The 288,358-nt window shown below is 41.3% G+C and overlaps 4 protein-coding genes across 4 annotated transcripts; 2 read left to right on the top strand and 2 right to left on the bottom strand.

Moving 5' to 3' along the window:
- The first annotated feature begins 25,500 nt into the window (after window positions 1-25,500).
- On the top strand, window positions 25,501-27,210 carry faua (FAU ubiquitin like and ribosomal protein S30 fusion a). The gene is made up of 5 exons (XM_041064890.1): window positions 25,501-25,624; window positions 26,090-26,171; window positions 26,312-26,456; window positions 26,714-26,769; window positions 26,986-27,210. The coding sequence occupies exons 2-5, from the start codon at window positions 26,097-26,099 to the stop codon at window positions 27,109-27,111; spliced, it is 402 nt and encodes a 133-aa protein (XP_040920824.1). The 5' UTR covers window positions 25,501-25,624; window positions 26,090-26,096; the 3' UTR covers window positions 27,112-27,210.
- Window positions 27,211-27,570: 360 nt separating this feature from the next.
- On the bottom strand, window positions 27,571-30,046 carry fkbp3 (FKBP prolyl isomerase 3). The gene is made up of 7 exons (XM_041064889.1): window positions 29,902-30,046; window positions 29,413-29,514; window positions 29,201-29,302; window positions 28,972-29,107; window positions 28,182-28,249; window positions 27,967-28,064; window positions 27,571-27,792 (listed from the first exon to the last, which is right to left on the bottom strand). The coding sequence occupies exons 1-7, from the start codon at window positions 30,004-30,006 to the stop codon at window positions 27,738-27,740; spliced, it is 666 nt and encodes a 221-aa protein (XP_040920823.1). The 5' UTR covers window positions 30,007-30,046; the 3' UTR covers window positions 27,571-27,737.
- Window positions 30,047-86,618: 56,572 nt separating this feature from the next.
- On the bottom strand, window positions 86,619-236,011 carry LOC121199417 (MAM domain-containing glycosylphosphatidylinositol anchor protein 2-like). Its single transcript, XM_041064067.1, has 18 exons — window positions 235,939-236,011; window positions 182,581-182,720; window positions 173,366-173,540; window positions 159,623-159,819; window positions 156,009-156,141; window positions 155,515-155,784; window positions 142,993-143,084; window positions 142,654-142,891; window positions 132,709-133,002; window positions 122,389-122,661; window positions 113,493-113,641; window positions 106,947-107,124; window positions 99,879-99,899; window positions 97,472-97,627; window positions 94,792-94,953; window positions 88,526-88,656; window positions 87,856-87,952; window positions 86,619-86,707 (listed from the first exon to the last, which is right to left on the bottom strand). Exons 1-18 carry the CDS (start codon window positions 236,009-236,011, stop codon window positions 86,619-86,621), a joined length of 2,868 nt encoding a protein of 955 aa, XP_040920001.1.
- On the top strand, window positions 199,720-202,707 carry LOC121199418 (low choriolytic enzyme-like). Its single transcript, XM_041064068.1, has 8 exons — window positions 199,720-199,791; window positions 199,943-199,961; window positions 200,088-200,150; window positions 200,305-200,451; window positions 200,570-200,687; window positions 202,125-202,303; window positions 202,393-202,474; window positions 202,581-202,707. The coding sequence occupies exons 1-8, from the start codon at window positions 199,720-199,722 to the stop codon at window positions 202,705-202,707; spliced, it is 807 nt and encodes a 268-aa protein (XP_040920002.1).
- Window positions 236,012-288,358: the final 52,347 nt, after the last annotated feature.

Here is a 288,358-nt window from a genome sequence, read left to right as displayed (position 1 = left end):
CCCTCAGCTGCACCTTGAAGTGTTGCTGAACCTTTAGAATTTCAGGTTTAATATCCAAAGCCTGTGTGTGTGTGTGTGTGTGTGTGTGTGTGTGTGTGTGTGTGTGTGTGTGTGTGTGTGTGTTTGTGTTTGTGTGTTCCTGTTCTCTGCAGGAAGGATGAGCTGCTCCAGAGGATCATCAGAGGGTAAGAGAAAGCATGTAAATCAACATTGCTCAGTGTTTCGACATTTAAACATGTATTTGTCTGTGTATGTTTAGCAGGTAGCTGCATCTGGCTGAGTGGGACTCCAGCTTGAATGAGGCCATGGCCAGTGTGAAGCCCAGGTAGCCCCCCTGCTGCATGTGGAAGTGTTGTAAGATGTTTTGGCTTCCATGGATTTACTTGCCCAGTACCTGTGGCTAATGTTGACTGTGTTTCTTTGTGTGTTGTGCAGGATGGAGGAGCTGCTGATCCAGAGAACCATGAGGATGCATGTTGGCCAATACTGCTCAGTGTTTCTACACTGAAGGATTCGTTTGTGTACACCCCCAGCAACTGTGTGTGTACTGCATCAGAGTGGAAGACCTGGGGAAAAGAACCTCAAGGACTCATCAATCACAGTGGTCACATGACTGTAGGCCTGTTGAAGCAGGGATGGAACCACTGTCTCTCAACACTTCTGCTTCAAAAGATGGACACTGCGTCGAGAACATCATCACTAGTTGTCCAGGATGGAGGAGCTGATCAAGAGGACAATGAGAAGATGCATCTTAGCCAATATTGCTCAATGTTTCTGCATTGAAGGACTCAGTTGTATTTTGCTGGCGTTTTTTTTTTTTTTTTTTTTTTTTTTTTTTTTGTGTGTGTTCAGCAGGTGGCTGCATCTGGCTGAGTGGGGCTCCAGCTTGGATGAGGCTGTGACAGGTAGCCCTGTTCCAAAATCTTTAAAAAAAACAAAAAAAAACCAAAACAAAACTGAGTTTTGATCAGATTAATATCCAGAGTCAGATTTTTTTAGAATAAAAACTTTATTTTTCTGCAGGTGGGTGGGGCTGCTCCAGAAGACCCTTTGAGACCAGGTGTGTGAAGGCCACATTGTGCAGTGTTTCTACCCATATGCATGTGTCCATGTCTGAGTGTGAGAATGTGTCTGTATTAAAATCAGAAAGACGGCGGTGCCTGTTTTTGTCTTCAATGTACTTTAGATGGGGTTTAGTTCAGTTCTGGGGGGAGGGGGGGAGTCCAGGTAAGACCCCTGCTGCAGCTGGAAGTGAAGCAAAAATATTAGAAGTTCAAAGGTTGACTTGATTAGTATCCAAAACCAATGTGTTTGTGTTTTTCAGCAGGAGGGAGGAGCTGAGTGAGAGGACCATTTGAGACCAGGTGAGCAAGAGCAACATTGTAGTCTTTCTACACTTATGCATGCACTAATTTCATACTGTGTGTGTGTTGTAGGTGTATGTGGGGTGGAGCCAGTGAAGGTGCTGCTGGTGAGGATAGAGCGCCATCTTGTGGGAGTGAGTGACACCGTGGCTGTTGTGTTGTCATAGCTCTTTGTGGTAAGTGGATTTAAAAAAAACAAAAACAAATCAAGGGCCATTTCAAAGGTGGTTTGTGTAATGATGCTTCTTGGTTGTGTTTCTCTTGCAGGATTGCAGACCTGATTTGGAGGGCCAAGAGAGACCAGGTGAGACGTTGCCTGTTGGTTAACATTTCGTGTTTTTACACATATGTGTTTATTAATTTCCTTGTGTGTATGCATGTGCTTTCTCTGCAGGAAGGATGAGCTGCTCCAGAGGATCATCAGAGGGTAAGAGAAAGCATGTAAGTCAACATTGCTCAGTGTTTCTACATTTAAACATGTATTTGTCTGTGTGTGTTTAGCAGGTAGCTGCATCTGGCTGAGTGGGACTCCAGCTTGGATGAGGCCATGGCCAGTGTGAAGCCCAGGTAGCCCCCCTGCTGCATGTGGAAGTGTTGTAAGATGTTTTAACTTCCAAGGTTTGACTTGCTCAGTACCTGTGGCTAATGTTGACTGTTTCTTTGTGTGTTGTGCAGGATGGAGGAGCTGCTGATCCAGAGAACCATGAGGATGCATGTTGGCCAATACTGCTCAGTGTTTCTACACTGAAGGATTCGTTTGTGTACACTCCCAGCAACCGTGTGTGTACTGTGTCAGAGTGGAAGACCTGGGGAAAAGAACCTCAAGGACTCATCAATCACAGTGGTCACATGACTGTAGACCTGCTGAAGCCGGGATGGAACCACTGTCTCTCAACGCTTCTGCTTCAAAAGATGGACACTGCGTCGAGAACATCATCACTAGTTGTCCAGGATGGAGGAGCTGCTCAAGAGGACAATGAGAAGATGCATCTTAGCCAATATTGCTCAATGTTTCTGCATTGAAGGACTCAGTTGTATTTTGCTGGCTGTTTGTGTGTTGTTGTTGGTTTTTTTTTTTTTGTTCAACAGGTAGCTGCATCTGGCTGAGTGGGGCTCCAGCTTGGATGAGGCTGTGACCAATGTAGAGCTCAGGTAGCCCTGTTGCAAAATCTTTAAAAAAAAAAAAAAAACTGAGTTTTGATCAGATTAATATCCAAAGTCAGATTTTTTAAAAAAACAACTTTATTTTTCTGCAGGTGGGTGGGGCTGCTCCAGAAGACCCTTGAGACCAGGTGTGTGAAGGCCACATTGTGCAGTGTTTCTACCCATATACATGCATCCATGTCTGAGTGTGAGAATGTCTGTATTAAAATCAGAAAGAAGTACCTGTTTTTGTCTTCAATGCACTTTAGATGGGGTTTAGCTCAGTTCGGGGGGGGGGGTCCAGGTAAGACCCCTGCTGCAGCTGGAAGTGAAGCAAAAATATTAGAAGTTCAAAGGTTGACTTGATTAGTATCCAAAACCAATGTGTTTGTGTTTTTCAGTAGGAGGGAGGAGCTGAGTGAGAGGACCATTTGAGACCAGGTGAGCAAGAGCCACATTGTAGTCTTTCTACACTTATGCATGCACTAATTTCATACTGTGTGTGTGTGTGTGAGAGAGAGAGAGTCTGAGCGTGCGAGCATTGGAAGTGCAGGCTTGTCTTCAACTCAGTTTAGATGGGCTTTGTTCTGTATCCAGGTGCATTGGAGTTTGGGTCTGGCTGAGTATTGTCAGGGCTTAGTTGTGGATGGATTCAGTGCGTGTGAAAAGCGTCGGCGTAGGTTTAGAGTGTTCCATTGTGGTCGTGTCAGTGTCGTCTGTAGGTGGAAGCATATATGCAGTTGTGATCCGGACACAACTCTGTATATGTGGAAGCCTATGGGCAGGTAGTGTTGGAAGTGCGGGCTGAAGTGTGTAGCTGAGTGTTGTCGGGCTTAGTTGTGATTATTTGTCAGTGTAGGTTTATGTGTGTTAGATGTAGTTGGCTCTTGATGTAGAGGCTGTCAGTAGTTGTATTTTGTTGATGGAGCTGTGTGGCTCGGTGGTTAGGTGCTGTACTTGGGCCTGTAGGTGTGAGTCTGTGTGTGGCTGTGTTTAACAGGTTGATGAAGATTGGCATGAAGATCGTGGAGGAGGTCAATGTCAAAGTGGAGCTCAGGTACGCCCCCTGCTACATGTGGAGGCTTTGCAAACTGTTTAAATTTGTTAACATTTCATTTTTTAATAACAATTTTTTTTACATTTCAGGGTTCATTTGTGTCTCACTGTCTCCATTTCTGTCTTCAATTCAGGAAGTGTTGGATCAGAGGCAGTTGGTGTGTGTCCTGGGCCATGAAGAGGAAAAATTGTAAAGAGCTTCGTCTCCTGTTGGGGTTGTGGAGGGTGTGTTTGCAAATAAAGCCTTGATTTGTACCCAGTGGCAGTTGTCTGTTTGTCTATGCTTGTTGTGTGATGTGCAAACTCATTTCAAGGCTGCATGTAGTTTGGAGAATGTTTCATGTTTAAACTTGGTGACTGGCTTCACACTTTAGGTTAACTTTTCAAACTTAGCTTTAGGACTTTTAGTTAATTCTTTGTTTAAACGGCTCGAGTCATGTGTGAGGACTGTCAGAGTGTAAATGTGGTTGAAAACTATTAGGCAACTAGTTAATATGCAGATGAAACAGTGCAGACTGTGCTGTGTGGATGCCAGATTCTCAGGCTTTAAACAGGGAGGTGTTAGATGCACCACTTAGACTTGATAGAGTTTTAAAAACCTTGTTCTTTTTTTGTTGGTTTAAACAGACCAAACCTATGTTAGAGGGCAGTATGCTTTGGCTTTTGACCTGCAGTGTCTGTGTGCCATAGTGTAAGAGTTTAAACTGCAGGGTGTTGGATGCAATAGTAAGACTTATGGGTAACCGTTAGGCTGTACCACTTTGACTTTAGACATGGATATGTCTGACTTGTTTGGTATGACCACATGTATGTTAGAGTTTGGCACTGTGCTGTGTGGACGCCAGGCTGAGTTTAAACCCAATGTGACAAATGTTCAGTGTTTTTACACATATGCATTAATGTCTCTCTCTTTCCAGCTGTATGTGACTGAGTGGGGCTCCAACTTGGATGAGGCCATATTCAGGGTGGAGCTCAGGTACGCCCCCTGCTGTATGTGGAAGTGTTGTAAGATGTTTTAACTTCCAAGGTTTGACTTGCCCAGTACCTGTGGCTAATGTTGACTGTTTCTGTGTGTGTTGTGCAGGATGGAGGAGCTGCTGATCCAGAGAACCATGAGGATGCATGTTGGCCAATATTGCTCAGTGACTGTTTGTACCTGTATCTGATGTAGTGTGTTTGTCCTGTGCAGGATGGAGGTGATCCAGAGGACCATGAGAAACAAGGTGAGAGCAAGCATGTTGGTCAGTGTTTCTACAGATATGCATGCATTAATTTCTGTCTGTGTGTGTGTGTGTGTGTGTGTGTGAGAGAGAGTCTGAGCGTGTGGGCGTTGGAAGTGCAGGCTTGTCTTCAACTCAGTTTAGATGGGCATTGTTCTTTATCCAGGTGCATTGGAGTTTGGGTCTGGCTGAGTATTGTCAGGGCTTAGTTGTGGATGGATTCAGTGTGTGAAAAGCATCGGGGTCGGCGTAGGTTTAGAGTGTGCCGTTGTGGTTATGTCAATGTCGTCTGTAGGTGGAAGCATATATGCAGTTGTGATCCGGACACAACTGTGTATATGTGGAAGCCTATGGTCAGATAGTGTTGGAAGTGCGGGCTGAAGTGTGCAGCTGAGTGTTGTCGGGCTTAGTTGTGGTTATTTGTCAGTGTAGGTTGAGTGTTAGAAGAATTAGAAGAAGCATTTTGCAGAGTTTGTTAGTTTGCTCTTGTTGTAGAGGCTGTCAGTAGTTGTGTATTGTTGATGGAGCTGTGTGGCTCGGTGGTTAGGTGCTGTACTTGGGCCTGTAGGTGTGAGTCTGTGTGTGGCTGTGTTTAACAGGTTGATGAAGATTGGCATGAAGGTCGTGGAAGAAGTCACAGTCAAAGTGGAGCTCAGGTACGCCCCCTGCTGCATGTGGAGGCTTTGCAACGTGTTTAAAAATGCAAGGTGAGACTTTATTTCTTTCTTTCTGTGCCTCATGTTTAGTTTCTTTGTGCATTGTGCAGGCTGGAGCAGCTGATCGAGAGGACCACCAGAGACAAGGTGAGAGCAAGCATGTTGGTCAACATCACTCAGTCTTTTGGTTGTTTTTACATTTCAGGATTCATGTGTCTCCCTGTCTCCATTTCTGTGTTCAATTCAGGAAGCTTTGGGTCAGAGGCAGTTGGTGTGTGTCCTGGGCCATGAAGAGGAAGAATTGCATCTGGGGTTGTGGAAGGTGTTTGCAAATTAAAGGCTTGGTTTGTACCCAGTGGCAGTTGTCTGCTTGTTGACTGTGCTTATTTTGCAATGCACCAACTGATTTCGAGGCTGCGCAGAGACTGTGCCGTGTTTAATCTTGGTGACCGGCTCCACACTTTAGGTTAACATTTCAACCTTAGGTATAGGACTTTCCTTTGTTTACAGCCATCTGTGAGGACTGCCAGAGAGTAAATGTAGTTGTAATATTTTGAGTTTTCGGTCAATTTTTTTAGACAAATAGTTAATATGTAGATGAAACAGCGCAGGCTGTGCTCTGTGGATGCCAGATTCTTAGGCTTTAAACTTGGAGGTGTTAGATGCACCACTTAGACTTGATAGAATTTTAAGAACTCTGTTCTTTTTTTGTTGGTTGAAATGGACCAAACCTATGTTAGAGAGTTGTATGCTTCCTGTCGACTTGATAGTCAAAGTGTGATGATTTTTGTTGTTGTTGCTGCAATAAAGTGGATTTGTGTCTGTGTTGTTTTTTTGGTCTAAAGCTTGACATGTAGCAAATAGGGGAAATAGAAAAAAAGATGACTTGAGTAGCCATACAGGTCTACATGTACAAACTGTGTCACACTTTACAAGTTTTTGTTGTTGCTGCAATAAAGTGGATTTGTCTGTGTTGTCTTTTTTGTCTAAAGCTTGACATGTAGCAAATAGGGGAAATAGAAAAAAAGATGACTTGAGTAGCCATACAGGTCTACATGTACAAACTGTGTCACACTTTACAAGTTTTTGTTGTTGCTGCAATAAAGTGGATTTGTCTGTGTTGTCTTTTTTGTCTAAAGCTTGACATGTACCAAATAGGGGAAAGGAAAAAAAAGGAAAATAGAAAAAAGATGAGTAGCCACGATACAGGTCTACATGTACAAAGTGTGTCACACTTTACAAATTTTTGTTGTTGCTGCAATAAAGTGGATTTGTGTCTGTGTTGTCTTTTTGTCTTACATTTGACATGTACCAAATAGGGCAAAGGTGTGTGTCACACTTTACAACTCAAACTCTTACAAAGTGTGACTCTCCGTAACTCATTTGGTATTGTGTGGCACTGAGTGGGTCCATGTATGCAACTGCACATCAACAGTATAGTGGACTTTCATGACGGAAGCTCACCCCTGTTTGAATGAGTCATATGGGCTTTTGATCTGATTCATCTTGTAGCAGAGCGCTTGTGGTTTAAACATTCTGCCAAACTCACAGATGCAGGGAAGCGCCTACCCGGGCTCCACTGTTATCAATGAACTATTTTCATTTTCTATTTATAAGCGATGTAGACGTGTAGGAACTTATGCAGGGACAACAGAGAAGAAATAAAATCAGCTTATGTGGTGCTTTCTCTGCGAATGGAATTGCTGCGTTTCTGCTAAAGATGGAAAATGCAGCACTTAAAAAGCAAACAATGAAAAAAGAATCACACTTAAAGAATTGAGTAAACCAACTAATCAAGTAGTAAAATATCTTAATACAGAGGTAATGGAGAAGTTAAGCCAAATGTGGTAAAAGAGCAAGTAATCTGGTAATTGAAGTGAGTAAAGTAATGGAGTAGTATATAAAATAAAGTATTGAAGTAGTCATGAGGTTAAATAAATGATTAAGTGATGTAATGGAGTAGATATGCAAAATATAATTTTAAAGAAATTTTTTTTGCTGGTGTTTGTTACTGCTGTCGCATCCACCCACTGGGGCCCTTCTCTCTCTCACACACACACACACACACACAGATATTTCATTTAACATGCATTACATACATCGTACAAGCATTACATACAGTATACTTTTCATGTGGGGATCGGCTCAGGGTTGCTGGATCGCGGCTTTAAAGCCACACCTGTCGGGCTGTGGCCTGTTCGAGACCGCTTTATCTATGGTTAAGTTAGTTTTACGGTTTTTGTTCTTAATTGCTTCATTGTAGCATGTATTTTTGTGACGGCTAATAATTGAACAGATTAATCTGTTACATAAGTAATTGACTAAATTTGGAAAATGGCGTCGAAAAAAAAAAGTAATTTTTAAAAAATTGTGTTTTTTTTTGTTTTTTTTTTTTTTTTCTCCCCCGCTCTCTTTCCCTATAACCCTCACCACACACACACACACACACACACAAATCTCATAGACATACAGACATTACATTCATCACATACATTTAACAAGCATTACATACATTTACAAGCATTACATGTCGTACACATTTCATGTGGGGATCGAACCCCCGACCCTGTGATTGCGAGACAACGCGCTCTACCAGCTGAGCTAGCCAACCACGATTTCGGCCCAACTCTCACCGTCTTAGGAGTCTCTCATGAGTGAATCTAACAACGTGGGCTATACTTTAGTTGTGTTTTGGTACGCTAACGTGAAAAGCGCGTAAACGACGGGCAGCGGCGTGAGCTCGGATAGCTCAGGCGGTTAGGCTGCGGGTTGGAGACCACGAGTCTGCGGGTTCGACTCTTGCTGGAAACCACCTCTATTTTTAAAACTACACGTCCAGGTTGCCTATTGAAGAAGGTTCCGAATGCAGCGGCGAGTGCGACGGCCAGCGGTGGCGTACGTGGATCGCTCGCGGCTTAAAAACCGCCCCACCTCGTAGAAACGGGTTCGAGACCAGATCGTCTACCGTGTATAAACTCTTTAACAATCAAACTTAACGTTTACTAAAAGCAAGCGCAATCGAAGCAATTATTTTGGCAAAAGTTTTTTGCTTTTTTAATGACAATATAACGAAAGACGGCATCGCAAGCGATGCCGTCTTTCGTTATATTGTCATGCAAACCGAAAAAGTAAACGTTTTTTTTTTTTTTTTTTCTTTTTTTTTTTTGGAGTTTTTTTTTTTTTACAGAGTCATTAAGAATGTACGGATCACTATACGCAGCTCGCGCCAATCGACCCAGGGAGCCAAAATCCGAGCAGTATGGTCCGCGCAGCAAGCTGCGCGGACCTACTGCTCGGATTTTGACTCCCTGGGTCGATTGGCGCTCGCAATTGCGTCCCTTGCTACTCCGCTTTATGCTTACATACTAACAATACAGCTATATTACTATGCAGAAAGAAATCTTTTTTTTCCTTTTCTTCTTTCTTTTCCTTTTCTTCTTTCTTTTCCTTTTCTTCTTTCTTTTCTTTCTCTTCTTTCTTTTCTTTCGTTTCTTTCTTTTCTTTCTTTCTTTCTTTTCTTTCTTTCTTTTTTTTCCATTTTTTTTTTAAATTTTTTTTTTTAAATTTTTTTTTTTTTTTTTTAATTTTTTTCTTTTTTTTTTTTTTTTTTTTTTTTTTTTTTTTAATTTTAATTTTTTTTTTTTTTGTCATTAAAAAAGCAAAAAACTTTTACCAAAATAATTGCTTCGCTTGCGCTTAGTAAACATAAATGTTAGGTTGTTAGAGAGGTTTTACACAGTGGACGACCTGGTCTCGAACTTGCTTCTATAGGGGTAGTATAGTTTTTAAGCCGCGAGCGATCCACGTACGCCACCGCTGGCCGTCGCACTCGCCGCTGCATTCGGAACCTTCTTCAATAGGCAACCTGGACGTGTGGTTTTAAAAATAGAGGTGGTTTCCAGCAAGAGTCGAACCCGCAGACTCGTGGTCTCCAACCCGCAGCCTAACCGCCTGAGCTATCCGAGCTCACGCCGCTGCCCGTCGTTTACGCGCTTTTCACGTTAGCGTACCAAAACACAACTAAAGTATAGCCCACGTTGTTAGATTCACTCATGAGAGACTCATAAGACGCTGAGAGTTGGGCCGAAATCGTGGTTGGCTAGCTCAGCTGGTAGAGCGCGTTGTCTCGCAATCACAGGGTCGGGGGTTCGATCCCCACATGAAATGTGTATGAAATGTAATGCTTGTAAATGTATGTAATGCTTGTTAAATGTATGTGATGAATGTAATGTCTGTATGTCTATGAGATTTGTGTGTGTGTGTGTGTGTGTGGTGAGGGTTATAGGAAAGGAAAGCGGGGGAAAAAAAAAAAACAATTTTTTAAAAATTACTTTTTTTTTTCGACGCCATTTTCCAAATTTAGTCAATTACTTATGTAACAGATTACTCTGTTCAGTTATTAACTGTCGCTCATAGAACACTGAGCTCGAGGCCAGAAGCGTGGTTGGATAGCTCACTTGGTAGAGCGCGTTGTTTCCCAACTACAGGGTCGGGAGTTCGATCCCCACATGAAACGTGTATGAAATGCAATGTTTGTTAAATGTATGCAATGCTTGCCAAATGTATGCAATGCTTGTCAAATGTATGCAATGCGCATGTGTGAAAAGAGTTCCAGTGCTTGAATACGAGTCAGAATTAACACCAAAAAACAGTTATCTTTAAAATTATATTTTGCATATCTAGTCCATTATATTACTTAACTAATCGTTTATTTAACCTCATGGCTATTTCAATACTTAATATATTTGATTTACTTCTCCATTACTTAACTAATCGTTTACTTTATTTAACCTCATGACTGCTTCAATACTTAATATATGATTTACTTCTCACTTAAATTACTTAACTAATCATTTATATAACCTCGTGACTGCTTCAATACTTAATATATGATTTACTTCTCACTTAAATTACTTAACTAATCGTTTATATAACCTCGTGACTGCTTCAATACTTAATATATGATTTACTTCTCACTTAAATTACTTAACTAATCGTTTATTTAACCTCGTGACTGCTTCAGTACTTAATATATTTGATTTACTTCTCCATTACTCTACTCATTCAAATATTTCAAATACCCCATTACTTGATCTTTTATCGCATTTGGCTTAACTACTCCATTACCTTAGAATTCAAATATTCTACTACTTGATTGGTTTGTTTACTCAATTCTAATTCAATAATCAATAAGTTTGTTCTTCGCATTCATTACAGCTCTACTTCGTTATTTTTTTTTTTTAGTGCTGCATCTTTCCATCTTTAGCCAGAAACGCAGAGAAAGCACCACATAAGCTGATTTCATTTCTTCTCTATTGTCCCTGCATAAGTTCCTACACGTCTACATTGCTTATAAATAGAAAATGAAAATAGTTCATTGATAACAGGCCGGTAGGCATACATGGGCCCACTCAGTGCCACACAATACCAAATGAGCTACGGAGAGTCACACTTTGTCAGAGTTTGAGTTGTAAAGTGTGACACACTTTGCACATGTAGACCTGTATTGTGGCTACTCATCTTTTTTTCTATTTTCCTTTTTTTGTCCTTTCCCCTATGTGCTACATGTCAAACTTTAGACAAAAAAGACAACAGACACAAATCCACTTTATTGCAGCAACAACAAAAACTTGTAAAGTGTGACACACTTGGTACATGTAGACCTGTATCATGACTACTCAAGTAATCTTTCTTCTATTTCCCCTATTTGCTACATGTCAAACTTTAGACAAAAACGACAACACAGACACAAATCCACTTTATTGCAGCAACAACAACAACAAAAATCATCGCACTTTGACTATCAAGTCGACAGGAAGCATACAACTCTCTAACATAGGTTTGGTCCATTTCAACCAAGAAAAAAAAGAACAGAGTTCTTAAAATTCTATCAAGTCTAAGTGGTGCATCTAACACCTCCAAGTTTAAAGCCTAAGAATCTGGCATCCACAGAGCACAGCCTGCGCTGTTTCATCTACATATTAACTATTTGTCTCAAAATTGAGCCAAAAGTCAAACTATTACAACTACATTTACTCTCTGGCAGTCCTCACAGATGGCTGTAAACAAAGGAAAGTCCTATACCTAAGGTTGAAATGTTAACCTAAAGTGTGGAGCCGGTCACCAAGATTAAACACGGCACAGTCTCTGCGCAGCCTCGAAATCAGTTGGTGCATTGCAAAATAAGCACAGTCAACAAGCAGACAACTGCCACTGGGTACAAACCAAGCCTTTAATTTGCAAACACCTTCCACAACCCCAGATGCAATTCTTCCTCTTCATGGCCCAGGACACACACCAACTGCCTCTGACCCAAAGCTTCCTGAATTGAACACAGAAATGGAGACAGGGAGACACATGAACCCTGAAATGTAAAAACAACCAAAAGACTGAGTGATGTTGACCAACATGCTTGCTCTCACCTTGTCTCTGGTGGTCCTCTCGATCAACTGCTCCATCCTGCACAATGCACAAAGAAACTAAACATGAGCCTCAGAAAGAAAGAAATAAAGTCTCACCTTGCATTTTTAAACACATTGCAAAGCCTCCACATGCAGCAGGGGGCGTACCTGAGCTCCACTTTGACTGTGACTTCTTCCACGACCTTCATGCCAATCTTCATCAACCTGTTAAACACAGCCACACACAGACTCACACCTACAGGCCCAAGTACAGCACCTAACCACCGAGCCACACAGCTCCATCAACAATACACAACTACTGACAGCCTCTACAACAAGAGCAAACTAAACTCTGCAAAATGCTTCTTCTAATTCTTCTAACACTCAACCTACACTGACAAATAACCACAACTAAGCCTGACAACACTCAGCTGCACACTTCAGCCTGCACTTCCAACACTATCTGCCCATAGGCTTCCACATATACACAGTTGTGTCCGGATCACAACTGCATATATGCTTCCACCTACAGACGACACTGACATAACCACAAAGGCACACTCTAAACCTACGCCGACCCTGATGCTTTTCACACACTGAATCCATCCACAACTAAGCCCTGACAATACTCAGCCAGACCCTAACTCCAATGCACCTGGATACAGAACAAAGCCCATCTAAACTGAGTTGAAGACAAGCCTGCACTTCCAATGCCCACACGCTCAGACTCTCTCTCTCTCTCTCTCTCACACACACACACACACACACACACACAGACAGACAGACAGACAGAAATTAATGCATGCATATCTGTAGAAACACTGACCAACATGCTTGCTCTCACCTTGTTTCTCATGGTCCTCTGGATCACCTCCATCCTGCACAGGACAAACACACTACATCAGATACAGGTACAAACAGTCACTGAGCAATATTGGCCAACATGCATCCTCATGGTTCTCTGGATCAGCAGCTCCTCCATCCTGCACAACACACAAAGAAACAGTCAACATTAGCCACAGGTACTGGGCAAGTCAAACCTTGGAAGTTAAAACATCTTACAACACTTCCACATACAGCAGGGGGCGTACCTGAGCTCCACCCTGAATATGGCCTCATCCAAGTTGGAGCCCCACTCAGTCACATACAGCTGGAAAGAGAGAGACATTAATGCATATGTGTAAAAACACTGAACATTTGTCACATTGGGTTTAAACTCAGCCTGGCGTCCACACAGCACAGTGCCAAACTCTAACATACATGTGGTCATACCAAACAAGTCAGACATATCCATGTCTAAAGTCAAAGTGGTACAGCCTAACGGTTACCCATAAATTTTACTATTGCATCCAACACCCTGCAGTTTAAACTCTTACACTATAGCACACAGACACTGCAGGTCAAAAGCCAAAGCATACTGCCCTCTAGCATAGGTTTGGTCTGTTTAAACCAACAAAAAAAGAACAAGGTTTTTAAAACTCTATCAAGTCTAAGTGGTGCATCTAACACCTCCCTGTTTAAAGCCTGAGAATCTGGCATCCACACAGCACAGTCTGCACTGTTTCATCTGCATATTAACTAGTTGCCTAAAAGTTTTCAACTACATTTACACTCTGACAGTCCTCACACATGACTCGAGCCGTTTAAACAAAGAATTAACTAAAAGTCCTAAAGCTAAGTTTGAAAAGTTAACCTAAAGTGTGAAGCCAGTCACCAAGTTTAAACATGAAACATTCTCCAAACTACATGCAGCCTTGAAATGAGTTTGCACATCACACAACAAGCATAGACAAACAGACAACTGCCACTGGGTACAAATCAAGGCTTTATTTGCAAACACACCCTCCACAACCCCAACAGGAGACGAAGCTCTTTACAATTTTTCCTCTTCATGGCCCAGGACACACACCAACTGCCTCTGATCCAACACTTCCTGAATTGAAGACAGAAATGGAGACAGTGAGACACAAATGAACCCTGAAATGTAAAAAAAAAAATGTTAATAAAAAAATGAAATGTTAATAAATAAATTTAAACAGTTTGCAAAGCCTCCACATGCAGCAGGGGGCGTACCTGAGCTCCACTTTGACATTGACCTCCTCCACGATCTTCATGCCAATATTCAACCTGTTAAACACAGCCACACACAGACTCACACCTACAGGCCCAAGTACAGCACCTAAACACCGAGCCACACAGCTCCATCAACAAAATACAACTACTGACAGCCTCTACATCAAGAGCCAACTACATCTATCACACATTAAACCTACACTGACAAATAACCACAACCAAGCCCGACAACACTCAGCTACACACTTCAGCCCGCACTTCCAACGCAATCTGCCCATAGGCTTCCACATATACACAGTTGTGTCCGGATCACAACTGCATATATGCTTCCACCTACAGACGACACTGACAACTACAAACACTCTAAACCTACGCCGACCTCAATGCTTTTCACACGCACTGAATCCATCCACAACTAAGCCCTGACAATACTCAGCCAGACCCAAACTCCAATGCACCTGGATACAGAACAAAGCCCATCTAAACTGAGTTGAAGACAAGCCTGCACTTCCAATGCTCGCACGCTCAGACTCTCTCTCACACTCACACTCAAACTCACACTCACACTCACACACTCACACTCACACAGTATGAAATTAGTGCATGCATAAGTGTAGAAAGACTACAATGTGGCTCTTGCTCACCTGGTCTCAAATGGTCCTCTCACTCAGCTCCTCCCTCCTGCTGAAAAACACAAACACATTGGTTTTGGATACTAATCAAGTCAACCTTTGAACTTCTAATATTTTTGCTTCACTTCCAGCTGCAGCAGGGATCTTACCTGGACCCCCCCCCCCCCCCCCCCAGAACTGAACTAAACCACATCAAAACTGCATTGAAGACAAAAGCAGGCACCTCCTTCTTTCTGATTTTAATACAGACATTCTCACACTCAGACATGGATGCATGCATATGGGTACAAACACTGCACAGTGTGGCCTTCACACACCTGGTCTCAAAGGGTCTTCTGGAGCAGCCTCACCCACCTGCAGCAAAATAAAGTTTTTTAAAAAAAAATCTGACTCTGGATATTAATCTGATCAAAACTCAGTTTTTTTTTAAGATTTTGCAACAGGGCTACCTGAGCTCTACATTGGTCACAGCCTCATCCAAGCTGGAGCCCCACTCAGCCAGATGCAGCTACCTGTTGAACACAAAGGAACAAAAAACAAAAAAAACAAAAAACAACAACAAAACAGCCAGCGAAATACAACTGAGTCCTTCAATGCAGAAACATTGAGCAATATTGGCTAAGATGCATCTTCTCATTGTCCTCTTGAGCAGCTCCTCCATCCTGGACAACTAGTGATGATGTTCTCGACGCAGTGTCCATCTTTTGAAGCAGAAGTGTTGAGATACAGTGGTTCCATCCCTGCTTCAGCAGGCCTACAGTCATGTGACCACTGTGATTGATGAGTCCTTGAGGTTCTTTTCCCCAGGTCTTCCACTCTGATGCAGTACACACACAGTTGCTGGGGGTGTACACAAACGAATCCTTCAGTGTAGAAACATTGAGCAGTATTGGCCAACATGCATCCTCATGGTTCTCTGGATCAGCAGCTCCTCCATCCTGCACAACACACAAAGAAACACAGTCAACATTAGCCACAGGTACTGAGCAAGTCAAACCTTGGAAGTTAAAACATCTTACAACACTTCCACATGCAGCAGGGGGGCTACCTGGGCTTCACACTGGCCATGGCCTCATCCAAGCTGGAGTCCCACTCAGCCAGATGCAGCTACCTGCTAAACACACACAGACAAATACATGTTTAAATGTAGAAACACTGAGCAATGTTGACTTACATGCTTTCTCTTACCCTCTGATGATCCTCTGGAGCAACTCATCCTTCCTGCAGAGAAAGCACATGCATACACACAAGGAAATTAATGCACACATATGTGTAGAAACACTAAACAATGTTAACCAACAGGCAACGTCTCACCTGGTCTCTCTTGGCCCTCCAAATCAGCTCTGCCATCCTGCAAGAGAAACAACCAAGAAGCATCAACACACAAACAATTTTTATTTTTTTTTTATTTTTTTTTAAAATCCACTTACCATAAAGAGCTATGACAACACAACAGCCACGGTGTGTCCCTCACTCCCACAGGATGGCGCTCTATCCTCACCAGCAGCACCTTCAATGGCTCCACCCCACATACACCTACAACGCTCACTCTCACTCTCTCACACACACAGTATAAAATTAGTGCATGCATAAGTGTAGAAAGACTACAATGTGGCTCTTGCTCACCTGGTCTCAAATGGTCCTCTCACTCAGCTCCTCCCTCCTGCTGAAATACACAAACATTGGTTTTGGATACTAATCAAGTCAACCTTTGAACTTCTAATATTTTGCTTCACTTCCAGCTGCAGCAGGGGTCTTACCTGGACTCCCCCCCTCCCCCCAGAACTGAACTAAACCCCATCTAAAGTGCATTGAAGACAAAAGCAGACACCGCCGTCCTTCTGATTTTAATACAGACACATTCTCACACTCAGACATGGATGCATGCATATGGGTAGAAATACTGCACAATGTGGCCTTCACACACCTGGTCTCAAGGGTCTTCTGGAGCAGCCTCACCCACCTGCAGCAAAATAAATAAAGTTTTTATTTAAAAAAATCTGACTCTGGATATTAATCTGATCAAAACTCAGTTTTTTTTGTAAAGATTTTGCAACAGGGCTACCTGAGCTCTACATTGGTCACAGCCTCATCCAAGCTGGAGCCCCACTCAGCCAGATGCAGCTACCTGTTGAACACAAAGGAACAAAGAACAAAAAACAAAAACAACAAAACAGCCAGCAAAATACAACTGAGTCCTTCAATGCAGAAACACTGAGCAATATTGGCTAAGATGCATCTTCTCATTGTCCTCTTGAGCAGCTCCTCCATCCTGGACAACTAGTGATGATGTTCTCGACGCAGTATCCATCTTTTGAAGCAGAAGTGTTGAGAGACAGTGGTTCCATCCCTGCTTCAGCAGGTCTACAGTCATGTGACCACTGTGATTGATGAGTCCTTGAGGTTCTTTTCCCCAGGTCTTCCACTCTGACGCAGTACACACACGGTTGCTTGGGGTGTACACAAACGAATCCTTCAGTGTAGAAACATTGAGCAGTATTGGCCAACATGCATCCTCATGGTTCTCTGGATCAGCAGCTCCTCCATTCTACACAACACACAAAGAAACACAGTCAACATTAGCCACAGGTACTGGGCAAGTCAAACCTTGGAAGCCAAAACATCTTACAACACTTCCACATGCAGCAGGGGGGCTACCTGGGCTTCACACTGGCCATGGCCTCATCCAAGCTGGAGTCCCACTCAGCCAGATGCAGCCACCTGCTAAACACACACAGACAAATACATGTTTAAATGTCGAAAAACTGAGCAATGTTGACTTACATGCTTTCTCTTACCCTCTGATGATCCTCTGGAGCAGCTCATCCTTCCTGCAGAGAACACACACACACACACACACACACACACACACACACACACACACACACACACACACAGGCTTTGGATATTAAACCTGAAATTCTAAAGGTTCAGCAACACTTCAAGGTGCAGCTGAGGGCCCACCTAGACCCCACACTGCTGAACAGACCTGACAACGACCCCAGGGCCATGCACAAGGACAACTACCCACAATTAAGCCCGACAACACGACACGCAACTCAACATTAAGCCCGACAACACGACAGGCAACTCAACATTAAGCCCGACAACACGACACGCAACTCAGCCCATGCTGCCAACACCATCTGCCGACATATACACAGTTGTGTCCGGATCACAACTGCATATGTGCTTCCACCAAGCGACAACACTGACGCAACGGCCCTACAACAGCAAACGCACGCTCCAAATCTACACCGTTCCGAGTGCCTTCAACACACTGAATCCATCCACAACTAAGCCTTGCCAACACTTGGCCAGTCCCGAACTCCAAAGCGGTTATACTGGTTACAAAGCCCATCTCAACCGAACTAAAGACACAAGCCTGCGCGTCCAACACTCAGATCTCTCTCTCTCTCACTCTCACTCTCACTCTCACTCTCACACTCACACTCACACTCACACACACACTCACACACACACACACACACACACACACACACACACAAACGTAGAGCCGATGAGAGACGCCAAGCGCGGTGCTTTCTCCAAAAACGGTCTCGGCCGCTCCGCTGGATCCCTTCCTCCGTCCTGCGGAAACCTGGAACATAATCAAACATGTTAGCCTCTGCTCACAAATCAACTCAAGCTTTGCATTTTAAACGTTCCGCGTGGGCCTTACCTGGCCTCCACGTCGGCCATTTTTCCTCTGGATTGCTCCGGACACGTGAACAGCATGCATAAGTGTAGAAAGACTACAATGTGGCTCTTGCTCACCTGGTCTCAAATGGTCCTCTCACTCAGCTCCTCCCTCCTGCTGAAAAACACAAACACATTGGTTTTGGATACTAATCAAGTCAACCTTTGAACTTCTAATATTTTTGCTTCACTTCCAGCTGCAGCAGGGGTCTTACCTGGACCCCCCCCCCCCCTCCCCCCAGAACTGAACTAAACCCCATCAAAAGTGCATTGAAGATAAAAGCAGGCACTTCCTTCTTTCTGATTTTAATACAGACACATTCTCACACTCAGACATGGATGCATGCATATGGGTAGAAATACTGCACAATGTGGCCTTCACACACCTGGTCTCAAAGGGTCTTCTGGAGCAGCCTCACCCACCTGCAGCAAAATAAATAAAGTTTTTATTTTAAAAAAAAAATCTGACTCTGGATATTAATCTGATCAAAACTCAGTTTTTTTTTTAAAGATTTTGCAACAGGGCTACCTGAGCCCTACATTGGTCACAGCCTCATCCAAGCTGGAGCCCCACTCAGCCAGATGCAGCTACCTGTTGAACACAAAGGAAGGAAAGAAAGAAAGAAAGAAAGAAAAAAAAACAAACAAAAAAAAAAAAAAAACCAGCAGCCAGCAAAATACAACTGAGTCCTTCAATGCAGAAACATTGAGCAATATTGGCTAAGATGCATCTTCTCATTGTCCTCTTGAGCAGCTCCTCCATCCTGGACAACTAGTGATGATGTTCTCGACGCAGTGTCCATCTTTTGAAGCAGAAGCGTTGAGAGACAGTGGTTCCATCCCTGCTTCAGCAGGCCTACAGTCATGTGACCACTGTGATTGATGAGTCCTTGAGGTTCTTTTCCCCAGGTCTTCCACTCTGACGCAGTACACACACAGTTGCTGGGAGTGTACACAAACGAATCCTTCAGTGTAGAAACATTGAGCAGTATTGGCCAACATGCATCCTCATGGTTCTCTGGATCAGCAGCTCCTCCATCCTGCACAACACACAAAGAAACAGTCAACATTAGCCACAGGTACTGAGCAAGTCAAACCTTGGAAGCCAAAACATCTTACAACACTTCCACATGCAGCAGGGGGGCTACCTGGGCTTCACACTGGCCATGGCCTCATCCAAGCTGGAGTCCCACTCAGCCAGATGCAGCCACCTGCTAAACACACACAGACAAATACATGTTTAAATGTAGAAACACTGAGTAATGTTGACTTACATGCTTTCTCTTACCCTCTGATGATCCTCTGGAGCAGCTCATCCTTCCTGCAGAGAAAGCATAAGGAAATTAATGCACGCATATGTGTAAAAACACTAAATGTTAACCAACAGGCAACGTCTCACCTGGTCTCTCTTGGCCCTCCAAATCAGCTCTGCCATCCTGCAAGAGAAACACAACCAAGAAGCATCATTACACAAACCACCTTTGAAATGGCCCTTGATTTGTTTTTGTTTTTTTTAAATCCACTTACCACAAAGAGCTATGACAACACAACAGCCACGGTGTCACTCACTCCCACAAGATGGCGCTCTATCCTCACCAGCAGCACCTTCACTGGCTCCACCCCACATACACCTACAACACACACACACACACACACACACACAGTATAAAATTAGTGCATGCATAAGTGTAGAAAGACTACAATGTGGCTCTTGCTCACCTGGTCTCAAATGGTCCTCTCACTCAGTTCCTCCCTCCTGCTGAAAAACACAAACATTGGTTTTGGATACTAATCAAGTCAGCCTTTGAACTTCTAATATTTTTGCTTCACTTCCAGCTGCAGCAGGGGTCTTACCTGGACTCCCCCCCTCCCCCCAGAACTGAACTAAACCCCATCTAAAGTACATTGAAGACAAAAGCAGGCACTTCCTTCTTTCTGATTTTAATACAGACACATTCTCACACTCAGACATGGATGCATGCATATGGGTACAAACACTGCACAATGTGGCCTTCACACACCTGGTCTCAAAGGGTCTTCTGGAGCAGCCCCACCCACCTGCAGAAAAATAAAGTTTTTATTTAAAAAAAATCTGACTGGATATTAATCTGATTAAAACTCAGTTTTTTTTTGTTTTTGTTTTTGTTTTTTAAGATTTTGGAACAGGGCTACCTGTCACAGCCTCATCCAAGCTGGAGCCCCACTCAGCCAGATGCAGCTACCTGTTGAACACAAAGGAACAAAAAAAAAAAAAAACAACAAAACAGGCAGCAAAATACAACTGAGTCCTTCAATGCAGAAACATTGAGCAATATTGGCTAAGATGCATCTTCTCATTGTCCTCTTGATCAGCTCCTCCATCCTGGACAACTAGTGATGATGTTCTCAACGCAGTGTCCATCTGTTGAAGCAGAAGTGTTGAGAGACAGTGGTTCCATCCCTGCTTCAGCAGGCCTACAGTCATGTGACCACTGTGATTGATGAGTCCTTGAGGTTCTTTTCCCCAGGTCTTCCACTCTGATGCAGTACGCACACAGTTGCTGGGGGTGTACACAAACAAATCCTTCAGTGTAGAAACATTGAGCAGTATTGGCCAACATGCATCCTCATGGTTCTCTGGATCAGCAGCTCCTCCATCCTGCACAACACACAAAGAAACACAGTCAACATTAGCCACAGGTACTGGGCAAGTCAAACCTTGGAAGTTAAAACATCTTACAACACTTCCACATGCAGCAGGGGGGCTACCTGGGCTTCACACTGGCCATGGCCTCATCCAAGCTGGAGTCCCACTCAGCCAGATGCAGCTACCTGCTAAACATACACAGACAAATACATGTTTAAATGTTGAAACACTGAGCAATGTTGATTTACATGCTTTCTCTTACCCTCTGATGATCCTCTGGAGCAGCAGCTCATCCTTCCTGCAGAGAACACACACACACACACACACACACACACACACACACACACACACACACACACACACAGGCTTTGGATATTAAACCTGAAATTCTAAAGGTTCAGCAACACTTCAAGGTGCAGCTGAGGGCCCACCTAGACCCCACACTGCTGAACAGACCTGACAACGACCCCAGGGCCATGCACAAGGACAACTACCCACAATTAAGCCCGACAACACGACACGCAACTCAACATTAAGCCCGACAACACGACACGCAACTCAGCCCATGCTGCCAAAATCATCTGCCGACATATACACAGTTGTGTCCGGATCACAACTGCATATGTGCTTCCACCAACCGACAACACTAACGCAACGGCCCAGCAACAGCAAACGCGCGCTCCAAATCTACACAGTTCCGAGTGCCTTCAACACACTGAATCCATCCACAACTAAGCCGTGCCAACACTTGGCCAGTCCCGAACTCCAAAGTGGTTATACTGGTTACAAAGCCCATCTCAACCGAACTAAAGACACAAGCCTGCGCGTCCAACACTCAGATCTCTCTCTCACACACACATAAATGTAGAGCCGATGAGAGACGCCAAGTGCGGTGCTTTCTCCAAAAATGGTCTCGGCCGCTCCGCTGGATCCCTTCCTCCGTCCTGCGGAAACCTGGAACATAATCAAACATGTTAGCCTCTGCTCACAAATCAACTCAAGCTTTGCATTTTAAACGTTCCGCGTGGGCCTTACCTGGCCTCCACGTCGGCCATTTTTCCTCTGGATTGCTCCGGACACGCGTTTCTCGAGCCCACGCTTAAGTTCCAGCTCCACTAGGCCTGAATCGTCTCTCTGCTCTCAGCCATAGCTTTCACTGTACACCAGAAAGTACAATGACAACCTGTTAAACATGAACACACAGGCTTCCTCTGTCTACAGGTAACGACTTCAGTTCGATCCACTTACCAGAAAAACAGCTTGGACAAAATACAACGTTACAGAGGCATCCCCTAGTCCAGGCCTTATGAGCCGCACCTGACATAAAATCCTGCCATGCTATTGGCTGAGCCCTCCTCCCCGGTCACATGGGTTTGATCAGCGCATAGGCAACAGGTGCGATTGATTTTTGGCGCGGCTCAAACTGGACTCTGATTGGACGGGACTCATGGGTTAAGCGGTAGGAGGGACCTGCAATGACTGCCCTCATAAAGCAGCAGTAACGTCTGAATCGGGGTCCAACACAGAACAGGTGTTTGAAATGGTCACAAATTGCCAGGGGTTCACTTTCAGTCTGACTCCATGGCTTTATGCATTAAAGACTTCAATCAGAATCAGTTTTATTGGCCAAATTTATGCAAACAAACAAGAAATTTGACTTTGGTTTTCCTTTGCTCTCAGGCACTACAGAGCAACAACACAACCAACAGAACAACTACTTTTTTTTCCAAAAATACCAATAATTCAATGGTGCAATGGGTCAGTCTGAATCTGGATAATGCAAACTATATACATATGTATATGTCATATAAGGTGTGTTCAAAAGCAAACAAAGTCAACCAGTGAATCTGCTGTCAATTGTCTTCCAACATGGTCATTATAACCATGTTACAATATGAAGTTTACCAAAAGTTCCCTACTTCAAACGGGCCACTGTGAATTTCTTTCAAAGGTGTGTGTCACCTGTGGCCTTCCCATCACAATTACTCAGCAAAATCTCCAGTTATGTCTTTGTTCCACACATACACACAGACTGAGCTCTCAGTAAGAAGAGCTCACTTGATTTTTGGCTTTTATTAGTGTTTAAGGTTCATGAGGCATGTCTTATTGTTTCAGTTCATGCAGAGTAAAACTGTCAAATCCATTCAACTGTCCTCATTGGGAAATGTTTCTGCAAAACAGTTAAGAAATATCAAAAGAGGAAACACAACAGAGTTTATTTGGACTTTTACACACATAATAAAGACCTCAAAAAATATATAAGCTCATTAAAAGACATCAAACATAGGTGACAAGAAGGGTTAGATAAGATAAGATAGCACTTTATTGATCCCACAGCAGGGAAATTCACTAGTTAGGCAGCTCACAAGCAAAAACAGGAGAAAAATAAACGATAAAGTACAGAAGTGTGCATGCGATTCAAGGAACACTGTTCAAAAAAATAGTATTTACAATCTAAAGAAAAAAGAAAGTAAAGTTAAAAAAAACAGTACACAAAATACAAAAACAGTAAAAACTGGCAATATACAAATTTACATAATGTGGAGGGGTGAAAAGTAGGATCCTGTGGGAGAGAGAGAGAAAAAAATATATAGATATAGATATATGTGCACAGTCCCACATGGACAAACAAAATGTTAGACCAGACCAGAGTACAACCATCCAGTTGAGTTGTACAGTCTGACAGCAGAAGGAATGAAGGATGTGTAGTAGCGCTCCTTCCTACATCGTGGATGTCTAAGTCTGCCGCTGAAGGAGCTGCTCAGTGCTTCCACAGTCTGGTGCACGGGGTGAGAGGTGTTGTCCATAATGGATGCGAGCTTGGCTAACATCCTCCTCTCACCCACCTCCTCCACAGTGTCCAGCAGGCAGCCCCAGAGCTGGCCCCACTGACCAGCTTGTTCAGTCTCTTCCTGTCTCTGTCTGTGCTGCCCACTCCCCAGCAGACTACGGCATAATGTACAGCGGAGGCTTCCACAGAGTCATAAAAAGTCTTTAGAAGAGTCCTGCACACTCCAAAGGAGCTCAGTCTCCTCAGAAGGTGGAGGCGACTTTGGCCCTTCTTGTACAGGGCATCAGTGTTGTGCGTCCAGTCCAGTTTATTGTTGAGGTGAAAAAATGGTGTTTTAGTATGATGTATCTAAGACCTTGAGCTTTAACAAAACTCTTTTTGTTTGAATCTACAAAGCTTTCTCATATCCTTTATCACAGACGACATGTATAAGAGTGTGGTGGAAAAATACTTTCTTCCTGATGAGAAGTGAAATAAAATCCTTTAGACAGTAACTGTCTGTCACACTAAAGTATATACAAATGAATCATATCATCAGGGAGACACATCATTAGCTGATATATGTGAAAATATGCATTTAGCTGTTTTTGCAGTACACAGACGTCCTTAGGTTGATAGCAAGCTGGAAAATACAAAAACTCAAAACCTAAACATCATCATCATCATCATCATCATAAAGAGGAGGAATCCAATCAGTAAATAAATCAGTTGGATTTTCAACATCTGACAGAAGACGAGTCTCAGCCAGAGAGACCATCTGGTGTGTGATTGACCTATCAATAGACCTTACAATGAGACTTCTAATACAACATCCAATCAGACTGAACACGCTTGCAACAATAAGGATACCAGTGATTCTTGCAGTAGCGATCAATGGGCATAAAATTACATCTGTAGCACAACGACATTCATACCTCAGCTATGGCTTTCGCCAGCTCCAATTCTGATATTTCTTGCAGAAAATCCTCTTCTGGCCCCGCTTTCTTGTGAAATTCGCTCAGAGATTTCTGCACAAGAAAGGCCTTGTTTAGCCATGGCTAAAATAATCTGGCTGTAAGGTTCCAAGGACATTTTGATTGGCGCGCCGCTCTGATAGGAACTAGGCTATCACCTTCTTCCTGGCTGCTGGATTCTACCGTTCGCCCAAACGCGAGATTGTTATAAATAAAGAACAGTAGGTGGCGAAAATCCTGCAGCCGGTAGCAGGCAGCAGGTCTCCATTAAATAAAAGAAGAAGAAAACAATGACAACATCCGGCCTGTAGACACGAGAAAACAGTCCTTTTTCGTTTCTGCCTCTTCGTGATTTTGTTAAGTACAGAAAGAAAATCTTAGTAATTTTTAAATTTCGAGGACTCCCTTCATACCCATAAAAATTAAAATGCCTCGTATTTCAATTTTGTTTTTTGTATTTTAAAGCGAAAATCAAATAATCACTCTTTTTTATTTTTATTTTTTTTTAACCCTAACCATAATAACACCGTTTGAAGGAAAATTCAAATGCCAAAACATACACGCCCACCCCCCCCCCCCCCCCCCCCCCCTCCATATTTTTTTACATGAGAAGGAACTGATCCACGGGCTGAAATTATAAAAACAAATATACAATTTCCCTCACGGTATTAATAAAATATATTGATTCCGTATCAACAAAGTATCCATAAAAATGCTCAAATAGAATGGTTTAAACACATGGCTCCTGTACAGTATCTCAGTCTCTAATACGACATTTATTTGGGCAGAAGAATTTCTGATTATGTGGTGACTTTTAAGGCGCTGTTGCAATACTATATAGCGGATTATTGGCGATTTTTATGATTCACATAGTGTTCCACTGCACACTCCAAAGTGCGATGGGCGTGGCCACGTAGGCCGAGCATGCCTTCGTAAGTGTACACATGCGCAGTGTCGACCCTCAAACAGCCCTTTTTATGTCTAGCGTTGAACGACTAGCATCAATCGAGGTAAGGCCTGTACGAATTAAGTGAAAAATCCTGATTATATAAAACCCCGACAGGTTTTGGTAGGCGAATATATCACGTATATCATTACTTATCACAACTCGCATATTAGTTTGAGCAGTTACGGGATATTTCACAAGTTTTTTATGGAACTTTGTGAAACGCGTGCCCCATGTGGCTAGTGAAGCTAGCATAGCATTAGCTAGATACTTAAAGAGAGACGTCTGTTGGAGCTCCCGGCACGTTGCTTTGCATTGGATCTCTTCAGTTTTCAACTTGCCGATTTATTCATAGGGTATATCTTGCGGTTGTGATTCCACTTTTAAGTTACTTCATATCAAACATAGGGGAAATATAGCGCCTTTGGTAGCTAAGTGTTAGCTGTCACAAATCTCACGCCACAGGCTGATTTCCGCTTTAGTAACAATAATTACTAAAAATCTGCCCTGTCGTGTTTTTTTTTCCCAGCATCAAGATGCAGCTCTTCTTGCGTACCCAGAACACTCACACCCTTGAGGTGACCGGACAAGAGACCGTTGGACAGATCAAGGTAAAATCTACAACTTAGGGGGAAGACGTCAGAGTTTTGATCAGTCGTCTTTTTTAATATCACTGCTGTGTTTTTTCCCTAATCGGATACTTATTTAAACCCAGATAAAATTTTAATGCCTATTCTGTGGTGTCTCCCAGGCCCATGTCCAGGCTCTGGAGGGTCTCCTGGTCGAGGATCAGGTGCTGTTGCTTGCTGGGTGCCCACTGGAGAATGATGCCTCCCTGGCATCCTGTGGAGTCGCAGAGCTCTGCACACTGGAGGTAGCTGGCAGGCTGCTGGGAGGTCAGTATACAGACACAGCACAACTTGTTTGTCCACCCACAATGCAATTTTCACGCACGCTTGCATACACTGTTAAGTCATAAGCCAGTGCTTTTTTTTTCTGCTCACAGTGTTTTCAGACATGAATATGTTTTCAGAAAACTACTGCTCCCATACAATTGTTTATAACTGTAGATACATTTATGTGTCTGAAATTTTAGGACTTTTTTTCTCAGAAATGTCCCAGTAACGCTTCTGTATCTTTCCTCTTCCACCAGGTAAGGTCCACGGTTCTCTAGCCCGTGCCGGAAAAGTGAGGGGACAGACACCCAAGGTAAGGAGATACCTACTCTTTGTTCTAGTGTAATATAAACTCATGCATTTATTCTTAATTGGCCTTAATAACATGTCCAGCATTTGGAACATGTACAAGACATGGCATTCCCATTTTCTTTTTGGATGAACTATTTTAATAAGACAAATACACAAAACTATACAATGTAATATGATCTCAGAGAAGTACCTTTCTCTTTGCTGTCTCGTTGACTAGGTTGACAAGCAGGAGAAAAAGAAAAAGAAGACTGGACGTGCCAAGCGCCGCATCCAGTACAACAGGCGCTTCGTGAACGTTGTGCCCACCTTCGGAAAGAAGAAGGGACCCAATGCCAACTCCTAAATGATTGAATGCGCCAGAGGAGAAGCATGATCACTATCCATCAGTTTTGACCAAGTTAAATGTTATCGTATACAGAATAAAGTTTGGCTTGGATATGTGTCTTGCAGTGGAAGTCTTGTTCTTTATCAAACCAGTAGTTTCTTTTTAAAACACTGCATCCTGTTTTGGAACCAATATTAAGTTTAAAAACATGACCTGAGTTGTATTTACTATGCAAGTTTAAATTTTCAATCACAGTTCAAATCACAGTGACAGGTTATTTATAAAGAGAAAATCAGAAAGCATTTTTTTCACTCTGTAGTTTAAACTAGGGCCATAAAACAGTTTATTTATCATTTACATGCAAACAGAACAGAACAAAGACGATGTCTCAGGGTGTGTCATATGTACATTATTAACAAGCCATCCCATTTTGGCCAAACACTTAAAATGCTGTAAATAAGTGCCCATTGTTTTTTCTTAGTCCAGCCTGTTGTACATTACATTTTGAAAAATGAGAGTGCGGAGAACCTGGGAATTTGGCACAGAATAAAATGCCATTTTAACATTAATCTTTACAGCAAGGCCTTCAAATATGTGCTGTCCACCCTTGAAATGTATAATGCATGCTGACCTACATTAGTCCATTAATCCACAGACACAAGCTCAATCTCAAAAATCAACTTTGCATTTGGTGGAATTCTGGTAGAGCTGGAGTTAAGGAGAAGATGGGATTTTTGTATTAAATGCAACAAAAAACTAAACGTGAGAGTGGCGTCCTGTGTTGGCAGGAAAATTAGAAACATACTGCAAATAAATATATATTTATATGACATGCACAAAGCGAGGCACCACATCAGCAAAAGGAAAGGATACTTGGACTCAGGTAGACCCTTCTTTCCATAGGCCCACTCTGATTCGATCTCCACTCGGGCTGTTTCACCCTTGCTCATTGTTAGAAGGGCCTCATCCCACTGTGAGAATAAAAGATTACAGATGATGACGTGCTACAGATGTGTACACATTGAGAAACCAAGGGACTTTTGGATGCACAGAGCCCAAAGAAAAAGGAAACCACAGGATTAACTTACTCCTCTAATGACTCTGCCCATGCCAACCTTGAAGCTCAGTGGTTTCGCCTGCTTCTTCTTTCTGGCTGCTGTGGAGAGAGAAGTACAGAGATGGTTTAAACGGAGGACAGAGTCTTCATCGGAGGATGTTGATTTCATCTGTAGAATGCGTGCAATGCGACAGCTTTGCTTGAGATATGTAGCTCATGCTGTCAGCTACGTTTGTGAAGCTGTTGCACTGGGCGCATTCTTCCGTCCAAAATGTGGAAAACATCTACAGCATGGCTCCGTTTTAGTATCATCAATGCTAACGGTGCACAATGCAAAATATGTATAGGAATGAAGGACACTCTGCCAATGCTTTCTGACTTGGCAACATGTTATCTCTGTATGCAAGCAACATCCACACCCTCCAAAAGTACATTTTCTACTGCTGGGGACACTATTAGCCTGGAGCGAGCTTTTCTGACCTGAAAAAGCAGACATGCTGATCTTTCTAAAGAAGAATTGCTGAGTGATATAATGGTATGCTGCAGTAAGCCTAATATACTGACTTGAAACTGTTAATTTTGCACTGAAAACTATTTGCACAGGTTCATTGTGTTGGTTACATTTGTTATGTTGTACTTTCTTCACTTTTTCCTTTGCACGTTTTCTATGCATGTATGAATGAAAAAGTGCAGAAACTGAAAAATTAAATCTAAAGTTTTTTTAAAATTATGTGTAATGCAGATTTTCTAGAATAAATTTATTTTAAAAATTCGGTATTGAAAATTTTTGAATGATACCTAGCCCTACAGGTTTGTCTTACCTGTGGGAATATTGGTGTCAAACACAGTTCCATCCTCCAAGGTGCCGGTGTACCAGCAGCTCACAGTGTCGCCCTTCTTTGGGAAGTTTGCCTTGTCACCTTTCTTCAGCACTGACTTGGTGAACTTGGGTGGACCCTGACAAAAGCGATGCAGGAGAAGTTCACAATAGTTTTTATATGAGCAAAGCAAAAAATTAAAACGTGTGTATTTAACATCCTGGACCAGTACCTCATCCACAATCTCTGTCTTGACTTCTTTGGTTTTTTCTTCAATTTTAACAGCTTTAACCTCCTCAGTCACTTCTTCTACTGGGTCTGTGCCTTTAAACCTCTATAAATCACAAAAACAGCACAAAACACACTCAGAAGCACATTCACTGTTTGTATGAGGCTGTCAACTAACCCAGTGTACACCATCCTCAGAGATACTGTCTCACTTACTTTGCTCTCAAAGAGCTGCGTGTAGGCAGTGATGAGTTGTTCTTTCTTTGCTGTTTTGGCGACATTTTTAATGTTTCCCAGCAGCTTGTGCTCATTGAGGAACTACAAGAGAAAAGGCAAAAGGAGAAAGTTCACAACTGATGACTGTTTAACAATTTTCTGCGTATTCCTGCTCAAATCTTTGACTCAATGAGGTTTTGGTAAAGGCTTTTAAGAAATCGTGTTAAACAGTACATGCAGCTGTTTCTGCTCCTTGGCAGATGAAATACTCAGCTGTAAGCAGTGGCTTTTACCTGAAATGTACTGGACTCTTTTGTTTGATATGTGCTGGTGTATGTTCTGCCTTGCTAGATGCTAAAACAAACCAGCTTTCCTAATGTGGCTCTCCTAAGCTAACCATGCAGCATGCTGCAGTTCTATATGAGCATTATCACTTTAACCTACAAATATTCAGACTAACTTAAGCTGAGGCATGAGGGATAAACATACCGAGTGGGCTGCATTGTCCTGAATGAACTTTATAATATCTTTTTTGGGCAAATCGTCACTTTTTAGCTGCTCTTCGCTCCACTCCCGTGCTGGTTCAGCCGCCATTTTGAGAGGCGAGCTGTTCAACTTTGACCTCTTGTGGCGTATGTTTAAAAACTGCAAAGACGTTTCCGCTTTGTTATGAAGATCAATGAATAAATCAGTAATTAAACCAATACGGCACTCACAAATTTTAAAATGCCACTCACTTCAAGTTCGCCTTTGGTTAAATGGAGGAGATTAATTAATTATTATAACTGCGAGCTGGTTACAACTCTCTGAAGTGTGTGTCCTGCCACCTAGTGGACAAATATAAGTGTAACATTTCAGTAAGAGGTAACGCAGTGCAGAGGTGTACGTACGTGCCAGTGTGCACCATAACTTAACTTTGGCCAAAAAAAGATGCCATACAATACTAAACGTTACAGCTACCAAAGAACCTGATCTTTTAATAAATTCTCTTGTAATGCTATTGCTATTTGAATCAGTGCTATTAATAATAACAAAAAAGGCTTTGCGACATAGCCTACTTCGGTAACTTGATCAGGTACGAGTCTGTGAAAGGGAAAACCTGATTCTTTATTAATAAATTCAGTCATTTTCTCTGGACAGGACATGCGACTGACATGATCACAATTTTGCAGTAACAGTGTAAACAATGACCTGTTCTGTGGAAATAAATAGCTTAAATAGATAGCTTCTATGGCATCTTAGTGAAATACTAGGAAATCATTTCTCAGTGTGTTTGACTTGAAATATTTTTCATTTCCATTTTCCCCCCTACGTTCTTGCACATTTGTTCACAGCCCATCAGAATTTTAGTTTTTGCATTGCTCAGTGAAATTTGCAATCCGTTCTCTTGTTTCTAACCACCTTCTGGCTGCCTGTACGCTCTCATCTCTGTTTGTTTCCTCCTGTGTGCTGGGATACATAAAATAGATCAAACTCTCACATGTCAAACCACATCCCTTAGCTGATTCTCCTCCACACAGGGCATCCAGGCATTAACATTACAATCATATCCGCGGAGTACAGATCAGTTATGTAAAGTTCATTTTCTAACATTTATTTTCTGGTTTGATAGATGCAAAATTGAAAAAACATCATCAGTCTATAGTCCAACGTAGTTCTCAGGCAGCCTTCAAATGCCTTAGAAATTCTTCTGATATTTGGCAGTCTCAGGTGTGTTAGCACCACCTTCTGGGCTGAACTCTTCTGCTCCTTTTTCTGTATTTTTAGGATCTCTGTGTCATTGATGTTGCATCATCCTATTAACTTTCACAGAATTATTTTAGAAAATGTGAAATATTGTACATATTCTAGACTGGGTGAATAATGCACTCTGATTTTATGCACACACTTTATTAAACTGCTACAAGGATATTTGGCCTAAAATGCTTTTTTTTCCTTCAGGATTTATGGTTTCAGATCTTCTGATGTTGAGTTTGAGATCTTTCCCCAACCATCAAGATACAATAAAAAAAAAAAGAGTTCCAACCATGTGCTCACCATTTCTCTTTAGCCACCATCTTTAATCTCATACGTTTTGATCATCTTATTCACATTCATTTATGTTCTAAATTAATGCAGGCACTGTACAGTTATCATGGTGAAGTAAGACACTGCTAAAATGGTAACAGAATAGGGTCTTCCAATAAAAAGAAACAAGTAGCCTACAGATGATTCTGTGTTTTCAATGATTAAGTATATAAGACCATCTAATTATACCTTTTAATCATCATTTATATGGATATTAAAACACACTATATTTCCCAGTCAGTCATGAACTGTAGCTTTATGCTACATAGCAGGAGCCTAGTGTGTTGTGTCAGTTTTCATCCCTCTGCTGCCTTTCTCAGTTAACATGTCAATCTCATCTTTGTTACATCACCCAGCCTTTCTGTTTGCTCCCCGCTGTTCGACTGGAAATCTTCAATTCATGTACCAACAGTGACAGATCCAGCACAAGAAGGTCTACATAACTATGTCTCAGAACTGACCTTCCTTGCTTCTACTCATCAATAACCTTGAAAAGCTGTGAGATGATGATGATGATGTTGATGATGATGATTTGCCACCACTATACTTAGCTGTAGAACAGGGTCATGCAGAGTTTTTACCCTGGTTGGTTACTAGGCAACAACAGTGACACTGGGTGAGAAGCTCATGAGGAATAGGAGAGGGCTAATTATCTCTTTAGGAGGAAATCTCCCAGGTCTCATTTCATCTCCTATGTTGCCGGTGAGGGAAAGATTGTCACAACAGTACAAACTGTGGAGGTGAGTTGGCTTCAGGAGGATTGAAATCATTTTACAACTATGTACTTTATAAAATGAGAAAAAAAAAGAAAAAAGTGGGCATCCACTGTTTCTTGTTATTGTGATGTGATGGTTTCTATATGGTGACATTCACGTATCTAATATTTATCTGTGTATAGTACAACCAGTTTTTAGTTGCCACTCAGCCATGGGACCTACTTAAAATCTTGTTTTCCTTCTCTGTCTTTTTCCTTCAGTCACATGCCACCAGGATAATGTTTGCTTTTGCATTTTAGAGTGACGATCGTCGTTCTCACTGTTTACAAGTGTGTAGAAGAAACCTGCATCACAGGAAGCTTCGGGAGAAAAGAAAAGATGACTGAGGATCATGCCTGGTGTGTCGTGTTGTGATGAAGTATTTCTCAGCAATGCAAAGCTGAGGAGCTTAAATGAGCTCACATATCAAGCGAGGGAGGAATCTAATTTGATGCAACTCTTGAGAGCTCTTCACATCCACAGGTTACACAAACAAGTGATACACATTCTCTAAGATGTGCTTCTCTGCACGGAGCTTGCAAACAATATAATCCTCAAGTCATGTTTGCAGAACTATGCCCTTAATTACACTCAGCTGAAGCACATGCACTGTCAGTCAAAATCTTTTGAACAATCTTTATTTTAGCATTTTGTGGTTAATGCTCAGACAGTGTACACACATTATAAGTAAGATATGCTAAAATTAGACAATAGGAGGAATCTGTGTATGTAAATTTATAACGGAAATATTTTAATTGTAGCAATCTTGATTTTGATCACTATCAGCCCTTTTCATAGAAAATACTTTGACATATAGCAGGAAAAGCAAAGTAAATTAAAACCCTTATAATGACGCTTAGATGGAACAGAGTAATTGTTAATGTTTCTAGTAACACCATGTGCTTTGCTGTACCTTTTATATAACAAGTCAGGAGTGTCTGCTGGGAAAAAGGTCTATTATCCACCAATAGCAAACAAGATATTCTATATTTGTTGTAAAGTTCATACTAGTACTGTCACATTTTACGCTCTCACTCAACAGCTGAGTGTATTACAGATTTCCAAATCTCTGTATTTGAGAATCTACGAATGGAAATGTTAATTATTTCATTATCAAAAGTATGTGCATGTTCTTTAACCAGTTAACCCCACATATGATATAAACTCATAGATGGTGCAATAAGTTGTCATCTACAAGTGACAAATTGGTGTAAAATTTTAAAAATTCAACATATATACTATTAGAGAATTAGCTATCTATCGTGGTCACTGCAGTCACCATAGTTCAGTCTGACTGCAGTTACCACCTCAAACCTCAAGGGGGTAGTATGTACGCATTATTAATATGAGTGAAGCAGGTTCTGTTCCACTTACAAAAGATTGATATTTTCAATATATGAGGTTTACAATAAGGCTTGACAGGAGGGAAAATGGCCATGATTCATCCTGCTGAAGAGCACAACAATAATAAATACCATAAACAGTATAAATAAATAACAGGTGCATAGTGAGGGGAAAAAAAGGTTTGCAATGCTGCTACACTACAGAGTCAACAATTCACTGTCTGGGTGGATGGTGTTAATTTAGTGTTTATGGAAATAATGCTCAGTCTTTATCTGTTTTTTTTTCTGTATGTGCAGAAAGAAAAAAGAGCAGGAGTCATTCTGTTTGTGTAACCATTAATTTGTTAGTTTCCTTTGAGAGATTGCAAAAAAAAACTTAATTATACCTTGTGAGTACACAAATATGAAGAGACTTGTGTCTGTCTTTCTCTCTCTCTCTTTTAGCTAGATCTACCATGAATTAAATAAATGTTTTAATGTTGTTTACCGGTAAAATCAGTGTAAACATAGGAGGAAGTATTAAGCATAGAAATCAGACTTTTCTTTTCTATTTAACAATATTTTTCAAATCTATTCATGTGCAGGCCTTGAATTTCCTTATCAACCTCTTCTCTTATCTATTTGCAAGAAACACTCTGAGGGTAAATTTGATAAATTCTTATACGTTTAAATGAAATAGAGCAATAGGAAGAGACAGGGAGAATGACAAAAGTCAGTGAGGTCAGATGGTTAGTCATTTGTATTGTCAACAATATCACTACTTACATAACTGTGTTCACATTTCTCCTTCAATGCCAGTCAGGGGACTTGAAGATATCATCCGCCCAAGCACGAGCTGAGCAGCCAGTGTGCAGCTCCTCTCCTGAAGCTTTTTTTTCCCACATCCTCCACATACTTGTGGAATTAAAGGCTTTCATAATGGGAATCATCCCTCTGTGGCCTTGGTCCACTGTGGATAATGTGTTTTCTGCTCAGAGCCTAATAAGCTCCCTCTAAGCCATATGGCAAGCTGGGTTCACCTGCCTGTGCCCTGGGCTGTGAGAACACATCTTTAGCTTCATATGGAATATGATTCATATGCTGCGCAAGCTCAAACCAGCAGCTTACACCTCATATAATGTGGGCAGAGCACCTCCAGGGTGCTCTGTCAGAGTGGAAGGTGGGATAGGTCAAGCAGTGGAAAACTCCACCAACATGGCAGCTCGAAAGTTGGAACTGGTACTTTTTCCATCAGCTTCCACTTATGTATCTTGGGAGGCTAGTAAAGGTTGAATTAAGGTGCAGCATAGCAGGTTGGTTGGTCAACAGGGAGCGTGGAATTTCTCACACACATGCTCCTGATATCATCATGCAGCAACGAGCTCTCCATCCAACAAGCTGCACCAGGCTTTGGAACATTTCCAATCCAGAGCTTAGCCTGCAGATCTGTAGTCTCAGTACTAGCCCACGCCTGCCCTGTCAGATCTAATCTCTTGGCAGCATGCCGTGAAATGGGGCTTATTAAGAGTTTAACAGAGATCAGCCCAACCCCAATCTGAGGCGTGCAAAGGAGAAGGGAAATCACTCACCTGAAAAATCTCAAAATCACAAGAACTGGGTGGCATAAGGGGTTGATATCAGTCACCAGAGGCTTTGCTGTACACCACTCCGTGCTCTCTGCCTTCTGTCTCTGGGATGCATCATCCGTTAACGGCTAATGAGAAACCAAAAAAGAAAAGATAGATTTGAAGTTTCAATTGGAAGTGGTCCCAGTATGAGATCTCAAAGGGCTTAAAGGGACAGACTTCTGAGCCACATGCTCCCAAAACTCTTGTCTCCTCACATTACTTTCAAGCTGTCTGTTAGCATTTAAACAATGAGATTCATCCTCTTCATCCTCAGTGCAAATTATAAATTTAAAACACAGCATTATAACTTCATCCATAGCTCTGTCTATGTCCACAGCTCATCATTTACTTCTTCTCATACCTTAAAAAAGACAGTTTGTCATAACTGCAGCAGTGGAAGGTTAGCCTGCCATTACTTCACTTGGTCAGTCTCCAGACTTTACAAACAGCCCGATTTCAGAAACTGCCGTATAAAAATGTGCACAATGGAGCAATTACATTCCAGGCCAACTCTGTCTCCTCGAAATGACATTTATGTACTACAAATCTGCAATAGAAAATTTCACAGAAAAGTAGTGTTGCCCACCGCTTTGGTTCAGATTGAAATATCTCAACAACGATAGGATGGATTGCCGTGCATTTTTGTACAGACATTCATGCTTCCTAGATGATGAATCCTACTGACTTTCATGATCCCCTGACGTTTCCTTTTGCACCACCACAAGGTTCACATTTGTGGTTTAAGGTGAAATGTCTCAACAGCTACTGGAAGGATTCCCATGAAAGCTGGTACACACATTCATGCCCCCTAAGAATTTCTGTATTATAGGTTTGGGGATCCCTTGACCTTTCATCAGGTCAAAATGCTTATGTTAAGTTCACAACACTTGGTAAACACTGGCTTGAAGCAGCATGAGGTTACTTGATTAACATTTTACCAGAACCCCAATAGACCCAGACATGACTTGTCAAAGCAGCAATGTCTGCGGTGAAAAGCGTCTATGTTCAGCACTCTGTACATCCACCACCCCTACAACTTTTCACATTCATTTCATTTACTGGAAAAACTACATTTTCCAACATAGTGGTAATAAATGTAACAGGGTTGTACAGGAAAATACACAAAACTCTCACGTACCAACTTTAACATGCACAGTTCATGCTACAACAAAAAAGAAGATACACTGTCAATATCCCATTCACACATGGTCACACGCTCATAAATACATTAAATGCACGCCTGCCTGTCCACCCTGAAGCAATGTTGTCTCACTCCCCTCTCCAGTGATCTCTTCTGGCCGAAACAACCTGAGATCAAGGCCCCATCTCGCCCAGACACACATCATCCAGCCTCCCTGACCCTACCCTAAGGATCCATCACCAAACGGTGCTTTGATTTGTGTTTACCAACCTTGGGATGAAGTAAACACGTGTGTTCCCCCAGTGGTACATACTGTAAACTCATGCAATTCTCAGTAGGAAGCCTCAGGACAGAGATGGCTGGTGGATGGCGACAGAGAGTGGAATGCTGATTGCAGAAAGGTTTTGAGCTAAGTGGCACTGAAAGGCATATGTCAGGACTGCATGCTTTGGATTATGAGCTCTTCTCTCTGCCTAATTCGCTTTGGATGTGACATGAGCACAGCATGACGGAAAGCCAGATTTTTTATTTCAGGAAACAGAGAATGAGAAGCATTTGGGCACTTTTATTGAACTGAATTGTAACACTGCCTTTTATATTTTTTATTTGTTCATCATTTGAAAATATGCCGATTTTGTGTTTTTAATCTGCCCAGATTTGTGGTTAAATCTATTTCATGGTGATACTGAGTGACTTAAACATGTTGGCAGTATTCAGATTCATCTAGCGGTGTGTGTACAAAAGTGATTTACAGGCTGTATCTGCCTCCATTAAATCCAATGCCAGGACACCCAGTGTGGCCTGGCACTAACCTCCTGTTGCACTAATAAAACATTCAAACCTTCAGATAACATTCAAGCAAAGATATTTTTTTCTCTCTCATAAAAAAAAAGGGATGGCTTACCTTGCCTTATCAGGATGTCAAGTAAAACACCAAGCAATTTTGCTCTACTTACACTAAACAGAATGTGTTTTCAAACTTGGGATGTAGCAACTTTTTTCCCCCCTATTTGTTCAAAGATTGGATTGCATTTTAGAACAGTCCCTTTCTTTTACAAGAACACAAACCTGCACAGGCACACGCACGCGCGGGCACTAACACACATGCTGAAGGGTTTTTGTGTAACTGAAAATGGGTTTGCGTCCAGTAGATGGAATTTCATCTTTCTTCGTTCACTTCCATCACCAAGATGAAGCAGGTTTCACTGTGGCTGCCATGTAAAATACTTTATGACTGGGCAGAGGAGAAGACTCATTGATAACAAAACACGTTTTTTAATATTTAGTATTTATGAAACACCTCCAGAAGGTTATTTTCTAAGGCAGAATCTCCCCTCTTAGGGGTGAAGCATAACAGGAAAGATGGGCGAACGTGTGAACCCATTATGTTGTTTGCAAATATAACTGTATACCACAGGCAGCTCAGACCCTGGAATGTCGCTTTTTCTTTTTTCTATTTTTTTTTTCCTCAGTGTACGTGTGTGCTTGGATGCACTTTGGGGAAAGATGAGACAAACTGGGGGAGATGGCATTTGAGGGATAAAGTACTGTGAGTGTTAAATCCTGTGTATGCTCAGGGTTTGCACCTGGTGCAAAACCACAAGACATTAAAGCACAACAGCCATGAAAGAGGTGACCAGTCGCTTCTTTTTTTTTTTTTTTGTATGTGCAGCTTTCCTGCCTTGTCCTCTCCAGCCAGCTGAGCCACTCAGGCTCAGAGTTTGATCAGTATTTGAAGCCTGACACAGACAAGGCACCATGCAATGAACATGAAAGGCTCAGCAAACACCCAGGCACTAACACACACACACACCTACACACACACACACACACACACACACACATACACACACACACTCACACTTACTCACGCAAACACCCATCCACAAACACTTTTTCTTTTATGTGTCTGACTCTCACTCGCTCTCATTCTACTGTTTTGGTCAAAAAAAAAAAAAAAAAAAAACCTCAACAACACAAAACCAACAATTCACACACTGTGGCCCCCTGCCGTTCTACATCTCTCCTTAAAGGTCCCATTCATCTCAATAATGGAGGAGAGGAAAGTGCCAGTGCCAGATTGTCAGCGGCACCTGTACCACCTTGCATTTTTGAAGGTGCCAACGAATCTGTCTATCTGACAAAATTCATGAAGGTGCCACTTTTAAAGATGAGGAGTGAGAAAGGTCATGTTTGAATAATGAATCTGTACGGGGAATGAACTGCAGCTCCGGTGTCTGTCTGAGTTTTTGCGAAGAGTCAGTGACCACAGTTCAATGTTTGTCAAAGATGCTTGAGAAAAGACAGCCTAAACTTTCTATCGAAGAGAATGAAATGCTCAAATAAGGAGCCAGGGAGTCTGAATGAAATAAACACCAGCTCATCACAAATGTTTAAAAAAATATTACAAAGCCTTACCTACATGCCAAACAAAAGAAAAACATAGACACAGAGAGATGGCGGTGATGATGATGAAGACTGTGTTATTGTGGCATTGTTCACTGTTGGTAGCAGAAGGTCAGACTCTGCCCTGACAAAAAAAAAAAAAAAAGCCATTATCAGGAAGGGTGAGATGGTCCACTGGGGCTCAGCACTCATCAGAGTAAAGGACAGTAGGCAGGTCATGGCGTCCCAAGATGGCAATAACAACCCATGCAGGTGGAGACAGGTGTCATTAGGAATGGGCAGCGCTGCCTGGCATCCTCTGTCCTGGCACAGACGGGTACGATACAACTAATTTTGTTCTGTGTCATAGATTGGATCAAAGCTGCAGTGAAGTGAAAAGTCTGATTTTCCTGAATTTGTGGCAACATAACGAAGCCTTACAAACCATAACTAACTTTAAATTTGATTCCCTTTGGAAAACTCTCGCTCTTTGGTTGACCTAAGTCCAGTATTCATTCTCCTTATAGCTCTGGTCTAGTCAACTCCATCAACACCGCTTTTCAGCTTTTCAGATACCCGACTATGATCCCCAGCTATTTAGCATCAACTGCCTGCTGTGTCTCAAAATGTGGCGAGAGCAGTGAGAGCAAATTAAAATATTAAAGTTGTGGCCATAAAACCAAAACAATGAATTGAAAGACACAGAAAAGCTTAATGAAGCTGAAGAGAACTGCGGAACTAGGTGATAAATCTCAGGTTCATCACTATTAGCTACAATTTTCACATTACATAAAATATTAAAAAAATATATATAAAAAATATTAATTAGAGCAGGTTTAACATCATTCTGCCTCAGAAACTGAATCTGAGCATGATGTAAAAAAATGCTTTGACTTGAGACCAAGATCTAGTTGTAAGCAGACTGCAGATTAAACCAAGAACTACTGTAGTAAAGTAACGCACCATTAGAGTCCTAAGAAGTAGCTTCACACAAAGACACCAGCAGTTATAAAAACTTCAGATGATCGTCTGAAAACTACAAAAACCATAGAAACAAGGAAACAAACAAAAAACAACATTGCTTATATCTTCACATTATAAACATCTGTGGCAGGTTATTGAATTAGATCTTTAAGTCACATATTTGTGAATTAATTATTATGTGAACTGAAACCAACACTGGACTACAACAAAATTAAAAACTACATAAATTACAACTAAAATGAACCTGTTTATGTACTAAAATGACTCATTACAGATCCTTTACGTCACCTTCACACTTCAGTCTCAATTCAACCCTGGGACATTTCCATCAGTGAGTCACGCTGGTCTTGTGATGCACTTAACTATTTACCAGAACAATATACTGGGGTTTAATAAACAGCACACACTTGAGGAGTATAAGTACAAAAATGGGTCTAATCAGCAGTCTGCAGAATTGAGTGGTGGCCTCCAGTGGACAAGAGCATCTGCTGAGGAATGAGTGATTCTCCACATAATGATGAATGAAAATATAGACAGAGAGAGAGGGGGAAATGCATATGTGATGATGCCTTCAGGCTCAGGCCAGGATATCATGATATCATCATTTACACAGTGACAGGAGTTTTAAATTGTGTGCATTAACTGTCTCTGTGCTATGTTTGATCAAGCCGGGGCAGGTGAAAATAATAGGTTACAACGCGCGGTACACACACACACGCACACACAGTTTCCATAAAGTAGCAGGCAAAATCATCAGCTATTCGACTTCAACTGCTTGTCTTTGCATGATCCTGTGCAAAGGTATCGGGGTAATAAAGTGGAATGATGCAATTTAATGTGCAGCTCACCCCCTAAGAATATAAAGTGAAGGCAGGATGGAGCTCTGCTTTTAAGGCTTGACCCTGCTCCCTGGTGATACTGCATTCAGCAAGACAAGACTACAGCTCATCCTAATTATTTCTAACTGATGGGCCAATCCATCAAGAGAGGCAGTCCGAAAGAGGAAAGGGAGGAGCAGGAGGAGGAGGTGGTGGAGGGAAACAGGAAAGGACGGTAAGAACTCATGCTGAGGCTCAACCTCTCTTCCTTTGTAGAATCTGTCCTTTCTGGGGTTTTTCTCTCATGTTCTTTCTTTTTCTGATCCCTCATCGCTTTGCCTTTCCCACTTTCCCTGAGCTGTTTCATGCTGTCCACATGAAAACATGCTTCCTTTTGTGTTACTGTACTGTACATTTGGCAAGGTGCAGGGTAAGTCGATAACACAAATTCGTGAGATTGTCATTGTAATAGTTTAGAAAGCGCAAGCAAGCGATCTTCTGTCCGAATGAATCAATGAGAATTCAGAAAACCTATTTAGTTTTATTCCTCATATGAGGATTCTCTGACAAATGTCCACAGCCCAGGCACATCGGGTCATTAAATTCAGATTTATAAGATTGATATCAATACTTATCAAAACACTAACGCCCCCTTACGCCATCAAAGGCCCCAGGCACCTATTCTCCCCTCATGAAGAGAGAGACGGATAGACTCTGAGAATGGACAAGAGCGAAAAGAAGAGGAAGGGATAGATAGAGCGGAAAAAAATGTCCTCACCCAGCAGCTAAGTACGATTCACCATTGCGGCATTAGCTGCCGTCTTCTGATAACAATGGTAAGGGATTAATCAGTATTCTGCGCATAGCTTAGGGCTGCACTAGTCCTTTATCACAGCAGCAACTGCGGACCTTCCTTTAAAGGTAAGGTTAAAATGGAGATTACGCTTTGTTCCTTCGCACCTCCTCTAATGAACCTTATCTCCCCTCACTACCCATCTCTTCATTTTGTCTCGCTCACACGGAATAACACACCTTCTGCCCTCTTTTCCTCTCTCTGGAGGAAAACAGAGAAAGCTTCTCTGTTTTCTGTGTCTCTTTTCAAGTGCAATGGGGCAGTCACCCTGCTGTCTCCTTCATTTCCGCTTTGAGTCACTCACTGAAGCATTTACACCTCTTAGCTGTTTAGAGGCTATCCCATCAAATGTATAAATAATGCGCTAAAATGTATAACTGTGTGCTCATTTAGTTCCTGCTTTCATGCAAAATGCAACAGTGAAATACACTTCTGCAAACACTAATGTCTGCACTCGAAAATCGGAGTCCAGTGTTGTCAGACTCAGATGCAAAGCAACAAACCAGTTCACACAAACTTACACATCACCTGAAGGTGAAGAGATCATTTGCTCCCATTTGAAAACGTGCCGTCAATCTAACCTCAAACATTTGAGAAAATCGGGTGAAACCAGTTCAAATCTAGCTTGGTTATGTAAATCTGGTTGGGTCTGAGGATTACAAATGGGAAAAGAAAAAAGAAAACTGGGGCTGTTGAGTTAGAAAGTAGTGAGCCTACCATACCTTTGTAACTCTCTCCTCATCTCTGCTTGAGGTTAATAGCTTGAGGCTAGATTAGCCACTACAAGGCACTCACGCACCCAAATATCCATCAAAACTGTCGGTTGTCGAGTTGCATCATGGGCAATGTAGATGTCATGACAGGTTTTGAAAAGGAAGATGAACAGTGGGAACAAAAAAAAGACAACATCTGGTCTGCTGATCGATTTTGATCCTTTTTTTCTTTTTTTAAGACTGACCGTCTGACAGCGTAGGAGTGCAAAGCTAAATCTGTGGAGTACTCTTTTAAGCAGTTCTCTTAAACTCACAAGAGCTTGTTGGCAGCCGAAGCAACTAAATATCCTTTTTTGGAAATCTGTAAGATGGTAAATGGTTTAAGACATTTCCCTCCAGCTCCTACTGTTCTGTTGTTGCAGTCACCATTTTTACTGCCAGACTTAAATCTGCCATCATAAATAATCAATGTGATCTATCATTTACTATTTCAGTTCTTAACCTCTCCTTTTCATCTGTCTTCACAGGGTATCAACCTAGTTTCCTTTTGTGGGGCTGAAATGTAGATCTCAGCATGCCACTTGCATAAAAAAAAAGAAAAAAAATACAGAAGGTGAAAAATTGTTGCTTCATTTTCATGGGACATATCTTTCGTGCATGCGCTATTGTTCAGAGCGATTCTCTGCAAAAACACAAAAGTAATTTCTCTGCATGAATGCCCTTTCTAAACCAACAGGCTTTAGATGAATTCTAAGTCACTCAATGTGATTCACTCTCTACTTTCTCTCTCAGACCACTCAGATCCAGAGCTGGCATGATAAATCTGTATGCACATCTGCCAAACCATCCCTGTCTCCTCTCCACCTCTCTCCCCCTCCCTGTTCTAACGCCTCCACCTCCCCTCCCTGGACCCCTCCATCTCTCAGTCCCAGACTCATTTGATTTGGGGCGTAATCACGGGTGCAGATCTGTGGCAGGGTGTGGAGAGGAGCGATTGCTGTGCTTCACTGAGTGCTGTGGATGAGATAGAAGAGAACAGTGCCCAGGAGACACCGTGCTGCTATAGCTGGTTACCTAGACTCATACCTAGCTCCAAGCGCACTACAGTGCCAACGGGAGGCCGAGGTTGGCTTTGCCAGTTTAAGTCTCTGTGTCTTTCTTCTCTTTCTCTTTCACACTTGACTCTCTCCCCTGTGGTAGCTTCTTGTTTTCTTTTCACCTGTCTCACATGGTCTCTCTTCTATTTTTGCTCCTCTCCGTCTTCTTTCATCCTCTATTTGACAATCGATGGCCCAAGAAGAAATCTATCTATCTATCTATCTATCTATCTATCTATCTATCTATCTATCTATCTATCTATCTATCTATCTATCTATCTATCTATCTATCTATCATATAGCTAGATGTGTGCCTACAATGTAAGATTTCTGTCTTCCACGCTCTCTCCACAAGCATGCATTTTCAATTCGATGTGGACTTAGTTCCTGCAGATTTATCTTTGCTAGGGCTCGAGTTACCAATTACCACGCCAGGTGCCTTCACATTTTCGATTTCACATTCACTTGGCTAGAAAAGTAAACCCAAATATGTGTGTGCATACTGCAGACGAACAGTGGGGTGATTCTTTGCCGAGTGTTGAACCAGGCAACTTTGAACTCAAGAAACAGTTGGAAAAGCTGACACACGTTTTTGACTGACCAGCTGTGATGCTCCTTCATGAAAGCTATAAGGTTTGCTGTCATCACTTCTGGGACTGTATGTGTGTGTGTGAGATGATATTTGCTTTTACTACAGGTGTCGGCCTCGAAACTGTACCAATCTCTGCAGTGGTAAGCTGGTAATCAAGTCGCTCAAACTGCATAATTACAACAGCAGCAGAGTTTTAAAACCCATCAGCCTCCTGTGGTTCTCTGCCAGCGTATTAAACAGAAGTATAGACTGTAATTATAGTCAAGACACAGAGTATGAAGTGAAGTGCCTATGGACAGGGGAAAATATTAAGTTCACTCCCCTGTGAGTTGAGACCCTAACAATTAAGTTGAACATGCTACAGTACATAGCAATCAGATACAGTGGGTTATAAAGCTTAATTGCATGACATTGACGTGCAAAGCTTCCCCCAAATTGGCTCCCATAAGAAATTACCAGTTGCTTTGTGTTAAATATTCTAAGGGAGTCTATTTTGGTGAGGTGAATACACAGACTCAGCTCCCTGCTCCCTGCTCTCTGCCGTGGCCTTGAGATCCACATAGGAGAGATTCAGGAGGGAAAAGATTTTGAGTGTGGGAGCAGTTGCTCCACAGGACACTCCGGGCCTTCACAGGAAATGATTTATTCAGGAAGTAAGTGTAGCAGCAGGCCATGGGGCCTCCCCCGCCATCATTTAGGTGCATGCGCCTGCTTCATTTATCCTCCCGCTTTTATTGATTAATTCATGGCCCTGATTAAATTTTCACAAGTTGCCAATTGTCCTTCACAACGTCTGACTCCCCTGTCGATCTGGAGCCAGTGGGGACGGTTGCCCTCCTGGTAATGGGAGAGAGCTCTGGAACGTTTACTCCCTCGTCACAGACAGAGCTGGTCGAAGAGATCCCTTCTCTGAATACTTTACAAATTGCAGCCCTTTATAATCTTTCTTTTTTTGGTTATCCATTGAGAGATTATTTAAATATTGATGATATGGTAATTCATCAGTAATTGTGGGCTGCTGTAACAGCCCACGTATGGGCAAAGAAGAGTATCAATTAAACAGTCAATCATTTCTCAGTTACAGTGTGCAGTGATTCTGCACCAGTCGAAGGTGTCTGGCTGTAAGTTGGGCATTAAACAAACTGCTATGTGGTAAAATATCCAAAACCAAATCTCCATAGCACTGAGCCTCATCTAATTGTTCACAAGACCTCGAAGAAGCTCAGGCAGGCAAGAAAAATAATTTAAAGGTAGGCGCAAATGACAGGATTTCTTAAACTAATTATACAGCTGGCAGCCATATTTTTAGATGAAGACACAGTGCAGGAACCTCTAATAAAAGCTTAGATTTAAATTAGACTGGGATGTGTGAGTCACCTTAATAAGTTTAATGACCGTGTTCAAGACAAAAATATTGCAAAAATATTAAGGTTTGACAAAAAAATGTGTTAATAAGACAGAGAGAGAGAAAGGCAAGCATTCTAAGTTAACAAACTTTGCCCAAAGTAACAGCTGAATTATCATAGATGTTGTGACTACTATGAGAAATCACTCATTTCTTTGCAATGATAGAGTCAAAAACTGACAATTATTCCCACATTCTTCTACCTGATTGTCTGATATGCTGCAGTGCATACACACACACACACACGCACGCACACACGCACACACACACACACACACACACACACACACAAAGAAGAATAAAGCAGCTAAGCTATCTTTGCTATTGGGATAGAATTTGCATCTCCAGAGCGATAGATGGAGCTCATTCCCATCACAAGATGATACAACCCTGTGCTGCATCATCTGCCCACTCTTATTTGGATGTGTGTGAGGAGAATTCTCATTTGATTTCTTTGTGTGTGTGTGTGCGTGTGTGTGAGCGTGTGGATGTGTGCGTTGACCCTAATGTGTGCATAAGATCAGCAGTGGATCATCCAGTGTCACCAGTCTGCTTGGTTGTGTTTTTCACTGAGTCACAAAAACAGTATCAACATGTATTATAGAATCTCACAGCTCATCTTAAGTCATTTACAGTGGTGTCACAACCGGGTCTGTTGTGTTTTGTTTCACTGAATGTGAAGCACTTGGCAATTCCACAGCAAACACTGCAAACCAGCACAGACCTCTCCCATCAGCTGGACAAGACTCAAAGACGTCTAAGCGAAGCGGCAAAAGACTGTCGTCCAATGTTCGTCTGGGCCACCAAGATACACCAAACACAGCTATTACAGATATGGTGAACACACAAAATGCTTACACCCTTTGTAGTATGAGTAAGGACTTAACGATGCTCTGTAGTTAGAACATGTAAGGATTATCTAAATAATCAGGAATCCATGATACAGTAAATATCAATACCTGGCAGTTAACCTTGAATAAAAGAGATTAAAACTGCAACACTACTCAATAAAGGATCAAAAGCTCAAAACCAGATACAGAGAGAGACTTTAGGGAGAGTTTAACCTATATAACTATATAAAGCAAAAACCTCTTTGAAGCTGCATTAACAATTTGCAATTTTTTGCCACTTGCTGGCAACTGAACATGATGAAAACACAACAGTGATATACTTTCACCTTCTATAGTTGATATGGCAAACTTTTACCTATTCTCACATCGAGCAGACATGAAACAACATCAGTATTCATTTGGAGCTGTGTTTCTGGCCACGTGGTGGATGTGAGTTTGATATTCATGCTACTTTTAACTCTGTTTTGCTCCTGAGAAAAATATCTGGTTCTTTTGCAGCTACACTATGTTCACTAGCTGCTCACTCTGTCTCTCTGTTGTTTGGTGCTAGGCTGGCAGCACACTGTGGATTAAACAGCTTCCTGCAGCATCTGGAAGGAAGATTGACGAGAGTGAAGTTGCGGGTCTGAAAACCAAAACAATGATCTGAAATAGAAAGAAACGCTCTGTAGAGCTGAAGGGAACTGTTAGTGTTTGGTGATAATTATGTGTGGGTTTGCCACTCCAAGCGACCCCTTTCACATTGATGCACAGACCTTTGATCCACTGTTAATATATAAAATGTTGATTCATGCAGCTTTAATGTTGTTGTCTTATGTATTGTGTGAAATCCCAGGAAGCTTGGTGAATCACTGAAAAACAAACGGTCTGCGCAAATTGTAAATCTATTGTGTGCAAGGGAGAAATATTATGTATCCAAACGTTAGGCCGAGTAATGTTAAACAACCCCTCTCCTGTTCAGAGACGGCACCGCATGGAAGCTGTCGGACGGGTGTTTAATAACTGAAGAGTTATCCAAACCGCAACCCTAAAATTAGTCACCACATTCAGTTGCCATGGAGAGTATCAGACAGGGCTTTGTCTGTGTGTCAGGGAGAAGCATAAATCCCACAGCCCTGCGATAAAAGCTGCTAGATTAGAAACACGGGAACGTGCTGGATGCATCTTTCTATCTCTATCTCCCCTTTGTTCTCTGCTCACTTTGTTGTTGTGTCCTTTCTCACTCCTCTCATTCCAATTTATTTCTCCTTACTACCTGCCTAAAGGAAAAAATTGACTCTTCTCTGTGCTGTTCTGATATCAGACTGCAACTCCGGCTTTCCTGTGTCATAGCGTCCTCCAGCAAGAGCATTATTTCTACACGCTCCTCCGTCTCTCATTTCCTCTAGTACACTGGTACTTTTTAAATTTTCTTTTCTATGCCTCTTTCTCCATTTTTTTCTCCCCCTTCATCCTTGAGTCCCTCTCAGAGTAAAGGTTGCATGGTGTTGCCCCTTGCGAAGGCTCCAACCCACTGTAAACGAATGAGTCTGTCACACCGCAAACAATCTGCATTCATCATGTCTTATCTGCCTGGGCCTCCACAGCGGCAGTCATGATACCAGGGCAGAGCGAGTGTGTTTGGGCCTGTGGCAGGGTCAAGGTCTACGGCTCAGGGAAATAGCACAAGGGCTCAAGGCTTATTTGGCGAGCTGGTGTTGGATTTAAGCATCAGGCTGTGGAGGAGGGGGACAGGCAACTTGACTTATCCTTGATCCAGGATAACGTTCTTTCTCTCTCTCTTTTTTTTTTGTGTGGGGATGGTTTGCTGACCATGCATGCTTTTTTTTCCCAACAATCCCAGGCTTCAGATTCATAAAGCTACACCGCCCATATTAACATACGTCAGAATAACAGGATAACCACAGTCTTAAACCTAAACATAAACAGGTTTAAGTGCCTTGCTTGAGGGCTTATCATAATTAATTGTTGAGATGAGCGAGGAGGGAGCACTGCTTAATCACTTTACCCTCCCTGAATTTCTCCCCCAGCCGCAGGATTCACACTGGAGCATTTTCATTCACATCTACTTTAAAATCGTGCTGCATTTATGTTATAGATTAAAAAAATATATACAAAAAAAAATACACAGAAAAACATACCTATGAAAAGTCTGGACTCACTGTGAAATAAGTGTTTACAGCTATCAATTCCAAGGTGAAATATGGTACCAGTGAGTCGTAATAAGTCAAACAATGCTCATGAGGGGGACTTATTGCCAGTTATCAAAGTCATTACCTAAGACAGAAACATACAAGGTATTTCTGTAAATAAAAACAGGATCGTGGAGCTTGTGCTGATGGATTCTATGATGAATATATGTTTAGATTGTCAAAAACGCTTGTCGATATCTGTCGGGAAGCTGATTGAGTTTCGGTAAAGTATTTTGGATCCAATAAAGCACTGGGACCTGACGGGAATTTTGGATTTCACAGCTCATTCCATGCTGTAATGGTGCGCAGTAGCCCAGAGGGAAACAGCAGAATAACAGAAACTAATGAAAAACATAAACAAAGATATTTTTTCTTGTTCTTTAATCCATAGTTTGTCAAGATGCAGTTTCTGGAGCTGCTCTGACATTAAACTGTTGACTAAATTTTGGCATCTAAACTTGCCTTGAAACAATAACAACGACAGGAAAAGTGTTCACGAGCTCAGCGTTCGGGAACGAGATTGAATGAAAGAGCTGGTTTGAAGGTCAGAGCCGCAGAGTTGACCGAGCAACAGAGTCACTGACTCCACCTGCTGCCCGGCAGACCTCTGGGCTACCTATCATTCACCCACCCGGCGGACGGCAGCATTCGGGGTGACTGGACGATGCCTCCCAGCTAGCCACTCTATCACTGCAGACAGTGCTTGCGGGAGCATGAGCGGAGGGCATGTTGGAGGTCGTAGTCAAGTGCACGGCCCAAATGTTCCATCTGGGGACTGGTGTAGGGGGAGCAGAGAGTTCAGGGGTCATGTGGACTTTTTGAATGAGTGACTGGATGCGAGATGGGACTCTAAAGTGATCATAAAGCTGTAACATGGCGAAGACAGCACATGACACATGGAGCGTTTTCCGAAGATAACTGTTGGTGTAATAATTAGAAATTCTGAGATGGATGTCTGCAACTATCCATGAAACACACACACACACACACCAACACATATGTGTTTATGTAATTAATACTATTAAACTCAGCAGACTGGCTGCATGCTGTCTAATTAAAATCCCATCTCAGTGTTTCTTCGTCAAGAGTCACCCATCACTGAAACAAAAAGGCAGATGTGTGTTGGGGAACAGGAAAAAAAAAATCTCTCCACCATAGTACATCCTGCAAATCAATTTTTCATTTTCCCCTCTTCTGCTTCTGAGTGAATTAAATATAATATCTTTGAAGTACCAAGCCCGAGTTAATATAAGTGCACTGGTTGTGCTGTGATTATTTCTTTTGTTGTGAGTGTATGCTTTGTTTTTATTATTCAAACCACTGAAGGGAAGTTTGTCTCTGTAGGGGGGGGTCATGCAGCACCACACCAGGAGACTCTGGTTGCCAACTCGCGAAGACAGGATAACAACATTCTTCAAAACAAATTGAGTTAACCTGCATTTTCATCCAATTTGGCCTTTGATTGAGTTGTTAGAACTGGGTTCTCATCCGGCTGCATGTGCATATCTATGAGACAGGTAGCGCTCGAAAAGACCTTTCCTTTTTGTATTTTGGCTCATACTGCTCCCTGCTGTGATGTGAATGGATTTGCTGATGGATGCAACATGAATAACAATTAACACAGATAATAGTAATGACCACTAGAGTTACTCACTGCTCTTACAGTGGCATTTGAGTGTTTTGTATCTGCTCATTGCATTAGCATATATAATTAGGAAAAGCACTATGGTGGACAAAATCTAAAAGCTGTGGCCTTTAAACTGATTTTCATTTCACCCTAAACAAGCTCCTTCCTGACGCTCATGTGGCCCGACTGCAGCTGTGACAGTGAAATACACTATTCCTGACTGATAGGGACACTGCTCCACTAATGCATATTTAATTGTGTGAGCCATTACGATGGTGGAATATTTCAATTACATACATGCATTATACTTTCCTTGGAGGAACAGCTCTGTGTTTAATTTGAATCTGTATAATTACTGTAAAATGAATTTTAATTATTATATCCAATCCTAAAATAAATTGGCATATACTTTCTGCTCCCCGCACTGAGGTGACTTTTCATTTGGATTTAAAACATCACAATCAGACTATATTTGGCTGAATTAAGAAAATGGAGTCCATCTAGATAACTTTGTTTGAGCAAAAGCATGAAGACAGTAAGTGCTCTATTAACCCACTTTGCAGCAGAATCCAGCCCAGTGGAAATCTCCCCACTGAGGGGTGAAGTTGCACGCTTAAGTGAGTGGATTTGAATGTAAAAATGGGACTCGTAACCTATTTGTTTTCACCGACGTCAGACAGCAGTTGAGGACAAATCCTAATTGGCCGTGTTGTTTCTCCATCCAGAGTTTGTCAAGAACATCATGGGTGTCACAGTAGCCTGAACATCTGCCCTATTTATTACAGTCGGCTGCCTGTTTCTGCTCTAAAATGACACTGGCACCTGTGTCTGTGCCGCTCACTATGACATTTCCCCTGTTAGAAGATGAAATATGCGTCCTTATCTCCCTCTCCCTCTGTCTGTCTTTCTCCATCGATGGCTTCTGTTGTCCGAGTGGTTCCAGCAGGTTCCGCTGGGTAGAGATGAGCTTCCCCTATTCGAAAATCAGGAGACACAGCCGCCTCATAATTAGATTTGCTTTCTGTGTGGCGCCAGTCCCTTCAATCTAATCTATTTATGCATTCCCTCTTTCAGGCCTCATTGAGATTCTATCGCCTTGTATTTGTACCCCGCCTGTCAAAACGGCCTTCTTTTCTTCACAATTTTGGGCTCATTTCACTGGCGGAGATGGGCGATGATTGCCCGCTGGTCTCATCACAAATGCAATGTGCTGGAACTTAAGAGGCTTCTCTTCTCTCTTTAAAAGGCTGGAGTGTGTATGCGTGTATGTGTCTGTGTGTGAGTGTGCATGTTTGTTTAGCAGGATGAGACATATGCTTGGCTGTGGGATGCGTTTGTTTTCTTGTGTACGTGTGCTCATGTCCCTCTGTCTCCATCGCATTGATATTGGAATCAATAAATACCCTGTACACGAATGTGTGAGGCAGAGATGTAGGGTTGTGGTGGAGGGAGGAGGTAGAGTGTTAAAGTAAGATTAACTTTATTGACGCCTGGAGGGGGAACTGGTTATTGTAGGCGCAAACAATAGGCCATGGATGAAAATGCAATAAACCCGAACATGAAGATATGTGCCATCATACCAAAATAGATCTCCTCCTGGCTGAAATGAATTTTCAAATTAAAGATTCCTGTAATTCTCGATATGATACTGTGCCCTGCTTTATTAGCGCAATTTCTGACTCCGACTCCCAAAGATGGACTCAAGCATATAGTTGTTTATGCTCAGTGCTATCTGAAATTAAAGTGAGACAAAGTAATGTGACAAATACAGGATAGTGGTAAATGCTAAAACATTGCCCAGCAGCGCAGGAAGTTAAAAAGCCACAAAACGAATCAGCAATGTCCGTTACACACCAATGTCTATGTAACGTTTGCACACATTAGCTCTCACTATGCAGACCTTTAATTTCACTGTAGATGCTATCAGTTTGGGGTTATGCAAATAGAAAGACACATATGCCAAATTTTAACAGTTCATAGTTATATACTCGCATAATCAGAATTACAAATAGAAGTGGCAGAGCTTGTGTGAAAATCCACATAAACTTGTGCATGGGGGGTTGTGTACTGAGCAGCGAGTGTGTGTCTTTTGAGTGGCTGTGTGCTTGACTAGCTATGTACACGTTATTTGTTCGCATGAAAAGCAGAGAGCCTCAAAGTAAATAGGATCCAGGGGACTTGAGGCGGTTGCGGCTGTCTCAAGTGTTTCACTCGGTGTCTGTCAGCAGTGAGACCTGTCCCAGTTTGTTGCCAATCCTATCAGCGTGAATGGCAACGTCCCCAGAAGGTCATGGCAAAGCTTCAGTACATCCGAACAATAAATTACCCCGATAACAACAATGAATGCTATTCCTGACAAGTCGCTTGCTATTTTATCATTGTCCAGCTGACACCATCTCCGCTGCCAAGCTGACATCAGTCCACACTCAAACCAAATCAGGCTTTGTGGTGAAGCCATCTGCATTGAAGGACATGAAAAAAAGACAGAAGCTGTGACTGAAGGTTATGGAACAACTGGAGCGATCCACACAACGTTTAGCAGCTGCATAAAAAATGGGGGGAAAAAAGGCCTGCAGCAGTCCTGTGTAAATATGTTTTGATCAAATAGCAATTTGTTTCAGCAATTATTTTTTAGGAGTATATGTCAGAACTTTCAGTATTGTTAAATAAGATGATCTTTAAATATCAACATTGCGGTTCTAATGAAAGACATAAATGTAATCATGTGTTAAAAGTTAATGATTATTTTTTCAATGACAAAACACAAAAAGACACGACAAAAATGCTCTACGAAGAAAACAACAAACTGTTTAATCTACAAATACGTCAATAATTTCCTACTTTGATGCCATCCAGGGACACCTTAAACAAAGACATTGTGGAGGACAGTAACGCTACACCAAGACTACACCAATTATCAGAAAGTGAAAATTCAATCATCAAGTAATAGTGTTACACTTAATTGTGTTAAAGAAATTGTTCAACATCTTGGGAAATCTGCTTATTCGCCTCCTGGCAGAAAGATAGATAAGAAGATTGATACCACTCCACTAATTTAAATAATGCCAGATACGGAATATAATATTCAGAATTATGTTTTCATTAGCATATAATCACCAGTAACTACACAGGGAGCGGGTCCTCTTCCACAGAGCCCTGCATGTTGCACCGCCATGTTTCTACAGTAGCCCAGAATAGACAAACCAAACACTGACTGTAGGGAGGGCATTGTGCTTTTTTTTTTGCAACCACACCGCATTATTTTTCAGGGCAAATAACTAATACCAATGTGCCTTAAAATAGGTACATAATCTACAACTACACCAGAAGAGCTGAGACTTGAGAACAGCAGGAGACTGTGACTGAAACTGCAAAAATCCTGTGTCTAAAAGTGGAAAAAGTTTGACATTGAAGTCCCGCGTTGCTTTAATGTTCGCTCAACCTTCCCTGTTGAATTCAAATGGTAAAAAAAAAAGCTGTGCATCCTATAGCAGCTGTGCTAATTGACTGTGTCGTGTTAAAGCTAGTCAGTATGACAGCCTGCTCCTGAGATGCTTGTTTCCTGTGTGCATTCAGATCTCTTGGGCATGTAATGCAGCTACACTTCCTGAGAGCTCCAACCAGCAGCACTGTTCAGCTGGTGACACCATTACAGTGAGTGATGGTCTGTCTGACAGGGGCTTCTGTCACCACTCGCAGGAGGACTCAACCAACTGAACAGTCTCTCAGCCACTGAGGAGCTCTGCCTGTTGCCAGAGGGATAAACACTGTCACTGGTTGGTTTTAATTTTAAGTCTATTTGAGTATTTGTCAGCTGAACCACTTGATTGTAGTCTCCAAAGCATTTTAGTCCACTATTCTGTGTAACTTGGAGTTCTTCTGTGGCAATTTTTCTGGCTTTCATCACTTGTGCTATTGTGTGGTCTGGATTCCATGTTGCGTTTAGCTCCCACATATAATAAATGCATCTCCTCTGACAGTTTAATTGTGTTTCGATAGAGCTTTAATACATGTTCCTGTGTTTGTAGTTGAGTTTGCATGTCTTACTGCTGTGACAAGCCCGAAGCTCATGGGAGCACCTTGAACTTCCACCTCACGATACTTTGCAAATAAGATTAGAGCAATTTAATTAGGCAGAAAGCCACAGTAATAAAGCTATTAAATTAGTCACTGGTGCAGGGCAACAGTGGCAAGGAATCCCACTAATTAACCTGTGTCTCTTAGACTGTTACAGCCCAGCTTGTCATAATGACGAAGGCTTGATGCTGCAACGACCCAAATGTCCCGACCTTGTCCAAAGCACTTAAATTCTCATCTAGCTGCAAAATTGGCAAAGTTCATTAGTACAAACATACAAAGTGTGCAACATCCGCCTGTTTTTTTCCCCACTCACTGGGCATTTGACAGGTGTAAAATGTGAAAGGTTAAAGCATGAGGAGTTCGCATTTAACTGAACCCATCAAGATTTCTTTGAGTTTAAACATCATTACATCTGAGTTTCAAAATTATGTCTGAGCTTTGAGCATGGACACAAATAATCCTGTTTATTCCACGATTTTCTCTGCTCTCTCTCCACAGCATAGACAATCTTAAAATCATCTTCATGGAAAAAAACCCCCACTTTGCTCTGTGATGCAGAATAGAAGCATGATTTTTTTTTTCTTTTTATCTAGTGAAGCTGCCTGTGGATCAAGCATCCCTTATTCCTCTGAATAATTTTCTAGTACTTGACCCACCACGGTGCCCAAAGCAGCTCAGAGTCATAAAGATGAGAGTACAAAAATAAATCTCAACCCAGAATGAAAGCTGAGCTTGATTTGCAAAAATAACGTCTCCTGGCTCATCACCTTGTGCTAGGCCTACATCATATCAAACAGAAAAAAAAAATACTTGAAAGTCGTTTTATTAAAAGGCATCAAATGGTTTCGATAACTTTACCTGTCCTCATTTTCCTTACACTGCAGCTAGAGGGCAAGCTAGCATAGAAAACCATCTTACTGTATGTCTCAGATGGATGAGAGTTCAACTTAGCTATTTTCAGAGGTGTTGAAAGCCTGTATGTTAACATATTAACTTCATGTGATATAAATGAAGGGGGTTCTGCATGCTTGCAGAGTGATAATGCACCATACATCTTAGTTTTCTGTATTAACTTGAAGCAAGCGGGAGCACGGGATGATATTTTCCTCTATTTTTTTAATGATGAGAGATGCACCCTTCAGACTATTTGACAGCTCATCCCGACATTTTATCTCTGAGGCTCAAATTCACAGAGATGCATTTACACGCGAAGCCTCAGAGAGAATCAGCGAGACATAAAACATGTCATCTTAAAGATTTAACATGAAGGTCTGAACAGCACTGAATGTTTCTGTTGGTCTTTGACACGCTCTCTGTTTTGGGTGGGCAGTGCTTCTGGCATGCGTTGGCTGACTGCAGTACCCATGGGACTGTGCCTAGCCCCTGGCATTGTCATTCTTCATTGATCAGAGGGGAGAGGCTAACAAGGTCTCCAGGCTACATGCTGCTCTCTGCCTGCTGTTGGAAACCTGCTCCTACTGCTCAATTCATGCTGGGCTTTAATGCTGCAGGTCTTATCCAGAACCTGCTTTTCCTTAAAGAGAAATTGTTAATATGGCTATTGGCAACTTTGGTCTCATTTTCTCGGTTGCAGTCATGTTTTCCCTAGTTGCTGAGATTTGACAATGCAGCAACATTGCTGAAGATGAGTCTGATAAGCCAAGAGAGAAGAGCAGGCAGTGACATTCAGGTTAACAAGACTTATTTAGAAGAGAAACTTTCCAAAACTGTCCATTTTAAACGTTCGTCACAGTTGAATTTTTCCGCATACAGTTCTCCTGTGCAGTGAGGGATTACAGCTGAAAATTTTGGGTGCACTCACTTTCCGTTTTACCTCAAAATAAATGGTTTAGATGATCTGACTAACCTGTCAGTGTTGTGTTTACAGCTTTTTGTGTTGCATGAGGTAAAAAAAAAAAAAAAAAAGTCAATTCAAGCCTGTTTAAATCTTCAAACACATACATTGGGGTTTTGTTTTGGCAAGAACAAAGACTGCCTGTTTCTCTATCAGATGTTCTGATAGAGATGCACTGAGGGGTTACGGCATAGCTACAAAACTATATAATCTCTCTCCAAACTCCTACAAGTTTATAGAGAGATAGTTGAGAGTGAAGACAACAGGCAAGGCTCAGTTGTCTGCTCCTTTTCAGTAAACACATTTAACAGAGCCATTTTCCACTGCGAACCTGCTCACCACAGTCGCCTCTCTCTATCACCGTGAATGGAACAACATAAATACCGTATGATTAGCCCCATATTCAGTAAACAGACAAGGCAGACCTTCCCACAGCTTGTAACACAAAAGCGAATAAGAGAATGTAAATCACGCTACCATGATTGCACGGCAGTAGGCTTTAATTCACTAATGAGACCAGGCAAAACAGACAAAGTTACTTCGGTGTAACTCTAGTTCTCTGAGCTAAAGCAAGAACATCAACACAGTTTTTGTGAGAAACATAATTTAACGTCACGCATTACATCTGTCTAGTGTAGATTTTCAACAGATAAATCCGATGCTGGACCATATTACAAAAAACGACACTGCAGGTATTTACGACTGGATTACTTTTTAAACCCCCTTGCTGCTATCCAGCTTTAGTCCTATTTTCCCCTTTTCCTCTTTCGCTGCCAGTAAAGTGATCCCTAATATAGTAAAATGACCATTAGCAGGGGTACATTACCGTCAGGGATTTAAGTGAAGTTATGTACAGAGCATAGCTCATTAGACTGCCATCCAGTGCAGCGATCCTGGCCCTCTTACTTGCAACCTGCATAGCAATCATCCCTCCCTCTGACCTCCTCTGGTGACCCGCCGCTTGCCCTCTCTCTCTACCTGCTTCCTCATTAGTGCGATGGTTCTCAATGAATAAAATCCATCAGTAATCCTACAATCTCACACAGCATGAGTCTCTTTTTTGTTCACACTTTCTTGCATTCTCTTAATCATTCTCTGCTTCTTCTCTGATTCGCACGCACACAAGCATAAGGACAAGACGCACTTTTCAGGCTGACATGTTTTAAATTTTGTTTTCACTGTTCTCATTCCTGGCACTCTCTGTCTGTCTCCCTCTGCCACTTCATGCAGCTCATTCCCTCTCTTCCTCCGCATGTCTGTGAAATACCCAGAGAGCACACGCATACACGCTCCCTCCCACGTACCTCTCCTCTGGCACACGGTGCATCTGAGCTGGGTGAAATCATGGTTAGAAGACGTTTCTGCTGCTTGGATCTGAACTGACCAGTACTGAACTCAGAGCTCCACTGGATGACCTATGGTAACAAGTGGGAGGAGGTGACGCCCCAACAGTACGCACTACCAGTCACTCATTAAGTTTGCAAGGGAACGTTACTGCTCACAGGATGAGGAGGAGGATTTTATAATTAGGAGATTCGTGAATATTCAAATGTACATATGTCTCACGTGAATATTTATGTCATCCATCTCCTAAACCAGTGGAGTGACTGCAGTATCAGAGTACACAGATGGCTGAGAGGCATGACTTGGGGAAGCCTTGTAATAAATTGGAACATTTTTGGAATGAGGAAAACAGACGAACTCTTCAAGCAATCCGCTAAAAATACAGATAATATGAGAAGCTGCAGCCTGAAGACGCAATACAAATCCAATATTGGATTTGGAAACATATATCAAAGAAATGCTTCCAGCTCAGATGAATGAAACCAGATGGGGTAATCATACAATTTGTTACCTGTATCAACCTGAAGCTACGTGATACAAACTAGACTAAATTACACCAATTAGGTTGCTGTGATAGCTAGGTGCTCTTCATCTTCGTCCCCTAATTAGTTATTTTTGTGCTGCAATTTTTCCTAATTGAAAATGTCAGGAAAATGCATATAGCACAAACAAAGCGTAGCTAATTGTGGTGTGGAACAATGGCAGGCATGAGGAATGAATTAGTCTGGATGACATGTCAGTGTGGGTGAAAATGTGTGTGTGTGTGTGTGTGTGTGTGCAGTATATGAGTGTGAGCGTAGCATGTTCTGCGTGTAGGCATGGTGACGTGTTTCCACTTGCAGTATGATTCAGAGGGGCTTTGATGGCAACACATGCATCAACACCTTCGACTGGAACTGAGCAGCTCTGCTTTAAAAGGACCATTCAGGTGATTTCGCACATTAAGCCCATTATTTAAATTTGTGTATACTTTGCATTACTGCTGACCGTTCTCTAAAGGATCCCATAGATTGATTTCCTTTTCCTTTCCAAGCAGCTACTGGTTTCCATCTTTTTTCAACTGACTGTGAAACAGATCCGTTTACTGAGACTCAGTGAACATTCAGTCACCTTTCCTTTTTGTAAAATACATTTCTTATTGTGCAGTAAAGTAGCTGTGAGCAGGGGCTTCTGTTGTTGCTTTCGAGTCCTCATGCCAGTCACTGCCTTCCAAAATGACCCCAGCTGCCACCCAAGCAGGTTTTGCAGTGCTTTAACAACACTTCTTTAAAAGCTGTAAAAATATTTTTTTTGAAAAGCAACCCTTTTAATTACCATATCAAATTCATACTATCCTCTCTACTGTGTCTCCATTTGTTTCTCTGTGTTTGATATTCCAACACCAAATTATACTTCAAACTCTCAAATCTTGGATATCAGAATGTCCTTGAATGCACCATCATGAAAATTTTCTCTGCTTGTCCCCTATGTGAACATTTATCTATAAAAAAGGTGACTATAATGTGTATGTCTGTTTTGAGCAAATTTCAAACCTCTGTAGGTTGATTTTCAGATTAGTTTCATCAAATTAAAATGAATGGAGACACACTGTATGTTAACATATTAACTTCAGAACCCATTATATCTACATTATACTGTATATCAGAGTGCATTCCTCATTCTAACAAAGGCCAGATGAAGCTACATGGAGGTTAATTCCGGCTGCCACTTCAGCTGTGCTTGCATATCCACTACGCCTTGACCTAACCTTGTCATTCCCCCATTGCGCCCACCACTGTTGGCCCTTCTCCCATTTTACACTCTCAGGGGTAAAACGCACGTGGCCTTTATTCAATCTAGCCCTTGATCATGCAGATAATGACTTTAGAGAGCTAGTTAGGCCGAGGGACATGAGGAAGCTGTGTACGCATGACAGCCAGCAGACGGGATAAAGAGACTGTTGGCCCTGCCAGGATGACAAGCTGAAGGCAGTCGTACTCGGTGGGCAGCCTCTTGCAAAATAATGTAGCCAGGTCCAATCTGTGGGCTGTGCATTTGCACACGTGTAGATTAACAGCTAAGAATGTACCTCCGTGAAAGCAGTGTTAAAAATACATGTGGAGGCTGCAGTGAGGATGTAGAGATTTTTGCTGAACCCCAATTGTGTCATGTGTAATATTCACAAAGGCAGCCAAGGGTAAGGTCAGCCCTCCTTTTAATGTCATAAAAAAAAAACAGATAAATTCAAACCTACTGTAAAGTACAGTAGCGATGCGTCCATCCCTGAATCTGCAAACTGTACTTGTGTTTAGTAGATTTAGCGCATGAATAGTAATGGAGGTCATCTCCTATAAAGTCACAACCAGGCAGAATTGTTCTGACACACACTTGTGTTAACTCTAAAATGTCAAAGCAAATTTACTCATTCCCTCTGTCTGTCTCCTTTTATTTCATGCCCTCTTTCTTTCCAGTGCTCTCTTTCTTTCTTTCTTGCTTGCATGGGAAATTTAGCAGGATGCTCGTTCTCCAGAGACGACACAATCTCCTTCTTCTCGCACTTGAGTCCCCCCAGTCAACATCTCTCTCTCTCTCTAAATTAGGTAATATCAGACCTCACCCTTATTACCAGTCGTAATCATGGAGGGAAAGAGGTGGCTAACGTGTGCATATGGGGAGAAAGTGGCTGTCAAGTAGGGTGCAACAGATGCAAATTAAGGCCTCATTTTTATTTGAAATGGTGTTTGAAACTACACTGTTCTTTGCTCTAAACCTGAAATTAAGTGGAAAACCACTCAAATGGGACTTGAATAGAAATGAAGGATATCATCTTGTTTTTGAATATTCTGTCTGTATTCTGATTTTATGTAGCTGTAGCTGATCCGCTCAACAATGAACAATGATTTTTACATCCATCTTTGTCTCTCTACTCTCTGATTTAAAGGAGAAGACATGCAGTCTTATTCACCCATTAAAGGACCAAAACAAGTGTTGTCTCTGTAGCCAGAGTCTATAGATATATATCTTATTCCTAGTTGCATTAGACCTCCACTGTTGTCCAAAAACTACTACAAACACATACATAACGCACACCAATATACTAGGTGACATGTTCCTTCTTTGCAATGAACACAGGAACATGTTCAGGAACATGAACATCCCACATACACAGTCCTGCTGCCTTAAATTCTCAGTTACTAGAGCTACTAGTGTGTATTAGTCAACAGCTGAAAATAGTCCCCGACAAATTCACTGTTTAGTCTTGTCTGAGCAAACTTTGCTAAAAACTATAGTGCCCAGTGTTTTTAGAGAAGTAAGAGTAGGAACAAATGGGTTTGGGACTGATTGATGAAAAGTACTGAGAAGCAGATGAACACATTGTTGGGTTTGGTCTTTCAATGGGATAATATCAGAAGATGCAGCCCAAGAGATGAAGTGAGGCCTCATCATTGCCATCATCATCACTTTAGACCACTGACGACCATGTCAGTAGTCCCCAAGGGACCTACTTGTGTGCTTAATCCAAGACACAAGATGTGGTCATGCATGGTTGACACAGATATGCGTCCCATATGGGCCTGGAGAGCACAGTGGCTCGTTCCCAGGGAGAAGCCCAGTTCGCCGTGCAGATGGCCACAGCTGTGGCACATTGGCGTACACTCCGTTCTGCTTCGGGTGACCCTCCCCTGTGCCGGCCCGAGTAAATGCCGCAGCTGTGGTGAACCTCTGCTACACACTTCCACTCAGTCCCTCTCACTCTCTGACTCTCCTTCCCTCACACACACACACACACACACACGCACACACACAGACATACACAAGCAGACAAGCTCTCCGTCTCTTGGGACATATAACTTCATCTGTGAATTCAGGGAAAAACAAACCGCCATCATGAAAGCAACATATGGCCCGCTTCTAATGGAACACATCTCCTGGGCTCTAACTGATACAGTAACTAACACAAAGGACCCATCGGCTTGAATGTTTTGCACTGCTGTTTGAGCTTTGGGTGGAATTATTTACCGAATATAACAAGTGAGACTTTTCTTCTCCATTGTTGTTATTTCTTCTGAGGATGATATGGCTCTTGTCTTTGCCAGCTTTGAATCCCAAGGACAACTGGAAGATGGATTCGGCAGCATAGAGAATCACAAAACTCCTTTATTTATGCATGTAGGTCGGAGAAGAACAAATTCTTATTTACAAGCATAACCTTGGAGGAGTGAATTTTCCTCCTGAGTGGGAAGGGGAGGAGATAAAAAATGACGTTCAGGCAAACAAAAACACTCTGCACTGAGGGACAATATTAGACAGTGATAAACAACAACATAAATATCAAAATAAGTGCAGAGTGGCAGCGAAACATGGTGGCAAAATGAAAGGAAAACAGAAAGAACAATGAAAAGGGATTAGGCAATAAATAATAGTAAGCGTGATGAGCAGCAACACAAAAAAACAACAGAACAGCAGGACAGTGAAATCATGAGAAAACAGAAAAAGGTAGGCTGAGAAAAAAAACACTGCCACAGGCATTGGACCCATATTGAGATTTTGTGTCGTAGTACACAATAAAGTGTGTAAATGAAGACACAGTGTGATGTTTAAATCAACATTTAAAACTCCAATTAAACTTTTTTCCACAGTTTGAAAACACCGCTGTCGCAGGATTCTTACAGACAAGACAAACCAAAAACTTTGGATACTGATGCTGCCCACACCTTCTGAACCTGGCCTGCTCCATATTTACAAGGTGGTAAATTGAATTTCTGAATTTTACTGAGCTTTATAAGCAAGAAGGGATTGCGTCAAGATGGAGAGCTGGAGGTGATGGGATGTGCAGACAGGTGTCTTGTAAGCTGCATGCTGGAAACTTGCATTACTTATTCGCGCTGCCTGAAAACAACAGTGTGTCATGACCCGAACACCACTGAAAGAACTGGAAACAAAATGTCAGGGCTGAGACTTATTGCTGTGATACAACACGCTATTTGGCCTGAATTATGCGGATCCCTAAAAAGCGAAAAAGACGCAAACATCATTGCAGTTAGTTGCATCTTCCCTTGGAACCAATAGGCTTTAGGCTAATTGCCACAGACAAGGCAGAAAGTTAGCAGAGATGTACTAACTCTCATAACACACCACACCAGACCCCGTAAAGAAAACCTCACATTGTGTCAGTGTCATTTTCAAAAGGGAAAGGCCCTTCCCCAAACCACTGCCAGAAAGATAGAAGCATACTACTGTGTAAAATATCACTCTATGCTGTAGCATTGAGATTTCCCTTGAAACTAAGTGGCTGCACCCAAACCATGAAAAACACAGTCCTTGGAATTACATCCATATCAGATGATTCTGCATCTCATCATTTTTGTCAAAATCCTAATGTACAGTGCCTGTGCAGGAAGATGTAACAAGGCAACAAGGAACAGTTGGGGCGGGGGGGGGGGAGGGGGGGGGGGGGGGGGGGGGGGGGTTGGGGGGGGGGTGGGGGGGGGGGTTTCCACAGTGTTGTGTTCAAGAAGAACAAACAGGGCTGTTTTGGCCATGGAGGGTATCAAAATTCTTCTCTGCATCAAATTATAATACTGAATAACTACCGTATGCACCAAAGCACAGATCATACAGAAACAACCAAGCTTTCTTGCTTCATGCATCACTGTGAACTGCCAGCATTATATATTGACACTTGCAGCAGTAATCAATGCTTTCAAATGTCTCTCAATCTAAGGGACCCTGCAGAAAACTAACTGAACAATGAAGCCAAACAAAGAGAATGGCTTATGTTTTATGTAACACTGAGGTGTGAGAAAGGACATGATCCAAATGTAGTTTTTTGCCATGGAAACAAGCTGACGTTCACTCTCTTTTTTTTTTTTTCAAGAATAGAGCTAGCAACACTGTTTTCAAAGTAGCGCTGGTTCAATACTGCGGTATGTAGCCTACATACTGCGTTTCATCTGGTATGAAAAATTTAGAACATGTGTTATATCACCATCAGACCCACAGAGACATGAATATCAAAGCACATTCTCTTGGTTTTTGTTTCATAACATCCAACCAATTCTTTCTATCTCTCCCTCACTACTCACTGATGCAACATATGAGCGTGTATACTGTACATGAACCTTGCACGTCCACAGAAGACACTGAATAATCAATGTTGAAACAATGGCGTCAGACTAAACTAGTGCTCGCTCCTCCTTTTTTTTTTCTTATTCTTCTCTCTCCCTCTTTCCCTTTGACTCCTCCCAGCTCCCAAATGAGCACAGATGCCTCCTAATACATCCTGCTAACTCAAAGACCATCTCTGGTGTAGCCAAGACAACACTGCTTATGATATATTCCCTCTTGATATTGAAAACAAGTGGGATGAGCAGAGGGATTGTCTGGGCTCTCTTATCTGACTTCTGAGAGCCTTCAACCCCCCCCTCCGCTCCCTCCCACCCTGCCTCCCCTCTGCGATCCCTCTTGCCTCCTCTCTTCTCCCTCCTCCTGCTCTCCTGATCATCATAGTGATAACTCGGAGTGATGAAGGGGAAGGTATGCATTCTGGAGGGATAACGATATGGGCTAACCCCTCACCCCCCACTCCCCACACTCACCAAATCCCACTGATACTGTTCTTAGATCAGCCTATTTGTTATACACATACTCATGTGCAAGGCACGCTAACAGAGACAAACTCCTTGTCTGACTACTGTCAACGTTGCCTCATCTCTTTTTTGCCACTGTCAGTCTGTGGGGAAATGTGCGCTGGCGTAGTTATGTGTTGGCCTACGTTGAGTGTAAACTCACTTTCTGCTGGTGTGTTTGTATTTACACTCAATGTATGTGCAAATTGGCAAATTCTACACTTTATTTGTTGTACGTGAACTCCATTTGCTTCTCTAAACCATCACCTCAAGGTTGAGACAACAATCAACAGCTGAGTGTTGAATATTAAGAAGGAAAAAAAAAGTGACAGCATTGAGAGCAGAAATGAAGATTTCCCTTTGGTCCCTGAAGCCCCCCTCAACTTAAAACACTAAGATAGAGACTCTAAACAGGCATCAGTCACTCAGCACACGTTTACATGCACAACAGAAATGAGATTATAATTTCATTTAGTCTAATTAAGTCAATAATGCATGTAAGATAGGGCCCATCCACTGTAAACACCATTCTCTGATTGTATTAATGAGGTTTTGCTCTTAATCTATAATCATAATTGTATTAAAATATGCACAGTGCCTGGATTTTAATCCCATTAATAGACACATTTAGGTCACATGCACACCTTTGCCATGTTACTTAAACTGTGTTTCAGTCCACCATGTTGTCATCTGTAATTTACCCACAACTGTTGGTATGGCTTCTTTTGACTGATATTACTCCATTTTCCATCTGCAATTTGTAGTTTTAGGGATGAGGTCCACATTTTTAACCCCCTGAATTAGATGAATGAAAAGTTTTGTCAAAACTCACACCCATCATTCTCACATCCATAGCTCAGTCAGATCTGACCACACAGAAACGAAACACACACTCATGGACAATGCAACTTACTGTTTCCGGTGATGGTGGTCTCTTCTCCATCCATCGTGGTTTAAAATCCATAAATCTGTTTGGAAAAAAGATGCTCCTTGTGACTTCAGATCACAAGGAGATGTTTTCTGAAGCAGTCCAATGATTGTTGTCTGTACATCCATAGTGACAGGAACTGTTAAACACATCATGCTGCAAAATCCCCAAAGTATAAGCAAAAATAGGCCTAAAAAATTGTGGCTCAAGGTGTAGGCCCTTAGCTAACTTGCTCCATGGCAATATGGAGTGAGTTACTTCCTGATTGCATCCCCTTCCTGATTGTATCCCCTACTGCATGATGGGAACCGTAGTTGCACATTCCAGAAAACTAAAGGAGTGACATTATGTCATTAGCTTTTTTTTCTATCCATTCCTATCTAGTCACACACAGATCCACTAACACCTGTGGTGTGTTGAAAACATGTGGACATCTACAAGCACTTAAACAATGTGAAATAGCAAATAACTTTATTTTCATAGAGGCAAGCACTAGAACACATATCGTACCTCTCATTTGTCATTTGATCTCGAAAATATGAAATATTTCCCTCATTATATATGACATGTCAAGCCAAGAAAAAGCAACTGAAACAAAAGCCTGGGCGAGAAAAGAAAGTATAAAAAGCCAAGGGTTCAAAAGGGTTAATATGCTCCAGTGTGTAGTGTGTGATACACTGCACTGTTCAATGAGAAAAACAGCTCTAAGGTCTGAGAGGATGATTTCAAGAAATTACACAAATAGCAATTTAATTTCTCTTAATATGTGTGATGTAGTGGCTTAAACCGGTGAAGCCCTGAGCTCTTTCCACAAGACTTCCTGTCGGAGGTGATGTCCATCAATATCACAACTAATCACTAACATATACAGAACGACATTATGCCAAACATCATCCTTTTAAATGAACTAAGCAGACATGTCCTCAGAGACACACACTGTGCTGATACAAGACTCAGTCAGTTTTCTTTTGTTTTTATCTGTCACTCACAGGTACATTGATTGATCAGATTGCTGAGCAGTCAATTGACAGATCAATAGATGGCCACTGGACTACAACCAGTCTCAATTACTGACAAATGTTCTGCATTGTCTCAAACTGTCAGTCATGACAAACCAACCAAAAATCCTGTGATATTAGAAGCTGCAGAAAGAAATAAAATCTGAAAACAGAATGGATCCTGGGATATTACTCACCCACACCAAATAATACACACACTCCACCAAATAGACTCAAAGCTACAGACAAGAAAAGCCTTTGCCATTTAACAGCATGCAGGCACACTTACCCTCTTTCTCACACACACACACACACACACACACACACACACACACACACACACACACACACACACACACACACACACACACACACACACACACATATCCCAGCAGCCAGTTGTTCCCTGCTTTGCATAAACCAATAATGTAATGGAGAGAAAGCAATTCCCTGATGAACACTGTTATGAATAATTTAAAATAATACAGCTGAAAACCATCTCAAACTTTTAAACTCGCTCCAATCACACATTCAAAAAGTCCATAAAGGAGTTTAATGGCAGTCAATAGATGTAATGTTGTAGAATCATTGTACAAATAAGATGAGTTGCTTGCATTTACATCCAATTGAATTCAGTAAGACTGAGCTGGTTTGATTTTTGCCGTGATGGATTGTGGTCGCGCCTGCTGAGTTGCTCAGTGAGCTCATGGCCCTGCTCTGCATTGTGGGTAGAGACAGGGTACAGCTAGCTTTGTTTGGGTGAATAACTTCCCTTCACGCCTCAGGGATGAGTTGACTGCAACAAGCAGATAGCAGGTAGGAGATAAAAGCATGTTATCTTTGTACGGTGGTCATGTATGTGCTGCGAGCGTGTCTAGATAAAGATATAGATAAATAACTCAGTGTGGTGCTGCCAACCGGGGCTAAAAACAGCAAAGCCTGACAGCACGACTGCCTCAGAGAGCTCACAGTCAGCACTGTCAAAGTGTAGGTGTGGTCTATTCCTGATACACTGACCCCAGTAGGTTTGTCATGTTCATGTTAAGGTCAGGTAAAGCTACATTAGAGTAATGGGAGGTGATTAAACTAAACAGGTTTTTTCACAGATGACATTTTGTCATGCCACAATAGGAAATGGACTGGTATAAAGAATAAAAGGAATAATGGATGAATTTTTCTTGTAGCTGCTCCAGTTTTTATACTGTGTTCCGTGTTATGGTTGATTAAATATAAAATAGATAAATTCACACACAAGGGAAACAAACCACACTGCCTTTTGGTCCCAGGAGAAAAAAAAAAACTTTGTGATCGAGAAATTGTAATATTTGTATTTGTATTTTTTCTGTGCCTTGTCATTATCGTTAAAAAATCTCAACTCAGCTCAGATTTCCTGGAATCTGGAGGTTCTGGAGAGACCTGGAGAGTTCATATCTGATTCCTTCTTCAAAGTGAGGTCAATCTGGTTGTGGAAGGGTTTAAAATCACAGGCTACACCAGTACAGTCTGCTTCGCTGTCACCTATCCATCCACTTCTTTCCAGAGCATCATCCAACCTCACTCTGACCGGCTGCCCTGCTGCACGGTGGGCTCGTCCGACGGGACACAATGGAGGTCATATCTGGAAGGGGACAGTACATCAGCTGGACGCTAATCGGCTGACTCACCTTCACAATGCTCCCCTCTGGGATGGGCCAGAGGACTAGCGAAGGGGAAAGGCGCAGGGAAATCAGACTGTGAGCGATTAGGTTAATGAAAGAGGAAAATGGAGCGAAAGGACAGGAAAAGGTGGCCCTAAGGCAAATAAGTTTAGAGGAGAGCTGAACCAATTGCTCTGACAGCTTCAGAGCACAGCTCTGAGACACTGATTGGCAGAGTAGAAATAAGAGCCAAGATACACTGTCAGTGGGAGAAAGAATTACTTTAAATGTCCTATTTTAGAACCTCCCATTTCTATCAACTGCTGGAAGGTCAATGAAAGCAGGGCTATCACACAAAACTCTTTTTACAGCTGTCTGGTTTTACTGGCCAACTGTAAGTTAACTGAAAATCTCCTTTAAAAGCTCTGCGAGGGAGATTTTTATGTAGAAACCCAACTGTCTTAGCTAAAACCTTGTGAGAGCTTCCAGAAAAAGATGATGATTTATTATCATTATTATTATTATTACTTATACTGATGTTGGCTGTGACCACCAGGTGGAAATGTTGTATATGCACAGTGGTGGAAGAGGTATTCAGGTCATTTGCCAAAGTAAAAATAGCAATGGCACAGTGTAAAAACTCTCCATTACAAGTACAAATTCTTAAATAAAAGCACATGCATTATCAGAAAAATGTAATACAAGTATCAAAAGGCTCCTTCAGTTGTTTATTTCAACTTGTTTTTAATTAAATTAAATTGACATGTTTTAATAAAAATATGAAGATATAATTAGGTGTGAATATTTGTTGTTGGATTGTGCAGTTTACTGAAGTCATGCTTCATGATTGTCGGGTATTACAGTCCTCAAAATTCAAACAGTTTTATTATTCAGTATAATTCATGCTGCTATTTGTAGCTGCTGACATTTCAGTCACAGGCAGTTGTAGCACTTCCATCCATTTCTATTCTTCGATTAATTGCCCTTCACTATTGCAGCTGGAGCCTGTTTGAGAGTACTAGGATTGTGCATGTGTAAGGCTTAGTACAGCAGTAAATATCAGCTGTTGATCCACATCATATAATATAATCATCCAAAAGCATGTAGGATGTAGCGTGTAGTATTACCCACTACCAGTGACTGGGGCACATGTAATACATTCTTGCATAGATGGGGTATAGTATATGTCCAGATAATGGTGGGTCAGCAACCTGTAATCTACCTGTGGACTGTCTCTATATAAGAAGGAAGTGCAACTTGCATGATGCCGAATTTCAAGTAAATGCTTCACACATGCTGTCAACAGCTTTTAAATTTAATTTTTAGACTAATGACAAGTGACAGTGATAATTATTGAGATTAGCACCTTTGCGTGAATGTGTGAGTTTGGCCCTAGGACATGCTGCTGGTCAAAGCCATCCCTGTGTTTCTGAAGCGTGCTGTACATGATAACAAGTCGGTTTCCAGAAATATGTAACTCTCTCAGGCGGTGAAGAACAAAGCACAGGAATTATGCAGTTGGAGCTGAAGATTTTCAGTATTGGGCTGTTTTGTCAGACACTGAATAATGCTGAAATCAACAGCAGTCTGCTGCACTAAATTTGAAGCATTCCTAATACAAATCCTTGTGTTGTTCTACTACCAAGGAAGAAGAAAAGGGACATGAAGGAGAAGGAGAAATGATGACAATAACAACTTCAACAGCTCCTTCACAAGTCATTTACGCTTTGCAAGCCCCAATTGTTTGCTAAGCCCTTATCTCCTAGTAACTGCTGCTACATCTGTCAAGCTTTCTGTTCCCTGTGAAGGGAGTGTTAAATGTGCACTTGATGGCTACATATACTATTTTATTTGACTAAAGCTAAAGCTACATGTCAAAGGCTAGTCCCAGTTCGTGCCTCTCATATATTATCATACATTCAATCACAGGTAACCACCATCACTTTGTTTCCCATCCTGGTAGCCACTGGGCTGACATCTTTGTTTTGATTCGGAAACAGCTTAAAAATCCTTTTTATCATTCAGAGGATGAATGTTTTTTCGTCCAGATGGTTGGAGAAGTCTTTGGGGATTCTGAAAATACCTCCAGGACAATGGTGTAAGTGTTTTCAAACATCATGGGTATCTTGGGCTCTCAATCCAGCCATATGCACATGTTTCAGCATGTGGTGAAATCCAAAGCCTGCCAGGCCTGCGGTTCCTTAAGCTATGATTGGACGATCACTGCTCAGATGAGGGGTTTAGTGGACAGTCAGTGTCCTTTTTTATTGCAGTCAGTCCACAGTTATGGAATATATTCCTGCTATCCAATTGAAAAATCAAAACTTCTGGTTACATTGAGCCCTCAAACTGCAGTCTGCTGATTGTGAATTCTCCACTATTTGAACAACCATCATTTTCTCTCTTGACTGTCATCAGTGTACTACATGTTGGGTCCATGTGAAACGTTAGCTATGAGATCTAGCTGGCTCATAAAGGTGGTGAACAGCAAGTGGCTGTAGTCTCGAGCAATGTAGCTTTTCTTTAAATTACATAAAAATCCCCAGCTTCTTGCACAACCTTTTTTTCCCTGTTGGGTAAAAGATTCACTCAGGTGTCCAGGAAAGGACAATCTTGTTTCAGTGTAGGTGATGGGGTGTGCTTGACTGTCAGTCCTGTCACCTTTGCTGAAGAGTTTAAGCATTGTTGGGATTGAGTCTGTCGCTGTGCCGGTGTTGGAGAAGCATTTATTTTGGTGATATACTCCCAGCATTGCTCCATATGTGCCAATTTATCTCAAGGACTGGCCCCTTTAGATTATAGTGGGTTCCTCAGGACATCCCAGAATTCAACTGTGACAACAAACAAAACAAAACTAAGTCTCAATTTTCCTCTTTGCGCTAATGTGTTCAGCAGAGAATCAAACAAAAAATATCTCTGACACAAGAGTATCCATACTCTGGCAGATGTGCGTATTGATTTTAAGAACACTCTTCATGCAGAACGTGGAGCATGTTTAAGCACCTACAGGAACAAAACCTCTGAAATCCTCTCTCCATCCACCAAGATCTTCCTTGTTGGTACGACCAAAAAAAAAAAAAAGACAACTGAACAAGCACCAGTGAAATAAAGCCCAAAGGATCTCAAACCATCTGGACTGGAAAATATGTACAAGCTGTAAACAAATAGCCAAGGAGCAAACCTCTGTGTCTCGTTAAGCTCTCATCAAATGCTCAGAAATTCACCTCACACTGCAGAACTGACCTGGCCCTCACCCAATATCCCCAACCCCTCATAACCTGGCTCTGCAGCACTCTAAAATGTTTCTCCTGTTGTCCAGGAGACAGCAAAGTGTCTCAGCAATGGTCTTTTGATCTGTAAGAAAAACTCAGGTGTTCCCAACACAAACAAAGTGTATGGAGGCTGGCCTCAAAGGTTAAAGGTTACGGCTGATACAGAAAGCTTACTGCTTAAGGTCAGAGATGTTGAGTATTGTGGCATTTGTCCAAGGTGACAAAGAAAGAATGTAAAATATCTTTTCCTTTAGCTGAGAGAGGCAGTAAAGATGATACAGAAAGATGAAACCATGATGGAATCTGCCAGATTTTTCTTTCCTGTTCTGACAGTTTTTTTTTTTAATGTTCTTCTTTCCTTATTTTTCTCAGGGCCCCAGGCTCCACTGAGGGGCAGTAAAGTGAGCCAGGGCCACTCCACCCCCAACAGCCTCTCAGTGCACCGTCACAAGAGTGTGAAATATAATTGGACACCTGCACCCAAGGAGCACCAAAAATAGCTCTCCATGTTTACACCAGAGCTTGGAGGAGGAAGAGCAGTGCAGCCAGAGTATCATCGTTACCCTTTGTTAGACTCAGGCTGCTTCATTGCTCTTGTCTGATTGCCCAGCCCCTCCACAGCAGTGAAATACAAATCCATCCTAAGTTCCTGAAAGCGAAATGGAATTTCAAGTGCTTTTCTGTGTCTTCGTAAATACTCACGCTCGCGCTAATGTCGACACAAATCTCTCACACCAGACTTCTTGCCCTGAATTTGGTTTAGTACAGCTCATTCAAGAGGAATTTTCAGTACAATACAAGGATTAATTCCTTTAGCAGAGGAATAGTTTGTTCTTAAGTGAGAGAGCCAGATATGGTACATTGCTTTCCACCCACTCGTTTTTTTTTTTTCACCCCTTGTCCTCCTTCTTTTCTTGATTTTAAATGATCCCTGGTTTCCCCTTTAGTGAACCATGATTTTCAATAATCTAACTTTATCTAAGCACTGTCAGTGAAAGAAGCAAAAGAGAAAGACTTTATCTTTTAAGAGCTGAGGCTGTGTGTGCTGAAAGCAGCAGAGCAAGGGGTTGCCATGTCTGTCCACACGCCCCAATATTTACAGTTCTCTCCTGATCAATAGGCGCTCCAGGCAGTGAAAACCTCACTGAACCAGATCTACATCTCCACCTCTCTTACCCCAGGGACCTGGAGATGGATCTCAGCACACAATTAAAATTTCACACTTGACTGCTTTCCACAGACTGTCAATATTAGGAAAATGAATAACAGCAAAGTTTGCAGTAAACATAAAGTTAAAGAGGACTAATAACTTGTAAAAGTAATTGATGTAGCAACAAAAATAACATAGAGAGGCGATTAGTCAAGATTAAGTGTTCACAGCCGTGCTGGCTGCTCGGAGACGCTGTAGTTAAGGCACAGTGGTAAGCTAAATGTTAATGTCAGCACGCAAACAGATTACAATAACAATGTTAACATGCTGATATTTACTGGTATAATGTTTACCTTGTTCAAGGGGGGTAAGTTACACAATAAATATTTCATACGAAATATAACAACATAACAATATGTAACCAAAGTCTGCCTCTCTCTGAAAAAAAAGAAGTTGCTAAAAGGGACTGAAAAGTCACCAAATCGCTGACCTGGCATCAGTGTTTGCCAGCAGGGAAACACAAACTACAGTTGAGAATGTCATTAGTTTTGCAGTTATGTAATCATAAACCAGGGAATCACCAAAGTCATTACAATCCATCCTGAATAAGTGAGAATTTCATGGCAATAAATCTACAAGTCGACGAGACATTTCACTAAAACTTAAAATGTCAACCTCATGGTGGCGCAAGAAGAAAAGTCAAGGGATCATCAAAGTCAGTAGGATTATGAATGTGCAAAAATTCACCTTAAATCAATCCCAAATGGTGGACTGACCAATGGACAGACATTTCCATATAGCCACATTGCTAGTATGGTTAAAAAAAAACAAAAAAAAACAAGTACTGATATTCTATGAAAAATCTGGATCAATATATCTATTGTAAAGTTTTGTGCCTCAAAGAAATGCGGTCTCGTTACAGGCAGAGGTATGACTATGGCCTTGAATTGTGGGATATTCTAGTCTAGTTGTTTTCCTTCACCCTGTAGAGGCTTTAGTCCTCTGAGAGAAAAGCTGGCACAGGATGGCTGCTTTGTTCCCCACAAGACATGACAAAATTAAATCGCTGCAGCTGCACTGAACTAAGTCCTGCCTTTCTGGCCAAAACAAAACAAAACGAATGCCATGTCACATGGCGCGACACAATCCCTAGTTTTGAAGGCAGATTTTAAATCCATTTGACCAGCCTGATAAATATCATTTCACATAAAACACATGCCACCGGGTTAGCATTCCAGCCCAATTCCACATCCACCATGACAGAAACAAACAAAATAAAACCAATTTCTAGAGTTGTCAACCTTTTGTTGGGGTAAAAAAACTAGTTTACGATGCTATGGGGTGGATTTTGTTGAGGAATCGAAGAAGCACACCCTGTTAAGCGGAACCAGGGATCAGCAGAACTTGTCAAAGTCTTGGCAATGGTACATTTTTCAAATGATTTCCAGCCAACTCACATACAGATGAGGGCTCAGCCACCCAGTGAAATATGTGAGCATTGGAAAGGTATCTTGTCTGTGATAGATGGAGGATTTTCACAAGGATTACATTTCTGTCTGCCTGTCTGTCTGTCTATCCACAGTATCTATTGCGCTCTGTTTTGGCAGATGTAAAAACAGAAGGAGATAATTGCTTGGTCCAACTTGTCGTTTTCATGTTGAGAGGTACTCTATGCCTGTGTCCTGTCCTTCAAGGGACACTTGTGTGACATCAAACCCACAAGTGGTAAGCGCAGATGAAAAGAGGAGATGGAAATTATGGACTGGAGTTGCGGATACTTGCTCAATTTCAGCACTGATATTTTGTAGATTGGCATTTTAACAGGCTTGTTTGACAGGAGTGGAATTACTTTGAAAACAGCACCAACAAATGTAGTGAAAAAATCTTCCACTGGGTATATTTTTCCTAAATATACTTCCATCTTGTCTGAAATAAGAATACATCTCTGTCAAAGTTGAGTCACCATAAGATTTTTCTTCTTTGAAGGTAAAATTGTTCTATTTTTTAAAAGCTGCTCTGATCAATATTTTCATATTAACAGTGCATCAAATGACTGTGTGTAATGTGGAAGGAGTGACTTGAAGTGATGAACCAACGAAGAATTATCACCCAAAAGGTCCATTACTGCAGCTTTAAATATGAAGCATGAATATGAAACCTCACATGAGCACATCACAGTGATGAAACGTCAGTAGCACTACTTGAGTTACACAATACTGGCAAAGAAAAATCACCACAGATGTATGCCCGTTGTTTCATTCTGTCTTGAGATACAGAAAAGAGAATCAGGAAAAAGAAAGCTACCCAGAAGCATATGGTGATACTGCTACTACTACTACTACTAATAATAATAACAACAATAATTATAACATTTATTATTTGCAGCAGTAATAGGAGTAGCAGTATTTGACTGGAGGTGCAGAAGGCATCCATGCCTATATGTGGGTTTTCATTAGTTTTTCACGCTGGATGGTTGAATTATCTGATGCTCAATCACTCAGTAGTGTCACTTCTATCAAAATTAATTTGCAAGACAAAATCCAAGACAAACAAGCTGTTGGTATCACAGCATCACTTGTTTTCGTGCTGACTCAAGAAGTGTAAATTGAAAATTATCTCCAGGCTCTGTTTCATGTTGTATGACCTACTTTTGTTTAAAGGGCATGTGACTTCATTGTACTGTGAAATAAGTCATCCCTCGGCGCCTTCACAGCTCACGCTGGGCCACTCTCAAACAGAGTAAAATGAAAGAAAAAGAAGAATCTGCATTTTTTGCCAAATCAAATTTGAGACCACTTGATGCGACGCAGGACATTTGAAGTCAGCCTAAATTATAATTATTGGGCTCATATTTAATGGCGTGACCGCTCATGAGAGCGGTGAGATAAGAGAGCAGTGGGGGTGGATCCTGGTGGCATTGTGTAATCAGGATGCGGTGATGAGAAAAGGTCATTTGTGCTAATGCAACATTTTTTATTCTATGAGAAAGACGTCAGCGCTGATAGATGATCCAAAGGTCACCCGTGTCATCACGCCCATTCTGTCCTGTGGGGTGATGCAAAACAGATCTGATGACTGCCCTCCACACTCTCCACTCCATCAGAGAACAAGAGAGCGAACAGCTCATCCGGTGGGCGGATAAGAGCCTGGGTGGGGCTCGCTCACTCGCTCACATGATGAACAACCTTCCCTGCAACCTTCCTCATAATGTTAACTCACACAGGATGAGATAGCAGACTTTTAGCACGTGAAAGTTGAGGGAATCAGGCGCGTTTAAGTTTCACTTATTTCCTCGCTGACATGGAAGACATATGGGAGCAGACTGATGCTCTTTTGATCTGTATCAGCAGCTTTAACAGTAATGAAAAGCTTGTGTCCTCACACCCTGAAGACGCTGCTTGGATAAACACACAATTCACACTGAGCAAATGAATCACCAACTTGATATGCACAGGAGCAATAATAATTATCTAGCTCGCTCATAAGCATTATACTCGTAGCCTACCAGTAAACAAAGCTTATGAAATCACTTTTTGTCAATTAGCTCTTTGAGAAATGATCCAGAAAAAAATATTGTGAACGTGCTGTACGTGATGTAGGAAAATGAAGAGTGGCATTGTCTCTATTCTTCTGCCTTATCAAGTCGTTGCTAAATTGCTCAGCAAGGAAACTATACATTGAGAGTTTAGGAAATGACAAAGAGAACGCTGAATGCTGAAGGGAATATTTACTTGGACAGGCAGAATTAGACGTCTCATTTAAACTGACTTGCTAAAATCAGCAGCATAGAAACGAATATGAGTTAACAGATTTTTCTTTTCTCATCTAAGGGAAAGTGCTCACCTACTCTAAGAAACTTTCTGTTCTGCAGAAGCAGGTCATGCTGTACCCATGAGGGAACTACATGTGAAACCACCCCAGCAGGTAATCCATCTTATATATGAGACAGTATTACAATACAGAAGTATAGAAGTTGTGATACAGGGTGACACTCCTGTCGTCGTCATAATCGTATTAGGTAGAAAAAAACGGCTGATAATCACCATAACTTCAAAATCTCTTGTTTAATCACCTGGAAGGATGAAACTGAAACAATCAGACAGTTCACTTTGAGAAAGTGCTCTGGATCTGTCCTGCATTAGCAATGCAAAACTCAGTGCTGCAGTACAGCAGAAGAAAATCTCCTTAGAGACGAAGCAAAAGTGCAGCAACAGCACAGCACACGTGGAAAAAGGTGACCACTGTTCTGCTTATAGGCAGCGTTTCATTCACCTTTGTCTGTCTCTCCAGTGACCACAGTTCAAACCAGATCTGATGTCTTCCTCCCATGATGTGCGCTCTTATCACGCGACACAGATGTCTGAGCGGATGCCAGCAGGCTCAGGTCTGTGATGAGAATTCCTAGTTATGCGTGGTGGCACCCGGTGCAAGCGCTGGCTTCCGAAGGGCAGACAGATAAATTATTCAGCCTGAAGTTTTGCATCAACGTGGCTCAGATGGCAGCACATGAGAGGGATTAATTTATGCAACATCCATGAGAGGACAAGAAGATGTCTCAGAGCCATGAGCCGAGTGAGAGGTGCTCATATGTATGTGGAGAGGCAAATCACTGCTCATAATGGAAGAATTACTAATTGCCAAGTTACTTCAGACTGTGACATTTGTATTCGAGAGATGCAGGTGATGAGGAAAACAACAAAGCAATGCCTCGTGGACTGTTTGCTCTGTTCCTGCTCGCATTGTCGACTGGATTTATTGTGTTTTCAAAACTTTTGAATCGTATTTAAAAACAATAACTCATAAAAAGTTGGAAAAAGATGCACTGAGGCAACACAGAGAATCCCAGCTAATAAATTCAATAAAATCCCAGCGGTGTGGCCCTTTCGGTTCCCTTATTGAAAAAAAAAAATAAAAAATGCTGATGCGTTTTATTCTCACCAGCAGTCTATTTTAATAATCTCAGCTGAACACAAATTAGTTTACACATGGAGAATAAATGATGAGTGTTTTTTGTTTTTATTGATAATGTGTCAAAACAGCACTGGCCACAGATGTGGTCATCTCATGTTGTTTGCCTAAATGACTTTGACAAAGCTGGCATAACTGAATAGATATTGTCTAACTGATGTGGGGAGCCCTGTCAAAGGAGCATTAGCAGACCATTAGCATTCCATGACATTTTCCCATCCGTCCAGAAAGCAGTGGTGGCCCTGTAAACAAAGTGCTGTTGCGGTGCATGGCAAGGAGAAAAGGGAATAGAATGTAATGTAAAATGGCATTGTTCAGTGGTTGAGATACCAGGTGCGCATTCTAATGCGGATCTACAGGGCAAACCTCTGGCTGGCTGAAACAGAGGCGGGAGACGATAAGGGAGTGGACGAATGGGACATGCAGCGAGGTAATTGAAAGTGCTTGGGATTTTAAAGGCCAAATGCTACCAAGGGTTATCAGCCACAGAAACAATCTGAATTTTTTATGGGAGTAACTTATTATCCAGACAAACAGGAGGTTTGTCACGCCTCGCAGAGGGCACGCAGGATAAAACAAGATCATAAAGACTACAAGCAAACTTTAGAGTGCTTTTAAAGCACTGAAAAATTACTTTTAGCACCTTGCTCAGGAAAAAACATTTGGATTGTGTACTCAACACCCTTTTGAATAAATGTGCTCTACTTACCACCAGTTGTTCCCTTTGCAGTAATTGTCTGTGTAATGGAACAAACTCCATAATGTACAGTGGATGTTATCTTTTTCATGAATCTGCACACAGAAACAGAAAAGATCACCGCTTTGATATCAGTAGAGAGGCTTACATCATTGCTTGTGTTACCAAGCAGGGCAAAACAAACCTGAAAATAGAGGTGAGAGCTGCAGAATGTGGCATCATGTGTTTCTGATTGCCCGTCACAGAGCTACAAATTCCCACAACAGCACCGTGGGGGAAAGACGCATCAACGCTACAAACTGTTGTTGAGACGACTCAATGCTTTGTCATGTGCGGATGCTGCCCACACTCACGCTCACATATGTGCGCGCCTACACATCCTACACAAACACACACAGCCATAGCATTCTCTAAATCAGTGGGCAGCCTCGGGAAAGCCCCGGGGCTGAAGGGAGACTGATGACAAAATCTGCATCTCATAAAACAATAAAACACTCTCCCACTGTTCCCTCTGGGCACAGGGCTGAAAAACAACACAATAGGCAGATTCCTCCATTCCTGAAAAAAAAAAACATCAACTTGTCTTTCAGGAGTATGGACATAGCTTGGCCTTGGGGAAAGCAGACTATACAGTGGAGAGTGCCTATTAGTCCATACAGCAAGGCCTCATTATGTGGCAGAAGCCTACACAGTGTAAACAGATCATCCTGACATGCTTTACTGTGTTTGTCAGTGTTGTATGAACAACAAATTCAGCCTGGTCTTTCAATAACCTTTTAAAATCAGAATAATACAGTTTCTTGCCAAGAGTTAGATGAATAAATCGATATCCGTCTCATGTTAGTGCATAAGGCAATTAACTTATCTTAGCATAAAGCCAGGGATCAGCTAGCCAGGCTCTCGGAGTAAAAAAAATATCACACAGCACCTCGAAAGTTCACTTAATATGTTTACTATGTTTTATCTTGTTTGTTTAATCTGTACACAAACAGAAATGTACTGTGTCTTTGAAAACCAGCTGGGCGTAGCAACTACAGTTTTTTTTATACATAAACTAAACATAAACATAACTATTTGTGTATTGATCAAACATATGAGACAAAACACATTAATTAGTGAGAGGTGCTGCTAAAAATATTTTTTTCTAACTTTGGAAAGGGCCAGGCTAGGTGCCAACTATTTCCTGGTTCTAGCTCGGTACTTACAAGAAATAATTTGATATTTTAAGATATGCCCGGTTGCTTTCTTGCAAAGAGTTAGATAAGAAGATTGAAATTGTGAAGCTAGGGGCTAGATGATGACTAGTTTATCTTAGCATGAATACTGGAAGCAGCTAGTCTGGTTGTTTTCTCACTCTTGAACGTGAGTAATTTCCTGTTGACAGAGTTCTTTAAATCAGAGGTGCAGGTTTTTGTTCCAACCAAGCAGCAGCACACCAGACTTCACTCATTTAATCAACTGATTTCAGTCCTCAGACAGTTGATAATTCAAACCGTGTGCTCTTCATTGGTTGGAACAAAAACCTGCAGCCACACGGCCCTTTGTGGAACAGTTTGGACACCTCTGCTTTAAATGAAACTGCATTGTGTTATCTTTGAGATTACTTGCAAACAAAGTTTCGGTTTACATTCAGTGCTACTCACCAAAATGGATCACGTGTATCCCTGAGGTTTAACAAACATGTTGAATGCATTCCCTTCCTTGTATTTCCAAAGCCAACTTCAAGATTTTTCTTGAACGTTTAACACCTACAAACATTTCCATCCATGCTCAACAGCTTGCCATCTTCTTCAGAGCCTTTGCTGGTGCATCACTGTGTTTATTAACCCTTTACCACCACCTGTTGATCGGTGGAATAGTATGACACCACTGTTAATATGGCAACATACCATTTCTCTAACCTTGTGGTTGTTTTAAAATAAACAGATACATGATAAAATAAAAATAAAAAAAGTTTTGTCTTTTTCTAGTTTGTCATGGAGGTGGACTGAAAAAATTAAAAGTAAAGTCATTTCAGGCTATGTATAGTAACTTCTGCTGCAGGTTGCTATTCTATAAGCTTCCCTCAGTCGGAGGGGTGGGAGTGCTGCTGGCTAACCTTTGGATGACTTTCAAGTCCCTCAGCACACCATTGTTATTCAGCTGTCTTTCCTTCAGATGTCCTTTTCTCGCCACAATCGCTCACATGCTCTCAACTCTGAGAGGACAGCAAGCATGCTATCTCCTCAGAAGAACCACAAACCAGGGAGTACTGTCAAAAGAACAATTTGCACAACACAAAAGCTTTTGTTTCCAACCCTTTGAGTGGGAGACAGGTGGTCACTGTGGGAATAACTTGGCTTTCCTTTTGAAAAACTATGGGGACAGAGGTGTCAAGTACAGGCAAGCCACAGAAACAAGAAGAGGATTTGTGTTTCAGCACTAAGCATATAATATGGGGCATTGTATTCTATTCTGTCCTATTCTGTTCTACTTTATAATGCTCTAGTCTTAAAGTGTACAGCGGAAAATTTATTTGACGCAGCACATAAAATATTCCTTTTCTTTATTTTTTCATTAGTTGCAGGTATGGCACAAAAAATGGGTGACAAATCCAAAGAAATACAGTGAAAAAGAAGCCTGATCATATATAAATATAGAGCACAAAACAGAGAAGAGTGACAGGTCATCATTACAGGTTGTCAGCACAGAACAAGATAAATAACATCACTGAAACACAGCTTTCTCAACAACCGTGATATTACAGCATCAAATCTCATAATTTCAAGAGCGAGGGGGGGGGGGGGGGGGGGGGGGATCTCTTGACGGCGGCGAACGTCTTCATTTTGTCATCCCGCACACAGTCAGCTGCACTGATGGTAAGTAACTGGACATGGAAAAAGGGAGTCTGTTCCAACATACAGGTTGCTCCTGCCTGGCCGGTGATTTCTGATCAAAGCAGGTGAAAGAGAAAGAGAGGACAGACAGAAGAGGAAAGCCATCGAGAAGCAGTGAGATTCACTCCAACACCACAAAGAGTAGGTACCGAGAGGTGGCAGTTTTCCCACTGGTAAAGTTGTCACACTGAGAAGCCATGCCATCAAATAGCAACATACTGCTTCTTCCCTGACAGAGTAAAATGAGATCTCTGAGATGTGTCTACCGTTTCCAGTTATTTAGTGAGACTGCAGTCAGCCTCCTGTCGACAAGTCACTCACTACTGCCTAGCCACTGTGTGGAAGTGAAAGAAACGCACCACATTAAAATGGCAATTTTACTCTTGGAAAAAAAACTGAACACTGTGGTAAAGTTTCAGGTTTAATATGACCGACATTTTTTTCCCCCTGTTTGGGTTCTTCATATGAACACTTTGACTGCCAAATTCACTATGACTGTCAATTCTGACAGTTCTGGTCGTGCCTAACCACAGTGCTACCCCCATCAGCCCCCCCTCCCACCCACCCACCGCCCTTCTGGCACTTGTCTTCTTTGCTGAATCAGTAGCAAGAAAGCCTGGTGTGTATAGTGATAATTAGGGCAACCAACTGCAATTATATCACACAAGTGAAACTGAATTTTTTTTTTTTTTTGGTGGAGGGGTAAAATAGCGCGAATGAATGGCACAATGTGACAAAGCCCTTCTTAGGTTGAACAGAAAATGAGAACATTTCCACTCAGAAAGAAATGTTGGGACTGTTCCTTTTACGGACCTTGAGGCACTAGGTATTGAGCAGTTAAATACAAGGTAAGAATAATAGACTGCCAGGTAGTTGGTAAAAATATGAAAATTACAGATGAATTTCTTTAAAACACCATTCAGGTAACTAGATTACAGCTGGAAGCTGCCTGACGTCAGCACAGCTGAACAGGACTTGAATTTCTTAGCAAGATCTTTTCTACTTGTAGTTTAGAATATTACAAGGTATGCACTTTCTAGGAATTAAGGCAATAGATTGTTTTAAATTACATTTTCTGGCATACCAACTGGCCATGGTTCTACTCACATGGGTAGTTTTAATCAAATTTACTGGAGAACCTGGGAAATAGTTTCGACATACTGCATGTTACAGCAATTAAGTTCAATCTCCAGCCTGCATAAACTCTGACAGACCCCATGCTTTAATGCTACAATACCTCCATTTTAATGGTATTAATGTAAGCACTGGGTAGATTCATGCACAACCGCATAATTCATTCATGTATTCATCAATGCACAAAAGAAGAAACAGGCAACATTTTTTTTTTTTTTTTCAAAAAGAATCTAATATGAAACAGCATTGAAAGTAAGTCCTTGTTTGTTTCCTTGGTATTCCAGGACCTTTCCATTTCAGACAATTTCCTTTTGAGTTTAATTAAGATTAATATGTACCATTCATGTTACACAATGGTAGCGAGTCAAATGTGTCGTGTCAGTAAGCAAAGTGAAATAGCATTAAAAAAGGAAAACCCTATTTCTCTGCCTACACCCTGCACTGCGTACTGCTTCCCTCCTCCCATCTGCCAAATGGTTATTGCCTTTTCCATGTAATAAAGATCGACTCATGTTTGTGTTCAACAGAGTTAGAAGGGAAAAAAAGCAATTTCTAGTGTATACTGTGACCAGTACTGTGTATAGCAATGCAATACAACTGACCCAAACACCTTATTCTTAATGTTCAATATTTGTTCAGACTATAAGCTATGCTGCTTTAGCTTTTTTGTGTTGACTGAAGTCTACAATGCATTTTCAGGCTGTATTTACGAGTGCTTTTATCTGATAGCTTCATATTGAAAGGTGCCCTAAAATTCTGTCCGCCCTATGTACGTTTACTTTATAGAGGGGTATAAATATAATACATTCAAATACAACACAATCACAAAGTACGGCTTGACTACAATGTTAAAGCAATACCTTTCTGACATGATGTCAACAATAAATAAGTGTGTACTGGAAAATGGTTATGCAGTTAGGGTCAGTGGAAAAGGCTCTGATGTTGGAGGCTGAGGTGACTGATGAGATGCGGCAACAAACAACACTGGCATAGATGTAGGTGTATCAACAGAGTAACAGTGAGAAGATTCAGGTTATATTGGAGGCAATCTACATCTGCAATATGATTGGACATTATTAATCAGCTGATTTAGCCAATGAAAGTTAGGCATGAATGCAACAGCTGATGCCAATTGGTTAATGCAAGTATGACTGCTGTGCTCTATTTGAGCAATGTATTTCGAGACAGCTGTATTAGACTGCACCTACAGTATATACATTCTTACAGATAATAAATAGAGATCTTTAAATTTTATGTTATTGCGAAAGGTGATTTTTTTTAACCATCAATTGAAAATTATGGCACTATTATTATAATTGTGAACGCTCAAGTGAGCATCAAACTGAAGTGGCTGTAGTGAGAAACATCTTATACTGTATGTGCTGGTGGGAAAAAGAAGATACACAAAATGTCTTGGCTCCAGTGATGTAAAAAACCAAACACTTGGCATGGGTGGACACATTCAGCTCCAGCACCTAAACTAATCACAAACTATAAGTACCTCAAATCCATTCGCTTCCCACCTTCCACAACTCAGAAGTACCTCATCATTAAAATACAGTGAGTAAACACTGTAAGAAAGCAAACTGTCACATAACACTGTTTACATATTCAAAAACTGTTAATCCCCTCCAATTGTACTTTGAAGTAGCTTAGAGGACTTTTATCAATAAATAGAGCAGAGTTGAGTATGTAAGCCACTCACCAGGCTCGCATCTGTCATACACACACAGGGCAGAGGCTGATGTAGGGTGTGTGAATTGCACAGAAATGGAAATCAAGGATATAGTGAGAGCTGTAATACCATGAAAACAAACAACAAATCCTTTTCCTGTCCAATTTCGGTTGCAATTCTGGGAAAATCAAATTTCCTTCACACAAATGAACATTTTGCAGATATGTATGCATGTACCCAGTATTTAATAATATACAGCACAAAATTTTGATAAAAATGAGGTCTGTCATAGATTATGAAAGACTAATACTGATATAATTCTAACATATACAAAAGAAATATTACAGTATGGTGACTGAGAGGGAATACACAGATGAAGTTTTAACTCAGGCTTTTTTCTTTTTTTTTTAAAGCAATAAAGAATTGCTGTAATTTTCTAATTATTCATGTAGCTATATCTTATGCTGATTTTCTATTCTCATCATGAACTGACCAGGTGCTCAGGGTGACTGTAAAAGGAACAGTTACCAAAATATCTTAAGAAACTCATATCCAGACTTAGTAATGATGACGACTACACAGGGCACTTTGGCACTTTTCATTACCTACTATACCACAGGAGGATATAGCGACTAGCTAATGGATATTTTATCTGAGCTTATATTTTTGGAAATTGTGTCAAAGTCTGTGTCAAAGTCAGATGAAGCTCCTGTTGTTGGCGTGTCCAAAACAACCTATGAAAGTCTGAAAGTTCTCATCATCAAAAGCACACAAAAAGCATATGTTTTAGTAAAACATTACACCTAGTAAGACTGTAAGAAAACACCTCTCCCCAGAACTCCATTTACATTCATTGTGATCTGGGCCTTGTGGAAAATCACAGAAATGAAAATGTATGAAATGAAAAAACAAAACAAACAAACAACCCCCCCCCCCCCCCCCAAAAAAAAAAATAACAACAAACAAACAAAAAAAAACAAGAAAAAAACAGAAATGGACAGCATATAATACCTGTGATTATGTTTCTGTAATAACATCATACAGACCATAATGATATTGTAAGGATGCCCTGAAATGTTCATCATTCTGCTCTGTTTTGCTTAGCATATTTATCTTCTTTACATGTATCAGTTTCTTATCACACCTATTGTACACAGCTTTATGCTCACACATGTACACGACCCACTCAGACTAACCCAGGCTTCCACTAAAGAGGCTACATATGCTGCACAACCACAACACTGTGAACCTTTACCCAGTCTGCATTTATGAAGATTTCATTTATACTCTTGACAGGGTTCCCTTTGCGTTCTCTGGTGTTGTGGTAGCGCTATAAATATGAATGTAACAAGTAAAAAAATGATCAATTTGCTGTTCAACGTGGACTTGTTTCAGAGTGTCGATAAGCCTGAATTTGTGGAAGTAGGTCACGTATGTGCAGAGAAATATAAAATGGATTTTATATGTCGACACCTTGAACTGTATGTTGTGCTTCCTGTACTCCAACATAAAACATTTATCATAAACCTTTGAATAGAGCTTCTTTAACATTTACAAGTTATACAGTTACCAAATTGGTTTACTTCTTATGCTTCCATCAGCTTTGATACTTCAGCAATGCAAAGGGAGACAACAAGAAGAGAAAGGAAGTTAAGTCATCTTCAACAGAAAAAATAAGAAACAAGACACAAGTCCTCAAAACATTTGTCATAACCAACAATGAACGGAATTTTTCATTTTCTTATTTTCTCTTTTTTACAATACATTTTTTAAAAACCCCGCTGGTTAAGGTTATGGTCTCAGGTAGATCTTCCACAGTCAATCTTCACAGTTTGTGTAAAAGCAGAGAAACATTCTCGCTAGAGTAATAAAATATCATGACTATTATTATGGTCATTATTATCTTTTATTCTCATATTGTTCCATATAAATGGTGGAGGACAGGGGTGAGGAGAATCACCCTAATGAAGAGCCTGCAGTCCCAAAGTTCCTAGTCTCCTCCCTGTACAATGCAATGTTTTATTCAGCAGTTGTTCTTTTCTTTTGTTAAAAAAAATGCTCACCCGCAGGGAAGGAGAATAACGAGAAGAGAGAGTGGCGTATTCATTCAACAAAGTGTCTTTATCCTCCTGTATGATCTTAAACTGTCTTTCTTCCCCCCCCAAAAAAAAGAAAAAAAAAAGATCCAGAGCCTCACTTTCACTGTTTGCTGCTGTTTTTATCCAAATTGTTTCCAAACCTGTGCTCGGGGTCTGCCAGCACTGCCTGATCGGCTGCCCTCGCAGTGAACTACGCGTAGGCATAGGCATAGGCGCATGCACACACACAAACACACACTCTCGCACCCATACAAACACACGCGCACACACACACACACACACACACAAACAGGCAACTGTCCCATCAGGAGTAAAATCCGGGTGCTGCACAATCCCCATACTCCCTCTGAACACTCATGCCCTCCCATCAGCACTTGTGGGGCAAATGAAACATGTAGAAAATAGCCCATCAGAGGAAACATGAACAGAGATGTGTTCGATGTTGATTAACACCCAGGCTCACGATTCGGTTTGTAATCTGAAGGCACTTTGTTTCATGGCAGAAAGTAAAGTGGCTTCTGTTCCACAGGCGACCGCTGACTGAATATTCGAGTCAGGCCTCAGTTAATCGGACCTTTCTCTACTCTCTGCCTGTTCCTCCTCTCCCTCCACTCTTCCTCCCTTTAACATCCCTCCTCTCTGCCCTCTTTCCACCTCTTCCTCTCATTTCAGCCCATAAGCTTGAACTTCTTTCTGCCCTCCAGTCCGGCTGTCTACACTTCCGCCGATTCTTCTGCAATTTATTGTTCTGCCACCATACCGTCGGTTGGCCACTTGGACTCGTGAGCACAGTGTTAAAAGATACATAGGCAGCTACAGGGGAGTAAGCAGACAGAACTAAATGTTGCCAGAGTCCTTGTTTTTCTACAGTACAGCACCAAGCAGATAAAGAAATGCCAAGGTGTGACGTGAGGCTGGGCTAGAGTGAAAAACAAGTGTCGGTGATTGGCATCTGGTGCAAGAAAATGAAGATAAAGATACACAGAGAAAGGTCTGATTCCTTGTATTCGTAAGCAGAGAAATGTTATTTCCTCTTCAAAAAGTCAGCAGTGTCTGTATTCCGCCGCCTTCCAAAGATATTTTCGTTAAGTCAGAAAATTGTTCTTGTGCTTTACAAACTGTCCTCCCTCGACGCTTGTCAACTCTTTCGCCAAAGTCCAGGCTTACTCATCGCCCACCTGTCTTTGTGCTCGTATAGACGTCCCGAGTCCTGCACCGAGGAGTGTTTTCTGTAAAAGAGGTCTCTTTAAAAAATTAGCGCATCTTCTTTATTATTTCTTTATTACTTTTTTATCTCTATTTTTTCTCTCTTTTGTTTATTTCGGTCCCCTCCGTGGTCCGTCAGGGAACCCCTGCTGCTTTCAGGATGCATGAATCTTTGGTGATTGGATGCCGAGGGTATAGCTCACAGACGGTGGGTCTGAATATTCGCCTCTGAGATGACGGAGAGAAGGGTCACCTCTGACCTTCTATGAGGGTCATCACCAAGGTGATGCATAGCAGCCATATATGGGAGGATGTAGACGGAGCCTTGGCGCTAAGATCTAAACAGGTAAAAGAAACAGAAAACAATGGTGCTGCTGTATTATATACTCAAAAGAGAAAAAAACAGAGAAATGCCTCCAGATTCAAACATTACATATAAAAAGCCTGATGCATTTGAAGGAACAGTCCTCCACTTAGGCAAATGCCGTTATTCACTTTCTTACCCCTGCTTTCAGTCTTTATGATGAGCTAAACTAACTGCCTCCTTGCTCCATTTTCATATTTAACAGACAAACATGTGAGTGGTATAGATTTTCCCATTAAACTTCAATATTTCCCAAAATATCGAACTGTTCCTTTAAGGTACAACTAACCTGTATGACCGGATCCTACGACAGCTTTTCTGAATCTTCTTCTTGGGTAACATCTTCAGTCAGAAGTCACATCAGATCATCCCTCATGAGATATTTCTCATTTTTTCCCTCTTACATCACATAAAGTCATGTAAGATTCATCATGCGAGATTGAATTCTATAATTCATAACATTACTCTGTCCTCAGCCTTGGCGACCACTCCTATAACTCTGAAAGAATTAATGCTGTCGCTTGGAATAATAATGGATGCAGATGAAAAATAAGTTGAATAATAATTTTGCAGTAATAAAAAGAATTCCTCTTGCTGACCAAGATCACTGACTCTGTTTCTCTGTTAGATGCCAGGTTATTTCCCTCTAATGACATGAAAAATGAAAATAGATTACCCTGATTCATCTATAGTACGTTAAAGGGATGTCTGAGCTTCAGAAGCTTCTGTAAATAACGTTTCTCCAATCATAAATCAAATGAATTAAATCAAAGGAACAGCGTTTGTCTGCCTAACAATATCACCTTGTCAACTGTAGGCCATTTTCTGTGTCCTGTTTTCTGTTTTTACCCTCTGTTTGTTCCTGCAGTGCAATTACAGTACTCCACTCAGCCAGTGTGGCTATCATTCATGTGATTACAACACTGTTGCTATGACAACCACATTTTCCCCATGAGATGGTAGTTCAATGCTGGCAACTGTCTAAGATTAGATCCCCTCTTGTAAATCTCAATCTGGTCCAGAGAGGTAGAGGGAGAACCCAGAGCTCACATATAAGGGACAAAAAGTGTGTATGGGGGGCGGGGGGGTGCAGGAAGTGGACACACATGTGGTGCTACTCACTGGGCGGTGGGTCTCGACATTCCCCTTCCTCCAGCGTGACGTCATCGATGGCGATGTCTCCCTCAATGCCTGGTCCCCGGATACCTTCCAGTACCACCTAGAGAGAGAGAGAAAAACAAGTTTGTGTTTTTTGTCTGCACAGCCCTGACACACCACAAAGGCAAAGAAAATTAGCACTACTGCAAGATAAAATCTAAAAGTAGGTACACAGTGTAATTTAGCTAAATTGCCCCTTATAAAAAATAACAGCAGGTGGTAAGAGTTTGTTTCGGATTTTAATGTCACAAAATTAAAAAAAAAAAAAACCTTGTGTTGTTAGAACATTTAGAAGTGAGAGTAGTAACAAAAAAAAAGTGTAGCCAAAACTATAATTACTTTCCTCAACTGCAGCAGTAAAAATGATGGAAAATATTGCAGTGCTATATTTGCTACTCAGAAAGATTAGGCTTCCTGATGGCAAAGCGTGAGTGATATTGCTTTCTCAATAGCAAACAGTGTCTACGGATCCCGTCCACTTCTCTGCTTAATATCGAGGCTTGTGAAGTGCTACATCAATATGCAGCCCCCAAGGAAACTAATACTTCCCCATACAAACACAGACAGAGAGGAAAATAAAGGGCAATGGGGGAATGCTGCTGCGAATTGGATTGATTAAGTTTTTTGGTCTCACCTGGAAGGACGCTGTCGGATGGATGCTTACTTTGGCCTGCTTCCAGCGGTCACCTTGGTTACCACTTAGAGACCACACCGGACCCTCTGAGGTCGTTTGGCCCTTCTGCTTTAGGAAGGCGTTCAGTGTTCCTGCATAAAGAGGAGAGACACATACAGTTCAGCACACACAGGCACACATATCTTGCAATATTTATATATGTATCCTACTCAGTCGCTTCAGACCCTGAGTGGCACATCTGTACCGAGCCATGAAACATCTGCTACTGAACACAAAGCTTACTAATAATTGCATACTGTAATTTTACAGGGCACTATAGACTATTTTTGTAGTAATTACCTTAAACTCAGTGCCCTCATTCCTCCCTGCTGCGCTCCCAACAACAATACACTGCTATTTAACTAAAGTAGGTCAGCGGTACTCAAGGTAACCAGTCGGTCATCACCAACTTTCAGAAGGTTTTTGTGGAAATGACAGAAATGGATTTGAGTGGAAAATTTCACACAAAACTACTAATATTTGTTTTGAGGACCAGTGTCCAGTTTTTTTTATATTTCCAGTTTGCAGTTCATATTCTACCATGCTTCTGGTTACTGGCAGGTATGTTAATAACTTTGAGCTTACTCTATACCTACCTGCAAAAGACATGTAATGCTCTGGACCAGTTCTAATTGGGTGTTGAAATATTACTTGTAAAGCAATAGTTTTACATTACTTTTAACCAGATAATGGAGCCCTTTTCCTCCATGGTTCATGCAAATAATTCAGTCAATTCCGTGACATGCAGTTATCTTCATCATCATCATCATCATACTGTTGCTCTGATGTGATTTTTAAGTGTTCATGCTTTAAAGTTTTGCCTTTTCTCTGACTGAGTTCTGTAGACAGTTAAAGACTAGTTAAAGTAAAGAATGACTCCACAATTAATATAAAATCCCACACACCTGCCCACATACAGTAGGCAGGATTCCATTGTGAATTCCAGTGCAAAACCACAAGGAAGATTGGATCTGGACTTTTAAACTTAATATTCACCTCTGTCTCCCGCATTTGAAATGTATGTATTCTTCTGCATTCGGAGCAGAGCAAAGCAGTAGCAAAGGTTAAACCTTTTAAACTCAGGTCATATGAATTGATACATTTATTAAACTGAGGTTCTGTAAGTGATGATAAATTATTCTCTAGCTCATATTAATCCAAATTAATTATCACCAATGGGAAATGTGTGATTAGAATTTTTGGTGAGGGTAAATATTTTCTCTACTTTTTTTTCTTTCTCATTTATTGTTAAGTTTCAAACTATTTCTCCAGGTCCAGCTTTTTAAATCTCACCTGTATTTCAACTGCACGGGAGAAACTAGTGGTTGTCACTGTTGAAGCCAACTCTACATTTGAAAATGCAATGTGGCAAACCCATTTCAACTGAATTCATACATAACCCTTACAATAACACAGAAATACTGTCTCTTATTGAGACAGAAAAGACTATATAGCCGGTCTGAATTGAAGACTCTCCTCTTGTCTGGCCCTGGGCTTTGATATAAAACTGTCAGATGATGACACAGAGTGCAACCATTTTACCCTCCTCTCCAAACACACAGATTGTGTTAGTTTTTCTATTTTGCCATGCAGCGAGATTGTGTGTGTGTGTGTGAGAAAGATTAGTCCTGTAGCAGTGGGCCAGAAGGAGCAGCATCCAAAGACCCAAATTAGGTTATTGACATTGACACGGTAGTGAAGCTCAGTAGGACCGCTACTCTGAAGTCAAGTGCATTTCACAAGTATGGAAAGCAGCACCTTTGCATTCACACGACTGATGAGCAAAAACAGCAGAGTCTAGGGCCGCAGACTTGCTTTTGATGCATCTTTGCCTCAGCGAGGTGCCTCATTACTGTACAGCCCCCTTCAAAAAAAAAAACATCTCTGTGAGCATACGAAGGAAAGCTATGCTGTATGTCCCTGTTCATATTTTCTCATCAGCACAGTATACACTTTCCCCAACGACAGCACAATCTCCAGTGAGAGATGAGCTCTTGTACAGAACATGACCTGCGGTTTCATCTACCGTTGAAGTGTTTAGGATGTAGGAGGATTCTTGCTGAGCTGGCTGGCTTACATTTTCTTTGAACTCATTGCGATGTAGGTGGTTATGTCAGTGTCATCACATCCTGAGCAAAGGCATATGCTGTATATTCTTTGGAGTACCTTCTTTTTTTTTTTTTTTTTAAAGAAATACCTGTGGCAGACACTTGTGAAATTTAAAAAGATCTGAGAGGAGAAAGATGTGAGTCTAGTGAAAAGTGAGACATAGCTTCTGGAAATTTTCAATTATGTAGTGAGGACAAGAAAGAGAGAGAGTGGGGGATTGAGGTGCAGTACCACCCTCCTTGCTAATGAAAGGATGACTCCATTGCTTCTCAGAAGGTCAGGCTTAAAACAGACTTGCTTGGTGTGCTTTGCTGGAGACTTAATCCTATAAACAAATGCGACACGGGCTCCAAAGGCAAACTTTGATGTGTGCTTCAGTAATTAAGCGTGACCTTGTCTCAGGTATCCCCCCGCTAGCTAACTACGGAGGAGTTTCTTTGAGCCTGTGCCACTGTTTTCATCAGTGTGTAGGCGAGACTCCTTATCGACTGATTCTGGCCTTTAGCGCTGCCGTGCCACAACTTGACTGTGACTCACCTCAACAGCACAGTCCCAGAGAGCATCAAACTCCCAGCGTTTCAAGACGGAGCTGTGCCACGTCTGATGGCTTTGTGACTCACAGCTCAATATGCTAAATATGAAAAAATCTTGAACTACTTGAAACAACAAAGTTCTCTGTGATGAGAAAACATATATACAGTATATGTGAACATACATTATTTGGACCATTTGTCATAACCATTCGTTCCCTGGGGAGAAAATATCACAAACCAACATTCCTGAGCTCAGGGCAAATTTCTCTCACGGCTGGAGAGGCAGAATACTAAATGGAGCGTAGCTATAGAGGATCTGAGCTGGGTTTCAAGTCCTTGACATTTAGCCCATTCATCATAACACGCCACAGTCTGGGCATGGGCTTCACCACAGATGGGGAGGGCAGGGAAGAGAGGGCCTGGCTGGCGATCAATTTGAGCAAATTGGAAATGTCATGGCCTACTCAACCTCGGCAGGGAGCCGGAGGAGCTCTCATCTCCCCCTGAGTAGCCCTCCAACACCTCTGTCCTTACATTCTCTCCACCTCTCCAGATGTTTGTTCCCTCCTCCCTCCACCACCTGGAGACATCCACTTGGACTTTCCACTGAGGACAGCTGTAAAGTAGCCTGGCTAAATTTCAGCCCTTATAGTGTCCTGTTGTGGACTTGGTGTTAAACTTAAAGGGTCAGTTCAACCACGTTCTAAAAATCACATTTTCCTACTCATCCCTGGTGGTTTGCAGCTGTGCAAATAGTTTTGCAGAGTTTTTAGGATATTTGCTCTTCAGTGATCTGCCACAACCTAAATACTATGAAGGTGAATTCAATTTTGTGTTTGTGGTGCCCCAAATATTAAAAAGACTATTTATATTTTCAGTGTGGTTACTCATAATAATCAAACTATTAAAAAAATATGTTCAAAGAATTCACAATGGCATTTGTGGATTACACTGAATAACCATGAGACCTCACTAGGTGAAGGTCAGTGGTCGGCTTTGTCAAAACATTAAATGTAATGCTGCGAAGAAATTCTCACTAATAAGTAAGAAAATTCCACAACACTTATTTAGACTGCAGTTTATCTCCACATGAGAAAAACAGTCTATTACTCAGTGGAACGATCTGTAAGCCTATTTATATTATTAATGCAAGTAAGAGTCATTAAACAAACTTCAAAGGGAATAAAAAAAGTCGAAATGACATAAGACTCACAAAGGAAAAAATAGCTTTCAAAAAATATATAAGCCAGTGCGCTTGAAAGGAGAGAGAAAGAAGAGGAGAGAAAGCTGAGTGGGCTGGAGTTGGAGCAGCAGGTCCAGCAGAAGCTCAGAGTGGAGCAGGTGGAGGGTGGAGACACTGCTGATACCACTGACGTCTCACTAGAATACAGAGGTAAATGCAGCCAAATGCTCACTATAAACATCTTATCAAAAGAGAGAAGAGTGTGGTCTCCAGCCTGTGGTGGTTTCACAGTTGACTGAATTTCAAGTTCAAGTTTAATGAGCCCAAAAGTGCAACTACTTGCCCCCTGTTTGTGTTTATTCCCTATCAGTAGTCTTTTTTTTCCTCTAACTTCATGCTTTTTTTTTTTTTTTTTTTAATTCTTGTATTTATGTGGTAACAAAGTATATTTAGTTGAGTGGATATTTTTGTAGCGCACTCTCTCCTTGTCTTTCACTGTGATTTCCTTTCTCAATCAGCTTGTCAGGGATGGATCCTACATGTAAACAAAATAATCTGCCAAAAAAAACAGTTTTGTTAATTTGACATGAGAGGTTGCTTTATTTTTTGTTGCGTCTGTGCTCTTCTGTCTTTTTTTTTGTCACCAATCAGATTTTAGCAACACTTGAATCAGGATCACATGACATTTGTTGGGTTGTGTTAATCACATCTGATCAAACCACATCAACACAGTCCTCGTGAAGCTGATTATCTGAGTTCTTCAGAGTTCATCTCTTCAGGATGTTTTTTCTTAAGCTTTAACTTTGATTGTTGCTTATTTTGTCATGGATTTTGGATTCGAACCAGTTCATTCCGTGGCTTTAAAGGAGTAGCATTTGAAAATTTCAGACTTGTCCTTGCAGTAAGCTACAAAAAGACACGTTGGCAGACAGCAGCGTACGCGTCTCGCTTTGTATGTCAACCTCAAATGCCATGCAAACTGTGCTTCAAGGCTGCTGTGCCTATAATGTCCACACTTGCTCTGGATGTAAATGGACCTCTGAAGACGGGTCACTGAGCTTTTTTATGGTGCAAATGTCAAAGGTGATGCTCCATAATACAACACACCTGCGTTTGAGAGAGGTGCCCATGGCAGATATGAAGGGAGACATCTGGTGGATTGGGAAATAACGAGTAAGATCGAAGACTGGAAAAAGTTTGTCCGGTTCCAAATACAGAAACACAGCACACGTCATGCTCTCACACCTTAACATCAGGCCCCAAAATACTAAGGTGACCCTGCAAACCCATCCAGAGGTGCCTGTCACCTGCCTTATGGACCTGTGCAGTAGCCAATGATATAGAGTGCAGTCGAGACAGAGAAATCACCATGAGTGGCCCTCAACATTGTATGAGCATGTGGTTTTTTAGCTTGAGATCCAATCTTGCTCACCCCTCCCAAATTCACAAACACACAAACAGCATGCTCCCAGAGCAGGAGTGCTTGTGGTCGGCTGATTGGGTCCCTGGTGAAGGAAGCCTAAGAGTCAGATGTAAGCCGCAGAGTGCTCCTTCAGTCGCTCTGCCATCTTCAAATGGGCCATACAAGTTTGTTATCTACATTCAGAGTGGAATGTAAGAGCTAATGCTGGGGATTTGTGTAGACACCTTTGTAGGGGGACTGTTGCAAAAATGAGATATCTTTTGCTTTGAAACATCTGACAGCTGCACTTACAAAATTTTAGCATGAAAGCACAAAACTCCCCACCGAAGCCGCCACGGGGACAAACTCTCTGGAAATAACTGAAATTCTGTTGCTTACAGGAAAAAGTGCTGCTGCTTTTTCTTTTTTTTTTCCACAGTGGGACGCCTGTGTTTCCTGTCTCACAAACAACTATTCTTTCAAACACACACACACACACACACACACACACACACACACACACACACACACACACACACACACACACACACAAAAAGGAAACCCCACTGGGAAACATGTAGGTGGTGGACAGCAATTTCAAGAATCTTATCTCTCAGTTTATATTTCAAAGCCACTGTGATGTCCCACAGATGCGCGATGATGGACTTTTTTTTTTTTAGTAAATAAAATTTGTTGTGGTGTTTCCTCATTGACTGTTTTAGCTCCACACAGATAAGAACGCATCCACTTCATTTAGCTGAGAATTGCCAAAGCAATTTGAGTTTGACTTGAAGATGCTTTTGCTGCTTAAGAGAACAAAGGACAAAACCGACAGATTCTTTAAAGAATGAGAGTAATTATTTGTTCTCCATCTATTTCCATGAACTACTGAGCAATGAATTTAATTAAAAGGATCCTTTCTACAGATTACTTTAGAGAGCAACACAGACGTTTGTTACACAAGCTGAGGACAATCAAGCATTTGAGGACTGTATCTTACCTATGTGTTTTCCATACATGTGGTAGAAGAAGCCGAAGCAGTAGGCAGGTGGGTTGGTGATACCGTAAGGGTTTTTAGGTGCTACGTTGAAAAACGGACTCACGAGCCGCGCCTGGTCCCCTTCCTTCCGTGGTCTCGATGTCTCGATGTACATGTAGAAACCTTGAAACACAGGGTGATACATGTATTACTACAGGAGGCTACTGCAAGCAAGATTTACTAGCAGGTAAAATCATCCTTACATATAAAACCTAAAATATAACAAACATTTTAGATTCTGGAAGGTGCAACTTGTTTTCCCTTAAGCTGCAACATTTAGGGTATATTACCTTTTTAAACTTATTACCAAATAAATATGTCTGCAGTACTTATGTATGCAGTACAGTATATACATCTGACTCGTGAATATGCCTTGTTAATATCTTATAGGATGATGGACAAAGTCATTGTGCCTAACTGGGAAACACTACAAGAACACAGGACACACCCTGGAAAATAAGAAAGCTTTTGTCAGGCAGTGCTCAGAATCCTACAAATACTCTCTCACTGCCTTCTGATACAGCAACATTTCTTTGTCCCTGAAAACAGAGGGAAAAAGCGAGGCTTTCCTGGTCATGCTCAGCTGCTTTTTCAGCCAGTCTGCGATAGCATGATGAAAATGAAACCTTCCATATCAGCGATAAGAAGCGGGGCTTTCTACGAAGGACAGTTCTCCTTTCACTAATAGCAATAACCAGGGGCAAATCGAGACGATCACAATGGGGTTACATTTATGCTCCCTCGGTCTGACAGTCGTGGACAGCAGCAGTGACGGCAGTGAGTCAAACAGTCCTCTGATTGTGTCTGAGCCACATAATCTGAAGCCAATCTCTACCCTGCCATAGGCACAGGGAAGGTAGCTAGTGAGCGGCTCCACGCCCCTCCAGCCAAAATCAAATGGAATATCTCCCTCGGTTGAATCTCATATCAGATAATTATACGCAAAGAGGAATGGGGCTAGTAATGAAATGCTGGACATTTTGAAACCATTAGGTGATTAAAGCCAATACATTATTTACTGCTTCAGCTGCTGCTGGTGCCACAGCACCATAATAGGCACTTATATTCCACCACAGATAACTTTTTCATATTCGCATTCATTTAAAATCCTCTGATAGATTCCTACAAATCTAATTTTGTTAATTTGCTATTTAAGTTCTTGAATATGAAATACCTGCACATGTAAGTAACATATTGAATACTAAATACTGTGCAGATTTCTCTGGTTTAGGCACCAATGGAAACAGCAACAGAGACACAGTTACATGATTATCAAGCAAATAAACGGTCAAGGCAGCTCATTGTTAGACTGTGCTGCATCAAGCAACTGGTGACACAATGAGAGCAGCTGAAATCATCTATTATGCAGTTGGGAACACTTGAATCTTTCCAACTTATTCCAACATTTCAAAAAGTGGCACTTTTAGTGGCGTGTGTTTGCAAATAAAGGTGCCACATAATCACCGTGCCACATTGCTAATTTTACATCCTGCCACGTCATTTAGCAATAACATGATAATCACGCTGTTTGCTTGTGCACTGTGGGAATTCCTGTATTCATGCATGGATTACATACGAAATAACAGAGTGGTGTCCATTTAAATGGGTGCGTTCAACCAGTGTATTTCCAATCCAGTGAGCAGGTGCAGTATTTTCAGAGCCACGCTGACAGCTGGCAAAAATAATCGCTTACACTTACACCAACTGTGTTTTGTTTTGTTTTTTTCTTTTCCTATTGGTGCATAATTTTATAATATGATTGTTCAGCTATATAGATAAATCCCCAGCTGAAAAATGTAATTTGCTCACTGGTTGGTGACTACCAAGGTTGCTTGTGATTTGTATCTAATTTGCTGTTTTATGCACCATAGGTATATTACATCTATCTGTCTGTCTGTCTGTCTGTCTGTCTGTCTGTCTGTCTATCTATCTAAGTCTACTGCAGCATGTGTTGCAGGGAAGAGGTGTAACACATTGACAAACATATTCACACTTGTACCATTGGTAATTTAGAGCTTCCAATTCAATTCCAGCTCATTTGACACCTGACTGAACTGTTGTAAACACAAAGTCCTAATCACCGTGTCATCACAAGCACAAACCCATAATCAGGAATGATCTGGACCTGTGGCTGCTCCATCAGAAAACCAGACAAACATTCACCTGACGACTCATCCAAAGAATCAATACGCTGACCCTTCGCTAAGCCCCTGTTGCTACCTGTGTCAAACTTTCTGTTCCAGCACTGCACATATGCTGGTTTACAGTTATAGCAGAGGCAGATTTACCACTCAAAAGTCATAGTCATTTTTTAAAATGGTGAGTGACTGATTTTTGACAGAGGCCTACAGAGGCAGGGTTCTCATTTCTAGCCATGTTTTGACAGCCGAAACGACAGCTGTCGCGAGAAGAGCTGGCAAATTAATGTGTAATTAATGTTAGTCAGTTAAAAACTGCACCTCCATATGACTCACTGTAAAATGAAAATAACGTAAAAGGGTCTAAAATGTACATTTGATGGCTACATACATGATATGGATACTGAACACAGCATTCAAGACTGTTTAGTCTTGGAAGTTATGCTCGTTTCACTGATCAGGGGAGGGGGTTAAGACAACAGAGAATTAGACTTAATTCTTACCTTGCTTGGAGCCACTGCGATCACCACTAGGCCCAGTGTTGGGTGTATACTTGGTGTCGCGGGTAGCAGCACTGTGCCGCGTCCAATCAAAATCATCATTCTTGTCCTGGGTGAACATGCAGATGGGCTCTTCCTCAAAGCTGCAGTGGAACTCTCCTAGAGAGAGACAGAGCAGAACTGGGCTCTAACATCGAAACCATTATAAAAAAAAGTTACACACTGCCTGGAAGCTACAGTACAGTATGCTACCACTGTGACACCTACTGTATATTTATGAGATGTCCTGGAGTGTGTATGTGTGTGTATGTCTCTGGGGGGGATATACAACAGCCAAGTCCTAATTACACCATACGATCAGGTGAACTGAATTTCTAAATGACGTCGTGACCTCTTGCTGGCTGTAGTGGAGACGTCATTGAGTGTGTTTGTTTTTTTCCTTGCCAACGACAAGCAGTCTGGTTCAGCTCAGAAAGTAAGACTCTGCTGCAGAGAGAGCGCTGCACTCTGGAAACACCCGGCAGCGGTGTGTGTTTGTGCGCGCGAGTATCAAAACCGGTTATTAGAGGCTATACCATGACAGCCCACTACTGAAGCATGATGGATAGCATTCAATAAACACACACTGCCTCAGTAAATAATATTAAATTAAATACAAATCTCATGTGAAAGAGGCTGGAAACACTAAATCATCATTTTTTTAAAGGTATTCACTGTTTTCTAGATGTTGTTTGAATTTATAGAATAAGTATTACCTGCACGAAAAGTGAATCTGCTGAACTGCTAATAATTTTGAACAACTCCCTTTTTTCATGATTGTCTTAGTCCCTGGATGTTTCATAGTATCTCCCTAGCAGGGCTCTATGTAATCAGTTTTTAAAATGGACTCCGCCTTCCTCCTTCTCTATCACTCTCCATCTTCTCTGTAGTGGGTGTGCAGGTTTAGATATTGAGTGCCCCCCCCCCCCCTCGCCCTCCCTTCTCCTCTGTCGCTCTCCACGCCCCTTTGACAGCAATTTTTAAACTACTGGAGTGTGCAGAGAGGGAATGAAAGTGTGGATTTCGTCACCCTTCGAGAAAAAAACACAGGAGGAATTGTTAGTCCAGCATGAGGTTATGATGGGTCACATGTAGGGGAATGTCTAACAGCAGAATTTACTAATGAACAGTCTGAAATCGCACGCGTGGGGATCTAACCCACTCACTTTAATTAAGGGGTAGAGGCAGGATCAACAGTGTCAAAACCTCTATTTAATTCATGCAACAAACAAAGAAAAACACCTAACTAGAGGACACGGTGCTGCCGAGCAGTGAGATAGTAAAAAAGAGCATTTAGATTCAGGATGCAGGCATGTGTTCTGATAAATATTCATTGATTTATTAAAACGTAGCTGGGAGCAGTTTGGAGTAGTGACCTTGAGAGGAGCAGAATCTGCAGCTTTTACTCAGGTAATGGAGGTAACATAGACAGCGTTAGAGTGTGGGTGGGTGGACCGAGGGATGGAAGAGGGCAGTGGTGCTGCGAGGCAGAGAGAGGAAAGAGAAGGAGATAGAAAGTGAGAGCAGGGGAGAGGAGAGGTGGTGGAGTGGGAGAATGGAGGAGGGGGCCAGGTTGCAGGCACTCTTGACTCTTCTCCTCACAGGCATGCAGATTTAAATGGAGGTCCAGCTCCTGGCGCTAGACACTGACGCCCCCATCCACTGTGAGCTAAACTAAATGTTTTCGCCTTCTGCGCCCGGGAGAGATGGGGAGGATTTGGAGGATAGGCAGAGGAAGGAGGGAGGGTGGGAGGAAGAGGAGGCGTGCAGGTAAGATACTTTCCTTCAGGGATTTGGATAATGATGTTGGTGATTAGGATGTTTGTTATTATGTTGGCAATGTTTGTGAGAACACCCACCAAAATACATATCTATATAAATAAATTAACCACAATACACAACAGCACACTGCAGCTCAGCAAACAGTGATTAAGTGTGGAATCTCAAGGCGTGAATAATGTGAATTTGTAAAGTTTGAACAATGAAATGTGTCATAAATGGGACTAAACATTAAAGAATATAGACACGCACGACACAGATGCATGCATAAGTAATGCCCACAAAGCACAGAGCGTGCAAACACAAAAATACAGTGTCCACAGTGCACAATGTCCTGTGAAGATTTTAAACTCTCAACATGTCAAATAGCGTAATGCAGGTTTGCTCAGAGTTCCTAAAGGGAAGTCTTATTTATCATACTTCATTTAGTTCTACTTAGAAAGATCCTCCAATGCAGTGTGACATGTCGAGAGTCAGATCTCCACGGGACGTACAGTTACTTTGAGTCCCCCCACTGTTCTCACAGACCGCGTTACGACAGAAGGAGCTCGCTCTCAGATGAGAAGTGTAAAGTGAAGTTCACATTACTTACTCAGATGAGGGTTGATGGGAGCTGTGAAAGAGAAAGGCCAAGGACAGTCATTAGTACAGAATATCTGAGCTGTTTAGCTGTTAAAAGGAAACGCGCACAGAGGCACGCACAGCTCTACAAGCACTCACACTGTCGCACTTTAAAACACAGTATGGCAGTTTTGTGCACTCTACTGCGGGACACACGGCATACTACACAAGCATGTACACAGTAGCTGTTGCTATTAACCTTTCATCCTGCTGTCATTTACTGTTTGGTGTAGAGCTAATAAAAGTATACATGTATAAAACTTTGCTCGGCGTTGCACTATCACAGAAACAAAATGAAAGAGGCCCATGGGAAGCCTGTGATATTAAAACACTGCAAGCATACGAGAGTGTGTACACTCCATCTTCGTCAAGCTCTACTGCTTTCACAGTGTGCAAACAAATAGTAAACATATACGTAAACAGGGAGCAATCCACCGGCGCACGCATTACAGTGATTATTAAGCAGACACAAAGAGAGACGTCTGGGATTTTGAAGTGGAAAAGGTGACAGCCGTCGTTCTCTGCCTGTTATCAAATGAAAAAGACAGAGGGATTAGGAAGACCAGCCTGACCACATTAATAAGCTTACAGCGCAACTGCTTATCATTATTGCCATTTACCGACATCACTGATGTTCTTGTCCAAGGTGACTTCCACTTAGAGCACTAAGCCTATTTTATACTTCCATTTAGAAGCCAATAAATCATAAAAATGAGTAATAATCACAAGTGTGTCAGCTAATCACTTTCCTGTAACATCCTTGATTCTTTCTGTGTTTTTATGGAAACTTCTGGATCAAACACTGATGAGATGAGTTTGCTGAAATCATGCAAGGCTGCTTTTTGCATTCTGGACACCTAACCGTGGTTCAATGCTTCCCTCATTGATAATTTAAGAGGCTACTGCCGCAGCAAACACAGAAAGGTCAAGGGTATCACACGGAGTTGCAACGAGCCAGTTAGTCGGCACTTCACTTTTTGCAGAGTAAATACCATTTAACCTGTCAAGAAGATTCATGGGCATTTTCATGATCGATTGCTGACCGGCTGAATAGATGCGATACATCAGCTTTACCACAAAACTACGCTGCTTTGTGATTTATGAAACCTTGCCGTTCATGGGGGGAATTGATTTTAATCCAACCAATTAAAGTGAGTAATAACAAATCATTCCTACAAAGGAAAACATGTTCTGAAGAGTGGGGACGCACTGTGGGGCTGCTGGAATTGGTCTTTTTAAAAGCAAAAACTTGAGTAGTGATTTCTGTTTATTGTTGTGCGGCTCATGGAAATGTGTGTCCACTTGTTCACTTGCAGTGTTGAGAAAAGAAAGATGAACACGAAGACACACACACACACATGCACACACATAGGGAAATAGAGAGAGAACAAACCATTGCATTTCCAATTGAATCATATAAAACACTGAACTGCAGCGCTGCAGCTGAAGCCTCGCTGTGAGTGAAAAGCACGGGTATAGAAAGAACAGGCTGTACATCCTCATCGTATAAAAGCTTTAATAATCTTTTATGTTACTGATTGTGAAAATACCTGCATCCCAACACTGGACGCTTCCTCACAGATCTACACTTTACTGCACCGAGGGCCACTGCTGCAATGAAAGAGTCTACAGAGAGGGAGGAAATCACCAGGGCTGCTGCAGACAAAATGTTTTATATGACAACTTAGAGCCTCAGGCCTGTGAAACGGATGCTGAGTTTTCTGACAAAACTCTATTCTTTCAGCAGCCCCCTCTCTGTCTCCCATTTCTCGCAACTCTCCTCGCCTCCTCCCCAGTCCCGCCCCCTCCTCTCCTCTTCTTTCTTCCAAGACTGTAGTTATGAAAATATGTTTCGTTGTCAGTTTTTTTCTTTCTTCTTTCTTTTTTTTTTTACCTGCAGCTTCCACAGGCTGACTCACTGTGTCTTAGTCCAGATGAATGTGTCTGTTCAAGCAGTGTCTCTACCCCCACTGAGGAAATCAAGCTGAGCACAGAACAGGCCCAGAGGCTACTTTACTACTGCTGTGCGTGCACACACATTCTTTAAAAAACACATACACGCACTAACAGATAATTTAACTTCCAATTTGGATGACTGTATTGGATGGGGAAAACAAACAAGGAATAAACTGAGAGTGAGATCTATTGTTGACTCAACCATTTTGAAATAAAATCACATCTCAGAAATTTTACAGCCCTGGTTTTAAATACTTTTGCAGCTCCTGGAAACATGACTGGACCCAAAATACTCTTCTCAAAATGCAGTGTTGTTAAAGCATGGGTGTGAAGAGACCTCAAGCAAGCTGCAAAGGCTTTAAAAAAAACATCTCTTATTTCTTTCTTAATGCTGCAGCCCTCTGCTTTTCCCCTTCAGCCAAAAAAGCCTCAAATAATAAGCAAGATGAAATGTAATTTTGATAGTTCTCAAGAAAAACAGTCCCAGCGATCATGGAGTGAAGTGAGCTTTCTGAAAACTTTACCCGCTGCGACAGGTCATGTACGCGACCCACGTATTAGGTGCATGTCTGTCTGACTCCTGGTTTCTACTTTTCCGACTGAGAGGACAAAACAAGCTACTGCTTGATGCATGAGTGCCTTCCATCCAAATTGCCTAATTTTGATTGAAACACAAAGTGAGCTCATTGACCGTCAAAGGACGGTGGTCTGTAGAGGCCGTTCCGGATACAAACACTGACTTCATCTTGGCAAGATTCCCTGCCCACTGGCCTGTGGCTGTATTACAAAGCAGCAGACAATTCCACAACTGCAGCCAAGTGTCCTCATAGACAACAGCAGCTTTCTTTTTTTTTTCTGATCTCATATAATGCACGCTCTCCAAGATTCCCATCCATCATGTTTAGGGGGTCTGGGTGGGTGCCATGTTGTTCTGAGAAAGCCCTGTGATGGCTTCAAACCTCCAACCATCAGTTGGAATAATAATAGCTTGGGTAAATGTAATTCAGCAATCTTCCCCTCATGTCTCCCTGACAAAAACCACACACGCGGCATCAGACTATTGTGCCCCTCAATCAAATTCTTGCCCAGAGGATGTGTTGCTCTGCACAGGTCCTGCAGTAACACATGCAGAGCCATGGACACACCCAAACACAGCCAACCCATGTACAATTATTTCCTATTGGTGTTCCTGTCCTTGCATCAGCAAGTGTATGCCACATCGATGCACAAGTGAAGTGAATCCATAATGGACTTCCACATGGAGGAGCTTTGCTGGGGTTTTAATGTTTAGCAGAGAATTGGGACAAAAAAAAATTCTACCAATGGAAACCAAGGAGGGTGCTATATGAGAATACTGGTACCTTCATTTTGATGAAAATTAGTGATATCATGATATTAATGACAATGCATATATCTAAATAAACATAATTGAAAGACAGTGATCCTGAACAAAATACAAAGATACAGTTTTTGCAGACTATTATTTTCTTCAAGTGGTTTTGTTACCGCAATATACTACTCTCGTTTTTTTTTATCACACTCATGAGTATCCTGCAAAGTCAAGATATTTTCCTATAAATCCTATATTGCAATCTTGTATATGTACTTCAAAAACACAAACACAATAAAATTTAATACTTTCAAAAACTGTGTTTCATTGTGTTTTCGAGTAAAACATTGAGTTGAGACAATGACTAAACAAGCGTTCAGACAGGGATTATACTGAAACACCAATATCCAAATAATAAAACCCTCACACCTTAGCTATGGCAGGCAATAGAAAACATCAGGAGCAGAAGACTGTAATTAATGTGAGATTTAGTGGGATTTGACTTTGGGACAGGCGTCTTACTGTATATGTCACTATGAGCAGCATAAAAAATGGAATATTAAGAAATAGCAGTAGTGTTTCACTGCGCCACAGTGACGGTTGACAGAAGACTTAAACATTAAACCCTCCTTCTTTGAGAAAACCAGAGAGAGAGAGAGAGAGAGAGAGAGAGAGAGAGAGAGAGAGAGAGAGAGAGAGAGAGAGAGAGAGAGAGAGAGAGAGAGAGTGTGTTATGAGGAACACCAAACAGATGCTGAGTTTGACACTGCAGCAAAATTTAAAAGTGTCTTTGGAGCTTGGTGACACAACCATCCTTCATCCTACAGCTGGGGACACTATAACCGCTTTTGTGTTTTTTTGCCAGCTCACAGAAAAGCTGCTACTATTGGCTTTACACAATGATCCCTCGATCTCATACTTAGATTTCAGAGCCCTTGTGTTAAAACTTCACCGTGACATTTACCCTAGCAGCTGACAAATAGTCCATTCGTCATATTTATTTGGTTTGCTGTTTGTTTCCATACACTCACATTCATTTTCAGGGTCATGAGAACTAGATCATTGCTGCCTCCCTGCTATGTGCTCAGTTATGTCTTTGGCTTGAGTGGCTAAGTAGTAAGTCAGAGAAACTTAAACAAGTAGCAGACATTTTTCTTCCAATATACATACTAATTGTATACAACAAATACATATAAAAAGTGCCCAAAACAAAGGGCAGAAATGTTTTTAATCAACCGTGCATTCTGGGTGGAGAGCTGAAAGGTAGGTGGTGGTTATACCACTGCAGAAGAAGAGGGTGCAACGAGATGATGTAATTAAAAGACAGATCATGTTCCTTGTTAATTTTGTTATGATGAAAAAACATCAGCCTCCTTTAGGTTGGAGAAAGGTGTCTCCGTGTCTGTTCAGTGTTGATTCTGTTGAGAAGGCTATTGGGAGTCTGAAAAACCTAATTCATAACCCACTGTTTATCTCCTAGTGGAATTCAGAAAAGGAGGGGTGTCCTCACTACAGTCTTTTCCCCTAAATCTATTTACCATAAATGGTGAGTTTCTGACTCAGAAGTTTGTCTGTTTGTGATGAAAGTGAATAAACATAGATAAATATTGCTGGTCCAGGTCCAGGTACAAGAATAACTGGGTTTCTCTTTCTTCCATGAAAATGCTACGTCATATTTATATAACCAAAGACAGGATGAGACCCTAATGTCAACATACTGATTCATTATAACCACATATATTTACAAAATCACACAGATTCATTTCAGTTCACCATAACCTATATAAAGAACCCATAAAGCCGTCGTGCTACAGATGCCCCATGGGTCCCTGTTCCCTGGTGAAAGTGAAAGGGAAGTGATAATGGAGATGATCGTCGACCGTGCTTCACACGTCAGTCAGGACGTCTGACGGGACACAGTCTCTGAGCTGAGTGGATTCGGCTCAGACCGACATTAGCCTGCTGCAGTGTCACTATGCTGTGCGTGGGAGAACAGAGCAGCCCTGGAGTGATAATTAGTCCAGTCTCTCGTTGGGCAGGCGATTTGCACATCAGCACTGGCTCTCTTCTTTCCCTTCTTTCTTTTTTTTTACTTTGTTCCTCTGTATCTCCCTTTTCTCCTCAGTCCCAACTTGGCTGCCTCCATCTCTCCTTCTGTGCCTCTTTCTGTCTTAATTAGCCTCAATTCTCTTTACTTCACTTTGATTGGATTCAATTTGATTCCATTCAGCTGGATTCAAGGTTTAGCACAGGCCACACAATATCCCAAACTACACGAGAAATAACAGCAGAGAAACTTCATGTGTCTATTCCTCTTCCTCTCTTTCCCAATTCTCTTTTCAGCAGTCATGATGATGAGCTGCAGTGAAACTGAATTATTCACAACTGCAGCAGCAGCACTCAGGAAGAGCTCAGCCGTCGGTGATAGACAGAAAACAGTCAGCCAGTTTGTTTCTCAAAATGCACATCTCAAGTACCTGTGCATCTGTTCACTGGTACTGCTGGGCCAAATGTGGATACTACTGTAGTTTTTGTGTTTCAGCCAGTGTATCATCTCACAGGCTGAAGAATCTACCTCCATTTTCAAGCTGCTATTTCATTCCGTAGAGAATACAGAGTGTTTTGATGTCCTTTTACTGGCCTGACCAGGCTGGCGTAACATACAGTGCCCAGTAATCTCCATGATGTCATTCTGGCTGCTATTCTATAGCTATAGTCCCGATTCAAAACCTACATCAACTAAGCTAAACAAGGTGTTATTATTGTTCTATGTGGCCACTGGTTCTGGGGTAAAGGAGATTGACATTTTATTTTGTTAGAAGGGCCAGGGCCTTGGCAAGGACAAGGTGCTTTCAAAATAAAATCAAAAAACAAATTTTAGTTTGAAAAATATTCCAGGAGACACACCTCCCCATCGTTGCCCCCCCTGAAAACCCAAAGCACTGTAGTGAGTGAAACTGAATGAAGCAAAACATGACTCATCTTTGACCAGCTCTGTTTGAGCTTGTGACCCAAAGTACATGTTTGAGTCATCTGATGATTTGATGTCAGGATGATCTCTCAAGCACAGAAACAACAAGTCAGCTTTTGCCCGGGTCCAGGACGGACCTGACTCGAGCAATAAAGGTCACAAAGAAGAGATGGTTAGTCAGTTGATCAGCATTCATTTAGCTCAAAGGCGAAGGAGCAAGGCAAGCTGATTCTAAGCTGTCTTCTGATGACTGGGTGTGTTAGATGCAATTTAAATTATTTTAATGAGTTCAATTTTTACTGGTCCTGCCTCATACATTTCATACATAATACATCACCATCGTGATCAAGGTAATGATTGCTGATACCAGAGTGAACTTTTCATATCCGTCAGAGCTGATGAACACGTGTCATGATGCAGCAGCGCAAACTTGAGCTGGAGTTAGTTTCTGAGTTAGCTGAAGGATAATTGGTTGGGCTACTGGTAAGAGAAAAGTTCCCGCAATGGCTTGTAAACACAACTCAAACAAAGTGTGTCAGGAGTCTGCACTGTCTAACAAGGAGTTAACCAAGATGAACCAAGTGCTTTACTCCACAGCGGATAAAGTAAAACAGGATGCTGCTTTGTTGTTTTAGATGGATATCATGAGACGGCCTAAAGTAGATAAGCCAACAAAACACAAAGCAAGGGATCTGATGGTCAAATACTTCATTCTGAATGAGACTGGAAAAACAGCTGTCTGCATATTGCTCTCTAGGATTAGTACAGTATGCAGGACTCACCACTGTAGGTGACAATACGGATGGTGGAGTCACCCTCTCCGAAACGTGTGATGGGGGTGAGTCGGACCTCGTAGGATTCAGGCTTTATCAGCTCAGTCAGGTTGTGCGTCATGAGCTCTCCTTTGTTGATTGTTCCATCCACAGGTATCTCTTGTTCCCACCAGCGCTGCAACCCCATCTGGATGGAAAGAGGATCCACAAGAGGTGAAAATCACTAGACACTCACTCAACTTCACTGCACTGAAATGGTTTGATTCATATTTTACCCAAAGGCTTTAGAAAGGTGAGGTTAGAAAGGTGAGGTTATGGGTAATCCCATAATCTACTACATAAATCAACCTATAAGATGTGGAGTCCCACAGGGAAGCGTTTTTGCCCGACAGATAAAGTCATACAACTACAACTCAGTGACGTCCATAATATTCATACTGATAGATTCACATGATCCGTTTTTTGGCTGTCTGGAAGTGGGCAGGGCTTATAATTAATTCAAAGACACTATTATATGAAGTGCTCATGTGTATCAGTGTTGAAGGCCGACTACTACTGTTTGAGTACTTGTCTTTAGCTGAGAGTTGTTTAACCGAGTACCTCCAGATTTGTTACCTTTTTGAAAACCACAAACAAGAATTAAACAAGAACATCAAACATCATTTGGCTGGCTACTCCAGAGGCATCTCCTTGAGCTTGCTACTCATGCCAAGTCAAATAAGCTCCCAACAACTCACTGCCAGTCAGCCTTCAACTTTATTTTACTTTATTTTAGAGACCAACTGTGGCCTAGGCACTAGAAAAGACACTATTCTCATGATTACAATGATAACATTGTATCTGTCCCTTCAGATTATGTAGTGCTGTGGAATTAAATTAAGCTATGTTTGCACATTAAAATATCATCAATATAATTATCATGACTCTAAAGATTTTGCATCTTTTGCATCACAGAAAATGTGAGCATGTACAGTACAAAGGACATTCTTCTGAAGAGTTTGCTCCTGGGAACATATTTCATATATGACAACCACAAATATGTATTCACTTCGCCATCAGTGTAGGATGTTCCCTCTCATCTGCCAATTAACCTTGTCTATAGGCGTTTCTATGATCCGCCAACATTAAATGCTAAACAACAAAAACACTTTTTTCTCTGTAAGCTGCTGACAGCTAGCTGCTCATTAACCATATTTACTTTCAAAGCAGCTCCCAGCCTCTGAATTCAAAGGCTGTTATTAGCAAGCAGCAGAGATATTCTTATATGTGCAGGGAGAAAAATTCTGATTCATTTTTCCCATTTAATATTTAAGATATGCTTCGGTCTGCATTATACAGGCATTTTGCAAGTACAGTAGGCACAACATCTTTGTGCACTGTGTATGATTGCCTCGTTCCTTTCAAGTATTTTTTTTTATTAATTGTGTTCTACAATGTTTTGCAATCCCTTTTTACATGGACCTTGAGTTTTATATCTCATCTTTGAATAATGCAGGTCACATGAGCAAACCTCTCTTTAGGTGACTGAGTTCAGGTATCACACAAAAAATTAGCTCACACTGTCGTGTCTTGTGATACAATGCGGTCCCTCTGACATTCAAAGAAACAAATCAAGGGTTTGTTGCTGCATTCACTGGGGGGCAAAGAGAAGAGAAGTAGGGTACATTTTATCCTTGAGAATCAGTTTAAGGGGGGAGAGCTGCACAAAGACAAGTTACAGCTTCTGCATCACAATTAGTGACTATACATGCCCTTCTCAGTCAAAGGAAAAGAGGAAGTGTGTTACTTGCAGAGAGAAACAGAGAGAGAGTGAATGACGGTGTGATAGCAGCGGAGCAGTATATGTGCGTGTGTGTGTCTCTCTGTGTGTGAGAACAATACCAATTACCACAATACCACAATTATGGGTTTTCATCACCATTAGTTTGCAGGTAAATAGAGTGTTTTGTCTGTCACTGGTAATTGCAGATGGTGCACTCGTCCCTACCTATCCTTTGAAAATTTTAGCTTTCTCTAAAGTACAAAAGGCATTGCAGTTAATTGCCACAAATTACACAGTGTTGGCCTCTAAGTGTGTGTGTGTGTTTGTGTTTGAACATTCTAAAAAGAGGAACTATCATTTTCAGCACATTTGCTCCTTTTTGATAAGAGTGAAAACAACCTTTCTATACAAATGGTGAAAAAAAGTACATGTGATGTTTCTAACTAGACACACAGATGTATTAAAGGTGTATTATAAAACATCCTGTCAGTCAGGGTGATGCCTGCAGACTGATGGTGAGGGGCTGATAGTGTCTGCAGTGATAGGCTTTTGTAACATTCAGAAATGATTTTTACACAGGTCATTTATACCCCTGACAAAATACATTATACTGTGTATTTAACACTGACCAAAAACAAATGAAACAGATGAAAACCAGTGCACCAATAAGTAGTACATATTAAGCCCACTGGCCTAATTAATGTGTTTTGAGGAGTAGTACCATTAGGGAGAAAAAAGTAGAATACGGGACCATGAAAATAATTGCTGCTCAGTGAAAACCATGGATCTACTTCATTTTTTGTTTAAATAAAGAAATGCAAGATTGTTGGACAACGGGGAGGTGGGGGCAAGCCATACCAACACCGTTATTGTCCAAAGTTACCTCCTCTGAAAATCAGCTACAAAATACAACCTCACCCACATGCCTTTATTTTACTTTTGTATTGCCGTGAATATGCTTTTTTTTTTCTTTGACTCTGTGATCTGGATTTTCTGTTTGAACCCATCCTTCTTATGTCATCATAAAATCCACTATAGTCCTACTTACTGATCACAGCATTAGTACAGGCAGAGCACTGATGTCACGTTTGCACTAGCTGATTGTCATCAGCTGTTCATTGGGCTTGCTCATCAGCTGTTTGGCTACCAGCTAACTATAATGTATGATCATATTCATGCAGGTGTACACTATGACCATTATTACATTATGATATGATACTTTTCACTGTCAGTCTGTTGATACACTCCCTCCATCATCCAAATGTCCTTATCATATTTTAGGCATTGTTGATTTCACTGAGATTTATGTTCCTGTATGTGCTCAGATTCAGATCCCATCAGACTCGTGCTTGTTGCAGCAGATATTCTCTCTAAGAGCTTAGCCTTGTAAACCAAATCTAACTGTATAACAATAACCGTTTATATTTTCTATAAACGAATGATTCTTTTAATTGTCTGTAAGTGAAACTGGTTATTTCTTATCAGTGTATCATATGAAACTGAAGCAGATGGTTGAGTGGTTCATAACACTGAAAATCTGTAGCTAAAACATGAGTGAGACCTACATGAAATGTTGATGAAATATTTGTCAGTAGCCCAGTTCAGCTCTGATGAAACAACCACTCTGTGGTTTTATGTTTGAACTTTATTTGTTTTTCTTTAATTTTATTTCAGTTATTCATTTATGAAATCTATAAATATGTTCTTATTACTTTAGTGTAAAAGAAAACTGTGTAGATCTCACCTCATTATTGTTCACAGTTCCAACTCCACATCGTTTTCTGATGTTCAAGTTATCTACTACTGTGAGCATAAATATCTGTGTTGGTATAAATATATGTGTAGCTATATATCCATTTTGGAGACTGGTGTGAGATTTAAAAGCATTTAATTGGGGACTGTTGTTGTGTGCCTTTGTGTGTGTGTTTAGGCGTGCGTGTGGTTTCCCAAACCTCCAGGCAGATGGAGGTCTTAAATGCTAGTCTTGGCAAAAGCTGACTCAAACTCCAAATGAACAAATGGAAGCAAATAGCTTAATTTTTTCCACATCAGAAAACAATTGTGCTTAAATGTGCAAATCAAATCAAACTTTAAATGCTGATTGAGAAAAACATTTAAACTTTTCAGACGTTTCGAATCACACACAAAAAACGCACTGCCTTATGGATTTTGCACCTTTGTTTTGATTTCCATTAATGTTCACTGAATCCCTGTGTCTGTGCTCAATTAAGGTTTCTGTTTACATCCCATTACCTTTCATTCTCCACATTTTCCCCACAGAGGCAGAGTGCCATATTGATTTAATTTCATTTGATTGCGGCGGCAGTTCATGGGGTTTTTATGGCATCTTTAAAAAACAGCAGGATTGATCAAAGCGATAACCGCAGCCAAAAGAAACAGTGAAATAATCTAAGTGACAGTGTAATGTTAGACGAGCACTGATCTACTGCAGATTGCCTGCATGTAATTAGTAAACCTCCTATTGATCTGCTCGCACACTCTGACTTGACAGTTCAACTGAAAAAGACCAAAGAGGAGGAGGAGGAGGAGGGGAAGAAGGAAGAGTCGGAAGAGGCATCTCCAAGATAGCATGATGTGGGTTTAAAAAACTTCTAATGCAAGCATTGGAGACAGCCAATCAAGCGTCTGGACAGCGGAGAAGGTTTTGAAGTAGCCGGCTACAGTATCAAAACAAGAGCAGAAGTCACACCTTTCAACTGCAACCTTGACAGGTGCGGTGATTTGTGTTTTGTGATTCTCGCCCGTGCATGCCTTTCAGCTAGAGCTTCATTCCCATTTCCCCTTCAGCTAGACTGTCTGTCACGAGGGCACTGGACGATAACACAAAGCAATCCATTACAGAGGCACAGGGTCTACCAGCTCTAAGTATTAATTCAAAAGTAGCGAGAGAAAATGATAATAATTCTCAGGGAATGGCAGGGGAGTTGCTGCTGGATCTATAAATAGATCGAAGTGGTGTAGTCCACGTGCCGGGGCTTTTTTTCCTGCACCGCTCTTTCACAGTCAGTCTGAGGGCATTCTCTGCATTTATTTATTTACAAAAGGAGCTTCTCCTCCCACTCATTTCGCTCTTCTTCTCTCTCATTTCCTCCCGCTCGCTGCCTTTACTCTTTTGCTTCTTTCTGGTTCCAACTCTGCCTCACCAAAACACGTTACAAAAAAAAATCTCATTTTCAGTCTGAATCAATACTAAAAGCTGAGAGTCAATCAATCACGGTGGGTATACTGTATAGTAAATGCTGCCCAAAAGTCTGAAAGAATCTCTTTTATCTAAAACAATGGAACATTCGTTGTTATGCCTCAGAGGAAGGAAATAATGGTCATACAATGTACCCTCTTGAGATATCAAGGCAAGAAGGTGGAAAGAAATTAATTTGCCCAAACACTGATTCTCTGCTAAAAGGGGCTGAGGTAGCGATGTTCTCGTTTTAATAAACAAATGCAGGAAAAAAAAAAGAAACGTTAATGTGATTTCTAAATTACTGAGGGTAAAAAAGAAAAAAAAAAAAGAAATGTGCGCGGGACCAGCTGAAAATAGGAAAAGCAAATGTATTTTCTTGACAAGTTTTCAGTCAAATGCCTGGCAAGTGCAAACATGGGCTCTGCACAACATCATCTATTACCAAACAGACCAACTGAGATAGTTGACAGAAAAATCATTGCACTACACAAACATAACTGGTTTAGATTGTGTTTTCAAGCTTCAATTCCTTGAGGGTGTAGTGTGAAACAAACATGAAATTATATTATTCATTGAAAACACAACTGTCAGGCTATGCTTGCTAATTCTGAGCAGAACTGAGATGGATTTAGCTGTGCAGCACATTTTTTTGATATATGCTTAAAAAAAAAAGAAAGAAAAAAGAAAAAAAGAACAGGCTTGCATGTGGCAGCTCAGAGCTCCAATGCAAAGGCAATGTTAACACGAAAACCTGTGGTGTTAATGGAGCTAGTTCACTGCTTCAAACTTTACCTAAAGGTGGTGCCACACCTGCTGCTGAAAATAAAAAAAAACTATAAAGATCTAATGCAACACACATGACCCTGAGGAAAGAGAGAGAGACAGAGAGACAGAGAGAGAGAGAGGAAGGTATACATTGATTGCCAAAGAGAGAAAATGTAACCGTGTCATCCATCAGTGCTGTCTGCCTGTCATGTGTGGAGTTTACTTGAGAAGCAGGGAAAACAGGAGCTATGCCTACTCTTTGAGGGGTTCCCTTCCACTCCTCTGACTGAGCATCTGATGGAGAGCAAAAACAGAAGCAGCTTTTGTGGAAACCACAGAAGTCGCTTAACCGACCGCTCCTGACAGGTTCTTAGTGATTCTGTTTGGCCCAAAGAGGTTCATTCACATCCTCAAAAACTGCAGAATAAGACAGACAACGAGTCGAGGCATAAGACTGTCAAACAAAATACAACAAGCAAGCGAGAGCCGTGCAGACACTTCTCTCGCATGCTTAAATTGGCTATAAAAAAGGCTTTTACTGCCCCGTGGCACAAAACCGACTCAAATTCATCTGTGATGGGTCAAAAAGAGGCTGACCAATACCAATGACTCAACAATTACTGTACCAGGAGCCAACATTTCAGGCTTGAAAACCGTATATTCTGGCTGTAACAAAAGCTCCCTGAAATAGAGATCTGTGGGAATGAAGAACACTTTGCAGTGGGATAAACATCAATGATGCATCCATAGGTTAAACAGAGAAAAGGAGAACAAACCAACAGGCAGGAGTGTGAGTACTTGGACAGATAACTCTTGGTTATCCTACCTGTCTGATGCCCAGTCTGTAGGCAACAATGCGGTCCACAGCATTGGGATTCATCTGGGTCCACTGGAGCTTGAAGCCGTAGACCCTGGGTCTGTTCTGCCACAGTGGGCTGTAGGTATCATAGTAGAACTCTGGGGCGTAGGCCTTTCCTGGAGAGAGGAAGCACATTGACAATGGTGCTGAATGTTTTACCGCTCATTTAAGATGAAAAAGTCCAGAAACCATATTTTGTAATTTGAGGGTTGTAATTTGAAACTCCACACCCACAGTCCTCTAACTTTACTTCTGTTAAAAAGTATTTAGTCTCAAACCTGAAGCCAAGATAACCCTAACGACATCACTGGGGTCATTTTTTCAAACTCCTGAAAGGTCCCTTCACGCCCATAGAAGATTATTATACAGAAACTTTTATAAGCTGAGTAGTACTTTCCATGATAAGTGAACTGAGCTTTATGTGAAAATTATAGGAGCATATTATGACGATTGCTTAAGACTTACAGCTTGATGACAGCAGTGCACATTTCTGGCCTGAATTACATGGAACATTTGGAAAAGAAATCCTAATGCATTTTGCAGGATTTTATAGCAAGAATGTAATGAATGTAATAAGTAAACAAATGCTTGTTTCTATTTTGAAAGGTCAGTGTAATTAGGGCTGTACGATAATTTAGTGAAATAGAAGTGAATTCCAACTTTAATTTTAGAATGATGCTAGATTATTATTGTTATTATTACTAGCATTATTGTGAGATCTCTAGTCCTCGCCTAAAACCACGGGCATCACAGGCAAGCTCTGCTTTTTGCACACAATGCAGGCATACTCTAACGTGTGAGAGTAAATTCAAGAATATGTAAATGTAAACGTGTAAATGTTTCATTTGTTAACATAGTAAGAATTCTTTTAAGCCGAAAGGTGAGCTGAATTAGCATGACAAAGATATACAGGATCTCTTATCTTTCCTACACTGTGTTTTTTTTCTATTTATACCCACTCTGTATGATGCTCCCTGTTACTGCTGTGACCCACTTTTCCCTCAAGGGTCATTAAAGTTTCATCTTGTGTTATGTGACATACAGTACTTTCATGGCACAGAATCAAGGCATGTACCAGATTGTAACATGTCTCATAAATGTAAGTATAAATGTAAGTGTCAATCCCATGCAATGGCAGATCCTATCTGTGTGTTAGACACTCAGCTCAACAGCCTCCTCAGTAAAAAAAGTAATGTCATACAGCTGGATCTGAACTAATACAGAAATCTTCTCAAACCTTTTCTTTCTATAACACGGTTTGCTTTGTTGGAATCTGCGAGGATTTATTTTCTACAGAGCTGTGGCTTGAACTGAATAAATCTTTCAAGTTTTCAGCTTTCCAGTCACAGTCTGCAAGCTGATTGCTGACAGCTGAAGAAGGAGCTGGCAGAACATTGTACTTTAATAAATATCTAGAAACAAGCTTACAGGATGACCTTCCAGGCAAAGAATAGTAATTCACCTCAATGACATATTGCTGCGTTTGTCTCTCTGCTATTTGGGCTTGTTTATTGGAGGATGACAATACCCAAGGCAGATGATTGTTAATAGCCATGGAAAAGACAGTAGAGCAGCCATTGTTAGCTCAAACAAAAGCAGCACCGGGATTTGATGTACCCACATGGAGATGCAGCAAGTAGTTGATGTATGTCAGGCAATTAGACAAACCTGTCAAGTTAGTTTATGTCACTGATGAATGATAATGGAATTATTTTCCTAAACAGTTTTAGCGGTCTCCTGGGTCTCTCCCTGGGCGCTCATTGGTGTAAAAGATTCCTTGAACCATAGGTTTCCTCTGACGTGACTGTTAGTATGACACTCAAGGGAGGAAATAAACTAAGAGGCTTTGGAGTTTGTGAAGGTCATAAGTTCAAACAGTTATAGGTCTGATTTTAAATTTCTTTGTCGCTTCTTACAGTAGGTTAGTGGTTCTTAGTCCTGTGCTGGAACTGACCAGTGTAAAAAGCTAATGGTATTCAATATTTTTCTTATTGACAACAAATCCCATGAAAAGAAAAAAATCCAACACTGCATTGATCTTATTGTATTGTATCGTATTGTACATTGAATTGTCTGTGTAGCCAAAACCTGACAAAGCTTATCCATCTGTGTCATACAACACTATTGTTTTCCAAAAAACTGTTAAGAACACACAAACAAGCCACAGTGCCTTTAGTGACATGGTCCTTCCTTACCAACAACATGGATGATGTAGTTTGCTTTGAGCCAATCCCACATGCACAATACAAACTAATGCAACAAATGTGTATTAATCCGCCTCTGAAAATAGTCCTCAACAAATGCACCATTTACTCCTGTTCAAGTAATGTTTGCTGAAAACTACACTGCCCAGATGATTTAAAAAAACAGACTGAAAAATAAATGAAACCGTATATATTGTGACTCGTTTTTAAGCTTCTTCAGTTGGAACAAACAAGCTTGGGACAAAGAATCTGGCTATGCTGCTGTATAATCATGCAGTATTTTGGTTGTAACTGATGTGAAAAGCCAGAAGTATGAATTGTATTGAGATGAAATCTATCACAAGGAAGACAATGTGGGGCAAACACTCTTGAATAGTTAATTAGACAGGAGAAAACATAATCCATAATGCACTTACAAATTTAAAGTTTCTTTGTACCCAATTTAAGGTGTAAACACATCCATTTCAGATGAAATCACTCAGATTTACAGAAATCAGTGAGGCAGTGAGGTGCCTTTGTAGGAAGAAAAAAAACAAAACAAATTTAGCGGTTTCATTCAGCCTCTGACTGGTTTGATCAATTCTCATAATCTTCCATGATAATAAGTCAAAATCAAGACTGAGGGCATTTTGTTCTGCATTTTAGACAATAAATCAGGTTAATGATGCTTTGGGCAGCCAACTGCAGATCACTTGGCCTTTACATGGATAAAGCTATTTAAAATACAATATTCTGATCTGGGGGAAAGGAACACTCATTCATCAGCCAGATAAAATCATTCAGACAGAAAATAACAAGTGAAAGCAAGAGAAATACTGTTTATAATTAAACAATGTAATTTATTTTTAAATGTTTTGTCTTTATCTAGGGTTAAGAAATGCATCTGAAAAAGGTGATCAGCAGTCTACTGCAAGTTACGCCTGTTCTAACTGAAGATGCTGTAACATAAACTGCCAACGTGCCTTGCTGAAATGCTAATACAACCAGAAAAACATATTTTCCAATTAAAAAAAAAAAAAAGAAAAGAAAGGATAATTACTGTCTGCACTTCACTTGGCACTGTTTCGGTGTATAGAGCCAGCTGTGTTTACAGCTTACTGTACAGCAAATGTTACATAAGCCAGCCTGGCAGATACTGTCAGTTTTGTTCATGCAGTTTATACTATACAGTAAAGATGGTAAGGAAAAGAAGGGGCTGTAAAGCCGAGGCACAGAAGGTTAATTAAACTGACTTCAATCATTGTGTGTTTTCATAAGTTGTCTTTAAAGATTCCCACCCAGGCTGATTTAGGAACATGACTGAAAGGACTGTATTCATGCACACGCACAGTGCCTGTAGAAATCACAAAACACTGTATTCATTGACTGAATTGTTATATACTCAACTATTACATCAATTGTAGGTCTTATTTTGAGAGGAACGGTTTTAAAATACATTTCTTGGAGCACATTCACAGCAAAGGCAGAGACACTGGCACATATTCACCGGTGAATTGTTGTCTATTCAAATATACAGTGTAATTAAGCAAAATGGCCCCTCACTCCTAATAATACGTTATGTGTGGTGAAGCACATTACCTAACCCACTTACACTGCTTGAAACAGATAACCCTGGGTGGGAGACATCAAACATAAAGTGCAGAAGGCTTAATTGATTTTTTAAAATCCTGTTTATAACAGCAGAACCAATGCAATGATTCATAACGGCTCAGTTAAAAATCCTTCAGGCGAGACGCTGACCTTGTTTGCAGACTTCCTTTTCATTTTGTAAGGGTCTATGAACATGTTTTCTTCTTCAGGAAAACACTTTGTCCCACCATATGCTAAGTGTTGCTATATGGTGCTGAGATGATGTGTGATCTAGGCTTTTGTGGCAGAAATGATGCGTGCATACGGATGCACAGCTGGCCGAGCACAACTGACTACAGGGAAAAGGCATTAGAGACATTAGAAGACTCTGTGGTAATTGCCTGGTTGTGTCCGTCTGGGATGGAGAATGAAATCTCTCTGTGGCTTTTTTCCTTTAAGGGAAATTTTGAATATAGAACTAATGAGTGACTTCCACCCTTACTGTTCACTTAAATCTTCCACAGCTTCCTCCCTCCTCGACTAATCTATTGGAACACAAAGAAGAAAAAACAACAACAAATACAATCATTGATCATATTAACTGGGATTGATGTTTGCCTTGACCCACTGTGGCTCCTGGTTTTATTCTTCTTGGTCAGAGCAAATAGAGGGCCGCTCTAGAGTGACTAATCTTGTGATACTGTATTGATACAAAAGAAGCAAAACAAAAAAAAATAAAATAAAATAAAATAAAATAGGTCAGAAAATAAAAAAAGAGAAAAGGACAGACAGAAAAATAGCAGAATAGATTGTGTCTGTCCTTCAAGCCTGACAGACTCTCAGTCTGATCACAGATAACATTATTCATATGCTGCCTTTTTACTCTGACCATGTAATGTCAGTCATTACTACCTACAGGATCCATCATTGTCAGTATGTCTCTTTGAGCTGTGAAAAGTATTCAACATCATTCTCCTTTTAATGCTGGGATGAAGTTCAACCCAGGTGAAATGGGCACAGAATATAAAGGCACATAGTTGAGTTGCTTAAAAACCTTGTCTGGAGCTCAAAGCTAAGGCACAAATGTTCATTGGAGACCAAGGCTGATAATGTTTATAAACCCCTGAGATAGAAAAGCGTGCTGGCTCGACAGTAAAACCTATTTAGTTTTTTCCCCTTGTATACGAAGATATGAAAAATGATAAAGACAAAAATAACACACAAAATATCAGATCGTACCAGCTCAAAAAAAAAGAAAGGCCCAGGAAAGTTATTTAAAACACACCTAAAAAAAAAACAATAAATAAAGATGACAAAAACATTACTCAAAACAGATGATGGATTAAATAACAATATATTAAAATAGACTGAATGCAGCTAAGGCAAATGGAGATGAAATAGTCAGTGTGTGTCAGTCACACTAAAGGAAATACAATTCTCTCCTAAAATGAAAGTATCTGATTGCAGCCAACTTTGTGCACCATGTTCCACTATGTGATTTCTGCATCATTAAGGAACATTGGCTATAATAAAAAGGGAAACTGGAACCATACAAGCAAGTCATTATTTGGAATCTGAATTCATTTCATGAGCAAACTTGCAAAATACAGACAATGAATATCTGAACACTGTCCCTGAGAATTTTCTCGTTCTTTTCTTCTAATTGACGACAGACTGCCAAAAAGAGGGATTAAGTGGGAGAGAAATGAGAGACATTGTTTGCCCTTTCTTTGTGAATTTCTGAAATCCACCAACACTGTCTATTGTTCGGGAGACTGGTCAATGAAAGGGAAAAGGGGGAGGAAGATGTGCGGACTAGCTCTGTAGAATTGGTTAGTTTATTATAAATTGTAGCTTTGCAGTGATTAGACACTCCACCAACTTTACACATGAAGCTAATTTTACTCATCACGGTCGGTGCTACACGGCCAATTCAGACTACATCACCTCTGCTCCTTCAGTTTGGACTTTTTTGTCTCTTTATCTCTTGAGAGTCCCCAAACTTTATGAAAGTGCAAACATTAAATTGTTGGATTACCCCTTTAAATTTCATTTGATTTGTGCTTCATCACTACAAATTTGCAGCCTAAGGACAGGATGTACAGTAAATGCAGACTTGTGTATAAATCACCAACTGCATCAGACTAGAACGAAGTCTGAGAATAAATGCAGCCTAAAGACACAAAAACATTTTTTTTTCCAATTTCTAGCTCATCAGAGAATCACGATTTCAGCATTTGCTAAAAACAAACAAACAAAAAAAAAAAAACAGGTTTTTTATGACAGAAAACCTGAGCCAAGGCTCAGTGGTACACATTACATCCCTCTGAGGGGTCTCTCCCCTGGCACAATTTAATGGCCAACTTGGCCATTACAGCCAACTCACTGTTTCCACAGATGTCCCAGTGGCTTGGCACATGAGCATCCACGCACATGCACACACACTCTCCCCTGACACAATATTCTTTTTTTTGAGGCAACAGCATTTGTATAGTCCTGGAAATTGCCCGCAGCCTGACTTTGGTGTGTTTGCAAGTGTGTGTCGGCATGGTAACATATATGTTTTGGATGGTGTGTTGACTGGATTCAGGAGGTTTATGGATCCACTGTGGCTTCAGGCCAAAACTGCTGATTGATATGTTTTCATAATTATAAATAAAGGTAGAGAAGAAGTCAGGGAGAGAGCAGTGAGGGAATTTCCACTGAGGTGTCTACCTGTCTTCACTCTGTAAAGCAAGCAAACTAAGATAACACCTAACTGCATGAGCCATAACAAATATTTCATGAGCTTCATCTTGAAGTGGGTTCACAAGTCACAGTCAGGAGCTAATATCTACCTTCTCTCCAGTAGATTATTTATTTCAGCCACACTACAATATAATGCAGCTCTCATATTGTGGCTATTGAGTTTCAGAATAAAAATTTAAAAAATCTGTCTGAGAATAAGAGCTGGAGTTAAGGGAACGGGGCGCGCCAGATTTCATAGATGATTGGAGGAACCAAAGTAGATTTTCTGCACCATGCTCTTGCACTCAGGGGGTTACTAAAAGAGCCTCCATACCTTTGGCAACCACTGAGTCCAGATGGTGGGAATCTGGAGCATTGGGCGGGAGAAAAGGAGCGATGGCGGGAGAAAGAGGGAAGGAGGGATGGAGGATGAAAGGGAAGGAAGGGGAGTGGAGTTAGCAAGAGGGAGGGAGCGTGAGCAATAGCAGGCAAAACCGCAGCCCTGTTGAGAAAAACAAATGGCTGGAGGGTACTATCTACTTCTGTCTCTCTGCTCTACCCATTTCACCAGGGAGGACTGATTTATGATACACACAAGAGGGGGGGGGGGGGGGGGGGGGGGTCCACATAGTGTCCATCTCTGCAGGCAAGCTGGAGAGAGGGAGCATTGTAAAGAGACGCTTAGTATGAAAAAGATGAAGAATGAGGGAAAGACAAGATGGACAAAGAGGGAAAGAGAGGAGACAGAAAAATCGAGTGCAGAAAAGGTACGATTAGAAGACAGCAACAGACAGAGAGAAAAGAACAGTATCAAAGAGGAGAGCAACCTAAGTGGCAGAGGAGCAAAGTGACAAATACTCCTCCTGTGACCCTGCAGCTCCTGTCTCTAATGGGAGGTCTGGGAGATTGAAACCTTGGCCAGAGTTCCTGCGGTCACTCAGTGCGGCCAAACTAATTTGGTCCTGTCAACTAACAACTACGAGATGGACATGTGGCACTCTTGATGGAAAAACCCCCAAAAAACAAACAAACAAACAAAAAATCAATCTAAAGCAATAAAAAAAAAATAGGAAGGGGGTGGGTATCATCTGACAGAACAGGTTTACTATGTGAGGCGGAGAAAGAGCTGACGTGATTGACACGTCCTGTTCAGATTGACAATCTATGACGTTTTTTCTTTCTGTCTTCCTTTAAATGAATTGTCCATCACACACAGAGGCATCCGCAGCACTAAAACACAGTGTGACAGGGACTGTTATATGTCTGAGGAGCCAATTTCAGGAGTCCAAAACACACTGATCACAAAGTGGAGAGCACACTGAAGAACTGGTTGTAGACATGCAGATATGCACTAAAAGAGCGAAAGCAAAATATCTGCCATTAAGTTTCACTTCAAAGTAGATGAAACACATTGACAGTTCATCTTAGACCACTAATGTGTGTATGATAGTGAAAGTGAAATCCGGTATGTGGTACAGTATGTAACTTTAAGTAATTCACCGTTCGATAAATCTCCCCCTTCAAAAGCACTTGTCAATTCATGGCTTAGGAAACTTAACTAGACACAGGAGGTTTGCCAACCTTTAAATTTTTTCACATGTTGAAGTGGTGTGCATGGGGCTCTCGTAAGAGATATTCTGTGTATAAAGAGTCTGGAGGATATCACTGTGCTCTTCAGCCTTTACAAAACTAAAAATGTGAAATAAAAAGTTGAAATTGATTATCTGCTCTTACATATGTTATAAATGTGAGCAGCTCTTTCTAACACATTACCTACAGGGTACTGGGGAAATGTAACCAGCCAAACTTGCCATCAAAGACAGTGTTAAAGTCACTACTCATGCTATTTAGTCCTCAACAATGTTAAAAGTGAACTGTTTGAAAATGCAAACAATAAACATAAAGCTAATCATAAATTCATCACAAATTTTTCTTTATCATACTTGCTGCAAGTATGATGATGCTACAAGCTCTTTGATGTGATACAAGAACAATGCAGAGTCTTTATGGCCACCTCTAATGTTATAAGGATCATTACCTGGCGGGGATGCTAACTTTCTGCCTGGGGACCTGCAGCTTTAGCCTCTGTGTTTTAGCACAATGTCCTGTATGTAGCCATCAAGTTCATTAAGACCCTTTCATAGGATTCTTGTTTTAAAAGCTTGAAACATTAGAAGTGAGCTGGTGACAGCATTTTCAGCCACTATCTTCCCCTAAACCTTTTCAAGCTGCTTTTGTGCACAAAACTAACCAACTTTTACTATAGCACTGTCCCATCACAGAAGCCATATGAACCATATGGTCGTTTAACAGACAATGAACAGACAATTCCTGACAAAACTTAACTAACAAGTACTCTTTACCTGTAACCTGGAAGGTGCATTTGCCCGCTCCAGCCTCGTTGATGACATTACAGGTGTACTCCCCCCAGCCGTCCCGATTCAGGCTGCGGATCGTGTACTCTGTCTCGTCTCTTTGGGCGTCAAAGGCTCCGGCGTGGAGCAGTCGGTTTGATAGAAGCCACTCGAATCGCAGCACGCGGGAGGGATGGGCTCGCAGAACTCTGCAGGTCATCACCACAGGTCTCCCCAGGCCCTGACGCATCTCCATGTAAACCGGTTCCACCGTTGGAGGGTCTGAGCGGGAGACAAAAAGGCTTAGACGAGTTCAGCTGACATTTGATAGAGACGGAAAAATGTGTCAAAGATGTCAATGCAATGGACATATGAAAGAATATGAAAAAGCCTTTAAAAGAGGGCAAAGAGGGAAAAAAAGAGTGGGTAGGAGGAAGGTACATTGACGTCTATACAAGCCAGACACTATTCAGACAAAGACCCTCGTGGTCAGACTAGCCTCTGACCTCCAGAGGTATTTACACAGAAAAAGTATCTGGAAGACAGAAAAGACAGTGAGAATACTAAGTCTAGACAAGATAGGTGAAAAGAAGAATAAATAAATATATTTAAAAACCTAAACAAGGACATGATATGAAAGTGAAAACACATGGAAATGGCTCTGAGCAATGTTCTCAAAGCTCACCAAAGACCTAAGAAGAACATAGCTCGAAAGGAAATCGCAGCTTTTTCAGTGACAAGACATTTAAATCATGCACAGACACTGAAAGGGAGAGAAACATTTTAGAGGACGGTCTGACATTATAACATGAATGGGAGCGGGGAGCGGAGAGAATAAGGTGAGATTTAAGCATACCGCAAGCTAACTTTAAACAAGCAGCGCTGCAGAGTCAATACAACTCAGCAACAAATGAAAAATGACGAGCGAAAACAATTGCGGGCAGAGTGGCGATGGGTGCAGGAAGATCAATTTTGCAGAAAAACTAGAACAATGTTCTGAACGAAATCAGTCACGCTTCACAGAAAATTGGGAACAGGATGATGAAGTGCATCTCAAGCTTTCAAAATGGAAAATTAATAACTTATTTGAGTATCTGACAGGCTTCACCTCTTCCCACCAAGGCAACCTGGCGGTGAATTATTTAGCTAGTCATCTCAGAGCAAAGTCAGGGGCTGAATATGACCTCAGCACAACCCAGACTGCAAATTAAAATCTGGGATTTTTTTCTTAAAAATGTTGGGACGTGTTTAAATGTTGGCTGGATAAATGTGCGTGGGGATAAAATGTGTCTGTAGGTTTTTTCATGATGACAAAATGTGTCTAAGTGCTTGTGTGTCTGCAAGCACTGAAATGGTTATGAATAATTTCCCCGTCTTAAGCATCTTTGCTCTTGACATGCTCATGCAGATGCTTGACAAAAGTCACGGCGGGGCTTGATAAACAACAGTGAATGCTGAAGAGAAGAGACAGAACGACACAGAGCCCCTTAATTGCCAGAAATTTGCATAATTCTTTTCAGAGTAAAGGAGAAGCGGGTAGCTATAGCCAGGGCCAGGGATGTTACTTTTCAAAATGTAATCTGTTACAGATCACTGATTACCTGATTGAAACTTTAATCTGCAACATAATCTTCCACATTATTCACACTCCATAATATAATCTAATTACTGAACCTTCCGAACTTGATAGGATATGCAATTAAATGAACAGTTTATTAAAATATACACCATATAATTTGATAACACTATTAATGTCATTATCTACAACCTTAATCAGCCATTTTTTTAAAAGATGTGGAAGATGCCAAACTCTCACTGGCTAAATCTCTGCAAGCAATCAGGGTTTGAATGTTGAATGTGCTAGCTGTGTTTTTACAAGAGACAACTTATTAATTATATATTATTAACTTATTTTTTTTTGCACATAACTGAGTTAACCTCAGCTCAGGCTGCAGATGGGGGTAGGTCTTCCCGGCCAGAGAAGTGCACCGGGAAAGATCATACTGTAAGCAAAATAATCACCGTGCTATAACAGTGGGATTTTACTTTGTTGCCCTCTATGCTAATTATCACACTTCCAGCAATTCACGCAGCAGCTACCATGATTAACGATGCACCATTAGATAGGATAATGACTGTCTGAAATGTGGAAAATAATAAATCATAACACATTGCATGACATAAAAAGTAAACACAAATCTTCCAAGAGGTTTGAACTGGGAAAAAAAAAAAAAAAAAAGTTTGCCTACTTCACATGGTGCTGTTCACAAAGGTGGAGAGTAAAGTGGCCTTCATCTCTGCTAAATGAAACAGCAATCAGTTCCTCCTTCAAATGAGCCTTGCCTGGGCTTTTACCCAAACCCAGTGGTTTATCTCTGGCTCCAAAAGAAGGATCTGAATCTGTACTTATCACATTAAAATTGTAGCTTTGTGTGCGGCGGTGAATCACAGCCCGGCTCCACAGCCTCCCTGAGTGGCACTAGACCAAATTGCAGTAAGTGCATTTCCATTCACACAGAAAGACAAATGAAGACAGGGTTTGGGTCTGCAGCAAATGAAAAAAAAAAAAAAACACATCTCTTATATAACCAAAACATCCTTTAAACAAGGGCACATGCCTCATCTCCCCCCTGTACATCTCCTGTGAAACAGCTGCCCAGCGAACATGAGGAGAAAGGAGCGAAAAAGGTCCTTTGTGATATTCCCTGAGCAGCGCTCGCTATGGTTAGTGTAGCAGCGAGGGCGACGAGGGCTCGGAGTTGCTGTAAGTCACAGGCTGAGGGAAAACCCTGAGCACCCGGCTGAGATGTAATCCATCATCAGTCACCGGTGGATACCTTGACAGTAATGTGGAGAAAAACAACATTTAGGAGCACGGAGGCCTTTTCCCCACGGCCCACGTGGACTGCCATCTACAGGGAGGACGAAAGAACAAAGGGTGTACATCAGGGGAAATATGCGTGTGTGTGTGTCTTTGTGTGTGCGTGGGAAGCTGAAGTGAATATGTCTGCACGCGTGCACCTGAATTTCTGAAATACTGCTTGACTGGTTTACAATAAACTTCAGCTTCAGTCAAAATAGGTTTCATTTTTCTTCCATGTGCTTCGGGTGAGTGCGTCGAGAGAAGGACATGCAACTCCTGTGGGCAAGCCTGCAAGAGCAAATTGTACTGTACAGCATGTGAAAGTGTACATGAAGCATGTACGTGCGACTGCATTCCTGCAGTGAGCAGATCTTTTACTTAGGTAACAGCAATAACATCAAAATACAACACTGCAAGAAAAAGTACTGCATTTATAATCCCACTTAAGTAAAGCTACCACACTAATATCAGCAAAATGTACTTAAATTATCAAAAGTAAAAGCACTTAGTGGGGTGCAGAATAATGGCCGGATTTATTATTACAGTAAACTCTCATAAAAGGTGAGTCTCAAATAGTAGCTGGAGCTGTGGTCAGCACAAACAAAGTCCAGTCGCTAATATAGGCTGGAAAATAAATAAATAAATAAATAAATAAATAAGACATTGAGAGCTTGAAATTATTTGTAGCCTACTACAAAAGCTCACATGGTAAATTCAGAATAATGTCCATTTCCACACCACTAATTGCTTCAGTACAACAACAGTATTACCATACTCACCACTCAGTGGTGCTCTCAGTTGCTCTGTTTTAACAGAAATGATGCTTTCATACTCTAATTAATGCCACTCTCTTCCTCTTCCCTGTACTCCTGATCAATGGTAAGCTACTGTCAACAAAGCTCAATACTTTAAAAGCCTACCTATAAAAGGAAAGCCGCAAGACTTTTAATGCAGAAATTCTGGAGTGTGTGTCGAGAGTGGAGCTGGCGCTGTGGAAATGGACATTACACTGACTTTATACAGAGAAAAGGTAAACATGGAGGAAGGTTTGAGTTTGCATTAATTAGGGAACAGGGGAAATTAGAAATAAGGGCTGAACATAAGCCTGTCCCAAATAAAGGCCACGGTTTGAGAATTTTCAGTTTATATTACAACATTGGGTTATTTATGATGCTGATGCAACAGTGCATCAATAGCCTATACTGCTGCCGAAGGTGGAGATGGTTTTAATTACTTTATGCTGAATAGTTTGGTCCAGTTTTTCTCAACCAAGATGCTGCGCCTCCACCAAGTGGTGACAAGATCATGATCTGGATTATAATAATGAGTTGATTATAAAGGGGTAAGAATCTTAACAGTAACTAGAACCTGTAGCTGTCAGGTACAATGTAGTGGAGCAATAACAGTAATAATAGTAATATTTATCTCAGAAATGTAGTGGGGTAGAAGTATAAAGTAGGATAAAATGATGTACACAATGTGAGTAAACGTACTACTTTCCACCCCCGCTACATGCCTGCACGCGACATCAGTACTCCTTGTTATCCACTTATTTACTGTCTGCTAACACATGTTGGATTAACACGTGGCATACCAGGGCTCCATTCAGAAATATGTCACGTTTTTTTCCCACAAGCAGTTGCACACACACACAAAAATAAATAAATAAAATAAAAAACAAAGACCTTGTTTTTGGTTGGAAACAAATGCATCCTTGTGGGAGAATAACCTTTGTAGCATAACATGCTTCACTATCAACTCTTGATAGAGGAAATAACATTCATTAGGAAGTCAAACAGTTATATACAGAATATAAAATGATAACCCTGATTCTACTGATTTATAATGAGTCCCTGTGTTGAATAATGTAGGGAAACGCTGCTCCGCATCAACGCACCCTCCTTCCCTCAAACCACAGCCACTGCAATCAAACAATGAACTTAAGCACCATCTACATTACCATTTTGTTATTAAAACTTAGGGATAATTTATGAACTTAAATATACAATTAATGATAATCAATGTAGACTCTTCAGTGCGAGGAGTGGCCTGGTGATCCACTAATAGGTTTAGCTCAGTCATTGACCAAGTTATGAATTATTCTGTCTAAGCCGTGTGCAGGCTTGTGTTTACAACCTACATATTCGCTGACCTTTTCTGGTGTGGATTTGATGCGGCTGATCAATTCAACATTGTTCCATAAAAAAAAAAAAAAAAAAAGGCTATTAAAATTGTATCCCCAAATGTGGTGTGTGAGCCCTGCTGTAATGCAAAAGATTAATTTTCAGGCGTTAGGCTGACGTTAGGCTAATGTGAAGCGCTCTAATATGATTCACATTAGAGTGGGCCTCAGGGGCCAGCATTGCAGTCCGTCTTGATGCAGAAAGGAAAATTAATTAAAAACAATAATCGTGTAATTCTGCTCATTACTTTTGCCCAGACAGTAGCTCTTTATCCTGGTGTGTCTTTTTGATGTATGTCAGATAGCGAGGTGCTCGCTCAGGGGGACAATCGCGTGGTTGCATCAGGCAGGTGTCATGGACGATGTGAGGAGGAACAGAAGGGAAGCCTGGATAAAAGATTCCTGTGCATCTGTGCTGAAGTAGGGCTTGATAACTCTCACTCTGACAGACAGTGGTATCTAGGACAGGAGACCATTCTATACCTCCTTCTTCCCTCTATTTCTCACTGTTTCTTCATTCCCTCTCTCAAGCCCCTGGACCATGCCAAGTCACTTTGACTAAGAACATTAGGGTGTCACAGCTTGGGATTTGGCGTTTGCAATTCTATTAGAGCGACGATTCTAAAGGCAAACGTCTTCCATTCCCTCTACCTCTCCTCCTGGCGTCGCCTCTGCCAGCCAACAGATGCAGGTTTTTACATATCAAAGCTGTTGACTTGCCAGAGTCGTTCCTTCACGCCTCTAATGCTCTTTGCTTCAGAGGACTGTACCTCGGTCCCTTGATCAAGTTACTAAACGCGGCTTTGCACATGGCTCACCACCAAAGGCGGGTGGCTCATGCTGGGACCTGGAAATGGAGGCGAGAAAAGCATCTCAGAGGGATTGGCTTGTGCTTACACACCATGAGACAGGCCAAGAGAAAGAAGGGAGGGGGGCATACCGACAGGCATGTGGAGCAAACAACAAGAGCAAGGTCTGACTGTGTTAATAAAGTAAATTCTCGAGCTAAGAAAGACGAGCAAAGGTCTATGTTTTTGGCAAACGTAACAGAGTCAACAGAGTGCGTGGCTGTGTACACATGGTGGACACATTTCCCCACCATACTCAAATTGTGTCAGAGCAATGTAACAACTCAAGAGCGGACTGTTTGTGCTTTTTAAACTTGGGCTTTGATGCCAACTATTAATAAGTAATAACAGTCTGACGAGCAGAACTAGCTCTGAAGGGAAAACATGGCAGGATGATTGATTTATCAATACCAAATCCCTAATAAGTCTCTTCATTATGTGGTCTGCTTTGAAGATGAAGAACAGATGAAAGTGCTGTATGACATCAAGAACTGTAGTGCAAGAGAGGTGCTTTATTAAAATAATGCTACATAATCAGAAATAATTGCGCTCTCAAAATAAATTGTGTTGAAAGAAAGAGACAGAATTATCAGGAGTGAATTGATGTGCTTCACTGTGTCTTGTACCGTGTGTGTCTATTCTTCACCTGATGCCTTGGAGTCTCATTCTCCCCTTCCCTCGCCTCCTGAGGCATGTCTCCCCCATCTGAAGGTGTTTTCACATACGAACTCGGGACAATGTCCGGAGAATCAGGTCTGGACATTATCTGGAGCTGCCCTTTCACACATGCTGCGCACAACAGGAGATTGCTCGTGCGAGACGTGTTCACACCTACTGGAAATACTCTTTTTAACTCTCTGAACAACAACCTGCTCTACTCACACATCGGCTCCACTGTACTGGGGAGCTGGCAGGGTAAAGTCCATTTAATGTCCGGTTCAACTGATTCGGACATTTGCGTTCACGCATACATTTCCTCCTGGTAAGGTCTAGAAAGGTTCAGGGTTGTAGTGCATGTGTGAAAGCAGTTCCACTGTCACTAACAACAGTCTCTCCTTGTAATTAACCCCTGTCCACAGTCATGGAGACTGACCGGAGGGGAGGGGGAAGAATAGGTGTGATAGGAGATGACCTTTTCTGGTTGGATGTCAGAGGAGGGAAATCTTGCCCGAAAGCGCACGGGGTCTTCACCTCCACTCTGAGATGAGGTCATTCAAAGGTTGTGGAGCCTCATGAGAATTACACCTTCGCTTCTTGAAAATAGTTTTTCAGCTTTTACTACTTTATATCACACTCAGTTTAACCGGAGAGGTATGAAAATACATAATGAATTTTAAACCCTGAGCTTCGGATTTTTTGTATTCATTGTACATTCAGCAGCTGGTTAAGGCCACCTGAATTTATAGTCTGAAGGTCTCGTTCTTCCTCTCCACCTCTGAGAGTGTTTGTCATACCAGACAATGAGGCGGCTGCTGATTCTATATATACTGTGAAGTGAAACACTTTTCTTTTGCCTTTTTTTCTTCTTCCTTACTTTGTTTCATCCTATCTGCCTTGTCATCCTTATGGTTAGTCTTGATCACATTTGACACTTGTTTTCAGACTGAGGAGGAACTTTGTTCTTTTGTTCTTTTACCCATGTCCACTGGATGCGGCTGCATTGCTTTTAGGTTGCACCATGGCTCCTTCACAGTTCTCTCGCGGATCACATTTCCTTTCCTCAGCAGCCACCTTTCAAATATTGTTTTGTTGTTTTGCTGGAATTTCTGCTGAATACATGCACTGAATACATGTTCGCAGCTCATCTATTTTTGAATTATTTTTTGGCCCTTTACTACAGATTACAGCAGAGAGAGTATATTGCGGTTCATGGTTGGCATCATGACCAGCCCTGTATTAAGAAGCTCATTTATGATCAAAGTGGTAGCAGATAGTTTGTGTCTGTACTTTACTGATTTTAATATCCGTACTACTGCATGCTGTTTTATCTTAATTTTGTTATCTATAAATATATATTAACAGGAGGGGAACATAAACATAGGGAAGCAGAGAAAAGGGTGACAGCGTGTCTACACAGAAAGTATTGTTTTTATCCACAGTTTTCAGTCGCCCATCTCACAAGCCACACGCTTCGCTTACAACTCTAGTGTGACACGGCCACATCCTGTGGCGATCAGGGTTAGTTTCCTTATTCTATGTCTTTTACCATGATGTGTTAAATGGGGAAAAAAATACGCAATAATCTATCAACCATACCTGCCATCATAGTTTTATGCACTCTATGAAAATCCAGCAGTTTTATTATGTGAAAAAGACGGCGTGAGGACATTTTATGCTTTTTAATCTTCTATGAGAATAACAACTCTCAACTCATTCCAAAAAGACCTTTTATTTTGGGTAGGCCTTGTTTAAATTAGTCATCTCTTTTTTTTTCCTTGTCACTGATTTATAGACTTAGCTTGTAGCATGTGATGTTCCTGCAAATTAAGGAAAAAGGTATTTTCATAAATGCAGCATAATTGTAGCTGCTGACCAAAAAGCTTTTGAACAGTTAGGGCTTATTTGCTTTTTTTTCTCCCTGCTCTAATTGTGCTGCCCTACGACAGCCCCGAACGGCAGCAGGATCACTGTGACCCATTGCTGCTTGTGGCTTTCTGCTGAGAAGGAGCAAAAGAGACAAGCAGCATCATCCATTGTTCAATTGTTTTTAAATGAGTGAGGCAGGGGTTGTATGTAGAAGTGTGTTAATATTTCACGTGGACTGCATGCAGTGAGTCTTCCAGTGAAACTGCTGTTTGAAAGTAGGGCATGGGGACAAGTTCAGCACGAGGATGCCGTGTGAATATATAGCAGCACTTTCACCTTGCTTTCAGAAAGGCTATTGACACCAATCTTGTTCTTTTAATTTTGCATTCAACAATTTGTTTTCAGCCTGCCACACCCTCTGCGCATGAGGTGGCAGACCCACAGAGTGTTGCTAATTAATGAAGGGCATCTTAAGAGTCTAAATCCGTTGTTTACTTTTTGGTGTCAGCGTTGGTGCACTGCAAAGCCACCAACCTTTGATATGGGGCTGTCATCACTGCATAATCATAATCAATTCAGCCAAAAATTCAACAGTCTTCTTCAAAGCACATCAAAACTTCATTAATTCTCTTAACACAGCGCAGTGGGTAACAGCTAAGCTGCAACGTGAACGCCATAGCAAAGAGCACAATAAAAGTCTCGAAAAAAAAAAGAGAGCAGAATTATGCGCTAATCCTTGTCAGCGAGAACAGAACGGGGGCTGCTCTTGTTCCTCCTCAATCAAAATATTGGTAGTGGGAGTGTCAAGTTCGTCTTGAATCACAACCCTGGTTGAGCTGCAGCCACGACGCTGTTTTATTAGTCACACTTAAAAAGTTGTTGGATATTTTTCTGCAGTCTTATGTTTGGCAAGTTTAATCCGGAGGACGCTTAAAACGTGGGAGTCAGCATGCGGCACGTTAATTGCCATTCATTTCACAGTAGTTTAGGAGTTCACAGGTTCTTTCTAGATTACGGTAAATTGAGATGGAAGAATGCATGGATTAACTAAGTAGGCCATGAGAAAAAAACAATAGAGCTGTGGTTATGAGAATCAGTTTTTCTATTTCTTGTCATCACTTGCCAGAGAATTGTATGCACTCTACATGGATCGCTTTCATTTCGTTCCTATCCATCTTCTGTTCTTTTTTTTTTTTCCAGTGGAGAGAAATATCCCCAGCCTTTGAATGAGTGACACCACTTTGAATCTCTGATGTTCATTCGAAATATTCCATTCAAATCTCCATTAATGAATACAAAATGAATACTAGTGGGAATAAATTAGCCGCTCACTAATTAGCTGTTAAGCCATCTTTCAATGTCATATCTTAAAGGAGGGGAAAGGGTTTCTTGCTGAGCGGTGATGGCAGGGGGTCCGAGGGGGGTGATATGGCACACAGTCTTCGGGGCTTCTCTGATGTGAGTGTGCGCACACACACACACACGTACACACGCAAACATGCAGACGGACCCTAACAAGTGCGGACATCTGTATCTAGAGCTTTGTGCCTTTGTTAATATTAGTTCTGCTCAGTTCACACTCAGCAGATAAAGTCCTCCCCTTTGTGTAAGAGGTGGAGTCAGAGCTGTTTCCTCTCAGACCTGACGGAGGGCACCAGGGGACTGGACTAATTTTACAGCCTTAAGAAGGAAATTGGATGGGCGTGGACGGGAAGAAATGGGGGAATGTTGAATGTTGGTCACACCGGACAAGAACACATGAAGATTAATTACACTGCATACAAAGAAAATACATTACAGAAACAACTGACACACCATACACACATTATAACACTACGACGAGTTATACCACGACATACACACACACACATATATACTCAGATAAAAACACCCAGAGCCTCTCTACTCACATTGTACGATGAGCTCCACCACGGCCTCCCGGGGCTTTACGTTGAACCCATTATACTGGCTGGTCTGGCAGCGGTATGAGCCCGTCATCTCCCTGGACACATTAACAATACGCAGCACACCATCGTAGCTCTCCATCTGCATGCTGCCATCCGGCATGGGCGCCTCCTTATCGGCTCGCGACCACAGGATGATGGGCTTGGGCTTCCCTGAAACAAGGCACTCCAGCTCCACTGTGTCACCCTCGCGGGCCACCAGGGGGGACTTGCCCCGGGGGACTGTCAGGTTGGGGGGAACTAAGAAAGAGAAAAACAGAGGAGGGACTGATATGGGGCTCTAGAAAGTCAGCAGGCGGGGTAAGAGGAAATGGTCGACTGGGGGGAGAAAGCAGCGTGGAAAGTATGGAGGAGGGGGAGCGAATGAGCATCCAAGTTGCAATGGCAATGAAGCCGAGTCTCTCTCACACACACACACACACACACAGCGTGAAGGACCATGCAGACATTAGCAGCAGCGATTGGACTGGACAATCTGAGCATATACTAAGTAAAATCATCATGGAGGGCAGCAGTGAGGAAGTTAAATGTCATCAAGCAATGGCAAACAATGAACAATGCAATGAAGAGCTGACAAGCAAATGCACTTTGTTACCATACCGGTCAAAGAAAACAGTAAGTAACAGCCCTTTTCAACCACATAGGCCCATGTACAGACACAGGAACTAAATTAGCAAACGTCCCTTTTGTGCATTAATGTGTGCGTTTCCACTGCGTCTGAAGAATCGATTTAAAAAGATTTGGCAAATTAGTCCGATAACGACTCTGAATTTGAAGATGATGACAATGTTTGTGATGCAAGTTTCACACAAAAGGAAACAATTCAGAGTTACTGTGCTTTATATTGTGCTTGTGTTCTGTGGTTTTTTGTCTTTGTCGTCAGCTGTGATGACAACAATCAGCTAATTAAAGGAACAGTGTGACATTTTCAATTTTCATCTGTCTATCAGCAAGAAAGCGAATAAGCATGTTTCCCAAAATATCAAACTGTTCCTTTAACTTTTGTTCCTTTTGCTGACTTGCTTTGGTCTCTTGATCACCTCTCCCTTTATCACTTGTTGTCTCAGCTCGTTTGCAGTCACTCTCTTTATGTTGCTGATAAAAGAGAAGTCAACCTCTTATCATCGACTATCATTGCAAGACATCTCCAACCCTCGTCCCAGTACTGGTGCTAATTGCACCCTGCACTTGCAGGACACAAGTTCTAGCAGTCAGGAAGTTTATGTTCGACCAATCAGTGACGTTCCGCACTGCAAACTCCAGCCTGATAGTTCCTAGGACATCAGAAAGTACGAAGCCCAGAGACGGCTGAAACAATGGCAGAGGAATTAGAATTCTTTCATTGTGGTTCCTGAAATAGTTCCTGGTCCCATGGAAATGTTTTTTGTAGTGGAAACAGGCTATAACTCACTGAAATAAGAAGGTAAAAGAATCCACCCAATAATCGTAATATAAACAAATTCTATGTACTCTACAGCTTCCAAGGAAACAATATTGCATTACCCTTCTAAGATACCATCATAGTCATTGTGAGCATTGCCACTGCAACCATCAGCACTACAGTATCATCATCATTGTCACAGTTTCACCACCATCATCATTTCAACAGTCATAACTCTTATCACCATCACCATCCACTTGCATCATTACTATCAGTCTGCAGCTTTTTACTTCCCTGCCCTCCTCCTCATGGAGCTGCTCAATTTCATCCACAGCATCGTTTAATTCAGAGCATTTACAACAGAACCCTCCCAAAGGTGATATAGCATTATTGCTGGCCATGTAACAAAATATGATCCAATAAATATCTTGCCTTTGTTTAACAGACATTTTAGAGCCTGGCTGAAAGTTAGCAATGAATAATAAAAGAAGTGCAAAGTGCCAAATTGCTGGACACAGTTGCAGGCTTCCTCGAGTGTGGTTGTGTGTGAGTGAGTGCCTGTGTGTGTGCGTGTGCATGTGTGTGTGTGTGTGTTCTAAGTTTGGAAAGTGGGAAAACTAGCAGGTTGTATCAGGCGGTCTGGTTCCTCATCAAGCATGCTGGCCAAGTAAATTTGTTTAATTAGTAAACCTGGCAAATTGCACCGGCTCCTAGAGTGCTGTATGTGTGTGTGCGTGTGTGTGTGTGTGTGTGTGTGTGTATTTCTGTGTTCATGTTTTTTGTGCAAGTCCAAACCATCAGCAGACTCCAAGACTATTTTGTACAACAGCTCCCAAAAATAGTTTATAGACAGCGATTCGAGGAGTGAAAATCTTCTCAGCAATGATGAAACCGTGTCATGCTTCCCTGATGATTTTAGAATCACTGTCATTCTGCCCAAACAATGCAGCAGCTGGAATGAAGTCAAGCCACATTGAAGTTTCATAGTGATGAAATCACTAGCAATCTCCAGAAAATGAAAGAGTCCAGTTATATTTCTTTTGACCCCATTTCTGTCTGGGTGAGAACGAACATTCCCACTGTCATCTCAATGCTGCAGCTGTCAGATATTCCTTTTGTTCTTAAAGTGAGTCAAAAGGTACAAACCTACTCAAAATGCTGGAAACCGTGGTACATCAAACTGCATGTGAGGTAACCCGTGGGCTGTAAAAACCCTAACAATGAGCCAAAAGAGGATAAAACGCTCCATCGAGCTGTGACGAACTTAAGTCAGGTGTTAAGTACTTGTGATTTAGACTCTTCGAGGAACACCCTTTCACACACGTAGTCATTTTATTCATTTTTACTACAAAAATACTGATCATGGCAGCTTTAAATCACTTTTACTGTATATGGAAAATTCTGCACTGATAATTCATTGTATTAAAACAGATGGAAATTCCTAAGTTGCCTTTCCAGCCATTGTTACCCACAAGTTTGGCTGCACATCAGCCAGTTCAATGCTTATCTCGAGCTTTTCAGGTATATAATGCATAAACATGTTGGTGTCATAAGAGTGGGATAATGAAGACTGGTCATTCACAGATAAATCTTGGCAATGCAATTTGGCACCACAAGAGCAGCAAAAATGATCTCCACAGAGACAATGACAGCGGACACTCATTGCATTCTCATGCATTCGCTGATTAGTATTCACACAATATCTCGACTGAGCCAGCCAGGTGTCAAGAGCTGACATATTTCTTTCCACAGCATATTTTCTCCACTTTTCTGAACAATTCCTTGGGTCCAAACAGTGAAATAGTGAATTGACAGCAGCAGGATAGGAGGGGAGCAGCAAGCATCCATTAGCGAGTAGAGGAGAGGTGTATTCACTGAGTTGCCATCATTACACCTGGCCTCTCCACAGCCCAGATTAGGCAGGCAATTACAGTTGTCTGCCTATTGGGTTTGGCAGCACAAATACTGGCTATCAGCTGCCATTGTCTCTCTCCACACCATCACAGAAACGCAAACAGGCATACACGCACACAGACATCTCCCTCTCGCTAACTCGGTATCTCCTTCTTCCTCCTGCTCTCTCTTTCCAAGTGAACACCCTCTGCCTCTGTGTGTGAGACTGACCACTGAGATGCTCAGTGTGGCAGAGAGCCCGCTACTGGTCTTCACTGTGCTCTCATTGTGCCAAAGCCATCCAAATGCCAGTGATGCCTGCAGGGCATGCCCGCTGTGTGCGTATGCTTGTGCAGTGTGTGCTTACGTGGTTTTATGTTTCTGTATGTGCATGTGTGTATGGCTGAGTGTTTCTCTTCTCGCCCACGGGTGACACCATGCTGTGATCCTCAATGGGATGCTTCTCGCTGTTGTTGCTGATGGACAAACATTGCATCTATGTGTGCGCGCTTGTGTACTTTTTTGAGGCCAAAATTGGGACTGGACCTCCCTGTTTGGCCTCAGTAGCCCTACACATCTCTAGGGCCTCAGCTGGAATGGTCCTCCAAGTGTAAGAGGCTGATTGCTGGAGTGTGTTAGCAGGATCCATCAGCGCCACAGCAGACACGGTGCAATGTGAGCTGACTGCAAAACGTGGAAAATATCTGGCTCTCTGCATTTTCTTACAGCGGCGGGAGCCAGAGTGGCGCGCACGGACGTCTTTGAGAAAAAACAACATTTTCGCTGCCCCCCTTTTTTTTACTGGTAAGTGCTGTGACATCACTTCCAGTCACCATGGCAACACAGCACTCTCTCTCTCTCTCTCTCTCTCTCTCTCTCTCTCTCTACTACTGCAACTCCTGCAGAGTGTGTGAGAGTGTGTTTAGACAGCTTGAGGCCAATGAGTTGGTCACAATGTGACAGGACTCTCCGCTCCTCTGAGTCCTGGAGCTCTGGGGACAGACAGAGGAGCTTGCGTTTTCTGTGTGTTTATGTTTGTGAGTGTGTATGTGTGTGTGTGGGAGAGAAGCATCTATACAACAAGTTGCTGAAGTGTAATAAATGTCTACAGATGTGTTAAAATTGGCTTAGCGCAATGATGGATTGCTGCGACACATTACTGACTACACTGACATACAACTGTGTACGTGTGTTTTTGAGCCGTATGCTGTTCCCCTGAGGTTTTATAAGTTGTCTTACAATCAATCACACAAACCCCACATAAATCCATATGAGTGAGATTGTACAGCAGCAGGCTTTCTATACCAATACTCTCATGGGCTGTGTTTTGATTTGTGGCCACACTGCTCTCTGTAATCTTGGCGTTCTGTTTTCTAACATTTACCCAACCAGACAGAGTAAAGGGATTGCTCACTGCCCCGTTATAGAAATGCACAAATACACACCTCCAGTGCCGCCACTTTTTCTGCTGCTAAGCAGTGAGCGGGACTCTGGAAGGACCAGAGTTTATGCACATCGCTCAAGGGGCCTCGACAGTACTTAATGAGGGAGGGAGAGTGCTTCTTATTCGCATTTTCCGTTCAGGTTTTCCCAGCTGGACAGGGAGGTGATTTCCCAGATGGTCACCTCCATAAAGCATGACTTCAGGTGGTGCAGTTAAGGCTAGATGCTGGTACACTGTGCATAATATGCCAAGTTATCTAGTCTTATTAACATAATTTATGGACTTAGCATAGAGTGAACACTGATCACAGTATACCTACCAGTGAAAATACCACTGTGCTCCTGCCTGCAACCCTTTGATTTTCCCCCAAACCTCCATAAATGTACACGTTTGTGTTTACAGAGTACAGAGTGTTTCCCCCCTGACAGTCCTGACATCTATAACCTTCCTCTGAAAAATCGCAGGTGTTGCACTGACATATGCTGCCAGGTGGTTATATGCCTATCATTCTAGAAGTAGCATGACCGTGGCATCTACTGTTGTCATATGGCAGATTTCTCAGGACAGCATCCCAGCTGTGGGACAGCTGTTAGGTCCCTTCATGACATTATACAGCCTGGGACTATTTCTGGACCTTTAGCATTTCTAAATCCAAAAACACAAAAATAAAAGTGTAATCAATGGACTAAATTGTGTGTTTATCAGGTGAATGTAAGCTTGTAAGTGTGGCTAACTAGTTTACATAAGCAACCAATTTCCAAGGCTACAAGCACATAATTAATTTACTACTATAGTTTGTTGTGCAACAATTTCTCTATGGTATGGCAAGCTGGTCCTGGATACTAGGATCTGTCCTTTAGCCTGATATCATGGATGTAGCCATCAAGTGTAAATTAAAGACTGGGTTCTTGTTTTAAAACAAGTCAGCCTGAAATATAAAAAAGTCAACTGAAGACAGTGTTTTTAACCAACTCATGGAGGTCGTCAGCTGCAATTCAGAAGCCTGTTTTTTCTGAAAATAAGAATTCATTGTTTCAAAAACTACTAAGCTTTTGAAAATGAGCTATACTTGTAACTTTTGACAAAGCAAAAAGCAGAATTTTTTTTATTTTTAGTGTGTATCCGGCCAGTTCTTGAACCAGCTACTGTAGAAATCCTACTGTACAAATCAAACATAGAAAAAAGCAATGAAAGAGAACGGACATCAACTAACATCAATAAAGAATCTACTGATGTCTTTGAAAACTCCACATGCTCAGACCTGAGGGAAAAAAGCAGCAAACAACTTGTTTCCACTCACAGTGACCAAACAGCAGTTGAACTTTTGCACCCTGTAGGTGAGTCAGGATGCAGACCAGGTTTCTCTTTAACGGGGTCAGTGAATTTGCTCCTGAAACAAGCACATCAGTGCGGTCAACAGCCCAGCGGTCATGCTGTCCCTATTAGACTCACATGTGGCACAGTCCCTCGGTTGACGGCAGCTCATGTTGAATCAGAGTCAACCAGACAACGGGACGGTTGAAAGGAGGATAGACAGGATAGATGAGTGGGCCTGCTGTGAGCTTTGGGTGACTCAAATTTATTTCAGAAAAAAAAAAGGCTGTACATTGTGTTTATTAAACAAGCTCATTTTTTAATCAACTGAGCACTTAATTGATTTACTTAATTCATTAACTGCAGTGATTCCTGAGATTGACAGAAACACTGGGTGCTAATTGAGGGACTCATCACGGAGGGATTTATCCGCCTCACAAGAAGAGAGAGGTGACTTTCAATCCTAATACTTACTTTGTGATTGTCAATCAGACTGAGGATGAGCTACTGTGGTTTGCTGATGCTAAGATGTATCAACAGAGACTATTCTTGCCACAGCTGTTTAAAGGACAGCAATGCAGTTTTCCTGAACGAGATGGCAGAATCTAATGTTTATAGTAATTATAAGACAGCGAGTGCAAAAAGCGGGTATCAGCTTTGTGAATCAGCGTTGAAAACTGGCTTTAAATGCCAGAAATCCATCCATAATAACGCTACATGCTATTAAAAATTTATCTCTAAGACGGTCCCAGTGGTAGTTCCAATCTGAAGCCAACATTTCAGCGCAACAGCCGTCGAATGGCAATAATCACATCATCTAACAATAATCATATCCACTAAACACACATTTAACACACAGGCTAATGAGAGGATTAATCGGCTAGTCCCTGTTAGAAGTTTATGGGATGTTTTATGTTTTACACTGATGTTTTTTTCAGCTGTTCCTGTGTCTTGTGGTTCTTAATCCTGACAGTATTCAAAGGGGAGGTCTGTGTCCTCGTTTCCAGGCCACGCTCATAAATAAGCATTAGCCTTGCAATCTCTGGAAGTCCCGACAAAAAAGAAGTTGCTTATTTAATGAGCGTGTCACGATAGTAAATATTAGTGCTGTTTTGCAAAAGGGAGAAATCATGAAAGCTGTTGAAATCTGTGTTCATCAAAAGTTAAAAGAATGGGAGATAATAAATATTCTCTTTCATAAAGACATGCTGTGGGCTGAGGCTAAGCCCGGGTTTGGAATCTGGAACTGGAGCCAATGTTGGAACAGCCAGCAAGCTCCAAAGTGTTCAGACTAGAGACACTTTAGGCTCAATCTCTTTCCAACCACTTCCCCAGCACGAAACCCTGGCAGACCTGCAGCGTAATCTCCTCTAAATGCTTTTATTAAGACTTCTAATTGCAGCTCGGGCTTTCTCCCTTCAGGAGAACAGGCAGAGGAACAAAAATGAGGCTTATTCACCCCAAAACAGGCCGCAGGCATATGGCAAGGCAGAGGCACAAGACGATTTCGTGCACAACAGCTATACTGTTCCGCTTTGCGAACAGTCAGATTGATTCATGGCATCAATCTGACTGAGAGAAACATCATGCATAACAGGAAAACAGCCCAGTCACATCCAGGTAAAGCAGAGGGAATTGTAACCGGCAGAAGCAAACTTCAGTGTATTATTTCCTATGACAGGAACAGCTCTATGACAACGCAACACTTTCATAATATTTCATACCCACACATCTGACTGGAACAATGAAAGTTTAAGAAGCAATCACATCTGAGCCTTAAGGAAACCTTTCATTTCATACAATCACAATAAAGTCAGTCATTTCCTCATTTATTTCCTCAGTCAGACAGCAGTAATTTTTTTTTTTTTTTACACATTAAAGGGTCTGTGTTAATGCATTGGCATCGCCCAGGCACTCCAAAAGAAGAGACTGCACTACTTAAAAGATAATGAGGAAACAATCTTGGCAGGTGCGATTGATCCTACTGTTTTATAGCACAGGGATTATCAAAGGATTATCTAACAATAATTATGCACCCAAGGTCGACACACGGCTTTCATGTTCACGCTGTGAGTGGCAGCGAGGTGTGTGTGCGATAGGAAAAACAAGACGGTGAGAAGAGATGAGGGTGCATGAGTGTGTGAGTGTGTCTGTCGACGCGCGTGCATGCAGTGTGAGCGTAAAAGGGGAAGTAAAGCTCGCAATCACAAGTCACAAAACATCACACAACCCAAAAGTCACTTATCAGTAGCGAACACACGCCAGCAAATTCAAAGCAAAAACAGATATCTACTGCGCCAGCAGCAACACCAACCCATGGGAGTCCCCCGCATGGAAAATCTGGGAATCTGGGATGAGTGAGTGGCAAGCAGGAGACTCCCAGTCGTGGCGTCTCTGAGGTGTAGAGACGATCGGGGTCACATCCCTCGGTGGAGTCGATTGGTGATGTAGTAATGAGTGGTGACACCGGAACTCATTGATTGACCTCACGCCGGAGATTACGCACAGACCACTATTCCTGTCCCATTACCTGTGATATCGCTTTGACTCTCTAACCACAAATCACATTTCACCGTCATTGTAGAGCCTGAACAAAACATTCTGTTAACTCTACTAAATGTGCTATGTACCAGTCTTCTAGAAGTGAAGCTCTCTTTTGTTGCCTCTGAAGCTGTTCCAGGCTTTTTTTCTTATAAAATCTGACACAGAGAGGGGCTGATTGATGTTAAACTCTAAAACAGTAGACAGAAAAATAGATGTTTGACAGCTGATTTTCTCCTTTGATTGTTCTTCTTATGACAGAATAGTGATTTTATTATGTTAGCACCTACGTCTTGCCATCTTTTGAAACAACTGATGTAGAACAGAGGAGCAGAGTATCTAAAAACACAAAGGCTGCTGCAACACTGCTCTGTTTCTAAGTGACTACTCAACATGCCATGATTGAAACTTCAATGATAGAGCTCAGTAGACAAGGCGGACTGATATGTTGTGTTATTAACATGCTGTATACATGTGTACAAACGTTAGTTGGAACAGTGGTGGAAGCAGCTAATTAGATGGAAGGACGATGGATGTTTAGTCTCTGATTGGTTAGACTGATGGAGTCATCTTTGGTTCACAGGAATCCAATTGAACACGCAAAAACAGTGATGTCAGTGCTGTAATACAATGCTGTGTGCAGTCATTTGAAATTTGAAACAGAAGACAGTGGTTCTTCAGCCTTTTTCAGCCTGGGACAGGACATTGCAATTTAGACATTGCAAATATCTTTTCCCTTTTCATTATTGCTTCCATTTCTATCGGTTACATGCCAGCTTAACTGCTGAAATCTGGGGGAAAGGCATATCCTACTGCTTTAAGAGCAACCACACTAGCCATGTAAACATTTTCCAAGTTGAATTATACTATATATGTAAACCACTTACCTAGAGGCTAAGACCGAGGCAAACATTAAAGCTGTTTTTAGACCTGTCAGTTGTAAACGCTCATTAGATCTGGTTCAACTTCAACTGGTTCAACTGATCTCATATATTTAACAGAGTTTTATGCACAAGGCGTTTGCAGTGGGTGATTAAAGCTTATTATGATTATGGCTAACATTTACATTTACAGTGTATTCTCTATTATTGAGTAAAATGATATTGAAGCTGATTGACAGCAAAAACTACAAACATATGACTGACATTGTTTTAAAAAAAATTCCTTTAAAAAGTCCCAAGCTACACAGTCTAAGAAACACTATCACATTTTTTTCCCTTTCTCTGACAGTGGGTATTTTTGTGTGTGTGTGTTTGTGTCAGATATGTTGGGGGAGGTGTGTAGATGCATCACTGGCACAAAGGGGTGTGAGGCTCACCAGTTGTGGACGAGATGTTGACATCAATGCTGATCTCAGGGATGCCTCCTCCCTTCAGCGCGGCCACGCAGGTGTACGTGCCAAAGTCGGTGAACTTGAGGTCTATGATGTCCAGGTTAGTGGTCCCGGGGGAGATGTCAGGGTCCGTCTGGGTGATGACCATACGCTCTGAGCTCCGCAGGGCACGGCCGTTCTTCAGCCAGCTAAACGTCAGCTCCTCTGGTGGCGTTGCCTCCACCTGGGACATTCAGTATGTCACTTTTATTGCACTGGAGAGTGACTTACCTTAATCTGATGTATGCATGTATTTACTCTGCCAGCGCTTTTCCTTAACTCTACCTGACAAGATATCTTGACTTCACGTCCAATCTGGATGTTGTCGTCATTGTGGTAGGGGTCAGGAGTGATCCAGAATCGGCCCTTTTTCAAAGCTGTGAAGGGAAAATCCGTTTGATTAGAACTTGATTTACATTTGTACACTAAACGTGTTTTTCCTGTAAGCCTGTGACACGCTGCAAAAACAAACCCTGAGACATTCACTGTAGGTTATGGCTCACCTTGTTTTATTGATGGGATTTCTGTGATACAATCCCAAAGACAAGACTTTATGGATTTTTTAATAGATTTTTTGCAGCAATTTTACTTTGCTGAGTGTCCACACTTGAGTTGTAAATTGCTGTTATGCATCTCTGGTGAATTCACTGTAAATCTGCTGGTGTTCCTCGCACCTGTTCAGCCTTTGCACGCTGTCTACCTGCACAGAAAGACTGGATTGTGTCACAGCTACCTGGACCTAACTCATCGGAGCCAAAAAACCCCCCAAAAAATAGATTTTTGTTCATCTAGATGTGCCACTTCAGTGCCTAGATTATGAAACCGTAAAAGCGGAACCAGAAGAGTAAGAGTAGTCCCTGATATGACAACTGTAACTGTTCTTTTAAAATAACAGCTGAAATTTTAGCTTTTGATGCAACAGAAGGGTCAAACAGAGAACTTAAAAGATAAAAAAGAATCATGTGTTTGTTTTAAAGACTAAAGCTTTGAACCAACATTAATATTGATAGCTACGGACTGAAGAATCCGACAGCATTCGAGCAGGTTCACACACACTCTCGCACACACACACGCACGCACGCACCCACACACACACACACACAAATCCACTCACAAACACACACTGTGAAATTGGAGAGATACCTAACAAAATATCCACCATTTCTAATCCAATTTGGTTTGCAAACTCCATTTTCAAAGCATAGCTTCTCTGAATGGAAAAAAAGGAGATGATTTCATTATAATGCATGCTGTATTGGTTCCAAACCCTGCGCCTACTGTTCAATTCATCTCCTCAGCAAAAAAAAAGCTGACGGCACCATGGAAATCTTTTCATCTAGCAATTCCCAAGTGACATTATCATATTCAGTTTGGTAAAGGGAAAACGAAAACAAAACCTGCGTGTCAGATTTAAACACAGGAAATTGAGTGTGCAAAACATTGTGATGCCTGCCGAGCTGCACATTGAGGGGAGAGACGAGTGACACATGCCTCCTTGACATGATCTTCCTCCTCACGTTTGAAATCAGTGTCGGCAGGCAGAGAATCCTATTTCTGACGCATGTCAGATAGAAATATTACAATCATGTCAACACTCTCCAAATTCTCACAAACACCACTGTGCATTCATATTCATTATTGTATCCCATACATTCCTATTCTCCAAGTCGCTGCCTATCAATCATGTATATAACTCAGCAGTACTGGCATGAAAACTGTAGCAATTAGCATAATATGGTGAGCAGCATATCTGTGACCTTTATGGATATGAAGATAATACAAGGCATCGCCAACAACCCACGTTTATTTCCCATTTGGGCTCAGCACTGCATCACAGCGTACATGTACTACATACACACCACAATCCAATTTCCTTAAAGCCAACATACTCGCTATAAGGTTAATGAGACAATACTAAGTCCACGTTGGAAGCCATTAATTGAGCGTATCTGTAAGGAAATACTGATTTCCTTCAACCATACATGTCAGGCAGCGAAAAGAGGAGACAGAGTTGTGGCTGTATCTTGACAGTTTGAAAAGGCTTTTGTGTCTCAGCGACATCCTCGGCAGAGTTGGTAGCTGCTCCTTAAGAAAGTATTATCTCATCCACTCCACACACACACACACATGCATTTTCACACATCTGCGTGAGTCATTGTGCTGTCACAGGTGACAGCGGATAAACATTTGGATTAACTGCCTCCCTCTTTTTTCCACTGCTCTGGCTCAAGTACATTCTTCCCCAAACCTAAGAAACTGTAACACAACTCGGCATTGGACAATCACACACCCAACTCTGCTTTACCGCGAAGCCAGATTTAATCTTGCTCACGGAGCTGTCTGTCAGACGAATGAACACAGGTCAGGCCCTTCAGTTGCTTATGTTGTTTCTCTCCGTGGTAAATGTTGTGAATGGCGACACATATAATTGTCAGGGCTCTAGAATAAAAATGTTGATAGTGTAAAGCTGAATAAGTAGTTTTCCACAGGACTCTTCCACAAAATTGGACCTTTTGGCCAAATGAAATTATGGTGCTGTGTAGGTTCACTTTACTGACCACAGGATGTGATGAATCAAACTTTAAAGTGGCATATTTTCCCCACTTAATCACTACTGAGTGCACATGGCCCGTATTACAATGCAGAGCATGTTGACTTTTTTGATCTGATGGTTGGAGCAATGAGGAGCTGTGCACCAATCATGGACCGGGCCTTTAATCACAAATTGTGTGTTAGTGCTAAGTGTTAATTGTCTCTCAAACAGTAGCAGGTGAAGACTGGACTTTTCCCCTGTTATACTGTTTGACTTTTGTTTTTTTTTAATCCTTTTCTTAGTATTTAGTATCCACTTCAGGCCCCTTAAATTTGGCTGGCGACTGACGAGTCAGGTCAGTACCTCAGTTAAAAGGGTGAAAGCACTTAAGAGAGCAAAACAGGGCACACTCACTGCTTTCTGCGCTACATTCACAGTGTGTTGAAACAAGTGGTGATTCAAGGTTTTTCTCAGGCAGCATCAAGAGTTTCGAGTTAAACTGTCCCTAAAAACATTAGCTGATAAAAATTAACCTTAACTCAGCTATGACTCTTTCATGGCTCACATTTATGAGGAATTAATTTTGAATTATTTTAGATTTAAGTGGAAAGAACATGAGTTAATTCGCGTACCCCCATATTCTAAATAATCTGAAAAAGGTTTAATTAGCTCAGAGTGCCGCTTCTATGAGTTGTACTGTTGGGCTTCACTTGCATATTTCTGATGTAGATTTCAAATTAGCATAGAACTGAAACATAAAAATAAACACACTGAGGCCAAATCATGAAATAAAAATACTGTGTTTCCATTCACATTTAACTGTCCAGCCAGTGAGGACATGAAGGTTGAGAGAACATTTGTAAAATACCTCTAAGTTTGAGAGTGAATGGTTGCACACAATTTTTATTTTCAGTTTTTAAAAACAGCATCACTCTGTCTGAATACATACACCTTGCTATAATGTGGGGAAAAAAAAACAGATCTAGGCTATTGAGAAGTAAGGTCAACCATGCAAGTTTCAAAGGTACATTCTAATTTGGAAATCCACTGCTCTCAGCACTTGCACATACATTTAGATTCAGATTCCGCAACCGAAGATCTTAAGTATAAGTTAAACCAGGGGTAGAAATGTCTGATTAAATCTTGGTGGTCAGTTTTCTGTCCCCAAGTTCTCAGAGACTTTTCCTCGCGGTGACTCAGCTTCCCCTCGTCCGCGCTCTGAGCCGCAGTGCACATCAAAATCGCCAGTGCTGCATATGTGCACTCATGCATATTTCAGAGCTGTTTCCCTCCCTGCCTCCACCACATTCAAACCTCCTTTCCTGCCATTTTATCTGACCATAAATATTGAATAGCAAGCAGGCATTCCTGTAAATCGACTACATTTGTGTACAAGAGAGGTAAGTGAGCATTACTTCACCTGGTTGTAGTAAATTTTGCTGGACAGCTGCAGTGACTAAAATGGTGCCTGTTCCTTTATGCATGGGAGAGAATCTAAAACTCGAGGTATTTTAAAAGGGACTGTGGTGAGTGTGCGAGGTGAGAAGTGAAGAGTTGGGAGACTTCATCGGGTGACGCCGCGTTGTCACTCCTGTTTCCACATTTCTGATAACCAATTCGTGGCAGAAGTCACATGAATCTTTAACAAAGCCTCCGCTTGGAGACAGAACTTTCCCATTTGCTTTGGAGGTAAACTCTGTCTCCAACTATCGCTACACAATATCCTCAACATCATTAATATCTTACAAGAGTACTATTCTGTGTGTGCTACTGTGTTCAAGTATGTAAGCTCTTATGTGTTAGGTAGGCCCTCATCATGAACACCTGTGCAATCCAGTAATAAAGTCTTGTAATAAACATTAATGTGCCTCTGCAAAGTTTTAGAAACAATCTCAACTCAATGTCCACTTACTAGCTTTTTTTGCAGAGCTTTAACTACTGTCACACAGGCTTCATTAGCAGACTGAGTTTGCTCAGTTGTCATGGAGACGGATCTGTTAACATGGGAGCTCAAATCCATCTCCATGACAACTGAGTAGGGTTTTTTATCTCTCTCTCTCTCTCTCAGATTATTTGATACATATGTAGATACAGTCTACAATCCATCAGTTGCTAACTCGGGCTGCACCCAAATCTGAATTTTTCACTTTATGTCAACTCTCAGGTTTTACCCACAGGACTAATGTTTTAGTGTCTTGATTGTCATCTGTGATGTGAAAACATGAGATTTCCACACAGCCCACAGGAAATAAATAGAATAGTTCTTGGTCATAGTACAGTAGTGAAATCCTAGCTCTTTATGAAGTGTCTTCATGCCTGGCTCCTGAAAGCGCTACATGGCACTGAACAACAGTAGAAGAAGTGGAGCTGGTTCATAAGTAGTTTATCTGACTTTACTAACATTAGGAGCTGATAGCATTAGAGCAGCAAATGGAAATAAGTTGCTCAGCTTAAGTTGTGTTGTTTTTATCACACAACTATTTCCAAGGTGCCATGCCAACCTTTATGAACCTTGCATTATTACATTTTTGTTGAGAGATGTCCGGATTCAACAAGATTTTTGAGGCACTGTCACAACTCTTGTCTCAAGAATTTGCATAAAGTTGGATTAAGGAATCTCTGTCAGAGTCAACAAAAAATGATCAACTTAAAATTAATAAAGATCATGTTTGCTGTTTGTATTGTATTTTAAATATTAAGGGGTTACAGTAAGATTCATTAATAACATTCCACAGCTTGCTAGCATGGTCTATGTGGCACCTGCTTTGTTAGGTGCCAACTAAAGCTAGGTATGATAAGCAAAATCTAAGCACACATCTAAGACTCAACTGAAGGAAATCCAGCGTTATTTTAAAAAAGCACTGCCAGCTTCACAAGCGCTGGGGCACAAAACACAAGTCAACATATGCACAAACAAATTCTGCATGCATTATTGATGAATTTTGGAAGATGGTTCCCTTTTATCGTCATCACAGCTTCCTGTAGTTGAACCTTGACTGTGGCAACGCGCCAAGGAGTAAAACACCCACTATGGGGACACTTGTGGGAGCTGCTTTCCTCATGGTAATATCAAAAGAGGAAATAGAGGTTCTGTTTGTGCTTACATTTGCATTACATGTCTCCCATATCCAATTTTGCTTGAGACTGCATTCACTTCAATGGTGATCCAGTGGATATTCAAGCCATTCTTTGGGATCATTATAGTACATATTGCAGTGTTCATATTCTTTTACAATAAACTGAAGTGCTTTTGCCTGCAGTGAGCCTGTATGATTCTCCATAGCTTTAATAGCCTGAGGGAATAATGGGTGGCCTGTACATGAAAAGCGCAGATAATCACACAAAGAGAAAAGCCTTGGTTGAAGCCGTCTTCTACAGAGAGCTCATGTCACACGGTGGGATTACAATACCACCTCAGGGGAGCTTCTTAGCAGGGCAAAAGCACACACAGCCCTGACATGCTGACTTTGACATGCACGTATGTACGCACATAATGACAAAGACACAATGGCATCTCTTATGCGCGCGCACACACACAAATATGCAGGGAGAAAACAACACTGCAAGAAAAAAGATGTTTGAATGTGTTTTTTCCCCCCTAACTCTCTCTAGTGCATTCTCACTGCCTTTGTCTGGTAGAGAAGAAAGAAGTGTCTCACTCCACTCTCTCTCTGAGTCATTATCCACCTGTTTACCCATCAGTCCATCTCATTTTTCAGTCAGTCCTGTCTGTCCGTCTCTCAGCAGGCGTCACACTGTGCTCTCCATTCATTCTTGCAGAGAATATCAGCATGTGAAGCTGAACTCATCTCTCAGAGCCAGATGGATGTCTCACTAACTGCCACCCTCCTCTGCCTCATCTCCTCTGCTCAAGGTTAAACACAAAAAAAGGACAACGGGCATTAGCATGGTTCAAAACACAAGGCATTCACACGGGCTCGCATACACACATTGGCCATATAAACACCTTTCCTTTTCATACTATCGCTCCATGCATCTTCACATTAGCACTAACACATCCACCATGCATCAGCACCTTTACAGTCTCATGGCTTCTCACACATGTCCATTCTTTGGTGAGAGGAAAAAAAAAAATCAGAGTCCTAAATGCTTCTCTCAACCTTCAGGCTGACCTCCGGCTTTAATTTATGCTGAAAAGGATTCACATGCACACACGGGCGCTGAATGCACAAACAAAACAGGCACGAGCACATGTACAGGCACACTCATACACATACAAATACACTTACACACAGACAGTCCTCAGGGCCACAGCCCAAGAGACTGGCCTGCCTGTGCCAGTTCTGGCCATCCAGCCATTAAATCTGGCATTCATGAATGGAAATATATTCAGCTTTCGACCAGAATTTATTCCAAAGCAAATTTGATAAGGGTCATTCACATGTTGATTCACATGCTGACAGCCAGGTTTTTACAAGGCACGTCATGATTGTTTTCTCCCCACCAAACAGTCTAAATATAAACAGCGGGGAGCTCACACTGAAAAAAATTGCATTTTTTCTCTTCTATATATAACAGCAAGCCTCCAATCAGAGTTACAAAGCGCGGATGGAAGCTTGTGTGTTTGACTTTGTATTTATGTTTGAATGTGTGTATGTGAGCGGAATTAGTTGTGTCTGCGTTAGCAGGTCGGAATGATGGATGTCTTGAGTGTAAAAGCCTCATACCTGAATTTGTCAGGAACTCCTGAAGGAAATGTTGAGAAAATCCAACGATAACGGTGCTGTGTTTGATTCTGTGTCTTTGATAGCTACAAGAATGCTCATTTCTCTACATTACACAGAGGGAAAACACACTGTACATATTCGGGTGTGTGTGTGAGTGTGTGCGTGCGGGGAGACATGAAAACAAAATGCCAGGCCAGCTGCCCAGTTCAGCAACACCATCTACAGACAGTTCTGTCTCAATTAACCAACTCGCCGTTTGAGAGCTGCCCACACATATTTGATCCCCAACGAAAAAAGGAAGAAACAACCACCACAGAGCATCTTTGCATTGTTGCAGCAGATATATCACAAACGGGTGTCTTTGCTGAGTGGAGAGTGGACTCAAGTGGCCGGGGGAAAGCAGGGTATTGACCTGCATTTGAAGACGTGTTGCGGACCCTTAATCCATAAAAAGGATCTTGTCAGCAGGGTGATGTGATGCCAGTAGCCTGCTGGGCTGGCTGCGGAGATGGCCAAGCCCTGGAAGGCAGTCTGGCTGGTGGGACAGTATGGCCAGAGAAACTACCATCTGCTGGGGAGAGATGTGTGTTTTCACACACACAGCCCCCTTTGGCAACAGCAGTTTGAGACGGCATCTCTAGAACTGGAGAGGAGGGTGAACAAGCTGAGACAGGCAACGATGAGGCCACAGGGTGACCCTGCAAAACACGCATAAATAAGAGTAGCAGAACCAAATGTTTTTGGTATTTCACATATTCACGTGCAGTATGTGCATATCTATATCAACAAAAATGCACACACGCAGGGAGTGATGACCAGCATTTGCAAGTGCTTACGATTTTACATTTGCACAACATTTAAGTTCATGGCCACGCACACAAACCTACACACATATATTACTGACTGCACAGCATTTTTGCATTCTCGAAATATTAAATACTGCTTTGTAGTTTACAGTCAAGATTTCTAAAATTAAATCAACAGGTGTTTATATACATACATACATACCTACCCACATATACACACACACACACACACACACACACACACGTGTATATACATATGTGAAAATGCATTAGCAAGATTGTGCAAGTGCTCACACAGTCTTTCTTGCACACAAACACACATACTTATATCTTTGTGAGGACAACGATTGACATAATGCATTCAAAATTAATGTGGCATCCAAACTGAAAGCCCAACTTAAAGCCAATCCTAACCTGAATCCTAAAACCAAGTCTTAACGCTCAAACAGGCCTTTAGAGATAGGAGGACTGACCAAAATGTCCTCACTTTCCCAAAATGTCTATGCTAAAATTGGTCCCCACAAAGATAGATGCACAAGCACACACACACAAACAAAGAACAGCTAAAGGTCTGTGTGTGCTCTAGCCTCGAGTCTGGCTTATCCTCTTACAATTTTTCGTCTCTCCTCACTTCAAAGCAGCGCGTCGGTAAAAAGTTGCCGGTGAAGCAACTGCACTGTTTCTCTCAAACAGTAATAAAACAAATGCACAATTTTCACACATGAACATGACATTCATTTTCACTAACAGCCTCGCCAGCTAGAGAAGAAGCAGCATGTGCAATTTAGTCACCATGGAACGGCATCAGGAAGGAGATGTGGTACAATCAATTCGAGTGCCATGACTGTACTGTATATGCAGTGGTTATTTATTTATTTATTCCAAAGTGTGTCCTGCATAATTTCAATAAAATTTGATTGCATTCACAATTGATTTCATGCTGAAAGAAGGTGGGTAGAGAAAAGAAAAGAGCTTCAAAACCCATTCTGGACACTACAGCCTCAGCCTATCCACTCCATCTCCAACTGCAATTTCACTTGGAGGGTTTGCCATTTGCCTTTTTTGCTTTTTTTATTATTATTATTTTACACTGTTTATATGGTGGGTTTAGGCAAATTTGACAGACTATGGGGCAAAGTCAAAATCAAAGAAGAAAAACATTACTTAAATTCAAACTTCTTACAGCTTCCATCGTGATGGAGGTTACTGGCACCCAGTAACACTAGGGGTCAGTGTGATAAAGAGCCACAGACATGGCTGCAAAAAGCATGAATACACAATGGAGAAATTAGTCTAATAAAGGGAGCGTCATGGACATTATTCATGCATACTGTACAAGCTATATTTTTTATAAGTCTGTGAGAATTAGTATGGTTGAGAATGCCGTTACAATGGGAGCAGGTCCTGCTGATGTTTGCAGTGTGCCTTTTTAAGTGACAGCTAAAATCCATTACATATTGTAGTATTACTATAGAATAAAAATTGGTTATTATTATAATCCATGTCATGAATGTGGACATATTTCCATTGTAAGGTTATACCGCCCACCCCCATCATCTGCTGCATGCTGATCCCAAAATCGCATTTGCGTCAGTGACAGCTCATCAGACTCAGGAGAGCGCTTCTGAGATGTGTGATAACACGCTGAACTCATCTCCTGTCAATTAGTGATGTCAGACAGACCCCTCCCCTCTTTCCCAGTTTCTCATAGCTTTTCAGTCTGTCATAAAAATAAAAGAAACACAGCAGTGTTACTGGTTTCTGCAGCTTTTATAGCATACCTATTGTGCTAAGTCCAAACTCACTGACATCAGTGAAGGATCGTTGGACTAAGGATCTCTTCTCATCAAATACTGATGCCATTTAAGTTTGTCTTTCTTTCGAATTGGCTTTGCTTTGATAATCAATATGTCTCAATGCCCAAGCCAAATTGAGGTGTCATTTAAGTTATGTTGATCCAAAATTCAGTCACTTAGTGACGGTTTGTCAGGTGAGTAAGAGTTTTTGTATTTGATTAGATGTCATTTAAGCCCCTTCACGCTGTTCTTGAGCGACTGTCTGAAACTATCGATTCAACGACTGCACTGACAACAGTCAGTGTTCATCAGCCTCAAGAGAATGTACTCAATTTATTTTCTGTTTTTTATTGATCCTAAAATTTGCTTTGGCACATATTGATTAATTATGTCATTTAAGCATCTCCCCATTTCGTTGAAGACTGCCTAGATGTTTGTGGTTTGTTTTCACATTAAATGTGCGATGACTCATTGACTTGATTTACTCAGGACAAAGTTTCTTGTCAGTTGTTAATCTATTTACCTCCTCCTCTGCCTTCTGTTTAAACATCTACAGTAAATTATTGAGTCATCACTGACTTGGTGATGGCAGTTACGTTTTAGAAGAATATACAAGGCTACGGATCAATGTTCGCCTCTCTACAATGGGTGCTTCATTGACTGTCTTTTGAAGTGATATCATGAATCCAGTATGCAGAGCTACCTTGAATTTATCCCCACAATGTGCATAAAATTTTAAGAGCTGAGAATGAAGAGAGAAGGGTCAAGGAATGTCTGTGTTAGATTTTGTATCTGGCTTGATGGAGCTTGCACAAATTGAATGCTTGCTCTTCCATAAAGCCCTGAACTCCATAATCAATGACTGAGTACCCTGCATGACATTTAGTCAAGCAGGATAATACACGTTTTTCCTGTTTAACTTTTAACAAGTACCACACATGATGCTCTGCAGCCCTAAATGTGAGACCTTTCATGAGGGTGCATTCAAACAACTAACATATATAGTTAAGAAGGGTGGTGAATTTTTTTAAATACTATTTCACCAAGATCAGAACGACTGAGAGCTCCAGACAAATGACACATCACTGAGAAGGTGAGATTTATCGCAACGATTGCTTTGCAGTGAGTGTGCTCTGACTTATTTGTTCCCACAGGACACCCAAAACCTTCTCTTTGATGTAAGCCTCTCACTTCTTAAGTCCTCAACTATATGGGCACTTTCACAATACTGAGAGCGGGTTTATCTGTCAAGGGGGCCATCAGAAATGATTTGTTGATGATTTGATTTTCATCCTTGGGAGTATGTGGCTGCTTAAATAAATGCTTCCAAAGAGGCTGAGCACAGAGGCGACCTGATGATGGAGTTGTGGCATAATCTCTGAGATGAAAGGAGAAAACTCTGTGACAAACTTATATTTCTGAGGCAATCGACTAAACTCTGATTCAGATATGTTCCATCTCAGTGTGTATGATGTTCTTTGGAAAGTGAAAATGTAAACAGGATAAGCTTTTTGAATTCGGATCATCCTCCATGAATACTGTTTTGTTTGTCAGGCGTCCACTAATTAATGCATCTTTTTATTCACCTGCAAGAGGTTCCTGCCGTTTCACATTCAGGGCACTGGGATCCTCTGTTATGTCACAGATGAAAGCCTAGTCACACACCACCCTTAATCCTTAGCTTAGGAATAGCAGTCGATTTAAGAGTATGAAAGTCAATTTCCTCATGCATCATGTCGCATCTGTGCAGGTCTAATAACAAAACAGCTTTTTTTTTCTTTACACAAGGTGAAATTGCCTGTATTGAGTATTAACCTTCAAAGTATTTTTGTAGGATTTTACTGTACAATGCACGTGTCTTGCTCTAACTAAAATCTTTTTGTAAATATGACAAGTATGCAAAAATTTGTTCTTTGACAATGGTTATTTCCCTAATGAGCATCAGATGGTCCTCTGCCTCCTGCTCCACTCAGGTGCAACTTGGAAAAAATGACTTTCCTAATAGTGGTCAAACAGGCAGCAATGGGCCTCGCCCTGCTGCTCTTGTTAAATTGGTGTTAACCACTATTTGAATCAGTGTATTTTAATTAACGGGTCCACACTCTTGCCTCCAGCATTGCCCCTGAACTGTCTTTAAGTAGCCTGAGCAGTAATAAAAGAGAGATCTGATACTCTGGGAGTTTGTAAGGTCAAACTGTAAAATCATATCTGAAGGACATTCAGCAATGCTTTGAATTAATTAAATATAAATTACAATACAACTATAACAATTCTGATTTAAATTATAAACAAACTAACAGTGCATGTTGCAATATGGCAGCAATGTTTCATCTCTTAACAAATAACAAATTAAACAAGAGATAAAATTTGTGCAGTGATACAAAGAGTACACTCTTAAAAAAATACTTCACCACCATGTTGAGGCAGCAAAATGTACACAAAATTTGAGGCACCTGGCATATTCTATTGACTATTATAGATTATTATTTCAGTCATCTGTTAGACATGAAAGAATTGTATTAATAAACAGTGTGCCAATACATTGTGCAATAATTTAAGAAATTATTGAGACTCATCTCATTGTTTTGAAAATCCTTATAATTTATATAGTACCAGGGTTTTAATGGCTTTTATTATTTTGTTGCAAAAATTCCTTTTTTTTCAGAATAATATTTTTCCCAGTGACACTTTTTTTAAATAGTGGTGTTGTCACTGACCCCCACCTTTCAGCTAATGAGCAAAGATAATGTCAAAGCACTTCTAAGGTATTCTGAAATAGAAGCTGAGGCTAATTAATTTGTCTACATTAACTACATGTCTACACAAACTGTGATTACATTAAATAACCTCTGCTTTTGTTTAGTTTAACACGATGGCGAATGCTGCCTTCATAGAGAGCTAACTAGCTTGGTTGGCTTGTGTGCTTAGGGTCAGTGTGAGCAGAGGCAATTGTTTTGAGCTTGCTAAATGAAGTGTCTTCTCACCTCGCACCACAATAGTGGTGGACTTCTTGGCCGGGTTTCCCACGTTGTTGCTGGCCACGCAGCTGTAGACCCCCGCCTCGTCTGAGGTGATGGCCGGTAGCGTGAGCGTGCCCCCCTTCACCACGCTCCTCTGTGGCAGGCTGTCGTTGCTGCTGACCCAGGTGAGGATGGGGGGAGGCTCCCCACCTGTGGTGATGCACACCAGCGATACCGTCTGGCCGGGATTCACCACAATTGGATCCTCCACCAGCAGCTTGATGGATGGGGAGGCTGTGGAGGAACAGAGTTTGGAGTCTAAGTTTGGAGTCCGGCAGAAGATGGACAGCTTTGGCAGTTATGACAGTTACAGTATAACTCTGCTGAGACAGTGCACACCACCACCTCCTCTGTCTGTTTCCATGTGTGTTCTCTGTGGATTTGTATACTGCAAAATATTAATAAAATTATGAAAAAACAGCAATTTGGAATATGCTTACTGTGAAGTGAGGTCTTACCTGTCTTGTTGGTGAGTCTGAAGATAACACTGCGGTCAGGGATCCCACACACGTTTCTGACAGAGGCGATGCAGCTGTAGTTTGCGTAGTCCTGAGGACGCAGGTTCTTCAGCTTCAAAATCTTTGTTTCCCCCTGCAGCTCAGACCAAACCAACACTGGTATGCAAATGTGTGCAAAAATATCAACATAATCAAGTAAAAGAAATGCAGAAAACTGGGCACTGGGAAGGAGATGACAAAGGCTGAGTAGCTCCAAAGAAAGGTCAAAGAGATGAATATGTATACAGTTTTAATGAAGCAAAAAGTGAAAAGAAAAAGGCAGCAGAGTTCAAGAATATTACTGTAAAATCACTATAAAAAATGATGCTGGTATTTTTCAAGAAAATTAATGTGTCAGCTTGCTCAATACCGACGTGTGGATTACCCTCCAGTCAATGGCCCTGCAGTATTTTTACCATTCAGCGACAGAAATATGGATGGGCTCAGTAGGGGATCCCTCCACAGAAACGGCTATCTCACTGAGAATGTGTGTTTGATTCCAGTTGGGCCTGTCAGCCATGAGCACCGCCCAGAAGGCTATGATGAGAATGTGAACCTTTGATCTGGCTGACTAGAGTGCGGGTGTTGGGGTGGGAGGGGGCACGGCAGATTAAAACATGAGTCAGCCACACGCTGAGGCAGTCCGCACAACATGGCAATCACTCACGTCTTTCAAACCCTTTCATATCCAATGAGGCTCATGGATAACTTAATTGTATTAGATTAGCCATGCAGCCCACACGCCACTTCCTCTCTTTCTTCTGTCACCTCCTCTGCTTCGGTGCAAATATCGGAAGATGAGGTTCGCAGTTTTCAGCCTGCAAGCGTTACTCACAGTGGGGTGGTGAATGTGGGGGTGGCGGCTGGGGGGGCAGGTGGGAGGGGGGTGCATTGGAAGGAAAATCTATTTGGAAAATGCAAGTGGCAGAGGAAGGAATGGAAAGGACAAACACATTAAACCGAATTGGAGAGGGACGATTGATGGACGTATTGATGGACAGATTGAACGCTAAAGTACACAGGAGCTTCTGGAACAGGACGCGTGGCTGTCGGTAAAGGGCAAAGAAATTACAGAGGAGTTTATTGTCACTGTCAGGTATTTTATCCCCAGCTTCATTCTCATGTTTTAACTTCATTTGAGGGATTAAATGTTCATCTTTGGGAACAAAGATGAAGAACAGGCTCAAAACCAGCTCGATGAACTTAAAAATGCATGGCGGTAAAGATGAAAATGAGGGGCTTTTTTTCATGATAGCAGCAGGAAAACTTGTTGGCTACATGGGGGCCAAGAAAATGAGCGAGCAAGCTGAACCAAAGAGCTATAGGAAAATGCCATAATTGCCATGAGTGTAATGCGAGCCTCAGCTGGGTGATGAGCGTTATGTTGCTAACTGAGCTTTAAATCAGGATCAAGACAGAACATCACACCGCAAGAAAACATCAAACCCCATCATAAACATTAAAACATATCGACAACTGTAAATAGGTGAGAATCTGATATATGAAATGGCTCCATTATACCTTTGATAATTGTGCTATTCTGAGGCACTTTGTGGGGAAAATACAAAGAGTAAGAGGTGGAGGAGAAAGCAACAGACAGAAGAACAGGACAGGAGTTTCTACAATAAAAGCACAGCTCTGGGCTTCACTTAATTATGAACCAGTTCTACACACATACACAGAGTTTGACATGCCACCTCTGCATTTACACAGTAACAGAGGGAATATAAAAAACATTTGTTCGGCTGAAAAGGGTGCTAGGGCACTGGAGTGAAGCTGGCATAAAGAATAATGGACAGAGGAAGGTAAAAAGATGAATTTAACACATTTATCCTGGACTGACTGGATTCAAATGGACTTGACATAACCCATTTGGGTCACTTTTGAATTTGTTAATTGTCTGTGGATATTTCAGGCCAGTTCAAGTATATTGTTGAAAAATAATGTTATTAGCCATTTATAATAGCAAATTACTCTGAGTTTAGTCAGGATTTATTTAGGGTTGGACTCACACAAAGCTAATCTCTGGGTTTGGGTTGCACTCAAATTTTCAGACCCAATTAAAGCTTTAATAGAGGGCAGGACGAAAGAGCGAGGGAAAGAGCAGAGAGGTATGAAGAGCAGGATGGAGACGGGAGGAGTGTCTGATGAGGCCCAGTTGCGCAGCTTCTTCAGACCCCTTCACCCACTCCATTAGTTCTCAGCCATCTTTCTCCATTTGGCCAAACATCAATTTCACTTCCTTCTCCCCCTCTCTCTCTTTTTCTTTCTCTGTTTCTTAAGCCTCTTTTCTCCTCTCGTATGTCTTTTTCTCTGTCTCGTAGATTTCCATTCTTCGTGACACCCAATTCCACATACAAATCACATTCAATTCCCTCAATTCAAAAACTACAATTCCCTTACTAGTGACAGAACAATCTCAGTCAGTTTCTTTGTTGACTGCGCAAGGTCCTTTTTAGAACAAAGCCTCTAAGTTTTCAGATTGTAAAGAAAATCCACTCGCTCAGTTGCGGGAGCTGATTGTGGAGAGAACCCAATCCTTCTGCGTCTGCAAGTTTGTGAAACTGGACTTAGTGAAACTGATATTGCTATTCATAGGGATTAATGAGTACAACTTTTACCTCCCCATAGCACAGCAAGGGGTAGTGTTAGGGTTTGAGGTGCAAAAAAAAGCAAACCCCCAATGCTACAAACTCTAAAAGCAACACTATTATTACAGTATTTCACGATGCAAATGCACACATGCAGTAAGAGTGTGTGAGTAATGTGACGACATGTTATTGCACTTGATAAAGGTCATCACTTACATACTTGTAGCGTCTGTTGAAAGCCCTAGAGTATATGTAAAGCATGACTCTCCATTCTCTACCATACTGTAATACAATGGATCAGAATTTTGATTACTGATATTGCTATGATATGCTGGTTTGCTTTATGTGCATTTTTCTTTTTTGAAATGGACTGAAGGCAGTTCTCAGGAACGCCTGATCATTCATGAGTGTGCAGTAAACACAATCTTTTTGTTCCACTTCCGTTGAGGCAAAAAACAAAATGCTGCCTATGTGGCTGAAAAATCAACAACAAAATCAAACAAACGTGCATTGTAATACAAGCACCCTCTCATGGTGAGAGAAAAAAAAACTGCTTTAGTTGTAACAAAAATGTTTGCAAGAGATTTTTTTCCCTTCCTTCCTTCAGAAGGATGCCACAATGGCAACATAATACTGGTCATGAGAGCATCTCTTAATATGAGAGAGCAGTGTCTGAAAGAGCTTTGCCAAATTTAGCTCCTGATGAACTTATTTTGTGCTATGACATCAAACATTTATTATGCTTGTTTCACATCCTCTCACTTCTGTATCAGCTTATTTGTTCTCTCTCTGTAGAGCAGAGTAAAACCTAATTTGGCTCACAGACAGCAGTCAATAGTTAACACAAGTATTACTTTGGAGAGGAAGGGCAATAGTTGCATGTCTTCAAGGCAACCAACTTAAAACACCATGAAAAGACTCAGGATTGCCAAAGTCCTCAAGCCAGTGCGTATGCTATTTTCATCCATGTTGCCTCTGTCTTACCTGTGTGAAAAACGGCTCGTAGATCTCCACGCCCTTGTCTGAGCCCTGCGTCAGGACCTCTCTCCCACGGTGCCAGCTATAGCGGACAGGCGGGTTCGAATTGGCCACGCAACGCAGGAACACAGTCCTCTCATAGTAGAACTGTTCCTTAGCTTCTCCTATACTCTGGTGCACCGTCACCACCGGGTCATCAAGGTCTGTGGGGGGGGGGGGCACACAGAAAGGAGGAAACTATCAATAAACACTTTTCCATGAGTCGTTCGTTCAACCGATAGACGACTCCAGAATTTCTCGTCGGTCCATCAGTCAATCACGTTGACCACATTTCAGGCATAAATATGTATTTGCTAAGCTGTTGTAGTGGTGATAAGCAAATCAGGTATGAGATCTTTATATTATCAGAGAACACAAATATAAGCTCCCTCAATCCATGCTGCTTGATTGTGGTGAAAGGTCTGACCGAAGGGGTCAGAATTCTCATTGCATTAGGAGAGCCAGTTATCGGCATGCACACAGGGGTCGATGTGCAAGAGAAGGTGAGAGGCCCGCGACTTGAACTACTTAAGTCAATAGGATACAACCCAAGGGCACATTGACTTCCCGGTCAATGAGCGAGCTGCTGTGTGTTCCAAGTAGCACTCCATTGTGAGCTTCAAACATGAGCGAGGATGACAAACACTGTGCGCAAAATGATGTCTGACGCCCGTCACTTCAAAGAGTAATGTCTGACTGGCCTCCGCTCTGATTTCCGCACTCTGTGATTTGACACATCTGCTACTCTACCCATTTCCCAACAGATCTGAGGGAAGTTTTGCCCCAACACTAGACAGTTGGTTATTTGAGAAAGTGCTTGTGGTTGATTAAATGGATTCAAAGTTAATCATCTTACCCGGCTATCACATTAAGCCTTGGCAAATGGTGTTCATCATAGCTGTGGTGTCTTTTAGCATGCTAATACTCGCCTTTTAGATTATGTCCATTTGCACGCTCAAAGAATGTGGGGAGCTAGCTGTTTCCCTTTCATCTCCGTCCGAGATGCAATCAGTTTTTAACAAGAGCAAAAAGGCAATTTAAGGGAGAGGATGAGAGAAGCTAATGCAAGTTATCCCTCACGCTAAAATTCAAACTGATAAAGGCTGACCTTTTGCATATGAAGGGGAAAGTGATTGAGTGTATTAATGAGCGAGTTAGTGTATCAGTGAGTGAGCAACAAGGTGGATGATTGAGTGATCAAGAGAGCCGGTGTGTGAGCATGTGAGTGAGAGTGCAAACAGCTTACAGTAAATGAATATCCAAATCTATAACGATTATAAGCCTCCAGAGAAAAACTACACATGCCTGAGGTAATATTAATGGATGAATTCATCACTTTTAATTCAGTAGCTGCCCACCCCTGGATTTGCTGAGGATCAGGTCCTAATCAAGGTGCCTGTGGGCCACAGAGCACAGCATCCAGCCTCGACGCACCAGCCAGAGAATGCTGATTCCTCAGTTTCATTAAAGACATGTTCTGCCCTACAGCCCCTTAATCAAAATCTAGCAGCGGTCAATACTTCATCCAGGATCCATTACAGTGTCTCAGGTAAGAGCAATTACCTTTGGGGGGTGGGGGAAAACAGGGGAGGGGGGTGACAACGCTTCAGAGAAGACAGAGCGATTGCAGGGCCATTTTAGAGGAGCAGATTGCTCTAAGTAAATACACTGATTCATTATAGAGAGGAGAGTATGAATCCTACATCTTATCTCTGGCTCTTCCCAGCTTCCCTCTCATCTGTTTCCTGCATCAAACAGTCAATTTACCAAGTGTGGCAGAAATGGAGTGATTCATTGACAGCCCTATCTACCTTGTGATACACGTGTCTTTGAGAGCTGGACCTGATAGGAGGTTGTTTTTTTTTCCCCTTGCGGTGACAAGAGTGTGAGTGTGTTAGTGTATTAAGGAGGGAGCAGTTTGAGCTATTAATAGGGCCAAAATGATGTTCAGAGACGAAGTGGATGCTAGGAGCGCAAAGAGATAAATATGGAAATATGGAAATGTATGCACTGGATTAAAATTTGATGAATTTCAAACAAAATTCCACCTCCACCATCAGTCTTTCTCCCGTAAGGATGTTGTGTGTGTGTGTGTCACTCTTGTGCAATTAGCTTCTGAAGTCACGCTTGACTGATTGTGAAGCTTAAATCCCAGAGCCCAGAGGAAAACTGCGGTGTACAGGCCGCCTGCGCCAGAGTTGTTAGGGTTTGTAATTGCAGGTTTATGGGTTCACAGGCCGGTAAATCTGCCCATGTACAGCTAAACGCTCCAGCGAGCTAACCCCAGCATCACTCCTGCTCACTCTCACCAACCATGACAAGTCTCAAAGCTCTGAGTTTCTCTGATATTAAGACGCGGGGGGTGGGGGGGGGGCAGCATGACACACGGATGTGGAAACGCTAGACGCATCGCCTGTGTGAGTCAGAGGAAGTCTCACAAGGCAAGCTGAAAAAAAGTACAACATTCTTTTTATCGCCAGTCTCTACTTTTTTTCTCTCAAGTGAGGAAAAACTCAAACAAAACCTGAAGATGTTGATATTCCGGTTTGAACAGCAGATAGGCAGATTTCTGCTTTATAGAGCTACCAAAACATTTGTTGGACAAATAGGCACAAGTGAGTGGTTTGGATAAAAGAGAAGATGAAGACTAAAGAAGGTGCTTCATTATCACATCAAACCATAGCTCCTTCCTTTCATGTCCCCCAACCCTCTCCAAAAAAAAAAAAAATGACACCTGCACAAAAACTCACACGCATTACCTCACTCAACCTACCCACACCCAGCCACCCACACACAGACACACACACACAGACACCAGCATCCTTGCACAGACCCATACACACACCTTTTTTGGGGTTGTCTCTCGGGGGTTAATCTAATGTGGGTTTTTCTATTTTTTTCTTGGCTTTGATGTCTTTCACTCTCTACGCCTGATCTGCTGAAGTCACCTGGGAAGAGAACACCTATCACGCTCCCAGGCTGTCAGCCGTGAGCGACAGAGGCCAGCGATTAATTTCACCTTAATCACTGTCGCAGCTTGATTACTGGCGGGAGCCGCTGATATGAATGACATTTGTGCAACCTCTTTCATGAGTAAACAGCCGCTGTGATGTCACACATATGCGATTTGCTTTTATTTTGTGCCAAGAGACAGGAAGAGAGAGAAAGCGAGGGGTCACGGTCAGAGAAAAGAGACAAAAAGAGGAAAAGGAGGCTTGAGAGCATGTTAAAACTTCAAAACTGCTGCTATCCAGATGTAGGGTTAATGAGGTGATGATAGTGTATAGCAGCTGTCGCCTACATTTGTTCCAAATAAGGGTGACTTGCTCTCTTTATAGGGCTTTTTTTTTTTTTTTGTAGAAATATGGGCACGAAGCATAAGCGATTAAGGAAGTTGTTACCTGGCAGCCTGCCCTGTGAAGGACCTCACCTTCAAGTCTCTTTTTTAGAAGTTGGACTCTAAAAGCAAATCCTTACAAAAAGCAGAGCCACCTCCACATAAATAGGAAGCAATAAGAGGTGCACTCATATTCTGGCTCTTTCAGACATAAAGACTGGCTGCTGAAAATGTGTCTCAAAGCAGATTAAATGGCCATCAAATTGCGTATGCGGAGTTTGAGTGATTTAAAAAAAAAAAAAAAAGAAATACCACCGGAACGGTCGGATAAATTAAAAAAAAAAAAAAACAAGAAAGAAAGAGATAATGTGTAGAGAGGACTGAACATGAGACTCAGCGTCTGAGATATTTCCACTCTAATGCATAATGCGTGGGATTAATGCACTGTAAGAAGACCTAAAATCGCAACCAATATACTACAGTATATCAGTATACAGAGTGCAAACACACTATATCAAATAAGACAGTAAAAATAAAACACGATACAGATGGTGTGTAATTTCAGTTTGCTGAATGCAGCACTTTAATGCATTTCATTTATGTGGGTCAAAAGGTTAATAAGCCATATTGGTGATATACAGTATAACATCCACCTCATGCGGAGGCCTCTGATGGAAAATGTGAATGCGGCATGTAATTTACTGTCAGAACATTTCCTTTCCCTCCATCTCTCAACCCCTTGGCAACAGTGACCTCTATCTCATGGCTACACTCGACAATAACTAGTTCCTGCTAGCTGTATCTGTTCGGTGTCAGCCGTAGCTTCATACTTAAGTGTGATTGTGGTGGTGGACGGATGTGTTTGGAGGGTGGGCGAGGGCATGATGCATCTATTTCTGTAATAAGTCCACTCTGACGATGGCGCCTGTGTAACAGAGATATCTCAGTAAACTGAATATCATTCTCTGAGACGTGAGATATGAGTGTGAGCAGCTTCATGTGCTGCATCGCTCTCGGTGCTGTTGTGGGGATAAAAGGAGGGAGAGGACAGAATGCAGGGAGGAGCACTTTCGGTCGGTGTGTTATGTCTGACTGTGACAGTGTAACGCACCTTTCTGTGTTGAAGAAATACCAACAGAGATTGGACACATCATATAATAAGGCAGATAAGTGCATCTCACCACATAATTAAAGCGGTAACGCAAACACGGCTGATGATCCAGCACTGATCGATACTTTATGGCTCTTATGACATTTTATGATGGACTGCAGAGTACAGTGACAGCCTATCATATCATCTAAATAACAGCCTTCTCAGTTCGCCCCATGCATATGCATGCATGAGAATAACCAGATTGAGATATTAATTTGAAGCATTTAAGATATATGATTTCTAACACTGCTAGTGATTGCTTGTCTAGAGGAATGTTAAGGCTGCCCCTCACACATGATCAGATGACTAGACTGAAAGGTGTATATATATATATATATATATATATATATATATATATATATATATATATATATATATATATATATATAGAGAGAGAGAGAGAGAGAGAGAGAGAGAGAGAGAGAGAGAGAGAGAGAGAGAGAGAGAGACAGAGACAGAGAAAAGATTATAGAAGTGTTTTGTTCTGGTTACATGAATAGAACAACAAATATCCAAATCCCTGTGGTAAAATCTCTAATAAAACACTGCAGTTTTATTAAGTTAGGCGACACTGCGTGTGTGTGTGTGTGTATGTCTTGGGTACAATTCATTACACAACTCCCCATCCAGGCTTTAATATTTGAAGTTTGGAATTGAAATTTAATCAGTGGGTCAGTTGCCAAGGGTCAAAACAACTGTTTTAATACACTGTAAAAGGACAGACCTTTGAGATCGGGGGTGTATAAAGGCTACTCCTCTGTCTCTGCCAGGAACACAGTGAGGGGGGTGTTGGACAAGTTGGGTTAAGGTTTGTAAAGGGCAACACACCACCCCTGCCATAGCTGCTGCTTGGCATGCCTCTGTGGTACTGTGTAACAAGTGCTGAATTATTCATTAGGCATTTCCACATTCCTGTGTTAAGGTGAACTTAAATTTCTACTATAGGGACGGGGGGGCTGCTTTTCTTTCTCTTTCTCTATAAAGTCTCCTTTGCTTGACTTCCCCAGCCCCTTACACACATACTCGCTCTCTCTTTCTTTCTCTTGAGCCATCATAGGGTATGCATTCAGCATTAAGGTAATGGTAACTAGCTCCCACAGTCATCAGGCCTGGTTAGGTGTAATTACTGCCAATTAAAGTAGCAAAGCCAAATGGAGTCAATGGAGCGACAGTGAACAATACAGCATGTGACATTCTCGGTAAGAAAGTAGCTTAAAAGGATACAGAGGACAATGATCTTGCTAGCATTGTAAGATAATGCACTAATGTACAGTAAAGTGGCCTTGTCCCCATGAGCTACTGGCTGCTAATGTGTGAAAAAAATGATTTTGATAATTTGCAGTGAAAAGTGTGCTATAAACAAACTCCCAGAGCCGAACTATTGACTTTTGATTGCACCGTTTCCCTTGAAGTCAAAGCTGTGGCAATACGTGATGTTAAAGCTCACAGAGGGGATGATGTTCCCCTCCAGCTGGATGAAGTCATCCTGCGCTTTGACTGTGCTGTTTAAACTGTTGCTTTAAGAGCTGGAGCTGTGTTCAGAAAGCTGCAGCACACTTAGAACTGCTGCACCTCCATCTTCCTCAGTGACAGTGCTTTTCCAATTATGTTGTCTATGGAGGAACACCGCACGTCTGTAGGTGTGTGCAGAAGACCAGTGTGCGTACGTGTTTGCACACGTGGACAATGTGTGTGATAAATGGAGGGGCAGACGTCAGCAGCCTCACAGAAGAGCCTGTAACCCCTCACTTCCTCCTGGTGATGGAGATGAGGAAATAATGAGGCCCAGCTCTGCTCTGTGTGTGTGTGTGTGTGCGTGCGCGTACTTGTGTGTGAGTATGTGTTAGGGGATGAGTAGTAATGAATCTCCTCTTCATCCTCTCCCTCAGACAGTGGCGTCTGCCTCAGCACATCTCCTCTCTAATTCATCTCCCTAGAAAACAAGCAGGGCACAGACCAGTGGTCTAAACAACAACAACACCACCTAGAAACCAGCCATTAGACTTGGAGGCGAAGCAGCAGTGACATGATGGAGTTCTTTTCTGGTTTCAGCCTAATGACCTTCGTCTTTGTTTGGTCTGGGCAAACAGCAACCAAGCATGGGAGGTCTTTCCTGAGAGATGATTTCCTTTAAATAAAACAGCAACCATATGTATTTCTAGTGATGACTCACTGCTTATTTTTCAAATGTGATAATAATAGTAATAACATTAACTGTGTACTCATATAGAATAAATGGAGTGTAGGATATCTTGAAGGCTAGAGAACGATATGTTGGCGTGTGTATGTGTGTGTGTGGTGTGTGTATTGGGTATAATATAGTATATGACTGCAGTGAGTGAAAAGACACTGACTTAAAAAATGTCCACCTGCTGTGTGCTTGTCTCGACAGCAGTTCAGCCTCCAGGTGATGCTGACGTAATGTCTGATGAACAAGCGAAGGCCGTATTTCTTTAAAGACACTAAAAAAAAAAAAATTGGCATTTAAACATTGTGCCAACTAGTGAATCACAGTGACCTCATACTCTACCAGAGACATCTCATATTTATAAATACGCTGGACATTATATCAAATTAAATACTTCCTTTTTTTTAAAAAACAGATGAGTCATTGGTTTACAGTTTAGAATGATCTCCCACTGCATTTTGTCCCCGTCACAACATCCTGTTCCAACAGGAATTACATCATTTTAAGGAGTAATGAGGACATTTTATAGTGTCTTTAATGAACGCCTCTAGCGTTCTGTAGGACGTTATATTTCATACAATCATTACTGATTCTCTTTTTCTTTTCCATTGTTTCACGTCCCTAAAAAAGTAAATAAATAAGTAAATCATTTGTTGTCTCCCTGGTCTTCTTTGGTAATACTGCACAAACCAAAGCTGTGCATACAGTGTTTGTTTAAGCAATATTCTTCAACTAATTTTTGCCTTAGAACATTTCGAGACTTCAATCCTTGTGAGACTACTTCAAACAACTTCTTATCATTCACAGGCAATCATTAAATGCTGTTCTTCTTACATTTCTTTTTTTCTGCCACCGTTATATAAATGAGCAGATTTTCAGATCAATATCATCATTATTCATCACAAATTTTACTGTATATTAAAATCTTGTAATTGGATTTTTTTTTTAAATCTATATCCAAAAGACTGGCTAAAAGATAAATAATAACCGTCAGTATATCATCTGTGGCCTTTCCTCACCCAGAGACAAAATGTTGAAAAACAAAAGGGAGATAAGAATGAAATTCAGCGAGAGATAATCATATTAGCATACACAGAACAAACACATTGTAGTATGTTTTAAGCTCCTGATGGGGAGAAAAACAGAGGGAAGAGATGAGGTTGACTCCACTGCTCTGATTAAGGGAAGGGCCCCTCCCCAGAGCAAGTCCTTGAAAGAGTAATGGGCAGTCGTGAACTGGTTTTACCTCCATTAACCACACTAGCAAACATTTACATAATGTACACATAATGTGCTGATTCATTCTGTCCTGATTCAAACAAGCCTCAGATAACTCACCGTGGCTGTATCACACCATTCATCACACCAGGTCATTTACATCCAAAAGCACTTAAGAGCCGCTGCACATATATCTTTGTCTACATATATTATGGGATCTTTTCAGAAGATTGTATAATACATCACCTTGTATCACAGGATCACATCATACTGGGATGCTAAGAAGGCATTCTTCAAACATTTCTGGCACATAACTGTTTTTTGATGATGGAGATGTCATGTGAGGTTTTGTAATGCTTGAATTCAGTTTGTGCTCGAAATGGATGGAATAAAAAAATTGCTATATTTCACACCCATTTAGTTTGATGGGTTTTTTTTTTTTGCAATTTTCCACATGTACACGCGTGTCTCACAGTCCAAAGATGTGCAGGTTAGGTGAACTGACTATTCACCAAATTCCTCCCCGAGCAACAATTGTCCAATCGACCAGAAGTTGCTCCACCAGTTAAATATAGCATCGTCTTTCAATCTGAGTCACAACACAACCCATTGAACCTGCCTCTAGCACCTGCTTCTTCCAACTGAACCCGCTAATCGATGGGCTCCCCTGAGATGACCATCCCACACAGCCCTCTGAATAAACCCAAATATATTACCCAGTTACTTTAAAAGAGCCTCTCCAGGGTATAAAAATACAAGCCCCGGGTGCAAATACAAGTAATGAAGGAATACAGGAGTTAATAGGAGCTGCATAAGCCTCAGTCAAAACTCACTGTTTTTTTTTGCCATAGTGTGTGAGTCAGTGTTTTCACATTTACTCAGGCACCTTGCAGCAGGGCAGCACGAATTGTACACCTGATGAGATAGGAAGAGGCAGTTATACTGACCGACTGGATAAAGCAAAGCCTGCACGGCCGCTAAACAAACACCATCAGCTGCTGTTTGGTCTCTGAGCTCCTTCATGAACTCCATCGATGGAAGGCAAACATAAAGCAGACACAGTTCCCCAAGTCGGCCTTGCACCGCATGCTGCTGCACAGCGTTGCACAGCTGAGAAGGCGTATGCCAAGGCAAGTTGAGCCTTTGACATGTGTGTGTGAGTCAGGACCTCACTGGTGGAGAGTGTGTTCATGCATAAGCATGTGCTTGAACCCAATGGGCAGCCTCTATTTTTATTTCCTCTTGCACGCATGAGCACACAAAGAAATGGACACACACATTCACACATCTCGAATCTAGATGAACGCTGTTCTTGCCAAAAAATGATTCCAGCTCAGACTCCAGTCCATGTGCTGACAAACACACACAAACACACAGTATCCTCATTAAAATTCTCTGGCTTGTGCACCAGCCGTGTGGACTAAGGGCTGTGTAAGTCCCTCCACAGATAACACAGAGAAAGCAGGCTATTGTCTTATTCTAATCCTTCTTTTGAAGGAATGTAGTGAGAAATATCAGGGAAGAGGCAAGATATGTGTGAAAGCTTCAGTAAAATGATATCTACAGTCCAGTAGGTTGTTTCTCACAATATATGCACCACCTGATTCTTACTATTTCACAGTCGCTGACAAACTGGGACTGGCTGACTAGGCAGACAACATTAATATCATCTGTCCAACATTAGCATATGGACAAATGGTACAAACAGCTATTTCTCTCCTGCTAAAAAGCTGGTTGCGTGTTTGTTTTTTTTCTTCCGCTCTGTATCTCTGTGCTCTCAATTTATTCAGAGTTGCCAGGTTTGTTCAGACCATTTTAAAGTGAGTTTTAAAGTGGTCCTTTATCACAACCTGTACAGTAAATGCTGACCTGGACTGAGCAGGTTTAAGGCACGGCAATTTATTTTCCATTTTTCCATCAGCTGAAATCATTCTGTTTCACTCCCCCTGAGTTAATTTGACAACCCGTATGTTTGGGCACCAGTAACTGACTTGAATTGTGTTCGATTGTATTGTTTATCAGTAAAAAGTGGACTGCAGCTGGCTATTATTTTCAGTATTCATTAATACGTCAGTTATTTGCCAAAATACAATTATTTGAATGAACTGAACAATTAGTTCTTAAAATGTTAAAAAATAGTGGAAAATGTCCATGGCAGGTTCCCAGAGACGGAGGTGACGTCTTCAAATTGTTTGCCTTGTCTGACCAACAGTAGAAAGAAAAGCAGCAAATCCGCACATTTGTGAAGACAAAAAAAACAAAACAAATGTTGGGCACTTCTGGTTAATCAACTAATAATACGAGCACTAATTAACCAAATCACGTCAACAGTATGTGTTTTGAAAACGGTGTAAAATTCATTAGCAATATACTGTGAATAGGAATGTTTCTTGCCCTAAAGCGGCTTCCTAACAGATGATCTTTCTTGTCTGTCACTTGGGTGCACATTTTCCTCTTGCCAAGTCTCTTTCACATATATTGTGCCGGCAATGGTCAATGAACTCTCTGAGCCTGCAATAAGCTGCCCCTGCAGAACTCTTAAGCCCTCCTCGATCAGTCACTCAATGAAACATTAGATGCTGCAGCAAAATTAATGCAGGTGAAATTAAATGAAAACACTGAAAAGACTCCCCTGTAGGAAAAAGAAGTGAGCATCTTAAGCTTAAAATCGATCAGTGTAGGAGTTGGGCAAGGTTCTTTATTAACTTTGCAGAGGACTTTCCCTACAGACCTAACTGCGGACAAACACAACTGAGGTGTCAGCAGGTATAAAATGTGCTTAGATGGACTTCTGAGCTTTGTAAATACGTTAGCTTTGAGCTGGCTGTATAGCTAATATCACCTCCTCTGAGCTGCAGAGGTCAGTTATTACCATTAATTATCCTTCCTGTTTTCATCGGCTGCACACAGATAACTCAAACTTTTCCTGTCTGTGTGTCGGTCTTCATGTTTATCTATCTACTTTCATTTAGCCTTTCTTATTTCTTTCATTTAATTTCACTGAAACTGAGTCAAGCAGGCAGAGCCTGCTTCTATGATTTTTTTTTCCAGAAAACACACTTTGATCTAATAAAGTTGCATATATGAATAAGATCTCTAGTGTTTATTTTGAAAATTGAAAACAAGACCCTTAATTCCAGGAAGCAGAAGCAAATAAATGGTCTCAAAAGAAAACCAAAGGAAGAGACTGGAGAACGATCATTCAGGTTTTAAGCCTCTTAATGTAAAACATGCTGGAGCCCTTTGTCTGGTTATGTAGAATATCTTCCTTTTGCAGTAATGGTGCATTTCATTACAACTGCTAGCGTTACTTCTTAGATGTAAACCGAGTGGCATGAACGGGCACACGCCAGATACATCCGAAAGAGACAGCAAACGTAATTCAAGGTGTTGTTGTTTGGAGGTCCAGCTCCAAAACACCAGTTTTAGCACTAATTAAAAATCGTAGCTGCAAGCCACTAAAAATAGCTCGTACTGCAGAGGCCCATCAATTAAATTCGCCCCCAGGGGACAGTTATAACATTGCTCAGGAGGAATGATGTGCTTTTGCTGGATGTGCAACATAGCAGTGTGCCAGCTAATGAAGTACACACATACTGTGTAGCAAGGCCAGATGCAAGGACGTCAACGGGATAAAACGGTATAAAAAATATGTGTATACATATATATGATTAGACTGTTTCACTGGTATCACTATATAATAAAGCTATAGTATTACTATATTGTTTATTGTATGTTTATATCATATTACTTAATATGCTACATGAAGGTCTTTTCCATTTATATCTGTCATAGTATTCTACACCATATATACTACTATATGAAGCCTCTATACTGTATAGAAAAATATACCTACAAGCATTTTGCAAGACTAGCTTACCTAGTCTAAAATATTGTAATGTATATATATTGTATTTATCTCTCATCTATATATCATATATCATATATCATCTCTCTAATTTTGTTAATCTAGTTAGTTCTAGTTTTCTGAGCTCCCAGCAAGTCCCTGTGATGCTGCAACATATATACAAGTTTTCAGTTTTAATGGATTGCACACTTTGTTTAAATGTGCTGACGCTTTATCTCGTCCTAACCAGCATGAAAACTCTGACCTCCAAATGCCAGATGATGATGCTCATCTAGGGACCACGCTCTCTGATTATCCTCAGGTTCTGTCTCCAGTGTGTTATCTGGCTTCATTTCCACGTCTGCTCCTCCAGCTCTTTAGCGCAGCCAAGGTGAAATGGTGCACAGAGGGAACGAGGCTCTGACTGTCAGCTGCTGAGAAGCGTTCAGCCCCTGCTCTGCTGCTCCACTAAGGCCTTCCACAAGCTACCTAAACAAGTTTCAATTCCACAACCTCTGCCCGTGTCAGTCCAAATAAACAGGTACAAGGATGTGGCTCACACACCGAGAGGCAGGAATAAGAGGAGAGCAGAGGAGAGCAGAGGAGAGGAGAGGAGAGGAGAGGAGAGGAGAGGAGAGGAGAGGAGAGGAGGGGAGGAGAGGCCAATGTTTCTATTCAAACATGCATCAAATGAACGTAGGTTTTACTGGAAGAGTGTTGTGGACTGGAGGGGGCTCAAGGGCGTCTTATTTAGTTCAGAAACGTTCTGCTCCACTACGTCTTTCTTTCCTCTGTGACTGAAAACTGGGTGTTTGGCAACAAATTAAGGGCAGGAGGGTCATCAATTTTCAATTTTTTAGTTTGCAGCTTGGCATAAAGAAGAAAGCAGAGATTGAGAGAGTGCTATTGAGGGAGCAAAGACTGAAACGGTAGTGAAAAATTCAGGAGGCAGACTTAGAGATCTCCAAACACATGATTTTAAGTGCATCTCAGGAGAGTTTCTTAAAACTGAAACAGTAATCTGACTTTCATACGGATGATTATGGGACACCTACATATAAACTCCTAATTTGACTGTGAGCACAAACAACCATAAAAGGGTGGGCTGGAGGCTGTCCGAGGTTCCGGCCACGATGAAAAGGGCAGCGGCTCCTCTGTCTTGCCACTGTTCCACCACTCACAAGGTGAAATAGGACAATCGATTCCGAATCAATAAAAACAATAACACTAAATCACCTTTGTCTTTGATGAATGCTAACGAACCTTGCCCATCTGTCGTACAGATACTTTAAAAATAAAGAGGTTGCACTTACAGTCGATGGCTATGTCAGGATAATAGAAGCGTTTTAGCTTAATTAACATTCTCAGGAGAGCGCAGGGGTCTCTTTGGATGCACTATCTCTGAATAACTACATTTTCATCTACAGCAGAAATATGGAACATATTGCTATATTGGGTTATTCATGTTGTTACACACTGGTCAGCACTAATTGTGTGTGCTGCAGTTGTCTGTGTTCAGTTTCTTGTACCAAATGATACAAATGTAAAATGCTTTTTGGCGAATTAAAAAAAAAATATATATATTGCTGGACTTTCACTTGGAATAATATATTTTTGTACAGGATTTGAAATCATTTAAGTGGAATATACTGGTTATTTAAAAAAAAGTCAAACTGTGCTGCCAGCTTCACTATAGTATGTTTTACTACACTGCTAAGAGACTGACTTTGTTGCATAACCAGAGCTGTGAATAGAAACCTTTTCAGGGTCATGGCTGTCAGGAATCTGTCCGAGCAGAGAATTAAGCAGAAGACAAAAGTGACACCATGGCTGGTCCTTCACAGGGAAACACACAGATACGAACTCTGATAGTCACACTTCTGGGCAATTTACCATTTCCAGTCAGCCTCACTTGGGTGTCTTTATAAAGCATGGTTGAATTTTCTGCCATGTGAGTTCAGACTTACAGTACACGTCCACCCTGATGGACTTGATGGCTGGCGAGCCAAGGCCGTTCTCAGCCTTGCAGTAGTAGCGACCTCCCTGGGTCCTCAGGATCTTTGCGATGTGCAGTGTTTCATTGAACACACTGGAGTCCTGGAAGCGGTCCGACACACTGCCGGCTGTCTTGGTCCATCGAATCTGGGAAGAACAAAAGGTAGAAATTATAAATTCCTTCCTAGTCTGACTTCACTTGTTCCCCTTCTGTTCTAGTAGGCAGGCAATGGACTGAGGCATCACACACAGTTTCATCTGGGAATAAATCAGAATAAATCAAGGTGATACTGTAAATTCTTAAATAAAAGATGGTATTCCAATAACAGCCATAGACGTGGCTACCATAAATACAAGATGACTGCGAGTAAGGGCTTGGTATAAAATATTGATGGAGAATGGAAATCTTTAATCACTCAAATGGTAAATTTTAGCATAATGTACATTTCAGTGCACCAACAGAGCCGTGCCATACCCTCTCTTTTCTCTCTCCCTCAGAAATACTGTTTTCATTCACTAACTATTCCCAATTACTTCGACTTTCCACTTTCTTTCAATAGCTATTAAGTTACCCTCAATTCAACTCAAGCGTGCCTGCATATTTTTCAGATTAAATGCCGACCAGAAAAGTGAGGCATTATGCCCTTTCCTGCTAGCCTTTTAATGTGAAAAATGTGCAGTGAAGTATTCATGTTAGAGACAAGAAATCCTGAGCAGCTTATTTTAGAGAGTAAGAGAATAGGTGAGCATGAAGGAAGTGCTGGGTTTGCATTCACAGCAAACAACATCAACAGCAAATTAAAGGAATATTTCAACATTTTGGGAAATATGCTTATCCACCCTTATGCTGAGAATTAGACAAGAATATCAATACCACTCTGATTTATGGTAAATGTGAAGCGACAGTCAGCAGCCGTTTAGCTTAGCTTAGCATAAAGACTGAAATCAATGGCTCTGTCCTAAGGTAACTATATCTTCTTTGCCTTAAAAAAAACCAAAGGATAAAAAACAATTTGTGTATGAACAGTAAAAATGTATGAACAGTAAAAATGTTTCATTTTCAGGCAACCAGCTAAATTACTACAAAAAACATTTTTGTGTGGATTAAACACTGAAAATCTTCCTCTAACTTTCCTCTTTCCTCTGTTCCACACATGACTGACCTCAGCGTGGCCTTCTCAGCATGAGTACCTTTCACTAACTGATGACACCCAGTTAGCCCATGGCATTGAGGTGTAATGAAAGGTGAAATAGTGTTACTCTCCAACATGAGGTTGTAATTGACTCTCTATCATCTCCCTCTCCTGTCCTCATTAAAGCATACAGCATGAACAGGTACTGTGACAACTCTGGCCTGGGGGCCACACAGCCAGAACCAAGGAGCATAAAGCTCCATTCAATCCCTCATCCTAAGTAAGCCACAGATGGACTGGCTTTGCCTGCAGAGGCTCACATATCTCTGGCTAGGCAGGGGTGGCTATGAATTAGACTCCCATATCTCCACACTGTATGGGGATAGCATCATCTCGGATACTGATAACATCCCATTTTACAGAGATAGCATCAGATGGAACAGGGATATCATTGCATGCAGGGATGGGGATTGGGTGCTATCTAGGGAGATTGCTGCTTTGCTACTCCAGCTGTGGGGTTTTAACCATGACAACTCCAGCCTGAGGTTACGAAAGCTTGAAATTTGGTCATTTTCCAAACAGACGGGAGAAAGGAAATGAAAGGGTGGGTGGCCCAAAAACCTGATAATGGTGCCCTATTCCAGAGGCTTTTGCGGAGCTCAGGGCTACAGGATGAGGAGTTCACATGCAGCGAAAGTTGAAGTTTATCAGAGGGGTTTCAGATTCTCTGTCTTGCTCGGGGTGTTACTGTGCAGAGTGGCAGAAATAAATTAGCTTACTCTGGAACTCAAAGACTGTGTGTGTGTGCTGTATTTCACCCCTTTTAAAAGACAAAATCTGTAGCCAGACTGCAATTCTGCTCCCATCCGTTCATTCAAGCTTTAAGTGGATATATTACGATTAAAAATAAATGCCTCTAAATGAATACGGAGTACAAAAAAGGCTTCACTTGGCCTGTTTCAAATGCATCAAGAGACAAGACACTGAGAGAAAGCACTCTGTGAAAAAGCTCAAACTCAGCAGCTGATCAATGCTAAAGCCCCACTGTTAGAAAATCTGGGGCCCTATTATAACAGTTAGGGACATCATGAGTTCAGCAAAACAGTCCCTGAAGTTAAATAAATTATGAGCATAAATTAGATGGAGCAAAGTTTTTGAATTCTGTGTCACTCTCCTACAGTACTCTGGATCCCCTCATGCAAATACAAAGCAAGCTGGCTTATGGCGACCTCAGCAGAATTCAATATTCTCCCAGCTTATACCCCCAGTCATTTCCTTCGCCTTTTGTGTAAAGAGCTTTGAGTTTTAGGAAAGCGCAGTATCAATAAGTGCATTGTTAGAGTGACACTAAGAAGTGGGTATTCAAATAACTCTTCGTATTCTCAAAAGAAAAGTGCTCCTGTTTGTTTCACGGGGGCAGCGGACCACATCGCTGGTGAGCTTTCAACTCTCCCTGTACCCTGGAGCTATTTTCATTCCTCCACTCCTCTGACTTTTTTACATCTGAGTACCTCAACCCACAGGGGGAGTCCTGAAGTATGCCTGTTGAGAACAGTTTGACCCTCTTCACTCTCCTTAGTGCAATGCAAATACTCTTGATCTGAGAGGAGCTGGCGGATTTGAGCAATATGATAATTGCTACTACTTGCCTAGTGCCAGCCTGGCTGACTTTTTTGGGGCTATTTTTGCTGCTCCTTTCTCAATCCTCAGCTGAAAATCGTAAGGTTCCCGCAAATATACACTGGGGAATAAGTCAAAGTGCCCAAGATGCACCACCCAGCTGCCGTTTTATGGCAGAAATTTATTATTCCTCTCTGTGTGTCGCAATTGCATACATATATTATTACCACGAAATGTAAATGAAGTCTGGTTTTCATGTTTCCCCTCACATAGTTTTGAAAAAAAGGAGCTGTACATCTACATTTTGCATATTCTATTTTTAAGAAAGCATCAAAAACATGACATCACTTTGCTCCACAGGGAAAAGCAAAGTCAACACCATAATAATGCCATTCCCTCTTAAATCAGACATCCCAATAGAAAGATCAACATTTGCTTACAAGAAAAGCAGAAGCTCGTCTAGATTAGTACCCAACTGAAAATCCCAGCAGTGTTTGAGACCACACATGCTGCGATGTCACGGCAAGAGCTAATTAAAATGCGCCCAGTGTCTGTTGTTATGCAGGGATCATATGCTGGAGCACGCGTCTTCAGTGAATCTCCCATAATGCCTGCTGTGATGTTTCCCCCTCCCTAACTACAGACTGGTTTCTAATTGCTTGCCATCTTTTCTTTTAGGTACTGACGGTGGTCTGTGCCACTCAGTGGTGCAGCCAAGTGTGGCTGAGCATGACAATCAAGTGATCAGAAGAAGCAACGGGGGTCCAAATCACAAATTGTGAGCGCACAGACTCTACAGGTCTACATTAGAAAATACTGGCCCTGATAAAAACTGGATGATCATATGAAACACGCCGCAGTGAAGGCTTTGATATTGAAAGAATAAAAATAAATAAATAAATAAATAAATAAATAAACAGGAACAGAAAACAGAATTGCAGAGGAAATGCACACTAACAGACATTAAAATGAAATGACTCAGCTTTTTATTTGCCTTGCTTTAAAACTACACACAGTACAGTTGACTGGTGCAGTCAAATTCACTTTTAACACAACTGAGCATAAATGGCTGTGGGTGCATGAAGGCGTAGTTCAAGGGGAAACTCTTGAACTGGTGCTGATGCTGCTCTTTGTGTGGCAAACAGTTAAAAAATAGAAGGTTAAATGATGTTCAAAACTGAATTTACCACCTCGTGGTTTCAGTTTACATCCATGTCTGTCGAGACTCATATAATATATGCAGTGAAGGAATTTAATAAATATCATAAAGTGTACTTTGATTCTTAAGTTAGGGCCAAAAACTTGTTTTGTGAGGTCACAGCGACCTTGACTTTTGACCACCAAATTCTAATCACTTCATCCTTGAGAAGAAATTCCTTCAAGCTGTTTCTGAGATATCGTCTTCACGAGAATGTAACGCACAGACGCATGGACGTACGTACCATAAACACAATGCCTCCAGCCATGGCAGTCGCCCATGCAGAGGCATAAAATGCACCATCTGCTAGAGACACCAGCACTGTAGGCTAACTGTCATGGGAGCATCCAAAACAGATCACATACTCCAATTGGTCTGTATAAAGCAAAATGTCCCAGGGCCCAAGGTCAGCTTATTTGTACTCGCTGACCCGTAGCGCTGTGAGTTGAATCTGGCTGGGCAATAATTGAAACAAAAAAAGGTGTTTGCAATGTGGTGTTGCTGGCTATTGGAGCCTGGTACTCAAACAAAGTGTTGTGGACATAATGGATGGAGGCCAGGGCAGGGGAGACAGGGGCAGATGGCTTCATCATCAGGGACTCTTTGATGTCTGTTCGTGGCATCAAAGACAATGAATGAAGCTGGAAAACAGTGACCATGAAAGTATGAACAGATAAGACTATATATATGGAGCTCTGGAGACAAAGACAGAGAGAGACAGGGATAAAGACGAAGGTAAAGGTTTTATGAGTCTTTTTATTTAATGGAGGTAGGGCTGAATCTAATACTTAGTATTGATCAATGCATTCACTCATTTTCTGCTTAATCAATTAATCCTTCAATCTATGAAATGTCAAGAAAATACTCAAAAGTGCTCATCACAAGAAACAGCGCGTGACATCTTCAAATTGCACTGATATTCAATTTACATTGACAGAAAACAGAGGAAAGCAGTAAATTCTCAAATCTGAGAAGCTGTAACCAGCTGATGTTTGGCAATTTTCTTTGACAAATGACTCAGTTATTGATTAATCGATTAATCGGCCCACCGTTTCAGCTCTAGATAGAGGGAGATGAGCGAGAAAGAGCATTTCATAAAGACATTAAGCGCAGGGAGGGGTACCGGCATCAAGTGAAATTGTTTGAGACATTTTGTGTGTTATCCTCTTTGACAGAGAGTCAATTCAAAGATGGAGACATGAAGAGAAGAGAGAAAAAAGGGAAAGAGTTTCTGAGCATTCATATTTGATAGAGGTGAGGCTGTAATAGATTGTAATTTTTGTCTTCAATTAATCCATCAATTAATTTTCCACCTAATCAATTAAACCTTTAATCTATAATTTGTGAAAGGTGCCCAAGTTACAATGGCCTGACATTCATATTCCCCACAGGATCAGCTGAAGTAGCTCTAGTGGTCCTTTAACTTTTCATCCAGTGTCATCACCAGGTCATCAGGTTAATTATTCCAATACTTTAATTTATGACTAAATGTCTGCAAATGTAGTGAGATTACCATCAGTCTGGAGAAAATGGGCGTGCTGGTGTTTTATAAAGAGAAGGAAAGCAGAGAGTAAGTGAAAAGCACTGACCACAACTAAGATATTCTGTCTTATCCTTCTCCTCAGAGAACCGAGTCCCCACAAATCCTTCCAGTGACCTCTGCACTACACATCAGTGAGAATCTGGCTTCACTGCCCCCCCAAGAGCCTGCCACATGCCAACAGTCCCAGTCTTCCTGCACAGCCCATAGTAACACCTTGAAATGCCAAACCCATGAGGCAGCAGCGAAAAAGCACATATTATACGGTGTGTGGGTGACTGACAGGAACATATATTTATTTGACAATTAAATGGGAAGGCAGACAAGTGTTGTCAAGGGTGTGTGTGTCCTTGTGTGTGTGTGTGTGTGTGTATGAGAGTGTGGGGTTGGATGCATATATGATTTTATTATTAGAAAGCCTCTGTTTTTCCTCTGAGGTGGGTGGGCAGATGTGCACGGGGCTGACAGAGAGGGCTACTGTGATGAATCTGCTGCCTGGCTGCCTGGTTGGACACAATCCAGAGACTCCATCAGCAGGAAGGCCTGAGGGGCGTCTATGTAATTTAAGGAGTGTGCATATTGATAGACGTGAAGAATTAAACGATGGCGAAATTTCAAATCGGGCACCCCCCCCCTCGCTCCCACCCAACCCCCCCATTTACTTTGTGGTAGTGTCCTTTGTGGTGCTGATGTCGTACTTGGCATAACACCCCTCGGCCTATGTATTATCACAAGGGCTGGTAGAATCTCAAAGTCAGGGAAAGGGACTGGATTCTGGACAGTAATGATGAAAAAGGCAATCTTGTGATTTGCTAATGCAGAACTAATTGAAGCCATTTACAGTGATCGAGCAATGTGACTTGGCCCCCTGTGATACTACAGGCCAGATGGTGAGTGTGGTTTAAGTTACTGCTGGTATGGAAGCTGTTCCAGGGAACGAAACTGAGAATGATAGTTAGGAGAAGCCACTTTCTCATTAACAGGAGCAAGGGTAAGGACAGGAGGGACATGTCTCTATCAGTGACTTTTTAACTACACATGGTGTTCTTGGTAAGGTCTATGCAGAGTTGCAGTGTTCATTTGGATTTTTTAGTTTTAGTCTAGTTTTTTTCATCATACATTTTTAATTTTTATGTCTTCAATGCATTTACAGGCTACAGCTGTCGCCATCTTTGTGTATAGTTACCATGGTTACGGGTGTCTCTCAAGAGGTGTCCATTGCTCATTCCTCTGCAGCAGTACAGACCAACTCGCCTTAGTAAATCCAGTTAGCACCACCCTAACTCCGGTACAGTTGCTCCTGCTAACTTAGCATCTCTGCAGCTACCTGTGCTCTTCACTGCTGAGCAGAGGGTCATTCAGGAGCTGAATTCACTCACCTAACTAACATACTGTTGAGAGTGTTAGTCTTAGAGGACGCACTTTATCATCAGATAGCATCAATATTGTGATCTTTGTTCAGCGAACATCTAGAGGACGATTCAGATCGACCGTCGACATTAATCCTGGAACAAACTCACTCCTCCTGATGGCAACACTAAAGATACAGCCGACTGAAAGTAACATTAACTTCCCCTCTGTGTCCACAGATCTTTATAGGGTCCCCCATATGAGCCAGATTCTGCTCAAGGTTTCTTCCTGTTAAAAGGGAGTTTTGCTTTGGGATCAGGCCCTGGGTCTCTGTAAAGTGCTTTGAGACAATTTTGATTGTGGAAGGCGCTATATAAATAAAACTGAATTGAACTGAAAATGTTCTGTGATCAAAGATAAGCAAATGTCTCCTCTGACAACTGTAGATTGTGAAGCATGAATATTTAAAAACTCTTAAAATAGAATTGTTTTCATCCAGAAACAACTGTTCATATTGACTGTGTAAGAGAAAAAAAAAAGATGATAAACCAATGATAAAGCCAAACATACGCCCATTAATCAAGACAGGACATACTGAAAGTGCACTACAACCTTTGCAAAGAGCGCTGATTAATTTTTTTCCTACATTTTCTCTTGAAAGATGAAGAAACTCAGCTCAATTAAAATGTGGAACTTTGGGGCAAAGACAGACTCTGAACATGTTCTGAGGATTAATATTTAATTCTAATGAAAAGATGAGCTGTTATTGCTGTATTAACTTGCGAGTCTGTTTCCGATCAGGTCGCATACCCTTGTGTTTTCTCCAACCAACATCACAAAACCAGCCTTAGGTCTAACTGCCACCCCAGATAACCTCATCGGCTTCTGAAACCTCTCAGAAATGAGTGTGCACTGCCCCGCGGTCCCATGCCACTACCAGAGGCGGACAAAGCTGACACATCCCATAGTCCGGAGAGACACAGCCGACCCGCTGTGCCAGGGGATCTGCGTGAGCCTCATAATGACTCCGTTTCAAAGGAGATCCTGCCTCTCCTGCCACAGCCACGCAGGCCTTTTGATCTCCCACTCTCCTCTCCTCTCCTCTCCCCGCCTCCCCTCACTCTCCTGTTTTTCAGAAATTCTAATTAAGAGGAAAGACAGAGATGATGAGTGCGAAGTTGCCCCCCCCCCTCCAACTAACCACCCACCACCCAGACAACAGAAGGAGATGAACCGTGCTTCTGAACCTCTCTAATTTAAAAGGCCTCACCTTTTCAATAGAAAAATAAAAATCAATTTGTTCTTCTGCTTTGGCATCCAGAGGGGAAGTGTACAAACTAATGGTCCTGTCTATCGATCAAAGGGGGAATTATATTAATTAATGTAAATGAATTTAAGAGGCCTCACCTTTTCAATAGAAATATAAAAATCAATATGTCCTTTTGCTTTGGCATCCAGGGGGTAAGTGTACAAACGAATGGCCCTGTCTATCGATCAAAAGGGGGAATTATATTAATTAATGTAAATGAGCTTAGTCCTGTCTGGAGATAGTGCTGAATTCCGTGTAATTTGTGTTATCAAGCAAATTGGAAACAACATTCGATAAATGTTGGAAAGGTTAGTGTGTGCAAATCCTGCCCAGATTAATACCAGAACAAACTGTGATGGTCAGGTAATTTGTGGCAGAGCTGACATTTATACCGGCATGGATCGCGTTAGTTGGTATTTTGTCTAAGAGAATAGAGCGGATCGGGTTTCTGCTGTTTTCTCTCTTTTATTAACAAGCTTTTTATATACACACACATTTCCAAGATGTGGATGAGAGAAGGCAATAAGAAAAGAGGCACAGCAGGAACAAATCAAAAGCCTGTTTTCTTCAGAAAAAGGTGGAAGGTCTTTTAATTAGTTCAGATCACAACAGTAAATAAAAGAGTTTGAGAAAAACTCTCTTTCAGACGCCAAGGACCCATGTGCATTCACACGACCCAGAGTCTTTTTTGTTTGTTTGTTGTTTTTTTTTTTTAGTGTGGCCTGTTTCTCACTCATTACATTTTGTTTTGGCAGATGTTTTCTGCTGTTTTGTTTCTGCATTCTCATTATACTTGGAAGCTTTCATTATCAACATGCAGGTGCACAAAGCAACCTAAACCATCAATAATTAAAGGATTAAACTTTTAAGCTGCTGCCACTCAATGACACTAATACAAAATTAAAAAAAAAAAAAAAGCAATGCTGCAAGGAAAGTATTGGATACAAAATCAGCATGTTGTCCCATGATTCCTTTGTGTAGCTAATTTTGTCCATGTTGTCAGTTAAGGGCAGACAAATGGGAACTGAGCTCCTTACCTGTGGCCGAGGATGCCCCGTCACCAGACAGGTGAGCTCCAGGGTCTCTCCCTCTCTGATGGTGTAGACTCTCTCCGTGTGCCTCTCCTCCTCAACGTTACAGGCATGCCCTGAGTGTATAATGCGGACAGTCGGAGGTGCTGCAGAGGAAAAAGCACAAAGTGCGTTAGCATTCTGGTCATTCCTGAAGGAGTGAGTAGTTTAGCACAACAGATGGCGTATTGATTAAGAGGTTGTCTCACTTAAAACAAGCCTCCTCCAAAGCTTCGTGGCCACGTTTGTACTGCACAACAACAGAGCGCACCGCCAACCAGACGTATTTGTAGAAACAAAAAAAAAAAACAAAAAGGAACAGACACATATTTTACTTTTATATCATACACTTTTGTTTAGCTTTTCAAACGTCGAGGAAAGTTACTTTAGGAAAGTGATTCACTGCCTTACAGTGTTTTGTAGTTTCCATCAGAAGTAACTTATGAGAGCAGCACTTCCATAGACATGTGGTGCTGATAGGGCTTTCACTGTGTGTGTGTGTGTGTTTACGAGCATGTTTAAAAAAACAATGTCAGACAGGTTTTATTTCCCTTTTCTTGAGCAAATCTTATTTATGTCAAGTGTGATTTCTTTCACTCAGCATTACTGAGAGCACAAAATCAACCAAGGCTTTCCGTGTTTTATGTTTCTTTTTTTTTTTTTTTTGCACTAACAAAGATGAAAACTAGAGACTGTAAACACTTTTTTTAAAACTGTTTTTCTGCGCATGCATTTAAGCAAAGTAGCATAAAAAGATCTGAAAAATCATGCAAATAGTACGTACTGCTAATTAATTTCAGCATAAACTATTACTATACAATCTAACTACACTGTCTAACTAAACAGAGTAAACTTCATATTAATACACTTACAACTCATCTAAGTGAGTTCTAAGTGATGCTGTAATGCTTGTAAACACAAGAGTAAAATGGGTTTATATTTTGAATTATAATCCCATATTCTAATTTCTCCCATGTACAATTCATTGATGTATGAGAGTAAATTTAAAATTCCAAACTTCATTCTTTCTTGAGTTATTTTTAGGTTGAATGGTGCTCAGGAGTATTCCCATCACGAGTGGCGTCAAGAGGCCACACATTGTTTTCTTTCTTGATCTATTTCTGTCAATATTTGACCTGCTCAAATGACCTAGTGACCCTCTGCAGTACCTGCAGACCTTTCCTGACGCAGAATGCAACACAACTGATCTAATCTTCACAGAAGAATGAGGAAAATAGATATGTTGCTGTGGCAGAAGCAGTAACCGTTCAATATCACTCCAATTTGAATCAGTGCGACACTCAATTTGCATCTTAACCAAATTAGCCAGTGTGTGCAGCAATAATTCAAATGCAGTGTCGAGCAGATGACCAACTGTAAACAATTGATGACAGGTCACAAGACAAGTCATTTCTCTCAGTATCTCTCCTTATCCTCCTTATTTCATTGCTATGGGAAAATGTCAGAATGAATTTACAACTTAGTGTAATGACACACCGGAGGAGTTTAATTACAAACTCGTATAAAAATAAATTCATTTAGAAGAAAACAACATTAATCGTCAATGACTCAAAAAAATGTATTGTTTTATAAGTAAATGTGTTATGGTGGTGTCGATTCCACAAAATTTCAATCTTAAACTACAATATTCTCAGCTATCATTAGGCCATATGGACAGTGGGTGTCCATATTTAAATTGGTGGATATCTCATTTTGGAACAGAACTCATCATATAGCACATTCATTTCTTTTCCTGGCAGTTTTGCCTTTATTATGACAGTGACAGTGGTGAGAGACAGAGGAAAGGCAGGGGGGAGAGAGGGGGGGGGGGTGGCATGCAGCGAAGGGCCCAGGCTGGATTCAAATCTGGGCTGCTGCAGTGAGGGTTCAGTCTTAATAAATGGTATATGCTTAAGCAGGTGAGCTACCGGTGCATCCTAGCACACTCATTTTATCATAATTTCCTAATGTAATGCAATTAGGGAAATAAAAATGCCAGAAACTGCAATATGGGCTAATTATATTCACTGTTTTGCAGCACAGGAACACTGCAGTGCAAGTTCAAGGCTTTAAACTACCCACAGCTGCCTGTTGACAGCTGTAATCTCTGCACTGGTGCTTCTTTCCAACACTTAGTTGACCCTTGTGAGACAGTAAAGATATTTTAGTCCATCTACACACCAACATACAATGAGAGAAAAGTGGTGGGTGTTAAACTGAAGGCAGGATCGAGTCATTTTAGGTAAACTGCCCAAAATGCTCAGTTCCACTGAGCTGTGAAAGCGCAGTTGCATGTAACCGACCCCTGACAATACTAGCATCTGTTAAGCATTTCTTCCTCTCCAGCTAACATGATTAGAGAAGAGGTTTGGGATGAGATGATTTAGAGAGCGGATACGGGATATGATTAGGAGGAGGAGTTCAAATTGGTGGGAAAAAAAAAAAAATCATCATCAGGCAGAAATCACAAGGACTGTGGTGTGCCTTTCATGCTGGAGGAGCAGCTTCCTGTGTGGGCCTCTCTGGGCAGACTCAGCCCCGGCAGCAGACTCGGTTCTACCTCTATCCAGGCTGCGATGCTAATGAGCATGGCGACACTCCTCCCTAACGCTGCATTGGGAGTCTCAGCCAGAGTGTATCCTTAGCCACGCGCTAACCACTTGTCCCTCCCTGTTACCAACCATGCTGTTTGTCTCATCCAGCTTGTTAGCTTAATGCCCCGTCCTGCTTGTGCTGCCCGTCTGAATGCTATGCAGACTGATGAATGCTGATACAGATGCTAACTGGCTACTTATAAAGCCTCGTTGGACTGTTCTTGCTCTTACCCTTCACTGCCTCCCGCCCTCCATTTGGAGATGAATACACTGGTGGTGAATTCCATAGGGGGGGATAAGGGCTTGAGAAATAGGCTCAGTGTAAGGGAGCTTCACACACGGCTGCCACTTAAAACAAAAAAGGCTTAGAAACAAGACCTCAGGGCACTAGCCGAACAAAGTACTAATGCCATTTACTCCAATGAGCCAGTATCTCTGCAGCATACTATCAGTCCTGGAGGAAAGTAGGGAAACACTCGTAATTAATGATCTTCAACTGCTATAGCTGCTACTGCAACTCCTACACACACACACACACACATAAACACACACTCGCTCTTTACGCAGACAACACTAAGCTTACAGCGACAAAAGCAAATAACCCTCTCTTAAGTATACATAATGAGCACAGTAATGTTTTCACAGCCGCACATATCCTTGTATAGCTAAGATCGTCTCTTTCAGATCACTTCGCCCCAAAGCATGAACTAAAACCCCTGTCATTACCGCATAATTTCCTGTTTGTTTAGCATTCATGAAGCTACTTGATGCGCTGCTGACAGTAACTACTCATAGTATATTCAGGAAAGATATCTAAGGATGGATAACGAGACATTAATGCTGTGGGATTTGGAGTTGCATAAAGTGAGATGTCAAAGCGCTGACAGGTCTGAGATAAAAGATGTCCTGGCAGAAGGGATCTGGGAGGTAGACAAAGCTTTGAATTCATCACAGCAGGACAGCCGGTGATACCCTTTAACATCTTAAATACATCACATACAAATTCATTATGGAGCCTAGGATCTTCTTACACTCTGGAAATGTTTAGTTTTCCATTCAGTGAATGAATGTGGGTGAATGTTTTTTTTTTTTAATGGTTTGCTTTAAATTCATGTAATGTCCAATGGTGAAGGAAGTAATGATGTATAAAATTGCAACAACTGTTTTGCAAAGCCGTAGCACAGGCAGCTTATAATAATTTAATCTACTTTTAAATCTGGAAAACACGGACAAAAACATCAGCATCAGCAAACACTTTCTACATTTGTGCCTTGTGAATTTCCTGAATCAACCATTTTATTTTACATATTGTACAACACTCTATACTGAATTTCAAACCAGTTTTCAGTGGTGGAAGACATACTCAGATCTCTTACATTTAGATAGATATTACAATGAACAAAATGATCTGCTGCAAGTTGAACTCCCTCATGTGTAATAATTCTTAAAGGTGCTGTGTGGAGTCTCCTTGTAAACAGAAAAAGTTACGTTTACATTTTTGCCCGAAAAAAGGAATTGTGTTTATCCTACAGTTATTTCCTTCCTCGTTAAACAAGCCAATTTCTGAGATATTTAAAACTGTACATTGTTTACATTGTTGTTTTCTTGCTAGCAGTTTTCTTCTTCATTGCTGGTGTTGTTGTTGGAGCACTGCTACCTTTCTTAGTGCATTACCACCACCACCAACTATCAATCAGCAGAACAGCCTAAAAACGACAGCAGGATCTGAACTGTGCCGCCTGTGCACTTGAGTCCATGCATCCTCATAAGCATACAAACAAAGACGGGTATGCACTTATCAAAACATTCCTCCACAGCCCCACTGTGGTCAAACACTGCATGTGGTAACTTCAAAGATAGTACAGAAGTATTACCTAATTGGCTAAATGAACTTAAAGTATCCACAATAAAACTACTTATTATGAAGCATGGCCCCATTCAGAACATTAACACATACAGTAAATAATATTAATGGAATATTATTCCTAGCGCATATAAGCAGCATTTCAGTGTTACTGGTTGAAATTGTGTAACTAGTTGAAATTGAGTAAATCAAGGTAATAATCTAATTTTATAATTATATAATGCTTTGGATATAGTGCTTTAGTAAACGTAACTGCCGGTCCTCTTATAAAGAAAAGCCCCCTTGCAAATATATATGTCTATAAAATGTGGGAGGATGCTCAGTAAGTCAACCCCCAGCGGTCCCCTAAAACATCTGTTTGTATTAACAGAGGCATCCTACAGCATACTTTAAAACTCTATTAAAAAGTTACTTGCACATGTTTAAGGTCCATTCATCAATAATCAATTTTGCTAAGGCACCCTGTCCTACTCCTTCTGTCATTACGAGGTTACACCCCTCCAGAGCAAAATCACAAGATGTTAAATGAGCGAGTGGTCATGTAGGTTGAGCAGCAGAGCAGAGGTCATTTGGGAGCAATGAGCTGAAAAATAACTATTCTGCTGGTGGCACATTTAGATGTTAATTGGATGCTTTTCTGATCTCTTTTTTTTTCCCGCCAGTTGCGGAATTGGCTTTGGCATAAGAAGCACATCTGCCACTCACACTGATGTGAGAAGTGCAAAACAGTGGAGGGAAAAAAAAAAATCAATGCTAAATATTGAGTGGATCTTTACAGTCAAACTAATGCAGAGTTATTCCGAAATCACTTGTTTATTTGCTCTACAAGCACTTGTGATTAAACGACGTTGTTGCAAATGTCGAGCAAGTGTTGTCACGAACCTTTGGGTTAAGACATTAAATTTGCATAAATGTGCATCTCCGGCTGTAGTGTCACTCCCCCGCACTTCCCCAAACCATCCAACCATCTGCACTCAAACTCACACACACACACACACACACACGCACACACACACACACACACACACACACACACACACACACACACACACACGCACGCACGCACACACACACATGCACACAGAGCTTCCTGGTAGCTAAAAGTAAAAAAAAAAAAATAGAGGAAAAAAAGGGAAAAAAGAGGAAGCGGAGGAGCTGCAGGCTAGACGCAGGAGTCTCAGATGTGCCTCTCTTTCTTCATTTCATTATCTCATTTCCATAACAGTGACATCATTTTCCCCTCTGCAGAAGCACACAACTGGGAGAGGGAAGGTAGAGGAGACGAGAGGAGAACAAGAGAGTGCCTCTGCACATTCAATTGTGCACGTTACACTGTTGGTTTAGTGCTCTTTCTTCAACTTGTCTGTACATGTGCATGTGCGTGTGTGCTAAGTTGTGTCTGAGTGTGCATTATGTCCTTGTGTTGAATGAGCAGCTCCCAGCGGAGTGCCTAGCCTTCCTTGGCCTCAGTTGGGGGACATGGAGACAGCTTTATCCACTACCGCCAATGGAGATTAAATTGGATTTGGCTAAAAGCAGCCTTGTCACCACAGTTCTGGAGTGCCTGAGTGGCAGAGGGGGTTCTTGGCAATGGTGGAGACTCTAAATTTGACAAACAAATGAATGTGAAAAAAAAAAAAAAAAAAAAAAACCTCCAACAGCTGGGGCTCGTTGTCGCCGTGGGCTTAATGTCCTCAGACCAACCCCTGAGGACCACTAACCATATCCTGCTAGTTTTCTGGCTCCGTAATCACCCTCTCAGAATGAGCCAGCCAGATACAGAGAAACAGGAGAGCGAGCGAGAAACAGAAGGAGAAGAACATATGCAAAATGCATATGGTAACTATGCATAACATAAATAATTGTTTTTTTTTGTTATCGCACCGAGCTCATTATCGATTCTGAGCCAGGACGGCCGGAAGTAAAGTTTTAGTTGGTTATAAAGGGACTGAGGGGGGAAAAGTCCATTTCAGCCATATGATAAAACTGCAGGATGCCAACTTAAAAAAAAAAAAAAAAGCCCCAGTGATAACACAAAACTAAGTTCAGCATTATTAAGGGGCCCTAACAAGTCCGCACAGTCATATTTAATGTTTTCCATATTCTCTCAAAATGAAGGGTTGTGAAAAAAAACGATTGCTCAAACTTGTCAAGTACTATACAGCTAAAACCAGTTTTTAATTAATGTTATTTTCACATACAGTCTTGAGGGATTAAGGGATAATGAACACACATTTAACCCGTGTTCGACTTCTGTCCTGATTCATCACTGCTCACACACGACACAAGACTTCCATTCACACTGCTAAACCAAAGAATTACACTGAATATCTCTGAAGCAGCAATAATTGTGTTTTTGGCTACTTGAGGGCAGACACAGCAGACACAAAGCAACATTAGCAGTCAGTGGGAACTATGTTTGTGGCCGCCTAGCAAATGTTAACACCAATATTCACTCTCCTTTCAGCTCTGTTTTGGTCTTTAGCTCCTAAACATTCCACTTTATCCACAAGCTAGTTGCCCAGTTTGTTTCTGGGCTGGTAGTATACAGTGGATTTATCAGACCTTATATGCTGGACACAGCTGCCCGATGCCAACCAGAATAACTCTCACATCACACACAATAATCTGATTCATGGTTAATGTAAAAATATGGATTAGCGGAGCTTTAAGATCGGAAGGAGCCGCAAAACCCCACCATTATCGACTCATCCCACAGAGGCCATATAGCAGTCATAGACCTGGACTGATATTATCTTCTCCTAATCTGTAAAGGAGACTTTGAATCATATTGAACCTTCCTGTTAAATTTGAACCTGAGCGACGCTGTGGTTAAAAACAGTATCTGCTGTGTCCTCTCAGATGATGCAGAACATTGCCATTGGTTATACCAGTGCGATCTCAATGGATTTTAACAGTGAAAATGGGTAAATATGGTCCATTGCCAGAGGCGTCACACATTGAAATCTATTATTTTCTATGCTTTCCCCCGTGCCTTACACTTTCAAAAGTGTAAGCTAACACTATACCCTGTCCTTCCTACAGTATAATTGAGAAGAAACTCATCCATGAGGTCATCCATGTGTGTAAAGCCTTGAAATGGTTTGCCAGCAGCACATGCATATTATTACATCAGGGGTTGTCAGAGCGTATTGATTACACACTGTAATGCACTCGCATGCACTCCTCGGCCTACACTGTTATTGTAAATGAGACTCTGTATAGATCCGGCTTCGCACTATCAGCACAGATCATCTATCACACAGAGTGTACTGTTGAGCTGGAAAACACAGACATTCATAAGAGGCAGAGACTGCAGCATCACAGAAAACACAACAACATGTTTGTCCAGCTCAGCAGAAGGAGAAGACAGTCATTATTAAAATCAAGACAGGAATGTCAGGTGGTCTCTTTGTGGCACAAAGAGACAAACTGAAGCTTACTGTTATAAATTGGGTACTTGAGTTGAGACGGCTTATTAACACAGCAGAGGGGTCCGTTTGTCCAATCATTCAAAGGACATGGAACACCATGAGAGCACAAAACAACTGTGCCCAGCTGTGGCTCTCAGAGGTGCTATTTATAGTTGGGCAATACAGACATGCAGACACACAAGAAATCATAAAAACACATACCCATGCACACACACACACACACACACACACACACACACACACACACACACACACACACACACACACACACACACACACACACACACGATGACACACACACCTTGTTGCTCTAAAATTAGGCCAGTGTGAACTTGCCAAAGCCCTGCTGAGATGAGAAGAGGGAAAAGAGAGATGACTGTGGAGGGTGAAGGTGGGGAGATTTAGAGGACAGATTCATCTTTGCTCCTACATTACTGCACTCCACAGCAGGGGTTATGGAGCTTGACTGTCTACAGCTGCATCCATTATGTTCATGCAAGCCCGATGTCATGCAAGTCATCTCATGGGGGGGGGGGACAAACGAGCCTGGTTTTGTCTGATGTATTAACCAAAGCCGATCAGCAGATACGTGGTCCTGACTCCACATCAAATGTTAGAGGTTAACGCTGTGAGGCGTTTGAGGCACGAAGCAGTGCAGCGACTGGTGCGGCCTCTGTCCATGGTGCTGAAACACTCAGCCGCTGTTACTTCAGTGGTGCCTGGAGGGCCCAGAGCAAAAAACACAGCTACGCCTGCCTGCTGCCCACACACAACGTAAACATGGAACCGACCAAACCAAACAGGCTTTATTTTGCCTTTAACAGTGTTCAGCACGCAAATACATCTAACTCAAAGCATTCAGTCCACAGTCTTGGGAGTCAATGTACCATTATACCAGCACTTTAACCTTTAACCTCAGTAGATTTAATTCCCAACATTTTAGAAAAGTTTTCTGTGCTGGTGTAAGTTTTCTAAATAGTGCTGTAACAGTCAGTTAACTGTTAGTGGATCGACAAACGTAAATCAGCAAAGTGGCCAATTAATTGATAGCGATTTTTTTAAGCAAATATAATGAACATTTGCTGAATCTATCTTCCCAGACTATTTTAAAGACAAAATAATTAATAGATTCATATCAGATTAACACATGATGAAAATAAATTTCTCCAAGGACGAGAATAAAACATGTATGGCACATTGGAGTATGTAAATCCATAGACTCCTGTCCTTCAGCTGCCATTCATTCATTCATGTACAGAGTTCATCAGCTCTCTTAGACACATAAAAGTTTAAGTTTATAAAGTTTAAGACTATAAAATATCCCAGTTTTACAGAATTGGCAACCAGAATTTCACAGCAGACATTCTGACTTATCATAGCAGGAAAGGCACAGGTGTGACTAATACCATTAGTGATGGCACCGTACCAAGTGTCCCAGTAAGCCATGCTGGTGAGACAGCATGCACAAAACCAGGCCTCTGGAAGTAGCTCCCCTAAATTCAGGCGAGTCCTTACTGTTATTAATCACACATCTGTTTTTGCGCCAGACTGTCTTCTTCCTCATATATTTCAACTGTAATTTGAAACATTATCAAGCTGCTTCAATAACTAATGTAGCATCTTCTTCTAATTTTTTTAAATTACATTAAATATAACACAATCAAATATTTTATTGAAAAATGTAATGTTGAGCTAGTGCTAAATGTGTCTGTAATCAGGACATATTTGGAAGATCCACATGAACTGTGCACAATCACACACAAACACATGCTTACACATACAATATTAAGTACATTTCCATGGAAACAGAAAGCTTGAGTAGTACTGAACCCTCGGCACTTTCATCTCATCTAATGCATACATCAACTTAAGGTGCAGACGTGTGTTATGGGCCCATTAAACAGAACATGCCCAGAGTTCACTGAACGCGTCCTTGGCTGGTGTAAGCCCAGAACAGTTTTATGAGGAATAAACTTCCAGGCCTTTACGAGTACATGCTGGTAAATTCTGAATTGTATTAAAAAGAAAGACCTCGACAGCAAAGCAGCGCCTGCTAGATCTTGGTATTATTAAGAAAGGTCATCAAACTGAGGTGTGAAGCTATACTCGCCTGCCAACACTGATACACAGTCACTCACTATATAACACCCACTGACAGAGTACCACAGTATGACAGCCAGAGTATCTCGGTGGTACAGTGAAGTAAGCCTTTGTGGGCTTTTCCCTATCCCATTCTACCAGTCCCTCCATTCACAGCACTGCATTGGCATAGTAGGCCTGTTGTGGCAGTTTGATTTCCCTAAACAACACTAATCGGACATCTGTAGGGAAGGATAAAGTCCAGATTGGCTGCAACCGTGCAGCAGTTCTCTGTTGATAGGCCTAACTCTGGCCAACACTCACACGATTGGCTGATGCAAGGCAGCAGCTTTCTTTATGGTTGGCTAGTAGCGAGCCAGCAACAGCTCACCGAGGATAGAGTATCTGGCAAACCTCGGAAGATTGGGTGCAGCCCGCCAAGAAACTGTCTCATGATTGGCTGTGGCAACTCCAGAGAGAACTGATTGTCCTATCAATGCCCACAGCGTAGGCTGGCTGACAGTGCTGCCTGCTGGCTGGCTTTGCAATATGCAGCTATCCATAACACCTCCAGGGGGCATATGTCCATGTCTTTGAGTGTGTGTGTGTGTGTGTAAGCGAGTGTGTGACTGTATACCATCCATAACTTTTCCATTGGGGAGGTGTGCAACTAAGCCCTGCCAGCAGGCTCTAACACCTCATTATTCTAAGCCAGGCAGGAAATGGGTTTTAGAGATCTCTCACTGAGCTATGCTCTTGGAAATGAGGGCTACAGGTCTTCCAATATCAGCAGCACAGACCTGGGAAATGCCTCTTTAGTTCAAGTTAGCTACACTGCAGCACTTCACCAAAAATCGAAACCAACTGACTGGGCACGTACCGTAATATCACAAAACACAAACTGTTACAGTCTTGTGCAAATTAATTTGGATCTGAGAGTTTTTGAGATTTAATAAATTAGAATTTTTCCACTGAGTCTTGTTAACTGAAGTGTGCTTATTCCATGTAATGTTAAATACAGCTCTGCAAAATGATGAAGACGAAAAATAGCAGTGCCTAAAGCCACATTAGGGGATTTTCTGCATTTGGGTGAAAAACTTAAGCAAGTTAGCTCGCATGCACTGACGGGGGCATTTAAAGAAGGAGGCGGAGGAGAGGACGAAGATTCAGAAGACGACAGAAGAAGAAGAAAAGCCATATATGAAAAAAAAATGTATACTGCACGAGATTATACTTCCACTACCGATATGTATGCATTCTGAATTGAAAAATGAGTTTAAATGAAAGATGAGTTAAATAAGAGGAAAGTGAAGTAATTTCACTTAAAGCAATAATAACTTCTGACTGGGAAAGCGACTATATTAAACCACATAAGCGTATCGTGGGAGAAGACATTACAAGAACAGCTCAGCTGATCTTTTATTGAAAGAATGATTTCATACTGTGCAGAAACTGTGTCGTAAACCACTAAAGTAAACCAGAAGGTTGTTTCAGAAACATCCTCCTAAACCTTGTTAGACAGATAAAACCCCTGCACTGTGTGATTTGATACAATAAGCTGCATGAGCACCACCCATTAGCCTGGGTGTGACTGATGTAAACAGAAGCCACATAAGCCATTACAAACAGTAAAACACCATGTATCCTCACAGAGTTAACTTACAGGTTCACACCTAAAAACAGACGTGCTGCATATTTGTTTTATCATGTTATTTACATAACATGATGAAATAATTCAGTTTAGAGGTTTGTGTACATACAAAGTGTTTTTGTATGGTAGCCATGTTGAAGTGATATGGAAACTTGAAGCCTCCAGTGCACACACACACACACACACTGAAAACAGAGTTCTCACTGACGTAGGAGACCTCTAGTGTCCAGCAGTTAAATGGATGAGATGAAAAATAAATCCACATTTACAGTCGCAGATTTTTTTCAGTGAGGGAGAAGGAGCAGATGTAATTTAAGGGTTTTGTAGAAAAATCTTATCAGAAACAAATTATTATTCAAAGCAGGCAGTTTTTATATGTCTTTACGTCTGGAGAGGATCTTTAAACGCAAATGGATAATAAAAGAATATCGATATAGCTAATAATTTCCTATGTGATGTATTTTAGTTAGAAACCCAGCAGATTTGCCCACTTAAAGGGCCAGTGTGAAGGATTTAGGGGGCTCTATTGACAGAAACTGAATGTAATATTCGTAATTATGTTTTCATCAGTGTATAATCACCTGAAACTAAGAGATGCTGTATTTTTGTTAGCTTAGAATGAGCCCTTTATATCTGCATAGGGAGCAGGTCCTCTTCCATGCACCCTGCCATGTTGTGCTGCCTTTGCAACCTCACTACTAGATGACACGAAATCTTATAGCCCTGTTTTTTTAGTCTATCACATTATATATATCAACGATTATATATTTAGAATATATTGTAATATTAAATTTCTGCTGTCTATAGTACATATATTATCAAAAACAAAGCTATTCCGTCTACAGAAATGTGCTTCTTTAAATTAGGGTTGAGAGGAATATATATTTTGTTCAATTTTAAATCATTTTGTAAGTGTTATAAAAGTTCAAAATGATCATATTCTCCACACTGAAGTGCTAACAGAAGGGTTCATATCAAAAGCTGTAGCATGAAGGAAAGGAAATGGGTTTCTTTGATATTAGCAGTCCTAGACGCACTGGGTGGGCAAAGAGAATGAGTCACACTCTTCCCTCCCTAAAGATCAGTTTCGATGTGCCCTTGAGCAAGGAACATACTGCAGCTGCTTCAGTATATTTGCTCGGTGGACACAAATTAAGCCTGTGCTGGGTGGGATGTTGAGTCATGACAGGTAATTTTGTGAATGTGGAGCAAGTTTGTCTGAAAAAAAAAAAAAATCACTAAATAGGTGGTTGTTAAAAAATCAACAGCTGACTACAGTTTGTGAATTTTATTTAACATCTGACAGAATAATATACGTATGTATCCTATTATCTCCATTGGAGCCTTTCAAGGAGACATGCAGCAGACCCTGATAGATTGGATTTTAAAAAAGTTCTCTCACTTACACCATCTCCTTTTACCCTCACGGCCATTTCTCTGAGCACAAAGACCTTTTATCGTATAATTTTCAAATATACCTCATAAAGCACCTGACACCTCATCCATCAACCACAATTACTCCCTGAACGGACTGTGCAACTGGATCGTGGCTTAATCAATTGCATTACTACAATAATACACCTGATTTAATTTACCATTCGCACGGCTCTGACAAGTGTGGTAATTCACACCAATTAAAACGGTGTTCATATTCAATATATTTATTCCTGTTTGTCTGCATGTCAGTTAGTGTGAACAAGATGTTTACCTTCTCAGATTGACTCTGGTATCGAGAACAAACAGAAAGAGAGAGAGAGAGGAAAAAAAGAGTCCGAGGGAAACAGGCAGTGAGCTACTTTTAGAAAGTCTTCAAAGATTTTGTCTGAGGAAAAAAACAAACAAACAAATAAATCCATTACTGAGAGTTCCTAACGCGATTACAATAAATAAATAAAACTTGTTACCCACAGACATTGAGCTAGATGAGAAATTAATCAGCCAGTGAGAAAATAACAGAAAGCAGAAACATCTGGCTTATAGAAGAGTTGCATGTAAAAACACACAATGAGTCTGATCACAGGGGATGTTTGGTGTGAATGCAGTGCACATAACAGTTAATTGTTATTTTGATTTACAGTTATACGCAGAGCAAAAGGCAAGTGAGGGGAGAGTAAGTAGGGCATATGTGTCGGGTCAGACAGCCAACCGTAGGAGGAGAAGGAGCTAGAGAAGAGGCAGCAGAGCAGGCTAATGTGTTTCATTTCACAGGGTGGTTATCATGGCAGCGGACTTCCTGGCACACACTCCCACTGAACACCAGTGCAGCGATTCTAAATGTTAAGCACATTGTTTAATAGTCCATTACGTAAATTGATATTGCTCATTGACTGTTGTCCTTGGCTGCCCACGCAGTGTCAGAGAAAAAGACAGAGATGTACTCTAGCGCAGTGGAGGGCTAATAGGGTATGCCATCACTGCTGTTTGGTGCTCAGGAACAATGTGCCAAAACTTCCCATCTGCTCCGCTTCCTCCCACCGACCGAATCCATCCGCTAATACTGTTAACGTCACACTGAAATGTGATGCATTTAGTGTAGAGATGCAACTGAGGATTTTTTGCATTATCAATTAATCTGTTTCTGATTGTTTTGTTTTTTTTATTGTTTATCTTCAAAATGCCAGGAAAAGAAGTGAAAAATGCACATTATATTTTTTCTAGAGCCCAAAGTGACATCTTCAGAATGCATTATATCTAAACAACAGCCCAGAGAGTTTTTGTAATGATCTAAAACAGACAAGAAGCAGCAATTTACTATCATATGACTGCAGCATATCACAGGCATTTCTTCTCATAAGTATTATTCATTTAATCGATTAAGAAAGTTACCCATAAATCTTCTGTAGAGTAAGTAATCGATCAATAAAATAAAAAATATATTTTTGTGTTCTTTCACATTTACAACAGAATCCTCTTTATATTTCAGCTTAAAAAAAAGATATTTTTATGGTCCGTAGGTGACAAAATGCCAAATTTCAAACAATGTTATCATAATCAATATTGTCATGGTTCCCGCCATTCCTGTCCCATACACCTGCAAATTGTGGCAATGATAAACGGCATCATGGTGTGACAGTACATATTTGGGTGTTCACCCATGAAAAACGTTTTACCAAGTCAGCATGGCTGCAGCCTGGTGGCAATTTTTTTTTTTTCCCCCAAAATTAAAAAAATCCACACATGTAACAGTTTCAGATGTGTTATACCTGCACTCTGTTTACAAAAAAGACTTCGACACCCACCTATCTTGTGCATGTTGCTGCCACTGCAACCAGAAATGTGTTGAATTATAGACAAAAAGCAAAATCTAAAAGCTCTAAATGCTGTTCCCAGCTGATTTTGAAATCCAAAAAAGAAAATGTGTAAGACTGTAGTTGAGGTTTAAGCCCACTGAACAGAAAAGTGTACAAGAGGACAAAGGCAAAAGAATGAAAACCAAAGCTTACACTCCCCATTTACTCTGACTACTGATGGTTCTCTGAAGCTTCTCCTCAACAAAGTGCAGATGTTTGAAGAGAAATAAAAAATCTTTTTTTTATATTATTTTTGTGTGTGGCACTAGACTGACATCCAATTGAATAAGATCTACTTCCCCCTGCAGTTGGAGAGGCATTAGGAATAAAGCTCAACCAAATGGATGGGTCATACATCATTGAGCATTACTCGTGCTGTGCTGTGACTCTAAAACACAAATTGGATTACCTGTGCACCCACGCGGATCACCCGAATCGGACAGGCAAAGACATACAGACAGTAGATAGACACACACACACACACACACACACACACACACACACATACAGACATGAAAAAGTACATGCGGAATATTCAAGCATGTGCAAAACGCATGACGCAAAACACTGCAAAATTTACAAATCCATAGGTTTTAACTGGGTTTGCAATAAAGGGAATTCACATACAACACCTGCAGTCCACCTCTCTGTAAGATACACACCCACACACACACACACACACACACAGTGCAATTTTTGTTCCCCAACAATAAATGCCACATTACTGTGATGTACAGCGGAGGACCACATCATATAAAGGTTGCCGTGATGGAATCTCTGTTTGAAGCTGCCGGCCTTGACATGTGAAATCAGATCCTAAAACTGTTTATGGCCCTGTGAAGCCAGACAGCATCCCTCTTCCCCTGTAAACATTCCACAGGAGCCCGATGATTTATTAGTGAGTCATGCAATAAATTTGAATACTCATCTTTATAAACAACCCATTTCTGGATTTTGAGTTTTTAGAAGACCTTTTTTTTTTTTTCTTCCTAACAGTCTGGTGGCCAAGGCCCGGTCTTTACCACTGAGATCATCTCTATTGCTGCAACAGTAGAAGCAGCAGCAGTAGGAGCTCTTCAATAATGAATCCAGGACTTTACAGCCAGCCACTAATTGAGCCATTATTATTCTCTGAAACAACACATCTTAAATTGAGCTGCAAAACAATAGGTCACACCCAGTGTAAACTACAAAGCTCTTTGTGAATCTAGATGATTGTAAAGGCCACAGAGGCTGTTCAGTTTAATGGGAAATAGGTTTTTTTTTATTAATATATGCACTGACGGTATCAGTAGCACTGATCAAGCTCACACTTGGATCAAAGACGAAAGTTAGTTCTGATACCAATAGTGATATAAGCTGCACTTTGGCATCACAAAATAACATTTTCTGGCTGGAAGAGAAACACAGAGCTGCGGGGAGTTGCAGCACAGCAGCACCAAACCAAAGAGATGTTCAGAGTGGTGGAGCAGCTCCCTCAGCAAAAAGAAATTAAATAATTAACTTGATTTTTCACTTCAAAATAAAGTTGTTTTTTTTTACTTACTTTTTTAAAATTCCTGCACTTAATCCGAGAACATATTAAATATGGGATGAACATAGTAAAAAAGAAACAGAGTCAACAGAAATGTCTTCACAATATTCAGACAGTTTTTTTGTATATTTGTTTCTCCTTCTCTTTTCTGCTCTTTATCCCTTATTATCATTATCATCATCATCATTATTATTACTTGTTTTCATTTTATGAAGGGTGATAAACAATTTTCAGCACATTTTTTATTTGATTAATTGTCATTATATTGTTACCCATATAAGAAAATGGAAATGTGATATTGTTTGTTTCAAATGGTGTATCTGTTATTTTTGGGATAAAACTTTGGAACAGACCCAGATCTCATGCACGGACCTCCTGCTGGTTAAAAAGGCTATCTGAAATCTGATGCTAAGCGAGCTGACAGCAGCCTGTGGTCACTATAATCCTCCCAGAATGAGATTATCCCTGTGTGGAAACAGTGGGCCACGGCGGGCAGGGCACTCCCATCAGCTGTGTGTCGGAGACAGAGCCCATTGAACCCCTACCACTAATCTCTGCACACAGACACACCTTGACAACCTGCATATAAACTCGGCCCGGATGTGGTGGGGCTCCAGCATCAGTCCTCGGTGAGTCGAGAGAAGACTCCTTCAGACAAAAATGGACTTTAAAACAACAGTTTCTCCGCTTCTCATGCTGCTTCTGGGCGTCTGTAATGCTCACTATGGCAATGTAAGAAACAACTCACTAAATATGGTGTAGAACGCAATGAATGTAATTAATGTCACATATCCCATACCACGGGTGTCTGTCTTTGTAGACTGAGCTAAAGTACTGTAAAATGAAGTGGAGAGGTTTAATTTCTCCATCTTTGTTTTCACAGGATCACGGTGCTGCTGATGGTAAGTGACCAAATCTCAGAGCATATATTTCCAGCCCTGTCTAACAGACCATATCTGTCACGCATTGCACTGTTTGACATAGTCAAAACACAATTGTATGACATCTGCTTTTCTCCCATTCACTAGAGATCTCAATGGATACGTCTTCATTGGAGGACATTACCACAACTATTCTGAAAATGAACAATGGTGAGTAACCAATCATGACTTTACAAGGACGATGAGGATCCATTGGTTTCTCACTATGTTAGTGCAGATTTTCTATATTCAATAAAGGAAAGCATGTTTTTTCTAATGTTTACGATGCTTGGATGAAAACGCATATTCTCTTTTACTTTAACAGGATCTAAGGATTTTCTGCTTGAGGGAGATGTGTTGATTCCAAGAACCAGGAATGCTATGAGGTGCTTTAATGAAGCGTATACCTGTCTGTGGCCAAAGTCTTATAACGGGAAGGTGGAAATCCCTTTCCTTTTAAGTGAAAAATATGGTGGGTTTAAATTTTTAATGTAATACATTAGCAAAACTGGATTGTGTATGTTAACACGTCTCTTTTACCTACTGAGTGGGTGATATTACTGATTTAATACTTTCATCCACAACTGTAGATGACACTGAGAGGAATCAGATTTTAGGAGCCTTTAAGGACTTTGAATCTAAGACCTGCATTCGCTTCATTCCTCGTGTGACTCAGAGGGCTTACTTAAGCATCGAACCAAGATATGGGTAAGTCAATAACGAAAGCACCTCCTGCATGTAAAGAGAGAACGTACACGTGCGGTATATACACCTATAATATAGTTTATGTAAAAGTAGTGGGACTATCTAGATAATCTTGCATCTGTAAAGAGAAGAGTGAGCAGAAGAGGTATATATTTACATTTAAATGAATTGTACATGATGTGAGAACAGGTTTAAAATGCGTTCAAAACATTTTAGTACTATTACTTAATTTCACTCTGGACAACACACTGAGTTCCAGTTTAGGCCATGTAGTTAAACATCGGGGTGCCCCCACGGCAGCTTTCTCATCACAGTGTGTCTGAACTGCCTTGATACAGACATACGCATCTGATGCTACACACTGACATGGATGGATTACTGAACAGGCCTACCTGACACAGGCCAAAGGCATCAGGAGGCCCCTGATATGAGCCTCCGTTTGAAGTGGCTTTTAACATTACAGTTATAAGTATCTGAGAATCAAATCCAACCCAGTGTTTGTTTTTGGTTTTTTCCCCCCTTCATATCAAAGCAGCACAGCATACGTGCATAAATGAAGCTACACTAACATTTTCATAATTTCATTCAAATACCGTAGAGTAACATTAGTAACGTTTGCTATAATGTTTTGTGTAGTGTGCTCTTGTATTAAGTATAATATCTGTGCAAAAGAGTGACAATGCAAAGAGACACAAAAATGACTAAAAAGATGCAGAACAGCTAGAAAGGGATGCAAGATAACCACAAAGAGGCACAAATGACAAAGAGATGAAAACCAATCATACAAAAAAGGAAAACTGGCTACAAAAAGAAGCACAACAACCACAAAAAGATGCACAGCAATCACAAAGAGATGCAAAACAAAACCATATAGACATGCAAAATTGGCCATAAACAGATGCAAAGCTGCCACAAAGACACACAAAACAACCACAAAAAGATTAAAAACAAAACAACCACAAAGAGATAAAAAAAAAAAACAACAACCACAAAGAGATGTGAAACAATTAAAAAGAAGTGTGATTTGTATTAAATGCATTCTGGGGGGTCTTACTCTTGTGTAGAAGAGGTGGGGGGTCTTTTACATGTGTGTGCTCAGGGGCATATTCCTGCACGCAAGTTAAAAGCTGCAGGTTATGTTTTTAACTAAGGCAGGAAGTGTTTTCTAATCCATCACTCTCTACCTCCCCCCACATGTCAGTCATCTCTCATTGTTAGAATCATGCATCTGTAGTTGACAGCCACAACTCAGCTCACAGCTATGCTAACAGCAAAAAAAAAAAAAAAAAACCTCCCCAAACATCATCAGAAAGCTAATTATTTTACAATGTACACACAGGGTCGCTGATAATGTAAATTACATTACTTTATTAATCAAATGTCAAGTTGCATGTTGCATATTAATCATCTCTGTCTCTCTTTGACGCTCTCTGTTATTAGCTGTGCCTCTTTACTGGGTTACACTGGAGACAAGCAGGTGCTGTCACTACAGAGGTTTGGCTGCATACGTCAAGGCATCATCCAGCACGAGCTGCTGCACGCACTGGGTTTCTACCACGAACACACTCGGAGCGACCGCGACCTGTACGTCAGAATCAACTGGGAAAACATCAACGAATGTAAGCCTCTCACTTTTTGATTGACTTACTGAGACTGATCTATATCTTGGTTTGTCAGCTATTTATTCGTCTTTTTTGTCTGTCGACAGATTTTGTCTACAACTTCCGAAAGAAGGACACGAATAATCTCAACACTCCCTACGACTACTCCTCTGTAATGCACTATGGAAGGTAAGGTAGAACAGCAATGTGACGTGAAATCAAAGAAGTCAGCGCTGAATCTGATTCTGTTCTGGAAACACGCCTCTGAACGATTCGTTGTCTCATTACCACGTAGAACTGCCTTTGGAAAGTCGGGACTGGAAACCATAACTCCCATCCCTGATCCCTCTGCTCCCATCGGCCAGAGGGATGGCCTATCCAGAATCGACATTCTCAGGATCAACAGACTCTACAGGTGCTAGAATTACATCGGATAGAGGATTACCGCAGTGTGGTTTGATTCTGACACTTGACACATCAATGTGACAGTATGATAATAAAAAGTTGAGATCTTGTGAATCTCTTGTCATTTGCAGCAAAGCGTATGTGTCATTTTTGGGGTCTGTTAACACAGCAAGGACGGATGTTTAAAGGGGCATTACACAGATTTTACATATCAAAGTCAATTTAGTAATTCAGAGACTACAAATTCAGGCAGCATGGATCTAACAAAAGACACTATCAAGTTGCATTGTGGGAAACGGACCAATACTAAGGAATTGCATTGTAATATATGACTATTCTTGTTTTATCTTTCGTATTTGCGCTAATTGTGATTCAGCAGATTCATTAAATACCCAAATTACTCTTTTTCTTTCTACAGAAACAAGATAGATTTTCTATTTATCTTCATTTATTAGGAATTATTTTTTATGTATGCAGTAAAATCCTGTTGAAAATTACACTTTATTACTACGTTTTCTCTTGTTTCTCCATATTTCGTTCAGTAAGAAAACAAAGTTGGGAAATATTGGCAAAGACAAAAAAAGGAATCTAATTAGTTTCAAAAATGACTGAAGGGCAAATATGCAGCAATATTTTCATTTCCATTTCTGCTCATAGTAATTAAGTTTGGGATTTGTACACTATGGAAGAGTACAGTGTTTTATCAGAGTGAATCAGTACTGCAGTATATTCACCGAGCCAAACTTTGCAGGGCTGTGTCTCTGCGGAAAGGCATAGATGTGGTAGGACATGAGATAAACCTCTCTCCTACTACTCCCTAACCCTGCAGATTTTTTTTTCTTTTTTTCACTTGGCCTCATCCCACACTCTTGGATGTCTGTTTTTTTTTCCACCCTTTGAAATGCTACACAGTGTTATTCTTCTGTATTCACCCCAGTGAGAGAGAGAGAGAGCAGGGTTGGGTGAGAAAGGAGGAGCGGGGGAGTTTCGGGGGGAGATAAGGGAAGATTGCCTAGGAGAGAGAACAAGATTCCTATTTAGCAAATTTTCCTCCTCCCATGATGTATGAGTGCACTAACAATCTGACTGCGTTGCATGTATTTCTCCAGTGTTCTGGCTTAAAGACAAGTTAAACAGGCCATGGCACAAGCAGTGCTCCGAGAAAGCCCGTGAATCTGTATAGTTCAGATGGACACAGGGCCTTTAATGTTTCATAAAGTAGTTTCAGTTCATATCAATCGTTCTGCCCATGAAATATTTAAAATCTACTTGTTTATTGAAATATTTAACGCTCCGGCTCTGTTCATGCTCCAAGAAGCTCAGAGAGACTTTTTTGGCCAGCTGTAAATTAAAGTATTTCTCCGAATCCTGATTAAAATGAGATCACCAGTGAGCCCGAGATCCCATAACTGAAATACAAACAGGCCACCACTGGAACACACTGGGGCTAAGAAAAAAAGAAATTGCTTAACATTCAATGAAAGTGAAGTCTAATGAGAGTCATCTCTCTGAGCTGTGACGCCAATGTAAACATCATATGGAATATTTGATCTTTCCTTTGATTGTTCACAAATGTGTCTTCCTTGGTTTTGCTACTACTGAAGCCTAATAAAATATAGTAGACAGAAGCCTGCTCTGTGGGGTATTATCCAACATTTAGTATTACCGGCTGTTATTTGATAACAGCTTTAAAGCATTGTCTGTAAAGCTCTAACAGATGCTCTTTGACCATACTTTAAAGGGCAGTGTGTATATGACCAGCGCGGTCTCCTGTAGTATGTCTGGTCTAATGAGAGCAGGCCGAGCGGAGCCAAATGCAGTCTGATCTGTAATGTCACTGGTAATACACTGGCAGGCCATAACTGCTGGCTGGCTGAGCAGCTCTCTTACCACCACGTTATTAACACAGATCAGTGTACCTGCCTCTCTTCAAACACGATAAGCTTCAACACACAGCTCTGCTCAGTTCACTGCATGAGCTGCCTAATACCCACCAATCGGAAATTAAAATGTTCTAACAGAGTAGTGCCACCATCTTAGCCAGTCCACCTTTGGAGACGGTTTCAAGTTTTTGTCTGTGAACAAAGTAGACTTTCAATTTTTCCTAGAAAACAACACCTTAAAAAAAAAAAGACCAAAAAAAGTCCTTTACACTTCGAAATGCGAGTTAGTTACTTTTAAAGGATAAGTTCACATTATTTTAGTTCCACAAAGAGATCCCCCTGATGTAGGAGATGAGGGACAAAATCCATATTAATTTCTCTGTGCAAAAGTGCATTCTTAAGTGACTTAAGCTTCAGAAGTCCAGGTATATCAAATCAATTTTTCGCACACTATTGCCAGTTAGCACTCCTTCTGAGAGTCACTGCTAAACACAATACACATCATTTTACATTCAAAGTGACTTTGACTTTCTGAGGATATCATTATCTCTGATGTCCGTTGCATACATGTCCATTAATCGGCTTAGAAATCACAGAGAAACACACTCTTTATGAGAATTCTCAATCCTCAAGTTTTCTTTAGTACCACAGTAATTCAGTGACAGTTATGCAAACATAGTTATGTTGCAAACAGGGACTGCAAATAGCTAATTTGTCCTATTTTTAATGGTGCCAAACTGCCGAAATGTAAACAAATATTAAGTGAAAAAGAGCAGGTCTTACGCTGCAGCCCATAGCATAATTCACTGAATCCAAGGTATGTTTACTTTAAGTGTAATGAACATGTTTACATGTTCACATTTTTGTTACTTTCCCTTCGGTAGCTCAGCTTAAAAACACACATAAAAAGGGAGCTTATTATGTTTCAAAATACTAATACTTGATTTTGTCGGACTCAAGCTGCTTAAGACTTTTATTAGCTTAAGCTGAATACTTTTTTACACAGAACGAAAATCTCTTACAAACTCTAACATCCTATTAAAGGGATCTCATTCTAAACTCTTAAAATCGTGCATATGTGCATGCGAGTATTATTTTAAGATACACTTGGAAAGATGTGAACTTGCCCTTTAGTAGCTCTTTAGCCAAATAAAACAACATTTGTTAGCCTCCTCCTGAACATAATTAAATCGCCTAATAACGAAGAGGAATTTAAGAAAAAAAAAAACCAACAAAGACAGTTGTTTGTGTGGATCATTTGATTTTGCAATCTGTGGTGTGCATCTGCTTTCAAAGCCTGTCCTGGGTCACAAGCAAGTCAGCTGTTAAGTGCCCCTTTTGAGATAGATGAAAGCTGCGCTCGTAAAAAAAAACAAGTAAATTTAGTTAAGGACGCAATCAAAAGAAAGAACAGATTGGAATACAAATTCTGGAAGTCTTTCTTGTTGCCCTGCGGGGCCCAGAAGAAACGATTAGCGGGCTGAGGGATCGAAGCCACCGAACATGTTATTGTTGAAGCTTTCATGAAGTTTGACTCAGCTTCTCTTCTGCAGATCTGAGGAGCCTAAGGAGCCATATACAAACTTCTAAGATGTCTGAACCTAGAATAGCACGCTGACAACTTACTGTCTGTTGTCACTGCATTCGCATATCTCATAAATATTTCAAGCATTTTTGTTCCCTGAAACTGAGATTGCGTCTGGCATTACTTTAAATACTAAAAGGACATTTCAGAAGACAGCGAGATGAGGCAATATGAAGAGATTCTGTCTACAGGGAAACATGAGGGAGTGAGCTCTATCAATGAACAGACAGGTGACAAATTAAAGGAAAAACCAACATTAGGTGTCTTAGTAAGGTGCTGGGCCACCACATGCAGACACATCAGCTTCAGTGCTCCTTGGCATTGATTCTACAGGTCTCAGCATTCTACTGGAGGGACGAAGACCATTCTTCCTCATTTTGTGCTCTGATGACGGTGGAGTTGAGCACTATCCAACACGACAGTCCAAAATGTCCCATAGGTGTTTCATGGGGTTGAGATATGGTGAATGTGAAGGTCACAGCATATGATTCACATCATTTTCATACTCATCAAACCATTCAGTGACCCCTCATGTCCTATGGATGGAGGCACTGTCCTCCTGGATGAGACCACTCCCATTAGGATAGACGTGTTTCCTCATAGGACAAAGGTGATCACTCAGAACAACTTTGGATTGGTTTGCAGTGACTATTCCCTCTAAGGGGACAAGTGGACCCAAACCATGGCTGCAAAATGACCCCCACGGCATAACAGAGCCACTGGATCCCCTCACTGTAGGTGTCAAACATTCAGGGCTGTACCAATCTCTCTTGGTGAACACCACACATGAACGACAATATGGTGAAGGAAGGAAGATGACTCATCTGACCAGTGCCTCTGGCTTTTGCACCACTGAACTCTCAATTGTGCTTTCATCTTTCTAATGAGGAGTTTATCCACTGCGTCTTTGTAATTGTCTCTGGACTGAAGAGTCGCTCTTCTGTTTTTTCCTACATGTGACATTAATGCACAAGCATCACAATCATCAAATGTGAGCTGTCCACCACAGTTTCTGACCCTGTTTACTGACGTCTTTCCCACAAATCAAATGCAGCTGTCACTGTAGTCACTGTTCCTACTGAAACTCCAGTCAGTTGAACACTGTTTGCCATCTGTGACCCAGCAGTGATCCTTCGTTACTTGGATCTTTTTCTCTTTCGATCTTGATGCAAAATCAGCATAAACTGGGCCTGCTCTGCATTTTTATAGGTGCTACAAAGCAGGATTGGATGTTAATTGCTTAATTCTACCATGCGGTGCACCTGTGTGGGAGCATTTGCATCCGCCACGTTTCTTCACTCATTCATTTAGGTTTTTCCTTTAATTTGTCAGCTGTCTGTATGTTGTCTTCACAGGCCATGTGGCATTTCTATTCAACGCCAGTCTTCCTGTGTCAAAGAGAAATGACGTTTTAAAAAGGCCTTTGTAAATGTGTAAATCAGACCCAGGCATTAGTCTACAATCCCTCTGAGCTGTGTTCTCAGAGCTGCACCACATCTCTGTTTGTCAGCGCTGAGGAATTGCAGCTGTCGAAAATGATGCGGTCCCATTAGTGACGGAATCCAAACTGAGACGGAGCCAGACAGAAAGCCGCTGTGGGGACAAGATGATAACAAGGTACTCATTGGAGATGTGAGGGATGGTGTTTGTGCATCACTCTCTGTGTGTGTCTGATGAGAACGGGGCAGTGGAGGAGATGGAGGGGTTAAGATAAAGAGAGAGAGAGAGAGCGAGCGAGCGGGAGGGGGAGGGCGTAGAGAATGAAGAAGAGAGGGAAACAGTTAAGGGAGAAAAAGGATGAGGGGAGATAAGACGAGACAAATAGAGATGGGAACAATGAGACCGGGGAGCACGGAGGAGCGACTGGGACAGTAATCAGGGAAAGGCAACAGTGAAACACACGAATCAAAGCAGTGACTGAAGCAATTGAGCTGACCAGAGACAGAAGAGAGAAAAAGCAAGTCACACAATACTCAGTGCCCTGAGAGAGTGGCAGGTTTATTCACAGGGAGTTACTGATCTCTCATCCTGCACATCATTTCACCTCTGAACTAAGCTACGTGCATCACGGAGGGATAAAGACGCAGACACGTTACAGCTGCTGCAAAAGGAGATCACTTCATTCAGTGCTACAAGGTGAAGAGAGAGGAGGAAGCTATGATGCCATGAAAGAGAAGCAGCTCTCTAAAGTATATTAAGTCACAGTTAATAAGCCGGCCTGATTGATTTCTTGATTAGAAAACAATCTGACGCTGAAAGTCAAGTAAACTGTCTACAATTAACAGAGCTGACAGTTTACAAAGTGTATTTCAGCAGTGAGGCAGCTGTTTGTAGCAGTTAGAGATGTGATAATAGGATATGGATATGTGCCACCATGAGATCTCTCTTTCAGTTTTTGGCACTGACAGAGGTTAGCACCCAGAGTCCCGTCTGTGGTTAGGTTTAGGCAACAGAAGCACAAAGATCAGGGAAAGACTGTGGTTTTGGTTAAATGTAGAAAAACACATTGTGAACTTCTTCTGTATTAAACCAGACCACAATCTTGAAGTGCTGTGAGACTCTAAATGTAATCATAAAAAGTTTAATAATGCTGAGGTCACTACAAGTACATATTGTACTTAAATACTGTTCTATTCTGGTGATATTAAATAATATACAGGACTTTCATTCAGGTTCAAGAAAAAAGCCCACATTTTCCACCAGAATGCCACTTAAGCTAACAAAACATCACAAAACTCTTGCTGCCCACTCATCCACACAATATTCTGCTATACAACGTAATTCAACTCAGCCTGAGGACCTGACACGCTAGAAACAAAAGCATCTACACAATTACATAAACACAGTAGAAAAGAAAGACTCTGATTGCATTCAAATCATTCCACACCAAGGACAGCGCACGCTGCTATAGATCAGTGTTCTGATCAACATTTAGTCCACAGTGTACAGCCTATAATGTTTTCACTCACCCTATAATGTGTAATCTGGTAAAGGGGAGTTCTGCCTCAGCTAACTGTGACGATTCATCACTGTATCAGGACATCAGAGACATAGTGATGAAGGGAAGGTGTTTACAGCAGTTTGCGGGTGAATTTGCAGTAACAAAGAATTCAGTAAAAGACATTTTACGTCAAAATGACACTAAAGTGCTGGAATGCTTTTACTCTGCATACGATTATGTGGGTACGTCCATCCATCAGCAACCTTTGCTGTACTGCTGTACATTACAATACTGTGGCATTTGTCAGGGACACTGTGTATGTGTCTGTGTGTGTATACACACTGAGCAGTGCTTGTTCTCCACGTGCTGACTGCTGAAAGCAAGTTGGAAAGTTAGTGTGTATGCACCTGTGTACACGTGAGTATGCATTTTAAAGAGCATACTAAAGGTGGGATTGTATAATTACTGCTATAGAAATATAATTATAACCTTGAAATGTGGCAATTATTTGTGGCAATTACAGAGGTCTGACTTCTATGAGCAGCGGAGTGAATGATGGCTTCCGATCCCCATGAAGTCTTCCAAGGCCACTTATACCACGTGACATTAATAGCACCTCTCTTGCTTTCATAGGTAAGATGCCTAGCCTTAGTTTTTTCAGCTAATTATCGTGGCACTAGGCTGTACTTCACTTTCTTAGTCCATAGTGGACTTGCCAATAAACACAGGTGGACTGTGAAGGTCCGACAGCTGTTTGTGATTTGATTATACATTCTCCATTTGTTTTTTTCTTGGTGAATGTGCTTAATTAAGTTTTTCCGTGATGGCTCCCAAATCACTTTTAAGCCGATAAATTGGATCGCCATTTGCAATCAAACTGCGGTTTAATCATAACACGAGTGCAGATGAAAAATCGAATAAAACGGGCAAATAGACAATGATGAGATGACAGAACGATGAAGAAATCCCCAGCACCATTAGCTCTTGTGATCCCCAAAGATAGGACGTGTACTTCTTCTAAGTGTTAAACAGCAACAAATACGCTTGTAGAGCTCTAGCGGCCCCAGATATAGCCAATAAGGGGAAATTATGTTCTTTTTTTTTATCTAAATGTTTCTTTTTTCTTTGTTTACAACATAATGTTCCTAGGAGGACATATTGTCCCCGCAGAGATGTGTTGCACATTTAAGATATTTTTAACTTAGTATACTTGTATATTGCCCAATTAAAGCTGTAATTAATGCAGCAGCAATGTGCTTCCAGGAAAATGTGAAACTTAACGCATATCACAAACAAACAGCCAGGATCTAGCTCCTCCAAAAAGCGGCTAAAGCACCAAAAACAAAGCACACAAAGGTCAAAAGTCAGTGACTGCACTTTGAAAATGTTACTTCGATGAAATTTGCTTTGATGGCGTGTTTGTGGGCTCTTCTCTGAGCTGATTGTGTGTCTCCACATTTCCTCTTGCCCTCGTGTGCTTCCATCATCTTTGCCGCAGACAATCGGAAAATGTAATTTCTTCTTGTTGAATGAATGGGTTGGAGAGCACATGAACATCCGCTCAGGCAATGTATGTCTCTGTCTTGGAGCAAAGCACACTGTCCACAAGGACATGCTAAATCAGCAGAAAGGTCAAACAGTGTGTTGTGCAGAGGGAGGCTTTTATAGGGACGTTTTGTTAGTTTCTTTGTGGGTGTACAGTCAGTGCTTCTGGGTACTAGAGGCAATTGAAGCAATAACATTTTCACAGGCAGGAGAAATAAGATTTTTTTCCTTTCATGTGAACAGTGCCTGCCTGTTTTAGTTCATATTGCACACATAGCTCCAGTCATTCAAGGCACACCTGAATTGCATTCTGCTTCCACTTGAAAATATGTTTTCATTCAAGAAAAAAAATCCTAAACAGAGTTCTTGTGTCTAGCCTCTCCTCTTGTCCTCATTGTACTTTTATAGCAAATGGACAAACTTTCTACTTCTGAAAAGGGAAAAAAAAAATCAATTCGAGCTGTGTTTGAAACTCCAAATGAGAAGTTTCATGACATGACATGTTAACAAATCACCAATAAATCCAAAATAGGAAACCTCTGTGCTCTAGCAAAGGAAATGACAACAGCATACGGTGTTGTGGGTACGCCCTCATGTTCTCAGTTCATTGCATCTGACACAAGCTGGAGGAGGGAGCAAAGGATCTCATAGTTCTTCCAGAAATCATCTGACATCAGGATTTAGGGAGCTGCGCTTCTTCAAGATGCAGTAAATGGAAGCAGGCAAGCATGTTAGCCTGTAGTCTGCTCATAAATGTGAGGATACCGTTGATCATTTTTCAAGGCAACGTGTGCTGAAAAATGGTGAAGGTAGGGCTGCTGCATTACAACAGTGTATAGGCTCATTAGCCTGTTCTTCAGTTCACCAGTTCTGATTATGAGTCCTTTCATCATCTCTTCAAGTGTGTGCAAGCGTGCATTTTTTTTTTTTTTTTTTTTTTTCCGGGGAGAGCATTTGCATGTGACGAAGGCACACAAGAGGAGCATCCTCAAGTGAGGGTTTGCTAAAACCAGGGCGATGCTCCTTCAGTCGTTTTCTTTCCTTTCTCCTAAGTACCTTCAAGTGGCCGTCGTACAGTTCTGAGATCTGACAATCTCAAGCGCAAGTTTCAGTCCCACGTTGCGGCACAAAACGCACCTCGTTTTGGAGGAGCTTTCTCCTTTGTTCATGTAGTTATTTGAAGCGGTCAATCTTCCACACCAGTTAGTACAAGAAACTAATTGAAATAAAGTTTTTTTTTCTCCCCTTCCCATAACTAACTTGACATGTTGTGTGCCAGTATGATGCCTCGTGCAATGAGAGGCTCATTAGACCATGAAATTGAGCAATGTTACCTTGTCTTGTAAAAAAATTTTGAGGGAGAGAAAGGAGCAAAATACAGCGACGAGAGAGAGAAAGAATGAGAAGCAGACAGACTGTGTTGTTTGTATGTGTGTTACTGTGTAATGCAGATTAACTGTCAAGCCCTTAACCATTGTCTCAGAAATAAACAGGACTTTTACTTTCAACATCCCTCCCACAGCCTCTCTATTGTCACAGCTGCTTTGCACCATTTTTATCTTAAGCTGTTATTATTCACTTTCCTTCTGTAAAAGGTTGCATTCAGCCAGTTACTTAAGAATCAGTGCACTCATCAGTCAATCATCACTGGATCAAACAGTGCTCTGATCATTTACATAAGAAAATTAGTAATATCAAAGCTGTATTCATTATGTAGAATGGCAGAAATATTTTTCTGCTACTGTAATATAAGTCCTCTGTAATATAAGGACTGAAACTGCATTCAAGTACAGTACTTGAGTAAATGTACTTAGTTCCTTTTCATCACTGGGAACAATTAAAACCCACATATTATGTTTAAAAATGCAATCCCACTTGCCAAATGTAGTAATATAATTGATTAATAATCAGTTATAATTACATTGAGTTATACATGTGTCAGTACTGAAATAACCAAAGAGTATTGTATTCACAACTGGAACGCACCGCTGTAAAGTAAAACCCAAAAGTCACACAATAGGTGAGAATGGGAGCAGTGAGAAGGATGCTTTTAATTTGGAAGCTTCTTGAATTAAAGAAAGGCAGACTCTCAAATCACAGATGTCGCTGAGTACACAAATAAGTTTTTTTTTTTTAAGGCAGTCCCCTTCTCACAGTCCCCTTCTCACATTATGATGTGACGATAATGTAACTTTGCCAACAAAAAAAAATTAGAAGACCACTAGTATGGTCTTTCAGTCACACTCGTCAATGGCCTTCGTGGACAGAGTTTTGTAGCCTCCACTCCACTGGGCTAAAAGCTTCATGCACAAGCAGAGAAAGAGTATCCACAGCTTGATTCAGGCCTATGTTATAAACACTGACAGCCTTTTCAGTCTGAACATGAAGGAAAATGTTACACTTAACGTGCTGGTACCGCGGTTGTACCTGACCTGAACAGAGTAATAAACTTCCACGTCGACATATAGAGCACTTCTAGCTCTAACATACTGCAAAATAAAAAAACGCAACATTTCGATAGTGGCTGTGTGAGGGGTGTAGTAAGGTAATAAAAACAGTGTTTCTCTGTGGAGTGTAAAATGAGAGGGTTTGGCAGTGTGCAGAGAGGGAGGACAGCAGGGGAGAGGAGAGGGAGCGCGGGTCGCCGGGGTAATTTAGCTCTGATCGCAGTGCACTGTCGTGAAAGCCCAGGGAGGTAAGCCCATGCATCACACTGCAGCTGTGTCCTGAGTGCACTCTTATGATTGATCACCTCGCACTCTCGCTTTAATTTAAAGTCAATGGCATCTATAGATACCTGTCAGAGCGGAGCAACCTGTAATGTCTCCTCGCAGGCCAGGACCCTCAGTTCTCCGACTGAGGAGCCGCCAAACGCCAAGGAGGGCTGTAGCAGCCCGATCAGTCCGGGAACAAAAGGAGGAGAAAGAAACTGAGCCCGGTGATCACTCATCCAGCTGTTATATTTCTGGCAGCTGTGACAGAAAGTGTAAGGTGTTCACCTGTGATTTGAGTCAAAGATTGATTGCAGCAAGTGAAACCCTGTTAATGCTGAGTGTGAGTACAATGCAAACATAATTGAAAGAAAATCTGATATTTTATCCAAAATCTGCAATTTATAGGAACATTATGTAATTTAGAGTTTTGTATTAACCTTTAGAGGATGGTGGCCATTCCCTTTGGCACTGCAATGCTAAAACATCTCTTACAATCCGTTTTACTCTTATGTCGCTCCGAGCCAGCTCTGATTGAAATTATTCCTTGTTTGTTCTTTATTTTTTCACATTCATCTAAATATCAGGGGGAGAGACAGAGAGACATACGGGGGTATTAAAGATGAAAAATGAGACAAGTGTAAAACAGTTCCCTCAATGTACCTGGCAAGTCTGCAACTTTTCGTATTACAAATGGCAGCAGGCCTCACAGGGACATAAGATCACAGCCTTCAAATGATTCATTTCCTTCAGAAATTGCATTTAAGTTTTGGCAAAGACCTTACAGACAATCTAAATCACTGAAATAAGAACAAGGAGCTGATGCTGAATTACTTGTGTGCCAAATTACATCTTTTGATTCATGATCAGAAAATCTAATGGGTTATTTTCAGCTTTTTTTTTTTCTAGGTAAAGATGGCAGAGATTGTGTGTTTTCTTCCTGCACTGACAAAATATTGGCATAATACATGTTGTGGAGTAAATAAGAGGATCATAATCATTAATAGTACAACTGAAAACTTCACAGTGTAGATACAATATACACCAAAATTGGCAAAAATCAATACCTCTTTTGTCCTCCAGAGACATTTTTAAAATCCTTCACCCACTAATCTCTGCACCTCCCATTATAAGCAGGCCCTTTTTTTTCTTCTTCTTCTTCTTCTTCTGGCCTCCGACTATCACTGAGTTATCATTAAAGCAGACCCTCAGGGTCCCTGCTAGCAAACCCATATTCTGATTTGTTGTCTGTGACCTCCACTTGTGCATTTATAATGCAGGACCTTGCCCTGGAGGGCATGACAGGCACCTATGGGGTTTCAGGAAGCAAGTAGCCCGGAGCAGGAAAGATATGAATATTTGACATCTCTTCAGGTTAAAGGTCATGCACCACAGGCACTACATACCCACACATACATGCACTTGAGACACCTACAGTTACACTTATGGGCCTGATATGTGCAAAATGTGCATTAAAAATTTTGATTTTGTACAAACTTGTGTATATACACAAAAGTAGACTTTTGAATTTCCCACAGTGAAACTCTGGGTTTTTATAATGCGCTCATTAAAAACCTTGATAAAACAGGTATGTGGAAGCACATGCGATGTCTACTTGCAACCTGTAATCTAATGTGATTGTGATCAGCTGTGATCAATTCGACCAAAGAGTGATTTCTCCTTCACAGATTCTTTTGCTTGAATCCTGAAGAGACAAAATTATTCCAAAATTCACAAGTAAGCAGTAAAGATAACACAAGCTTTTGAACAACCTAATTTTGTGTACCATCTCACAGCCCCTCAGGTTTATCTAACAACCCCCTGAGTAGGTGCCCGGCCTCAACCAGTGGCCTGTTCTACCGTGGTGGTTACAAAACAGCCCAACTAATCTGTGATGATGCTGGAAGTTAAGACACATTTTTTACAGAAACAAAAACATTAGAACACAAATTTAATTCAGCTGTTTCATTTTGTAACATACATCATGAGATGCTCTGTTTATCTAGAGAAAATAATGTGGTCTTACAAAGTAGAGACAGAATCTCTTTTGTCTGCAGCACAGAGAAGGCCATCATGTTAGCCTGGAGCGTGCTAAAACACTCTACGCTCACTGCAGGGGAGGAGCATATGTCTATTTTGTTCATTTCATGCACAGTAAACTGTGTCTGATCGTGCCATGTCACCCTGTTGCTCTAAATCTTTGTCTGCACTTGCATACCTGTGCATGCACGCATGTATCATGAGCAGGCATGAGTGTATCTGCCATACAGAATCAAATTTTCGGACACACTCCATTTCACGCTGTAAGTGAGATAAGTGCCTTTGCCCTGCTCATCCATCCAGAAAACACAGAGGGAGTAAATCAATGTCCAGTCATAAAGCCTAAAGGGTCAAAGTGGAGGTCTGGCGTTGTGCAGCGTTAGCCAAAGTATATCATTTCCAGGCAAGGCTGAGCACCGAGCTGCTACCAGACACGTCAGATATTAAGACAGATTTTTGTGTTTGTTTTTAACTTGACAGTTTTACAGACATGTCTTCAAAACGGTTTTCTTTTTTTTTTTTTGGGGTGGAGCATATGTGGAAGTGAGAGTGTATAATCAAAACAACATAGCTTTCGCTCCAGATTTGCATGAATTGCATTATCGGATGAACGATCCAGCGAAGTGCTTGAATATCACCCAACCATATTTGAATCATGTGAATGAGATGCCTGTATTATCTGCCACACTTGCTCAAGCCCAGCATTTGAATTGGTCTACTGAGAGAAAATGCCCAAGAATTAAGTCATTTATCAAGACATAGAGACATAATTCCCGATTAGCTCCAACCAGCTTGCCGTTAAATTAACTAATTTGGGAATAGCACTCCGGAAATCTGACCAAGACTGGACCATTGCACCTGAACCCAAGGTACTGCACCCACCAACCAGCTACTCGTGATAGGTAGTTATTATTTTGCACAAGTGACAAAGGTTTGCCACTACTTTACAGGCACACTGATCCACCACAGGCAAACTGCCCCACAATGACATATGCATAGGTTTGAAATTTCTGGAAAACGACCAACTGAACCGACAGAACGTCTCATTATAGCTACTGGATGCAGATAAATCACTGTGAAACCGAGGTGAAGCTAAACCAGATTAATGACACTTTCACATAGCATTAAATGTACTATTTATGAATATTTTGTGTGCACTGACTATTATAACACTAAACCAAAGAAATTACAACTTTGCCTCATAATGAGAGGCTTCTAATTAAGTTGTCTGCAAATTACACATTGTTTCTTACACTGCTGTGTGCCATCACACACACGCTGTGACATGCAAAGACATCAAGTGCGACGATGTAAAGCTATCTCAAACGCTGGCTTTCCACTGAGCACCATTTAAAACCGCCTTCTTAACGTGAACACTTCCAGCAGGAGAATTTTACACTCAGAGTCGTGTGGAGCTCATAAAGGCTTTTATTGCCTCGTGCATTACAGTTCATCACCACACACATGCATGCATACACACACATACAGCTAAATGTGTGCCTATTTGTATGTGCATTGCATGTTCAGCTCGAGAGCGCCCAAGCCAAACTGTTCCCTGCTCTGTACTTAACAGCCCACTCCACGCCACAGGCACGACAGAGCTTCTCTAATAGTCCGTGCTTAGTCAAAGTAGGCATCCCTGAAATGTGAAAATCAATCATGGGTGACAGCTCATTTTGGCTATCTACCAGAGGAAGGAAGGGAAAGGGAATAAAAGGGCAGAAATTCCAATTACACAGTCAATGCCCATTTGCTCCATGGATATGTGTAACCTCTGGCTGACGTTGTTGACGCCTCCGTCCAGTTGTATAATGAGCATGCTGTGGGCAGAACTTATTCAGTGGAGCTAAGTATTAGAAGACTGAAGTGAGTACTGTATTGTGAAGGAGATTCAGGTGCTTCTATGGAGAAGTCAAGAAGGTGAGAGATGAGATCAGAGACAGGTATTATCTCGCTATCCCACTGTGACAGGCAAATTATCCCATATAGCTGGTTGAACCTGGCTACGTTGAGCCGATTAGAATAACTAAAGAACAGCATGCTATACTGTCAAATGTCTGTCTGAAGCAATATATGGTATACGGCCCATTTTAGTGCATGGAGTTTGAGACAAAAGTTCAACTTTAAATGCCAGCAACAAATCAAAAGATGACCTCATCATGCCCCAGACTGACAGCAGCTTACATGACCCGTTTAACCTTTTTGCAAGGCATGCAAACTCCACAATCTGTTCACTGGCCTTCCTGTCACCCGTGGTCAGAGCGCCACAGCGACTTGCCGCGGAATCAAACTGCTCAAAACTAATATAATTTCGTCTGGGCAATCTAATAAAACACAAGAGCCATTTTCCCCCTTTTCTGTCTCTCCTGCCCCCCTTCCATATATCCTAACTGAACCGCTATGATTCATAAGAGCTGTGGTGGCAGCTCTCAGTATGCAATGAGTGAAAGGCACCTTGGGGAATTTTATGATCCATGACGAAGCGTCCAGGATCATTTTGGATGTATGCATGTGTCACTGCATATTAATAATGGCCTCTGTCTCATGAAAGCGCCAGCATACCTTCAAAGGAGATAATTTAATCTTCTCCCTGCTGAGCCTCCTCTCCTCTCCTCTCCACACTTGCTAATACTTTCCCTCAGAACCACAGTCAAAGGAGCCATCGCTTACATTGTGCACCTTGGCTTTAGGATAATAAAAAGAAGAAACAGGAAATGATAGAGGAAGTAAAGCCAACCAGGAGGAGGAAATAAGCCCCAGATTCAGAACACCGCTGAGGAAGATAAACACAGAGCTGGTGGAGAATCTCCTTTCTTCTCTTTATGGATGTAAATTGAGTGGTCATATAATGTTACCAAGGGGATAGTTGTTGAGGAAATTGACTTTTTACCTTTCTGGGTTATCTCTCCACTGCTGAGAATCATGTGCGGCACTAAAAAACTCCCTCATTAAAAATTACCATCCTGCAGTACTCTGTTTTTTTCTTCTGTCCCCATTCTTGCACTGTAAGCCTGCAAACAAGCAAAAAGAACAAGCACAGGGTGCTCTTAAGTGAGCTCCTTGTGCCCTTTATCTTGCAGAAAGATTTCATTCTCTTTAAAGAGCTGGCGCCCCGCGGTGATGCCAACAAATGAGGAGAGCATTGTTGGATCCTGGACTTGTTTATGGGACGCCATGGCGAGCACTGTCAAAGCTAGAGCTGATGCTCATTATTCAGTGACTGCACAGCATACCAAAAGCTACCAAGCTCAGAAAAACTTCGCCACAATGCTTCACTTCTGATATATAATGCCACTTGATCTAATTAATGCATGTAAAATCAAAGTTGATATGTAATAACCTTAAATGTCCTCTTGTTTTATTGCCACAGATGACGTGGTGGGAGCAGAAGAACCTGTTAACCTCTGTCCAAGGGGAGCTGTCTCCAATGAAACCCACCATAAAAGACCTTCCATTATGTAAATAGATTCACTAACATATTCCCTGTATACCACTAAAACATTCACAGCACACAGCAGCCACATATTAGCACTCATGATGAGATACTGCTGTTAACAATGCGGTAATGTCAGCTGATGATGCAAGTGCATTAAGAAGACTCGTAAACCTATAAAAAGATCCATTAATAGTCCATCTAGAGAGAATTCAAGCAGAAAAAAAGCAAAGTCAACGTCAAATATCAAATGCAACATGACACAGAATTGAAAACACATGCAAATCCAGGCTAAATCCATTCAAATGCTGCAAGGAACACTTAGCATATGAACACAAGAGCTTGATCTCTTGATCTTGATGGGTGCTGGTTTGACTTAAGTCTAAAAAGCTTTGTAGTACAACATGTGTAACAATTGTCTTCTGTGTATTCCTGAGTGCCGGTGATTACTAACGGCAGCTTATTTTTCCAAGTTGAGAATATGGTCCATTAATTTTCTTCTTTATCTTTTTACAGCATTTGGAGTTTAGCTTTTATTGAGGGAGCCGATATATCTGGGGGGCACCGCGTATCTGAGCAGAGCAGCACTTAAAACAAATGCGAGGAACAAAACAGAGACTATTACACGTTAAGGATTTGGGGAAAAGGCGTCTGCATTGCATTGTGGCAGCCTGGATTACAAGGCCAAAAACAAGCTGAGAAAATATGGAGAAAGCTTTGCAAATATTAGACAAAGACTCACACGCAGCCTCCAACAAAAATGTGCTATTACCACAAACACAGGCAGTAATCTACATATATTCAAGGGGAAAAAGCATATACTGGAGTAAATCTGATTCATCTTAACTCTGTCAGAGGGGACTGCCCAGTGGAGTATGTGGTGGATTCAGTATCTCATGCCTTTCATTGGCCAGAGGTGTCACTACAATGCAGGAAAGGATCAGGCAAAGCAGACTGCTACAGGAGTCCAATGATGGACCTTTACAGACAACCTACCTCTTTTTTTCTTCTGGGCAAATGTGGAGACTGCTGTGAGGCAGTTTTCATAAGAGATACATATATATATTTATACACACACACACACACACACACACACACACATATAATATATATAATATAATTAAGGGACAGTCAGTGAGCAATTCCCACAGCTGTTCCCCAGCTGTTCTTCCTTTTGATGCCATTTGTTAATATATTTCATTCCACTATGTTCTGTGTGTAACATTTGCAAATGAGAATAAAAATACAAATGTATAGAAACATCTTCATATCTTCATCATCATCATCACTATCTGAAGCCAAATAAGCAGCACAATTTCTTACAAATAATCTCCAGACATGTTTGAAAGACTTATATACAAATACTCTACTCTGCTTTGAATAATAATTTGTGTCTGATCTGGTTTTTCCACAAAAAGTTATTTTACTTCAATAATTCTTAAAATTACATCTAATCCTTCTCCTAATTAATCCTATTTGAAAAAAAAATTCAAAATCTGTGAAAAACATTTTTCTTTTCAGAAGTTTTACTCTTTGACACAAGCTGTCTCCTTCTTCGTTGAAAATTAGGAAGAGATTTGCTGAGATTTAAGGTGAGCACAGAGAAACGGCCTCCCAGTATCAAACTCTGCACGAACATCATTCTGCACAGTGAAGGTCAAACATCCCAGTGAAGTTATAAAAAGAACAACACAGTTATAAGTGGTAGGGGAAGAACTTTAAAGGACTTCCTGTAATCTGAAAGACAGAATAAACAACTTCACAAAGCAGTGTGTGGTTTAGCAGTCACATCAAAATCTCTCAAGCTGAATGTACTGTATGTACTCTGTGTACAGAGGGTAAACAAAATAACAGGAATGATTTATACCACTGGAACTATCCCTTTAATATTTCTGCGTGTGCTATGCTATTGTGAGCAATGCTGCCAATGAGTGAGCAGGATCAGATTTATGGCAATTTTGGATTTTAATATGATTTGTGCATCAGTGTGGTGAAGTGTGATTTGTCAGATATTCAATTCACTGGATTAGACAAAGACAAACACTCACATCTAATTATTTTATCCGTTTCTTAATTGATTTTTTATAAATTAAATTCATTCTAAATCAATTATATATACTTTGACAGAGGGTTTGATCCATTTCCTCCATTCCTAATTGCAATGTTTCCTTTAAACCAAAAAAAAAAAACAAACAAACAAAAACAAAGCTATTTCAGCTTGAGCTGCTGAAGCAGAGATATGTGTGACCATGCGGTTTTATTCCATAAGTTAATGAGTGTGAGCACATTATGTCATCAGACGGGGCAGTGAGCAGTTCACACAGCTGTTCCCCGGTTGACGTTTTAATGATGTTACAATCATGGCTGACTCCTACTTCCGCTGCAGCCATGATGACATGTACAACAAGCCACTTAAAGGCTTGTTGTACATGTCAGATGAGTCAGAGGCCTTCTCTCTCTTGTTTTGCCTGCTTGACTGTGTGTGAAAGAGAGAGAGAGAGAGAGAGAGAGAGAGTGTGTGAGCAGGGGAGTAAAACATACAGGAACAGAAAGCAAACCCATACAAGTGTGATCCTCTCTATCTATGTGTGAATGAACGGCACGGTTCAGAGGGTGCCATTTTATTCACTCACATCCCTCTCAGTAAACCGTGTTTGTGGCTATGACGAAATCCCCTGCTGTCTTTAACATTTCCTCCTGTCGCCACACTCTCACCTCCCCTCAAGAGCACGAAGGAGGTGAGAGGGAGAAAACCTCATCTGTCATCACAGTTTAGATCAGTGTCCTGCCTCCACCCGCACCGCCTCCACACCCCTTGCCCTCCACCTAAACCTCCAGCAGCGTATTATGCAACTTCAAAAACAAGGTCACTGAAATATCCACAGAGGAATCAAAGCAGATAAACAGGAGGGGAAGGAAAGGACACAGGGAAGATTCCTCTTCCTCCACCCTCTCTTTCTGCCCGCACCCATTGCAGTGTGTGATTCAGTGGGAGGTCAGACCAGTGGAATGAGAGAGCCTGCAGTGTCTAACGCATACAAATGCCTGCAGACACACATTTACAAACATACACACACACACAGGCAACATGCACAAGCACAACACTGACGCATACACATGTCAGACACTGGCAGCTGCACAAATCATGATAGTTTCAACAAGACATGGTCCGTCGTGCTCTTGTGCTTGTGTGTAATCAGGCTGCATGCAGAGAGGTCTATCAGTGTGAAGACTAATACTCACCCACAGTTAAGATCAAATTTCCTAAACAAGGCATCCTCTTGAGTAGGAAACCTTATTCTGACCCCCTCTTTGTCATGCATTATTAATAAGCCTTCTAGTTAAAAAACTAGCCCTGGTGAGCTAAAAGGACGACACACATTGCTTTTGCATTGCACAGGGGATTAACAATACCAATTACTGCAAAGGAGAAGAAAGATGTGTGTGACTTAAGAAACAGCAAGCAATCTAAAAAATATTATTGTGAACTCTATACAGCTTTGTAAGGGAGGGAATGACAATTACACCAGAAAATGAATATTTTAATGCTTAATTAGTCAGGGAAATAAATCACAAACTGTGGGTCTACAGTCACGCTTGCAGTTCTCTGAGGCTGTACTTCGGTGGATGGGCACGTCAGTGGTTTGAGCTAAATGCTTTCATCAGAATGCTAGTAGGCTGATGCTCAGCAGGCACCATGTACTACTATTACTATTAAAGTGAGAACATATCATCCTGCCATCTACCATATAACATAAAAAAGTAAAAGCGTGTTATTTTTTGATAACTTTGGAGGTACAACTTCAGCTTAAATGCGCAGTGAGTGCAAAACAAATGTAGCAGTGATTAATTCAATTGATATTCACTGAATGATGAAGTAAAATTTATATTATTTTCACTGTGTTGTTTTTTTTTTTAACTTCAGAGCAGAACAGAGCAGAATGAGACAGGACAGGGTTAATTAAATGTCACAGAGCAGTGGGTGGTTAAAACCCTACAAACCTTCAGCACAGTAGCATATCCATGGTTTGATAGTTAATTAGCTTAGTTTACATTAGTGTCAGTGTCAAGCTTGTCTAGTAATTGGTTCCTAAATCACAATTAAAATGACCAATTGTGCTATTAATATGATATGAGCAGCTTGATTCTTAACTATTAAGTTATATCTTTTGTTACACAGAGGAGCTGAAATTTGTTTTTGTTTTTTTTAACTACACAGAGTGAAATTTTAAAAAGGTACAATAAATGTCTTTATTCCCCATCAGCTCAACTACCTAACTAAAGGTTCAATAAGGAACTGGAAATGGTTTGGATTCAATAAACAAACTGGGATTCAGATTTGATAAAATGCACTCCCAATCCAATCCTTAGTCTTAGCTATCTGAAGACGAAGGCTCATCATCTGACACTATTATCTGACATTTTGAAGCCTAAAGAATTATCAAGAGATTAATTGATAATCGAAATAATCATTGGTTTCGTGGACAAAAACAAGCAATTTAAGGATGTCATTTTGAACATCACACAATCTTCACACTGTCTCTACGGTTTGCAGAATAAAGGATTAATCAAGTTGTTGACAAAGTCTGCACAAGATAAATAAATAATAGGGAAAAAAACTATTATAAATTAGCTGCAGCCCTAAAACTGAATACGTTGGAGTCTTAGACTGCTAACTGAACACGACTGGGTGAATTTGAAGTAATTTCTCACTATTCACTGACATTTTTCATAGACTAAACAATCAATAAAAATGACATAGTAACAGATAATGAAAATAATTCCAGTTGCAACCCTAAAAGTATACCAAACTGCACGCACCATGTGACCACTATCATCTCAAATACAGCAGTACATCTCCAAATGAATATTTAGTATGACAATGTGACACTATACAAATCCGTTAATTGCTCAATCTCCTGGTTATTTAAATGCTAATGTTGTCGAGTCAGCTTGTAGACATTTTTTTTTGATGGGGGGGTGAAAGTTTGCAAAGCCTACAGTAGCCGTTCGTCTTTCCCAAACAGCCAAACCATTGTTAATTACATTCTGACTGAGTAAAACTCAACACTAAGCCAAGGTCTAGGTACATTTCCACCCATCAGGAATAATTTAAGACTCTTGTTACTTTTGAGTACCTGCCCCAGAGCTCTACTAGCTCCATGAGAGAACAATCAGTTCCCCAATCCTCCCAAACTAATTGTCACTGCAAAATCAACAGTTATTAACTAGAAGAACTGCGGTGTGCACGATGAGTACGCTCAGCTGTATATGTTTCTCTGTGACTGCCACGCATGTGTACGGTCATGTCATTACATGTTAATGGGCTTTCCTCTCATGCTACAGCAGAGCAGAGGGACGGAGGCTGTGATGGAGAGAACAGGGAACCATTTGATGTTTGCCAGTTGAAAGAATAAGCCTTCCTTTGGGTTGTGCTTTCCACAGAGGCACGCTGGGATTGAAAGAGCGCTTGCCCAGGGCTAAAGGGGATTTTTGGTGGGCGTCACACATCCAATTACCTCGGTAGCATCACAGAAATCCACGGGGAGTGCACACACAAACAGGCAGATACACACATGCACGCGGGCACCCACGCACACACAAATTCGTAAGACACCCACTGCAGGAGGCTCCCACCGCATAGGGGGCGCAGCCAAATTTCACTACTCTGCCTCTGCTGGATGGGTTGCGATGGAATTCATGAATATTATCAGCGTGTGCTGATATGAGGCTTATGATATAAATATGGATAGCAATATGGAAACACCACCCAGGTTCCACCTCTTTGGAGAACATTATTAATGCATTCAGAGAAGCTATTACTGGATTTGCATGGGCTCTTCTGATGAGCCAAGAGGACCTGCGGATCCACTAATATGTTGAGGTTTATTGGTGCATTTCAAAGCTGTTTTGAAGTCTTCTGTTCTGTGGCAAAAGCTGGGATTTCTAGCTGTTTAATATCCCCACCAACAAACTTTAATAACTGCATGGTCCCACATCAGCACACCAAACACTTAGCCCAGCCATACCCAACTCATTTAAAACACAGCATCCTGGAATTAATACATTCAGACTTTTTTTTTTTTACTACTACCTACACAGATTAATAACTTTAATATTTTTTCTTTCCTTAAAACAGGAGCCCGAAGGCCGATGGGAAATCATACTTCACCAGATGTTACTATGAAATCGATTTTGCGGTACATTTTTAATTATACAAGATTCGTCATTTCTTTTAATAACAAGATGAAATGGCCCGAAGCACCGCTTCTCTTTTATTGAAGCTGATAAATTCCTAATATCTGTGTAGTTTCAAATCACCTGTGCCACTAGTGGGGAAATGACTCTACATTTTGGCAAACACACCTACAATATCAGAAATTCAAACTAGAAGTGGGGATTAAAAATGGATTTTGGTCAAAGCTTTTGTCAGAGTTCCGCTCTAAAGAAATATGGTTACCGGTAAAATTTCAATTCAAAATCATCTGGGAAGCTATGTATAATTTTGTTTCTTCATATTTGGGTCTCAACCCCAAATAAAGCCCCAAAACGTAGGAGCAACATATGCATTCAGTAAGTAAATACCAGTGTTCTTCTTGGGATCCCAAGGACCGGCACAGCCTTCCCCAAACAATCAGCTATAGATCCACTATTGACCTGCAATTTCACACAATCAACCTTACCCCCAATTGAGCTTTGGAGGATAAAATCCATGGTGAGTCAGGCAGTCAGGTAAAGAAAAAGCTGCTGTTCAGGAAAGCTTTTCTGCTTAGCACACAGACCTTTGATTACAGCCCAAGAGGTGACTTATACAAACTCTGCCTCAATATATATTTTAGCTACCTTCTCAAGGTAATCATGCCAATGAAGGGTCACTGGAGAGGTCTGACATGGCCATTCTTTTTTATCAAGATGTCTTAACTGCTCAAAGATGATGCCTCTCTCTGAGGGATTTGGTACTCACCTACAACCATCAATCCATCCATCCATTAGCTATACTTATTCTCTGAGGGTCACAGGGAGGCCTGGGCAAGAGGCAGGGTACAGCCTGGGCAGGTCACCCGCACCAGCTATCACATGGCTGACACCCAGAACTAAAGGAGTAATAGTACTGCACGCAAGGGAAAAGGCAGCGTAAGGGCACAAGGGACACAAAATGCAGGGAAATGGGGAGAAGCAGAAATGATGAAAAAGGGCAGGAGGTCAGCTCAAGCTGTGAATGTGGCATTTGAGGAGGCCCCCCTTCAGGCTTCAGTCATCCTCCGATGAAATACATCTAACTGACATGAAAGACAAGGAAGCACGACTGCCAAGTGTGTGTCTCTCTGTGTGTGTGCACATGTATGAGCATGTGATTTATTTATTTATTTCTTCAAGTCTGGGACCACTCAAAGACTTAACTGAATTCCACTGTTTTACAGATGATATGTTATGATCGCACCGGTCTCACTCCTGAAGAACCGTTCTGAACATGTGTTGACTCCATTCATCACAAGATATGATGAGCTGAATGAATACATTAAGGAAAAGCATCAGGTTTCCGACCTGAATTCATGTGTCATATAACACAATTTCTACACACAGCAGCAACTTTTGAATTCACCAGTAATTTGGCTTGTGTTAATATGCAAAGGCTTAACTTGGTAAAGGTCATTGTAATGATTTGATTAGCCTATCAAACCAAAACATGTGGACACCCAAAAAAAAAACAAAAAAACAAAAAGTGACTGACTAGTGTGCCGGGAATTCCAAAAGGAAGAGCGGCTCATGGATTGTTAATAACTGTAGGCCAAAGCATACGTTTCTGTGAGGATGCGCCAAACTGTGAGGAGGCAAAATCCGTTATCGGCATATTGCTCTCAGCAGCAGATGCAAGGCTACCACAGTAGTTCCTGCACCTACAGCGTATAAATGCAGTATATCTCCTGGTAAAATGAACTGCAATGCTTTTGCAGCGGCCTAAATAAAGACAAAAAGGGGGAGACGGCAGGCAATCAGAAGCGCGCCCAAACTCCAACATCTGCATTAAATCTTGCTCTGAGATTTATTTCTCCACTGAGTGAAATCTCAGTGGAGAAGTGCTTTGCCTACTTCAGATAACTCAGCTTGCTTTTCCATAGGAAGCCATTAACTGACAGTACACGGCTTGAGGTTATCCCCATGGGTGTAACAGCCTCTGGGATATACTGTGTCTGGCGGAGAGATGAAGAGAGCATGACGCTAAAGAGATTAACTATTACATTGTGAATTTGTGTTAGAAGAATGAGGTTTTTAAAGACTATTGAGGGATACACAGAAAGCCAAATAATAACACAAAAAAAGGCTCAGCAGACAATTGGATATCTATTTAAAGAGGCTAGGAGGGTTAGTGAGTGTAAAAGCAAGTGTAAAAGCGCACGTAATGACTGCGTCACATGTTTGCAGGCACTTTGAGGCACGTTCAGCATCCATGATGAGTCTTGCTCGGATGGGCTGATGTGTGAACACGGTGATAAATCACATTGCTAAATTAATATCTCAGCAAAGTGTTGCCCTAGATACATGAAAAAGCACACACGCACACAGAAAACGGGCACACATGCTCCCACACTCACACAAACTGCGTGTTCATCTGTGTCGAAATTTCACAGTGCCTCTGCAGAGCACAACTCCGCAGTCAGCCTCCTTTTGCCAGTAGTGGAATGACTAGATTTGCAAGAAGAGGAAAAAAAAAACATAAAAACACAACATGGATATGTGTGTTTTTTTTTGCGTGGATGGGTGGCGTGAGGAGGTACTGGTGTGATGGTACTTTATGCAGGGTTGTCTATATGTGCGGCTCCCCTGCTGTCTGCCTGTTCGGCACTGGTTTTGATGCTAGAGACTACTGAAGGCGTCATTGTCAACACATTTACTTCGCCACTGTTCCTGCTTGTCAGAGAAGCTTAAGCATTATTTGCGACAAAGATAAGTAGGCCCCTTCCTGCAGTTGCCTCACAGCAATGAAATGGTGGTGATTTTTGAACAGACACATTCAGCTTCTCTCCCCCCCCCCCCCCCCCCGAACCTTCCACACCGCGCGCCCACCAGCACACCCCACCCCCCCGCTCCATCCCCCTCCCTTCACAGCAATCTCATCTGCTCTTCGCGCACAATTGTAAGGCTGCTGCGGAGAGCTTTCGTTTCTGCAATCACTTCACATTTGTTTCAGCGATTGATTTCCTGGCATGTGAGCGGAAGGAGAGAATGAGCGAGTGGGTAGGCGGCGAGGGAGGGAGGGAGCGAACGAGGGAGGCAACAGGGAAGTCAGAGGACGTGCAATGCCAGGCTCACATACTGTCACCATGACAACAGACATCACTTCACAGGAGCAGCACTTAGGATGCCTGTGTGGGCTGAAGTGACATAGTTGAAGGTTGGCATTAGCCTCTTGTAGGTGCCACAACGTACCAATCCTCTCCTGGTTTGCTTTTTGCTTTATTTCCTCCACAGTGCTGCTAAAAGACACCGTGTTGCTCTTGTGAGCTACCTATTGGAGCTGCTGAGTGATTTGTACTTGATGCGTGTAAATGCTGGTCCTGCCAGTTTGGCTTAACAAAGACAATTCAATTGACTGAGTTGCGTAAGAGAAGACAGGGGGAGACATTCATATTCAATGAGCCCCTTTCATCATTTGCGTCACTTTGAAGCTGGCTAACATGTATAATTCTCTGTGATTTGAAGCGATGCGAATCGTGGAAATGGTAACTCAAGATACAGAAACACACCACAGACACTAACAAGTATCTGTTAAATATCTGTCACACTTTATGAGGGTATAGAATTGATGATTATAAATGCAAAACTAATGAATGACTCATTAAGATCTAATGCACACATTAATGTATTATAAAACACACAGCAGGTTAATAGTAATAAATGATTACTATTAAGTTTGTCATTAAGTCATGAAATGAAAACAAGTTTTTATAAATAATAAAATAAGCTTGATGCTATGTTTGAACAGCCTCGCTAAAAGCTTAAATTCACCTGTTCCTTCTCTTTATGCACAAATTATAAACCTGGCCAAAGGGATTTGGTCTGCTCTTATCAGCATGCAGCATGTATAGCCACATGCCTCGCTCTCTGCATCCGGCCTTGTTTATCCCTTCACGACAGTATACAGTATTTACAAGCTGGCCAAACTGTAATGCATGTAAGAGGCATGACGGCATAATGGAACCCTGAATGTCCTGTTGGAAAAAAACGGACGGTCAGGGGGGAGCAGGATAAGCCAAAAAGCACAGCAGATACGATGAGATTTTAATGAATGATTGACTTATCTGTGAGTCAGTGGTTTTAAAATGTATGGAAAATGTAAAACTGAACCATGAAGCAGAGCTCTGACTCATATGAGGGGATCATGCTTAAGCCTATAGGGTTTATACTCTATTGTTTTAATTACAATTCTTATTATTCCACCAGAGCCTTTACCTCAGACACTTTAAGTCCTGGAGCAACCACAAAGGTGGATAGGTTTTTAATCTCCCCAAATATTCATGCTTCAATCAGACAAGCTTTGGTGCCATAATAAAGTGTTTTGCTCAAACTCAATGAGTTTGACCCCTTTTTACATAGAAGTTTCAGCCAAGTTTTTATTTGTGGTCAACCACAAAAAGGATTCATGCATCCAACTGGCAGCAGAATGTACAAATCTGGCCCAAAATGTTTAGTCAAAATAATAACATTAAATGCTATTTGAGACCAAACTCCTGACTTGGCATTTAATTTGCCACTGAATGTTTTTTTTAATACCACAGCAATGCACGATTCCAAAGGAAACAGTATGTTATACATGCAGTTACAACAAAGCACGGCTGAAAGACAAATCCAAGTCAAGGTAGGTGGCGATAACAGCAAACCATGACTAAAACAAAATTTTTTTAGTATAGTTTTTTCTAAATATAGTTTTGAAGTACTTGAGTATTTCCATGTAATGCTACTTTACGCTTCTATTTCTCTCCATATCAGATGGAAATATAGTACTTTATATTTCACTATAAATATTTCACAGATATAGCAACTAGTTACTTTGCAAATGAAAGGCTCTGCATACTTACTATATATAAAGTACTATAACGCTTTAACGTGCAGACTTTCATAAGACTTTGTTTAATATGTTTTGTGACACAGACAGACCTGGGAATGATAGAGAGAGACATGGAGAATGACATGCAACTAAAGTCCCTGGCTGAAGATGAGCCAGTGATGTTGCAGTCACATGGTCAGCGACTAGAACCCTGAGGCCAACCCTTGTTGCAGACATTTCATCTTGTAAGTGTAGCATTAAGCCTTTCTGATTGTCAAACTTAGACAGCCCAACATTCTGTCATCCGCAGGAAAAAGCACTAGGGTACTGCTGGCTAATGTCACTACAAATGAGGCCATGAACTAACAGCAACATTATATTACAGTTAGTGGTCAAGCAATAGGCCTGTTAGCAATGCAATCGCAGACTGCATCCTCAGTGACAAAGATAACAGAATAATAACTCGCCTTTATTTTCAAGGCCTGTCATCTCTTGTAGTCAGTGGTGCAGCAGCTACTTGTAGTAGCTACTTGTATTTATTTTGGCAAAATAAAGCAACAGAATAATATGTCATTTAAGACTGTTTCCCATTTTCTTATGAAAACGGCAACAGAACCAGGAAGGGCAATGTATAGGAAGCACAATGCAATGCCAGTGGGAGTCTTATCCCAGGGATCTACAACTGTCATGAGTCATAGCTGCAACAGCACTATTGACCTGTTTGGCTTTTTAAACCAAGATACTGTAACTTTAATTTATTGGAGTTGGACCATGTGTCTGTCAACATGAGGAAATTAACACTATTACAAGAAATTAAATCATGAAAGATAAAAACCTTGCTGCTGTACAAGGTAATATTAGCAGGACCAAGGTTGACATTTAAGATTTATATCTTGTTTTTAATGATCCAAGTGATAAATTGCCACTTCATTAGAATGTAAGGAGAGAAAGGGAAAGGTATCTGTTCTGGTTCACTTCAGGCCTTCACTGAGGGTTGGAGGCCATACTAGACTTCATTAAAAGTACAGAATTACTTTTGATTCTAAATAAACCAGGGCACCAGGCAGGTCTTGTCATGCACCAGAACAGGGCTTAATGAATGAATGACTACAAGATCATTAGCAGCAGCTTTCTGTCCTCAGCACTGTACAGAGCAGGACAAGTAGCTCAGGGTTTGGGGGATGTGGGCTTAACAGTTGAAGCAGCCAGCCAGGTTACAATAAGCTTCTTTGGTCCGCAGTGGGGATTTGGCCTTGAATGATCCTGAGGTAAATTGTGTTCCTGAACTCATCCAAATCCTCACAGTAGAAGGAGGAAAGTATTACAGTTCATGATGTGTGCAAAGTAGCCACTGCTACATTACACTTTTTTTTTTTTATCGTTTTGAACACAAGTCATCAAGAAAAATATAACCCTCAGTGAACACCCATGCTGAAAATATATTCCATTCATCACAGCTGCACATGATTTTATCTTTGCTTTTAACAATGCCTAACAAAAAGAAAATGGAATTGCTTATTTTCTGTGCAGAGGACATTGTGGTAGTTGACAACGTTGTTAAAATCCCCCACGACGGTGCAACCATAACGCTTACAGCTCCATTTTCCATTTTGCCTACTGCCAAACTATACACAGCTGCATCTTTCAAAATAGCTAAAGGGGGCAGAGAGAGGGCAAATCCGAGAGTGGCATCCTTCCAGTGGAGAGTGCCACCCTGCCACACAGACGGACACACACACACACACCTCCCATAAACATGGGCAACGTGACCTCTTGGCTTTAACAGCTAAGCAGCAAGTCACAGAGATAAAATTAAAGGGGCACTTTGCTGATTTTACACATGTGAGAAGCACAGCTCAGTCTGTGGTGGCCATTGTATAATATCTTCTGCAGCTCTGAAGAAGCTTTCTGAAGTCTGAGAAAATAATCCTGATGGTGTCACAGTGATGTCAATGTGGGAAATGTAGGATCCTGTGTTTTTGGAGCTTAACACATACTTACAACTAAAAGTCTAGCATCTCTTAGCCTCTGTTGCTCAAACAAAAAAAATGTCTCTCACCCGTCCCCCGGCTTTATGGACATGTAGTACTAAATTGGTGGAATACCCCTTTAATTTGAGGCTGGAAAATATGAAGTCTGGTTTCTGAAATTCACCACACTGAGAAACAGCAGTTTCACCTTAATTACATTGTATAGGAGCACTCAAGTCAAACTGCCAAAGATTAGCCAGTGAACACTGAGAATAGCAGGAGTGCTTCAGACTTTAAGTTCAAACATTGTCTCTGCAGTGTATACTCAGTGCCAGTCTCAGAGGACTGGGTCCAAAGAGAACTGACATTCAGTATGATTAAATTGATGCTATCTGAAGCCCCACCCAGGGGTACGCGGTAATCCCCAATGTGCACCGCACACGGTTCCACTGCAACGAATTACTTCTTCCATCCAGCTGTATATCCTCATTTTCCTCTGATTGAAGCGCATATACTGTAGACGTCCACTGGCTGCTCCCCAGGGAGGATGGAGAGGGAGAGACAGGCAGGCAGAGGAGAGAGACAGGCAGAGGAGATAGGGACTGAGAGTGGGAGGGAGGAGAAGAGATAGAGTTATCCGTGGTCTCATTACGGTGGGAAATGTGAGGGTCCCGATCCAAGGGAATGATGAAGGACTCTGTGGAGGAGGCCTCTGAGAACCAACAAAGACGGCTTTAGTTTCACTGGCAGAATGCATTTGCATAGCTTAGAAGCCAAAGCGTCTGAACCGGGGCTCATGAAAAGAAACCCCAGCAATTGCTTGGACTTCAATGCAAACGAGAGGGAGCGAGAGACAGAGAGAGAGAGAGAGAGAGAGAGAGAGAGAGAGACAGAAGAGGGGTGGGAGAAAAAGCAGTAGGAACTTTTTCTCTTCAGTAGCATAACACAAAACGAGATCAGGAACATCTGCACATCCCATGGAGGTTGTCGCTGACTGACTTTGATGCAAAGAGAACATACTGAAGGCGGTACATCTCCCGATAAAGTAACAAGCAGAGAAGCATTTCCACGCTATCATAAGAGCCATGTTCCGTTGTAGCCGTTTGATATTATTACTTAGTGCAGTTTGGTTGTCAGCAACATTACACATAAATGCCACTTGAGAACATTTAGCAGGTTTGTAGATACGTCATGGGATATTTCCATTTGCTGCTGGCCTGCCGGAGCTCTGGAGAGCCAACACAGAGATGAGCAGTCTCCTGAAGAAGGGTGTGTGTGTGTGTGTGAGGTCAAAGAAAGAGATCCACTCCGAGGAAAGAAAGGAAAGAAGAGAGGAAAAGAAAGGGAGGACGAGAGAGAGAGAAGGAGAGCAGCAGATGTTGTACTTTAGTGGTGTCTCTCTTTTTCTCTCTGTGGCCTGGAGTCATGGAGGGATGACTAGCCTTCATCAATCCTCTTTAATGACTCTGGCAGCACCACTTAACACACTAGTACGTGATTTCTTCATTACTACATCATGATTCCACCATTTAGTCTGTGGCGATGACGTAAACCGATGATCAGGGCGGGAAAAATAACCGCAGAAAGTCTCATTTTCGCAAACTGTCCCATTCATCTGCCGGTGGGTTCATTTGGAAATCTGAGAGGGGAAATGATATGCGATGCTCTGAATGCAACAAAAAGTTGATGATGGATTCTAGTGGTGTGCACTGGTTATTATCGAAACACATATCTCAGTGAATAAGTATGAGTATGTACTTCACAATGTGATACTCCAGTTTCAAAGATTTGACTAGTTCAGTGCACTCAGAGTTTGGCCTCTACAAAACCTGTTGTGTATAGCACAAGTTACTGGCACACCTGTGGTGCGCAGTACTCCATATCACCAACGACCCCCACCCCCCCACCACCCTCCCACCCCATCATGTGTCAAAACCTTCAGTGAATACAGTGGGAGAGGACACAATATGAATGCTAATGTTTACCACTATCAATAATAAATGCCGACTTTTGAACCTCACCATTGTCATTCTGACCACCTCACTGGAGACGTGCTACATGCTTAAAACATGAGGTATACAGAAGACTTTGCCACTGGCTCCTAACCATTTACAAGAATGTGATATAATAAGATTGAGTCCATAAACATCTATGCGCTGTGTCTATCTATCTATTTCCCTTTAGCCCCCTTTCCCTGTTACAGTACCAAAATATACAGCAGCGGCAACAGAGAAGGACAGATGTAAATCCTTACTAAAGCACATTTACTGTAGAGTAGACGAAACACAGTAGTGATGGAAATAAAGGGGGTGGCTATGCTTAGGGGAATTTTCAGGCTGCACAACAAACACGCATACACACAAGCACAAACACAGACAGTTATATACTCAAACAAATCCATCTGCTGCATCTCCCTGTCTCTTCTGCTGCTGCTGCTGCTGCTTTAAACCTCCTAGTCCACACATTACCACTATGGCAACAACACATTGAGCGTGATGGGATGCGATTCCTTCTAATGAGCTTGCGTCTTCATCTGCACGCACACGCCGTAGCTTGCTCGCACCAAGAATCCGCAGCTTTGATCTAACATTCATGTCATCGGTTTTGATGGTTAGTGTCATGCCTGTCTCCCCTGAATATATGCATATCTCTGAGAGACCAGTTTAGCAGATACGGATATCGAATCAAGTAAAGGCAATGATTTCTTGAGACATCAATGTTTGATGAGAGGCTATGCCCTCAGGCTTAGACCGTAACATGAAGGAGTTCACTAACTCCAAACAACAGCACCTACGTACAAATCTCACACTGCCTAATGAGTGCAGAGAGTTTTGAAGACGAGGCAAAATTGTGAAGGCTACGCATTTCTAGATGTGTTTTAATGCTAAATATCTCCGCAACAGGTGTTGGAACAGCAGAAATGTGGCGATATGAATAACTGTGCACATACAGTATATGAGCAGCCATGCTACAGCAGCACTGACGTGCTGTGATTTATTATCTTATTCACCTCCTCCCTCTAGAGCACAAGAACAGAAAAAAAAATCCTGGTGCATCATTGGTTCAGTGCAGCATCATGACTGTTCCTGTCATGCTCACAGTAACCTTTTATTGCTACATCATCTCTGCAAAAACACACACACACACGCACGTACACCATGGCGACAAAGATCTTTTTAGTGCTTGGCAACGGCCTCTGGAACACATAACCTCACATCTCTACTTGACCTCACATTCTCCCTGCACAACCTCAGCTTTGGTCAGAGCCACTGTCACTGCCAACAGGTCAGGGCTGTGCGCCTCAAGGTTTCCTCCCTGTCCCAATGTTAGTGAACATGAATCATTATTTCCTCACAGTGCTGCTGCTGCTGCTGCTGCCGCTGCTGCTGGGAGGATGACGATTCATATGAGACATCATCTGTGCCACTGGTTGCACAAGCAGACAGAGTAAGAGACAGAAATGTGTGTGTGTGTGTGTGTGTGTTGGAGGGAGAGACTGAGAGAGATTCAGACAGACATAAGGAAGAGGTAGACAGATCAACCACATTTAAAAGTCATTCATGACTGTGCATACTAAATGTTACTGCTCGACAGACTACAGTCCTCATGATGACATTCAGAAATACATTTGGCCTGATGTAAGGCGAGTGCCACGCCGACCTTTGTGAATGATAATTAACAAATTACATGTCTGTTGGTGGCCAGTCTGAGAGGCTACAGGCTTCCAGGCAGATCTACCATGTTCCAGTGTAATAATCTTTAGATGTACCCTACTAAATTTAGCCTGCTCACCGACCATCCTGATTGATGGATTGGATGAGAAAAGGGGCTGTGCATGATTGGCTACACACGCGATTTGCTGTATAACCTCAGGGCTGCTGAGAACATTTGGAAGCCTCTCACTCAAACTTGACATTCAGACCTGGCTTTGTCACCTTTACACGAGCTGATGTTGCATGAAAATAAAAAAAATATATATTATGATTATTACCTTGTGATTCTAAAGGGAATAAGTGGCGATTTATGAGCGGCCACTGTTTTACAAGGTCATGATCGCATTTGGTTTCAGCAGAAGCAAACTGCACACACTCACCGTACACTCCTTGGCAACGGATGCTCTCCACGATCAGCGCCAGCAGCCCCAAAACACAGATAATTAGATCCATCCTTTCACGTTAATCTCTGCATATCCAGCTCTCAATGGCAAGAAGTCCTCTCCGGGGAGGTGTAACTGAGGTGCATAGACGCAGCACTGCTCCGATCCACGCGTCGATTGATTTAGTCTCAGTAAACACTGTAAAGGTATTTATGGGGCGCAGGACTCAGGTAGGGTTGGTTTTGATGTCCTCTGCCATGAAGTCAAAAAGCGCAGCGCTCGCGGTACAGACACACGCCGCGGAGGATGCTGGAAGGCAGGCAGGGCGCGGGGAGTGGGCTGCGGAGAGCCCCGGCCTTACAACAAACAGCAACCTCTCCTCGGCTCCAGGTAGACGCGCTCCTCGGAAACCGTGTGCCCCTGGACTTTTAGCGAAGACCCCCGAGGCGGCACACCGAGGGGGCACACAGACGCTGTCGACTACGGGCGGACGGAGGCTCGGTACCCACGGACATAGCTCCTCTATTCCTGCTGTGGACCCGGCTCGCTCCGCGGATGCTGCCGCTGCTTCTGCTGCATTGACTGTATGCTGTCAAACGAAGCCATCACCTTTTGCTGCACGGAAACAAGCCACAGTCAAATTCTCACTGTTTTCATCCTCTGGGGGCGATGAAGTCGTCAAGCAGCTGTTGGCGATACTGAAGTGAAGGCTCGTGCGCTCACACAGTCACATCACGACTGCAGCCCGACGCCGCGCGCTCAACTCATCTCTCCCGGTGGCAATGACAAGGGGAGGGTCCAGTCCCCGGTGAGGAGCGGCGGACGGTTTCTCTACAGCTCCTCGGCGGTGCCTGCTGTTCGTCTCGGTGTTGTGAGACCACTTTCTAATGAATTCACGCGACGGTGGGAGCCGGATGTGCCCGCCGTGGAGCCCAGTTGAGCATCAGTCACGTTGCGCAATACGTGCTACGGAGACCGAGTGGCACCGCAAACGGTCTGTGGCTACGTCAAGAGGTGCGTGGCTTCCAGGGCTCATCTGTATGGGAGGCTTCGCTCAGCGTCAGGAAAGGCATGAGAGGCGCAGCTGCTGGATGCTGAGAGAGAGAGAGAGAGAGAGAGAGAGAGAGAGAGAGAGAGAGAGAGAGGGAGAGGGGGAGAGAGAGGGAGAGAGATGGGACCATTGGAATTCAGGAGATCGAGCTTTGACAGACCTTTGCAATCAACAACAAACACAGAGTCTATACTCCCGTCTGCCCATGTTTCACCATGCCTCCTTTATCAGACAGGGAGGATGAGATGCTGCCTGTCATGTAGCATTCATCTGCTACATCAGGTTTCTTTGGCTTCAAACAGTGAGACGTCTGTGTTAGTCCAAACACACACTGCCGCTGCCACAGGCCTACATTTTTTTTTTTTTTTTTTGGGCAACTTTTTAACAATACATAACTTTTAAAGTTCTAAAGGGGGACAGCTTAAGTGGTTCCCAAATGGGGTCCCGGTAGGCCCTCAGGGGTCCTGCTGGCAGTTCCAGGGGGGCTCCGACAAAATGAGAAAATTCCATTTCATTATATTCAGTTTTGTCATATTTAGTGTCTATAAATTTCCCAGCAGTACATGCAGTAAGGACTTCTCTGACCAGGGGGTTTGGCTCTCACCATTGTCCTCCAAGTACTGACTCATAGTCTTACAGACAATTTCAAAGCAACATAAACATTTTATTGTAAATTGGTCCGCTTTATTATATTTCCTATTGGTAATATCAGTAGCTGACAGGATCTTAAAAAAAAAAAATAAGTTGGACTACAGTGGTTTCCTGGCAACACAATTTTCAATGTAATGGTCTTAATTAGTGTGATATTTTCCCCAGTGGAAAAGCAAATGCTTTTGGGACAAATGGGGATGAATGTCAGGCGCCGCAGTTTGATCCACGATCAAACAAACACTAAAGGCATGTGGCTGTGAATCAGCACTCAGTTAGGTTTTCACTGTGATTTGTGGCAATTAAAAATCATATTTAACAGCTTTTTTTCTTTTTTAAATTCAGTTAAGAAGTTAATTTCGAAGTGACACTACATCCAGATTGCTGGTTGGATTGTTTCTGGTATAGTTTCACTCAGGCAGAAACAGCTCTACAGTAGAGTCCAGCATCAGATCATCCTATCCAAAAACTGTAACACTGTGCTGACAAGTAATTTATCAAGTGTTGAGTAAAAGAGTAAATGTTTCCAGTAAAGTAAAAGAAAAAAAAAAGTAACTTTATTTCAGTCATTGTGACAGAAAAGAAAGACCATTGGAAGCACAGAGACTGAGCCTCCTCTTTTTAGGCAGCTGGAAATCAGCTGGGGAAGCAACTGCAGGAGCACCAGTGGGTGATCTGGCGCCCTCTATAGGATTCAATTAAAGGAATCCATTAACATGCTGTCATTGGAGTTTATGTCCAGTTTGTGATCAGGCTATAATTTTGATTGTACATGCTCAATAGAAAGAAAAAAAAAAAGATGACATGATTTTTTCACTGCCTCATGAGATTCCCATCGTTGTTCGGCTGAGCCGATAATATCTGATCCTCAGACGGGGGACCTCTCAGTGGGACAGAGGAGTAAAATGAATTTGGGGGAGTTAATATTTGATATAGGCTATTCTAAATTTAATTTTAGGATCTAAATGATTAATCTTGTCCATCCATTTTATACTGTCATTAGTGCAGTGTCCTTGGAGCAGCGGAGATTTCAATGGTAATTATTTAAATTTTGTTCTCTGTCTTTTTCTCCCACTCTCTGTGAGAGCACATGTGCATCTGTTTGTGCAGGTGGAAGAAAAATGGTCCCTTTTGCTGCCAGACAGGTAAATAAAAATCTCCATTCAACAAGTCATTAAATAGTGAGCGATGACTTAAGCTTGGACTTTCTTGATACAACTTTTTGTTGACGACAGTTAAACAGGACATGAATATAAGTCACCTGACTGTCCTGGCAAATATGAAAAAAATGCATTTTGTGATGGCGATGTGTGCGCACGCATATCGTCACTTATCTCCCATCTGCTTGCGGCTAATCATTGTGTTTATTACTGTACCTTTGCATCACCCATCCAATATGGACAGGAGTGGGAGACAACTGGGGAAGCTTAGACTTTAACTCCCCATCTGTCTTTTGTGGATAAGTCTGCTCTATGCTTCTCCCATGCTGTCTGTCTTCTCCTTCCCTTGTGGAATATAATGCAACCTTTCATATACATGATGCCTAATGCTTCTACAGTGCACTGACATTGGAGGGAATGCAATTACAAAGCCCATTGTGAGTACAGAGTCTACATGTAGCATCATGAGGGAGTTTATAAATATAATATGCCCGCAGTACTATTGTAGTTGAAGCTCTATGACATTTCACTAAGTTTATTCAGTCATAGAGTGCATGAGGTGTTGGATATGGTATGAAACAAGACAATTTGGCATTTGGGGGAGCCTCTCTGGGCTTCGCATTCATCTTCTAAGACAGCAAAGACCTAAATGACGTCACAGCTAAATGCAAAGCCGGGGTCAGCGGGAAAGGAGTGCGTGTCTGCCGCGTTTGTGTAAATGCACTTGTATGAGGAAGAACATGAGAGTGTTATGGCTTTGGTGCTCTGACAATATTCTGCTCTGGTTGGCATCACACATGAGCAAATCTCAAATGGAACAATATGCATTTTTCCATCTCACTGCCTTAAAAGTCATCTAACAGCCAGTGGCCACCTGTGGAAACCATTCCACTGACTACTACTGTAGCTCAGAGCTTGTCAAGCAATGCTCACTTTTTTTTTTTTTTTTCGGTTAATGTTGCCTCACTTAAACTGTCAGCATCACTTGGCGAATGTGGCATTTGAAGTGAATGATTACTTTAAACTTCTATCTGGTGAACAAGAGAAGCGTCGTTCGGCACAACCCAAGGGAATTGTGAGACACGAGTGCCATAGGCTTGAGCGTTTGGATTCAAAGGAATTTTAATGGCTCCAACACACTGCAATTACCTATTCCTCTGAACAACCTGAAGAGTCATTAAGCATGCTGCTGAAATCTGCAACATCCAGGGCACAAGCACCCATGGGGGTAAGGGATATACATTTTTGGCTGTCACTCAAAAGTTGCACATGCTTGACTTCCTGCCAACCCCCCCCCCTCATGCATATTTACTACAGTATGCAAACTCAAAGGACACAACCCAGCATCCCTCTGTGTGCCACTGTTGACGAATGTTTCACTTCGAAAATAGGTCACCTCCGAGCTGGCAGAAAGATTTTAGAGGGGGCGAAATTTAAAAGTGGGCAGATGATTTGGTTTCTCCATGTCATGATTCGTTTACAGTGAGGCAATGCCTTGCATGTGGCTTATCCGAGTCCAGCTGGAGGGAAAGTGACAGCGGGTAAAAATGCATCCAGCAAGAACACTCTCTTCGAGGCTGCAGTTCAAGATGCAAAAGCTAAGTGCAGTCTTTATTCGAATAGAAAACCTTTGCACTGTCGATGCTCTAAGAGGGAAACAAACAGGTTCTTCTATGTTAATGGGATGTAGACTGCATCTGTTCTCATTGCTCTCGCATGCCCTTCCACATGAAAAAAAGCTGACTCCGTTTAGATTCAGTGTTTTTAGTTTTCTATTGAGGAAAGCTTCATCCTCAGCGCAGCCTTTTAACATGGACTAGTGTAGGATCTCATGCTGAGAGGCAGGCCGTAGTCTGACTATAAAAACAAAAGGCAGTTCTGACAGGCATGACGTGCGTTTCTATTCTACAAATGTTCCCTCAGACACCCCCGTTTTCACTGGGTAGCGGCACTCTGACACACTCAGTATTCACGGCAGCAGGAAGCCTGTCGGCAGTATTTACACACATAACTGGGGTGAAAAGAGGTAGATTTCACAATGAGGTGCAGCGGTTCATGGCAGCTGGTATCAAGATGCCGTCAGAATCCAGAAACCGCAGGCCTTTGTGATGGTCCCTGGTGAGATATCGGGGCTGGTCTCCACAGAGCTTGGCTTGTCAGTGAATTCATTGAAGTTGTGTAAAGTTACCTGCACATTTGAGGCTTTGTAGAACCTGCTACCACTGTGTGAAAAGTGCAGCACTCATAGCTGTAGCCTAAACAAGTTTGTAAATCACCAACTACTTTCATTTGCAAGAGGACATAGGTACTTTTATGACACCCTTCAATAGTACAAACTGATGAATTTATTCATCTGTCTATACTGTGATTAAGAAAACCGTTTACACCTCCCTTAATTTAGCTATACAGCAGCTATCCATTTTAACACAGGAGAACTTCCTATTGGCCTATTGATCAGCTGTGCTCCCAAGTGATTCGTCCCAACTCATCAGATTGATTCTGTCATGGCTGTTTTGGTGAGACAGCACAGAGTTAACATGACTTGCTAATTAAGCTGTATGAACCCACTACACCAATTAAATGACCCAATACCTTACATCACACACAGACAACTGAGATGTGCTTCATTTCCAAAGATTGTGAAGCAATAAAATAAAAAATAAAGACTGCTCAGTTTGTGCAAATATCAATTAAGCAACCCCTGCTCTCCCTATTTAGCCTTTTATAAGCAGTCTATTTAAAAAAAAAAAAAATGGTTACGTAACTGGTAATGGGAGAAACTATGGAGCTTAAAGGTTTAGTGTAGTTTGACAAAAAGTTCTCAACTCAAGGTCCACTTACTAGGTTTTCAAAGCATGAATTTCATGACCTCAGCTTAAGCTGCCATGGAGAGAGACGCAGTAGCATAATATGATCAAAAAAATTGAATTAATGGTATAATATAATTAGTAAATATAAGGACTTGTTCTAAACACTAATTATAATGAAAAATGTGTCATTTTATACAATTACAGCTGTGTTACATAATATTGTCTTTCATTTACAGATGCTTCATAGAAAGAGTTTTTAATTAATACTTTCATATAACACTCGCTAACATTTTACATTATGGTTTGGTATGGATTTAAAAATGGAGGAGCTAAGATGAAGCATTACCATTCTTTTTCTTGTTGTAACAAAACGTGTTAACACTAATGCCAAATGATTAAAATAAGAAATCTTCACATGTGTTCCACAATCTTCACTTGTGTTCCAGGAAAAAGATTAAGTCACCTTAAAAAGGCACTACAGGATGTTCACGTGGTCAGATCCACCTTTAAATTCTGTTCAGCACTATGAGCTGAGCAAAGCAAACGACTTCATTAAGTTCATTTATGTTGCAACACTCAGAAAAATGAGCTTTCCTGGTCATGTATGTTTATACATACAAGGAACTTGACTACAGCTTCAAGTAGCTCTCAACCCAAGCCCCACGTTATGCAAGACGCACAAAGACAACGGCAAAACAAATGTAAGCAAACATACACATTTGAGCATTATGCACACACAGGCAAGTGTAACTATTACAATCAGAAACAGTGGTACCGTTGTGTGTTTTCTGTGCAGCACTAATCACAAATACCACGATCTAAGCACAAGTACAATCAGGTTTCCAATTTAAAAACTCTTCAGCTGCGTAGTAAATGTGATTTCTGGTTTAGTATGCAGCGCTACTTGGCTCAGTGTCTGAGAATGTAATTATCTCTCTGTAAAGAAGCTAAAGTGAAGCCCATGTTAGCCTTCGTGTCCTTGGCTGCACCGGGGCAGGAAAAGAAATCTTCAGAACAGATCTCATCCCGGGCGCATTCATTACACTACACAACTGCACTCGACAGATAATAAATTACATTACTAACTCCGCTTAAAATTGCTGGTAAAGAGCAACATAGAGAAAATCCTCATTCAAAAGTAAACTTCTGCTGTGGGTTTGTATCTTGGCAAGCCTCGGATCAGCGCTAAATTACACACCAGTCCAACCTCTACCACTCGAAAGGCCACTAGTAATCACTGTTTGTACCTGCGCGAGTGTACAAACAGATGCAGATAATTGGGTGTTTCATAAGAAAGATGCCATTAAGGTGTAATTATTTTCTGTATCTGCTGCAGATCCTGTGCCTGATTCTGCGTGAAAGCCTCATTGTGAATGGGAGCTCTTTCTGAAACCACAGTAGGGCCAGGGGCAATAGCAGAAAGCAATGAAGTATGGGTAAAGGGGTGTGTGTGTGTGTGTGTGTGAGTGTGTGAATGAAATACAAATGCCACTCCATTCAGTAGGACAGAGTTTGCCATAGATATATACCCAAATGAAAAAGGGCCACAATCACTTTGGGCTGAGTAGCGAGCAAACAAATTAATTATTTATGAACAATGAATATTGCATATTGCTCTCAAAATTGTTGTTGCCTCTCCTTCATAAGCCAGCAGATTTGATTTACACGGCTGGATATTCACTTCCATGGAAGCTGAATTCTAATCACTTTTTCCATGTTGGCACATGGAGCAGAAAAAGCAACCAACATGCAGTTGATATTTGTGCCACAGAATGCTAAAAAAATCATCATGTATTTTTTACTATACATATATATATATATTTATATTAAATTATTTGCATTTCATTTCCTTTCTGACATGCAACATAAACATGGACCCTCCCAAGGATACGGAAAAAGATTTTTTTTTTTTTTTTTTTACCTTGATCTCAGTCATGTTTATGTTTCTATCATCCGAGGCCGATAAACAATGTTTCTCCAGCAGCATCACATCATGTTGTGCCCCATATTTTCACCCAACATTGCCTTCTGATGTGCCCACTTTAAAAAGTAATCGAGTGGTCAAATAAAGCTTGAAACAGCCGCTGTGTAACCATTGGCTTTTCTATTTTGCGCTGTAGTTCAGATGTAGAGTAATAATGACTCTCCCATCTGCTCACCCGGTTGTCCTTTAAATTGTCTTCTTTTGCAATTGGCTTAAAACAAAAGCATTCATTCGGAGAGCAAGCTGCAGTTGGCGCCTGGCACGTGTTCACTCTGGCTCCAAGTACCACCAACACCACCAGATAATTTAAAAAAATAAAACCTGAAGTTCCATCCTTCCATCTAATGTCCCTGCTGTGGGTCGTGGGGGGCAGCAGCCTATCCCAGTGTGCATTTGACAAAAGCCAGGGTCCACCCCGAACAGGTCACCAGTCAATCACAGAGCGAACACACAGAGACAGACAACCACATTCACACCTACAAGCAATTTAGAGTTTCCACTTCACCTAGTCTGAATGTGCCTGGACTGTGGGAGGAAAATTGAGCACATGGAGGAGGCCCGCCCAGACACACGGAGAACATGTGTACTCCACAGAAAGACTCCAGCTGGCCAGGGCAGGTTCGAACCCAGGACTACTGATTAACCCATCTATCTTTTTTATGTTCATTTCAGTGTGAACAAGCAAACACATGAGTCACAAGCACTATATTTCTGATTGGCCCCAAATGAGCCGAGTTCTGAGGGGTAGCTAATAGCTCAGAAATGCTAATTAAAAAATTTGTTTACAGATATTTTCTGGCCACCTGATGAATTCAAGTCTAGTACTGACTGTCCTTCCTCTCTGTGTTTTGGCCTCCAACAATTCCTGAGAAAAATATCAGGTTCCCCTGCTCTTAAATGCTGTGCTATGCTTATTGGGTCCATCTGCTGTTACGTGTAGCTGCTGAATATGATGCAAATGTAAAAGTAAATTAAAACAGAGGCTTATTTGGGGGGGGGGGGGGGGTCAATAGGTCCTGATACACTCTCACATACTTAGCTTGTCTGAACTTCACATCAGTCAAACTTTGCTGTAGGAATGTCATGACAGCAGCAGTCAAAACATATCCAGGAAGACAGGGCCCTGAGGGAACGATCTCTTTGCAATGTGCCGTGGAATTTTAGAAGCGAGCCACTGCTTTACTTTATGACAGGTGATGGATATGCATTTGACCTGATCCTTTCTTTTTATTTATTCATTTTTTTTTGGGTTACATGAAAAGCTTTGCTGTCTGTGGACTTTGACTATAAAGTCCGCGGTTGGAGAAAACCTTTGTTCATTGCACACGCTGTCATCATAAATATTGCAACACTCAGCAGCTCAGTGATGCTGCTGGTCAAAGCCTCGTTACATCAATTTAAGTTTCCAAACAGATGAGTAATGATATCATATAAAAAAAAATAATACCATATATCAACATGGTAAAATTAATGTATTAATAATACATAACAACTACAAGTGTATTCTTCCTTTCATGCTTTTCTTGTACTATCTGAATGTCTGGCAGAGTTTATTGGTCCTCTAAGATGCAGTTTACTCAACCTTCAGTTAAGTGTGCTTTTGGGGGGAGTGATATGAGCCGAGTTTGACGTGCTCTGCCAACATTTCAAATATTCATGACGTTGTAAGCTCCGCAGTAACACAGAACAAGTTTACCAAGGCCGCTGAAACCTCATCACACGGCATCATCTCTTAGACCTCGTCAGAAAATCTCAGTCTCCACCCAGAGCAACACCTGGGATGTGATCGGCTTTCAGCGAATAGCTGACAAAAAAGAAAAAGAAAAAACTGAGTAATGTTTAATTCAGCTTGTATTCCCTGTAATCTGTGTCTACCACGGTTCTCGTTACTGTGTCCAAGCAACTGAGGCGTAATTTTCCTGATGATTCATGCTCCTAGACGTATGTGTTAGCAGTAGGTGAATTCTCACTTCCCTGTAGATTTTCTAAGCTCTCAAAACCATAAATCCTCCTGCAGAGCTCATTATGAAATTAGATTTAATCTTTTCTGAGATGCTAATGCAAATTGCATCTGAAGATAAAGCTAGTGTTGTTTTGCACATCACCTCATTTGGATGCGTGTCATAAGCATGTATGCAAATGTACCACACAACATGGATGTTCTAAGTACATTAGCCAAAATTGTGGGTGGATGGGTGGAGGAATAGAAGATTTCAATCATCTCTGTCTTTTCTCTGTAAGTATGTACTTATATCTTATCATCATTCATCACATTTTCCAGCTGTCATTTAATTGCTGGGCAGGCATCCAACACCATAGACTTATATGTTGCTAATAGATGTGAAATGAGAACAGACATCAGCAGCTGCAGAGTAGGGACACAAACACAAAAGTTGTTATAGTACAGGATTTGGCAGTTTGGAAGCCTGTACTAAAATCAGGTGTGACAATTCAGCAACTGATTACTTTGATTCTTTGATCTCTTTTGACACTGAATTGCTAATCAGACAACGTGTAACTTCACTCCGCCTAAAACAAGACAGAAATAGCTGAACAGAGACAACGGATATAAATGAACAAGAGCAGTGCATCATGGTTTTATAGTGTATGTGTGCGACATGTAATCAGCCACAGCATTAAAACCAGTCTCCAGTTTTAATGCCGTGGCTGAATAGTGTATACATTATGCTGTGTGTGTTCATGCGTGTGCATTCGACATGTGGGCTTGTTTGTGAGTGTGAGAGTGTATTTTTCTCTGGCACGTCTGTGTCAGAGGGGTCGGCGGGTTGGGTGTCCGGGGTATGTGTGCCGACATGATGAGTATGTCTCTGGAGAGCACAGCCAAGCAGAACTGTGATATGCGGAGGGGGGCCTAATTATGGTGTGACACTGGTTCAATGTGCTGCCCTCAGCACTGCTGACCAAACACTTCTAATGGGACATGCAGGTGCCAGAGAACATGGGAAAACACAAGGAGGGGTGCTTAATAAATAGATGATCACATCAGTTTCCCCCTCTCTTCCTCTCTGGGTGATTAAAGGCAGCTCAGGCTGAGCTTCATTAAAGAGCAGAAGTAGCATTACTCTCACTATAGGAAGCTGACCGCATCGACACCTGAATGTGTTTTACTCCTACCGGGTTTCACTGATTGTTGTGTTGTTATCATAAATGATTCTCAAAACACTGTGGTGCTGGAGATGCTCAGTGAGTGCACCTCTAGATGAGAGAATGGGTAAAGGAGGCAGTCTGCAATGAATTACACTCACCATCTGCATACAAATCGGAGAGCCAGCGACGAGAGACAGAGTGGCCGACAACAGATTTAACATCTCAGTGAGCGGGTGAGGATGGTGTAAGCTGGCAGCTCCCATCTTCCCTTTCTCCCCTTCTACACCCTGTCTTCACTCAGCCAGCCTCCCCAGTGATGATTATGGCTGTGGTGGAGCTGCGGTGGTGGTGGCAGCGGCAGCAGCAGCAGCGGGCCAGCTGGCGTCCCGTTGGAAGGGTAGGTTGGGAGAGCGGCCAGCACGGACTGTCAGAGGCCTGCCAGGGCTGCCGAGGAGCCGGGCGCTCTCAATTCTGTTCAGCATGCTGCATTAACAGGGAACACATGCACACACACACACACACACACAGAAGATTTGGATCACTACATAGTACATACAATAATCTTCAGTGACTAGATTATATTCCCAATCCCATAACCTTCAGTTTAAGCCTACACGCTCACTTTCAAGCTTATGAGGCGAATCACGGCAGGATTTAGAGAAAAGGATAATTCTGACCAAAAACTATTAATTTGACCAGAACTGCTATGATTATAGCAGATTAATTTATTTAGGCAAATTCAATTTTTATATTTTCAACTTTGGGAAACTTTGACCTTTGAATTTGTATCATTGAATCCAAGCTGTGTTGACACTGCTGAATTTTGAAGGAACAGAGAGAATGGGAGAGCATAAAACTACGGAAGCTGACAAATTAGCTGCACCATTCAGATTCATATAAACCTTTTCTGTCAAATAAACAGCAATGCAGAGTTTTCCTTTGCGCAAAACTAACCACGACCAAATTTTGCAACTACCTGAACCACAAGTTTTATTTTTATTTATACAAATTTATATCCTAATTCTACCTTTAATCTAAATCCAAGGCTGAACTGTATTTCTCATTATATTCTAAATACCAGTGCACATGCACACACATATACTGACACTGCTGTTAGCAAGTAGTCTGTACACAGGTATGCAAAATTAAACAACACTTATGCTAGTGGCTCTGTGGGTGCAGCTGAACTTGGGCACACTGGGTTTTAAGGACAGTGCTAACATCAACATGCTAACATGCTTACAATGACAGTGTTAACATATTAAAGTTAAGCAAACGTCATGTTTACCATGTTCACCATCTTAGCTTAACGTGCTGACATGGTAACATTTGTTAACAGGCACTAAACACAAAGTAAAGCTGAGACCGATTAGAAGCAGTTGTGCAAGTATTTGGTCATAAACCAAAGTATTTGAAAAATTAAATTTCTGACATAGAAACATAGAACCAATAAAGTTATTACAACAATCCTGAGAGGGTCATAAATGTCAATACCAAATTTCATGGGTATCCATCTGATGGATGCTGAGATGTTTCACTCTGGACCAAAGTGGAGGACCGATTCTTGCAGCTGTGCTGTGTATCTCTCCATCTCCATCTTACACAATGTGTCATGTTAACATTCAAAACGTCTTTTCAGCCTTTTAACCCTTTTTTAATTTTCCATCTTTCTTTTCACACACTGACACCGTCGCCCTCCTGTCAGGCTGTCATATGTTCTGTTCGTCAATCTGCTCCCGTCTGTCAGTCTGTCTCTCCCCTCATTAACAGGGTTGTGTGTAGTGAGGCTCAGCGGACATTACATGCGCCATCTATTTGCCAGATGTTATTGCTTACACGGTGGCGATTTCATAAGGTGCTGTGACAATTTCATTAACTTGGGGGAAATCAGGCTCTTTTTCCCAGAGAAGGAGAAAATGGAGAGGCAAGAGAGGGTTCGGAGTCTGAAACGCTGTTACATTAGCAAGATGGGGGAGGAATACATCACCGAGGAATTACTGGGCACAATAGACACGGCAGAGCCATTCTCCTGTATTTTAATGAGATATGCTCAGCTCACGCTGCCTTCAGTCCTGTAGGTAAATGAAAATGCACCAGGATCACACGCCGAATTGTTACTGACAAGAACCTTGACCTGTTAGCAATGTGGCTGATTCTCCTATCTGCCCCTGTATGGATTCAAATTTTCAAATTGAGATGGGATGATATCAGACATATCCCATTTCAAGAACATATTGTGCTCTAAGAGTTAGCTCGCTGTAGGGCTTGGAGTGGAGAGAAATTGCAGTCCTGTGCTGCAGCTGCACAGTCACGTGGTTAATGGGGTTTCATTGAAAGCAGAAGACGAGGGGTGATAGCCCTTTCACTGATCACATTAGTCACATATCGATCTTGCCCCTCTGTCTGCTGGGTAAAGGTGAACACGCAAGACATAATCCTGTTAGCAGCTCTTTCCCAAACTACTCGCCCAGATAGAGAGGTATCAGTGATAACGGTTTCTATCTGCTTACATCTGAGGTTTCCCTGGAAGAGCTGTTCACAAGCTGCCTTCGTTCAGATTGGATCTAAATGTGCAATGTGCTGTTTTTTTGTTTTGTTTTTCTTTTTTTTTTCAGAAATGACAAAATTAGTTGTCTCTGTGTCTTTATCACTTTTGAAAGCTACATCTAATCTATACATCTACACACATACACCCTAGAGTTATTAGACACTGCATGTGCACACATAAATGTACATAAAGACACAGCTCCCACTGTGTGACGGCAGTGTGTGATTGCTAAAACAGATGAAGAGATAAAGGGGATTCATCAAAAAGCACAACGCTTATACTCAGTGGCCAGTGATGCATAATTCATTGCTGATCAAATCTGACAAGTTCTTATCTTCCTGTTTGGGGTTTGTTGTGGAACAATGCTGCGTCTTTCACGGCTGCATTGTCTCTGAATGCTGCGAGAGTATGAGTCTAATTTCCATTTTTGCAGTCAGGCCACATTAGCATACATTTCTCCATGCGGTAGTGAGGTTGGGGGGGGGGCACAACTTGGGTCCTCATCAGATAGGATTAAAGAAGGGACTCCGCTGGAGCAGAACAGATTCAGGAAGAGACAGGCAGAGATAGTGGGGAGGAGAGAGGGATAGAAGAGGGATGGAGAGGAAGGGACAGAGAAATAGCTGGACCATGAAACATGAGTCTTCGACCGAGCACATGGGTCCTCTGCAGTACATCTGAACGGAGTTATTAGATGGTATTTGAGCCTCTTAGTAAAAGTCACGTCTGCTCAGCTTTGATTTTCTCTTTCTTTACTGTTAACATCACTACCTCAAACATCCATTCTCCCACTCAGGGTCACCTCATCACAATGGCTCATATCAAAGTGTCCAGGAGGTGAGTTTCTACTCACGTAATTTAACTTCACACTTGTTCTTAGCACAATGTCGTTTTGCCCTTGTAAGGTACATTAGTGAAATTGATGGCATTTTTTGCTGCAACTGAAAAACCTGGATAGGCCATTTAAGTTGCACTCATACAATGAAAATGTATTGCCAGACACAGATATTTTAGAGCGTTCAAAGGCAATGTACTGTACAGTGGCAGATAGATGAGTTTTCACACTCAGGATGACTGACTTGGCTGCTCACAGTCACACAGGCTGAAACCAGGGACCTCAAGATGAATAGTTTCAAATTTAAAGGATAATTCAGGTTTTTTTGTTTTTTGACACTTTTTTCCAGAGTAGGTTATTTCCCCAGTTTCTGTCATGAAGCTAGTTCAGTCAGATTTAGTCACTTACTAAAGTTCAGCCCTTTGCTCTAATCCACTGGGTCCAAGCGCAAGTCAATCAAAATCACACATGATTAAAACTCTTCCCTTCAAAACATATGACTTTTATCTGAGCTCTGTTACTCCAAGCAGGATTACTACTTAGCTGTAAGTGTAAACCTCAGGAAGCAGGGCTGACGTAAAAATAGTTAAAGCTAACTCTGGGGTTCTGCTTCATGGTCCTGTGCTTTGCATTTGCTCCTAAAATTATACATTTGCCAATGGCACATGTATAACACAACCAGCTGAGCATAAATAGATTTCCACAGTAATCCATTATATTTCATGAATGCTTTATATATGTAAACAGTTATTTATTTACTGTTTATCATTAATTTATAATATGTTCCCTGCCAAAATGATCACTATTTCAAAAATGTAGAGCTTCCTACATCAGCAGAGAGTAGAGAGCAGAGAGCAGAGAGAGTAAGCTACACCCATCAGAGGGTGTCTGATATACTAAAAACCGTAATTCCTCTAATCTTGCAGCCTTTCTCAATGAATGTCAAAGCACTAGCACCTTTTTTTCCAGTTTGTTCTGGTGTTTACAAAAAGATGATGTTCATTTTAATGTTCATTCGGGGCCAGATTTACTGAAAACTGAAAAAAAATGTGTAATTCAAATGTGAGCTGTGGCTCTCAATGAATGTGCAGCCGCAATCTATGTGTTTTTATCTCCTGATTCACCAAGGCAATGGATCATTTCGCAGTCAGCTCCTGGACTGAGCCTGACCTCCAGATACAGTCTGCAAGTGAAGGAGAGCTCATAGGCGCAGTTCAGCGGTGGGATTTTTTCCCAGATCGCTAAACTCGTGAAAGAATGATAATCTAGTGTTTTTTTTATTCCACCACACTTACTCACGGAATATTCAATAATGTTAAAAATCTTTTGGTCCAGTTGCAGTCCAGTTAAAGTGACAATGATCAGAAAAATGATAAAGGAATAGGATAAGAGGCAGGTCCAGCAGCTCAGAGAGCAGCGGGTAGAGGAGAGGATGATGTTGATGCTATGACAAATCTCCTTGAAGCGCATTCAGCTAAACATTCATTGTAGTGCGGTTTGTAGTTGATGGTCAAGTTCATATATAAACAAACATGTTCTTTATAATTCCTTAGCCTTATACTAAAATCTCTCATTATCATCAAGACAAAGCAAAAACAGAAGTTTAGATTTTTTTTTTTTTTTGCTAATTTATTGAAAAGGAAAAACTGCAATATCACACTCACATAAGTATTCAGACCCTTTACTCAGTACTTAGTTGAAGCCCCTCTGGCAGTGACTGCAGCCTTGAGTCTTCTTGGGTATGAGGTGACAAGCTTCGCACACCTGGATTTGGGGATTTTCTGCCATTCTTCTCTGCAGATCCTCTCGAGCTCTGTGAGGTTGGATGAGGACAGTGAGTGGACAGACATTTTCAGGTCTCTCCAGAGATGTTCGACTGGGTTCAAGTCAGGACTCTAGCTGGGCCACTCAAGGACATTCGTAAAGTTGTGCCTCCACTCCTGTGTTGTCTTGGATCTTTGCTTAGGGTCACTGTCCTGTTGGAAGGTGATCCTTTGACCCAGTCTGAGCTCCTGAGTGCTCTGGACCAGGTCCATTTACAAATTATGGAGGTCACTGTGCTCTTGAGAACCTTCAATGCAGCAGAATTTCTTTGTAGCCTTCCCCAGACCTGTGCCTCGACACAATCCTGTCTCTGAGCTCTGCAGGAAGTTCTTTCTTTCTTCTTTCTTTCATGGCTTGGTTTTTGCTCTGATACGTACTGTCAGCTGTGAAACCTTATATAGGCAGGTGTGTGTCTGTGCTGCCAAATCATGTCCAGTCAGTAGAATTTACCACCGGTGGACTCCAATTAAGGTGTATAAACATCTTAAAGATGATCAAAAAAAATGGGAGGCAACTGAGCTATGAAAAAAACTGAGGGGCTCTGAATCCTTTTGTATGTAAAGCATAGCCCTCTGCTCAGGTCAAACTCTTCATACCACATTGTTCTTCATGGACTGGAAAGTGAAAAATATGTTACTGTGGATTTCGGCAGCACCTTGAAAGCAGTTTGTCCCTGCAGTAGCATCAACAAAGACTGAAGAGACTAACGATACAAACGGACGACCGATCGCCAAAGTCTGAGAGATTGAAGTAATCACACTGAAAACAGCAATAACAGCAATAGCTGAGAGGTAGGTGTGGAATCCAACGCTTCATATTGAACATCCTTGCAAAGACGCTTGGATGATACTCAATATTTCTTTTCACTTGGAACAAATACGGAGCGTACAAAGAGTTCCAATGTTGAATTGCCCTCCATTTTAACCAGCAATCCAAAGATTTTTGTATTTACAGAGACATGTCGTCCATTTCACCTCCAACGATCCATCTTGAGGAAAAAAAAAATGTTTTAACTGAAGAAACACAGAATCAGATCCATCCGTTCCGTCTGGCTGTGTGAAGGAAAAAGTGAAATATTTTGTTGACTCTGTGATATCAAACGGACAACAGACAGTCGTTCTGCTCCAGACGCGTTTGAGTGATGAATATTGTATTCATGTCAAGCAGTTTTCCCGCGGTGATTCATTGCTGCATTTACAGGGCTAGCTATTACAACACCTGAACTGAGCGGTGTCGTGTGGCCGTACATGATGTTGTGCTCGGCCTGCACCGTTCAGCACATTCATGGCTTCAGTCCTGTCTGTCCCAACCTTCATCATCACACACCACTGCATGTCCATGCTCTGTCTCTCACTCTCCTAAGAGCATATAAATTATGGACTTGTGCATGTGTGTGTGTGTGTGTGTGAGAGAGAGAGAGAGTTTTGACATACCTCGATTGGACAAGGCTATCAGAAAATGTTCATTTTCATTTTCAAATACGTGTGTGTGTGTGTGAGAGAGAGAGAGAGAGAGAGAGAGAGAGAGAGAGAGAGAGAGAGAGAGAGAGAGCAGTGTGAGGAATTTTTATTGAGAAATTATTGATGCCTCCATAGTGCCTGCTCTGAAGGATTCCTCAGAGCAGCTTCATCTTTTTCTGTATATGGTGTAAAAATACAGTATCGACCTTATTTATCAAAAGATAAAGAATCATAACTGAGCCCACTTTAGAGACAAACAGCAACACAGTAATCAGTCACACAGCTACGAGTGACTATCTCTGTGCAACTTTGTTCTGCTTTGTCATATTTAGAGATCTTTTTAAACAAAAAAAAAAAAAATCTACAGTTAAACACTGTAAATTACATGTACATGAAGAGGAAGTAAAATATTTTTTTTTCCCTACAAGCGAAGCAACAGAATAAGATGTCTTTAGAAGGAAATCATTGCATTGTGAGCAATGAACTGCTTCCACCTTTGTTATTAACTTTTATGTTCTTTTACAACTTTTGACTTAGATGTGAATATGTTTGTTGCAGTACATTGTAGATCTGTAGCCCACTGTGTTGAGGAGACATTTGAGTTGGTCTTGTAGCAGTTCAAACTCTCTGTAAGGCACCAGAGACTGAACACACAGAGCTGAAGCTAAACTCAAAGCTGATCAAAAGCTTATTTGCCAATAAGTCGGGATTCTGAGACTTAACTAGCAGCATGGCTCCATTTCATTTGTAGACTTGTTTTACATCTGTTGTATCTTTAAAAGCCAAATCTGATTTAAAAAAAAAAAAAAAGAAAAAATAAATAAAAAATGAAAAAAAAAGTTCAGTGTGAAGTACAAACTTCGATTTGAAATTTAAATGCAAATTTTTGAATATATAACCCATCATGACGCAAATCTGATGTCTTTCAATTTTAAAAACCAAGTAATGCAAACAAACACTTTAGCTTGGAGCAAACAGGGATATATTTTAATGAAACTCCCATTTTGTTAATAAGATATTAAAAAATGTTTACAGGCTCTATCTTAGTCACATTAATTAAATCCTGGAAATCGCAGATGGAATATGGTGCTGTTAGCACATCAGTGTGTTTGTTTGTTTTTGTTGCATCTGTTGAAAGATTATTCGAATGTAATTAAAATTAAATTAGTCTGTTTAGTCAACAGCCAAAGTTGTCAAATTTGAACTCATTTTAAAATATCTGAAATATGCTGTATGGTGAATTCAGGGTCAGTCAGATGCATAAAAAAGTTCCCTTAGTGTAAGTTCTCTGACTCTGATCTAAAATCTCTGGTTTTAATATATTTAATAGACAGAAAAGATAACTACTGCTGCTTGTCACACTGAAGACACTTTCAAAATAGTAATTTCATAAGATCAAAATCCATGAAATTTAAACCATATCCTCCTTTCTTGAGAAAGTTTTTCTTTTTTTTTTTTTTTTTTTTAAGGACAAGGGTGATTATGTTGCAGCGACACCAGTATATACTTGACACCAGAACCGGGAAACTACAGTTCATGTGTACTGTATTGTCCTTTTTTCTCTTTTTAAATGGGTCCTTTTGCTTTGAATGTTTCAGAGTCTGTCACAATAAAATGTGCAGAATATGGTCAGGTTTTTAGAGGTGACAGCTGACGGTTTCAAAGAGACTGCGACTTTGATGAAATTGAAAGGATTTGCACTTTACTGTGCTGTAAGAGAATTTTTGGCACAAAAAAAATGCGGGGACAATTGGATGGTATAATACACACTGTAGCTGTAATGGTGTTATACCCACAAGCAAAGACTTGTAGCCCTGTAGCCAAGGACTCACCATCTTTGCCAGGTGATATAATCGCAAGTAGGGTATTCAACAGAATAAAAAAGACAAGAATTCACTCTGTTTTTCCTTCACAATGTCTGTAACCGGGAGCTTCAGTTCTACCCTCTGCCAGGAACGAGAGAGTCCGTTCAAGTCAATTCTGAATTAACACTGCTTCGTGCGATGCGAGGCACATGGATTTGAGCGGGGATTTATGGTGAGCGCAGCACACAGTGAAGTTGTCAGTGCAGCAGCTTTATCCAGGACAATTCGCATTTGAGCCGTTCCAGTCAGGTGAGAACTTATTTCATGTGGCATCAGTTCTCGGAAACAGTGTAGACGCTCCAGTCCTATGGAGCTCTGCAATAAGCGAGGCTTCGTCTCGGCAGAGAGTTTAGATTTAGTGACCACTACTTTTAATGCAGTGACAGCAGCAAATATAATGAGCCCTGAAGATTGCTGATTCCTCTTTATGTGCCCCTCACAGGATATCACCAAAACTCTAGCTGCTCATTATCCACGTGGCTGGATATAAAATTCTCGCTGTTGATATTAGTTTTAGGTGTGTCAGAATATACACAGAAATGCATATGCACACACAGACACACACAGACGCACACTCGCTCGCACGTAAATAGACCTCATTCCTCTACCCACTCTTTTCCATCTTATATATTTCCAGCATGACTGAGCTTACCGCATTCCCCTACAGAGCCCTTCTCCAAACTTGCCGACTGCTTGAGCAAACACTGTGTACTGGGCCAATTAAAACTTCTGTGGCGTGGGCGAAAGGGGGTATGGCAGCATGGGATGGATAGATGGGGCATAAAGACCCATTTGGGTAATTACCATCCTCTCCCTTTCCCCTCTTCCTCAGTCTTTTATATTATATCATATCATAGTGTATAAAACTATATTGTATTAGATGTATTTGTGAATGTATATACACACACACACCTCTATCTCCTCCCATTTTGTATTTGTCACTCCTCCTCCTCCTCCTCCTCACCCCTCTCTCTCCATGCTGATTGTCTGTCACCCCCTCAGTGCTCCTGGGAGCAGCTAATTGCACCTCTTGCACTCCCCCGCTTCCCCCTTGTGTGATAGGATGCCGATTGTGGCGGGTACTCACTTTAAGCAATCAATGGAGCAAGTTGCTAAACAGCTCCGCGCTGAGCTGACTGTCGCGATGGCGGCTGCGGTCGATTGCCCGAAGGCCCTTCTTTTGTGGCCTGTTGTTTATGCATTTTTTTTTTTAAAAAGATTTTTTTTTGGACATGCACGATACACCAAGCATCATCTTCAGCTGAAGAGTGCTGTTTGGCTAAAAGCACATTTGGCAGCAGACTTTTTAAAACAACATCCTCCCTTGACAGTAATGAAGATATCTTAAAATAAGTTGATAGTATGAGCCAAACACAAACTGACCCAAAGGGATAAACCCGCATTTTTTTTTCAACCAGTATGCAAGACAGTTAAGTTGAAAGTTCATACCTTTTCACTTGTATAAAAGGATGCTGTCTTCTCTCATGCGTCGCTGTCAGGTGTCATCATGGTTCCAGTTGACAGTGTTGCTGCTCGCTTCCAAGTAAACATCGAGTCTGTATAAAGGAATAATGACAGAATGTGACAAATTATCACTCACAACTTGTCAATCATTCACACCCAGGGGTTGTTTGTTGTGACACAAATAGCAGCTGTAAACTTAGTCACACGGAGGGTGACATTTGCAAAGGTTTTGGGTTACGTCCTCACCATGCAAGGAGATGTTTTTATTCAACAGTGATCCACAAGCTCTCCTTTGTGTATTAACAAATGGTGGAATACTATCTCACAGGATTGAGGCCACGTCTCACACAAAAGGAAGCAGATTGGTGATAATGATGTCTCGTTATCGTTTTATTCGCTCTCGCATGTGCCGACACATTCGACTGCGCGCAAACAAACACCGACGCTGAATACATTCACAATTACAAAAAGTGCATTCTATGTGTAACCTCCGAGTCTTTATTTTGGCAAAATGTCTGCTTCAAGACTCCTCCCGGCACATTGTGGAGACAGATAAGATCTTTGTGGAGTTAAACACACCGCATGTTGTGAACGAGCCGTCAAAAATGATCTGCTAATGTGATTACAGAGTTATACCCCTAAGCTCTGAACGTGAATAGTAAAGAAGCAAACGAGATGAGGAGGAAGAGTTTTTTTTTTTTTAAGTGGGATGATGTTTGCCAAAAAAAACAAAACAAAAAATGCTTTGACAAGGCAAAAAAAAAAAAACAGAGAACAAACGTATCACTCAGTATTGAGTGATTTGCTAACATCATTACTTTCTTTAAAACCCTGCCAAAAAGAAAAAGATCGTAGGAAAGACATGCTCCTCCACCCCTCTGTCTCTCTATTCTCTCTTTCTCCCTGAGATCCTACTGTAAAAGCTTGACATTATCGATGCCTAATTACGCTTTAAGTTTCTCATCAGTTTCAAATCTAATCAAGTAGAAAATTAATATTTCAAAATCATATTTTCTGAGCAATATTCAACTCCATTCGTGTCTGCTAATGAGAGAGGCGTAGCTACACTAGACAGGCTGATGCACTCTTTAATTATCCTCTTCTCGACTTCTCTCCGCATTGCACAAGATCACTTCACTGGCCACTTCCTTTTGACCCCAGCATGCACCTGTTTGTATTTGTGTGCCATTTTTTGTCATCTGTTCTCGAATCTTTTTTCAAATCAGAGTAGTGCTGCTTGCTGGATAGATCAAACGTTCGCATCTAACCCCCTTTACATTGTAAAACAGAGACAAGGTCGTCAAAGCAACCTGCAGCATCATGACCGTTTCACTCTGTTGTATCACGTCATGTGGACTTAGATGCCTCCACTCTGAGCAGACCGAGAAATGTTAATAATTAATGAATCTGTACAGTTAGAGGGCAGGAGGACAGACCAATAGCATCATTAGGAAGTTGGATATAATCAAGATGTGGCCGAGAGATGCATGTGTACTGAATGCAGATCAGGCTAAATGTTCGGGCAGTTAAATCAAACTTCTGATCATCCTTTAATGACACTAACCTTTTGGCATTTTGCATGGGGTTCAAAGAAACAGTGATGCACAAACGATGAATAAATAGAAGAGGGCAGCAGGGTACCGTCGTGAGCAGAAGTAGAACCATTAACCTCAGTGTGCTGGATCAAGCACCTGAGTTTGCAAGCTTCCACCCTGCGGAGGTGTAAAGTATTACATTTTTTTGTAATTTGGCTTTTTACAACAGAGTTTAAAGGAAAATTCTGTTTAATAAAAGTTGAATCATCTTTTTAGAGTTCTGGCTATCAGTTTTATAAGTCATGATAACACTGCACACAACAAAGTAACAGAAATGGGCCTGCCATTATATCTATATCTCTCCTTGCCAATTAATGAGCAGAACAACAAAATGCATGTCACTGCTCTCTGTGCCCTTTCAACAGCACAAATAAGCTAAATGGGCAAATCCTGAGCAGTCACCTTGTGAGGGTTTGCTGATGTGGAAGTTTGTATCCCTTTTAATAGGTACAAGTCTTGAATGTACATTGGCTTCTTGCAGACACTGTCACGCTCAGAAACTTGTGTTTTTGCTTTGCCAGCTCCCCGCTACTGAAACACGATGTTTATGAAAGACATTTACTGTGTGTTTGCAAGTGCGAGGTCCTTCAGTGGAAACATCAATTATTGTACATGTACAAAAAGAGAGCTGAATTTTCTTACTTTTAAATTTCAGGGCCTCAGGATCAGGACGTTTCTTTAACAGGTACATCAGTGTAGATTATATTTCAGAATCATATATGCCCCACACTGTCAACATGTCACCACAGTTTTACTGTGACGGCAGGTGATTCAGGCCAGATGTAATTCCTAGCCACTCGGTTCTCTCCTGTTAATTAGATAATGCTTCACTTCTGCTGGCGTCACACACTTGATGAACGCAGTCCTGGGAGATTACTTCTCCAGAGCAGCTGACAGGCTGGATTACCTAGACAAATTAATGGCTCTATAATTTGATTTTCCCAGGATTGCAACGTCTAAGCGACTCCAGCAGAGAGGAACGGTCTGAATCAGCCCTGCTGTGCGGTGACATTAGCTAATCACATCTGCATACTAAAGAGAACGCTGGGCCACAGGGAAACAAAAGGCTACATAGACGTAGGAAATGGGAACGATTTTCTTCAGGAACTGATCTGTAGGGAGAAGCAGCGGGATTCGTGGCTCAGAAGTACAGCTCAGGGTTCAACTGAACAAGGTCTGCAGTGAAGGATACAAGAGGACAAGGTAAGAGGTAAATCTGTTACAAATGGAAGCAGCACAGTGCACCATGGGTGGCCGCTTGTCCCTGTTAGAGTGCCCATTGTGCCTGAGATCGGCTTCCAAACACTTCAGTCAGGTGTTTCTGCCAATAGCCATCGACTCCATAAGAAGGCCATGTATGTGCAGACAATGCAGAGTACACACACGCAAGCAAATCCTCAGCTGAACTGACACCTACTCTCTTGCCCTGCGGCACTGCACTGAAGCTGTTACCCTTACTTTACAGATACATTGTTCACAACACTGTAAGGCATCGATTTCGCAAAATAAAAGCCTTGGCTTCACAAAATAAAAGCCACATACATGCACCGCCGGTGTAGAGACGATTGCAAGCCCATGGAAACAATGACAGTATAAAGAACTTATGTTGCGTTTTGCTGGTTCACAGTGCTAATAAAAGTTGTAATGGCAGCTTTACCACTCGCACAAGTCCCAATGGCATGTAATTAAACTGTCTCATCAGGGATCCCGAGGCCTAATGAGCCTCTCACATTTCAACAAGTAAACTGCTGCTGCGGAACAGTTGTGGGCTCAGGCAGCCGTTTACAATCCATTCTCAGGGGTAATTCTCTCTGAATGAAAGTTTTGCAATTTACTTGCAAATAATTTGGTTTCTCCAAAGCTCAATTCATTTCTTTGCATGTGTGAGCGTGTGTTCTGTATGACTGACAGTTGGGCTCTGAGTGACTGACACTGAGTGACAGCCAATCAGGTAGGCAGCTCTGCCTGTCCAGGAAGTCCCATTTGTGCTGACCGCGCTGATTCGATCAGCTCCTGCACAGGGCCGGTTTGCACGCCGCCCACATACCGATGCACTCAGAGACGATGGCACATCAACACCTAGAACCAGCTAGCCTTGCAAAGTGTTTATGTTTCTTATGTAACAACAACAACAGCAATGTCTTGTGTAAGCATTTAGTGTGGCCATTCTAACTGAAGTGTGCAAAAAGCTTTAATTCCCATGGCAACGCAAATGATTTGGAAGTGAGAGGTTATATTCATCTCTGTGAACACGGTGCTGTAAAGTGTTATTATGCAAGCTTAAAATTTTCAGAGCTTCATACAGGCACCGGCCAATCTGGGGCTCGATTCCAAAATTCATGTAGCTGTTCTTTGTTCTTCTTTGGCTCATGTGTATTCATGACTAATTAAATGCAAATAACTTCTTTTAGTAACTTCTTGCATGCACACCACACATTAAAAGATAACTCATCGTGCATTATGTTTTTCTTTTTTCCCTAAATTAACAGTGTTGTGTGGCTCTATGATCGTAGTTTACACATGCATATTGGATTTAAGCTTTATGAGAGACTAATTCTAACTAATGCACTCTTCAACTTTCCTTCCCAAACGAGCCAGACATCATTTCAAAGAATGTCAGCGAGGTAATTCAAAGCCTTGTATGCAACACCAATGTAACAATTACATACTGAAAAACCTCTCTTTGTAGACACTTGAATAAAATGGGGAAATCAAACCAGCAAAGTCCATCTTATCTGTCGGTGGGACAGCCAATTTCAATGAAAAAAGCACAGGTGTTATCCTTGAGACCTCTATCAGTCAGAGAACAGCAAACCTCTTCATCCTGGCACATAGCGTGCTCTGGGGAGACCTCTGGTGACATTCTCCCTCTTCTGTGGTTCACAACACTGAATTGTGGCCATTTGATCTCTGCATACTCCCTAAGGCACAAAGCGGCTCTGGCATTTGCAGACAAGGCGACGAGGAGAGCTGTGCCACTCTGTAGTAAGGCGGGTCAGGATGTCAGGACAGTGCGGGGGACGCCACTGCAAACCTCCCTAAATGCTCCAGCTGTACAACGAGGAGGAGAAGAAAAGAAGTGATGGGAGTGCAGATGAAGCTGCCCCTGTCAGAGCTTCAGGAGACATAAAAGGAACGAGCGTCACTCAGGGGCTCTGGCTGAAAAATGCTCATAGATTAAAGCAGTTAGAAAGGGCATGCAATAGTTGCATGCAGGCTTGGTATAATGTTTTATCTGTATTCTGGAATCATTTTACTTGGAGGATTGTACCTCGAAACAACAAGTTCCCCAAACTAAATGACAAAATACTTAATTTATCATTGTCACACACAAGCATTTTATTATCTAATGGCCCTATGGGCACGAAACTGTCAGTATCTTCGATAACCATTACAATATTATTGGTACAACTGTTTTTGTACCTTTATTTACTCAAGAGCCAATACTAACACATTTTCTGTGTTTGTAGTATGTAGCATATACAGTAAAAATGGTTGTCTCTAATCACTGACATAACCGTGATCTTATTAACAGAACTGAATATAGAGGCTATTCAAAATCTCCAAGAATACTCTGTCCTTGCTCTTCAATCATTGTTTCCTGGAACAAGCTCAAGGCACATCTTCTTTCCATTTATATAGTTTCCACTTTGCTCCATTATCCTATCAGATTAGAAGCTAATAGGCAACTCCCTCCTGCTTCACAGCATTCTTATCAAGTAAGCAGAAACTACCACTCTTCTCTCTTGCCCACGTGGGAGTCAGCTACCAATTAGCATGGTCTTTATGCACCCAATTAGCTGCACCAGTAGAACGCTGCCTCCAGCGGCACCACCATTTTCCCCACCAACTCCAGCATTCAGACTCCACTGTGATGTTGAGTGGGTTGCGCTGCTTGTTGTGAGCCTCATCCCCATCAGATTTAAAACATGGCTGTATTCACCGGGAAACTGCTTCCTCCCGACTGAACCCAGAGATGAGCTTCTCATTAATAACTTGGTGCACTGATTTGATAAAACTAGCAGCCCAACTGCACTATCCCAACAAACAGAGAACACCACAGTCTTCACTGAGGAAGATGTGTCTTATAAGCTCTCAAAGGAAAAAGACACCACTGATGAAAACACAGATCTCAGCTGGTTTCAAAAGCAATAAAATGCTTCTTAAGAAAACCACAGTCTCCCAGTTTCAAATCAGCCGACAGAATAGAATAGAATATACTTTATTGATCCCTTTGGGAGGTCCCTTGGGGAAATTTGGGAATTTGGAATAATGTAACAATCTACCAATATGTCTCACACTTTGTCAGACACATCATCTCGGGGTGAAACTGCCTCTGGGACTGAGATTAAAGCTCAGCTCTGGTACTTGGCAGGTATTTCCACAATTAGAAAATTCAGTGGCGCCTCAACATTTGTAGCATCGGTGCGGAGAAAACATTAGCATTGCCCTCACTTTGAATTTTGACCCCAAAAGACAAGGAGTTAGTACCGACAGCGAGAAAACTCCAACACCTTATATCAAAAAATGAAAGGGGGGGAAAAAAAAACGAAAGAACATATTATTCTTGCTAAGCTTCCAGGGAAATTGGTCTGTCCAAAATACATTACTGTATCATCTTACTGAAAGCAGTGTGATGAATATCTTTCCAATATGTGAGCGAAGAGAGAATTTCTATTAGCAAGCTGTTCAGATAACATACTAGGAAAAAAAAAAAGAAAAACTCATCCAGCTGGCTGAGTAGAGCTCCGCGTCTCTTCTGTGTCTCTTTCTCTCTCTATCTCCTCTGAGGTGTACTGTTCAATCAGCCTCCATTAGTAAATTAGATGTTATCTTCTCTGACTGGATCGATAAATTATCACATAACAAGATGTTGGCCCTTGATTAGCATTACTGGTCCTGACAGCATGTGACAAACTAATTATTTCTGAAGGACCCCTCGCGCTGTGTGTGACAATTTGGGAAATGGAGTGGAGACATTTCTATGACTTTTGAATACCCACAGAGCTACTACACAGAAATCAAAAGCAGCGACGCAGCCGCGTTAAAACCAAGCCACAAACAGACACAGAGCTTATACAGGAAAGTCAACAGCGCCAGGGCTGAAATAAGAACATCTTCATTAGAACCCATCATCCTAGATTTTCGATCTCTTACTCTCTTTAACTGCTTTATTGGCTTAATATATATAAGGCATAAAAGAGCATTTTCTATTTTTTAATTTCCTTTCATGGTTTTATTACACAGACCTATTGATTTCATAAAAGAGTTTTTATTTCTAATACACTTCAATGAATTTCTTGGACGACTTAATTTCTCCTCAACGGTGCATTTTCAGTTGAGTTTGACCGTATACGGCAGGGTGTTCCTGAGGTCTACGGTGGTGGCGCCTGTCTGATTTTGTTGATGTGAAGCTGAATTGAGAAAATGACAGTTGTTGAAATGTCATTTAGGGTAAGGTAATGGCCTGACTCAGTACCAAATGTGTGGGCCTGCAAAATTGAAAGAAAATAAAAAAGATGCTATGGCAACCGTTAACATGTTGTTCGCCATGAATAATGACATTCCTGTCTGAACCAATCACTTACAAATGTGTCACCCTTTACATGCGTTAGACCATTAAATACAAATAGTGCCATTTTTTCTTGCTTTTTCTGTTTTTTTTTTTTCTTTTTTACCAACGTATCACAGGGAGCTGGAACTTTGCAAGGGACGTTGAGATAGGTAATTCATCACAGAGTATTTTTGCCTTAATTTTGTTGTCAAAGGTATAATGCTGCTGTGTGCTTATGCAGTTGCAAGCACAGTTTTCAAGGATGTTCTGACATCCAAGATCAGATAGTCAGCTACTGAAAAGCACTGCACTGATGAGCTGCTGTGCTGCGTGTTAGAAGAAAACCAAATTCTGAATACAAACAAGCAGATTCAGAGTATAGCTGAAAAATTAGTTTGTAAAGTATTAGTTTGTAAAGTAAAATGTCAGTTCTGCAAAATATTAAGAATTGTCTCTAAGTATTTATTTGTAGAGATATTTTGATTAGTTTTCTTTAACAGAAATACACACCGAACATGACAGTTGTCATGTACATAAAACCACATGCTACTAATCTTCATCACTGCTGATTTTATACATCAAAATCTGTTTTACAGGTCCATCTGATGATACAGTAGAAGAGGTACTTGATTAAAAGCTCTATGATGCCTCATGTTGCTCGCCCTAATGTGTTTGTACAATGTGGCCATTTCCTTGCTAACCAGTAAAATGTTACCATAACTAATAACTGATGGGCCACAGAATCAAAATGGGGTTTTTTTGCTTCACAGAGGGGGCACTTTTTCATGCAGCCCTCAGCCTGTCATGTACTTTAACCGAAAAAAAAAAAACTGTGGAGGATTTTTTCTTACATTTTCTTTGTACAACTTGAATTCAACATCCAAGAACTGATAGACAGCAGCTGAACAGCATTGCTTCTCTCCAGGGGAACCTCTTGAAGTCTTGGGGATCACAAAAACTCTCAATTTACATTTGAACATGGACGTTTGAACTCAAAAAGGCAAATGCCAAAGAAAAAAAAATACAGAAAAGAAAAAAAAATCCTGAATGGCTACATTGTTGGGCCACATTTCCGAAACACGTCTGCCTGCAAATCGCACATGACCTTGGTCTGTATGGTTCACTGAAAATATTGACAAATGCTCTTGGATCCAGGAGCTGTATGTGCATCTGGGACACATTACTGTTTGTAGATGGCAGGTCAACATTGTCTCGGGGCGGATAGTGACTGCTTCGAGAGAAGCAAGGAGACTGACGTACAGGGAGAGCGAGGACAGGCATGTGTTGGAAAGACTGAGTACAGAAGAAGGTTTCAAAAGACATGTGGGAGTGGGTTTCTGATTGACTGACAGGGGTTGGAGGGGGAGAAAAAGGGGAGCGCAATAAAAAATACCTGTAAGCTAAAAGTGTAAAGCGTCTGTCAGAGAGTGGTAGGAGGACACAGAAGATGAAGAGAGAGAGAGAGAAAGAGAGAGAGAGAAAGAGAGAGAGAGAGAGAGAGAGAGAGAGAGAGAGGAGGGAAGTGAAAAATGGAACAGAGAGGTAAAAGAGGTAAACGCCAGAGAGTCTGAGGCGGAGAGTAAAGAATGTGGGATTGGCTGGTCGGGCAAAGGGAGCTTTGGTCCCTATAAAGTCACATTACTGTAGGCTCATAACGCTGGGAAGCTGCTGCCTCCACAGATATGAGCAGTGGCTTTGGTACATGAATAATTCAGCCGGCAAGAAGGACACAGGGATCCGTGGATACTGTGGCATACGGATGGGCCCTTTGCGAAGACCCTGAGAGACATAACGCAGCAGGAAAGAGCACAAGTTAATCCACATTGCCATAAGATCTGACCTTACACACCCAGAGAATCAGAGCTGGAAGAAGCTGCTGCATCGTTGAAAAAAGAAAAAAAAAAAAAAAGGCCATCTATCCTTGTACCTCTTTTTTTGCACTCTGTATTGTATCTAGGCCTCATTAGGCAGTGCGAAATGTGCATCATGTTTTACAAGAGATTTGTTAGCATGGAAATGCATGCAAAGCCCCACTGTGGGACGTGAGCTTTTATTAATCTGGTCAGGAGAGAGTTAATGTGAGAGTTCCTTGGCATGCATTAGATAGCGGCTGTACTAATGGGAGGCAGGCTGCTAGGAACCTGGCCGACAGGGATTAGATAGAGAAGTGATCACAGGGAAGACTTCATCAGAAATGCTGAGGCACCAGGCAGCTCATTACAACTATAGCAGCAGAGCTTCAGCCCAGTGGTCCTGCTCTGCTCTCTGCAGCATCACACACACGCTGACACACACACACACATAGAAATACAATATTGATGCAAACACATACACACACACAAGAAGAAGAAGAAGCCTATACAATTAAACCTTCTGTTCATGCACACACACACAAATGTATAGCATCTGTTACAGCACGTTATGAAAACAGCACACCACACCGTCATGCAAGTGAGCACTCTCTTGCCCTTTGATTTCTGGAGCACTAAAGCTAGAATTCAGTTGCTCAGATACAAAAAGGCACTAAAAAAATGATGTAAAGCACACACACACACACACACACGTCGTCACAATGTAGACTTCAAACACACAACACACAATTTATATTTCATGCTGAGAGCCGTAGCTGTTACGCAGTGAGTCTGAACAAAAGGAATTACACGATCTTCAAAGAACATCAAAACACATTCAATGTGTTTGAACGGCCTAAGATCCTCTGAGGACAACCAACATGAAAACACCATTTTTGTGTGTGTATGTGTGATTTTGAAACTCATCTCAGGAACTATGGCCTCTTATTAAGAGGAGAATACTTGTGTTTTTCTGCTCGGCTCTGGTGGCTGGCCTCTGATGACTTCTCATCTACCTCTCACAGATCTGGTTCCATCCATCGCCTCAGCAGAAACACTGAACTCAAGTTACGTCATACATCAGCCTCCAATACTGTACCACCTAAATATTTACAGCATTCTTTGGTAGATATATTTTTCTGTCTACTGTGAAAATCTTTCACCTTCAAGCAAGAAGCCACCTACTTTATTTTACTCATTTTTCATAGTGGGGCTTTGAGAGAATAGTGATGTTTTAGAGACACTTTTAAAAAAAGGGATACTGCTCAGTAGACCAACCATCACCAACACATACGGTCAAGGTATCAACCAACATGGCCAGTGTGTCTTAATTAGAAATGAAACTTGGGTGAAACTTACACATCTAATGAGAACTGTGAGTGAGCGTTATTTTACTTTCCTACCTAACAAGGCCAGAACCAGAGCCAGCAGGGTATGACTGCATCTGTTTTACATCAACACCTTTTTTTTTTTTTTTTACATTTGTGAACTGATAATTTGTTTGCTTTTCAGGACCAAAGACACTGTGAAGACAACAGGACGTTTAACACTTTTTGTCTGCTCCTGATGACAACAGGTTCATCATGGCAATTGCCCATCTCCTGCTCAAAAGAAGAAATGATTGCCAAACTGGAGTAATGGCCGGGTTGTGTTCTGTGTGAGTGGGTTCACAGGAGACAGCTTAGCACTGATGTGGCAGAGGAGGATTGGCAAATACAGTATGCAGCAGAGAAGAGGGATCTGTTTCTGCTGTCGTGTTGACAGACTTTCACATCCAGCCATGCTTCTCCATTAGGGAAGCCAATAAGAACAAATGTGTGAGAATTCATCATATACACAAACACACAGGGGGGAGAAAAAAAAGAAAAAAAAAAAAAGCACACACCGAGCAGATAGTAGACATTAGCCATCACGCTTGTCACAACTTGGCCAGACAGATTGTGGGCATAAAGGGATCACAGTCTGTAACATGCCAGATCCAGACTGAGTAGTCAGTTGGCAATTTGTGTGATAAATAAAGACAGATGGTTCAGACAAGAGAGAAAATGTTAACTATGAACAAACAGCAGCAAAAATAGACTAAAATCCTTTACTGGAACAAAAAGTCCACATCGGCTGCTTCTTTCAGGTCACTCAGAGTCACAAGTGCAAATACACAACATGCCAAATATATGTATGGCAGTATTTCACCAAAGGAACATGATGTCTTGAGTTGAATTCATACTTGTGGACACAGTCAAACTCAGGAAGACACCAGGTTTGGGAGGAACTGGACAGAACTACATAATAATCACAACTGAAGCTCGAAGCTTGATGCACAAATAGTATCTTTTCTAAATCCCTGTTTGTGGACAGAAAACCTGTTACATAAAAAGTCTTGACTCTGCTTTACATGTTACTCAACCGTGGATCTCATGAACCATGGAAGTCATGAGAAGGAGGCAGAAAACGCATGCAGCTGTTGCCCTGGTAACCTGGTGTTGTTTTTATTTATTTATTTATTTGTTTTTTTTGATGAACATACAGAGAGGGATGATTGGTGGTAATAGATGCTCTTCAGGGAGCTGAGTGACGCAAAGGCAAGCCAGAAGCTTTTAACTGAGATGTAAGCCTTGCACCCCTCAGTTACTGTCTGTCCAAGCTGTCGAGCTTTCGGTTCTCACACTGCACATTTACAATTTAAAATGATCACGCTGGCAGATTTACCATCGAAATTCATAGTAATTTTGGAAACAGTGATGTCAGAAAGGTAAACAGAAGCAGGCTTCTCATTTCAAGCCTACCGTTACTACTATACATAGTAGGAGAGTTCACCAGACATGTTAACAACTGCAACAACACCCTGCAAACTCTTTATATACTGAGTATCAGCTTTACTACAGCCCCTTGCACAGTGCTTCAACATGTGGAGAAACCCAAAGCTTGACAGATCTGCCATGTCTGATTAGCATCGGAGAAATGCAGTTCGGGGCAAGGATTTAGAGAATGGTCAGTTGTCTTGATTTCATGGAAATGAGTGAATTGTGCACCCAGTGTGTCCTGAGGATGTCTCCACAGTCTCCAACACACCTGTTGATTTTCACTCCACAAAAAAAAAAAAAAAAATGGAACGCTGTGTAAATATAAACAACTAGTTTGCTTTACATAACAGCACAGATGTTGGGGTTTTTGTTCTGCAGCAGCTTGGTGCTGCTGTGCATCATTTAATCAAGTTAACCGCAGTGCATCTGGCATGCGTAACTACACTTTGACAGTGCGTGTCACTCAAGTAAGAGACTGTAGATGTAAAACATACCTGTCACCTTCAGACGGCTGTGAAGTGAGTTGATCAAATGAGCATGTAGGTGGATGAGAGATGTTGATAAGAACAGACATGAATCCTTACTCTGCCTTCCTGGTATTATTGCCGTAATTGCTATAAAATTGTATTTTTGCTGCATATTTACATGTGTCTGCTGGTTGATGAATGTTTAGAGAAAATAAAACTGACAAGCTAAATATGCACAGAAAGGGTTTGTGTTATTTTTGGTGGTTTCTATGTGAGTATGTTTCCATCAATCAATGTGATGAAAATAGTACAGAACACAGATGCAGCACATGCATCGACCTGCTGACCTGGTCCAGGCAGGCTGGCACCGCAGTCCCGACACCAGTATTGTTTAACTGCCAAACGATGCACCCCATGCCGTGCCGCACTTCTACTTCGGCACATGGCGAGTCACCAAAATGCCAAACAGCCACAGGCGGCAAGAAAGCTCACTGGAAAAGTGCCACTTCAGCAGTGCAAAGCTGTGCCCCGTATGATAGACTAAAATAAAACCCTTAATCACAGACAGTGTCAATAAAAGATTAATAGAAACTAACCCCCCCCAAAAAAAAACTTTGATGACAAGTCCTGCTTCTTAAGATGAACTCACTGTGGCTTCCTGCTAGTTGCTGCAAGGATTACATCATCATTTTCATCTTTGACAAAGATGCTTTTCAAATGAGTCCTTAAATTGAAGAAGCAGCAGAGGATTGGTTAAATGGAGTCCAGGCCTGTTAATACTTAGTTTCCTCAGGTAGCATTCATGTTCCTACGTACTGCAAGGAACTAATTTTCTTCTTCAATTAATTAACTCTTGCTAAATTATTTTGACTGTGGGGTTGTAATCATCTTTAACCTCTATTAAGACATAATTTAATAACAAAGAAAATTTGTTTCCAAGTCTGATTATGAGGGTAATTGTACTTGAAGATCCTGCAACTGATATGAGGCAGAAACGAGAAGAAAGTATAACTTAAGAGAGCACGCTGAAAATGAGTTCACCGAGGTGCGTATTAAGTTTACATATCTCCCTCCCTCACCTCTAAAAACAAGTCATATTTTCTTGTTTATTTAGATTGTTGCAGTCCGCGTCAGTGCTGGAAATCCAAAAGGATGTCCTTGTGGCGTGACTGTGTTAAATAAAAACCTGAGCGCTACACCCAGAGAGGTGGGCCACTGTCAGCGTCTTCTGCTTGACATGCAGGAGGCGAACGGCGGGAAGAAGCTGGGGAAATTTAGCCGAAGCAACCCTCCATCACAAATTCAGTGAATCATTAATGTATCATATTGCAGTCAAGATTGCTTTCCATTTCATTTCATTTTTATTTAGACACCTTGTTTCATGTGAAAATAATCACAAAAATAACCAAAAACAGAAATAATCATATTCATAACTACAGGAAAGAGGCAGATTGATGGTGGATCTGTGCCACTTTATTGGCAGTGCTGAAGCAAACAGTGTTTTCACCTTGTGTTGCTTTACATTTCATCACTTCTTTGCATGACTTATGTGGCCTTATTTAAAATCAATATCTGGGCAAAAAGCTAACCCTCCCCCCCCCCCCCCCCCCCCCCCAACTTGTGATAATTTGAGAGGACTGTGCCATGGATTTTTCAGGCATCTTGCACCTAATTGAACAAAACATCTGTGATGGGAGGTGCTCACTTAAAGACCCCAATCCCCCGCTGTCCCCACACAGCATCACCTCCACAGCTAGACACACCTACACTGGTACCATCCACAGCGTAGTGTTTTCTGAGACATCACTTGTCCATTAAATGTTAGCCAGAACACACATAAATGCAGACTCGTGTGCACACTCGGGGGTGGGGGGGGGGGGGGGGGGGGGGGTGATGCACAGTAAAGCGACAGAGGGACAATGTCACTGTTTGCAGCTGTTCAAACATGTTACCTACTCTCCTGTTGGGGGCTTCCCATGTAATTACACAGCTGTCACACTGTAATCACGCTAATCAGTGGTGAATCAAGGAAATAGCATGGGCCACTTGCTCATTAGGAGGCATGTCTCCAAGTCATCTGCCACGTGTTTGTTTTATGAACCTGGAGAAATAATCTCCTTGCCTGTGATGAGATATTAAGGAAAAAAATATATATTATTGCTGACATGTTCAAAGGAAGTAAATAAGAACACAACCAGTGACAGCTTGTGTTAGCTCACACACAGAAAAACTAATGTTAAGCTGCTTTCTCATATGAACTCCAGACAATGTCCAGAGACTCAGGCCCAGACATTGTCTAACTGATTCAGACATTTGCGTTCACACATACAGCTCCTCAGGGTGATGTCTGGGTAGGTTCGGGGGTTGCAGTTGCAAGTGTGAAAGCAGCTTTAGTGTAGGGATCAGCAGTTCTATGCGAGATGCCTGCTGGAGGATTGTTAATCTCATGAATTAACCTGTGGTCAGGTTGACTCAGTGCAGCGTCCACTTTTTGATGGTCGAGAGACTTTGCACAGTCGGAGCACGGGAGAAGAGAGCCCGTCAAGTTGTATCGATTAAATGCCAGCTGATGTGACAAGTTCAAAGGGAGCGCATTAAAATGAAAGTTTGCTGTCATGAGCCTCAATATAAAATGACAGTTCACAAACAGCCTCATACTCGCATGTCCACAAATAAAGTATATCTTAAATATAACATCTTTAAAGCTATTCACTCATGCTCACCCACACAGCTGTTTTCACTTATTTATTTTGCCCAATTAGACCTTTTTCACAGAACTGCGTGGGCATGTATAGAATATGCTTCACTAACATCTCTCTCACTTTCCTGTTAGTTTTGTTGATAATGTTACAGTGCAACACTATGTTATATTTATTACACATGTAGAATTTGGTGACACGATATATATTCATGCACAGGCTGAAGACCAATTTCAACCTGCACAGAGGTCCAATCACCCAGAAAACACCTGTGAGGCTATGAAGATCCTTTAACAAGGACATACAGTGTTTCGGATGCAAAGGATCAGAAATTAGGCCCAGTCAATATCATCTGCACTTCCCATCTACCCTGCACCCTGTGGCGATCAACTTTAAAAGTGTCATTATTTCTTGCTGAGGGCTCCCTTTTCCACCCATTTTCTGCATACACACCTTTTCATTCATCCGGTAAGTGACATCCGTTCACCCACACTGACACGGCACCACTCATTATTTTTCCACACAAGTACTGAGCAGCCCAGGCAGAGTCCTTCCCATGAAGTTAGTCTGTCTGCACATCCAAGCCTACCTCTGGCATCGCTTAAAAAAACAACAAAAAAAACCCCCACACACACACACTGCATCTGAACTGCGTTCTATGGAGCTGTCAGTCCTCCCAAAGCCCCTGAAACATCCTTCATTATTGGTATTCTCCTACTGCCTTTAAGTGCCAACTGTCTGAGTGGAGCTTGCTGCAAAGGGGAGTGAAAGAGCTGCAAGTAGGACTCCGGTGTGCCGTAAGATGGCTGCACCGACGACTCAACTCAGCAAAGTGGTTTTACTTTTTTTTTTTTTTACTGACGAGACAGAATGAAGGACTCAGGCAAGTTAAGGGGAAGGGAAGTGTGCTGGTTAACTCTACATGGGCGACAGATGTCTGCTCCCCAGTTGTGGAGCTGCAGACCACCAATGTTAGACCTTTCTACCTCCCCAGAGAGTTCAGTCCAGTTCTCCTCCTGTCGGTCCAAAATCACAGTCCACACATAACACAACCAGAAATCCTGGGTCAGCCAGGAGATCTGCTCTGAACTAGAAACTGGTCATTGTTCAGTCATTTCGCAATGTCAGTCCATAAATATACCCACCTGTTCCTCCCACAGTTCAGTAGCTATGAATAGGAAGAAATTCTTTGTTCCTGTTAGAGTTGGCTGTCATAATAACACAGAGAAATACAGAGGTACACTTCACAATGGCTCAGCCATTAATGCTGCACCCTGTGGCAGAAACACACTTAACCTTGTGAAAATTGTTCTGCCACAGTCATACCCAGTGAGGTCCCAGACCGGAGGCGATAAAGTTTGCACTTTTGAATATCAGATCCCGCTCTAGCAAGATGTTTTGTATTAATGATTTTATTAATCAACAAGGTCTTAGCTTCTAATTTTTAACTGAATTCTGGTATATGTCAACTGCTTCAGGTGCTTTCTTAGTCTTCTCACTCAGTCTTCCTACTTTTCCATCGGCCACTAGTTAGTGAGCTTGTTGATGATTTTGATGAAAAATTAAGACTCTCCCTAGACACGTTTGCTCCTGCACAAATCAAAAAAAGGCAATCAATCCCTAAATCACCCTAGAAAAACTGTTGCAGTTTGTCAGCTAAAAAGAAACTGAAAACTGACAGACGATGGAGAAAAAGAAAATTACAGGTTCATCTTGACATTTCTGAAGATCAGGTAATAATGTACAAAAATGCAGTAAGGAAAGAAAGACAAGGCCATTTCTCAAAAAACACCCAAATTATCCCAAAGTGTTTTTTTTTCCACATTTCACAACCCTCTAAATTCATCAAGGGATCCCAGTCGTCATAATAACTCATCAGCTCCTAAATGCAAAGCATTTGCTTCATTTATCGAAGAAAAAATACTTTATATTAAAGCCAGAATTGCAAACGAAGGTGCTCGAACCCAGGATATCCCTGCCCGTGGGTCTTCATCTCTGACGTCAAACTTGGATCTGATTTCAGAGGACACCATAACTGAAGTACTTAGCAGTCTTCCACTTACGTTCTAGACCCCATCACTGCCAAGCTTTTTAAATCCTGTTTCGAAACCCTCTTCCTGGTTATAAGTAGTATAATAAACTCCTCTCTTAATTTAGGCACCTTCCCCACAGCTTTCAAAACTTCTGTGGTAACACCAAGAAATCGAATCTAGATTACTCAGCGCTAAACAATTACAGACCCATTTCCAATCTATGTTTTCTTTGGTAAACTGTTAGAGAAAATTGTTTTCAGTCAACTGCTTGTTCATTCAGCCAACAATAGCATTTTAGAAATGTGGTTATGAAGCAAAGCACAGCACAGAAACAGCTCTTCTGAAGGTTGTAAACGACCTGAGAATCACTGTGGATGTAAACAATGTGGATCTCAGTGCAGCATTCAGTTGTACCACAGGGTTGTGTGCTCAGCCCCCTCCTGAAACTCACTGTTCACTTATGACTGTGCAGCCGAGCACAGCTCCAATGTTATCATTAAGTTTGCTGATGACACAACTGTCCTGAGCCTCGTCACAGACAACGATGAGACGAGCTACAGACAGCAGGCGGAGACACTCGCCTGCTCTCAACATCAGTAAAACTACAAAGATAATGTATGTACAATACTGTTGTATACACTCGTCACTTTTTCTTTTACACATAAGTCCTCTTTTCATACATTTATATAAAGTTATATTCCACTTATATCTCATCTCAAACTGCTACAACGAAGACGCAAGAGAGCAGCACTTTTATAACTGCAGACGTATGTACACGGGCCAGTGTACTCCAAAGTAATAGCTGCTGTAATTCTGACTCTTATCGCATCTGCGGGCGACTGCTGCTATTACTGTCGCAGTTCTTAACAGAATGTGCTATTTTTGTGAGTGCACAGCATGTTTTTGAGGTTTTACATTTGAAACCCACAAAATGTAACTGAAGCATGCTGTGTTTTCTGTTGAATAACGAGAAGAGTTCATACTGCTTTCAGTGAATTAGTCTTCTACTTACTTGGGAGAGGAAAGGGAGAGTTAAAAAAAAAAAAACAAAAAAAAAAAAGATGTCCTGTTTATCCAAAGGAATAAATGGGGTATGGGACAAAAGGCAATAAAAGCAAATTAATACTGTGAGATACTGATCCACGATGTTACAACTTTACAGGCTGCACAGACATTTGTGCCTCTGCTGGTTTAAATAGCTGCAACATTTACTTTCCTTTTTTTCTTGCCTGTGGGTGGACCAGGCTGGAAATGTGTTCAACAGGTTTGACAATAACTAAACCCTTCACCTCTAAAAGAATCTGCAGCCACCCAAAACTGAGTGAGTCTGTGAGGAACAAGCCTGTAAAATAACTGTAGCGCTGATGTTTAAAAACACATTAGGTGGTAAGGCAAACCCTTACCACCTAATGTGTTTTTAAACATCAGCTAATCTAATAGTCAATCTATAGCATACCAGATCAACATGTGATATCTTTGGATCACATATTGGTTAAAAACAAAGATTTATGTTCCGATTAGTATAAGTGAAGATTGCAAAATAACCTTAATGCTGCTCACTATGTATTGAGTTTGCAGATGGACTCTTTGCCAGTGGCAATGCAGAGAATGAAGATATTTTTGATGGTCTTACTCAAGGAATTTTCTGCTGAAGAGAGGATTAAACGATGGTGAGGTTTTAAGGCCACATACCTCCAGGGCGTCTAAGAAGTTAATCAAATGTGTTGGGGAAGTTTATTTATATGCTCTGGTGTGATGTATGCATTTGGAATGGCAATGCCGTCACTCTAAACAACCCATGGGGCTGCAGGAATACTTACTTTTTACAGCTGGTATTCCCCATACATTTGTATAATTTCACTCTTCTCCAAAGAAAAAAAAAAAGCATACTCTTCAAAGGGGTAGTATAAATTGATTGGGTAAGAGTTCTTTCTCTTCCCCCACCACAGCAATGTGAACATCAGTGCTATGCATCAGAAATAGACCTTCTTTTCAGAAGTATGGAGGGAGGAAGCGGGGGGTAGAGGAGAGAGAAAAAAAAAACGCATGTATTCAAACTGGAGGCCTCACTGAATTGATGGGCACCAGGCGTGGAGCTTTTCTGCGGGGAAATCATTTGCATAATGGGAAAGTGGTTGGAGTTGGAGCTGAGAGCTCTCCTCTTGTGGGGACAGTCAGTGAAGTGGAAGGAGAGAGCTCCTATCAGATAGAAGACCAATACCAAGGTGCTCTGAGAGGGAGATGTATGCCAGCGATATGCTCTTTTGCTTCCTGTCACCTGCCCATTTCATCTGCAAAACAATTTACCAACAATCTCTCAGACGTCCACAGCCAATATGTACTCACGAATTTGCTTTTGAAAAGACTGCAGCGGCATTGCTCCGTCTTCATCCCGCTAATGAATCTTGCACAATAGTTTCCAGTCAACTTGCTATGATAAACAGACGGCTGATTGATTTGAAAATTGAAATTCAGCCAAATTTGATTTTTGAACACGACGTGTGTGGAAACTGAAGCAAGTTTAAGCTTCAATCAAACACGGAGGCTCGCTCTATTATACTATAAAACTCCGCTCACACTTCATGGTCATTCAGCCATGAGTCCAAATAATGACACATATAGCTATTCCCGCTTTAATAAATACATGAGACCCCCAGATTTAGAAACAGTATATTGCTATATTATGTGCCTAATATTTGTGCACATACTTTAGAGTGGCGCTCATGAAAAATTGCTTGAGAGATATGGTAGATACGGAGGACAAAAGCACATAGACTGCAGCACTGAGAATGTGTCTTGCTGCATGATTTATAGGTCTTTGGCTGTTTTATGCAGTCTTATGATGTATGTGTGCACTTACCAGAAAGGAGGTATGTAGCATAGGCTAGGAATTAAGGATAGAAGTGAATGATGTTTCAGTCATACATTTTTCAAAGGTTTTGCCTGGCTGTTGCCTGGAAAGAATATCAACAGCAGCTTTGCAGGTGCAGGAAGCACAACAGCAGATGAGCATGCTTCTTCCTGGAATTTCAGAAAGTTAAAAAAATTGTTGCTCATCATATTTCTTGCAGTGTAAAACACTTAATGCAATAGTTTTGGGAACTGAATGCAAAACACTGTGTCCACTATTTCACTAACGTAATGTCTTATCTTCCAAAATGATAGTTGGCAAGTGCTGACTAATGAATATTGATGACACTGTCTGTCAGTTCAGATATTTCCTTGTTGTAAACTATGTACATGGTGCAGATGTTTGTCAGTGCACTCTTGTCTCAGATTGAATGTGGCTTTTGTGCTCTAACCGGAAATGATGACAGCAACATGTGGTACCGATTGTTGTCCACTGAATTATCTGCCGCCTGTTTTGCTTACTTAACTTAGAAATCAAGATTTTATTTTCTTATGTGTCCCCGTTTCATGCAACACGGAAACTATGTCGCCAGTGCTGCCAACAATGTGCACTCCTTCCTCGGTCACTATTTTCACAAGTCTGAAAATAGGTTGCTGGTCCTTCCTGTTCCGCTACATAGCTGTAATGGAGACAACTGAGGGTGAGAGGCTGCATTTCACAGTCAACTTTTTGACCGTTATGACTACATCATCTGGGTATTCACAGTGCACTGTGTGTTGCCATAAATGTCAGTGTGAACACACCTATGAACTCTAAATAGCCAGTTTGAGCATGTAAGAACTCGAGCTGAACCACATTCAAAGCCTGTGAGCTAGTTCAGGCAGAAAACCTGAGGGGCACAGCATCCTCAATCAGCTGATGTTTGAAGCTGAGCTTATATATTGCCAACACGTATCGGACAGTCTATTTAAGATGTCAAACTTGTATTTCATTATGTACTGCTGCTATAATATCTGTGCATGCTCTGTTTTATTTGCTACCACCATTCATGTTCCTTAATCTGCTTCTCACCTGACTACTGATATGTAATGCATTTATGGATGAGATGGAGGAGATGCTGACATGCGCTGCTACTGTCTTGCACTTGCTGGCACTGAATAGTATTGCCTCCTTTCCAGTCTTGACAGAAGCAATGGCTGCAGCTTTTTAGCTGTGGTTGTTAGTAAGTGACTTGCTGTGGATTAAAAAAAAAAAAAAAAAAAAGAGCTGGAGTCCATTTGACCTGAGTGCTTCAGTTTGTTCCCTAGTGCCCGTTTTAATCAGTGGGTGGCTGGTTCTCTGCTGTTAATCAACACAGTTAGTTTCAACCCAAAATCCTCACAAACAAATGGTCTATACAGCCTGGAATAAATGTGTTGAATATTATGTTGCTTTATGTTGCTTTTAATTTGCTGCCTTACTGTGCACATCAGGGGAACTCCTTGGCACTCATATTAAGGACAGAAAGGAAACATCTGATTCTTCCGAAATGGCCTTGATGTTTGTGGCAGCCTTAATTGATAAAAGCATGACTAACGACGATTTAAGTTTCGCTCAAACTTCAATAAGCACCTGCAGCTCTATATCTAATTACATCACTTGTGGCTGTATCTTTGTTCACTATTCATCTCTTGCAGTATTTCAAACTGATCTGCCACAACAAAAGTATTGAAAACGAATTCATACATAGATTTTCTGCCTTTCTACTGAAAAAAGACAATAATATAATGGGGCAGCACTGAGAGTGTTCTACAGTGGCAATGTAGTACTCACTGCTCTAGTGAATGCTACAGTGCAAACGTTCATCTCAATGAAGTAACATGTCATTCAGTGCAACAGTGTGGCTCACTGATGTGTCAATCACACAGAGGAATGAGCAATATCAGACTTTAGGTTACACAGAATAAATTCATAGTTGGTTTTGGTCTTTTCACGGGACTTCATGACAATAAGAAAAATGAAGGATAAGATCAGTCTGATTCTTTAACAATATAAAGGCATGTAATAATATAAGAAAACAAATTTTCCATGTAAAATACATGTGAAAGCACACATGATGCATCAAAATAAGCTCCAAATCATTCTTGCTCCACTGCTGTGGATGTATGACTACGGGGATTTCAGCACTATTTACATTCAAAACACATGTTGTGTCAGTCTGTGAAACTTTTTTTTTTTTGAAGGACACCATCTTGGCCTTGGTGTGTGTGTGCATGAGTTAGATTCTGATGTTCAATTAATATTTAGTACAGAGCAGACAGAAATGTCACTTGTTAAATATAATAGAGCGCTGAGTACCTGTACTGTGTTGCACTTGGTGTGGTCCCATTGCAAGACTGTCTCACTGATGTAGGATATGCTTACAATCATTTACATTTGCCACTGGTTTGTCTTTTGTCCTGCAGATGCGGTGATAAGAAACATGCATGGGAAAGCGGTCTCAGACTTTTGGACCCCACTGTATATTAACAGCGGCAGAATTGGAAGCTGAACGACAGCCCCAAACTGATAAAGATGGGAATCCAGGTCCATTGGAGGCAAACAACTGCATCAATGCATCAAGTGGACTCGCTTGGCATTCTTTCCAGACTGACTAGATTGGGTTGCATTGTGTGGAGAACATACTCTGTCAGGGGGCACCTTTCACTGTGGCGTGTGGACAATAACTACAAAATGATCAGGTCAGATGTGGTGTAGAGATTGTTAAAAAATATTTTAACAATCTCTACACACTGCTAGCAGTCAAAGCATAAGTACGCTGCCATGACATTTCCAGAATAAAAATCCAGGTTGAAAGTAATAATGTAAGGTGTTATTATGTGCCCAGCAGGTACAAGGTACTTTTTGGTGCAGTGGAAGGTGAGATTTCATTTCACGTGGTCTTTTCATGAGTTGATGTTCTCTGTGTAAGCGGCTGTACCCCTGTCACATGGTGGGAAGAGTCATTAAGATGATGTGCATTAAAATATCAAATTCCCTGATGTTTGTAAATGTTTTGTAATTCAATACCGAAAAGGATTAAGAGTGCATTTAGGAAAAATTTGATATCATAACACAGGTGATGTGCTTGGATGGTGCAACAAATAACTGTGCATCAACAACAGCATTTGCTACCTTCGAAACAAGAAACTGAGAGGCTTGGCATACCCTCAAGGTAAGCTTTTACAAGCTGCAGTGAACAGACAAACATGATGGATGTATTTTCAGAAAGATCTCATACAGCAAACCATTTTAACATTTAATCGCTGGACCGGATATGTATTGCAGATCTGTAATTCAATTCTTCCTAGTCAAAAAGAACATTTCAGATATTCACAGTGACATTCTTCCTAGGACAAATAATGTCTCATTTGCCATTCATGTGTATTGGGCTTTCAATTTCCAGAATGTTCATTGTGGATATCAGCAAAAGAATTCTTACTGGGAAAAACTCCCATTTCACAATCTATCTACAATCCAGTTGTTACTGGTCATAAGTTTTATTTCAGATATCGAAAAAGAAAGAGCATCATAGATATCTAGAATGTAATTTTGAATATCCAAAATATATTGTGAGAAATAAATGTCATTATATATATCCACAATTCATATTATGGCTGGTAAAAATGTAATTTCATATATCTACATAATTACAATTATGACGAGAGACAGTTCAATAGCAGATATCCATGTGTATTGTGGAAATCTGTTGACGGGTAGATAGGACAACGTTTTAACATAAAAAGGGTCCATTGACTACCCACAATTGTATTTCAGATATCCATAAGAGCATTTCTCCTAGTCAAAATTACTTTGACTTTGACCTCCACAGCTCCCATGTTTCTTCTCATAGAGTCAAAAAGTGATTTCCACACGTCTGCTGGGACAATAGTTTCCATCATAGAAATGCCGTGGTTACCAGAACAGAAGCAATTCTTAAGCTTTTATACTGCATGTAATTTAAGCTTTGACAGAATACACTTATGTATAAAAACCTAAAAAGATGAGGGAAAGCTAAAAGAATGCAAACAAAATGAAGCTGGTGGAAAACAAAGGTGTATGAAGGTAAGACAGTAACAAAGTAAGATGTATTACACCTCAGAGAAGATGCTTAGTTTTCTGTCAACAACTGTTTTATCGTTTTAACCTTGTTTTTAAAAAAATTTTGATACAGACCATTTAGTAACAGGTATTGTTTATATATGTGTGCATGTGTGTAGTTACATGTACTGTATTTGCATAGTTTTGATTTTGTGTTACCTATTTGTGGACTCTCTGCATCACCTGGTGTTTTGCAGTCTAGTCTATTATGTGTGGGGGGAAAAAAACTGAACTAGAAACTGATTATTTCAAAAGTACTTTTAGACCTTTGGATTTGAGTGGCAAATATCATTTTTCACAACAGACATTAGCTTTCAGGTTGTGTAAGCTAATTCATCCTTTCATTCAGCCTCTCTCTTCCTGCTCGCACTCCTGCAAATATATACAGGGAGAGAGGGAGATACTGTGCTTATTCCGTGCAGGGAATGAGCAGTACAGTGGCTAAGTATTAATTCAGCACTTACTTTCCTCAACAGCCACATCAGAGATTTGGAGTCTAATGATTTCTGCTGCAGCAGAATAATAGGATCTTTCTTCACGCCACCCTTTGAAGTCAAAGAGCCAGATCGTCGGGGTAAAGACAGCCACTTATGATGTGCCTTAGGTACAAATGAGAGGCATTAGTTTGCTGGACCCGCACATGAATTTCAATAGCTTGGCCTGTAGGCTGGCCTTAGTCGGGCCAGTCACTTCCTATTTCCTATTGTGGGCAGAGAGTTTTCATTCACAGCATTGTCAGTTTTTGTATCCACACCTCTTGATATTATGGACATTTATTGGACGACTATGAAATGTCACTGTCATTAGCTCTGGATAGAAGACACCACTCCATACCTGATTTGTCTGAAGTGTTTGACACTGCAGAACTTTCCCTTTACACTGAACATAAGTATAATGAGTAGGAGCACTCCTGATTGGTTTGTGTGTCCTCAGAGGCCCTCAGTTTAGCAGCAATGACAGATGTTCTTTATTTATTTATTATTTTGACTGCAGCTTCTATTGTCTCCTTTTGTGACTGTAACTATTCTTACAAACTCCAATGCCAGTGAAATGTCTGAATTATTAAGAGCTCAATTTGCACTACAGAGCAAATTTCATGTGTTCATTCGTGTTCATAAACAAAAGGGAAGCTATGTAACAACAGCTTACATTCCTGTGAAAAATGAACGTGCTGTAATTACATCATAAGTTATTAAATTAGCAAGTGATCGTTCAACACAATATGCAGTTTTCATTTCATGTATATTATTCACTGGCTGGCTAATTACTTAATTGGATCATTTTTAATGTGGTTAAAGACAACACACCACTAATCACTCCCATACTTGATTTACTGATGAAAATCAACAGGAAATCATTGCTCACCTTTGAAGAAAAAGTATAAATACTAATGCACCACCCAATACCACACCATTACTATTATTATTATTGTTAATGTTATTTATTTATTTTTTTATTCTTATTATTACTCCAGATTGCTGACAGTCATTAAGAACAACGTCTGAAGAACATTTTTGTTCTTCAGACTCTGTGTTTCAGCTCATTCAATCTGAAATGAAATAAGAGACAGCATTAAAGTGCCATGTCCCCGTTTTAGATGTGAGATGTAGAGTTTTTAAGACACAGTGCCCAAAGTTTAGGGGTTCAAAAGTAACTGAACGGAGACACATGAAGTCAATCAAAATCCTCATATATAACATTTTGTGGAAAATCCTTTGAAGTCCGTGACTGCCTGAAGTCTTTGACCCACAGACATCGGCAGACGCTTTGTATCTTTCCTGGTGATGCTCTCCCAGAGCTTCACTGCAGCCTCCTTCACCTCTTGATTGTTGTGGGGTCTCTGCCTTTAGTTTGATCTTCAGCAGGTGGAACGCAGCTCAATCAGATTGAGATCAGGTTATTGGCTTGGCCAGTCGAGGTTATTCCACCTCTTCACCCTGAAAAGCTTTTCGGGTTGCTCTTGGCATATGTTTAAGATTGTTGTCCTGCTGAATGATAAAATGTCATCCAGTGAGTTGTTGATGCATTTGGCTGAATCCGGGCTCACAGAATGCTCCCGTAAACCACTGCATTCATCCTGTCACTTCTGTCAGCGGTGAAGTCGTCAATAAATGCCAGTGTACCAGCTCCATCGGCAGCCAGCAGGGTTTTTCTTCACCATGCACATGATTTTCCAGTCTTACAAAAGACTTGCTCCTCGGTCTACAAGGTTGTTTCTCATTTGCTAGCTTTAAACACACACCTCTTGATTTTGGCGAACCCACTGCCTAAATCTTTGCTCTCATTATTAGCTTCTTCACTTTCATGATCACCTCTTCACTCGTCATTTTGACAGACGACTCCACCTCAATCTAAAGGGCAACTGTCAACTCTCAATCATCTCTGAGCCACATGTCAGATTTTATGTGCATGAACTAACATTGCAACAACACACGTGCCCAAGACACATGCAGTAGCCAAGTGTCCAATTACTTTTGAGCCCAAAATCTGAGCACAGTGTGTTAAATGGGCTATAAGTCCCACTCAGCTCTTTTGATATGGATGTGAACCTACTCATATTAAAGCAGAGACTTGGCACGCTAATGTAGTATCCATTATTTACTGTCAAATTGAATATGCTGCAGCACACTCTGAAGAACACGAAATGTGTAACTGTCCAAATACATACGGTCTGGACTGTACATACACAGGTCCATCATTCATCTTCTTTAGAGCTACTTTAGTCAAAATCATAATATAGTTATGTATTTTACATAAACATATAAAATGATAGTGTTTAACAAATATATATTCATGATTGTGGCGATTCAAAAGTCGGCCAGGTCACCATTTATTTTCTAATTCTTGACAACTCTTCTACCTGAAATGCCCAAAGCACGCTTACAATACGGTTTGAAGTCTTCTCGACCACACTGTTCTGAGACTACGTATCAACACTTGTGTCAACACAAGAAAACAAAGTGGCGACTCCATACAAAGCCTCACACATCATCCCTCAACATGACAGTGCGCACTGAAGCGTTTTACTCTGCTACTACACACAAGCAGAGAGTGTGGTTTCACGCACACTGTATCTGAAACTATTCTATTACTGACAATAACCCAAGGGTGATGGCTCTGCAATACACTATGATCAAGCTTTAAGCATTCACATGATATTAAGTATTAAGTATAAGTTCTGCTCATGAAAAAAACAACACATGAATACATTACAATATTATGTTGTTAAGGCAAATCTTCATAATTACCTAATTGTAAAATGTTTTGTCAAACGCACATTTTGATTGCACCTGGCCCCCTCTACAGGCAGGCGAAAGAGCACAGTCCAGTAGAAACGAGCACCCACAAAATTCACAGGGACTGTGTGTGTTTCAAAAAGGACAACATGGCCTGCAACCCATGTCTCCATACTCGCCACACCACTCGACATCCTTTTCAAACCTTTGTTTATATTCCCCCCATCATTTCATTGCATGCTGTTACGCAGAGAGAGACTACAAAAGACAGATGGGATAAGATGCATCACAGTCATGAGGTGGATTTGAACAGATGAGGCTGGGGGCCTGAGCCTGCTGGTGCACCTAGACAGCTTACAGTGCCATCACGACCAACCCCTGCTATGAATATAATAGTGAGCTACAAGATTGGGCTGGTCACACAGACCTGTTTATTCATTTTCTCTGGTCTGATGTATTCTTGAGGTCAGTCTGGCTTTCCACACAGAGTAACAGATTGTCCCTCTAGCATAAAAACAAGCTTGCAGTAAATTGTTTCTGATAATTTAATTCCACATTCATAATATTTCTTGTGGTCACGTAATGGAGACTGAATAGAAATGAGACGCGCAAAGTCTCCCTTCGCTCCCTCCCACCATCCTTCAACATTTCAGTCCACTAGCATTAATTTAATGCTTCGTCTATCTAATATTGTAATCCTATAAAATTTTCTGCTATTGTAATTTTGCCCATCACCACCTCTGAGTCATGAGGCGCAGACCTGACTCTATATTCCCACAGACTCAAACGCCATCAGACTCCACTCCCTCTTTTTCCGTTATACAACTGCAAACTTTCTGTCAGCGTGTGTGTGCGTGCACGTCTAGGTGAAAAGAGCAGGCCAGTCGAGGTTTACTGTGTTGTGAATGATGCCTGATTCAATCCCCAGTAAAGGGTGCAGTCTCACTGTCTGCGCATAACTGCACAGACAGGAAAGTGCACACATAAACATACAACGCCTTCTCTGGAAGCGCTTCCTGTCCCTCGGAAGTAGCTATACAAGGAGTGTGAGAGTGTGTGTGTGTGTGTGTGTGTGTGTGTGTGTGTGTGTGTGTGTGTGTGTGTGAGAGAGAGAGTGGGTGGGAAGGTTAAGGCTGACATGGAGATATTCAACAGAAACCAAGCCAGAGCACAAACTAAAAATTAGTTCAGGTATAACAGGGTGGTAAATTACTATATCAGAGAGCTAGACACTCCTGCTTTTCCAGCTGGATGAATTAACTGGAATCTGTCTCTTTTATATGGAAAATAGGCCGCAAATTACCACCTGAGATGAGCTTTGAGCCAGTGAGCCAGGATGCAGCCGTCCGACTTTTAATATGCATTAGATAACCTGATTTTGACATTTTATTAATAGGGAAACTGTCAGCACAGGGATACAGAATTCTTTATTTAATCACGGTTACATTACTATGGTGATTGTGTATCAAATGAAAAAAGATGACACAATAATGTAATTTTTATGACAATGGCATATTAATATATGTCAGACAGAAAGAAGCTGTCATTGTGGCCTGTGTGTATTCTGCTAGTGGGTTTGTATGCGGCTGTGCTGTCCTTGAGCAGAATCGATCGCATGACATTGATATTCCTTTAGCATAAACAGAGTCGCACAACAACTAAAGGCTTGACTCAACAACAGAAACTCTGTTAAACTCTCCCAGTTAATTTAAATCAATAGCAGTTGAGTTAATGAGCAAGTGTTATAAACTCCTCAAAAATGTGAGTGACTTAATCCTCTTAAGGATCAAATACTAGACACATTTTCTAATAAACTTTTATATGATTTTAAAAAAATAAATAAATAAAAAAAAGGAAAATTGCACAAGACCAAAAACAAATGCAGATTTCTATTACATAATGCTGATCAAGCCACTGGGAAATTAGCATTGCTCAGGTAACAGCCCGCACCATCAACCACAACAAACAGTGAGTGACAGCTCCATTATGAGGACATTAGTTTAAGGACAACATTTAAAAAGTCCTGCACGCTGTTTTGCTTAAAAACAACTGATATGAGAGAAAGTCTCAAAGCAAAAGCTTCACTCTGTCACACAACAAGAAACAAACTTTAGTGAGAAAGACACAGAAGCACTGTGGAGGATGTAATGTACCATCCTAATTATTATAGATCAGTGTTTGTCACCACAATTTCCTGAAATATTTAGGGAGTACATAAATATCAAGGTGTGCCAAATGTCTTATAATGTCAAGCAATTCAATTCAATACCTTACAATAGAAGATATTTACACAACAGCACCTTCAAAAACCTTTATGAAAGAGGTGAACGGCTTTGTAATGAAATTGCAGGAGTAAAAAAGCAGTTTAAAGGTTTGACACTACGACTGTGTTCACGGCTGTTTGCTTTATATTTTGGCTACTAACGTTTGTTAGGCTCCATGTTTGGCAGTGACAGTTGGTAATTGGTGATTCTGTTCCAGAGGAAAGAAAAATTAAACACAGTGTCTATTAAATTCAGTCTATTTTCATGAACCTGTGTGGCTGTCTTACACTGCTGTCATCACTAGCATGAGGTTTTGCATTAATGTGGCACATCTGGCATATATCCAGTGTCTGGTATATTTTGAGGAGAGAGAGGGATTTTCATATTTTACGAATATAATAACCAGAGTGAGCGCGCCAGTGATCTTAACTTGTGCAGCAGGGAAAGAGTATCGTTAATTGTGTATGGTGGCTTCTATGCTTTTAACCCATGCTGACATGACAAACAGGTCATTCCTCTCTGCCTGTGGAGCTACTTTTGTGTATAGCCCTCTTTAGCATGACCACTGCTACTAGTGTTTGTTTCTCACTGGACTACGTGTCATGTTATCTAGCCAGAGCTGACAGATCTTTAAAGGAATTGGTTTTATAAATGGTTTTAAGTGTATTTTAGCATTCAACAGTAGACACAAAAAAATAAATAAAATAAAGTGTAACAGTGACTTTGTGGTATGACATCTATGGGTTTATTCTGCAGTGAGACTTATTAGGATGGAGGGATAACTAAAGGCTTTCAGCAGAACTGAAACTTACTTGGATGTCACTGCCCAGGAAGGACACAAAATTTCAGAAATCATTTTCTATCCACAGGCTGTTAATGGATGGCAGTCCTGTGCTGCTAAATTAAGTGGTTTATTAAAAAAAAAAAAAAAAAAGGACCCCCAGACAGGGTTTTGGCACTTATAAACTTCATTTGATCAACTTGAAGTTCACCATCCTCAAATTTCTAACAGCTATTCTCTGACATTTCACCTGAGCTCTATGATTTGCTTATCCATTGTGGCATTAGCTGGTAACCAAAGGTACTTCTTTAAATTGGTTTTGTGAATCCAGAGAGAAGGTTGGGGGTTTACTCTGTAATTAAGAACAGAAAAGGCTGCACATTTAAGGCTGACGGATGTTTTAATGCTGTTTGCCACCTACAGTCCTGTCTACTGCTACAAGCCTAGATGTCAGGCTTTGTGTAAGAACTGAAACTTCTATCTTTCTTCTTTTAAAGTTGTTCTAGGCAGGATCAGTATTACTTGTTTTGTTTTTTTTAAATCAATAAAAATGTTCTGTTCTTGTACCACTGAACCATCTAGTGTTTGTTTTTAATGTAATGTAGCCAGTGCTTTCATTGAAGTACAAGGTAATGCCTCATTAAAGCTGGCAGGGAAATGTCATTTGTAAATAGACAAAATTAACCTGTCTTCATTTCTTTTGTTCTGTTTTTTGATACTATATTGTTCACTACATTGTTCACAAGGGCTGAAAAGCAGTGGTTCACCTCTACATCACTGCAGCAAGGTGAGAAATTAAAGCACTTAAACTAGACAAGAATAAAGCATCAACTGCCAAATACATGCAAAATGAGGAAGAAATGAAAGCTCTGAGAAGAATTAGAGGTTTGGGCTTTTTGACTTCCTATGTGCACACTACCCCACAGACAACCACTATCTATCTATCTATTCAGTCTTAACCATAGTAATGATATTTGAAAAATCCTTTTCAGTTCCTCAAATAATGTAAATAACTAAATTTCTCCAATGTAGTGTCTGTCTGAATTTTATATACTAGGAAAAACAGGATTATCCTGTGGTATATTGTGAAATTCACAGGTGAGGGATCCTCGATAATCACACAAATTAAGAAAATTATGTTGAGGATTGAGAATCGCAAAGTGTGAGACGACTAACTAATCTCTTTGGACGTGCAGGCACATGCCGATGCTGCTCTCACAAGCACACACACAGTCACGAGTGGTGTAGGGAGCATGGGAAGGAGAACCCAAAGATGATGATCAAGATGATGATGCTAGCAGGCTGGCATGCGGGCTGGTGGCTAGCTGGCCTGGGGCTGGCCTCAGGCTAAGCCAAGATGTCCAACTCTAACTGGGTGCAGGTCGGAGGTTAGCCGACTGGGAAAAACCT

The sequence above is a fragment of the Toxotes jaculatrix genome, chromosome 19 (genome assembly GCF_017976425.1).
Source record: "Toxotes jaculatrix isolate fToxJac2 chromosome 19, fToxJac2.pri, whole genome shotgun sequence".
Lineage (NCBI taxonomy): Eukaryota > Metazoa > Chordata > Actinopteri > Toxotidae > Toxotes > Toxotes jaculatrix.
Note: the sequence above shows the minus strand (reverse complement) of the source record. Positions and strands in the feature narration are given on the sequence as shown.

What these genes read in the sequence shown, in the direction of transcription:
- LOC121199418 (XM_041064068.1), top strand. Translation starts at nt 199,720, where the DNA reads ATGGACTTTAAAACAACAGTTTCTCCGCTTCTCATGCTGCTTCTGGGC. An exon ending in TATTCTGAAAATGAACAATG is followed by an intron (nt 200,151 to 200,304) that starts GTGAGTAACCAA and finishes TTACTTTAACAG; the next exon opens with GATCTAAGGATTTTCTGCTT. An exon ending in TCTGTAATGCACTATGGAAG is followed by an intron (nt 202,475 to 202,580) that starts GTAAGGTAGAAC and finishes ATTACCACGTAG; the next exon opens with AACTGCCTTTGGAAAGTCGG.
- faua (XM_041064890.1), top strand. Translation starts at nt 26,097, where the DNA reads ATGCAGCTCTTCTTGCGTACCCAGAACACTCACACCCTTGAGGTGACC. An exon ending in AGCTGGCAGGCTGCTGGGAG is followed by an intron (nt 26,457 to 26,713) that starts GTCAGTATACAG and finishes CTCTTCCACCAG; the next exon opens with GTAAGGTCCACGGTTCTCTA. An exon ending in TGAGGGGACAGACACCCAAG is followed by an intron (nt 26,770 to 26,985) that starts GTAAGGAGATAC and finishes CTCGTTGACTAG; the next exon opens with GTTGACAAGCAGGAGAAAAA.
- fkbp3 (XM_041064889.1), bottom strand. Translation starts at nt 30,006, where the DNA reads ATGGCGGCTGAACCAGCACGGGAGTGGAGCGAAGAGCAGCTAAAAAGT. An exon ending in AGACAGAGATTGTGGATGAG is followed by an intron (nt 29,108 to 29,200) that starts GTACTGGTCCAG and finishes CGCTTTTGTCAG; the next exon opens with GGTCCACCCAAGTTCACCAA. An exon ending in AAGGGTCTACCTGAGTCCAA is followed by an intron (nt 27,793 to 27,966) that starts GTATCCTTTCCT and finishes CAGCTCTACCAG; the next exon opens with AATTCCACCAAATGCAAAGT.
- LOC121199417 (XM_041064067.1), bottom strand. Translation starts at nt 236,011, where the DNA reads ATGGATCTAATTATCTGTGTTTTGGGGCTGCTGGCGCTGATCGTGGAG. An exon ending in CCGTTGCCAAGGAGTGTACG is followed by an intron (nt 182,721 to 235,938) that starts GTGAGTGTGTGC and finishes TTTCCTCTGCAG; the next exon opens with CACCTCCGACTGTCCGCATT. An exon ending in ATGTCGAGACCCACCGCCCA is followed by an intron (nt 86,708 to 87,855) that starts GTGAGTAGCACC and finishes TTACCTGTTTAG; the next exon opens with ATCTTAGCGCCAAGGCTCCG.